This window comes from Accipiter gentilis, chromosome 1 (genome assembly GCF_929443795.1).
Source record: "Accipiter gentilis chromosome 1, bAccGen1.1, whole genome shotgun sequence".
Taxonomy (NCBI): Eukaryota; Metazoa; Chordata; class Aves; order Accipitriformes; family Accipitridae; genus Astur; species Astur gentilis.
The window spans coordinates 8357661-8593334 of record NC_064880.1 but is presented as its reverse complement, the minus strand read 5'-3'; the positions used below and the strand labels follow the sequence as shown (position 1 = coordinate 8593334).

General features: G+C 48.4%; 12 protein-coding genes and 1 long non-coding RNA gene across 45 annotated transcripts in view; 11 read left to right on the top strand and 2 right to left on the bottom strand.

The window, feature by feature from the left end:
- The first annotated feature begins 2343 nt into the window (after positions 1-2343).
- Positions 2344-24957, top strand: HP1BP3 (heterochromatin protein 1 binding protein 3). 7 transcript variants are annotated; one of them, XM_049809431.1, is made up of 15 exons: positions 2362-2418; positions 4473-4593; positions 10939-11138; positions 11571-11673; positions 13121-13271; positions 13619-13778; positions 14840-14983; positions 15538-15618; positions 17241-17395; positions 18141-18231; positions 18946-19105; positions 21724-21835; positions 22836-22973; positions 23757-23880; positions 24401-24957. In XM_049809431.1, the coding sequence occupies exons 3-15, from the start codon at positions 11043-11045 to the stop codon at positions 24416-24418; spliced, it is 1533 nt and encodes a 510-aa protein (XP_049665388.1). In that variant the 5' UTR covers positions 2362-2418; positions 4473-4593; positions 10939-11042; the 3' UTR covers positions 24419-24957. The 7 variants fall into 7 exon arrangements, with proteins under 7 accessions (XP_049665032.1, XP_049665300.1, XP_049665388.1 ...); XM_049808988.1 differs by having other exon boundaries at positions 23757-24957; XM_049809075.1 differs by lacking the exon at positions 4473-4593 and having other exon boundaries at positions 2344-2418; positions 23757-24957.
- On the top strand, positions 19116-21118 carry LOC126043398 (uncharacterized). Its single transcript, XR_007507439.1, has 2 exons — positions 19116-20197; positions 20285-21118. It is a non-coding gene; the product is annotated as an uncharacterized LOC126043398 (long non-coding RNA).
- KIF17 (kinesin family member 17) lies at positions 24545-51076 on the top strand. 6 transcript variants are annotated; one of them, XM_049806601.1, is made up of 24 exons: positions 24545-24634; positions 24995-25181; positions 28557-28758; positions 28931-29011; positions 29134-29208; positions 29478-29621; positions 29712-29921; positions 30969-31137; positions 31238-31340; positions 31430-31589; positions 34388-34618; positions 35700-35846; positions 36223-36324; positions 38865-39054; positions 42492-42944; positions 44015-44112; positions 44774-44921; positions 45980-46068; positions 46197-46321; positions 48562-48793; positions 49708-49966; positions 50246-50313; positions 50421-50562; positions 50761-51076. In XM_049806601.1, the coding sequence occupies exons 3-24, from the start codon at positions 28675-28677 to the stop codon at positions 50898-50900; spliced, it is 3450 nt and encodes a 1149-aa protein (XP_049662558.1). In that variant the 5' UTR covers positions 24545-24634; positions 24995-25181; positions 28557-28674; the 3' UTR covers positions 50901-51076. The 6 variants fall into 6 exon arrangements, with proteins under 6 accessions (XP_049662558.1, XP_049662733.1, XP_049662644.1 ...); XM_049806776.1 differs by lacking the exons at positions 24545-24634; positions 24995-25181 and having other exon boundaries at positions 49714-49966; XM_049806687.1 differs by lacking the exons at positions 24545-24634; positions 24995-25181 and having other exon boundaries at positions 50249-50313.
- A 209-nt stretch (positions 51077-51285) lies between these two features.
- Positions 51286-56574, top strand: DDOST (dolichyl-diphosphooligosaccharide--protein glycosyltransferase non-catalytic subunit). Its single transcript, XM_049809838.1, is given in 12 exon segments — positions 51286-51365; positions 51367-51445; positions 52072-52182; positions 52455-52541; positions 52931-53034; positions 53945-54039; positions 54411-54504; positions 54943-55091; positions 55390-55537; positions 55686-55806; positions 55906-56012; positions 56094-56574. Coding segments are annotated over 12 exon segments (1305 nt in total). The 5' UTR covers positions 51286-51305; the 3' UTR covers positions 56244-56574.
- Positions 56575-57399: 825 nt separating this feature from the next.
- Positions 57400-81551, top strand: DDI2 (DNA damage inducible 1 homolog 2). Of its 5 annotated transcripts, XM_049808769.1 has the most exons (10): positions 57400-57593; positions 62188-62317; positions 63384-63614; positions 66008-66134; positions 68245-68372; positions 68964-69092; positions 69876-69979; positions 70399-70588; positions 74981-75043; positions 75140-75251. In XM_049808769.1, the coding sequence occupies exons 1-9, from the start codon at positions 57456-57458 to the stop codon at positions 74995-74997; spliced, it is 1194 nt and encodes a 397-aa protein (XP_049664726.1). In that variant the 5' UTR covers positions 57400-57455; the 3' UTR covers positions 74998-75043; positions 75140-75251. The 5 variants fall into 5 exon arrangements, with proteins under 5 accessions (XP_049664726.1, XP_049664632.1, XP_049664811.1 ...); XM_049808675.1 differs by lacking the exons at positions 74981-75043; positions 75140-75251 and adding an exon at positions 72770-74972; XM_049808854.1 differs by lacking the exons at positions 68964-69092; positions 74981-75043; positions 75140-75251 and adding an exon at positions 72770-74972.
- Positions 81552-86242: 4691 nt separating this feature from the next.
- Positions 86243-113895, top strand: PLEKHM2 (pleckstrin homology and RUN domain containing M2). Of its 2 annotated transcripts, XM_049807137.1 has the most exons (20): positions 86243-86389; positions 98486-98592; positions 98740-98849; positions 99787-99886; positions 100430-100517; positions 101026-101212; positions 103327-103386; positions 106087-106321; positions 107506-108285; positions 108549-108618; positions 108706-108796; positions 109128-109192; positions 109565-109653; positions 110300-110432; positions 110521-110711; positions 111011-111076; positions 111581-111740; positions 111972-112151; positions 112236-112352; positions 112719-113895. In XM_049807137.1, exons 1-20 carry the CDS (start codon positions 86330-86332, stop codon positions 112854-112856), a joined length of 3027 nt encoding a protein of 1008 aa, XP_049663094.1. In that variant the 5' UTR covers positions 86243-86329; the 3' UTR covers positions 112857-113895. The 2 variants fall into 2 exon arrangements, with proteins under 2 accessions (XP_049663094.1, XP_049663190.1); XM_049807233.1 differs by lacking the exon at positions 103327-103386.
- A 900-nt stretch (positions 113896-114795) lies between these two features.
- SLC25A34 (solute carrier family 25 member 34) lies at positions 114796-117249 on the top strand. Of its 3 annotated transcripts, none has more exons than XM_049810838.1 (5): positions 114796-115551; positions 116113-116178; positions 116536-116688; positions 116795-116929; positions 117025-117249. In XM_049810838.1, exons 1-5 carry the CDS (start codon positions 115063-115065, stop codon positions 117205-117207), a joined length of 1026 nt encoding a protein of 341 aa, XP_049666795.1. In that variant the 5' UTR covers positions 114796-115062; the 3' UTR covers positions 117208-117249. The 3 variants fall into 3 exon arrangements, with proteins under 3 accessions (XP_049666795.1, XP_049666705.1, XP_049666876.1); XM_049810748.1 differs by having other exon boundaries at positions 116783-116929; XM_049810919.1 differs by having other exon boundaries at positions 116783-116929; positions 117006-117249.
- Positions 117250-117325: 76 nt separating this feature from the next.
- On the top strand, positions 117326-120688 carry TMEM82 (transmembrane protein 82). 3 transcript variants are annotated; one of them, XM_049810550.1, is made up of 6 exons: positions 117326-117699; positions 117784-117856; positions 118093-118267; positions 119246-119654; positions 119974-120161; positions 120268-120688. In XM_049810550.1, exons 1-6 carry the CDS (start codon positions 117621-117623, stop codon positions 120328-120330), a joined length of 987 nt encoding a protein of 328 aa, XP_049666507.1. In that variant the 5' UTR covers positions 117326-117620; the 3' UTR covers positions 120331-120688. The 3 variants fall into 3 exon arrangements, with proteins under 3 accessions (XP_049666507.1, XP_049666420.1, XP_049666585.1); XM_049810463.1 differs by having other exon boundaries at positions 117326-117856; XM_049810628.1 differs by lacking the exons at positions 117326-117699; positions 117784-117856 and having other exon boundaries at positions 118241-118267; positions 118386-119654.
- A 1027-nt stretch (positions 120689-121715) lies between these two features.
- Positions 121716-126545, top strand: FBLIM1 (filamin binding LIM protein 1). Of its 5 annotated transcripts, none has more exons than XM_049810064.1 (8): positions 121716-121802; positions 123035-123190; positions 123953-124161; positions 124527-124660; positions 124754-124865; positions 124960-125129; positions 125234-125632; positions 125967-126545. In XM_049810064.1, the coding sequence occupies exons 2-8, from the start codon at positions 123165-123167 to the stop codon at positions 126078-126080; spliced, it is 1164 nt and encodes a 387-aa protein (XP_049666021.1). In that variant the 5' UTR covers positions 121716-121802; positions 123035-123164; the 3' UTR covers positions 126081-126545. The 5 variants fall into 5 exon arrangements, with proteins under 5 accessions (XP_049666021.1, XP_049666204.1, XP_049666119.1 ...); XM_049810162.1 differs by having other exon boundaries at positions 121798-121923; XM_049810332.1 differs by lacking the exon at positions 121716-121802 and having other exon boundaries at positions 122154-123190; positions 125234-125412; positions 125515-125632; positions 125967-126544.
- A 14993-nt stretch (positions 126546-141538) lies between these two features.
- On the top strand, positions 141539-214219 carry SPEN (spen family transcriptional repressor). 5 transcript variants are annotated; one of them, XM_049804302.1, is made up of 15 exons: positions 141539-142037; positions 164638-164958; positions 168307-168783; positions 190066-190226; positions 191447-191647; positions 192525-192676; positions 195006-195131; positions 195711-195824; positions 197012-197125; positions 198790-198890; positions 201389-209315; positions 209908-210321; positions 211223-211417; positions 211959-212117; positions 212900-214219. In XM_049804302.1, the coding sequence occupies exons 1-15, from the start codon at positions 141955-141957 to the stop codon at positions 213029-213031; spliced, it is 10677 nt and encodes a 3558-aa protein (XP_049660259.1). In that variant the 5' UTR covers positions 141539-141954; the 3' UTR covers positions 213032-214219. The 5 variants fall into 5 exon arrangements, with proteins under 5 accessions (XP_049660259.1, XP_049660168.1, XP_049660534.1 ...); XM_049804211.1 differs by having other exon boundaries at positions 201386-209315; XM_049804577.1 differs by lacking the exon at positions 197012-197125.
- A 4543-nt stretch (positions 214220-218762) lies between these two features.
- On the bottom strand, positions 218763-228761 carry ZBTB17 (zinc finger and BTB domain containing 17). Of its 5 annotated transcripts, none has more exons than XM_049807461.1 (17): positions 228676-228761; positions 227116-227214; positions 226512-226629; positions 224061-224267; positions 223704-223892; positions 223269-223433; positions 222999-223127; positions 222302-222540; positions 222065-222207; positions 221309-221609; positions 221113-221200; positions 220434-220550; positions 220214-220334; positions 219927-220057; positions 219619-219834; positions 219264-219353; positions 218763-219147 (listed from the first exon to the last, which is right to left on the bottom strand). In XM_049807461.1, exons 2-17 carry the CDS (start codon positions 227119-227121, stop codon positions 218861-218863), a joined length of 2547 nt encoding a protein of 848 aa, XP_049663418.1. In that variant the 5' UTR covers positions 227122-227214; positions 228676-228761; the 3' UTR covers positions 218763-218860. The 5 variants fall into 5 exon arrangements, with proteins under 5 accessions (XP_049663418.1, XP_049663326.1, XP_049663498.1 ...); XM_049807369.1 differs by having other exon boundaries at positions 228625-228755; XM_049807541.1 differs by having other exon boundaries at positions 223269-223430; positions 228625-228755.
- A 1574-nt stretch (positions 228762-230335) lies between these two features.
- HSPB7 (heat shock protein family B (small) member 7) lies at positions 230336-231984 on the bottom strand. The gene is made up of 3 exons (XM_049803048.1): positions 231714-231984; positions 231341-231474; positions 230336-230921 (listed from the first exon to the last, which is right to left on the bottom strand). The coding sequence occupies exons 1-3, from the start codon at positions 231838-231840 to the stop codon at positions 230736-230738; spliced, it is 447 nt and encodes a 148-aa protein (XP_049659005.1). The 5' UTR covers positions 231841-231984; the 3' UTR covers positions 230336-230735.
- A 273-nt stretch (positions 231985-232257) lies between these two features.
- CLCNKA (chloride voltage-gated channel Ka) overlaps positions 232258-235674 on the top strand; it is a 4778-nt gene continuing 1361 nt past the window's right edge. Inside the window, exons 1-13 of the mRNA XM_049801847.1 lie at positions 232258-232497; positions 232597-232725; positions 232848-232976; positions 233083-233222; positions 233346-233423; positions 233518-233596; positions 233677-233802; positions 233941-234025; positions 234108-234209; positions 234638-234722; positions 234811-234987; positions 235078-235147; positions 235532-235642. Of these exons, the coding sequence (XP_049657804.1) occupies positions 232389-232497; positions 232597-232725; positions 232848-232976; positions 233083-233222; positions 233346-233423; positions 233518-233596; positions 233677-233802; positions 233941-234025; positions 234108-234209; positions 234638-234722; positions 234811-234987; positions 235078-235147; positions 235532-235642 (1420 nt within the window). The 5' untranslated portion in view covers positions 232258-232388. The remainder of the gene's footprint in view (positions 232498-232596; positions 232726-232847; positions 232977-233082; positions 233223-233345; positions 233424-233517; positions 233597-233676; positions 233803-233940; positions 234026-234107; positions 234210-234637; positions 234723-234810; positions 234988-235077; positions 235148-235531; positions 235643-235674) is intronic.

Below are 235674 nucleotides of genomic sequence, written 5' to 3'. Positions count from 1 at the left end.
GTACTGAAAATGTTTAGTATTTATTAAAAGTTCTTAGTAGTTATTAAAAGTCTTTGATGATGATGATAGTGTTCTACATAATCACAGGTCGACTCTGACAGCATCCCCCCACTGAAGAAAGATTCCCTGGCAATGAATTTCCCTGGCCAGCACAGTTCTGTCCTCCTGTGCAGCGTCACAGGTTCCCACAGGTTCACTCCTGTCACTGTCACACACAGTGTGCAGCACTGAGGGAACAGGGAGGGGGACACTCCTGCACAAAAAAGCAGGGCAGAGGAGATGGAGCAGTGGGTTTTGATCCTGCTGCAGGATACAGATACCTTCCCCAGGTGTGGTATTTTCACAAGAGCCTACCGTGGTCAGGCAGGTATGTGGCTGTTAAGGAATGTGTAGGGCCCGCAGCTCCCCTCTAGGGTGGATTTCGAGATAAAAAACAGGGAAGGAGACAACAAAAGCTTTTCTCCTCCTCTGCTTGCATCTCAGTGTAGCTCTGTGGCTCAGCCAACGCAGGTGCTGGCGTTTTGCACAAAGGCTTGCAGTGAGCAAGGGGAGGGCAGCTGGGGTGATTTCATCTTTTCCTTCTTGGTGTCTTAAAAGCTGGCAGTAAAGGAGCACAATCCCCACCCCCCCCCTCCCCAAATCCCTCCCCCTCCTGCCAGAGAGGCACCGCAAAGGGGGGGAAGGCCAAAGAATACATTTTTCTGCAGCTGCATGGTTGTTGTTTTGCACTCACAAGCAAAACAGGAATGTTTAGCAAAGTAGAGCCATCTGGATAAGGTGCTTCCAGGCCTGTTCAGCGCAGGAGACAAAGGACTGTATGAAAGCAAAACATCACAGAGATAATCTGGAGTGGAGAAAAAGACACCGAGCAAGGCCACGCCTCGGTCACAACAGCTTGGCTTTGGAAGGGGATATTCTTGGGTGTAGTGCACTGTTACAGCAGCCACCTAAGGGTGAAAAAAAGTTGGAAAAAGCTTAGACAAGAAACAGTCAAGGCACTATTGCAGAAACAATACACCTCCACAGTGCTTTGAATGGTGCTCACAGAGGGGCTTCCCATCCACAGGAGGGAAGAAAAGGTACCATGGTGCTGAAATAAATGCGTTAGTCCCCATACAGTCTTCAAATCATAAAAACACCGTTGGAGAGAGAGAGTTGAGCAGCACATGAGTCAGGATTATGTGCAGAAAACAAAGATGAGAGACTGCTTGGGCAAGAGACTACCGATGAAAAGTTGTGTGGCATATTTGGAGACAGCTTGTAGAAAGCATACTTCTGGCAGAAAAGAAAATAAGAATAGGTAGGGAAGGGAACTGAGGACTCAAGTGAAGGGAAAGCAGAGGGATTTGGGGGAAGGAAAAAAACCCCACCCACAGGCCTAGCCAAAAAAATAAAGCAACAGACTTGGAGCAAGAGCATAGCAAGAGATACACAGAAAAAGCCTCTGTTTATTACCTCTCAGTGTACTCTGCACAGACCTGAAATAACCATGATGGTGAAAATACCAGTGTGGGTCACACCTCTGCTCTGCCTTGCAATGATAATCCTCACCTCAGGCAGCTGAGGTGCAGGTAAAGCAGCTGCCTGAAACAGAGCAAACCGAAGGAACACCACAATAAGGATCATTCCTGCAAGTGAGGACTTGTTAGCATGTTCTGACAGGAAATTTCCAGCTTGCAGCCATATCTCAGCGATGGAACTAGTGTAATTGAGGCAAGCAGTAAATTACACAGCTAATGAGAGGGGCAAGGGGGTAAAGAATAAGAGGCTGAGGCAAAGCGAAGGCAGGCACCGGAGGAATCGCAAACAGTGGGAGGAGGACGAAGCAAGAAGCCGGAGCAAAGATGCTAGGGCTGCAACGCTCCACAACTGGAACGCACGGTTGACACCCCTGCCCGGTGGGGTCTGAGGTGAGGACCGGCGGGCGGCGGCGGCGGCGGCGGTTTTCGCCCCCTCAGCGCCCTCAGGGGGTGGAGGCGGGAAACGCCTCAGCGAGGCGGTGGTGAGCGCGCGCCCGCAGCCCCGCTAACGGCCGCCGAGAAGGGCGCACGCGCCCCGCCCCGCCGTTGTGTTTGCGGCGCGGGAGGGGCCCGGCGGGGCGGAGCGGGGCGGGGCGGGACAGGACGGCGCCGCGCATGCGCCCGCTCCTTCCTCCCCCCCGCCCCCCTGCGCGACGTGGAGGCGGAGGGGAAAGGGAGGAGGGCCGGCGTTCGAAAAATGCCCGCGGCCTCCTATTGGCCGGCGGCGCCGCCGCGGCCCGCCTCCCCCCCCTCCCGCCGCGCACCGCGGCCACACCCCCCCCCGCTGTCCCGCCCCCGCCCCTTTGCCCCGGCCCCCCCTCGCCCCCCCCCTCCCGCCGGTTCCCCCGCCGCCGCTGCCGCCATTAGAGGGGCCGCTTTGTGTCCGCTGGGCCTGCTGGTGAGTCTTCCCCCGCCCGCTCGCCCCCGGCGCCGCGGCGGGGGTTGACGAGGGGTGGCCGGGCCCGGTAGGCCGTGGGGTGAGGCGCGGGGGCGGCCTGGTGAAGCTGCCGGAGGGGCCCGGGAGCTCACCTCAGCGCCGCGCCCCCTCCCTGACAGGCCTCAGGGGGGGTGTCTCGTGACGAGTCGCGACACTGCGCGGCCGGGGGGGGGGAGGGGGCTGTCGCCGTCGGCAGGGCGGCCTGCTTTCCACCACCAATCCCCCCCCTCCCCCTTCTCCGGTCATACCCGGGGAGGCCCGCGGTGCGCCGGGCTCGCCCCCGTCCAGGCCCAAGGAGGCGTCCCCGGCCCTCGGGTGTCGCTGGGCCGGGGAGTTGCGGGTGCCGCGGCCGGGCCTTGGCCAGGTGCGGGTCCCCGACCCCTCGTCGTCTCTTGACAAAGGAGGTTGCAGGCGTCCAAACCGCTTCTCCCGTCCCGCTGACACCTGGTAAACACCGGCGGGTGTGCCGTGGGTGGCGGGGCGGGGGGGGGAAGGTCAGTGGTGGAAGGGGCTGATAGGGGTGTGACACAATAAAAATTGCTATTTATAAACTTAGGAAGTGTCTTAGCTCCCGCGGTAGGCTTCCCGCGTTTTGGTTGCTTGGTTGTGGTTGGTTTTTTGTTTGTTTTTTTTCCCTCCACAAACTCACTTCACCAGAGGCCAGAGAGGTGTTACCACTCGAGGAAAACCGCTGTCGGAGATTTCAGTGTGGCTCCGCTTCCAAAAAGAAGCTCTTAATCCCTCTCAGTGCTGCTAGAGATGGATACAGGCCTAAGTTGCAAGACTACTAGGAGCTTCTGAGTTACTCCCTGAGACTCTGGTGGTCACAGCCTGGTTAAAGAATGTTAGTTATCCTCCTCTCCTTACTGCATGTGCTTCTCCATAGAGAAGGCTGTTAAATTCCAGACTGGAATGGGACTGTTCCAGAGGGGCTTCCATTCTGGGTTCAGAGCAGCAGTTCTGTTCTGGGTTTGTTATCCTTATTGCCACTCTGGACTGTGGGGTTTTTTTGGTTAAAACCTTGCAAAGACTTAAGGACGAAGGACCAGCATGCCAAAACCTCAGCTGATGTAAACTGCTGTAGCTCTTCCCAGGCCAGAGGGGCTCTGCCAGCTTATGGTGTCCCAGGACAGCTCTAGACCTGTTCTGGGAGGCTGTTCAGACCAAATCCTTCCCACCTGTGTTCGATTTTCACAGTCAATAGCATCTGCAAATCATGGGGTGCTGCTCAGCCTGTACTGCTGGAGAAGAAAAGTTAGATAATGTAGGGTTGTGGGTGTGTTTACTCCTTTTAAAGTGTAGCAGAGACTGACAGTTTGCTTGTGTCTGTGGTATTTCATAGGTTACTCTTTTCAGGAGTCTTTCTTGGCCACTGGATTATTTGTGGGTTAACAAGCATGTCACTTCTTAGTTCTTATAAGACCTTTTGAGTAATAGTTGCACTCTGATTTTTCCAAGCATGTGACTTTTTGTTTGTTTGTTTTTACCATAAATAGTATTTTTAGCATCATCTTCAAGAAACAGTTGGCCAACATTCTTTGGCAAGCAGCTATCTTATTGAGGCGGGAAAGGTTCAGAAGTACTCATGTTTATAAACAACATCACACAGTTAAGCTCTTCCACGATGACAGTGCGCGTAGGGGGAATGAGAGGAGAGGAAGGTTTCACTGGTGAGTTTGGTTAAAGAGTGGAGATGTTTTGACAGACTGGGCATGAGAGCGCTTACTTTCCTCAGGAGGGACTTAAAGAGATTGGTAGATAGAGTGGAAAGTCCTTGGAAAGGAGGAATGCATGGGGGAAAAAAAACCCTCCACATAACTTCTGTTGGGGGAAGGAACTTGGTGTATATGCCTTGAAAACATCTACTGGCTTTTGCAGCTTTTCTCCCCTTTACCTGCCTGTGCCTCTTAATTAATTAGCTCCTCAATGCATCGTGCACTTTCCTCAGGTAGTAGCTGCTTCAATTATTTTTGTTTTTAGAGTATCTTTTTCTTTTGTGTTTTCCCTTTCAACAGAAACTGATGTGTGACTCTCTTCTCAGTGTTTTGTTACAAGTGACCCAGGGTTCTCTGAGGATTTTCATTTCCATGAGAGGGAATAAAAGAAGTTTTACGTTGATGGACTCAAATGTGAGGTGTGAGTAGATTTTGTATAGACTGCAAGGAAATCATAGTTTTTATCATGTATAGTTTTGTACTGTAGAAGAATAAGTGACGGCTGAATAAGTAATAGTTTGGGAGGAGGGTTTATATAGTGGTTTTAAATTTAATCCAAGCAAGGATGATATGGCCTATAAAAGGTTCATACCCTGGTAAGTAATGTTAGCAGCCTGAATTTTCATTCAAGTGTCAGTGGTTTGTCAAAATTCATCATGTTGGATCCTGGAATTAAGGTATTTCATCCAAGGCTATGAAACTTTCAGCAGTGGATTTTCATGTTGGAGTAGTTGTAAGTTTGTGACCTAAACCTGTTCTAAACTTAAAGCTGAACCCTGTGCACTCTAATACGGGCTGTTTCATTCCTTAGCTGCTTGTGTCAGTGGCAGCTCATGGAGAATCTGGATCAAGGACCATAATAGCCAAAAATTGTTCAAAAACTGTTGTCCCACAGAGGCAATCCTGAGCATCAGTGTGGAGAGGGATTATTTTTAGACAGCTATGCAAGCAGAAATTCTGATTCGTATTAATCCCTTAGCTGAAGTTTTTGTGAGTTTCTAGGTATGATGGTGGCATAATTTAAGTTGCACGCTACCTGGCTTTGGCTGTGTGTTTGGGGATGTGAAGAAAACCTCCTCGGTATAGGAAAAGAAGATAATCCAGGCCACAGAAATGGTCTGCTGTTACTGTCTTCTGTATAGGTCAGAGACTGATCGAGAAAGAATCTGAAAACTGTAGTGTTTTTTATAGTGACCTGACATTCTTAGTGATGAAGAATAGTGGAGGTGAGGTATGGGTTGTTACTTGTATTTTAATAAGCATCTGTTGAGATTGAGCTGACTTTGAGTTCCAGTATTATACTGTAGCAGAGACAAGGCGCTGAGCTCAGTCCCAGGTGGGGAGGCAGAGCATCAATCTCACTGTAGTAATGTGCCTTTTTTTTTTTTTTTTTTTTTTTTTTTTTTTTTTTTTGCAGTGAAAGCAGCATTTGTGTGTGCAGAAAGGCAGTGTTTAATCTTTGCTTTGCTCTGTAAAAGTCAGCAGGATAGGCAAGGTGTAAGTCAGGTTGCATTTGCAGCATTTGGAGTCAGAGGTCCAAATTCAGTGCAACCCTGAAATGAAAATGTATCTTTAGACTTAGAAAAAACTCACCTTTGGGGCTCCGTGTGTAGGAATGCATGTGTTTGGAAACTAGAAGCGTAAAACATTTTTGCTGTGTTTCCCTGAACCCTAACTTACTTGGGATTTGTTGTTCCCCTCCTTAATGCTGTATAGGGAAGGAGTGGATGGAAATAGAAACTGTAACACTAGTCAAGCCGAAGAATTTCTTGCCTGGCAAGTGGTGAGCTATTGGATCTTTGTATTGGACCACTATTCTTCTTTAATTGAAACAAGATGGCTTATAATGCTTGTAGCAGCATGGGGCTCAGATAGCCTGTAACAGATCTCTGGTAGACTCAACCGCAACAGAGTTGCAAATACAGCCCTTGTAGCTTAATCAGGAGGCACACGATTGAAAAGTCCGCTTAACTAGGACACCTCCCAGGAAATCAATGCGATGTGGTGGCTGTAAGGATCGGGACAAAGTTAGCACAAAGTTTGTTGAGTGGCAGTAAAAGTGATGGGAATGGCAGTTGGGAAGTAATGCTCAGCCAGATGTGAAACGGGAGTGAGTTTCCGAGCAGGTTGCCAAATAAGGATTAGAAGTGGGGACTAACTTGTATTAAGTAAGATATTTTATTCCTCTGCATGTTTTTAGGCTGTTTGAAATTATTTACTACTACTGGTCTGATTTAATCAAGACAACAGGCAGCTTGGTGAACTGCAAAAACAAAAGGGAGATTGGTAAACACTAGAACACCTTTGTGAAGCAGACTGTGACAGGCGACCAGCTGAGAACTTTTAATGGATAAATTCTGTAAAACACAAATTTGTATCAAAGGTGTTGCAAGTTGATATATTCTGTGCCAATATAGATATTGAGAGATTTGGTAAAGTATCTTCTACCTGCGCTGGATTTTTAGGGAAGAGCTTTGAGTGTTTCAGGGGGCCAGAAGTCTTGAAAAAGTTGGCCAACTTGCAATTTAGAAGGTAATTTTTTGGCATGTTTGGTTTGGATTTCCATTTTTGCTTTGCAAAAATATTAAAGTTTCCTGTGCTTTTTTTCTGCAGCTTCTGAGACATTTAAATGCTCTTCTGCTCAATTCAGCTTTAGAAAGTAGTAGATTATTGCACGATAATCAATAGCTTGTTCTTGAAATCCAGTTACTTTGCTTTTTAAGCCCTTCTGGTAATAAAACAGTCATTCTTGCTTGTGTTGCTTGTAAGGTTGGCAGTTTTGTATCCCTTGACACCCTGGCTTCAAATCTGCAAGAACCTAAAACTTTTCTCTAGCCCTTTTTGACCTGATTTCTAGACCTGCGCCATGTCATATACCAAGTCATGCCTAAGAACACATCAATCACCAGTGTACGTGTCATGTAACAGTAAGTGGACACCCTTAACGGCACAGGATTGGATATGCTTTCTCATTTTTCCATTGCATATTTGTTTTCAGTCAGCTTGGCCTGTGCACCCTACCCCAAGTCCTTGTGACTTGGTATTTCTGCCAGCCTGACAGTTGGCTTGCCATGTTTGAGACCTGGTTTTATCCTGAAGTATTTTCCCTTGAATGAGATTGAAGTCTGAGATAAGCTGGAAAATCTTATGGCCAGCAGAAATTCAAGGAGTCAGCTGAACTATGCCTCAGATTACCCTTTTTTTTTTTTTACATGTTCTTGTTTCTGTTACATTGGTGGGGGGACTCCAGTCTTCTGAAATATTATCCAAAATGTGTGTGTCTCACCTGAAGTCTCCCTTTATTTCTACCCCCTCCAACGATATGCTGATAGCTCAGGAGGAAATAGGTATATTTTTTCATAATAGTTCATGTAAAGCTACCTGTACCATTGACTGGATCTTCCATCAGTGGCCACTCCCTGAGCTGGGAGACTAGACACTATCAACCATTGCTGCTCATCTAGAAATCCAGAAAGCTGGGGCATTTTGTTGCTGATCAGCTCCTTGCTGGATTACCAGCTTTGAAATGACTAGTTCATGATAATTGAGGAGCCTGCAGTTCAAATGACCCATAGGAAAATGACTGACTAGCTATATGAGGAGTTACTATCTGTACTTTCAAGCAACTTTTTGAAAAGGTTGGTATACAGATGTTTCTTTTGTGACTGATGGGATTATTTTTTTCTGCCAGTCGATCAGGTTTAAGTGTATGTGACAGTTACCCAACAACCACCTTGAAAACCTGCATCCTCAGATGATGGCCTCTTCCCACTTTCTAAGCACAATATTTGTTTGTTTGACATTTGTGTAAATGCAAAATACAGTCATTACTTTCCAGGTGTTTGTTATTAAAAGTGATGCTTGCAATCATAGCTGTGGTACTCATTTAAAGATGTCTTAGTAGCTCATCCATGCAATAGGGTAACAGTTGTTTTGTGTGACTTGATTTTTCCATTAAATAAATCTACCATTTTCTATGGAAGGGTGAATGAGAGTTTTTCTACACTGCTGTTGCAAAACCTTCTAGTATTTTGGTTTATCTTTTGAGAAACAAAATTCAGCCCTGTTTGTAGTTGATGTTTCACACCCAGTCCAGAAAACTAATTTTGATCCCTCTGTGGGAAGAAATAGGCTAAGTAAGACCAGTGCTTGGGCTGTTATGCTTTCACAAGGTGGTGACTTTGCCCCTTGCAAATATCAAATATTGGTGCTTTGAAGTCAACAGGAGATTATCCTCCTGCCCCTTTGATTCCCATGGCCTTTTGAGCAGAAGATGATCTATGTGTGGGAATACGGAGGGAATCAACAAGCTCCTCTTTGGGTCACTCTGAATTTCCACTGGATGATGGCTTATTTGCGTGTTTTGTGCTGTGTTAAGGTTCACACTTGAGAGCAAGAAGGCTCGAGTACTTTATACTGTGATCTAAACAAAGGGCTTTTTTAGAACTTGGGGAATTTTAAGTCAAAGTTGGGAGTGCTGTGTTTTCATGCATGTGACATGCAGGTCACATAGTTTAAAAATAAATAAAAACCAGGACCAGGTCAGCCACAGTGTGTGCTTCGATGTGTGTGTTAGTAATACCAGGGAAAGCATTTTTTTGTAGCCCCCAGCCAATTTCCCTGAGGATGGATCTGTAATTGGTTATTTTAGGACTCACTTCAAAATGCTGGCATTTTATTTAGAGGGCTTCAGGCTATGCTTGCTAGAAAAAACATTTGATACTGAGCTGAAGCCTGGTGGAATTTTTAATTTTTCCTCTTACTTTCCACACTTTGGGGAGGAAGGTCCCATAAAATAAGGAGGGGGGGGGGGGGTGGGGGGGGGAAGGGCTGGGCTGGGCTGCAGTTCTTACGTTCTAATTGGCTATTAGTATTTTTTCCCATCCTGAAATTTCATAAGAAAGCTTCATTCATCTCATTTATTTTGGTTTTGGCAAGTAGTGTGATTTGATTTTTTTCTGTTTTGTCTCAGAAGAAAACATCTGGCACTGTTACGCTTGTTTGCTTTTACTGGTGCTGAGACAGGACTAGTTCACTGTTTTTTTTTCAGAATGACTGTTCAGTGTCATCAAAGGAGAAGTCGTAGATGTTGCAGTAGCGGATTGACTGCCTTTAGCTGTGAGAAGCACTGTGTTTTGAAGACGGCTGGCTAGATGAATGTCTTTTAGAGCATCTCCCATGGAAATGCTGCCTAGTGATGTGTCTAGTTCTCCTGAAAGTCTCTTGATTGGTTTTGCCATACGTGTGTGCAGCTGAAGTGACACTGCACCCACCTGCAGCAGCAGTGGAATTAGTTTATTAATTTACCGGTTTGTTATTTGGGGAGGAGATCTTGTAGGTACAATGATGTAGCCTCTTGCATCGCCAGTCCTCGTGAACTGTATCTTAACGCACATTCTCCTCAACTCTTCTTTCACTGCTGCTGGTTTCTGAATGGAAACTACTTACACTGCTTGGAGGTTTAACAAAAGTACTCCGTGCAGATGAGAAGGGTTTTGGTTTGCCTGGGAAAATAACTGAGGTAGAGAGAATCCCTCCGATCAGCTAGGAGTCCCCGCTACTAAGTAATGAGAGAACTGTATTTTTGGGCAAGAATACAGAGTAATTGAGATGGTATTGATGTAGTACGGAGCATCCACCCCTGCAATGGAGAATGCAGTGCAAAGTGCTGAAACTGTGGTGAAAGTCATCTGGAAAACAGTGCCAGGAGTGATGTTAGGTCTCTGGTCAAGAGGAACACACTGAGGCTGGGGAAATACCTATTAAAAGTGAAAATTTATGGTAAGTGCCAGCCTTCTCATCTGAGCAAAAGAAAACATCCAGAATAGATAGAAATTGGGAGCATTTGGCTATTTCTCTGTAAGGAAGGGAAGAGGGCAGTCTGGAGCTTGATCTTTGGATGGAATGGAGGAGAACGGGTCCAGCCGTGGTTTGCTAGAGGCGAGGCTTTGCTTCTGAGGTTTTTAAAGGGGGTGATGAGAAGAGGAAGTGAATGAGCAAGTAAGCCCTCTGTTTTGCGACAGAAATAGCGGAGCACCTCTCCTTAAGAGAGGCTGATGCAGGCAGATGGGCAACAAGTAAGAAAGGCTGTAGAAGTGTAATGGTAGTAAGGGGTGAGACCTGATGAGCGTTAAACTAAGCTTAACCCATTTGGTACCCGTGACGGTGCATGTGTTTGGAGGAGAGTTTTGTAAAGCTTCAATTTTTTTGTAGATGGTGTGGAGATTGCCGTTCTGATGGTTATTTTCTTCTTCAAGGAGTCCTTCAGTTGTATAAATTGCATGGGATTTAGTTTGGGAGGGGGCATGGTTCGGGTCCCCAGCATATGTATTTTCTGCCTAACGGATTTAATGGTTTAATTCCTTAGGCTGATAGAAGCTGGATCAATGTGTCAGCTCCTGCTTTTACCCAAAGTCAGTGGCTGACTGCTTACCTCAATGCCTTACTTTAGGCACAGTGCAATGTCTGCTTTTCATTAATGCCTTCTGTTAATTTAAAGAGCTTTTTTATTCTTTCAGATATGTTTTAATGGAGCAGGCTGCAGGTCTGGCTTACACCTTTACCATTTCTGCTCCTTCCATAGCACTCAAGTTTGCTTACATGTTTTAGCATCTTTGTTGAATGCAAGTGTTGACTGTCAGTTGTGTTAGTCATAAGCTGTAAGTCATTTATCCTTCTTTTCTTTTTAATCTTTAGTTTGTTAGATACATGGACATAGATGTTTTTGTTTTGTTAATTTTCACACCACATCTTTTCTGTACTTCAGGTTGACTCCTCACTGCACTGTGAAAACCATTAGGAAAAAGTCCTTGGGGTTAAAACCTGGGGCTCCACAGTGTTACCTGCACTTGGGGCTAGAAATTAATTTAAATGGCGACTGATCTGTCTGAAGCTGAACCCGTGCATCATAAGGCGCTTCCACTCTTAACGGGAGCTCAGCTGATCCACACGGACAAGTTAAGTGAGGTAGGGGCTGGCCCATTCTCCAAGCTTGCCCTTGGATCAGTCCTTGACTTCCAGTCCTGCTGAAGGTTACTTGGTACTCTTTCTCCCCTGCTTGTAGGAAACTCAATTGGGAGACTATTAAACCCTGTAGGCACTCTCCTTCCCCTTCCCTGCTTTCCCTGAGGTGTTGTATTTGTCAAAATCCTCAAATGCTTATCTCATTTAATTTGGAACTGAAAATAAATTATTTTTTATAAGTGTAAAATGTGAAACTATCCTCTCCTAGTATGCTTCAAAGAAGCTGGTTTGAGGGTTACTGTCTTTTAAAATTCTGAAAAATCCAGATGTAACCAGAATATTTCTACATATGCTGCTTTGATTTACTTTAATCCCGTTTTAAAAACTTTCTGGTTCTTTCCAGTATCTGTACTGATTTTTGTATACTTTTTATAGAAAGTTGAAGACGACACAATGCCGATCCGTCGCTCGGTGAATTCTTCTTCCCGGGAAACTCCTCCCAAAAGCAAACCTGCTGAAGGTGAAGAGGTCAAAGCGGGTATGGTAATAGTTCTGTAGTGGATTGTTAATGTATACCCAAACATAGGCTTGTGTTCTGAAACTCCTGAAAAAAGCTTTCTGCCATGATTAAAATATTACTAATGCTTAGCTTCTTTTCACAGGCTTTTCCTGGTTTATTGGGAAGTTGTTTTTTGCAGCCACTCTTTTCACTCTGAACCCATTTGTTTTGTCCTTCATACCCTGTGGCAAAACCTTGACACTCCAGACAGGAAAATATAACTAAATATAGACCCTTTTAAGCTTGCTATTCTTTGGAATAAAGGTAGAAATTGTGAAGTTTCAGTAGTGTCAGGAAGATGGCTTGAGATCGAAAGGTGGAGTTAATGAGTAGAAAAATAAAGTATTTACTTTTTTCTTTCTTTTCCTGAACAAAAGGTTTTTACCACAATGTGTCATAAAATCTAGTCCAATATTAATGTGTCTAGTTTTAGCAGCTTCACCTCAGTTTCTCAGAATGTGTCATTTCAGTATTACGTTCGGTTAGTTTCACTGACTTGTCCTCTTTGGTGTCACAAATAAATAAATTACACATGAAACTGACTATTAATACACTGCATATTTTAAATGCATGATGCCTCCGTGAGAAAACTATGCACAGGAATGTAGCAGGAGTGTTTAATTAAGCTCCTTCTCAGAGATGGAGAACATGTCTACTGCATGAAGCAGTCATGGTAGACAGTTCTTTACCCAAAAAGTGGGTAATGGCAGTTTATATGCATGTTATCTAGCAGGCAGCCCAGTCTCTAAGCTGTTCTCAGCTAAATATACTGGAGTTAATTTGCTTGGTAAGTTGATTTCTGACTGGATTTGATCCTGCTGATAGTCAAGTGCTTCTGCCAATGCATGTGCATTCTAAAGCTTTGCGAAGTCTGGAAAAATGTGATTGAATGGTTAAAATCCTTCAGGTGCTGCAGCGTGTGGTGCAGAAACAGCAGTGTTTGAAAATAAGTTGGTCATAAACAAACTTACTTGTATGTACCTATCTAAATATCTTGTAAAGATGTATGTTTTTGCACCTCTTTGAGTTAAAAACACATTAACCTCAACCTTGCGGAAAATCTTAGTGGTTCATGGTACTGATTTCCTGCTCCCTTCCCCACCCAGGCTGCTCTGAGGGATGATTGCAACAGTAACTTCTGGAATTAAGAGAAGACTTGGGGGAATTAGTTCATTGTGAAAATGCTACATGGTGTTGTTTGAAGTTATTCTGGCATTTGATGACTGATTGTACCTTACTGAAACTCTTTTCAGAAGTTTTGTTCTCTTCCTAAGTTACATTGAAATCACCTCTTTAAATTAGAAAGAAGAAATTGCCTGGTGGGAAATAATTTTGGGGGTGTGTTCTTCAATTCCCCCTCCCCCACCTTCCTGAAGAATAGAGGCTAGTTTTAGGCAGTAACTTCATGCGTTTTCACATCTTTTAGATGCAGAAGTCACCTCTGAGGAGTCTGCCTCTGTCGGAGAAGAACAAGAGAATGAAACCCTGCCTGCTGCATCTGGTGAAGCAGAACAGCCAAAGGAACCCGAGAATGAAGGGAAGGCAGAAACAAAGTCCTCAGAAGAAACCAAAAAGGAGTAAGGCTTGCTTAGTGGTGAATTCGGGGATTTGGGTAGAATTCTGAAGAAAGTCAGGTTCTAGAGACAGAAGAAGTGGTGGGAGAGGTGGGGAAAATAGGATGGGTCCCTTAAAAAAGGTGCTCATAATTCTCCGGAAGAAGCTACCAATCAAGTGTAGCTGCTGTTCTAGAACATGTGTGAGACTGAATATCAAGATAGGGTGTCTTTTTTCTAGTAGAAACATCAAAATGTTCTTTAAATTTTCAGTGTCAGATGTTCTGGGGTTTTTGTTGTTGTTGTTGCTCTGCTTGTTGGCTTGTTTCACAGTGTCTTTTGTCTTACTATCGCTTTGTATTTTTCCTAAGCGAGAAGGATCAGTCTAAGGAAAAGGAGAAGAAGGTGAAAAAGACCATTCCTGCGTGGGCTACTCTTTCTGCTAGCCAGCTAGCTAGAGCACAGAAGCAGACTCAGATGGCTGCCACCTCACGTCCCAAAATGGATGCTATTTTAACTGAGGCCATCAGGGTAAGCAGGAGATAAATGTCTCTCTTGTTCATCTGTCGCAAGGCAGAATAACTTGTGCGCCTAAAATCCACAATTTCAGCTTGCTGATGGTACAGATGATAGTGCTGTCTGTTAGCAGGAAACTTACTGTGTAAGACATGTATGCTTCTGCCTGGAAGCCCATGGAGCTGCAATGTGAGTCCATGATGATGATGAAGCCCCTGTAGCTTATTTCTTTGTTTAGAATTTGTTTCCCTCCCTAGTTACATTATTAGAAACAGCTAGTATGACATAACCTCGTTGACTGCTGTCATCATTTAATTTGGTGTGCCTTCTAGCCATATTTAACTAGATTTACCTTGATTAATCCATCTCTTTGATACATGCTTTTTTCAGCATTAACTTATTCTAATCCAGGTCAGATGGAGATACTGTAAACTAGTGTTCCAAAGTGGTGTTGGTCTTGGTTTACTGTATCCCTCCTGGTTGTAAGAAGATACCTGTGCTGCTCTCCCCTCGAGGCTTGGTTCATGCATGTTGCCTTCACAGGAGGCCTGGACTCCACCAGCCTTAATTGCAAGATGGCCTTTCCAGCTGCTATGTCTTCAAAATATGAACTTCAGCTTAGGTTTTTTACTGGTTTACTAATGCCAATCCTCCAACTACTTAAAAAAAAAAAATAAAAAAATTGGCAACTTGTTCTGACTTAATGATTACTCTATCTGACATTAGTAAAATGACTTACCAGTTGTGCATCATTGGTTTGCCAAAAAGTGACTGTATTTTGTAGTAGCATGTAGAGTTTATGCCATTACTTGTAAGCGCTTCAGAATACGGGAGTGGTTGATACATGCTTGCTGTACTGCTTTGTGTTGTCTGCCCTTCAGCCACTCTAAGGGGAAAGTTAAGTATTTTGTTAATCATGTTTTATACTCTTGAGTCACTGGGGGGAAAAAGCCAGCCCTGGCATCCTGTGCTGATGTGCTGGCTTACATGCAGCAGTTCAATCTCCGTTCTTCCAGACCCACAGCAAGATAATTGCAGTGCAAGTGGTTTCTACTATCTTTTTGCTTCTGTTTCAGGCGTGCTTTCAAAAGAGTGGTGCATCGGTCGTTGCAATACGTAAATACATTATCCACAAATATCCTTCCCTGGAGCTTGAGAGGAGAGGCTATCTTCTAAAGCAAGCATTGAAAAGGGAGCTGGAGAGAGGAATCATTAGACAGGTAAGAGTTGCTTTGTGGAGTAGCACTGGAGGTGATACTACTCAATTACATAGGAGTTTCTTAAACTCTGTTAGCAGGTCTGTGGGGTGGTCGTGTTCTCCCTTGTGGAGGTTAATCAACCTCTGTCTCTACTTTGTTAGATGCTGGCAGAATTTTGTTATTGTTCAGTCAATCAGATACTTTGCATGGTTGTCTTTTGTGCAATTTATGACCGTTTCTTGGTGTTGTGTCATATAGCATTGCAGCAGCATGTGTTTTCAAACTGAGTCTAACAACATCACTTCTGCAGCAGCATGGGGTTTTTTTACCACTGCAATTTATGCCTGTGATATCTGTTAGGGTCCCCTGGTCAGGACAGCAGAGTATGTTATTAATGTCTGGCTCTGGTTTCTGATCCATGTCAGTGTGTTCAAATCAGACCTCTGCCATAACAGCCCATTGCCAGAGTGACAGTGCATTTAAAATCTGCATAAGGATGTCAATTAGTCTCTTTCAGGTTGTTACTTTTCTGAGTTACTTTGTTAAAGACTGAAATGGACTTTCTTTTGCACTAGGTAAAAGGAAAGGGAGCATCTGGGAGCTTTGTAGTGGTGTCTAATGCAGGAAAAAGTGTTCCAAAAGCCAGAGACAGAAAGGTAAGATGGATCATTTTAAACAATACTTTAAAAAATCTTGCCCTGAAACACATGTATATAATGAAATGCAGCCTAACCCCAACCCAAACAGTATTCTTCTCCTTGCTGTACTTTTCCTCCCCAAGTACAATAATTAAAACACCCATTCCACTAAAATCAGAATTGGAAAGTTAGTATGCAAAATTAAAACCAAGTAGAATAATAAAAATCTTAGTTTTAAAATGTTTACATTAAACCCCTAGGCTTTGGTTCAGAGGCAGAAAGCTGAATAACCATGAAGCTCCTCTTCTGTCGTTACCTGGTAGAGAGAGATATCTCTCAGGTATTGTAAGAGAGCTTTATGCTACTGCTGTTTCTATCTGTTGCATGGATAAATGGAAGACTTCAGTCTTCAGGACTATCAGATGAACATTTTTCCATCAGCTGTGAGGGCAGAGGGAGGAAGACGAAAATGTTCTAAGGTTTCTGGAAGAAAGCTGCTAATGTTAGGTGTATATTGTTCTGAGGTAGTAAAATGTGATGCGGGTTTTTTTGAGCCTAGTCCTCACAATTAGTCATGGTTCCAGCACCGCTGTTCTCCGATCCCTGCTATGCTGGATGTATGAAACACATTTCTAACACTGCAGTTACGAAAGGCTTAGCTGGAATTGCCAATGCCCTTGCGGCTTAGACGGGTGAACCTAGAGAGTATTGTAACATCTTGGTGCTTATCTCTTGGCTACTGGGGAGACCAAAAGCCCTAAAACTGATGGAACCAGTGACACACTTGGTACTAGGGCACTGAAGGAAACTAACTGCAGCGTAATTTCTTTTTAAATAGAGTTCACTGGCTCCACGAGAAGTTTGAGCAAGGCACCTGATAACTGCTAACACATCACTTTTCTTGTCTGCAGCGTATCGGTGTCTGTGTTCCTAGTTACTTTGTGTTGCAGCAAAACAAATAGCTTTGCTTTTGTTTTCTGTGAATTCAGCTAGCAGTCTAGCAGCTGTCTGGGTGAGTGGCACCCTCACTTGCTTGACTGTTTGCAAAGCTGCTGTTCAGCATCAAAATCATTAAACTTCAGCACATTTCCCCACTGTCTTTTCTGTATGAAGAACAGACCATTTTTTTCTTGATCACCCCCTCCTCATAGTAACAAAGGGATGGAGGAAAATTCAGAAGGGAGCATTGGCTTCAATCAAGATTTCATACTGTCATCTGAAAAAAAAAAAAAATGCACTCCTGTTTAGCTGTTCATTTTGGGGAGATTTGAACAGGTCTTGCCTTTGCTGGTTTTTAAGTTTCATGTCAGCATGTATCATGTTCACCTGTCTCATTGAAGGGTAGCAAAGTGTCTGTAGAAAGAGGAAGGAAACTATTAAAAATACAGAAGTTGTTACATACTCAGCAATTTATATTTGTAAAACTTTCCTAAGACTCCTATGAAAATTCCAGCCAAATTTGCTCAATTTTGCTTAAGCTGCTAAACTTTTTAAATTGTTAATTTGATGAGCTGCCTTACAGAACTTGGTTTGCCAGACCTGTGCCCACTGTCAGGGGCACTTCTCCCACCTGTGCATTGCTGGCTCAGAAAACCCAGAGTTTTAGGCCCCACTGATGCGTAAAAGTATGTGTATTTCAGAAAAGCACTTCCACTTCGACTGCAGAGCAACAAGTCAAGCTGGAAGATATCCTGCCGCTGGCTTTCACCCGCCTTTGTGAGCCGAAGGAAGCTTCTTACAGCCTGATCAAGAAATATGTGTCTCAGTATTACCCCAAACTCAAAGTAGATATAAGGTAAGTGCAGGAGTACACTTTTGCAATCTGAGGTGCAGAGGAGCAGTGAAATGTAGCCTTTCTCTGGCTTTGCCTCACTTCACTGTCATTCAGTTCAGTATTTCAGCAGGCAGCAGACAGGTGGTGCTCTGCGTTGTAGAACCTGCAGGAAAGCTTGAGGAAAAGCTGTGCCTTTTTCTGCATCACTCCACACCCCATCTTTGTTCCTGACACCAACATCGGCACTGCTCTACACACCTCCAACCTTAACCAAAACCAGATCCCTTTAGCTGTGTGCGTGTGAAGGCCTCTCCTTGGGATCTTGTCCCACTTGGTTCTGTAATCTTTAAGTTGGCCCATATGGAGCGGGTCAAGGCTTGGGGAGGAAGCAAATTAGGAAAACCCTGTGCATCACATCTTACAGGGGCTTGTCCTCAGTCCTTTGTTTGTCTGTGAGCCGACTAACTCATTGCCCTCCAGGTCTAAACGTGCTTTTCAAAATGAGTAGATCCTTCTGAGTGAAGCTTGTCCGTTTCTGGATACGCGGTGATACCAAGACAGTTTTGCAGTTGAATTTCCGCTAATGTACATTGTTCTTCTCATGTAATCAGCACTTGCTGACAGATCTCCATTTAAAATGTCTGTATGTAGGCAGATACCACTTGTAAGTACTGCTCTGCTCTCACTCTGTATAAAGCGTTGTTTCTCTGTTTGTTTTTTAGGCTGTCAGTGTGTGTCAGTAAAGCTTTATCCTCCTGTATTTCAGACCCCAGCTGTTGAAGAATGCCCTGCAGAGAGCTGTAGAGAAGGGCCAGTTAGAGCAGATCACAGGGAAAGGAGCATCTGGGACATTCCAGGTCAGAGCCAGAGTTCATCTTGTTTTGTTGACTGTACTGACCACAAGCCTTGGATATAAGTTAATGTGCCCGCTCCCCCCCCCCCGCCCAGTTTTATTGGGTACACCTTTGTTTAGCAGCCTGTCATATTCGGGATTTGTCAAACTATGAAGCAGTAGGACTCCTACTTGGAGTAGGAGTCCTATTCTCCTCTTGGTCTACGTTTCTGGAGCAGATCCCCCTGCCTTCCTTGCTTAGCATGCTCCACACACTGCTTCAGCTCTGACTCACTAGCACAGTAGGGGAGATGGTGGGGTAAGCTTTCCTTTCCATCACTAATTGTAAGTGCAGTAGGTACCCCAGATGCCTGCAATGTCTTTTTCTCATGTCTATGCCATAGAAGCCTCTTGGGTACATTTGGTCTGTGGGATGGAAGATGATTTGCTTTATTTCCTTCCCCAAGTGATAGGCCTTTAGACTGCCACATCCTCCCAGTGTATTTGGGACTAGGACAATGTGTTACTGATAAAAAAGCCCTCCAGGCCAGTTGACTGAATAGGCCTGTCCTCCCAATTAAAGCTGGCTGGGAGAGCAGCGTTCCCTGTGCAGTGTTTTAATATAAAACGTATCTGTGCTAATGCAGGAGCGCCGACCCACCTGGTGCAGAGGAGCTTGTCCTGACCTGGTTTGGGAGAATTTTGTCTTGATGCTTTTCTCTTCCTCCTTGGAAAATAGCTGAAGAAATCAGGGGAGAAGCCCCTGCTGGGTGGGACTCTGATGGAAGATGCCATCCTGTCTGCTATTGCGGCCATGAACGAACCGAAGACCTGCTCCACCACAGCGCTGAAGAAGTATATCCTGGAAAACCACCCAGGGACCAACTCCAACTTCCAGGGTAAAGTACTGATCAGTGTAATGCTTCTCTTTTACATGCTGAAAGAGAGTCCTGCAGCTGCAGATGTGTCTGTGCAGCACCTTTAAACTATTCCGTTGAGCTTGCTGGGGAACTGACAGCTGCTCGGCTCTTTGTGCTGCAACGATGCTCAGTGTTTTTAATTCCCATTAGTTCCTTTCAAGCCTGACAAAGGCTGGTTTCTGAGACATAATGCATGTTTCTCTTGTCTATAGCACGTTCCCAGGAAGGGGGAATAGTATTCAAGTATTTTATTGTTCTTAAATCACCAATTTGATTTAATCTTTTTCTCTCTATTTTGAAAGGCTACAGCTTGGCATAAATGCAGTTGCTAGTTGCTTTTTATTTAGAGAAGTTTCATAGTCTAACTTTTTAAAAAAATTCACAAGCACCCCTCTTACAGATTTGTTTGAGGTCCTTCTTTGGCTCTGATTTTTAAAAGGTCAAGCAAGTGAGGAGAGAAATCCTGCTGTATTTGGGAAGGGATTTGGCATGTCTTTGTTCCCAGGAATGACACTAATGTCTGTTTTGACTTTTGCATTAGCAGAAGCAATACTAACAGAGACTTTAAAGCAGATCTTCTAATGGTTTATTTGCATTATTTGGTCTGAGCCCCGATGCAGTTGTTTAACCAAGGCTGGAGGTTATTTGAAGCAGGATGAGCTTGCAGCAGTCGCTACTAGAGTCAGACCTAGAAGTAGATCGGTTTCGTACTGTGGTGTCACAGTGCTGGTGCCATTCCTCAGGACATGGGGCCGGAGAGGAGATTGCTGAGCCCACACTCTTCACCTGAAGCTGAAGCACGGCATCAGTATGGCTGTTTGATGCAGAACTTACCGACTTAGAGAGGAGCACAGGTTCCCTCACGGCAGTGTAGGCTAAATAAGTTGCCTGAGGCCTTCTGCCAATTAGAGACTGATGCCAAGGGTGACTTCTTAATCTTGGGGCAGGGAAAAGAGTTTCCAGGCTTACTAAGCCCTTGCATGATTTATTTTCAGGACCATTGGAAATTTCCCTGGTCCTTAGAGGCCTGTGTTTAGCCAGCCTCCAGTGCTTGTCAGTCTTGCAAGTCGGGTAAGGAAATTTCAGCTTGCAATCTGTTGTTTTCTTTCTCCTTGCATTACATAAAAGGAATTTTGATGATCTCTGTTCTCTTTTAAGAGCAACCAGAGGAAGATCTGGTGAGATGTAAAAGCAGGCGGGTAACGCACTGCAGAGCCAGTGCTCTGCAGTCCTCCCCATTTTATACCTCATACTTTGTAAGTGGACTCGACTGGAGCCAAATCCTTTTACGTGCTGCTGTTGATCTTTCATACCCAGAGTAAAAACAGCCTTATGTTTTATGTGTTGCTCCTGTTTATATAAAAGTGTGGGGTTTTTAAAGACTTCTTGAACTGTGATGATCCTAATGTTGCAACACAAGTATTTTGATGGATACAATCAACTCAATTGGCTATGCAATCTCCTCCAGTGCTGTACAAAGTAAAACATTTCAGCAGAGGTTGCCTGTAAGCTGGTGAAGATGTGGCACTGTCCCAGATGATTCTCTTGCTGTGAAATGTCATTTCTTGATAAAAGGTCATTTCAGGAGTGTTGAATAAATGATTGGAGTGAATATCTCTGCATTAATTGTACAGAACAGATTCAGATGACGGTTCAGCCAGCACGTTTCTTTGTATTTTTCTCTTTCCATTTCTCAAGTGAACCTCTTTGGAATGTGCTTGAGGGCAGACCTTGCTTTTCCCTTGGTTTGGGGGGAGCTAAATATGTAAATAGTGCTTCTAATTCAAGCTGGAAATGGTTTTGAACTGACTAAACAACTTCAGCCCTTTGCCAGAGACAAAGATCCCCTGTACTTGCGCAGTTTCAGTTACAATTCTTACACAGTGCACAATGGAACAGAGGACTGGAATAAAAAGTGCATTTGTCATATTTCTAGACCAAATATTTTCCCTTTAAAAAAAAAAAAACAAACAAAACCACAGAATGGGGAAAGATGCACTACATATGAAATTTAGAACATGAGGAGGGCACAAACAGGGTAAAGACTTGGTTTTTTAAAACACTTTGGATAATAAGCTGAAAAAAAGCTGAGACTTGGGTTAAATTTGGACAGAAGTAGTTACGTGGTGTTGTTCAATGCATTTATAAAGGAGGATCCCTTGATCGTGACATCAAAACCATGCACTGTTCTTGACTTCTTCCTTTGGAGAATTTAAAACCACACTTGCTAAGTGTGCAGGAACAAACACCTGTATCTTGCTTGAATCTTCCTGGAGATTAACTGTGAGAAGATTTCCCTTTAATTTAAAGACATACTAAAGCTTCTAAACACAGTGGTCTAGCTGGGTCCCACATGCAGCAGCTGGTCTTTGCTGAGTGCAGAAAGAAGCATGTGATGATGCCTTCATGACTCTTGGGTCTCCAGTGCTGTTTTGTTCCTCTGCAGGTGTCCTGGGCAAAGGAGACTTCATCCTGACTCTCCATCTCTGATTTCAGAGGGCACTGCAGAGAGCAGTAAGGTTAGACAAGTGGATAAAGATAGTAACGCAACCCTTCTCTGATATCTTTTTTCCCCTCTTTTTTTCTCCCCCCCACAGTGCATCTACTGAAGAGAACCCTGCAGAAATGTGAGAAGAATGGCTGGATGGAGCAAATTTCTGGAAAGGGCTTCAGTGGAACCTTTCAGCTTTGCTTCCCTTATTATCCTAGGTAAAGAGCTTGGCTGTAAAACGATGTTCAAGATAAGTGTCACATAGGTCAGCCAGAGAGCAGTGCTGAAGTTCGTAGGCTGACCTCCTATTTACAGGGAAGTTTGTGGAGGATTTAATAACTGATGAACAGCAATGTTGTCACCCATACTCTAGATAATGACATTACTTGGATGTCTGACTGACTGGACATAAAGCTGACTTCATTAGCAAGGGAAACTTTTAAGGGCAATAAAAATATTGGACTCCATATTCTCAGGTGTAGTCATGATCCACTTTTTTTTTTCTTTTCTTCAGAATGGGGGCTATTTAAGTGTTCCCATGCTAAAACAAATTCGCATGAGCAGGTAGTGTGGTGGTGTTCTTAATGCAAGGATACTCAATAATGAGTAGGACTCAACTGTTTGCCTTTCTTAATGCCGATGTGGAGGAGAGGTGGGAGGAGGGAAGATGACCTAGATTAGCTACTGTGAGACTAAACCAGCCTTTCTTCTCCTGCTGTGAGTGTATATTGTATTGTGCTGGGCCACGTGGAGCCCAGGGATGGTGACATAGTGTCCCACAAAGAGCCAAATGGCAGCAATAGTCATTAAAGTCTCTGCTCCCCACCTTCTTTTATTGCGTATGGACGAAGTCCTCAGCAGCTTCAGCCTGCGTTCAGAGTCACTGAAGTCTGATCTTGTCCCTTTGTTGTCCGCCTTCCTGTGTTGCACAGAAGGAGCAATGGGGAAGAGAACCAGAGAAAAGGCAGCTTAGGGCTAGGATGTTCCTGGTGACTTACAAGCCGTCACACTTCTGCCATTGCAGAGACTAAATAACGTTGGTTTCAGATAGCAGCAAACACAGAAGTCTTGGGGGTGTTTCTGGATTAGGCTCAAAGCTGTAACCTTACAGGAGGGTGGGCAGCAGTGCCTGCTGAGAGCCAGGGTTACCCAAGGCTTGCCGACCCTGGAGTTGTATTCTTAGAAGTAAGTCACGCTCTGACAAGGGCCCTTTTGTAGCCCAGATGTGCTCTACCCAGAGAAGCAGCAGGATGAGGACTCTGAGGAATCTGATGAGGAAGAAGAGGAGGAATCTGAGGAGGAAGAAGAATCTGAAGAGGAAGAGTCTGAGGAGGAAGAGCCACCACCAAAGAAGAGGTATGGCAGCATGAGAGATAAATGGGCTCCTTCAGATGAAATAAAGCAACTGTCACAGCTGTAGAGTGCATAGGTTTCTCTCTTGGTGTGGTGGTTTATCCACAAGGCTGTTGCTCAGAGGTGTTAGAAGAAGAACTTTCTAATTATGCCTTGCTCCAGACATAAGGATCTCCCCCATTTCATAATTTGAAGCTTACCTCTTTTTTTCCTCCAGATGAGAAGAGAGCCTGTATTTATTCTTTGTATTGCCTTTAGTCTCCTAAAGTCGGCTTTTGTGCTTTACAAAAGTGTGATGTTTCATGTGGGACTTTTTGTATTTATTGTTTCCTTAAGAAAACTTTTCCCTACAGTATTATTTGCAGTTCTATAGCCAGATATGAAACCTGCCTTACTCAGAATGTGGGTTTAAGATAAGTATTGTTCGTTAAGTAATAAAATTCCATTTAGAGAGGAGAGATAGTGCTTAGGTCTCCTAATTGTTCTGACAATTTACTTTGATTCATTGTCATTATTTGTATGTTTATATGCCTAACAAAGGAGTTCAAAACCTCCCTGGCATAGCACTGTGGGGATTGAGAAGTGCTTAGCATGGCAAGATCCACCAGAGGAGTTCTTGCTCTTTGGGATTTAGCTAATGAAATATACTGCTGCATAAAGAAACATCCGTGGTAAAGAAAAAGGATGCCAAGATCTGTTTCGTTTATGCAAACTGATGACAGCAGCTCTGCTCTGGGCAGCATTTGCGCCTCCACTGAGATCTTGTGCTGTCTCTCTTTCTGACAGGATGCAGAAGAGACCACCTCCAAAATCACGGAGCAGGGCCCCTGCAATGAAGCGAAGAGAGTCCAAACCCAAGCCAAGAAAAACCCCCGCAGCCCGCCGGGGGAAAGCAAAGCCCCCTCCCAAGGTTAAAACCCCTGCTAAGAAAGCCAAACCAGCAGCCCCAGCCATCAAGAAACCCTCTGGTGGCAGCTCTTCCAAGAAACCAGCAGCCAGCGGGAGGAAGGAAGTGAAACCTTCCGCCAAGGGCAAATCCACCATGAGGAAATCTCTCCGGGCAAAAAAGTAAAATTTTTCCACTGTCAGGGAATCCCATGGTCAAATCCACAATCTTGTTTTATAAGTCAACGTGCATTTGTATTTTAGTTCTGATGCTTAAACACTTCTTTAATTTTTATTATTTTTTTTTTCTTGAATGATGGGGAAAAAGCTGAAAACTAAATCAAACCAACCCGAGCATTTGTTAGATCTCAATGCTGTGCCTCGTGCCTGCCCCTCCCCCTGGAACAAGTCATCTTTAGTTTCTGCAATAATTTTAGGACTTTTCTAGGACATATATAATCTGTACATTTTACGGTGTTCCTCTTGGGTTTGGGGGGGAGGGTTGGCTTTTAAAAATTCTTCAAAGAAGATCTTTATATCTTTAGACAGCAGGAACAGGATGATTGGGGGAATGTGATTCTTAATGAGAAGGTACAACGGCAGAAGAGTCCTTCCTAGATCCCCTGCATGATGAGGTCCTTAACGCTTCTGTGAAGAAGCAGTGTATATACAACACTTGCACTGAGTCCTGGAGGTGCTTCTTTCTGTTCGGCCGTTAGAGCAACAGGCTGAGGAGGCAGCGCATTCGGCTCCTTCAGACCAACAAGGTTTGTTTGCCGGTGAGTCAGATCTTCAGTAAACGGAGGCTGCAGCGTCTACTGATCGTCTGATGCCAAAGGGGCTCCAGAAGGGGTAGTTCTTAGTTAGGCGGGTGATTTGAATTAGTGTTTCCATGCCACATCTGTTACCTTAAAACCAAAATATATAAAAGTCTTCTTGAATCCAACTTTCAAATGTTTTTAAGAGATGAAGAGCCTGAGTTTTGTCACCTCTTGTTTACCCTTTTTTAAAGAAAAGTTGGAGAGCTATACAATTGCTAATGTAGAGATGTTGATAAGTGAAGAACATGCAGTTTGCTAAAATAAAATGAAACTAGATTCCAGGCTTGCTTTGTGTGTCCTTTCTCTTCCTCGCCACAGCTTTCTTCTCCTGGAAATGTAGAGAGGAGGGAATTACAGTCACCATGGATTGCTGCAGAGGCAAATTTTTGTTAAAAGTACATTGCCAGCGTGAAAGACTAGGGCTGTTTTAGCCTGAGCCCCTGCCAAGCTCTGTAGTTGGACCGACGTGTGACCTTTTTCTTCCCTGGTTTCTCTGGAGACAAAGGTGAGCAAGAAGAAAGCTCTGTTTGAACGTCTTGCTGCTGCTTTTCTCTCTCTCCCCCCAGTCAGTGGGGACAAAAAAGACCAACTGAAGTCTTCCCCCCTCTTGACCTGCTCACCAGAGCAGTGTCTACGTTCGAAACACTCCCCCATGTCCCCGCCTCTCCCCTGGACAGGGCAACACCACTGATTTAAATGTGACCTGACACTCTTTTTACTTAATGTGCTCTTGGAAAGAGCTTTGCACATACCGTGCTGAGAGGAGTGGCAGTACCTCTAGAAAGAAAATGCAGAAAAGGAGAAAATAACTTTATTGAATTTATTAGTTTCAGTTGCCATCCCAGTGTGCTACCTCTAAAAACTGGGAGTTTAAAAAATTCTTGTAGAAATGCCCTAATTTGTTCCCAGCCCTGCAACAAGGGTGCAAACAGCAGATTAACAAAAATCACAGCTGATAGGGAACTGGGAGAGTGAAAGCACCGATCAAAGAGTAATCTGCAGGGATGTAAAGCAATTAGAAACATTAGTTTATGGCTCTTTCTTAGGGCTACTTGTACCAAAACAGTGGGGTTTGTCAGCATTTTCCTCCAGGCAGGTTCTACAGTGAGCCAGATTTGGGAAACACCTTCTCTCATTGATAAGGTGCTTATGGGGACAAGGAGTTCTTGCCCATCCTCACCCAGCTGTGGGGCATTTTGCGACCTCCCTCTTCCCAATAACATTCCCATACCAACAACCCCATGGGTATTTGTTAAAATGCTGGTCTGGATAATACCGATTTTTTTGCACATGATAATGGCTTCATTTTGCTGCAAGGCACCTCGAATTGTGCTAAAAACAGCCATTAGCTCCCTTGGTCATCACCAAACTCCTTTGGGTTGTGGTTTGAATTGCTAATTAAGTGATTTCTGCATACTGAGCCAAAAAAAAAAAAAAAAGCTGTGGCTCTGGTTGTATTGAATTCAAAGGAGTGATCCTTGCCTCCCAGGAGTAGCAACTGGGATTGAATGGGAAGATCTTCATCCCACAGTGGCATTGCCGGTGGAGCAAGCGGCAGCTCCACTGCACGTTTGGGAAGGTTTGTGCCAGCTCCGCCACTCACTCTTCTCCAGTCTCCACTTCCTGACCAGACTGGGCTCTGTTATGTTGTTTCTTCAGCCCCATCTGTCCTGTCTTTTTTTTTTTTTTTTGCCTTTTTTTCTGCTGTTTCTATGCTATTGATTCTTCCGGTGGGCTCTGCCGGGGCATCTCGTGGCATTTCAAAGCAGCTGGTGCTGGTGGTGACCCAAGGTTTGAATGCTGCTGTTAGGACCCTTTTCTTCACACCCTTGGGAGCACCGGGGCGCGAGACGGGGATTTTCGGATGTATCCTTGAGGGATTAGACCCCATCTCCTCCCCAAACTGTTGCTTTCCCTTTCCAGGAGTCAAGTGCATCCCTGGGGCTGGGGGCAGCTTTCACTTTGGCCCCATGGATTTGGCCAGCCGGCCAACTTTGGGGACCTGAGGCTCTGGGTTTGCATGGCCGCTTTGCAGTGAGGTCAGACCCCATCCCTCTTTATTTCTGGCGAAAGCAGATAGTGGTGGGCAAAACTCCCTGGGGAATTCAGAAATTGGAGTGAAAAGGGTGTGAGCATCGGGGCAGGGGGTGGTGAGCGAGAGACCACGTGTGCGCATCGGGGTTAGAAATTGCTTCTCCACTGGGCACGCTGTAGGAGAGGAGATAGGAAAAAAAAAAAAGAGAGAGAGAAAAAAAACAGTTGCAGCCGCGTTTTCCAAAAAGCCGGAGCATTTCTGCTCGCTGGCGCTTCCAAGAAACGGAGAAAACCAGGGAGGTAAATTGCAGTGATTCATCGCGGGCAGATCAGGCAGGAAATGAGAGTTTGCTGCCTGCCCTGTGCCCGGCGTGGGCTCGGGCTCGCCTGGGCCTGGCTGATGGCGAGGGCCTGACGCCCACGGGTCGAGCATCCCTGCACCGCAGCGGGAGCTGCCGGAGGAGCCACCCCGGGGAAGGAAAACAACGGACGAAGGCCAAGAGCCGGAGCGGGGGGAATTTTTTTGCCTGTGTTTCTCCGGAGCCATCCAAGCGAGCTGTCCGTGAGCCGGGGACGGGGAGAGGGCCCAGTGGGATGGGGGTCCCTGGGGATGTTTGGTGTCTGGGTGTCGCACGCACCCCTCCCCCCAATTTTGGGGTCAGTATCCCTCCCTTGGGGATCTTCAGGGTGGCCCGTGGGCTGGGGGGCTCCACTGAGAAACGGAGCAGCGTGGGGAAAAGGGGGCGGGGCTTGGGGGCTACCTGTCCGCGGATTGGCTGGGGGGGAGGGGGAGACCCCCTAAATTATGCCAGAAAGGAGAGGGGCAACCCTGAGCTTGCAAAGAGCATAGGAGCACCATAGAGACCCCGCCACCCCGTTAGGATGCGCTTGGGGCAGCTGGACCCCCCCTTTCGCATGTGTTTGCACCAGGCAGCTGCGGCGTGGCCTCTGTGACAGGAGTTGCGCCGGTCTCAGCCTGGCTGAGGGCTGTGGGGGGCAAAACCCCTTTGGGTGGCTGGAGAGGGGCTGGGTGCATCCCTCGGTGGGTGCTCTAGCTGAAAAAGCCCCCCCAAACCTGCTGCCCCCGTCACTGGCGTTTTGGGGATCGCCCCTGAAGGACAGCTATCGGCATCTTGGTGCTGCATGGCCCGTGGGGAGTGGGACAGAGCGCTGGGGGGAGGGGGAAGGATGGGGGGGACCCCAAAGTCTCACTGGGGTTTGGTGTGTGGGATGGAATGCACCTTGCTCAGGGTCTGCACTGTATACTTGGGGTGTAGGGACTACTTACATTTTGCTGGGCGTCAGGATGTGGGGACACTTGGGTTTCTTTTGGGGCCAGGATGTGGGGACCGCATGCATCATGTTTGGGGTTGGGATTTGGGGACCTTCATGTTGCTTTTGGGGTCAGGACACAGGGACTACCTGGATCCTGCTTGGGGCAGGGACATGGGACCCTCGCACTGTGCTCAGGGACCGGACACGGGGACCTTTTGGTCGTGATTGGGGTCAGGCTGCAGGGCCCCTTACACCAGGGTCACGGTCAGGCTGTGGGGATCCTTGCATGGCACTTGGGGTCACAGGGGGACCCTTGCTTGATGCTCAGGCTGGGGGACATGGGGACCCTCGCATTGGGTTTGGGATGCGGGGACCCTCGTGTTGGGTTTGGGATCAGGACTGGGGCTGGTATGGGGGGACACTTACATCAGAGCCAGAACCTGGGGACATCTGCATTGGGGTCAGGACTTGGGGACCGCCATACGGGGACCACGATGTCTCCCCGGAGCTCAGCAGGCTGGAAACTGGGGATGGTGGGGGCAGATTGTGTCCATCCCCTTCCCCCTTGCAGGGACCGTTGACTGGAGACTCCTGCACCGTCACCCTGGGTGGCTTTGGATAATTTGGATGCAGCACCCAAGCTGCTTAACCCTATCCTGATCCAGCCTTCGCCCCCAAACCCCACTGCCATGAAGAAGAAGCCAGCCAACGGGAGGGGGCCGGATCCTGCGGCCCCCCAGCAGCGAGCCCGGGGCATTACCAAGCAGGCAGAGGTGATTGACCCACTGTGGGGGGGACGGGACACGACACCCTGAGATGAGGTTTGGGTGTGGATGCATCCCCATCACCCCCCAAAACAGCATCTCAGGGGCAACTGTAGCATAGTGGGGGGGTTGTTGCTGACACGAGTGTGCTTTTTTGTCGGCCCCCCCCCCCCCCCCCCAGTACGTGGGCTCTTTCACGGTGGAGGACTTGGACCTGCAGCAGCAAGCGGGGCGGCTGGAGGAGCAGCTGCGGGCACTGAAGGTCTGGCATCCCCCACTGCTCCCCCTTACTGGGAAATGGGGGGACCCCAAATAGTGGGGGGGCACACCTGGGTGGCAAAGCCTGGACCCCCCCAACCCCAACGCTGCATCTCTCCTGGCCAGGACTGCCCCAGGAGGAGGTCGGTGGTACTGAGGTTCAGTTTGCAGGGGCTGAAGGTCTACGGCACTGACGGGGAGGTAGGGGTGCTGGGAAGGGGGGTGGTCATGGGTGCTGGGTGGGGGGTGCTGGGTGCTGCTTTGGGGGGGTTGCACCTCTCTGAGCATTGCTTTTCGCTTGGGAACATGCTTCGCCTTTGCAAATAGGCTTGCAGCCTACCACGCTGTTGCAGGTTTGCAACCTGCCATGCAAGTAGGGGTGACCCCGGCACTGCTTGCATCCTGGGGGGGCTGGGTGTCCAGGGCTGCTCAATCCCAGTGACCCCCCCCCCCCAATCTTATCCCCACAGACACTGCTGATGGCGCACGCTCTCCGTCGGATCCTGTACAGCACGTGGCGACACGCTGACCACCAGTTCGCCTTCGTGGCCCGCAATCCCCGCAGCCCCGCCAGCCCCCTCTTCTGCCACCTCTTCGTGGGGCTCCCAGGAGAGGTGCGTGGCCCAACACCCTCCTCCCCCAAAAACCCCACCCTATTATTATTATTTTTAATATTTGCACGCAGCTTCTTTTGCCTCCCCCAGGTCCAGACCCTGCACCTCTTGCTCTGCCGCTCCTTCCAACTCTGCTACCTCCTGGCGCACCCTGAGGAGCAGGCGGGCGAGGGGGAGCCCCCAGGGACCGGGGTGCTGCGGGAGCCCCTCAACCCCGAGGAGGTGTCACGCAACGTCAACGCCCTCGTCTCCTTCCGACGCCTGCCCGCGCCCGCCGGCCTCGGCTCCCTGGGCGCAGGGGTACGTGCACCCTGTCAGGGTGCTGGGTGCTCCTCCGCAGGCCTTTGCGCTGTTTGCTTGCGTGGTGGTTTTGTGCGTGGGATTCCTGCATGGCCTTTTCTCGCACGGTGTTTTGCTTGGCGCATTTTCGAGCAGCACGTTTTTTGCGCGGTGTTTTGCATGGTTTTTCTCGCACGGCCTTTTCTTTGCACTGCATTTCTTCTACGGCAGTATGTGTGTGGCGTTTTTTGCAGGGCATTTTTTTTGCACAGCAGTATTTGCATGACACTTTCGGCGTGGCATTTTTTGCACGCTATTTTGTCTGTCAGTTCTTGCACTGCTTTTTCTTGCACCGCGTTTTGCATGGTGCATTATTGCACAGCACGTTTTTTGCATGGTGTCTTGCATGGCATTTCCTTGCATGTCCTCTTTGTACAGCACTTCTTTGCTCAGCAGTATGCGCACAGTATTTTGCACAGCCTTTTCTTGCACAGTGTTTTGCATGGCACATTTTTGCACAGTGCATTTTGCAAGGCCCATCCTGCACAGCCTTTTCTTGCACAGCGTTTTACATAGCCTGTTTTAAATGGCATTTTGCAGGGCAGTTTTTTGCATGGTCTTTTCTTGTATGGTGTTTTGCATCAGGTGTATTTGCACAGCATTTTTTTTGCACGCCTGTTTTGCATGGTGTGCTGCAGGACGTTTTTTGCATGGCACTTTTTTACATAGCAGGTTTTTTGCAGGGTATTTTGCACTGTGGGCTTTTTGCATGGCATTTTTTGTATAACCTTTTTTGCATGGTGTTTTGCGTGGTGGTTTTGGCATAGCGTTTTTGCATGGCATCTTTTGCATGGTGATTTGCATGGCTTCCCCCCCCCCCCCCCCCCCAGCATTTTTTGCATGGTGGGTTTTTTGTATAGCATTTTTTGCATGTTATTTTTGCATGGTGTTTTGCACGGTGGTTTTTGGGTAGCTTTTTTTGCATGGCGGCTTTTGCGTGGTTTTTTGCACGACATTTTGCGCAGCAAGCATCACCCAAACCCCCCTCACAGCCCCTCTGCCCTCCAGGAGCGGCGGCTGGAGGCGGAGGGCAGAGCCGGCGCCTGGCGCCCAGGGAACCCCTACTGCTCCCCAGTTCTGGTGCGCAAAAAAGCCATCCGCAGCAAAGTCCTGCGCTCGGGGGCTTACCGGGACTGCGGGAGCGAGAGCCAGCTCCACCAGCCGCCCCGCGACGCCGGTGAGTGCCAGAGGGGAAACTGAGGCACGGGGGAGACACGCAAGTAGCCCCAATTTTGTGGGGTTTTTGGGGCGACGAGGGGATTAAGGGTCTCCCACAGCGGCGGCAGGATGGGAGAGCAAAGGGACGAGGAGCTTGGCCTTCCTCCCTGAAAATGAGAGCATCCTCGCCGAGAGCGTGTGGGCCTTCGCCGGCATCGCCAGGTGAGCGCACAGCAGCACCCCACTCCTCGCCGTCCTGTGTCCGTCCCTCCCACCCCCTCCCCTGCGCCCACCCGCCGCCTCGTCCCCAGGGACGTCGGGATCGCGCTGCTGCGGCGGGATGTCCCCGGAGCCTTTCTGCTGCGCCCTGAGCCCGGCCTGGCCAAGCGCTGGTGCCTGTGGGTGCGGGCGCCCTGCGGCGTCGTCCCCTACTGCCTCTTCAGGACCCACCAGGGCAGGTTCTGCGTGGAGGTGAGGCTGCTGCGCGGGGGCAGCGGGGCATGGGCTCGTCACGTGTGAGCGCATTTGATGCATGAGCACACGGGTGCGTTTGCTTCGTGGTGGCAGTGCTGCACAGTTGCACTTCGGTAAGTGCATTTGATGCGTCGGTGCGTGGATGCACTGGGGTGTAAGTTCATTTTGTGTGTCTGCGCGTGGATGCACTGGTGTATAAGTGCATTTGGTGCATTGGTGCACAGATGTACTGGTGCATGAGTGCATTTGGTGCATCGGTGCATCCACGCATTTGATGCACTGTATAAGGTCATTTGGTGCATCTATGCGCGGACGCATTGGTGCATACGTGTGTAGGTGCACTGGTGTGTACGTGCATTTGACACGTTTAAGTGCATTTGGTGCATCTGTGCATGGATGCATTGGTACACGGATGCACTGGTGTGTACATGCACTTGATGCAGCGGCGCATGGGTGCATTTGCTTTGTGGTTGCATCGGTGTAGAGGTGTATGAGTGCATCGGTGCATGGGTACACTGGTGTATAAGTGCATTTGCTTCGTAACTGCATGGGTGCACAGAGGCATTTGCTTCATTGTTGGATCAGTGCTCACATGCGTCTGTGCGTGGGTGCAGAAGGGTGTTGGTGTGTGGGTGCACGTGTGCATCTGTGCATGGCACACAGGTAGCAGTGGGTGTGGGTGCGTGGGCATATCCATGCTTCGCTGTGCAATTACGTTTGATTCATGGCCGCACAAGTGCATCTGCGTGTGGGTACATGGTGCGAGGGTGCATTGGTGAGAGTCTGTTTGATTCATGGGTGCACTGGTCATGGGTGCATTTGAGTTGTGGGTGCACAGGTGCATTTGATTTGGGGTGCATCAGTGCGCAGAGAGCAGCTGTGCGTGGATACGTGGTGCACAGGTACGCGGGCGCATCAGTATGCGCATGCATGGATGCAAGGGATGCACAGGAGTGTTTGATTCATGTGTGCACCCATGCATTGGCGCGTGGGTGCATTGGGTTTGTGGGCGCATGGTGCATAAGCCCACGGGTGCGTTTGGTGCATGGGTGTACCTGTGTGTGGGTATGTAGGTATTTGGTGCATGGGTGCATTCAATTCGGGGTGCCCGGGTGCACGGCTGCACAGCACGTGGGCATTCTGGCAAGGCCCTCCAGCCACTGCGGCCACCGGCTGAGCGGGGGGGACTCACCTCTGCACCCTCTCTCCCCGCACCGACGGCAGCACTCCAACGCCGAGTTCGCCAGCGTGGCCGCTCTCCTAGCTCACTACTCCGGGGCGCCGGGGGGCTGCTTCTGCCGCTTGGCCCCTGGTCGCCTCAACCCCGGCTATGAGGAGCGGGACCCCGGCGGCGGGGCCAGCGCCTGGGGGGAGGCCGCCTGGGCCCCCGCCGCCCCCGTCGGGGTGCAGCATGAGCGGGGTTAGGTCCGGCCGCCCCCTCCCCTCCCCCCGCTCGGGCACAGCTAGCCCCCAAAATCCCCACTTAGCTTTAAATCGCTGCCATCTGCCTTATTTATTCCCCTCCCGTGGGCCGCGCGCGCGCTCGGCGGGCTGTACGGTGCGACTCCGGCAATAAATGGCTCTCGTGCTACCGCAGGTGTGGGCTGCTGGAGGCCTCTTCTTCCCGCTCCCCCGCCGCCGCGCTGCGTGCAAACGTGCACGCTCGTGCGCGTGCACGCTCGTGAACTTGCACTCGGGCACTTGCGTGCTCGGGCTCTTGTGCTCTTGTGCATACGTGTTGCTCTCGTGCAACACGCTTGTATAGTTGCTCCACGCGCTCGCGCGCGCTTGCACGATTGCACTGTGCAGCTGCGCACGCATACTCGTGTGTGCTCCCGCGCTTGCACGGCTGCACTCAAGCCATTGCGCTCCTGTGCGCTTGCAGTCTCAAAGCCCTCGTGCTCTTGCACCCTTGTGCCCCGCTACCACCGCGCTCTCACACGCTCGTGCCGTTGCACACCCCTGCGCTCGCCTTCCCTTGCACGCTCAGGCGGCGCACTCGTGGGCTGCACGGCTGCGCACCCGTGCCATTGCCCGCTCGCGCCCCCATGCACCTGCACTCCCACGCACGCGTGCCCTCGTGCCCGCCGTCCCGGTCCCGTCCCACCCCCACCCCCCCACCCCCCATCTTGCACACGTGCGCTTTGGTGCACGCCGGCTCTTGCACGCGGGCGCGTGCCCGCCCGCAGTCACGTGGCTCGCGGGGCGGGGCCTTGCGCCACGCTACCCCGTCGCTGTGGTAACCGCGTGGGGCCGCTGTGCGCATGCGCGGTGGGTCGGACGGCGCTTCCCGCCTTCCCTCAGCTCCCCTCCGGCTCCTTCCACGCACCCCGGCTCGCCTCGGGTTTCCCTCCGCTCCCTCAGGCTTGCCCGATACCTACAGGTTTACCTCAGGTTTTCCCTCGCCCTTTGGGCTTGTCCCAGCTCCCCAGAGTTACCTGAGGCTTTCCTGCCCCCAGGATCCCCTCAGGTTTCCTCCCCACCGGCCTGCCCAAGTTCCCCCTCAGACTTGTCCCAAGTCTCCCCCTTTCCCTTCATCCTTCCCAAGCTTTTCTCCTCCTTAATCTTTCCTTTACCCCAGCCATTTGTGGCCTCCCTGGCACTCCTTCCTCATGCCAAGCTGTAGGGGGGTCCATCCCCTCAGTGCCTCCAGCAAGCAGTGAGTGGTCCACCCCACCCAGGGGTGCAGGCCCTGTTCTTAGGCTTGCCCCAGTCTTCCCCCAGGCCTACCCAGGCCCCGGTGCCCCTCAGCCCCACCAAGTGAGTGAGTGTGGGGTAGAGCTGGGCCTTGACAGATGGCCTCGGAGGCGGTGAAGGTGATCGTCCGCTGCCGGCCCATGAACGAGCGTGAGAAGGCTCTTGGCTGCAAAGCGGTCGTCAGCATGGAGAGCGCGCGGGGCCAGTGCTTCCTCCAAAACCCCGCTGCCACCGGTGAGCCCCCAAAGCAGTTCACCTTCGATGGGGCATACTACCAGGAGCACAGTACGGAGCAGATCTACAACGAGATCGCCTACCCGCTCGTGGAGGTGAGTGGTGCCTGAAGCAAGCTGGAAGCAGCCAACACATAGCTTGGGACGTGGGCTGCAGAGTTTTACGTGGGTAGATGATCCCTAAGTAGAACTGATTTATGGACAGAAACAGCCCTGTCTACTGCTTCAAGAGACTTAGATGCAACCCTGGGGCACAGAGGAGGGCAAAACAGCATCCCAGCGGTAGGCTGGGAAATTGGGAAGAAAAAAATACTTCTTCAGCAGCCAGCAGGGCACTGAGGATAGAATTACATTTAATTGTTTTAGGCGGATGTTTACATGAAAAATGAACCCCCCTGAGCAGGCCCTAGAGATGGTAGCTGGACAGAAACTGCAGCGGAAAGTGTTGTGAGGAGAAAGGGGACAAAAAAGACTCCTGATGATTTTAGGGACATTTTTACTGTTAAGCAAGAAAGTTTAGGGAAGACAGGGAACCTCAGCCTGTTTTAGAATAGCAAAATGAGAGGGGATATGTTTGTTGCCTGTTAACACATCAGCATGGTAAACAGCTAGGGTGAGAAAGGAACCAGTTAAGCAAACCCCTCCCTCCTCTTCCCCCCCCCCCCAAAAAAAAAAAACAAACAAAAAAACAAAAAAAAACAACCAAACCCCAACTTTGTTAGAAGATGAAACAAGGATAAAATGCCCAGTGATAATTTCAAGATGGAAGTTCCTGTTCAGGAGAACAACCAGTGGCTGAAACAGTAGATTATTAGGTTAACAGATTCATTCTTTTTATTTGAACCTTAAGAAATCCAAATATCTTCTGTTCCTGCCATGCTTCTCTGAAATAGGAACAAGTGAAAGTGAGGCCTTCTTTCAGCCAGCTTTCCAAGAGAAAAAAATATTCTGGTCTTCTAAGCGTTGTCAACTGCCCTTCCACTTTTCAAAACCTGCATTTCTTCAAGTTTTCCATTTTTGAGAGAAAACCATCGATTTATATGCTAGCATAATGCATTTTTTAATTATTATACTCTGATGGCATGTGAAGGGGTAGGATTGATTCTGGACAATGTATTTGCAGTTATGCAAAGGGTGAAGATAATGGCTATTTTATTTGGTTTCCCTTCGTTTCCAGGGTGTCACCGAAGGCTACAATGGCACCATATTTGCCTATGGCCAGACTGGCAGTGGGAAGTCATTCACCATGCAGGGAGTTGTGGATCCTTCTGTACAGAAAGGCATAATACCCAGAGCATTTGAACACATTTTTGAGAGCGTACAGGTAAGTGTGTAACAATGTGAAAGAGACCCGATTGTGTGATATCAAGAAAGACATTCCTACCCCAGGAAGCGAGTGCCGATTGTGCTTGGGAGTGAGAATGGGGACAGGCTTCAGGGTATGCTGCCTCTCATCCAAAAGCTAAGGCCTGTGTTGCACTCTCTGCTGACTTTATGGACTTGCACTTGAGATGTTTAAGGACTGAAAGTCCCTATAGCAAGTGTGTTGAGTGGTTACACCTGGGAATGAAATGCCAGGAGAGATTTGATTGAAGTGTTGAAGGGACGTAGGCACCCAGCTGGCACTGAGGATCTATGTGGGCTGCCTACTTGCCTTCATTTTGAGAACCTTACCCGAAAATCATTCCTGTTTTGTGCAGTGTGCTGAAAATGCCAAGTTCTTGGTGAGAGCTTCCTACCTGGAGATTTACAACGAAGACATACGAGACCTCCTAGGAGCTGATACCAAGCAGAAGTTGGAGGTGAGGCGGAGTCAATGTGTCTTAATTAGGAAGTGCTTTAATTTGCTCAGATAAGTGTTATCGTGAATGTCTCGCAGAAGTGCAATAATACACTCTGTCAGAAGCTGAACAACAGAATATGAAGTTGTAGTGATGAATATGGAAGCCATGAGGAGACTTCAGTGAACGTTTAGTGACAGAAGGAACAGGATCCAGTCAGAGACATGTCCTGTGTGTCCCGCTTGATAGCGGCCAGTAGATTAGTGGAAGCTGCATGAAAATCATTACTGGACAAGGATGGAACAAAGTGCTCATGGGGCAATTTCTTCCTAATCTTCTTCATCTCACAGCTGTCTCTAAAGTAGGAGGATTCTGTGCCTTATAAATGTTTAATCTGATCCAGTGTTGCTGTGGATGATCTTATATCTGGCTAAAACAAAAAAGGCTGATCCTTTTTTTGAGGGGATGCAGCAGGTATTACTCCTTATGGGAACGCATAGAGAGGGTGGACAGTTTCCAGGAATGCAGGAGGGTAAACTTTCCTGAAGTCCTAATCAGGGGGCTGATTTTTATAAAATTTACCTCTTGGTGGCTTTGCAGATCTTTTTGCACATGACCCTGGAAGGAGCTGCAAACCTGTCCTAATTTACTTCCCTGCAGGACTGCCCCGGTGAAGAAAACCGAGGCACTAGCACCATCTGCTGCACAGATGAGCTGAGATGGTGGCAGACCCAAACTGCCTTATGGGGTAGTTTGTTTGTTTGGGTTTTTTTTTTTTTTTAAACATGCTTCTGGCTTTAAGGGAGGCAAAAGCTTCTCTGCCCCGCATTCCAAGCATGCTTTGCTTGTGCATGTTGAGAGAGAGGGTGGGAGAAGGGGACTCACTGTTTCGGAAGGCGCTTGCTGCAGTTTCCCATCCTTTGTTCCACATCAGCAGTGACACCGGTTTCCATGACGACCACAGTTGGCACTGGGAAGGCAGGAGTTGGGCAGAACCGTTTCCAGGGTAACACCATCACACCGGTGACAGCCGCTGCCTGTTGCTGCCTTCATCGAGTAATTAAGGGAGTCACGTCCTGCAGAGACAGAAAGCCCAAGTTGACCCACTGCTTTCTTCTGTGTCCCCCAATTGTCCTCCAAAATGCCATTTCTGTTTGTTCTTTTGCCTTTCAATGTCAGTGACTTTGGTGACTCAGAAGCCCACCATTGCCTCCGGTGCATAAAACCCTGTGAAGAGCAGGTTTTACAGAGCTCTGCAAAGAAAACGCCCCCGTCAGTCTGTGTTGGAGTTAAACAACATGTCCTTGGTTGGGTGTTCCTCAAGAACTCTTCAGCACCCTCAAATACAGCCAAGCCAACCGTGGGGTTCCCCTGTAGCACAGGCAAAAGTCACAGTGTATGAACAGTCTGGCTGTGATTCTGTAACTGGGTTCCTCCTGGGCAGTTGTGGCTTTAGAACAAGGCTAAAATCCTGCCTCATTTAGTTTCCAGCCACTTCTGGTCTGTTCTGTGCAGGTTTTTTAACAGTAAACACTCTATTTTACATTGCTTCTTGTGGTACGTGCATCACTGAAGTATCTAAGGCTCTTCTTTGGAAGTCACACTGCCAAATGCCATACCTGTCATTCCATGACACCGAGTCATGACAACGATACCTTGATATCCCAGCTGACACGATAAAGATAGAGTTTTGGTTATGAACTCAGCAGATGTGGGGTGTAACATTGCTGTTGGAAATGAATTCAGCTCATTTAAAATTCCCAGTGTGGAGGTAGCTTCAGAGGGGGCTGATGTAGCAGTGCAGGGATCTCTTGATTGTTTTGTATTTTTTATGTAGGTTTGATCAAGATTTTGAACATTTCAATCGTTTATTAGCATGCTGTATGAAACTTTTCTTCTGCGTGACTGATAATTGCTGAAAAGATGCTGTTAGGTATCTAACACTCTGTCTCTACCCAGGTGCCTGAATAGGATTTTAGAGCATATTACAAATGAGCTAATCTGGAGAAAAATTATTATAGTTTGCCTGGGTGTGATGGGTGTGACTTCGGGAATTTTGTCAGGGAGATCAAGACGCCCTCGAAGAGCAGGAGGCTTCAGCAAAGCACTTGTAACAATATCCATGACTATTGAATCTGTGCTTTGATTTTAAAAAAAGTTCCCTATGACTGAAGAGATATTAGAACCTTTGCCATAATAGGTGAAAAACATTTCAGTTCTTTTTTAAAATATGCAGCTTAACAATAGGGAAGGTAGAAGGCGGCTCAGTGCAGAGAAGATGAGTTTCTTGTGGCCTGGGAGATCTCTGAATCAGTCAGCAAACTTTTAACTTTAATTCTTTTTGCTTGCAGAGCCATGAAAGTGGTCCCCTTTTTTCGTGTGGTTTTATTCCTCCTTCAGAAACAATAAGGCTTTTTGGTGGCAGCCAGATATGTTTTTGCCATACTGCAGTTTTAATTTCTCCATGTGTAAAACTTGTGTAGCCCTCAAGTTTCCAGCGTGCCTTCCCACAGCCTCGGTGTGTCTTGTTCTAACCTGTCTTGCATTGTCCCTGTTTGCAGCTGAAGGAGCACCCAGAGAAAGGGGTGTATGTGAAGGGGCTCTCTCTGCACACCGTGCATAGCGTGGTCCAGTGTGAGCAGATCATGGAGACAGGCTGGAGAAACCGAGCAGTGGGTTACACTCTCATGAATAAGGACTCTTCCCGCTCCCACTCCATCTTTACTGTCCATATGGAAATCTACACTGTAGGTAGGTAGCTGGATGCCCTGCCCCTAGCAGAGCGCAGAATCTGTGCAGTCTGACCAATCACCCCACAGCAAAATTATTTTAGGTCCAGTAGAAATCAGAATTATGCCCTGACATGGACATTCTTCACAGTGCGAAATGACTGAGTATTCAAAGTCTTTTTTTTTTTTTTTTCCTCAATTCCCCCTTGGGAGAGGAATGTCTTACACTCAAACTGGGAACATAGTTAATTCTCCTTCCATTTCTTATCTTCTAAAACCTTTATTTCCAGCAAAAGGTGCTAAATCTCACAGTCTATACAACGGCTTGGAGTTCATGCATTGTACAACCTGGAGAAACTTACACGGTTATCTGTCTTGTCTGACCTCCCTTACAATGCAAGTCAGATCATTTCACCCAACGATCACAGGGCACATGTTTTAAGCAAACAGCTAATCTGGGGTTTAAGATGGAATAAAAGAATCCCTTAATAATGTTTTAATGGCTGATTTTCCTTTCTCCAGCATCTTATTTCTGTTGGCATTTTTTCAGCTGATAAAGTTGCCTCGCTGGGTCTGAACACGGACCTCGAAAGGGTTTTTTCTTGGGCTAAGAATGTAATTAGTCTCCTATAATCCATCTAGTCCTTGACCCCAGCTGAGGCCGTGAACAGCTAGCTCATCTTTGTTTTCTTCAGCTGTTTCAGCCATGGGAGAAGTTACACAATGTCTTCCTAAATTGTGGTTCCAGATGTTGGTGACAGTACCTCATTTTCCTCTATCCAAAATGGTGTGTGTGGGATTTAGGGAATTTCTCGATTAGCGCAGCCGGTGAATGCTAATCCTTGCATTCTGTGGGTCCATAAAACCCCAACTCTAATCCTAACAAGGAAAAAGAAGTATTTACACTCCTCTTTTGAGTTCCAGATGGGTGCAGGGCTCTTAAACTAGCCTGCAACAATTTCTCTGAGTTAAAGCTTTGAAAACGTTACACAGAACAGGATGGCAGGTGGGGAAACTTGCAGTTTGGGTGGTTAAATGGAAGATAGCTGGAATATTTGAGGAGAAAGTTGAGGGTTCTGGCACAATCCCCATAACTGGATGGTTCTACTAGGGTAATCGTTAGTTGAAATAGTTAATGAAGTTGGTATTTATGTTGCCATCTTTAGACTTCATGAAGAGGGGCATGGAGAAGTTAAAACTTCTTTTCCAGTTGAACCACTAGTAAATTATAACTTACAGGCAGTTGATATTTTAAAGGATCTCTTTGCAATTATGTGGACTAAAGTAACTCTTTGAAGTAACAGTGTAGATTCAGGAACAGGATTGTGGCAAATACCAGGTTCTCTGGCTGCAGATGTTTGAAATGCAAAAGTTACCATCACTATTTTTACCGTATTTAGAGTAGCAGATGTTTTATTTCTTGGCATTGTGCTTAGGGATTGATCAGTTAACGAGAAAGATGTAGATTTGGCCAGTGCTTATGCCACAAGCACTGGCTGATGGGCTGTATGGGAATTAGACAGGCAAGACTTTCGGGCTGCTGCAAGCATTTTAGCAAGTCTGGGGACCTTGTTACACCATGGAAACTAAACCCCTAAGCTCCTTGATGGAAACAAACAGCCTCCATGGGTAAGAGGACTGGCAGGAGCCAAAACAACTTTTTAATTGCCTGTCAGTGTTTACATAAACTGGGGGAAGGAGGGAAAGTGTTAGAAAACCTACTTTTTGTGACTGTCCACTCGCCCCAGCTCTTAGAAAGGATAGTGAGAGGGCGCTCTATTTAAGCTCCATCTGTTTTTTTTTCCCCCAATTCTGCCATGTCTTGACATGCCAGAAAGATCTGGAGTGAAACAAGAAGTTAGCTTTGCAGCAAACATTAAGTTCCACAGTTAACAATCTGTTGCTCTAACTGGGGAAATATCCTGGGGCAACAGATTTTAGATTTTTTTGTTTACCTGTGAACTTTTAACTTTCCTCCATGCATCATATTACTCATTGCTCATGTTTAGGTATTGTCCACAGCCATAAAGCTGTAACTCTGACTAAATTGAAGGCTAGGTTTTGTAGAAGTCTGTCTGGAAAAGGGCAGACTTGGTTAAAACCTTGATGTTCTTTTTGCCTGGAGCACTAAAGGACCTCTTCACTTGAACTTGGGTTGTCATTGTGAGGGATGACTGGGATGTGGTCATCCAAGTGTGTGGTCCAGCACTTAGGACAATAGTCTGGGATTTGGGAATATGTGTCCAACTCTTTGCTCTGCATGAGGCTGGGAAAGTTAAGTAGCCAGTGAAACCGAGGGGTTCCTAAAGCAGCTGAATGTGCTCGCTCTTAGTCACAGGGGATTTGTGTCATCACGTTATTCCAGCCTCAAAATGCAGGTCAGGAAGCAGATGCTATATGCATGAGGTGTGTGTCCAGGTAGCTGGGCAGCTAGCTGTTAACTTCAGCTCCCATCTTCTTGTGCCTTAAAGTGTTACGATGGGAATGGCACCAGCTTGCTGGGTCTGACTCCTCACTCACTGAGATCCATCGCCTCATCTAAGTGGTTTGGGCTGAGCACAGTCCCAATCTCTTGCAGTTTTCCTGTGTCTCGCCTGTGTTCCCTCATTTTACTTTCTCACTGAGAATGTCATGAGTTGAGGAGGAACAGATGCTGCCGAGCATGCCTGTGTGCTGAGTCATGGTGCAGTTTTACAGCTATCTGGGCAAGAGGGGAGATCTGGTGGGCTTCTTGAACATTCGAGCCAGATGGTGGACCTTGATGGTATCTGATAGGATGTGCTCTTTCTTTTGAAGCATAGCAAGAAATTTCTTGAATACATCCATTGATTAGGGTAGGTTGGATTCCAATCTTGAGAAAAGCTGTAGTTTGGCAGTTCATGGAAAAACTGTTTCCCAGCGTAGTGTCTACTCCAGCCTTTCCACAGTAGTCTGTAGAGGGAGTCTTCCTGCCTGTCTCTCCATGTCACATGGGCATTCAGGGAGCCTGTTCTTCTGCCTGTGCTCTCCAACTAGCCCTGCTCCAGTTCCTGCCTGTTAACTCATCATTTCAGGCTTCCTCCCTTCTTTCTCTCCAATTGTCAGACATTGTTTAACTTCATAAAACAATCTAAGGAGAAAAAAGTTGTATAAACTCATGGTCTGACCTTGTTACTTGCAGAGGGCTTTGCATGAAATTCTAAACACTCAGCATCTGTGCAAATACGTGGAGGGGTGTGTGTTCAGAGCTTACTGGGAGAGTAAGAACGGGCATGAATTTTTACTGTGCAGATTCTTGCTCAGGAAAGCACTAAAACATGTAGTTCTTTAAGTAGATATTTATTTACTTAAGGGAGTCAGGGCCCAAATGCAGACAAAGAACAGGGCTTGAACTGGAACGTAATGCCAGAGAATCCGGTTTCTTGACTGTTAAGATGCTTCCTCTTAAGAAGAGCCTAACCCAGAATTATTTTCTTGCAGATGAGCAAGGGCAGGACCACCTCAGGGCTGCAAAACTCAATTTAGTGGATCTGGCAGGAAGCGAGAGACAGTCAAAAACTGGAGCCACGGGGGAGCGGCTCAAAGAGGCCACCAAAATCAACCTCTCCCTCTCAGCTCTGGGCAACGTCATTTCAGCCCTGGTTGATGGCAGGTGTAAGCACATCCCATACCGAGACTCAAAGCTGACCAGGCTGCTGCAAGACTCCCTCGGAGGGAATACCAAGACCCTGATGGTAGCATGCTTATCTCCAGCTGATAACAACTATGATGAAAGCCTCAGTACTTTGCGCTATGCTAATCGAGCGAAAAACATCAAGAACAAGCCCTGTATCAATGAGGACCCCAAGGATGCTCTGCTGAGGGAGTATCAGGAGGAGATTAAGAAGCTGAAGGCCATTCTAGCTGAACAGATGAGCATGCATAACTTGTCAGGTAGGAGAGCCCTTAGTGGCTCCAGAGATGTTTTATCTTTGACAGAAAAATGTGGTTTTTACATGTGTGCTCACTGGATTTCACCTCAAACTTTTCCTTACCTGTTGGAGGAAGAGTTCTCCATTCTGGTAATGGACTTTTCCTTCACTGTTGCCAAATTGACCTTATTTCACTGGTAAAGACCATTTCAATTATCCAGTAATTTCGATAATGATAAATTCTGTTAGAAAATGCTAATGTGATTCAAATCCTTGATTTTTCTTGGTCATTCTGGCTAGAATTTGGTCAGTCACAGAAGCGAGGTTTTGGCTGGCAGGGCAAAAATGAGCTGCTTAAGAAATAATAATGTAAAATTCTTTATTAAATATATATGTTTGTTTTCAAAGTTAGCATTCAGCCCTGTTCTCCTAAACTCTGAATCTTTGACACTACAAGAAAAGTTTTTCCCTGCTGATGGCACTGCTTACAGAGAGCAGCACTGTCCTTTCTTTGAGGGTTCAGCCCAGCCTCAGCAGACTTGCTCTTTGCTATGAACTAGGAATAGCAAATGTGGGAACAAATGGGTAAGAGCAGTCTTTAGGGAGCTATCACCTTTTGAGAATTATTCCCTAAAAAAAGGGCAACTTTCAGCAAAGCAATAAGGCTGTAAGCTATTCCTCCCCGCACCCCCCCCCCCCCCCGCCCCGGTTCTGCCACCTTTCAGAAACAGCTGTGAAGAAAGAAGGCAATTTCCCTGCACCTTTCATCTCCTTCCCCCATGTCTTTTATCTTCCAAATCTATTAGCATAGCCCTGGAAACAAGTCTCCTTCTATTTTGTGAAAGAGATTGGATTTATATTTGCTTTCATATACCTGAAGCTTAAACCTCTCCCCCTCTGCTCAGTGCTGACACCTCTCCCCACACCTATGGAGTCCCAGGCTAGTGGGCGTTTTGGCAACACAGATGCTGACACATGAGCGCAGTTTAAAGGATTTGCTGGCAGCCACATTCTTTGTTCTTTTTCCAGGCATTCTACAGACAATCCCACCTAGTAATTGTGAGTGATTTTTATTTCTGCTTTGCTTTGCAGGGCTTCTACCTGCTGAGACTGCTCACCTGGCAGCGAAGCCAGCTCCCCTCCTCAAACCCGAGTTAGATCCTGAAGCAGAGAAGCAGCTGATCAGAGAAGTAAGGCAGAAGGGGGCATCCTGTAGTGTCTTTGACTCAGGCTTGTGGGGTTTTATTAATAATCATTACAAATATGGTGTAGGGCTGCATGGTTCAGCCTTTTCAGAGCACTTATCTTCCTATTTTGTGGTCCTTGTCTCCTATGGACAGAATGTGTATTGATGAAGGACTTATTTACAATGCCACTTTCTCTCAGCATTGTTCCCACCTCTCTGGAGATTAATTGGAATGGGTTCCCAAGAAGAATTTTTGAAGTAACTACATGTAAAACTTTGATTCGTCTAGTCAGAGGAGAGAGAAATAGGGGGGAGGAAAGCAGTAGTCAGAAGATGTTAGGAACAGTATAAGGATGAAGATAAAGAGGGGATATGGAGCCAGGAGGAAGAATGAGGAGTTGGAGGCCAGAAGGAAATAAAACTCTCTCCTTGCTCTTTACAAAGCTCCTTCCAGGTCACCACATCTGCCCAAGATAGTGATTTCTAGGGCTAACTAGTCACCCTCCATCAATACTGTGTTGACTTAAATCACAGAAAAAGTTAGTGAATACGGGATGGTAAAGTTTTATTGGGGTGGACATAAGATGTGACCTAGAATGAACCTGGATGTGACCTTGTGTATAGTCACAGGGCTGTTGCGTCAGGCTGTCTGCTGTGCCTTCCAGGAGTATGAAGAGAGGCTGGCCCAACTAAAGGCCAGCTACGAAGCAGAGCAGGCATCGCGTGCCCGCCTTGAAGAGGACATCAGCAGCCTGAGGAATCACTACGATCTCAAGCTGTCTGCTCTCGAGGAGAACCTCAGGAAGGAAGCAGGTGTGGACGAGGCAGGTGGAGGGTGTGCAGCACAGGCGGAGGGCTCCCTGATGCTTTAGGCATGAGCAGACACAGACTGGTTTTGCAAAGTCACATTTGTGGCAGCCACTGCAACCTTTAAAGTGGCAGCGCCTGCTACTGCAGCAAGTGCTGCCTGGCAGCAACAGCAGTCCCTGCTCTCGACCCTCCCTTATCGACAGCAGGAGCGGTAACTCTGGCTCTCCTGGGCCACTCATGAGACTCTCTGTCCCAGCTTTGTCCTCTTCCCTATTTCCCTGACTTCTTTCCCGTCAGGACCAGCCTGGCCCTACCCTGTAAGCCTTGAGGCAATAAAATGTGATTTTTGCCCACATAGCTGCGAGTTTCTTCTGACTTAGGGCAGCATTTCTCTCAAGCAGAGGTTTGAGCTGCGGAGATAACTGGTCTCAGCAGGCACTGCTCTGTCTTGATCTGCTTGGCTATGCACAACTCACACGCCTGAGAACGAGGGTGGCTGCGGCAGTCTCTTCCACCGCATGCAAATGTGATGCAGCCCTTGGTCTCCTGGTGGATTATCAACACCATGGCTTTGCTGGAGGGTGGATATTCCTCTCACACACCTATAAATTGTTGCCAGCTAACCTCTTCGTTACCGCTTTTCATTTATACTTCCGCAGCGCCTCAGGGCACGTTTTTCAATGTCCTTGTACAGCACTTATTGCCCAATATTAATTCTTGAACCTATATTCTTAATTTTTGATGCTATCACTTTCTAAGGTGAGAGGTTCTTCCCCCCCCCCCGATTAGAAATGTGTACCCCCTAGCCTCTGAAATAGATTATTTGTGTGCTAACATGAGGACCCAGGCTATCCCAACCCTATAAAATCTGCATTCCTTACCTGATACACCCTCTGGGTCTTTGATGGCTTTTACTGACCAGCATAAATAACAGACCTTTTCTTTCCAGACATAGTTTTTAGCTTTTGGTGAGGACTTTGTGTGATGTTTTCACAGATTTATGCTCTAGTTTTGCAGAGCTCATTACTGACATTGTGGGTATTTCCTCTTTTACTCTTCAGCGGCCATGAGGACCGAAACTACTCCTGACAAGACACCTTTGCCTGAAGACTCTGTTGCTGCAGCAGATGAAGAACTAACGTCAGCCCAGGTACCCTTCAGGCTACTTTACCACTCCGGGTACAATAAACCCGAGTGGGTAAAGTTGTGCTTCATCTATCCCGGTACTCGCATTGCATCTTTTCAGAGCTGCGGCCTTTGGTTTCTTCTTGTCCTCAGGACCCAACAGCACCTCGGACTGTCCAAGACACTGGTGGTATAAGCGGAGGGACTGCTGGAGCAGAGGTGGCTGTCACTGCTGAGGGGATTTCTTTGCCTGCAGACCAGCAGCAGGTGCTCGCCAGGCCAGTGACTATGCTGCTCCTCTTAACTGCTTCCTGGGCATTGCTTACAACACACACGGGCAAGAAGCAATCCTGTTCTTCCATGATATTACAACCATCGAGCTTCAGCTGTCAGTTCAACGCAGAACAAAACTAGGCAGACACGTATTCTTTACCCCAAAATTAACTTTATCCTATTTGGGCAGATAAATAGCTCTTAGCTGCAGCATTCAATGATGCCAAGTGCTAGAATTAAGAGAGAAAAATCTGGACAGGTCTGTGTCAGCAGATGTGGATGCAAAAAAGCGTGCTTTCTTGATAACAAATCCTGCCTAGATTTATAGGCAGGGAAGTCATTTCCTTCTCTGGCTTTTTGCAGGTGTAATTTATGAGGAGTTTATAGAGTTGAGGCAGTCGCTGACAGAGCTTAAGTGCCTAAACAGGTTATGGAGGCAGCCTCTTTTTCCTCTTAAAAATGGTTCTTAAAGAGCACTTACAGCCCTCTCAGTGCAAGTAAGGTAGCAGGCCTTCCTGTAGCTCACTGTGCGTGTGGGTGGAGGACAGTGCATCCTCCACAACTCTCCCCTGTCACTGAGGTCACTTTTGCCTCTAACTCACGCATCTGACAATGTTTGCAAGACATCAGCCAGAACTGACATCAAAATTTCCCAATAATCACATTTTAGGGGCAGCATTAGACCCAGGGCCTGGAGCACAGGCCTGGGGTGTGAGGGGTGCAGGGCTCAAGACTCACGCTCAGCCCATCCCAGAGGCATCCTGTCTTGAAGATTCTCCTCCGGGTGAGAGCCGTCTTGAGAGAATTCCTTTAGTCCAAGTGTACACAATACACACAGTGTATTGAAATTACATGGGGGTTCAGTTTCAGAAATACACACTTTAAGCAAATTCTGCTGATTTTTCTCTTTTACTCTGTTGTGTGGAATTATATTAAGACTAGAAACGCTCAACATAAGATATATTGTGGATGATAGAGGCTGATTCTGAAAAGTCTTGCGTTTTTCAGCCAGTCTTGCAGCTTTACTGTGAGCTCCTGTGGCGCATGCTCACTCTGTTGGGCCTCTCCCAGCTAAAAAAGAAGCTATTGAGAAATCTAGAATAAGTGTCTGTAATTTGCAGGCAATTCTGTCTATTAATGGAGAGGTCTCCAAAGAAACCATTCGTTTTGATTATATATCAAATCTTAATAGGCAGCGTTCCTTTTTGTGACAAACAAGTGAAAAATGCTCTTCTAATTATATTGTTAAAATCAAAGTTCTCTGCAGATTAGGCAGCAGGGTTTGGTTCCGCCAGCATGGGGATTTTCAAAGCTGCCTGTTAAGAGCTTTACACACCAGGATGGCTGTGAGATCTCTGATCCTCACTCAACAGAGCGAGGATTCAGTCGTGCATTAAGCAAACAAAACCGAAGGCTACTTGGCAAGTGCAGTAAAGTAGAATAGCAGGTCATCCCTGGTGGAGAACAAGCTCTTTTGGATGGGTTTGAAGATAGCTAAGAGGCTATTATCAGCGGAGGTTTTATCAGCAGTGGGATTTTCTCCGATTTGAGCCAGTGCTGGCCAACCTGAGCTATCTGCTCTGCTGCAGATCCCCGTGCAGACAAAGAGAATGGCTCTGGAGCATGGCTTAATTTCTGTGTTGGAGCATATGGGGCTATGTGGCATGGATGTGAGATGAGCTTGATTTCAAGTGTGGGTCTGTGCCTGCACTCAAGCAGCAGCATTGAGGTCACCCAAGTCATCAACCTTGGTTGATATTGCCCCAAAAAGGAAATTCTGCTGTGGCTTCCAGCCATACTGCTCCTGTATCCACCATTCAGAATATTAGTTTGTGGAATTTTGGCACCTTATGTGCTTGCTTTGAGAGTCTTTCAAAACTAAAAGTAAGAATTAAAATAATATATTCAACATGTATTTCAATAGGAATTTAAATATAAATTCCACAAAACAGGGTTTTTAAAAAGTATTCAGTGAGCATAAATACAGACTTCCAAACATTCTTGTTGACAAAGGTGCTCAGAATAACACATGCTTTGCCTTGGGTCCACAGGAGTATCTATTGCAGAAACTGTTAATAAAAGTAGAATTTGCCATGATCACTCTGGACAGCAAATCTCGTCAGAAATCACTATTTTTTGTATTGTGTCTTCCCAACTGTCATCCAGGTCAGGACATGCATCCTCCATGCTTAATGGAGACGGTTCTTTGTAGTGTTGAGCTAAGAGAAGCGTTTGCCTTTTCCAGGCTGCAGATGCTCGAGCGACAGGTGGTAGGGGGGGAACAGGCTAAAAACAAGGACCTCAAGGAAAAGCATAAACGCCGGAAAAAATACGCGGACGAGCGGAGGATGCAGCTAGTGACCGCACTGCAGCAATGTAATGAGGACAGCAGTGAATGGGTTCTGCTTAACGTCTACGACTCCATCCAGGAGGAGGTTCGAGCCAAGAGCAAGCTTCTGGAGAAGATGCAGAAGAAGGTGAGCAGCTCCCTGCTATCCCTGCTGAAGATTTAGGGAGCATCTCTTTCCTCATCTGCATACCCATTTTTGGGGGTTAAGGAGGTGTTTTAGGGCAGTATGTTTAGAGCGTGACTCTGCCTGCATGAAATATTTCATATGCATGCCGCGTTAGTATCTATAAGGTTGTCTGTGTGCATTTTTATGAAGTATCGGATGCAGCAGCCCTCAGGGTGTGGTGAATTAAGTTGTTGAAGCCTAAAAGCCCACCTGTTTTAAAGGCCAGTCTCCTCGTTGTGCAGCATGCTGACCAGAGGGTGATGTGGGGTGATGGGAGAGGATGCGACTCCCTCTACTGACCTATGCAATCTATTGCACAGCTTTCTCCAGTTCTGATCACCCCAGATACCACACCTGGGCTCCTGGAAAAGTTTTCTGGGGAACCCCCCCCCCCCCCAAATATAAAAGCAGTGCTCTTCAATTTTAGGCACACTTGAAAAACAGTTTTGCTCTGATAAGGCAGAATCCGAGGAGCTCCCCCAAAAAATCTATGCACGTGCAGTCCTAAATCTGCATGTTAAGAACTTGCTTCATTTCTGTATTTAAGTTATCAAAGAAATATTGAATCTTCTTCATCGAACTCCTAAGAGCTCGTTAGCACTGGATGCAGACCACACTAGTAAGATCAACTTAAGGTCCATTCAAAGACTCAGCACTTTGGAGAAACACCAGAAATCTTTCATTAAAACAGATGTGGAATAATCTCTCCACACAAACCTCATCCTGATTCTTAACTACAAATTAGAATCTCCCCAAATATTGAAGCTTTTGTGCCTGTCTTTCCATCCCTCTGCCTGACAACTCCCTGTATTCACAGTGACCATCCGTCTCTCTCCTTTATAATCCCAACGACTTACTTTGGTTTTATGTCCCAGCTGCAGGCTGCCGAGACTGAGATCAAAGATCTGCAGTCGGAGTTTGAGCTGGAGAAGATCGATTACCTCAGCACTATCCGTCGCCTGGAGCGAGACCTGATGCTCTTCCAGCAGCTGCTGGATCAGGTGCAGTCCCTCGTCCGGCGCGACTGTAACTACAGCAATCTGGAGAAGATCAAGCGTGAATCCGTCTGGGATGAGGAAACCAGCTGCTGGAAAATTCCACAGCCCCTCATTCAAAAAACCCACCTGCCTGCAGGTAAGAGGAGTGTCTCGACGGTGCCACCAGCATGTGGCTGCTTCTGGGCTCAGCAGATCATGTTTGGGCTGTGCTCCCTTCTAAAATCTGCGTACAGAAAAGTTTGCCTAGCAAGTTTGAATAACAACATCATCTAATACGATGCACGGTACAGATCCTTTGGGAATCTCTGTGAATGAGCCCGGTGACCGGAGTGGTGTTGGGGATCAGGGAGTGCAGTCAGGAGAACATTACTTATTTTAGAGACAACAACCCTTTAACACCCATCTCTTCTCACAGCAGTTCCGGCCCTGCCACAGCCCAAACCTGCCCAAAAGAGCCCTTCAGCTGAGAGCCAAGAGCGAACCGTACGGTGTTATTTTACCCTATTTTACCAATTTTGCCCTATTTCCTAAGCAGTAACCTGAGGGCTAGCACAGAGTCCGCTGCTCCTGACGGCATTTTCCGCTTCCAGCCGGAGGAAGACCACTACCAGCCCGAGGAAGACCGCTACCAGCTGGTGCTGAACAGGAGTGACAGCCAGACCATCGCCAACAACTACTTCCGACCCCGGCGAGCCAGCCGCATCCTCCACCCTGACCCAACTGAGAACCGAGGTAAAACTGCCATTTCCCTTCGATCACTGGCCCTTGCCTTCATTTTCTTTTCCTCCTGGGTGGGTTGTTGTGGGTTTTTTTTTTGGGGGGGGGGGGTGTGTGGTGGATTTGGCTCAGCCATTTTTTGCCAGGCGAGGCCCATTTTTGGCACCCAGTGAGGATGGATGCCCACTGCCGCCCCTTCCTCTCCTCTCGCAGCTCTCCCGGGGCTGGAGGGGGCTCCCAGCGGTCCCTCCACCATGCCCCGGCCCTTCCGCCTCCAAGCCCTCACCGTGGTCCCTACAACCACCACCAAGCGTAAAAAGGGCAAAGCCGGCTCCGCCGGCCGCCCCCTCTGACTCCTGCCACTCTCGAGGCGTCCAGCAACGCAGGAAGACGCCAAATCTCTGTGGTTTTGCACCAAAACGCTCTTGCTTCTACATCGTGGGACAGAGGGCGAGCTCGCTGTCGCCATGTGCTGTCGCGCCCTGTATCCCCCAACCCTCCGCTGCAATAAACCAGTCTGACACCGCCATTTTGAGGTCTTTTACTGGGATCCCGCCGACCCCCACCTTCCTCCCCTCAGGGGCGCTACGGTGGCCGCGCGGCGGGGTGGGGGGGGGGTTTGTCACGACAGCGTCCCGGTGATTGGCCGGCGGCGAAGAGGTGTCTGTCGATGATTGGAAGGCGCGGGAGCAGCTCCTGGCGCTGATTGGCTGCGTTCGCCCGCCCGCTTCCGGGGAAGCTTGGCGCCGGTGATCAAGATGGCGGCGGCCGCGGTCCGTCTGTGGTGGCTCCTGGCAGTGGTGGCTGCCGGGGCTGAGGGGGGGGGCCCGCACCCTGGTGCTGCTGGAGAACGGCAACCTGCGGGACACGCACTCGCTCTTCTTCCGCAGCCTGGCGGGTAGGGCTAGGGGAGGCGGCTGGGGACCCCGCGCCGGGCTGAGGGAGGAGATTGGTGTTCCCTGGGGCTGAGGGGGGCGCGGCTGGGGTCCCCTGGTGAGGCTGAGGGAGGAGACGGGGGTAACGGGGGTCTTTGGGGTCCCACTGGCCGGGCTGACGGAGGAGGTTGGAGTCCCCTGGGGGTGAGGGGGGCGGTTGGGGTGCACTGGCTGGGCTGCAGAAGGAGATTGGGGTCATCTGGGGGGGTCCCCTGGTCAGACTGAGGGAGGAGATTGGGGTTTCCTGGGAGAGAGGGAGGTATTTGGGGCCGCCTGGTCAGACCGAGGGAGGAGATGGGGGTTGTTTCCCCAGCCGTGCCTGTGTTTCGGGTCCCCTTCAGCATTGGTCTGCACTCGATGGGTGTCAGCAGGGCATCTTTGCAACAAAGAGTTTTTTCAGGGGATTGATACCCTTTGGTTTTATGTGGGAACACCCCAGCGGTGCTCCCAGAAAGCTCCTGAACCACTTTTTTCCAAAACACAGCTGTTTATGGGGGAAGTAAAACTCAGAATCTTGATGCTGGTTTGCTGCTACTATGTGTCAATTTTGTGAGATGTGAAAGTTGTCAATTTTGTCTTGCGGCTGCAGACAGGGGCTTCGATCTCACTTTCCGCACAGCGGATGATGCTGGCCTGTCCCTGATAAAATACGGAGAATTTTTGTATGACAACTTGATCATTTTCTCACCATCCATAGAAGGTAAATATGGGAGGGGGAAACTCAAGCACTTTAGTAGCTTGGTGGCATTTTTGGAAGGGGATTTCTAACTGTTTTGTGAACTTTAATTAAATATCGCACTTTGGATGTTATCCTTTGCATCTTGTACCTGGTGGCAAACTGCAGATACATCCAGCCCCTTAATGGTGATTCTTACAGCTATGATAGAAATTATTTGGTATCTTTCTGTGGTTTAATTCTGCCATGGTATTATTTCTGTGAACTAGTCATGAATTTCTGGCATGCACTTTCAGATTTTGGTGGAAACATCAACGTGGAGACCATCACCGCTTTCATCGATGGAGGCGGCAGCGTCCTCGTTGCCGCCAGCTCAGACATCGGTAAGTACAAACACTTGTCAGAGCAGATTGGCGTGTTTCAGCCACTTCTTGTGGCTGAAACCTTGTAGGCAGCACCTACGCTGCTTACACTCTGCAATGAGCAAATAGTTTATTTGTCATTCTCTGAGTTCCTGCAACAAAACTGGTGAGAAAACGCAGTTTCTCATTGGGAACTTCAAAGTTGTACTGTAAGGAAATGGGTGGTAAATAGCTTTTATTGACATTTTTAATAGGAATTTAGCTGGGGGAGGTTCTGTTGCTCCTTGGGGTTTGGCTCATGGAGTGCCGAACACGTGACTCTAAGCTGAACTTACTTTTTATTTTGGGTGCTGAGACTGGCATTGTGTCCTGAATGCACTGTGTAACCGAGAATCCGTTCTGTCTTCCAGGTGACCCGCTGCGAGAGCTGGGCAGTGAGTGTGGGATCGAGTTTGATGAAGAAAGGACAGCTGTCATCGACCATCACAACTACGATATATCTGACCCCGGCCAGGTAAATGGATCTATCGGCATGTTTTGGGTTTTATTAATGAGTACTTAGGTGTAAAGGTTTGGGCGTGAATCTTCTGTCCTTGTTTTCCCTTTTTTCCTCCATCCATTCTCTGTTTTCTCAGCTTCCTCCCAAGAAAGTCATAAATAGTTCTGCTTGATAGTGTGACATAACACTGCAAAGCTCTGCACATTTGGGGTCTCTGCCCTCAAATCCATCTTTCTGAATTTCCTGGGTTTGATCTTTCCACTGCCCTGAGTCGTTTCAGATTGCCACTGTGTCTCCAGCAGTCACACCACAATTAATGGTGGCTTTGAACCACGCCGAAGCGTGTTGTGTATGTCGGAATTTTGCTGGCGGGTGAAGCCCATCAGACACTGAGTGCGATGCTTTGGATGTGGGAAGGGAGATTTTCAGTCCTAGAGATCAGTACAGAAATGTACACGTTTCTATGATTTCCTCCCCCCCCGCCCCCCCCACCCCCAGTGTCACCCTGTACTTTAAAATAAAAACCTATATTAAGGTCTGAACTAAATCTGCTCTGCTAATTTTTATTGAAACTAAACCATTGAAGTAGTACATGGACATTGTCCTAGTTTAAAGATGAGAGTTGCTAAATATGGGACAGTAAAATACTGTAGGTATTGCTATCTTTATCAAAAGGTTGTTTACATTTCCTTACGTATCCCTGTTAATTTAATTTGATCATAATTACACAATAAAAATCCTGGTTTTTTTTCTTTTTTAATTGAATAGTAACATTCATCCAACAGCTGCTCAGTTCTAATAATCTGTAAAAACAAAGTTAACTTTCAAATAACAAGAGAAGCTGTTACTTGCCGATAGAACCTAACAAACATCAACCCACCTGCCCCTACAGCATGTTCACGCCCATCTCTCTCCTTTCTCCCAGCACACGCTCATAGTTGCAGATGCTGAAAATCTCCTGAAGGCCCCCACCATTGTGGGGAAAGCGGCACTGAACCCCATCCTTTTCCGAGGAGTTGGGTAAGTGACCTGCAGCGCGGCATGGGAAGGAGGGTGAGGTAGCTGTTGTTGGGGAAGCGGAGCAAAAATAGTGGTGGTGCTGTGAGGTAAGCGTAGGGTTAGGGGCTGTGACTCTTAATGTGAGCAATGTCTCTTGATTTCAGATAACAAGAAAAATCTCCAAAGCAGCTTAGTTGTTGACTTAGGAATGATTCTTAACATAAATTAGTGAAGCTTGACTTTGTATCTTGAGGAAATATTTCATTTCTTGGTGTGTGCAAACTCTGCGGTCGTCTTGCCACATCCAAAGAGTGAGGAGGTTCCTGCGTGTTCCTCTGGGTATGGGGGGCCCTGGGGGTCTTTGTGCTGCTCACTGTGCCTCTCCCTGCAAGGATGGTGGCTGATCCTGACAACCCACTGGTGCTGGATATCCTGACTGGTTCTTCTACCTCTTACTCCTTCTTCCCAGATAAGCCTATTACTCAGGTACGGTCCATTACTTGTTCTTCTCTTTTGGGCTACACTACTACAATGAAGTCCCTCAAATATCGGCACCTTGCGGGGAACAAAAGCTAGAGTGTATAATCTGGTGAATTTTGAAAGGGTCAGGCTGTCGCCTGCTTTCTGACATTGCCCTGGGAATCCTCCTCTTTGCTTTTCATCGGTGGGGAAACATCCAGTGTGAGGGATGCTTTGGAAGAAAGGCCAGCCTAGATCAAAGCATATCTCCTGGTTTCATTCCCGTCAGAGAGGGCAGAAGCTGTGAATCCTGTTACTGGTTATTTTGAGCTTCTTGGCTTCTACTTAATGGCAGGCTGTGCTGGCTACAGTCAGACTGTTCCACCCCACAGCAAACTAGATATTAACTCTTCTTTAATCATCCCTAAATGGATTAAATGCTCTTCTAAATACGTTCCTTTTCAGTACCCGCATGCGGTCGGGAAGAACACCCTGCTGATCGCGGGACTCCAAGCCCGGAACAACGCCCGTGTTGTTTTCAGTGGCTCCTTGGATTTCTTTAGCGATGCCTTCTTCAATTCTGCTGTGCAGAAAGCTGCCCCTGGCTCCAAGAGGTATGTTGGCTTCCTGGCGTCCCTGGCTGAGGAATATTTGGGGAGCTGTTTGGTCAAGAAAGTCCTGGGAAACAGGCAACAAATACCCATGTTATGGGAAACAGGAGAAAGCTTCAATTAAATTGTGGGTGACGCATTCCTTTGGCCTTGTGGAGCAAAGCGCTTTGGGAAGCAGTTCCTTCCTTTAACCCCTGTTAGCTCTTTGTTGCTTTCACATCTATTAACGGTTTGGGTTTTGGCATGTGGTGTCTTTTTTTGGCATGGCCGCCATGCTTTCTCAGCCTTCCTTTGTCTGTAGGTACTCGCAGACAGGTAATTACGAGCTGGCTGTTGCCTTGTCCCGCTGGGTGTTCAAGGAGGAGGGAGTGCTGCGCGTCGGAGCGGTGTCCCACCACCGCGTGGGGGAACTTGCGCCTCCCCACGCCTACACTGTCACCGATCTTGTGGTAAGGCTGCCTGCTTGGGGCCTGCGGCGCAGGCAGGAGCGGACGTGGGAGCTGAAAAAGGAACTTGGGGAAAATTTGAACTGGGTACGGGTCAACATTCGTTTTCAGGTATCGCTCGTTAACTTCACACGTTGTGGGTTCGTTCCAGGAGTACAGCATCGTAATCGAAAAGCTTTCTGATGGCAAGTGGGTCCCCTTTGACGGAGACGATATTCAGCTGGAGTTTGTCCGCATCGATCCCTTCGTGCGGACCTTCCTGAAGAGGAACGGTGGGTTTCCCTCGCCACCCTGGCACCGCGTTGGGCGGGTGTTTTTGCCGCTCAGCCTGGCAGCGTTGTTGTGAACGTCACCGCCGTCTCTTTTCTCAGGTGGCAAATACAGCGTGCGGTTCAAGCTGCCGGACGTCTATGGAGTGTTTCAGTTTAAAGTGGATTACAACCGGTTGGGTTATACCCACCTCTACTCCTCCACCCAGGTAAGCACAGTGGGAATAATTGCCGGAGAGGGAAGGGTGCCGGGGCTGCCAGACTCACAGGGCCGCTCTCTTCCCTCCAAGGTGTCTGTCCGTCCTCTCCAGCACACACAGTACGAACGTTTCATCCCTTCGGCGTACCCGTACTATGCCGGTGCCTTCTCCATGATGGTTGGCCTCTTCATGTTCAGCATCGTCTTCCTGCACATGAAGGAGAAGGAGAAATCCGACTGAGCTCCCTGTGGGAGGAAGAGCCTTTTCCCCAGCACCAGGCAGGGACAGGCAGTGCTCGGGACCCTCGTTGGTAACCGTGCGAGAACTGGTAGGTGCCAGACATGCTGTGGATTTGCGTTTGGTCTTTTTTATTTTTACACATGGAAGAGGGATTAATAGGAAAGAAAATGAAATTTTGGGGGGAAATCTGTTGCCGAAGTGTCTGCAGAGCCGGAACTGTGATGCCTCTGGTGTTTTCCCTTGACGAGTTCGCCATGGTTGTCTCCCACCGCGGTGGAATGATTTCGATTCGAGTTGAATTCCATTTTCAAAATAAAGTCTCATTCCTCTCGCCCTGGGTTGAAAGAAGTGAATTCACCACGTGGAGCTTTCACCTGCGTCCCGGGACTCACAGGTGGCACCTGAGGGACGTGTCCCCGCATCTCCCTCGCCAGCTCAGGCTGTTCTGTGGGGCGGGCTGCGAGGGAATGGTCGGACAGTGCCGAGAGACAAAAGGGGGGAGTCTGGGCCGTGCGGTGGGGCTTGGGGTGCCCCAAAAAGCACACCGAGGAGTCCAGGATGTCTCCAAAGGCACACTGAGGAAGACGGGGCACCCCAAAAGCCACCCTGTGCCCCAAAATGCAAACGGGTGGATGCAGGGACACCCCTAAGGACACACCGAGGGCCTTGGAGCACCCCAAAATGCACACGGAGTGGTCGGGGGAGGAAAAAGCAGCCGGAAGATGTGATCCCAAGAAAACCAGGGCGCAGAGGAGGAGCCGAAGGGGTGGGGGACAGAGCGAGCAGTTTTTGGGGTGTGCTGGGGCTGTTTTGGGGTGGAAGAGGGGGAAATGGCCCTGGGGTTTCCTCCATCCCTGCCATGCTGCAGGGTGAGGGGCGCTAGTGGCCAGCGATGAATACAAGGGGTGAATAAGGGGATGGGATGGGGGCGGGGGGGGTGTCAACATTTGGGGTGCGGGCCCGCCCCCCCCCCCCCCCTCGGCCGGGGCACAGGCCCCTCCCACGTGCCGTCGCAGGGAGAGGGGGGCGTTTCCCCCGCCCCTCTCCCCCTCCCGCCAGGTGCCCACCGATTGGTCGAGCGCCCCTGATTGACGGCCGGTCTCTGACCCGGCGGGGCGGGCGCTTTGCGACGGCGGCGCTTGACGGCGGCGGCGGCGGCACTTGGCGGCGGCGGGGGCCGGTGGTGGCGGCGGCGGCAGCGGCGGGTCGGCCATGCTGCTCACCGTGTTCTGCCTGCGCCGCGACCGCAGCGAGCTCACCTTCTCCCTCCAGGTGGACGCCGACTTCGAACTGCAAAACTTCCGAGCTCTCTGCGAGCTGGAGTCCGGTATCCCGGCGGCCGAGAGCCAGGTCAGGCCCTGCCCGCCGACCGGCCCCCCCCTCACCCCGAGGACCGGGGAAGGGCCCGGTCGTTCCCCTCCCCTCACCCCCGGGGTGGGGGTCTCCTGGGCTGGGAACGGCTGTAGGCGTGTGTGTGTCCCCGTGTCCCCTCTTCAGCCCCCGGGGCCTCCGCCCCGCCGGGATCACGGAGGTCGGGGGTTATTTGGGGGAGGGGTTGGCCCTCCCCGCGCCGAACTTTCCGGTTTTGTGGAGAAACTCGTCGTTTTTTCCCTTAAAATCCTCCTCTTCCTCTCCGGAGAGGACTCTGGGTCTCCGATGACTTGATGTCTTACCGGGTCCCTCCGGGAAAGGCTCGGTCTCCTCCCGCGGTGGAGCTGAAGGGGAGGGGGAGAAGGGGGAGAGGTTATTGAGTTTTCAGAGCAATTCCGTCTTTAAAGGGGGAAGGATTTGGAGTGGGAGGAATGGGAGCTGGAGAGCGGGGAAGGTGGTGGCCCGTGGTCTCCTCAAACCACAGGGAATGAGGCTGAAATGTTCAGAAAAGGGTTTATTTACCGTATCAAATTCCTGCCCTGGTCTGAGGCAGAAAAGACAGATTGAGGCTTTTTCCTCCCTCTTTTTTTTTTTTCCATATGGGTGCGGGGACCGAACATTGTGTCCACCTGCTTTCCCCCACCAAAGATCCTCCTCCGGCCCAAATTCGGGGCTCGATCATTGTGAGCATGCCAAAACACGAGGCAGGCTGTGGTGTGGGGGTGGCTCTCGTCCGTCTGTCTGTCCGTCTGGGGTTTCCTCAGTGTTCTGGGTTCGGTCCTGCTTTTTTTTTTCCCCCCCCTGTGCGATTTCTACCTGTTTTTCAGCAGGGGCAAAGTGTTGCTGGACAGGGCAATGTCAGCTCCTTTTCTCAGGGTGCTGGCCACCTCTGGCAGAGTTTGTGGAGTTTTGTGGCGATCGCTTTTGCTTCCTGAGCCGTTTCTGAGTGTAAATTAATAAAGTATTTTTCCAGTCAAGCAAATATTAGTCAGCAATGGAAGAACTGCAGCCCTTGAGGTGGACGTGTTCCCTCACTGAGCAGGTTCCCAACACTTCACCCGCGGCGTTTTGCTTTACCTCTGCCTTCAGTGAGCCTTTTATTTTGGGGTGAGAGGTTGGTTTTGAGTGGGAAGCAGTCTCCAAAGCAGGGGTAGAAAATGAAGATGAGGTGGATTTTCCTTTAGGGGAAAAACTTGATTTTTGGTAGGTAGAAAGAGAGAAACCACTTCATATAAAGGTTCCCGTCTGCTACACTCCAGCAAACACCCCATGTCTCCATCACAGCTACCAGCGAGGCACCCAAATTTGCAGCCAGTAATGAGGACAGCCTCTATGCGTGGGACGCCATGAGCACACAGTGGCTTCAATATCTCTGGGCGCGTGGAGCATGAACTCCTTGTTGTCAGCTTTGTCCCCCTTGCGTCACAGTAACCCGCCAGCTCTGGGTCTATTTTAGGATCATAAGGGGTCACGGACTTTTCTGCTTATGTTTTCCTTGGAGTTCCCTGCCTTTGCAGTTAAACTGCTGTGGAGCTTTGTGATTATGTCAACTGCAGGTAACAGGGATCAGCGCTGTGCTTTTTGTAGCCACCTCTGCTTTCCTTCTGCTCACCCATCTGCCGTTTATGCATCATTTTGCTTCATTTCTTTTTGTGTTTTCTAGCTGTGTGCTTATTGTTCCTTTCTCTACTGTTTCTGCCCAGCGTTTGTGAAGTAGTTTGAGAACCTTCAGTGGGAAGAAAGTTATAAGAATACAAGCTATCAGTGAAGCAGCTTGTTGCATAGAAAGATTTTGCGTGCTTAAACCATCCTCCACAAATAGGCAGTATTACACGTACCAAACTTGGTGGTTTACTGATGTATTTCCGTAACCAAGGTATACATTGCGTTAAAGATGTCATGTTGGCACAAAAGAGAGGATGAATTTAATAGTAATGATTGTGCAGGGTGGAGTAAACCATGGCTGCGTGTGGAGGAGGGTTAATCCCAGTCTTACTCTCTGCTGTTTCATGAAATTAATTCCCGGTGCTGCAGTTTGGGGTGGAGGCAAGCAGGGGGCTGCGAGGTTTCCGAGGGATGGTTGCGGTCACAAGGCGGGGAGGGCGACGTGAGATAACAACGAGGCTGCTGGCAGGCCGTGGTGATAAGAGGAGCTGGGCGAGGAGAGGGGAAACAATTCAGCTCACTGTGGTTTCCTTCACACATCGAGGTGGTGGCTTTTCTGGAGAGGGGACAGGGAGGCTCTCAGCAGAACCACGTTCTTCTGGCAGCACCGTTTATTTCCTTCATTTCTCTTTACACGCCATGCATCTCCTGTCCTTGGCTGTGCATGGCCGTGCACAGGAAGATATAACAGGTTCTGAGTTTGGATTGATTTACAATTGCTGGTGCTATCTAGCACTCTTGACTGGGGTTCCTTGCTCCATGAGGAGGTTCTACCCTATGGCATCATGCAAAATCCAACCATCGTGCAGTATCGGTGCCTGCATCCCTGCCCAGGTCACCTCCAGAAGAGTCCATGTCCAGTGCCTGGCCAGCCTACAAAAATATGCTACAAACCAGATAATGAAAATGCAGCAAAATTAAATCAGTTTGTTTTAACAGCAGAGCAGAATGGGTCAAAAGCGTATTAAGCCTTGCTGATAATGGATGTAGAGTGAGAGCCAGGCGCTTAATTCATCGTCTGAGGTGTTAAGGCCAAATGCTCATAAATCCAATCCCAGCAAGATGACAGAGGTAAAACCTCACTTAAACTGATTAACTTGTCTCTTCCAGAGCGTCTGCGCAGGGAAACTGCCATTTAAGATTTGCGCGTGCAGCTGGGATTTATTACAAGCTTGCTTTCTCTGCGGGCAGCGGCATCACTGAGTTAGGCCGGGTGGGACGCACCCAGTAACGTGAGAGGATGCACTGGGACTCTTTCCATCACAAGCTAACCTTAATTATGCCAGTAACGTCTTGCAAACCATCAGAGTAGAGACCGCACACCTTAATATAGCTTGCAAACGGGCCTGTGTTTGCTTTGGAAGGGACCCAGTCTGGTGCAATACTGCTGAGGCTGTGAAGTGTGTTGTTAATGAGAAGGTAGGAAGCTCGTGCTTGTTTCTAATCGCGTGTGTTTCTCTAATTCTGATGGCTCTGACTGCTGTTCTACGTGGTTCTTGTTATTTTTACTTTTTCTGTCTTATCTTACTTTGGCACCACTGCTGACGATGCATCTCCACTGTTAGAATGCATTAGCAAGATTCTGTGTAATATTTCCGAGTTGCTGGAGTAAAGCAGTGAAAGTCTGTAACATCTTCCAGACCTTAAGACGCATAGTAATTGTGTTTGGGGTTTATTTGGATCTGCTACTTGCGATAGCATCGGGTAGAGCTGTAGCCCATCCACGCAAGGACTGTGAAAGCTTCTCCCACGCGGCTCTGCCAGTCCCGACCTGTGGCAAACCTGTTGCTGCTGAACCAGCTTTTTCCAGACCAAGGGAGATGCGGTCTTGCTAGACAGGGTGGTAAATGTGAAATTCGATCGTATGCCTGAGGGGTTTAGGCAGAGTTCTCTAGTGCTTCATGCTTTGGACTCCTGCCAGGGGTAGGAGGTTGTTGAACCCATCTGCATAGTCTCGTTGCACTCCGATGAAGGCACAGAAACCTTAACGTTTAGCAGATACCATTTCTGGGAACTTTTGTTCCTGTAAAGCATGTCTTTATTTTATTTTTCTTGCTTCCCTGTAATTTAGGACATCTTGTAGGTATTACAGATCTAATGTTAATAGAAATGTTCCTGTGGTGATTATTCATTTTTATCTCAATATGTTTTTATGTTTAATCTGCGGAACCCTTATTAAGTCAGGTTATCATAATAGAAAATGATGTGACTGTATTTTATGGTCAAAAGAAGTTAATACCCTGCCATGGACTGACCGGAGTCTTGGGAGTGGTGTCTTTGGGTGCTGAACCTTCAAGTTTCATCACTGAAGTAAACTGGAAATCACTGAGCTAATTGTTGAGGTCCCTGTAAAACTGGTTATTCTGGGGAACCATGGTGTGGGAAAAGGCAGAGATCATAGATATGGGACTAGATCATCCATGGATCTACCCTGATCGATGCTGCCTGCACGTGTGCAGTCAGTCATTGGTCAATAGGTGCTGACTTGGGGGGAGGTAACACTGTAGAAGTCATCCGTGACGTGTGTAATCATAGAGATTGGATTTTGAAAATGTGTGGCAAACAGCCCTGGTGCAAGGCTTGCTTTCCCTTGGCCTCTAATTAGGAGAGATCAGTCCTTCTCCGAGATGCTGGGTTTCAAGAAACCATTCTGGGTTTCGGTAAGCCCAACTCCATGTTGTTGTCCAGCTACTTACTGGTTGAGTGAGGTCTTCCTGTGCCTGAGGTAGAGGTGCTTTGGCAGGGCCTGCCCATGCCTGTGGTGAGAATTGCACACCTTCTCTTCTGAAGCTTGAGATGTGTCCAGAGGATTTACTGGAACGCTTCCCTAAAAAAAGAAAAATTAAAAGCAAGATGTTGTCTGCTTTGTCACGTGTAGTGTTTTTCCTTGCACTCTCTCCATGAACAGATAGTCTATGCGGAGCGGCCTCTAACTGACAACAACAGATCTTTGGCCTCCTATGGCTTGAAAGACGGGGACGTGGTGATTTTGAGACAGAAGGAGACCGTAGAGCCACGACCCTCCATCCGTTTCCCAGGTGAGAAAGGCTTTGTGCTAACTTCTGTTCTGAGTGTGCAAAGATCTCAATATTTATCAAACACTGACTCCATCTCTTGTCAGTGTCCTTTAGTACCTTACTAGGCAAAATACTTAGGAAGGGAGGGTAGCTAGGGATGAGGTGGGGGGCTTTTAAAATTGGCTAAAGGGCTTGTTATGTAATGGGGTTTTTAATTCTGAGGAAGTGAATACTGTTTTAGTGTTATTTTTGGGAAATACAGAGAAAGCAACAAAGGTAACTGGTTCAGAACAGCAGTTTTTGTAAAGGTGTGTGAATTTTCATGTGACTGCTGGTTCCCTTCCCGCTTGGAGTAACGGCACAGTAATATGCAGTCTGTGCGCCTCAGACACGTTAAAAGGCTGTATCAATGCTCTGAATCTGCGCTGTGACAAACACCCAGAGAAGCCATGTCTTGACAAACCTAGTTAACCAACCGTGCATATGTGTGAAGGACTCCTCCGATAACGTCTGAGTGGAGCCCTGCTCCTCTGTCCTGCCTTCTGCAGCAATTCCTAGCAAATCCCCATCATAAAATATCGCTGGAAAAGAAGGTACTGCTGGCTGAGAAGGGTGTGGGAGCATTGCTTGAGGTCTTCATCCTCCTGCCTCAGCTGGAGGATGGGTACCTGCAATGCAGGTCTGCAGAAATGTTACTTTTTTTTTTTCTCCCCTGCTTTTTTTTTTTTTAATCCAAGAGATTCAGAAGTGCCTTAGAGACACTGGGTTTAGCCTTGCGATCTCTCCGTGCGGTATTCACATTTGTGAAGCTGGAAATAACTAGTCTGTGATTCAGTAAGTGTATTTCAAGGGATAAAAAAATGGGCCAGATAGAAGGCTAGACCAGTTATGTAAAGACGTACTAGCATTCCTAACCCAGTAACCTGAGTACGTGGCTGTGCTTCCAACACAAATTGCTATTCACAGAATCCAGTCTAATGCTGTACCATTAAGAGCGGCTCATCCTTCCCACAGTTTTTCCACTGTGTTTTTCAAGCAGAATTGTAAACTTGAAGTGCCAACACCTCTGACTTCTTTTTCCCTCAAGGTCTGCCAAGGATAGACTTCAGCAGCATCGCAGTTCCTGGGACATCCACTCAGCAACACCAGCCACCAGCACAGCGTCTTCGCCCGTCACCTCCCGATGCACCTTCGTTCCCTCAGGGTTTGGACAATCCGGCGCTGCTACGAGAGATGTTGCTTGCGAATCCCCACGAGCTGTCCCTGCTGAAGGAGCGCAATCCACCCTTGGCGGAAGCGTTGCTCAGTGGAGACCTTGGTAAGTTGGGGTTTTAATCTGTGGGAGGTGGTTTTAAGTCTGTCTGAGCTCAGTTCTAATAAAAGGCAGCTACAGGTTTTTAACTAGCTGGGATGTTCACTGCCAACTCATTGATGATGCTGATAAAAGGTGCCAGTTGGGAGTACCCAAGGCAGACTACCTCTCCTTCTAACAAGACCGTTTCTGGCAAGTTGGGCGTATTTCTCCTGCTTACCTTCTTTAATATCCTCTATTCCCTACTTTGAAATATCAGATGCACAGATAAGTTGAGTTTCTGGGAACACAAATGGTTCAGCTCCTGATTTTTATGCCAAGACTCTCCGAATGCACATTTTCCAGTAATGGTATTGCATTTGCTGCATCCCAGAACCCACTGAGACCTCAGTAGAGAGCAGTACACTATAAAACCAACTCTGTCCATAATGATTAGCTGCTATGGAAGTGGATGTCAGAAAGGGAGAGGAAAAGAAACAAGCAAATAGTGTCTAATGTCATAAGTCATAAATGTTTAAGTTTCTGTTAATCTTGTAAGTGTTCATGTATTTTGGGCCCAGTTGAAGCCTAGTGTCATGTCCTTCACTTCCTCTGCAGGTGAGTAGCTGATCTTGGTCCCTCATTCTTCATGTGATGAAAATTTTGAACTCTAGTGTTCTTTCAGGATGAAAACAGAGTGGTATTTTGGGCATCAGAAGATGTGCTTCTAAACCTCTGCAAGAAGTTTAGTTAGGAAATAAATCCTGTGGAGTTTGGGGAAATAAATGAAGAGGAGGAGCTTCTAGCAGGGGACTTTTTTTCCTCTTTCAAGGTTACATCCTAGTGATTTCTCTCGGTCAAAGGAAGCTAGAAAGGAACTTGCATGGATGTTGTCAGCTTATTTCATTTTTTAATTCTGACTTTAGTTCATATCCAGACCTAAAACCATGTCCTTTGTGCTCTCAAGCTATTTCACGCTTCTCGTAAGTGCTGTGTCCGTAGTGCAGGAGTTTTTCCCATCACCTTGAGAAGATGTGCTGCTCTTGGCGCAGAAAATGAGAGGTTAAGCCCAAGACACCCAGAACTGGCTTATCTGCTGATCTGTCTTGTCTTGTTGTGCACATTAAACTTTGAATCAGACGTCCGTTTTTAGTCCCTAATCACTGCAGTGGGCTGTCAGAAGGAAGTGGTTTGATCTGGTTATGCTCTCATCATTCTGTACTGCTACTGTGTCAGTATTTGGGCACAGATCCAGTTCAGCTCTGGCTCTGATGCCCAAATATATGCATAGATGCATGCCACATGACTGTGCTGGATGCACGGCAAGCACTTTAGAAGGCACCTGCTGTACAGAAGCCTAATTTAAAAAAAAAAAAAAACAACAAACAAGAAAATACCCAATGCCTTCCTGAATATATAACAACAGCCTTTGAGCCAGAGAGCTTCTTCATGGGAACTGCATTTCTGGAAGCAAACCCACAACCTTCTGTGTTTACAGAACTTAATTTATTGCCAAGTCCTTTTGGGAACATACGTGATCACATCCAAGCAGTAAAAATTAGACAGAAGCCATCCAAAAAGTGGGGATCTAAAATCTGTGTCCTTAAAACATGCAGCTAGACTTTGTGAAGCAGGTGTCCCACCTAGGACCTCTTGATTTCAGTGGTAGGTATTCACCTTCAGGGATTATAATGTCTCTGTCTTTGCCTATGTTGCTTGGGTTTAACGCAACTTTTGTTGTTAGCCTTTTTATGTCTTACAATTTTGCGTTTGCTCTTTGCTGAATCTACAGGCTGTTATTTTTCCAGGCATTGCTGAGTGTAAAACGTGATAGATTTTGCAAGCTGTTCTTGTAGATGGGGCATCTCACTGAGAGCTATGAAATCTTGCTTCTAGCCCCATCTGAAGCTTTTTCAAAATACATGTGCGCTCAAGCTTCTTGTTTGAATTGTGCAGGTTCTGTAGTCCAGATTTCTGCTTTGAGTCTCATTTATCTGCTGTTCTTGCAGCTGTTTTTTTGATGTATTGCGTAGGCAATTCTTGCTGCAATAGAAGAACGAATTTCTGTTTTAATGGCAGCTCTTTGTTTTAAATATTGTTGTGTTCATGTTTTTTCCATTTTTCTTCCATATGAAAATGTACGTGCAAAGAAATTGAGTTTGATTGTGCTGAGTTTGGGTAGCAGACACAAGGAGAAAGAGCTCTGTCCAGTTGCTTTTCATCTCAGTGGGTTCCCAAGTTTGCCACCAATCCTTTGAGGTCCATCCCTTCTGCCTTCAGAGGAAGCCTTTTTTTGCCTGTGCTGCTGAGTCTACCCCTGAGTGCATGCTGGCATAAAAAGAAGAGTTTGCTGTGCCAGAACTTGACTTGTAAGAGTAGTTTCCAGTAAAAAGCATTTCTGTGTCTCCTTGTCACTGCAGAGAAATTCACCAGGGTGTTGCTGGAGCAACAGCAGGACCGAGCCCGACGGGAGCAGGAGAGGATCCGACTCTATTCAGCTGACCCTTTTGATCTTGAGGCACAGGCCAAGATAGAAGAAGACATAAGGTAGCAAACCAAAGTCACTTGCAGGCTTTGGAGGTCTTCACGGCTCTTTTTTCCACAGGGTGCTTCCATCCTTGGTGTTTTTTCCTTGGAGGATGCGAGGAGTGTGTTTAGATCTTGCCTTAAGACACACATTTGCTTGCAGGGTGATGCTCTGAGCCACCTTTGCACATGGGAAGGTTGGGATTTAGGTGCACCCCGTGCTTGAGATGTATCCAGCTGAGCACAGATCACGAGGTGGCAGCGCCGCTGTCCATGCGTCTGATGTCCCAGAGCTGTCTAAGCTGGTCCACTCTGAAGCAAGACCGCTTGTGGAAAGCACTTAGCCAAGATCCTCGAGAGGTGGTACTTGGGTGCCTCGGATGTGTTTTGAACTGGAGAGCTGGGCCTGTGCTAGTCTCTAAGCTGAGCTCTCTGCACAGCAACGTGGTGTCATTTCTCCCAGCTGTCTTTGAGATTTGGTTTCACATACTGCTAATTGTTTTGCCTCTCTGGCGAATTCCAGACTCTGAACATCACTTCTGACAGAAGAGATGTTCTATAGAAATATCTTCCGCTCATTAGCACTCGCTCTCTCTTGCTGTCTTCCAAATGTAATTGCATTGGGCTGAGGCTTGATTTCTTAAATTTAGTGAGAAATCCTCGAGTCAGAACATGACTGGTGGTTTTTTTCCCCAATAACGAAATGTCTTTCTGATACAGGCTCATAGCTGGTCATAACAAAATTCAGTTGTGGTAAGAGTCATTCTTGCATTGTGACTGACAAGGTGTTGGTGCTGGATAAATGCTTAGCTTAGCAATGCAGAAAAATACACGTTTGTAGATAGCAAAACATTTCTCAGAGGCACAGGAACGCTTTCCTTCTTCCATAGATGAGGGGACAGATAAAGGTGATATGCCCAAGGCTATGCAGCTGTTAGGGAACAGTCTGGGCATCTAGCAGTCCCCAGATTTCACACGCCACTTAGTTTCTCTGAACTCCTTGCTTAATTAGATGCGCTCTGCCAAAGATTGAGTGGAAGCTATTGCAAGCATCGTATTTTTTGAGACACGTCTCTGTCCTTCCAGTGGAGAGAGCACAGAGGAAACAATAATAGATTTGACAAGAGAACTGAAACTGAAGATTAACCACTGCATATCTGATTTAAGCTTAAATAATAAAGGCGGGACAATGTGTGGCTTTTTGTTTCACAAGCACATGAAACGGGACAGACTGGCAGTAGGGCAGCAGGGTACTTTAGCTCCCAAGTGAGCCAGGTCTTGGATGCTGTTAGCCATTTTCCTCCCCCCACCAAGAAACCATGTCTAGCTGTCTTGTTGTGGGAAGGCTACCACAGTACAGAAGATGGATAAGAGAGGAGCTTGGGGTTTTTTCCCTTCCCCTACTGAGGAGGAAAAATGAAATGGCATCAAAATTGGAAGCCCTTTTCCTGTTTTGGTAGATAAAGCTATTTTGGATGCAGTCGCTACGGATACCCATCACTTCCAAGATGACTGTAGGGGCCGTGATGGGCTTCCTGAAGAGTGTTTCTTCTGTAGGCTTGAATTTGCACCAAGGGCTTGTGCTCATGGTAGTGTTCTCGCTGCTGTTTCGCTCCCCTCCCTCCCTTCCTATGCCTGGAAAAGGAAAGATGCCAGGGAAACGTTGGAGGATTTTAATGTTCAGCTCCTGTGTGGGATTCTAGCATTGTAGCTACTGGCAACATCTTCATAGTGTGCCCTCAGTGCTTTATTTTAGAGTGACTAATAAATACGCAGGTTTTTTGCTCACAAGTTTTCCAGGTTAACTGTGTGGTGACAGCTTTCTGTTGCAAACAAAAGGTCGTCAGGAGCTGGAGTGCGAGTTAGGCAAGGTGTTGGAAGGAGCAGTCTTCATGGCTGCTGGGGAGCGACTTGGTGTCTCTGGATTAATCGAAGATCATTACTAGCAATCCCTCTGCCAAGAAGCCTGTGTTTAGCTAATGAGGCAGTCTTTATTGTGTTTTAAACATGCTGTTTGTAAGGTGAGCTGCAGCGGGTGGGATTACCAGATCTGTTTATAAGTCGGAGGGATGCTTATAAGGTTTGGCTGATGGAAGGTCTGATTTTTCTCTGTCTTCTCCGATAAATTCAGGCAACAAAACATTGAAGAAAATATGACGATAGCAATGGAAGAGGCCCCCGAGAGTTTTGGCCAGGTGGTGATGCTGTATATTAACTGCAAAGTCAATGGACATCCTGTGAAAGCGTTTGTTGACTCAGGTGAATTGCCCCCATTTTCATCTCTTTCTTTGCACTCTGGTTCACTGGGGGAGACTGTAAATGCTCCAGAAGTTTTTCCCAAAAATTCCATAATAAAGCACTGCATTACAGGATTTTGAAGCACCTAATTAAAACCTGAAAGCAGCCTGGGCATTGTTTAAGGTGAACAGAGCAAACTTGTGAGAAGCAGCACACATGAGTGCTTGAACACCCCAGATCAAGGCTCCTGTGAGAATTTCTGGGGCTCCGATGCCAGAAGGGGCACTGCCACATGTGTGCCTTATGTCAGTTTACAGATGGGGGGTTTCACATGCTTTCAATGCAGTGCTTCCCATCCACAGCCTTAAAGGGAAAGTATTTGGGGTTATTCCAGCTCTACAGTAATACGTACTTTACTGTCAGTGCTGATTTGTGTGTATACAGTCAATTCAACTCAGTGGGATTCACAGGAAGCCTTCATGCCCTGATGCAGTTGCCTGATATAAGCGGGTTGGTTTCCCGGCTGCTGAGTGCAAGATCTTAAGCCCTTCCAGGAGAGAATTTTAATTTGTGATGACTGTCAGGATTTAACATGAATTCTGTTGCTGGTAGGTGCCCAGATGACCATCATGAGCCAAGCTTGTGCTGAAAGGTGCAACATTATGAGACTGGTAGATCGGCGGTGGGCTGGCATTGCTAAAGGTGTAGGGACGCAGAAAATAATTGGCAGAGTGCACTTAGGTGAGTACTGCCATTCTTCTTGGGGCAGCTGTAGTGGCAGTTTGGCTGCATTTCCTGCAATCTTGGCACCAAGGAGTATCTGGTTTAATGCTATAATTGTTAGAAACTCCTGCAGAGTAAAATAAAAGTGCATCTGCAATATGTTCGTTTGTCTCAGGCACAGTAGTCTGGCTTCTGTCTTATTTAATCCTTTTTTAATGGAATTACCTTAACACTTTTAGGTGATGGAGTCCTCAGCTCAGAGGATGTGTTCACTCTGGGTGCAAAAAACAGGGCTAATGTGAAATAGCAGGATCTTTGCTGTTCAGGGTGGGACTGTTGGGCAGTATGAGTTGCTCAGGAAGGGTTCCAGTATAGTGGAGTGATTCATACTCCTTTGGGAAGAGAAGGCTGGATGTGCTCTCGTGCAGGTTTTCTGGATGAGAGAAGATTATCCTTATTGTCTGAAAAATCGATTCTCTTCACTGTTGTTGCTTCTTAGGCTTGTGCTCTAATGAGCTGTACGCAGCTCCTCTAGCTTGGAGGGTTAGATAAGCAGTACTTAAGGCTCTAGAGCAGGTCAGCCTTTAAAATAATTAACTTCTTGAGACCAAGGCAGGCCTAGGTAGTCCCTGCAGCTTGCACAGGGCTAGACTTTCTGTGACCAAAACAGTACGTCAGAGCTCTGGTTTCAGATTTGCCCGGCAGGTTTGTGCAGACTTTTCCCAGGAGATGGAAGACCAGAAAGTAGATTTGTTGCGCTGCAGTGTTGCAAGGTGGTAACTTCTCTCCCTTGCTTTTCAGCTCAGGTCCAGATTGAAGGGGATTTCCTGGCATGCTCCTTCTCAATCCTTGAAGAGCAGCCCATGGACATGCTTCTAGGATTGGATATGCTGAAGAGGCATCAGGTATCAAAAACTCTTTTGAAACATTTATGGGCTCTTCCACGTTAGGTGCTAAGTGCAATGTAAATGCCTTGTCTCTGAATTTATTAGGACTTTTCTGGGGAAAGTTGATGGTGCATTACCTTCCAGCCAGTTACAAAAGAAGTAGAATATACTACGTACATCATGGATAGCTATAGGGTATCTGGCTGCTCCCTGAATTTTTTTGCTCAGATCAGAGATGCTCAGAGCTTTCCAGCTGAATGATTTATTACAAATGAAGTCATACAGGGACCTTTGCTTATAGCTGATGCTCTTGGCCTGCGCTTAGCTGCTGTGAGCTGTTCCCATTGGAAATGGATTGTTTAACCTTTTGTCTCCTTTTTCTCCGGGAAATGACTGGCTGTTACGCAGGCCCCTGATGTCTCAATGCTCTTTCACAGTGTTCGATTGATCTCAAGAAGAATGTACTAGTGATTGGCACAACTGGCTCACAGACCACTTTCCTCCCGGAGGGCGAGCTCCCAGAGTGTGCCCGGCTGGCTTATGGGGCCGGGCGGGAAGATGTGCGGCCGGAGGAGATTGCAGACCAGGAACTAGCAGAAGCAATACAGAAGTCCGTAGAGGAAGCAGGTACCAGGAGGAGCCCAGTTGAAATATTGAATCTGCATAGTTTTCTTGCTGTGCCTCGGACTGTCTTGTCAGCAGTCCCCCTTCTCAGCTCCTAGGAGACGCAGTCTAATGCAGCATCAGCGAGTAAACAGTGGAGAGAAAGGGGCTTTATTCTTGCTCATGGCCTCTAACTGCACTTCTGTCTTCCTTTCTGTACAGCAAAATTTGTCTGCATGAAGGCATTCAGGGGTGTTTGCTGTTTAATTTGTGCTCTCATTGCAACTTCCTACCCACTCTGTTTTCTTGGCCTTCGAAGGTGTGGATATAAACGGTTGTCTCTGGCACCTGATCACCTGGGTTGAGTTGTAGTGCCTGGTCAGGGACATGGTTCAGTTGTGTGATATTTTAGCAGCCTCGTGTAAGGACAGCTTTGTGGAGGCTTCCGCAAATCCTGTTCTTAATAGCTGCAGCATATAAAAATAGAGGAGCTGTAGCACTGTACAAATCTATGGGCAAAAGTTCATGAAAATTTTTAGAAATAGTACTATTTCAGCATTTTTTCCTTAGAATGGTGCTTGTGCTCTTGGAAGGTGAATTACTTCTCTTGCTGAAGAATACTGTTGCTCCAAATTTCAAAAGAAACAGCTGAATTCACATCCTAACGTATATCCTCAGCCTTAAATGTGATCTGCAAAGAGAATTTTCACCCTCCCTGTAGTTTTGTTCCCTGTGCCTCTGGAACCCATAAGCTGCACAAATGCAGACTGACTGGGCTATGGAAGATTTTGGTAGCTGCAAAACTGAGTTAAGTGGAGATGCCAAAATAGCTGAAAACTGAGCCATAGCTCAGCCAAACTCTCTGAAACTCAGATTTTCTGTTTAACTCCTCCCTTAACTTCAGCATATACTTTTGATTAAAGGAAAGCTTCATTATTTTTTTCCCCACTATTACAGTGAAGATGTGAATACCTCACAAAATGTATTCCTTAGGCCTTTTCCAAAATTTTTGAAGATAACATTTTATATGCAAGTGTTTTGTAGACACTTTTGAGTTTTACTGCTAATTTTTCCTCTGAAAGCACGCAGTAAGATTCTGCTCCCAGACGCATGCAAAACTCTTTGCTGGGTCACGTTTAAGCTGATAAAGTTGATTTCTTCAACATTTTTATTGCTAATTTTTTAAGACTCTTAGCATGCCCATATTTAAAATTGAAGTGCGATAACCAGATTTAACCATATATATATAACCAATTGTAATGCACTGACATTTTTCTTTAACACTTCCCAATTGCTGCTTGATAGTCCAAAGCATAAGCAGTGACTTACTTGCAAATAACTAAGTTGTTTACATTAAAGGGAGCACGGGACTGCACTTACTGGTCCCTTTGACCAATTTTCTTCCATTCTAAGAATACAAGTTTTCCAGAGATGCAAAGATCTCGAGAGGAAGGCTTGGCTTGAATGAATCGGCAAGAAACAGTTTGCATGTTTGACTTTTAAAGCCAAATCTGAATGCTTATTAACTGAATCTGCAGCAAGTAGAGAGAAACACAAACATAGATTTGACCTTGCCCCTAACAGGTTTTGACATCACTAAAGGTTGGACTCGGTAGCTTGGGCTCATGTCTCTTCACATAACCTGGCAGAGAAAATGTGCCGATGTAAATACTAGTTCTTTCCCTGTTAAAATTTTGAGCCTGATGAACCTTCAGTTGGTTTTTGCAGTATCTCTCCATTTCAGATGAGACTTTGCAGGCACCGCAGCTGATTGGACTTAGTTCTCTGCTGAAAGGGTCAAATAAAAAGCAAACCTCTTGGCCCAAAATATGTGAATCTTTACAATAAAAGCATTTTAGTCAAGTGCTTTAAAATGAAAAGTGCCTAAAATGACTTAAATCAAAGCTGTTTGTGTACCAATACAGTTCTAAAGACCACGTGGCTTTGTTCAGACTAATCAGCAGTCTACGTTTTCCATTGGTGCTGAGCCTGAGAGGAATGTAAAAGATCTATGAGAATGGGAAATTCGTTTTGTGTATATTCACTTAATGCTTGTAGAACACCTGTGTACAAAACTAAGGTAGGTCTTGTTTAGGTTGATTGCGTCTAAGTCTTAGGCATATTGCAAGCCTCTGGTGCACAGGCTATATACTAAGATGTCAGAATATTAACGTATACTCTCTTCCTCTCTTCCAAAACTATTAGCTGCTGCTAGATGGTACCAGGAAAACCAAGTAAAAGAACAGGAAACTGGAGAGGGAGAGAATGTAATGCAGGACCAAAGAAGCTCAGCTCCCCGCAAGGCTTGTGTTCTGTCATAACAGCTTGAATTTTTGCTGCCTTCTGGTAGATGGTACAACAGAAATCACTGCATACATCTGTAGGCTATTAAAGTTCTTGTTTTGAATGTACCTGGATTATTCTTGAGCTTTATTTAATCCCCGGAAGCCCACTTTAGCAAACCTCATGATTTCTGTCAGCTGACTTGCTGGTGTTTCAACACCTACAGCAAGACAGCTGAGGTGGTAGTGGAGTCCTGGTATGTTTTACTGTGATCTAGATCCTCCACATCTGCTTCATTTATGTCCAAGAGCTTGCTCTTTTCTGCCAATATGCAGTGCTTCCCACCACCACCGGGAAACTCGGTGATTATGGAAGATTTACAAAACTGGCAGCAAAACTACAGTTGCTTTAGGAGGAAGCATATTCAGGTAGTTTACCTCAGGTAGTTTATCCCATATACAGCTTTCATCCAGACAGCCTCGATATGGGAAAGGCACTGCCACCACGTATGCAACTCAGGCTTTTCCCAATATAGAGAAGAATTTATCCCTGATGATGCGCTTTGTGGAGAAGGGTTTGTTCTTGGTGTTAGGTGGATCGATATCCTTGATGGGGCTGGGATTCAGCTCCTGTAGATACCCCAGGAGGAGGATGACAATGACAATCGGAAGGATGATGCTGAGGAGTGCTTGGCAGAATACCAGCTACTTCTGCTGTCTAAATGACTGCAAATCCCTGATGTGTTTGACTGATCAGACCCTTACTACCGATCCACTGAGTCAAAAGACAGTTCTGCTTCCACTCTAAAGGACTGGCTTGGGAGCAGAGATCATGAACGTAATCCTACCATGTAGAAATAGAAAAAGATTCCTCCGGTTTTCATCCGTATCCCGTGTCACGTGCCTCTTTGCCACCCTTAGGAAAGATGAGCAGTCTGAAAATCTGCAGGATAATTCTGGCTTTTTAGTACTCCAGCATCGCCAAGTTGTTGTAGCTGCATTAAGACCAGATGTGCAGCGAACAGAAGGGATTGCTCTGCGCAACAGCTGCTGTATTTTATACCAAAGTGTATCAGAGATGCGCTATCGCAGCATGTAGTGCACCATTTTTATTTAACGGAGAATAAAAGAAACAAGTAGCTAAGGTGAAAAAGGCAGATTTCTTCCATGTTGTGGAATTTAAAGCAAATCCTGGCTGTACATGTGAGCGTGGTTAGCTGTTCCCCAGTACACCTGGGTATCTGTAAAAAGAAAGATTAAGGTAGAATAGTGGTATATGTTTAAGACTACTGAGTTTGGAGGCCTCTGTGAAGGGAAAAAGGGAACAAATGCAACAAATCACGCAGCACAAAATCTGGATAACTGACACTGGACAGAGTAGGGCTTTAATGGAAGAACAGGCACTCTTACAGTAAAAGGTCATGTTAGTGATTTAAGGAGAGCATGACAGCTGATACATTAGCAAGATTAGACTATTAGCAAGATAAGTTCACTTATTTAATCTCGCCTGATAACTAGAGCCAGTGTTTAGTGCTACTGATAGAGATCTGCAATTCATCCGTTCTCTGTGTGGAGAAGGAAACAGTGAGCTGGGTTTGACTCTGGCTGTCTCTTCCTTTGCTTTGCTCTTCCCAGTCCTTTTGGAGATTTCTGCCTTTCACACTAGGATCTTTATGCTTCCCTTCTGCAGCAAGCTGGTGTTTGCTCATCTTCTCTTGCCTGTGATGGCACTGCTGGGAGCACAGTCCAAGAATTGTGTTGCCATCTCAGTTCTCGTTTCCCTGAAACGTGCCTCCTGAATATCTTCAGCCGTACAGGGAACAAACCAGTATGGTGCTAGACACATGCCTTGAGCTGTGTATATTTTATCAAGTGTGTAGTGTCACCCACAGACCACTCTGCAGCGTAGATAGTACAGAACAGCCTTTAAATTGTTATTTTGGACTTGACGTAACGAAGTTCCCAGGGAGAACTCCTTCTGGAAGGCAGTGAACGTGAGGAGCTCCTGCTGCTTGCACGCTGTCTTGATGGACAGTCGGGAGGGGAGCTGCGAGGTCACAGGACTATAACCATGCATGTGGTGTGCTCTGAATGCTAACACAAGTTTGGTGTGTTTGTTTCCTAATCCAAACAGAACGTCAGAAGCCTTGATGCATGTAGTGTGTGTTTACTGCAGCTGGAGTGGGCCACAGACCAGGTATTTATAGCCATTGGTTTATAAGTTGTTGCTACTATAGAGAAAACAGTGGTTCTCCTGTGTTCTAACTGCTTCTTTCTTTCTGTCTTCTGTTAGAGAATAGTGACAAAGAAACTACCTCACTGGAAATGCCCTCGTTACCAGCTTCTGATGGGTTTCAAAATCCAGTCCGGTCTTCAGGACTAAATTCCAAGATCTGTAATCCCACAAATCAATTACTTGATCGTTCTGTCTCTGCCCCTGCTTCAATTTGCTCATCCAAATCTAGCCTTGCAGAGCCCATTGATCCTAGAGCCGTCAAGTCTTTTGAGTCTTCAACTGAATGCCAGATAACCCCAGAAAAAGAACATCCACTCTTATTACAGCATCTTTCCAATAACGCTTCCTTGGCAAATAACGACCCTTCTCCCCAGACCAGGGAGGTAACCTGTTGCAATCCAGCTTGCCTTTCACAGAAGACACTCAAAGAAACCTTTATTGCTGACAGTCTAAAGGAATGTAACGCTAAAGAACAAGACCACGGTCAGGAACACCCTTTGGAAGTGACAAAAGAAAATAGTTTGGCTGACACTGCTGCTAAGCACAGGCAAAATAAAGATACATGTCTGTCTTCAGAACAGGCGGAACAGGAGCAAAGGCGTGAGCTTCCCATAGACCGTCAGATATGCAAAGAACCAGAAAAGGAACATCTGGAGGAGCAAACTGAGACAACTGACCCAGAACCTCCTTGCCATGTTGGTGGGGTTCAGAAACCTGTTGTGGAAGAAGCCAGCCAGCCAGAAAATCCTCCTATGGAAACAAGAGGAGATGGACAGGAGAAAGCAGGTCATTCCTGTCCAAAAGGGAGTATCCAAGTGTCAGCCTCCTGTAGCTGTATGCATACGGAAGCCTTCATGGAAATAGATGTAGTTGAGCAGTCTGTAGCTGAAACGCACAGCTCAGCAAGCGAGCAGAAGCAGCAGGCTGAGAATAGAAGTGTATCTGACCTGAACGTGGATGCCTTTTCCATGGAAGTGGAGTCGCTGAAGTCTGCATCCTCCTTGAGTGATCCGCTTTCCATCGGTGATGTCCCGCAGTCTGAAAGCACTAGTGAAATTCCTGCAAAGTGTAACAAGTTGTCTGATTTGGGGGCTGAAGACAGCTCTTCCCCCTCCAGCATCCATCAGCTGGACACAGATCCAGGAAGACCTTCAGAAGAGCCATGTTTCTCTTTAGCATCAGCCTTGAAAGAGCTTCACAAACTCTTGATTATCAATCGGAAAGGAGAATGTAAAATCCTTGCCTCTGAAGAAGTCTCTCAGCTGGAAATGGTTCACAAAGAGCCAGTAGCACAGCAGAAGGAGCTTTCTGAAGATGAACAGAAAGGCTCAGATCCAGCCAGCCAGGAACAGAGTTGTTCCTTCTATGAGGTGAGGTCTGAAGGTGGAAGAGCAGAGGGGCAACAGCCTTGTGATTCTGGCATAGAAAACATCAGCACTGGGTCTATCAGTCACATGCAGTCTGCTCTCGGAGAAGGTGCTTTAGAGATTCAGAAGTTTTCAGGTAAGAGTGATTTGATCATGGTGAATTCTGCAGCGACATCTGACCAGCAACAGGGCTCTGAGCAGGCAGAGGTTTTGGCAGAAGGTTATCGGAGTCCAACTAGTCCAACTTTGGAGCAAACCACATCCATTTCCTCTGCACCTGCTTTGGATGGAGGTGCACCTCAAGATACTCGGAGCCTGTTCACAGCAGCACCTGGGAGAAGCAGCAGTTCTGCTCCTGAAGGTCTGTGGCCGTTGGGTGGGTGTGAGGAACCACTGCTGAACCCACCAGCTGGCTATACTGGACCTACCTCAGGTGCTTCTCTACCACCTGCTTTCCCTGCGGCTGATGTTGATCGGATCCTTGGCGCTGGTTTTACCACGCGGGAAGCTCTCGAGGCTTTGGAACAAGCGGATGGAAACACAGATCTTGCTCTTCTCATTTTGCTAGCCAAGAGTATTGTTGTTCCTACATAACTATGGAAGAGGTAGCTGACTGGGGTGTCTTTTTCTTTTAAAGGACGTATCTAAACTATACACCATTAATGTACAAGCAGAATGTTGAGCCAGATTTTTTAATTATTTGCAGCCAAAGTAACTTGTCTCTTCTGTTTCACTCGTTAGATTTGGCCTTTTAAAAGAAAGAAAACGTCCTAGCATTGTGTGGACAGGATAGCTTTTAATTATGCATACTGGATTAAAATTAATGTTTTTATTTAAATGTACAATTATAGAATAAGCTCCAGTGTTACAAATAAAAAGCAGAAGCCATTAAGATCACCGCCCTGTCCAGCGCAAAGCAGATTATGAAGTGAATTGACCGTGCGTGCGTGTGCACGGGACAGGAGGTGCACACTGAGTTCGGTATGGCGCAGACACAAAACAGCGCTTGTCCAAATGGACTCTGTGGATTTGTTTTAGTTCTCCTGCGCTTTGTAACCCAATGTCCATCTGTGATGCTGGTGAAACTATTACGGCAGCTACTAAAGGTATGTAGATGCCCACAAACGTGTAACACTTGCAAGAGGAGTGAGGGGTAGAGGCGGGGTTTGGAAGTGTGCGTTTTCATGTGTGCACGGGGAAGGCTGATGCCTATTTTTGCCAAACCCTTTTATGCTCTTGGGCCAGTGTGTTCAAGTTTACAACATGGGGATAGAAGAAGGGAAGGGATAGAATTTGGTGCTACCAAAACTTAAGAGATGTTTTAACTTATTTGAAGATGTGCTGGTATTAATTGTAGCGGGGGGGGGGGGGGGGGGGGTGGTGGAGAAAAGGAGTATTTTACTTTTATTTTTTTCCTAGCCTTGCCCACATCATGTTTTCCCCCATACAAAAGAACAAGCTCAACCACTTTAAGGCAAAACCTTAATGATGAAATTGTTTTAACCAACCAACCATGTGTTACGGCTCTTAATCCTCCTCTGCCTGGGGAAGAATGAACTGTTTCAGTGGATGCATCCTCTATGCACCAAGCAGGGGTATAATCAGAAGAATGAAGAAATCTGCTTTGCACTAGTTTTTCTCGATATTTGGGGATGATCAGCCTCTCAGCTGTGGAAATGCAAACTGCAGAAAGCCTGTAGCGGCTGGTGGGGTACTAATTTAATACCTCTTAAAGTGAGGGCTCCCCAGTAGGGTTTATGAAACAAATGCACTGACATGGCTTCTGCATTATAACCATCGTGGCCTTCTGGGAAGTCCCTGGTGAGTAGCCTGCATGATGCACTCATGTCCTCACATCGAGGCTGTGCTGTAGGAAGCCCTTTCCAGATGCTTTTTTTTGGGGATGAACTACTTTGTGATGCTCTGCAAAGCCCCAGAACACTGTTGGGGCTGGGGAAGGGCAAGGAAAGTGTGGCTGAAACATGATACCAAATTTTTAAGTAGGAACTTTTATTTAGTCCCACTTGCAAATCTCAGAAGTGGCTTTGTGTCAAGTGTTCATCTTAAACTTTCTGTTTTGAGCTAAACCTGAAGTGATGGGTCAGCAGTGGCTGGAAACATGTTTTTGTTCATGGCTTTCATTTGTTGTTACCATTGTCTCAGGCCTGTGTTCCAGGTGTTTTGTTTTCACTGTTGCTTAGCAGATTTGCCTACATGTATGCTAGGCTTTTTCTCCATGCAGGGTGGCATTTAAAAACAACACAAATTTGGTTTCATCTGTGAACTTGCAAGAGTTTCTGATGTTAGTGAGCGGTGGTTGTCAGATTTTTCTTAGGCGCTTGGGCAGCCAGGAGATCCTTTAGAATAAGGAAGAGCTTTAAGGCATTCCTCTGTTGAATGGAGCTTTTGCATGAGCTGTGAATGTACCAGCTAGGCCTGGGGCTCCCAGACACATTTAGCTCATATCCCACTACTTGTGATGCTGGCAGCAAGCATTGCTCCGTGCGTATGTAGGAAGCAGTGCTTGGCTGTTTGGAACCCCTTGCTGGAGCAGCATCGAGTAATTCGCTTGAGGCTCTGTTCAGAATGAGTTACTGAGGCAAGACGACAGCTTTATGATCTTTACGGGGCAGGTGGTAAGAGTTACCCCTGCTGAAGTTTTTTTTTTAATGTTCTCCTTGCAATGAGCACCTCAAATCAGCAAAAGGCCCCACTAAAGGGGTAACGCTTGAGCTGGTACAGGAGTACAACGTCATCAGATCTCTCCCTTAGAAGCCTTAGGAAATAAGATATATTAGACCCATTCCCATCTACATCTGGTTCACTATCAAAAGCGGCAACAAGAACGAGGCTCTCGGAGCCAGCGCATCAGTCTAAACGGCCGAATCTGCTCCTGATTCATGCCACGGGTCTCAGTGAGGTGGTCCTGGGAGCAAGCCCCCATCTGGTATGCAGGTCCCAGCTGCAGATTGGCTCTCTTGGATGCACGAGAGCTGAATTTACGCCCTTAGCCTGCAGGTTGATCTACTGCCAGCTTCTTGAAGCATCAGATGTTAGCCATTCAATGTTATACACTTTTCATATTTACACTTTATGTTTTTAGAAGCAATTGCTAATAGCTAGACGAAGTACTGCTGCTTTGCACCAAACTGGTTAAAGGCTCTAGTTTATGGCCACATTTACTTAGACTGCATATACAGAAGTTATGCTACAAAAGCTTTAGAGCATCAGCCAATTTGCTTCAATGCTCAGTTTTATTCTTTGTCAATATAATTTTTGAAATCTGCCCTTCTGCCAAAGCTGTACTGAAGCATTTATCAATAGTGCTAGAATTTCCTGGGTAACTTTCTCTGAACTGCTAGGAACAAAGCCTGACCCCCAACTGATAAACACTTGTAAAACTATTTTATTAAGTTGGTCCAAGCCTGGTGATTTAAATCTCTTAATTTCAGAGCCTTGCTTTGAGTGAATGGTTACGTGCTGCTAAATTAGAGAATAGGTTTTTTTAGGAGCAAGATTTATGTTGGAGAAAATTGGGGCAGTGGTGAGTATTTAAGGTTAAAATAAAATGTAATAGAATGTGTATTTAGCAAACGCCATCTTAAAGTTGTCTTCTGTTGTAATGTGCATGTGTGTCCTCTCTGCTTATGCACACATCCTTTGCTCAGCCTTTAGCAAGCCCTTAACTGGTCTCTGTGCTTACCTGGCCCACAAAGCGGGAATATTTCTATTTAAGCAGGATGGCAGACCACTACAGCTTGTTGGCTCTAGCAGGGGATAAAGTTAATGCCAAAAGCTGCTCAGGTTTCCAAGGAGCCACGTACCCTGGCCTAAAATAAGGCTTTTCACCGTTTTCTCTTCCCCCTTCTCATTAATCACTGCTCCAATGTACTAATGTCACATCAGCTTAGCAGAATGATTTCACTATGAAAAGTCCATCTATAGAGGATAAAGCAACACTCGGAAGCTGCTTCATAAAGATGCCAGCACCTGTGGGGACCCTTGTGGGTCTGTAGAGCTTGTTTCTGGGTGTTTCCTGAAGCCACTGTGGTCATGTACCTCGCTGTTCATTTCCGAGATGTATTCTTTTCCTTAAAGATACTAAAGGAATTTACTTGGCCTCTTGCTATTTCCATACATGAGGCTCTGGGTGAGTTTAGAGGTGATGTTTAGTGAAATACCAACGTCTGAAAGCTGCTGGGCACAGATAATTCTGACAAGAGGAGGAAATTATTTCCTGGTGACAGTTCCTGGCATGTTTACCTGCTGCTGGACAGAGCTGAGCTATGCTGCGTTATCATGACAATCTCTGCCTTGTTGCTACGTATGTTCAACTTTCTACGTAGACACTTGGTCTCCAGGACTGTTAACCTTGTACCTCCTAGATATGTTCCCTTCTTTCTGTCTTTGTCTCTCCCTCTTGCTGTCTCCTTTCCTCAAAAGTAGCAATATTTAAGTGTACTTGCTGAATGCTTAACTTCCAGATAAGTTTTCTTTAAAACACTATGCCATTTACAAATAAAAGAAGGAACAGATCCTAGAGGTTTCTTCACCAGACTTGGACTTCTTGCCAAATGGCTCCCCAGAACTCTGACGTGAATTCAAAGAGGAGAAATCGAGAGGTATTTTTCCCTACCTCTTCTGGAAGTCAGCTTGGGAAATGGGGTCAGTTTCGTGTACATCATTCCCTTCTGCAGCATTCAAGAGATTTCTTCCTGCACTGTGTAGACGAGGCTTAGTCCGTGATCCAAATGTGTAGCGGTTTGGGTTACTCTTTGACTGATGCTTTTTAGCTGAAGAGTTTTACAAACTCACTTAAGGAACTTGAGGGAATTAATACTCAGGAATCCTAAAGCTGGTTGCATTTGTGTCATTTACTCTTCTGGGCTGAACATACTGCGGTTGACCTTGCAGGTGGCTGAAGGGAGGAGTGGTTATGTCATCAGAGAATGGGATGTGGTTCTGCCCAAAGTAATACACACTTGATTCTTTTTTTGATTTTATTTTTTTTTAATATTGGGGGACTGTTTATCAACAAAATTGATGTGTAAAAAAAAAATTTGATATTTAAAAAAATGAATAAACACTTTATCATAATGTTGCTTCATTGGTCTGTCTGTGTTTCTGAGGTCAGCATCTCTGCAATCAAATCCTTCTCTGGCTTTTTTTCCAAAGCCGATAGAATTTCCTTAACATAAATGTTCCCATTTTGAACATAACGAGTAGAAATCTGTGGCTAAAATTATTCCAGCTGACAGCACCTGAGAACAGGCATGAGAAATTCATGTATTCCCCTTCTATGGGGATGGGCTGCTGAATCCTTCAGGCAGGATTTGGAAGAGCATTAGAGTACCACACAAAACATAACACGTGGCCACCGCACTGTCTGCTGGAAAAATGAATGAGGCACTCCTTATGTGTCCTGTGTAAATACCTCATTTCCAACCAGATTAGGAGATGGTTGGGTTTATTTTTCTGGAGCTGAAAGCTAATCTCTTGGGACATTAAAAAATTGGCATTTATATCCCTAGAAAGCTCATGATAGTTTTTGTTAGAAATAACTTTTTTAAAGTCCCATTCTCTTAGTGTCATGTAATAGACATGTTTTCAAAAGGTGGAGTAAAGGATCTTCCTCCTCTGAAACTTGCGGTGCACTCAGCTAACCCTAAGCGGCAGCAGTTGTTCCATGGAGCAGTAATTCCTTTTTCCTATCTTGAGAAACAGATGTACTTTTCCTTGAGACAAGCACTGACCATTAAATCTCAGATATCCAGAGAGCAGTCAGTGTTGGTATCACAAAAACACAAAGGGTTATGAATCAGTTGCTGTGACAAAGCACTTCTTGGACAGTGGTTTTCTCCTCACATGTTCAGAGCTCTACATGTGATGCTGTTGTCACTATTATAGTGAAATTATGTCATTAAGGTGGGTATTAATTAGGAGGGCAAAACTACGTTTTGAATTCTGGTCTTGGGGTAGGAAAGGGGAAGGTTTTAATGTGTGGGCTACTACAGCCCTGTTCAATGTTTTCATACATCCAAAATGTTGTTTGCAGTTTCTTCTGCTGGGAGATGATTTAAGAATTTAATGCTCTGACTCTTTGAAAATGATTTTGAGTACTTGGGCCTTATTCTTTCTCCTTTATGAAGGTGGTATTTGGTATAGAAGATTAACACAACCATAACAGCGTGGTTCACGTTAGGGATTGTCCCAGTCTGTCTGAATCAGGACATTAGCACTTTTAAATCTGCATGGCCGAACCTTGTATGGCCGAGGTTCAGGCCCTGTGTAATAAATGTAAAGCTTACTGCAAGTTGGTGTATTTCCTTTCTTATCTTTTATGGAAGCTTCAGGAGTAGGACAAGGGATTCCCCCAGAGGCCTAGAGTTTAAAAATGATAAACGAAGGTTTTTTGAGTAGTCACGTGGGTGCAGAGGCTGCATTAAGAGCAGGAGCTGGATGCAGAGAGGCAAGTATTGCATCATATGACTTCCTGCACCAGAATAGTTCAGAGAGTGGTCAACAGAAGAAACATGGCTGAGCCATCACTCGTGAATTCCACAGTGCCACTCACTTAAATCCACTGCCTCGATTCTCTGCAGTCTCATGGTTTTAGCATGTGCCTGGCATTGCTTTGCCAAGTGAACCACTTTTTGGGTAGGTTTGTCACCAGAATAGGATTTGGGAAATCATGCTAGCCAGCCTGACTTTTGATTCACTCCAGCCTTACATTGATTATCTGCTCTGCCCCTTCTTTCATTGGAGGTAAATGGGGTAAAGGACCCCCTCAGAAGTGTAATCGCTCCACTATGACATGATTGTCTCTGACAACCAAGCTTACTAATTACAAGGTGCTGTCATGATTGCCAATAAAAGCATTGAGTCAGGCAGACAAGGATGTGAGTGCTTGGTGGTTGAAATCCTTCACAACAGCAGCTGCCAAAGGAGTGTCTAGTCTTGAGTCCCTTTGTTAACAAATGAAAATGGGAAGAGTTTTAAAATCAAAACACTTGTGCCTGGTTGTGGAAATGGAGGCGTGCTCACAAGGCTGCGTGTTGGTTGCGAGATGCAGGGCTCACTGTTCACTTATCCTGATAAGCCTGCGGTTTCTCCCTTGTATTTTTCCTAATACTAAATTTTTTCTTGCCTAAATGTATACTACTACCTCCTGAAATAATTCTTTTGTCTCTCTAATTTCCTTCGGGATCACTGGCAACATCATTGAAGTGCCCTGCAGGATAAGGTATCTTAGGAGGATGGTATCTTGCACTTAGCACACATTGTTGCAGGAGATGAGATACACCTCAGTGACTCATTCTGTCCTTACTTGCCATCGTTTTGTGACAAACACCTGACCTGATGGTTCCTCTCTTTGTGGGTAATGATGTTCTTCATGCTAACTTCAGGCTGTAAATACTGAGCAAAGAGTTAAAAATCTCTTGGGAAGAGGGTAGGAAGCAGATTATCATGTGGTGGGAGTGGGATGGTTCCTTCTGAGCTTGTCCAGGGAGAATGGGAGATGTCTTTAAATGCTGGGAGCAGGGAATTTCCTATATAAACCCATAATTGTGTGGTGGGTCCTTTAAGGGATTACAACCAACTCATTTTACTTGAACTAAAACAAGACATGAGGCATTCAAAACATCCAGGAAAACTGTAGGAGACCAGGAAGTCTGCCGTACCATGGGATTACACAGGTGTATATGCTGCATCTAGTGCCTCCAGAGCAATGAAGAATGCAAACAGATGCACTTACCTGCTGGCTGGTGCTGTACAGCTTGTTTTCTTTATACCCTGAGCATACTTTAAATCCTAAAATTCACCAGTAAAGAATAAAATGGTGTGTTGAATCTGTTTGGCTTCTTTAAAAGGGGCTGACTTTGTCTTGCTGGTCTTTCCAGTGACTTGTCAGGGATCAGGTTTGAATGTTTCATGCTCAGGGCTGCTGCTAAGTAGTGTGCGCATTTTAGTGGCGTCATTTTCCTCTAATTTCCCCCCAGTTCAGCAGGAGAGGTTTACCTTCTTCCCCAGGTGCTGAGGCAAGCTCTGATCCTTGTTGGGATCTCACTCAATGCAACACTTCTGCTTCTCCAGCCACTGGTGGGGAGCTGAGAAGAGTTTTATGGTTTGGCTTGGTTTTAACCCAAGCATTAGCGAGCTGCGCTCTCTTCCTTTCCCTGGGAGTTTCTCCCATAGTTTCCAAAGCTGTTAAACTGGCTGGGCCATTCATGGGACTGCAGGGAAAGAGCAGGCTTGGGTCTGGTGAGTTTTCTCCTCCAAGTCCTGGCTCAGCCCTTCCCTTCCCTGCCAGCAGGTTATTTACAGAGGAAGGGGTGGGAATGGCATAGGGAATGTGCTCCTTGAGAGCTGCTGGCTTTTCCTTTTTTAATTGCTTTTACTTTCAGTTCCATTTTCAGTTATCAGTGTTGAATGTTGCAAGGGTGATAAGCCAGCCTGGAGGGACAGCTCCAGCGTCAGGACCTTTCACCTGAATCTTAGGAGGAGGGTTTTATTATTAATTTTATCTTTTATTTCTTTAACACCCCACCACCACTATTAAGCCTTTGCACCAGCTCCTAGCTCTGTCCTGCGATGGCAAGTGGGGCTCGTAGTTGGGGTGTTTAGGATCTTTTCCCACCGATGGAGGTTTAGGCTTGAGCAACGCTTATCTGGCCCATTTTTGGCTCCAAGGTGCCATGCCACCAAGCACGTAAACTTTAGCAGAGAGGTGGATCCTCTGTCTCAGGGTTGCTAAAGCCCTCGGTGGTGGGGTGTCAGGTGGAGACCCCCCCATTTTTCCCTCGTGCTACTGAATACTTATCTTTCCTTTGAGGCTGGCCCTTGCCAGCATCTCAAAGCACAGCAAAGCCACAGGCTGGGCCCTGGCTAGGAGACCTGGGGGTCCAGTGGCCGCCTCGCCTGGTGTCCCCAAACTGGGGCCTGCTGACCCACCATGTGTCCTCTCAGTGGGCACCAACACTGTTGTCCCCTCATGTCCCTTCAGGGGGCTGTAAGGGACCCATCACCATCTCCCCTCATGCCCCTCACATCCCCTTCCTGAACCCTGGGCTGAGAAGGACCCAACACCATCTCCCCTCACGTCCCCTCACTGGGTCATGAGGGTCCCAGTTGCCATCTCCTCTCATGGCCCTCACTGAGGCCAGGGCCATGATGGACCCAAAGCCGTCTCCCCTCATCCCCCTCGCTGTCCCCAATGCCATCTCCCCCCACACCCCCTCGCTGAGCCTGGGGCTGCGAGGGACCCGATGCCATCTCCCTTCACCCCCTCACTGTCCCCGACGCCATCTCCCCTCACATCCCCTCACTGAGCCCAGGGCCGCGAGGCACCCAGCGCCACCTCCCCTCAGCTCCCCTCGCTGCCTCATGAGGGAACCAGCGCCATGTCGTCCTCGCCCTCGCCGCCGCCTCTGTGGGGACCCGCGGGCGCCATTTGGGGCGGGAGGCGGCAGCTCCCCAGCGGGGCGGTCCCCGCTGCCGGGTGCCGGGGGCGGGCAGCGCCGTTCCCTTCCCTCCTTCCCTCCCTCCCGCCTGACCTCAGTTCCTGGCGGAGCGCGGCGCCCGTCACGAGTGCGGCGCCGCTCCGCTCCGCTCCGCTCCCTCCTCCCCGCGGGGCCCCGTTCGCCTCCGCGCCCGCCGCGGGGGGCCCCGGCGCGGTCATGGCGCGCTGAGCGGCGACGGAGGCCGCCACCCCGCAGCCGGCGGGCCGGGCCGGGGCCGGGCCGGGGCAGCCGGCAGGACGGAGCCGGCCGGCGGGGGGCGGCGGGGCGGCGAGCGGGCCCGGCGGACGGGCCGGCATTCGGCCTCCGCCGGGCGGGCGCGGCGGCGGGCGGCGGCGACGGCAACGGCGGGCGGCGGCGCCATGGAGCCGGCGGAGGTGAAGGACCGCATCCTGGAGAACATCTCCCTCTCCGTCAAGAAGGTGGGTGGCGGGGGGGGGGCCTGGAGACACCACCCCTACCCATTTCTGACAGGGATGTGGGGCTGGGGATCCCCCTCTGCAAGGGCTGGGGGCCTGGGGACAGGCCTGGGACAGCCCTGGGGACCCCCTGTGTTGTGGCTGTGGGCCTGGGGGACAGCCCTAGGACAGCCCTGAGGACTCCCTCAGCTGGGGCTGGGGGGCTGGGGACAGCCGTGGGGACCTCTCTTGCCCTGGGGTGTCTCTGGGGACTGCTTCTGCCTTTGGCTGGGGGACACTCCTGGGGACCCCCAGACACACACGACCACCACCAGAGATGTGGGGCTGAGGGATCGTCCCTAGGGACTGCCCTGCCTGAGGGGTGGGGCTGGGGGACAGTCCCTGGGGACCCCCCACCCCACCCAAGGTAGGAGGCAGGGGACATGCCAGGGACACTGGGGGACTCTTTGGGACAGGAGTATGGGGGGTCAAGGACGCGCTGCCGTCCACCCTGCCAGAGGCAGGGGACACCTTTAGAGATTCCTCTGTGTGCGTTTAGACCCCCTGTGCTGGGGATGTGAGGTTGGAGGCATCCTTTTTGCTGGTGCCATTCGACACCCCAGAGGCACCCCTGGGGGTCTGGGGTCACTCCCTGGCCCACCCTGCCAAAGGGACACTGCCAGGGTCACCCCCAGGAACCTCTGTCTCTGCTGGTCAGGATATACTGGGGTTACCCCTTTTCGAGGGGTTTCTTTCTCCTGTGGACAGGACTGGGGGGATCCCAGGGGGATCCCTTGTCCTTGGACTGTATGGTGGGGGGATCTGGACAAGTCCAGTGTGAAACCTTCTTTCCAGAGGTCCTCCCTCCAGGCAGGTGTACGCCATGGGTTGGCCATGCCCTGATCTGAGCCCTCAAAATGAGGGCTCTGAAGACATGTCCCATCGTACCTCATCTCTCACCTTGTCTTTCTGCTTGCCCCTTGTTTCTCCTTGCCCCTCAGCATCTGCTGCCAGTGAGAGCATTTCTTAAAGCCCATCCCTTTGGTGGGGAGCATCTGCATGCTGGCACGAAGGGGACCAGGACACTGGAGTCTGTTTGGGGCGGTCACAGGCATGAGTTGTAAGGACATGCTGGAACTTTTGGGTTGGGCCACATGTCCTGCCTGCTCCACACATGAGCTCCAGCTGTGTTTGAGAAAGAACACAAGCTCTGTTTCAGGAGGTAAAGGGAGTCTTGTTACAGTTTTCATTCCAAGTTTTGGGGGAAAGGAGGCTTTCTGGATGCACTGACATTTCTCCAGTTGTTGGGTTTCTGCTGTGGAATTGGAATTTTCCTGTGTTCTGCAATGTGTCCTGACACAGATTCATCCATGAAAACTTGCCTTACAAAGACCATCACGTGAATTCCCAGCACTATTAAGGAAGGGATGGCCTGACATTGCCTCTGGGACATAGGATGGATGTGCAAACTTCTCCCAGCCTTTCTCTTTTCTTCCATGGGTGACCCTGTCCTCTGGTCTCTCACCTTTCTGTCCTCTAAAAATTAAGGATAACCTTTTATCTACCTGGAAATCAGTGGATGTTCAGCCTGCTCCAAGCTCTGTTACAATGCTCTGCAGTGCTACTGCCTCAGTTTCCCCATATATATAAGGATATACTATTTCCAACACAGGATTCATTGGACATAATTTATTTGCATTCAGAAAATCCTTAGGGATCCCTGTTGGTAATGCTATAAGATCAACATGGTGGTTATTTTAATTGTTATCATACTTGAACAGGACTCATCAACTACACCTTTGCTTTGATCTGCGTCAGTCTCTGCCCGTCTTGGTCCAGCAGCAAAGAGGGATTTCGGGATTTTTCAATCCTGCCTCTTTTGCTTTCTTGTTCAGAGCAAGAAAGGTCAGGGAAACATAGGAACCTACATGAGATTTCAGGCTGACGGACTTTTTTATACCATCCCAGTGAAACCAAACTCAACCCCATGGTGAAAGTCCCAATGCTGGCACACCCCTGCTTTTTGCCCCCGGGATGCAGTTCTCCTTCCTCGGGGACGTTGGTCCTCTTCAACTATGGAGCCGCTAATTTTTCCCAATGCTTCCCTGCTCAAGTCCCTGATTTTTCTCTTTTTCTTTGCGTTAGGGGAGGAGTAAGCTGGTAGGTTCGGGGAGCAGGTACACCCTTCCCACGCCCTAGCTGCGTGCTGGGAAATCCTGCTTTTGTTCATCTTCCTCTCCCTACCTCTGGGTCCATCTTGACTAACTCCTCGTTGCGGGGATTGTGTCGTGGGACGTGGAGGAGTTTTCCAAGTGTCTTGCCTCTGATTTCAAAAGCTTCTTTGCTGCGTAGTTTGCTTACTCCTTACTTCCACCGTCGCTACATGTTTGAGTTGTAGAGGGTTTGAACGTGTTTGTGGTGGCGTGCTCACCTCTCCACACTGCTTTTTGGCCAGATGATGATAAGTTTTCTTTTCTCTGCTTCAGACCAAAAGAGGAGTTTGTGGACTCTCAGCAGTCAGTGGACTGCAAGTCAGATGTTATTTTAGAAGACAGCCAGGACTAAATCCCATCTCAAGACTGGGTAAACTGGGACAAACCACCACTGAAGGCTGAGGTACCTGGTTACGATGTCAGGCTTTGAGTACCAGCAGCAGAAGAAATACCTTATTTTCACTGAGTAGCCCAGGGAAAACCATCTGGATGCTTGTCAGCTTCCCTCTGCCTCAGATGGGGAAGGCAGCAAGCAGCAGCACAGCCCTGGGCAGAGTTTGTGCCACAGAGACCTGTGGCTGGGACTTTACCTGGCTGTGACTTCAGTTTCTCCAGGGTGCTTCTGAATTTCAGGAGTGGGAGGTCAGAGCACAAGCAGTGAGTAAGTTCTGTACAAATTGACAGCAAAAAAAGTGCTTCAATTCCAAGCAAATTCCTCAAGCTTCAGTGAACAGGACTGGTTTTATCTTATTTTCCTAGGAATATATGAGGGACAGAGCACAGCTAGAAAAGGCAGAGATGCAAACCTGCTTGGAAAGGGTAATTATAAACCTGTGGGTTTCTCTGTGTGATATCCAAGTGCTGGATCTGCCCAGTTCACGTTCCTCACCCACATCTCGGAGATCAGCAGGAACTTTGCTATTGGCTACAGAGGTGTGAGATCAGACCTCAACTGCAGGGAGAGGCAGAACATCTAATTTAGACACCCAGTAAATTGTCCCCTCCAGCTGGAGCAATGTCAAGAGGCCGCTGCTCTTGGTGGCTTCAGAAGAAGTTGAGAGAGCTCAGCAGTAGTGAGTTGGGTCCCTACTTCAATTCCAGCGCAGATCCAAGGGAACTGTGAGCATGGTGTTGATTTCCCATTTACAGCTTGTCCTCTCTGTCCTCCCTGGGAGATGTAAATTAATTCAGAGCGCGATGCTCTCTGCACAGTGATGCTGTGGAGCTCATTACTTCTGTCTTATGACCGTTTTCTTCTCCCCTTTCCCATCCAGTGCTCCCTCACCCTGCTTTCTGCTAAGAGGGCTGTGCTCCAGCACAAATTACTATGCAAATTGATGCCTAATCCTTATTTTTTTTTAAAGAATTTGGCCTTTATTGAGGCAGAAGGCTGGAGGTGGGCATGCTATGGCTCAGTGTGCATTCACCACTTTCTGTGCATCCCCTCCCAGTGGGGAGCAGACCCTTGTTCAGTCAAGTGCTTGTTTTCCTCTAGGAGATATTACTGCACGTGGCAGCAGTGGGATGAGAGCTGCCTCCTGGTGCCTCCCGGTTGATCTCTTGCCATGACAGGCATGCTAGAAATGCCAATGGCTTCATATCGATCCTTGGCCAACCTTCTCCTGTTAGCTAGAAGCTATCACAGGTGACCTGGTCCTGGGTAGCATAGATGTTTTGTATTCTCTTGTTGGATTTCCATGCCCTCCTGGACATTGCAGTGGGTTAAGGAGAGATTTATTGCTGTCCCGCTTGTGATTAGGTGGCGAAAATGCAAAGTTCTTAAACAGTGCTCATTGGCAATTCTAGGAGCTAAACTTAAAATCAGAAAAGAGATCAGAATCCAAGATTTTGGGGCTCTTGTCTGTTTTTCAGGATTTCCTACTGGCTTTGAAGGACACACATTGCCATGAACTCTAGAGCAGCTGATCCTTGGTGCATGTCAATCAGGTGGAGCAACGTTTTTTGCCGATGTTGCAGGAGTTCTTGCCAAAAGCTCTGGCTCTGTTCCGTTTATGCATGACTTTGGGAAGGTTTCCGCTTCCCCCATAGTGAATTAATACTGTGTCTTTTCTGCCTGTCTCAGGATCAGATTTTTAGCCTTGTACCACTGAAATGCCTTTGCAGTCTCCCAGGCTCCCTGAACTCTGGCTTGCAACACCTCTGCTTCTCCTGCACGGCGAGGGAGGGTAGATTTGGGGATGGCTTTGTGCCCTCATGTCCTGGAGAGAAGCAGGTAGCGTTGGAGTGGAGCATCTCTCCTCAAATCACGTAGGGAACATGCTCATCTCTGGCTGGGTACATTTATTTAGCCCAGCTGCTGTGACACAGAGATAGCAATTCTGGAGATGTGAAAATAGCCAAATAGCAGCCTTGCCTTCTGCTTCCCGTTGAGGGACACCTCGCTGGCGCTAAGACCACAGGGGTTTTTATCTCTGCCAGGGCATTTCCTCTCACTCATGTTTGCTCCAGTCCACATCCGTTGTTGCTGCAGGGAGCACGGAGCAGGGATCGACATTGGTACCTTCACACTGCTCCCTTGCGCAGTCCTGGCATGCCCCTTTACTGGGAGTACCAGGTTTGCCAGCTGCCTGAAGCCTGTGGCTGAAGCTAGCAGCAATCTCACAGAGCTCATAAGTCGGCCTTGAAGACACAAGGTCACTCAGGTGCTTTTAAGAAGTCTATGAATGCTTGCAACTCTGACACTGCCTATTTTGGTGGTACTCTAAGGCTTTGCCACTGTTTGACGAGTGAACAAAGCTGTTTGCTGTGGTTCTGCTGGGAGCGCAGCTGTGTATTTCTTGGGTTGCCCAAGTATTTCAAGGTTTATCTCTTTTTGGAAATTCTTATTGCCTCATCCTGGTACAGGTCTGGTGATGATACGAGGTTTGTTGTCCACAGTTGCAAGAGGATTGGATTCTGTGGGTACCTAAACTGATGTTTGTCTCTTTATACCCACGGGAGGCATTTCTCAAGATCAGCTCTGGATCTGCTGGTGGACAAGGCTATGATAGCCTTTTGGGGAGAAAAAAGTCCCGTTTGTCCTACCACTAACACAAAGCATTTAGCTGGGAAAGCAGTTGGTTTTGGAGGCTCAATTTTGGCAGTGGGTTTTGTACGAGGAGCGGAAGCAATGCCTCTGAGCCTCTCTGCCTCCAATTGCACAATTTCAGTGGCTGTTGAGTGATTTCAACTTTCCCCACTTCTGATATCCTGGTCCAAGAGGAGTAACCAAAATAACTGCAGGCCAGAGGACTTGGTCTACGGGGAGGGATTCAAAACAGCAAATGCCCCGCATGTGAGTAAGCAGCAGCTATCTGGGAGAGCAGCACTGTTACCAAGACTTGCAGGGCACAAGCACCTCGTGCTCACTTGTTTTTTGGTGTGTTTACCAACTGGACTTGTTTTTTTTTCTTCCATGAAATCTGTTTTTTCTGATGTGCCGAGCATGTGACCTTTCTGTCTGCCTTCAGTTAGCACAGGGATCTTGTTCCACAGCAGCCACATGCTTGTACCCTGCTCCGTGCACTCTGCTCACCATGACAGAGGAACAGGATGCTCCCTATGACTTGCAAGCAAGTGTCACCACTGGAAAAAATCCTGTCCTTGGCTGAGCCATGCATGGGTCCAGCCTGCTGCTAAGTTTGCTGCGTAGAAATAATGAAGAAAAGCCATGGAAAAGCCTTGGGGGTGTGGGAGCTGATAAGTGTACGTGTCCCAGGAGGTGACAACGTTGCTGGCGCTGGACTGAAATGCTTCAAAGCTCTGTGTTTCCAGCCACTGAGCATCTTTGCTATGGATTTCAGCTTCACCTGTTTCAGGCTCCTGTCTCTGCGCATCACAAGCATGCTCTGTTTCTCTCCAGGCTGCTCCAACGTCACTTGTGCCTTCAACATGCTGATGCTCTGAGCATGCCAATGTATTTCATCGTGAAAGCCGCAAGACCCAGGCGAGGCATACCGAGTCTGGGATGGGAAGCTGGGTGCTGAGTCTAGTGGTGGTTTGGAAGCTTGTAAGAAATGTTGCATCAGATCATGTATGCAACCTCCAAAACGTCCTACTAGAGCTGAAGTTTTAGGGCTTTGTGTTATACAAGTGTACAAGAGAGAATAACACCCTTGCCTTGAAATTCAGCCTGCTTTTTTGGGTGGTATGGAAGACTAGGAGTTTTCCAGGCAGAGTAGTTCAGCCTCCTCTTTATCCATTTGCCATCAAATGTCTGTACTCCCCTGAGCAGGAACGAGAGTGCTGGTTGCTTCTCTTATCTTCTTATGTGTCTGTCCTGTCCCTTCACTTTACCTCTTTCCTTGGGATTGCACTGTCATCGCCTGCATGGGTCAACGTCAGTCTCCTGCCACGTCTTTTTGGTGCTCCCTGGAGCTCCAGGCTTGCTCCTGAGGGTGCTCAGCTGCGGGTGCAGCCCCACACTGAGTGCCAAGACCCAGAGCTGGCTTCTTAATCAGCATTTTTTTTAATCACGTTGTTAGAGAGCTTTGCAGGCTGCATTCACAGGAAACCATGTGGGTTTGCTCTTGCTGCAGAAGGTTATTCTGGCTTTGCAGTCTGGTAGATAACGTGCACCATCCTTGTCCAGTCATGCAGCGTGGTGGAAAAGCAAGTGCTGGGAGCAGGCTTGGGAAGGGTTTTGGGTCTAGCAAAGGGTTTGCATCTCCAGCTGCCTGCCTGGATGACTCACGAAATACTGGCCTCAAGAAAACCACCTACCTGATAGCTTGGAGAAGGTGCCTTTCCAGCTGCTGGGGAAGACAGTGAGAGGACAGGAATTTAGGCAGAAAAAAGGCTGCTGAAGTTTCTGTTACGTTTTGGCTTTCTGCTTCTGCTTTGTGGCACTGCTTTTGTTTGCATTCCTGCAGCTGGGGAAAACCCCTTGCCAGTCCGTGTGCTGTGGGTGGGAAAGCGGGTTTTGAAGCGCCTCTTGCCTTTCCCATACAGCAAGCACCGTGGTTAGGCAGCTGGAGGAATGCAAAGGATGCCCGACTGGGCTGTTTGCTTTTCTTTCGCCATGTTTGCCCTGCCAGGGAAATACCAAGAAGAACAAGTGAAATGAACTTGGTGTTAGAAAACTGCTTGTCAAACATCTGCAGGCCAGATTTACGGAGGGGAGATGGAGACTCGACTGGGTTGTGGCCAGCTGCGAACAGGTCAGGAGACTGTATTTCAGTGAAGTTTTAGAAATACTGGAGAGCTTTCAAAGGAGCACCACAAAAGTGATTAGATTTGGAGAATGGACTTTACAGCATGCCTCCCCCAGTGATTGTTTGTTGGCATCCCTTGCAACACAGCAGCTCTGCAAATGGGCCGGGAGAGCTTCACACTCTCTGAGAACCGCTGCAATTAGTAGGTTATAAAATTGTGCAAGGAATAGCCTTTCTCATGCATACCAACGTGGGGTGTGGTGTATCACTGCAAAGAAAAAAATCAACTTGTGATTGATAAAATGGCAATTAAATCCACCTTCTCCTCAGTGGGGATGAGGTGTGATTGTTAGGGGTGCAAACCCTGTCTTCCCCTTCCCCCCACCATGCCAACCAGCTCTCTGTTCCCTTTGGATAAACGCCCTTCTGCTCTGCTTTCTTCTCAAGTGTGTTTAACTCACCAGCCTCAAGTGTTTGGACTCTGCAGGAGCTTTTGTAACCAGTTCACCAAAGCAGGTTTTGTCCCACACTGTCGCAACACCGGTGCTCAGACCCAGTTGGAGCTGCAGAGTGGTGTCGGTGAATGGCGGGGATGCCTTCTGCATGCTGACGGTGCTTATTTTGACCGCAGGAATGTCTATAAATAGCCCAGGGTCAGGGCTTGAGGCATTCACCGTGCCCCACATGAGTCCTCCATCCAAGCCAGCCTCAACCCTTCCTTCTGGTTTTGGAGCACAGTGGAGATGAGGGGAAGAGCATGTCTCCAGAAAACCCAGAGATGAGCAGTGTTGCATTCAGTTAATGCTTTTTAACCTTATTGCTTGGCTCCTTCCTGATTTTCCCTGGCTCCAGCCTGGCTCACTGCCCAGGTATGTCAGGGAGCTGCTTTGTGGATGCTTCATAAAGTTTGGTCACCACCTCCCAAACAGGTCTGTCTACTACACTGTGATTAGGGAGAGGTTGGTTTCAAATTATTTGTTTGTGTTTTATAGCAATTTACAGGAGAGAGGTAAACACTCTATAAATGCTGTTTTTTCAGGGCAGTGCCACATCACTTCTGCCTGTGTGGCATGGTCAGGGTCAGATGCTGGGACGGTCCATAGTCTGTGCCTCTGCCCCAGGATGCTCATGGTTGTAATTCCTACAGATTTCCAGCTAGGTGGATCTTGGAGCAAGTGGGCCTGTTTTGGGAAACAATGCAACTGGATTTTGTTCCCCAACTGAAAAAGCTATTTCACCATACCTTTCCTCTTTGTGCATCTTCACCTTTTTTCCCAAACCAGAAATGCCTTCCCATCAGCTTTTGCAAATCTCAGCCTTTCCCCAGCCTTGCTGTAGGGATGACTCCATCCAGGAGATCCTGAGGCTTGTTCGGTCTTGTTTTCTCCCTGGACACGTGGTAGTTCGTCAGGGATTCGCCTGGCCAATCTCTTTTTGGGGCTTGTTGTGCTCCAGCAAGCTGTGGACGTCCTTTGCTTGCAACTATAAGCCATTGGCTGTGTTTATTTTGGAGGGATGCTGGAAACGGCACCATCCCTTGATGCAGCACCATACAGGGAACATGGTGGCACATCTTTGTCCATGCGGGTAGGAGCGAGTTCTTGGCATGCTTCCCTGTGACTGACAGCTCCTAAAATGCCGTGACTCGGAGTGCCCGAATCCAAATCCAAAACTGCTGAGTGCGTGTTTCCTGCTCGCAGGGTCCCACGTGCACAGGGCTGGCGTGACCCCATGACTCTGAGCAAAGCACAGTCACACCAGCTCATCCTCTGGCTCCTGATGTTGCAGAGGGGCAAACTTGAGCCTTTTGGGGTGGGTTTGCTCTGGACATTGCCATGGGCCTGGGTTTTCCAGCAGCCTCCCCAGGAAGAGGCTGCAATGCAGTGGAAGTTGGTTTGCACAGAGCAGGAGGCTGCATGCTCCTTGCAGAGCAGCTAAAAGTAAGAACAAGCTTTAATACAACACAGGAAGAGTCCTTCAAAACTTAGATGCCTTCGTAGAGGCAAGATTTGGTTTTTCTAAGGAAAAGAAATCTGTTTTTCAGAACTTCCCTGGTGCTTCTCCATGTTCGGAGATGTCGAGATGAGACAACCACTGTTTGCTAACAGTTTGTATTCTCTGATGATGGGAGCAGATCGGTCCGTGTAGCAACAGAGAGTGTTAGGAGCTGTGAACTGGCTGCAGAAAGGACAGTAACAAAGATCCAAGTTATTTTTGGAGAAGGAAGGAAAGAAAAAAGAGGAAATGCTTCTATTTGCTCATCTCTTTCGCTGCCCAGGCTTGGAGTCTCTCTGTCATGGGGAATTCTTCTAGTCAGTGGCACAGACAGGCTCCAAGTTCCCTCCGAGATGACCTCCCTGAGCAGTGTGTGCAGAGCTGGCTGAGTGGCTCCTTGGTTTTAGTGGTAAGCTAATGCAGGGCCTGGTTATTTTTGTTTTCCCCTAGCTGTCCCCCACAGCTGCATTTTCTCAAGCCAGCACAGAGCCAGGACACCCAGGACAGGAACCCTCCTCCGAGGGTACCCCAGCTCTCTGCAGAGGCAACAGGCTGCTTGGGACAAGCCGGGAATTTCTGCCTTCAAGTCCTGGCTCGTGTTCCATATGGCAGGGGCTTTGATTCCTGCCTCAGTTTCCCCAAAAACTGGATATTTTAGTGAGCTCCAGACAGCTCTTGGAGAGCAACCTCCGTGTCTCCTCTGTCTATTGCTAGAGGGTTACGGCTCTAAATTATGACTTTGTTTCTTCCTCTAGTGTCCTCACTGCAGGAGTAAGCTTAAAACACTGGCTGTAGGTAGCTCCTGAAATAGTTCTTGAATATTGGATTTTAAGGCATTCTTCTCCTTGCTTGGGTGTGGGCTGCCTATTAATAGGGTAGATCTTCTGAGACAGCTTCCTCCCAAAAATGGGTAAGAGCTGCTGAGCTGAAACACTTCGGGTCTCACCTGGGTGTCATGAAAAGTCTGTGCATCTCTGGAGCATCCACGGGTGGCTCTGCAAACAAAACCTTATTGCGTATTTCCTTCCCCAGGGGATTTACCTTCTCAACTAGACGGGACAGGGACCGGCTGAGCTGCACTGTGCGATCGGATGAGGGAATTTGGCTGTGATTCTTTGGGCTCAGCAGTTCATTCCCACGTAAGGGCTGGGACCTGCTCCATGCAGGAACATGCCTGGCTCTCCCTTCTTACCTAAGAGCTACAGAGAGAGTCAAGGTCTTCAAGCCAGGAGGGTGTTGTAGCTAGATATATTCATATTTTTAAGAGGGTTGTTGGGAACAGTTCCCCAGGGGCTGTGAGGTGTTCTCTGTCCCCCTTGATAACTTTCACATTGAGACTGGATGATTTTCTAAAGGAGCTTCTCTGGCTCTAGTAATAATTCAGGAGGAAAAACCAGTTTTGGGGAAGAGGTCAGACTCAACGTCTAACTGGTGAGGTTTGGCAAAGACTTACTGTGGCACCAAAATAATGTACATACAGGTGATGCATTGTTGTAGCTCAGCTGAATTGTGCTTGCTTGTCACCAGCCAGAGCAAATAAATGTGGCATATACAGCTGAGATTACATCCTGGGTGAGTAATCTGCCTGCCTGAATGCCAAGTATGTGTGAGACGGGGACCTAAATAGATCTGTAAGCTCCAGGGGCAGGAGGAGGCTGGTGGGTCAGCTGGGAAGGGATATAGGATTTGGGTAGTAAGGGATTTCTAGGATTTCTAGCAGGTTTTGCAGAAGCAGAAAAGCAATTTATGCTGTGTTGAGCCTCTGAGGGCTGCTGTCAGCAGAGCACAGGGCCAGCACTGTCTTCAGAGCTAACTTTGTGGCTGTGAATGGGTTAACTGAGGATGAGTCAAGCTGTCCAGGTCTTTGAGAAAGGGGCAGCTACGTGAAGTGACACATTGTAGTGATGTAGCCTCCCCCATGCCCAGGAGGCAAACAACTTGGAGATTAATTGAACTGCCTTTCTCTCATATGCACGTGCCTCCATCCCTATCTGTGCTGCTGGCTGCGCTCTGCACCCTCCAAGTCCCCGCTGCTGTGTGGCCAGGCAATCCTTACCAGCCTGTGTTTGAAAGTCTGGGGCAGTTCTTGGCTGCCTGGCATCTATACCCAGCATCGTGGTGGTTACTCAAGCTGCCTGTAACAAGAAAACGTCTGTCCCTTCCCAGGATGCTGAAACTGTGCTGAGATTTCACACAGATTTAGCACAGAGCACACTTGCTGCAAGAATGAAGCTCCTGGACTCAGAGCATCTTTTATACCTGGAAGCAATGTCTCTCGCCAACCAGGGTTTCCCATGGCAAAACCCTGAGACCGAGGAGGGGACTTGTCCATGGCAGAGCCAGAAACAGAGCCCAGAGCTCTGTTTTATTTCTGTTCTGAATGGCTTTGCGATGGCTGCACTGCTGCAGAGGAACCACCAAAACCCCACTGTAATGTTGGCTGTAAAGGAGGAGGCTGTGCAGCTCAGCCCACCTGCTCAGCAAACAGGGAAGTTGGTTGTGCAGCCGCAGCCATGCTGCTGGTATGTCTCTGAAAAGTGCACAAATCTTTGTGGTGAGGTTCTCCCTATGAGTTACTGCCTTTAGGGCAGTAACTTGAAATCAATTGCTACACCCTGTAAGTAACCTGCATCAAGGTCTAGCAAGCTGAGAGATTAAAAAAAGCTATTTAATGCTGGCTGTGAGTGTTGGCATCTCCATCTGCTGCCTCAGTGGGCTGTAGGATGGAGTTTCAGCCATCCCATCTCTTCTTTTTGCAGCTGCAGAGCTACTTTGCTGCCTGTGAAGATGAGACGCCAGCCATCAGAAACCATGACAAGGTCCTGCAGCGGCTCTGTGAACACCTGGACCATGCTCTGCTCTATGGGTAAGCGTGGAGCCTGCCGCTGGGATGCTTTTCACTGTGCTTTGGCTAGCGTGTAGGCTCAGCATGGGGAAGCCATCTAGGCAGTAACTGGGATGGAGATAACAAAGCCTTTGCTTAACCTTCCTCTGGCTTTCTTTCTTCTTCCAGCCTGCAAGATCTTTCCTCAGGCTACTGGGTGCTGGTCGTTCACTTCACCCGCCGGGAAGCCATCAAACAGATAGAAGTGCTTCAACACGTGGCCACCAACTTGGGACGCAGTGAGTATTTGCAGATGCTGCCCCGGCTCTAAGGGCAAACCTCGGTTTGGGAACATCTGGCAGGAGGCCCAGGAAGGTTGTGCTGGCTGTATGTTCAAGGGCTGGGGCTGCAGGCAGATTGAGGGAACCAGCGGGCAGCTCCCCGCTGAATCCAGCTTGTCTTGGCCAAGGAGGTGGGAGCCCTGGCATGATGGCTCTAGAAATAATTGCATCGTGCCTCAGGATGAGGTGTTGGGGTCAGAGACATAGGCCAGCTTCTGCTGCTGTGAAACCAAAGCGATCTGCTGGGCTGTGCTCTTGGGAGAGGTTTCTGGCAGATGGGAGGCATCACCTCTCACCCCAGAATGTCTCACTGTAGCTGTCATTTGCCCAATGCTGCTTCTCCCCTGCTGCAAGTTGTCTGTAGAAGATGTTTGGGACCATCGAGGCCATTTTTGACGCAGGATGGTGCCCAGAGACCTCCTCTCTGCCTGATTATCCCAACACCCTTCATCTCCCAAGCCCTGTACCGGTGAGAGTGGAGCTGAGCACAGACTGCACCATCACCTCTCTCTGCACCAGAATTTGTGTAATATCTCAAATTGCACCTATGCTGATTTACAGCGATTGTCCCTCCATCTTTCCTGTCTTCTGATCCTTGCTGGAAATGCTAGCAGGGCTCCCATCTCACTAGAGAGACACAGTTATGTGCCTGCTTCTCAACCTGCTATCATGCAGTCTCTTATTCCCATTCCTATTCCAAATCATGAATCTGCCTCTTCATCTCCCGCTGGCATTTTTCCTTCCAGATTTCCCCAGCGGTCAGTTGCTCCCTTGAAATGATACAAATGTGAATGAACAATCTGATGTGTTTTAACTGATTTGTGTTTACTTCTAGCCTTGCTTTGCTTCTCAGATATTTCCCCACAGATAAATCTCTCTGCTGCTTTATTTTCAGGCCGGGCATGGCTGTACCTAGCCCTCAACGAAAATTCCTTGGAGAGCTATTTGAGGCTGTTCCAGGAGAATCTAAGCCTGCTGCACAAGTACTATGTCAAGTGAGTACCCCAGCTCCTTCTCATTTGGGCACTGGTTGGCATCCCTTCTTGTCAGAAGCCAGCCCTAATTTGCCAGTGGGGAACAGTTGATCAGGGTCTGATTTTTCCTTGTGGGTTTTGCAGAGGTTTTACATGGTTCATTTAAAGGTCCCAGATGTGGACGCAGTCATATATAAGAGGGCCTGCAAGCATCTCCCCTAGTTACTGCTTTTACTCCCAGTCCCAGAGGTAGCCTTTATATTCTTCCATGTTTTTCAAGAAGCTGCTCAGCTCTTGTCCAGGGACCCAGCTCTGGTGGACGCCTGGAAACGTGGCTGTAGGTCAGTTTGTGGATAGCATGTAGTGGATGCCTGGCTGCTCTGAGCCACACATATCTGCCCTTAAGGTCTGCCATGGCTCTTAGGAGGTAAACAGCAGGCTCACAGCTCTGGGGCCATTTATACGGCAGCTCAGAGACATGCCACCAAGAAAACAGAGGGCGCTTGTAGCTGTTTCTTTTCTTTCCCACATCTCTAAAGCTCTTCTGTTTTATCCATGCTGCAGGAACGCCCTAGTTTGCAGTCACGATCATCTGACCTTGTTCTTAACACTGGTGTCTGGGCTGGAGTTCATCCGCTTTGACTTGGATCTGGTGAGTGTTTTATCTGTTTCTCTCGGCTCTGGGAGTGTGGGTATGTGGAGCAGGGGGAGTCCTGGGTGTCAGAGGTCCCACTGCTTGGTCCAGAGTGTACCTTCTTGTTGGTCTTCCTCTTGTTTAGCTGAAAATGTGAAGCTACCACTTTTAGGAAAGGCTTTAGGCTAGGATCTTTGGAGAACCAGCAATGGGATTTATTCCTATTGCTCAGGTATTCCTCTGCACTGTTCAGAAGAGGAAGGAGGCAGGTGTGGGGAAGCCAGCTGCAGGGCAGACTGATGGGGATAAAGGAGCTGAGCTCTGCAAGTGTGGTACAAAATGCTGGCATCCCTCCAGGTAAACACAAAGCCACTCACTAACCCTTGGTGTCGCAGTGGAGCCGCTGGGTTTCCTCTGAAAGACGGCAGAAAGAGGACATTCAAGGACAGTCCCATCGTTTAGACTGTGCTAATAACTGTGTGCAGTGACTCGGAGCCTGACTCACCCCATGCTCTCTTCTCTGCAGGATGCTCCTTACCTGGATCTGGCCCCATACATGCCAGACTACTACAAACCTCAGTACCTGCTAGACTTTGAGGACCGCCTGCCCAGCTCCGTGCATGGCTCAGACAGCCTGTCGCTCAACTCCTTCAACTCGGTCACTTCCACCAACCTGGAATGGGATGACAGTGCCATCGCTCCATCCAGTGAAGGTCAGTGGTTTTTTGGAGATGGGTGCGGTCAGGGCTGTGTGTTCCCACATCCCCTTTGGCTGAGCTGCTGGACCGGACGAGGCGCCAAATGAGGTAGCAAATGATGGGCTGGAAAAGACCGAAGTAAGAGACCCAGCAGTTAGGCTGTGAGTCTCTGCTGTCTTACCTTGGGAGCTGCTGGGATTTAAGCTGTAGACAGCCCCCTTGCCTTGGACTGGGAGAGAAGGACATTCCCTGCTGGTTACCTGAGGACACATTTCCATCCTGGGGGGTGTGTTTTAGCAAGAACTGGAGAAATCTCCCCATGGAGTGAAAGCCGTGCCCATATCTGAATGTGGCTTCCAGCTCAGAGCAGGTACGCAGCGCTGCAGAGGACCTTTTTTAACTGCTTATTTTGCAGTTCAGAGACCCACGTATGCTGGAGGTGGTGGGGAACAGTTTCCAGAGTCTTTTCTCCATGTCTGCAGTCTGAGGGAGAGGCAGGCAGTGGTCTCAGATGTGCTGTTTTTTCCTCTTTGTGCATCTGAACTTGAGCAGCCTGATAAGTTGTCATACTCGCCCCCTTACCCCTATCAGAGAGGGCTGGATGTTGTTCCTGATGAACTGAGAAGACACGTACCTTGTGCCTGCCCCCTTAACCCACTTTAGGCTGGAGCGGGGAGCTCTTATCCAGCAGAAAGCATGTTCACATGAAGGAGAAGCTCTGCTGCTGCTGTTCCTAATCCAAAATATGTTGGCCCTGTTCCTTTTCTGATGTCAGTTTGAACAAAACAAGATCAGGAGATTCTGGAATAGATGGGGTGATGCATGCCGTTAATTGGATGCAGTGAATTCAGGACTGAGTCCGCATACAGATGCGTTCTCTCTGAGACAAGGGTCGACCAGTTGCCTTTTATATGCAAGATAGAAACTGCAGACATTAAAGATACTGAGGAGGAACAGCCTGGGATGAGGCATTAGCATCATTTCAGCAAAGCACAGCACCGTTTTGGTCTCACCTGCAGCATCTGCACTCATGCTGTAAGTGTGAAAGGGTTTGCTTTCGGGGTCTATGCCAAACCTCCAGCATCCCAGGTAAGTTGGAGACAGCACGAGAAGCCTAGCAATAAAAGTCACAGGAAGAAGCTTCTCTGTCCCCAAAAGTTTGGCTTAAGCAGCCGTTTCAGTACTTGCTGCACCCCCTGGGATTGTATTCCTGTTCCTCCCTCAGCAGAACACGTCTTGCTGGCAGCACATCTCCTACCTGTCCCTATGGACTGGGCAAGAGGGGTCACTTGGGTTTGGCTACGCTCTCCAGCCCAACTGGTGGATGGAAGCTTAATGCTCAAGAGAAGAGGGGTTTGGAGTAGAGATCCAGGAGATTTTGGAGCTAGGTTTTGGTTTTGGTATCGTTGCAAGCTATTCCATGTGTCCGGACAGCAGTTGTGATCTGTGTCTCAGTTTCCCCATGCATAGAGGGGTTTGGTGCTGATGTAGAAATGCCGTCCCCTGTTGCGGGACCAGGATGGTGAAGGTGGAGCCCAGGAGGGCAGGCATTGTCGCTGTTCCTCTGGCGTGGAGGAATTTAACTTCAATAACTATTTCACTGCTCGTCATTTCAACAGGAGCATCTCGCTACCCTGGGAGTGTAGGTGGAGCTGGGGATTTTAGGATCAGAGGACAAGTTTTTTCCTTTAATCAGACCCCTGGCTTTGCAAACATTAATGAGCCAAACATCACAGTATCTATGGGAGGTAAGTGTGAAGTGGGGAAGCTGAGGCACAGAGTGACTAAATTCGTTCACAAAGGGGATCCCTGATTAGGTACATGCCACCAACTGTTTTTCTGTTTTAGCTTTCCATCAGCTTGCATAATGGGGCCTTCATCCTTCGCTGGTCCCATTGTAGCTCCCAAAACACAAACATCCAGCAGGAACAACCGTTAGTGCAGCTGGTTTCCATTTGCATCCATGTTCCCTAACTATTTTCTCATGCGTTTCAGATACCAGTGGAAGATTGTTTTGTTTCTCTCCTTTCCCATATCCCTCCCCAAATCCCCTTCACACTCTCCCCTGTCCCCCCTCCCTCCCCACTACTTGTATTTCTAATCCTGAGTTTTATCCCTCGTTTTTGTAGATTATGATTTTGGAGATGTCTTTCCAGCAATGCAGACCATGCCCAGCAGAGACTGGGAAGGTGGGACATACTCATCTGTTACAACATTTTGTTTTTCTCTCTGCATTGCTGCCACCTGAAGCTTGCTGCATGCTTCCCAGTTCATTTCTTTAACAAGCAACCACCACATCTTGATGGAATTCGGTAGAGACAGAAAGAAGGAGAAAAGATATCCCCCAAGGTGGGAGGTTGTGTGTCTTATCTGTGGGACCACATGCAAAGCTTTCCCCAACTCCTGGTGTATGCAGGCACATTCACCTGGCTGTATATCCTGGAGGGGAGGGATGTTTTCCTGCCTCTGACGATGCCTTCATGTCTCCTAAATGTGTCTGCCCCAGTGCTTGGCATAGCAGATGTGAGGCTGGAGTTCCGAGTGCTGTTCTATGGCTGCTCGATACGTTACGGCCTGCATTGATAAAGGAGCTTTTATACCAGGTTACAAAAGAAAAGCTGCAAAATTGCCCCCGCCGTGAAGCTGGCAGGCAGGGATCAGCAGCTGTCCAAAATGAGCCTGACCATGCTAGCTGACCTTACACTGTAGATTTCCTCTTTGGGGTGAAGCACACAGGGTGCTGATTGAAAAACTGATCCACCTTCATTGATATCCTGAAAGCCCTGGAAGACAGCTGAATTAATTCTGTTTTCTTTAATTTTGGCCTTTTGCAGGGATTAATTTGGGAGGTTTTGTTTTCCTTGGATCCTGCTCTCCTCTGTCAAAACATCTCTTTTGAAGCCACAACATCCAGCACATGGCTGTGCTCAGTTTGGGTCACTATGTTTCTTTTTTCTTTTTTTTTTTTTTTTTTTTTTATTTTACCACTTTTAAAACCAACTTGTCCGCTATGTCTGGGCTTTATGGTCAAAAGCATGTGCCCGTTTTAGAGGAACTTGTTCTCCTTCCTCCACATGCAGTCCCTGTGCACATCCTTTGCACATCACAGGAGTAGGAGACCTCTCTGCTTTACCCCTGGAGGAAATACACCCACGTTCTGTTCTTTGCAGCTAAAAGCTGGATGGAGCCTTGGGTCTGAATTGCCTTGGCCAGTAGCACCTGAATATTTGGGGAAATTCTGCCTGAATTCCATGTGGATTGCTCTTGGGCTCTAACACTCTCCCTCTCATCGTCTTTCCTACCCCACATGCAGAGATGCTCACAGAGATGATTTAACATGTCCCCAAAGCTTGAGAGTACACCTAGAGGGTACAAACCATGTTTTCAAACCCAACACCCAGCGAGCAACATAACCTTGGGTGTTGGGTACAGGCTGGGAGAAGCCACGGGAGGCTGGGGCAGATCCCTCTGGTTTTTGGAGGCTTGCACGGCTCCTGTGTGCGGGTCCTGGTTGCAAAGCAGTGCTGGTGTGATCCACCAGTGCTCTGGGCTGGGTTACTGTGTGCTGAGCAAACCTCAGCTGTAGCAAAGTTTTCATCCTAACCCCCCCTCCAGCTTAGCTTATTGATGCATTTCTTGTCATTTGTACACAGAGCAAGAGGTTAAGAAATTTGGGAGAGTTCCTTGTTTTCAGCAAATGCATTTGGGGGTAAAATTCTGTATTTTGGACAGAGATTGTTTTGTCTCAACAGAACCAGCAGGGTTTAGGCAAAAGAAGTGACGCTCATTTTGGTGATGCAGGCTAGAAGCCTGGGGCTGAAATAGCTTTTAAACATTTTATTTTCCCTTTATTGTAGACATTAAAAATCTACCCAATTTACTTCCCTTGATAGAGTTCACACCCTCCACGCTGCAGGGCAGGCGCTTCAGCAGGAACAAAGCAGCATTTTGAAATCGGCCATCACAAAACTGCCTTTATTAGATTTTTTTTATAAGAGGTTTCATTTTCCTATTTAAAACCTACGCCCCTGAATCAGACTGCCAGGGTTGTGGTTTCCTTCAGAAGGGGTCTCCCTGCCTCGCAAGAGGTTTCTAGCTGGCTTTGAAAATGAAGGGTGCTGGAGGAGAGAAGGGCATGGATAACCTTCCTTTAACCATGACTTTGTGGACGGATAACTCTGAGCATGAGTCCTGTAGCCCTTCTCCATTGCTCGTTTTCCCTCTGAAGACTAACACGGGTCAAGCCGGTTGTGCCACAACCTGTCTGGGCAGCCTGCTGTCCTTGGACCCCCAATGAATGCTGTGTTCGCCCTCCACCAGACTTCCAGCCCACCATGTGTGTCTCGTGCAAGCAGAGAAAAACAGCTGGCTCCATAAGGATCGCTGCTTTACAGACTGGCTCTGTTTCTGCCCGTCTAGCTGAGCGAGCATCTTCCTAAGACCCAGTCGCAGGGGAGAAGCAGCAGTATGGGGCTGCAACCTCATTAGCTCGCTGTCATCTTGCTAAGGAGCACCGTGGCCCCAAGACCCCTCAAGTTCCTTTCCTTCCCAAGGACGCTACCTCTACTTCTTAATCCAGCTGCTGGCTCCTGGGTGACCAAGCTGTTATTTCCAGGCATCATCTAAATTGCAGTGGGTGCAAACTGCAGAACGATGCTGGGTTATGTGCTGGCCTCTCTGTCCCTCCTCGCAAAGAGCCTGCTGCCCGCAGCAATCTCTGAAGCTAAGCTGGTCCGACAGCGCTTTGCTGGTGCCTGGGTGGTGTCACTTGCGAGCAGTACAGTGACCATGTAGTGCCCTGAGCCCCCAGCGCACAGCTTTGCTTGATTTGACTTGATCCAGGTGCCCAAGCTGACGTTAATCCTGCTCTTCCCTTCTTGTCTTTGCAGACGGAGACCTCACAGACACACTCAGCTGCCCACGCTCCACTGCCTCGGAGGCCAACGGCAGCAAGGCCTCCGTTAAAAGCCCAACACAGCGCTACAACCCTTTCAATGAAGAGAAGGCCGACGTGCCGTCCTCCACCGAGACCACACCGGTACACTCAGCTTCCCAGGAGAAGGCAGAAGCCACCCCTGAAGGAACAGATCAGTCTGAGAGCTGCACAGAGCTGGAGGTCATCAGGTAGGGACAGAGCTGCCTGGCCTAGAAACATGCCCCTGAGTGTCATCTGTCAACAGAGGTTGATGATGTGCCACCCCTTCTAGCCCAATGGAGACAGCAACTGTGGTGTAGCCTTTATACAATCATGAGAGAGTGGTTTTATACCCCCAGACACCAACTGATGCTCTGTAGGTGTCAACAGAGCTGGTCCCTTGGGTCTGTAGTGCTATAGACTGCCTCAACATAAACAACTTTGCCTGACAGTCTGTATCAGGGAGCTCAGAGGAAACCGTGAGCTTTTATTCGAAGCTTTCTCCAGCTGGTGGCAGGTTTGCAGCAACTCTGGGTCTCAGATCTTCTCTCCCGTCCTTTTGTTTGTCAATGAGCTGTGGCTAAACCTGTTGAGGGAGATGCCTCCGCAGACCTGCTGGCCTGTGTTTGACTCCTTGCAGAGGAGATCCCCAGGGGTCCCTCAGAGCCCTTAACCCAGACAAAGAGCTCAAGGCTCCGTCTGCTCATACCTGGAGAGGGGGGACACCCCAAAACCAGCCCAGCAGGCCTGTGCTTTACTCTCGCGCCCTGTTTTTCCTGGGAGGAGCAGGGGAGCTGGGTTACGTCACACCCAGCTCTCCAGCAGACATGAGGGAAGAGGAGCACTGCGCTCCCTTCCCAAACAAGTGTGACTTGGCAGCAGTTTGGGTGCCATGGGAGGCCTGAACACTTCTGCAGCCGGCATCCTGGTGTGCCGTTCGGCTGGAGCGGGCTCCGGCCTGCATCTCCCTCTTCTGGCAGATGGGGACATGGCATTCCCACATCCTCTTGGAACCTTCTCCCTTCCCAGCATCTTGCTCTCAGACAGGGATTTCTCCCACATCACTTTAGCTCTGCATCCATTTGTGATCCCCTTTGCAGCCAAAGGAAGCCCAAGATGCTGCATCCAGCAGCCGACGCCTCTTTTCTTTTTTGGATAGGTAGGAAACAGTGTCCATACCCTGCTTTTCTTGTGACAGCTGGCATGGAGACGGGGACTCTATGTGGCCGCACATTGAGTGATGTTTTTGATATAAGGATTTCTCCGCAATAGGAAAATTGCAAAGGAAGGTTGTTGGGAAAGGGTGGGACCCCTCTCTACGGGGTTGCAGACCCCTCTGCAAGTCTAAGCAGGAACAGATGAGTGACATCTCTATTGGTCTCTCACCATGCAGGTTAGCCAAGAAGAAGAAAACAGGCAAGAAGAAGAAAGCGAAGCCCGAGGAGCCGGTGAACACCCCTGTGCCCATAGTGCCTGAAACCCAGCAGGCCAGCGGAGACAGCGGCGTGAATGGGCTGAGTGACAGAGAAGACCCGCAGAGAGACGAAGGTCTCGCTGCCCCAGCTGGTGAACCAAGCCCAGGCGGGCAGGAGGAGGGTCGTGAGCGCTCTGCCCTCAGCCAGCTGGCTTTACGCATCCCCGAGATGAAGGACACGTCCATGGAGAGTGTGGGGCAGCCGCTGAGCAAGGTGATGGACAGACTCAATGGGCAGCTGGATCCCGGCGGCTGGAACGCCCCCCTCGAGCCTCCTGGGCAGTCCTTTCGGACTGGCACGCCAGGGGAGACCCCAGATGGATCGTCCTCTGGCGACTTTAGTGAGGGGATTTCAGCCCCCATGGACTTCTACCGATTTACCATCGAGAGTCCAAACACTGCTGCACCAGGTGGTGGCCACCATGACACTCCAGGGCCTGGCCAACCGCCACATGTTTCTGGTAGCCCTGAGGCTCCTGAAGAAGAAGAAAGCAGAGAGGGAGAAGCAGTTGGGGCAGTAGAGGAGTCTGGAGGGGCGAGTAATGAACCCCAAACTGACCAGACAGAAACTGCCAACCCCCAGGCTCTCCCTGAGCCGAAGAAGGAGCAGCCCAGCCCTTCCCCAAGCAGCGCTGAGGACTCTGGTGTGGAAGAAGGGCAGGGCAGCCCTTCGGAGCTGACCCATCCCTCCGAGTTCAGGTGAGGCTCGGTTTGCTCAGCAGGGAGAGCACCTTCCAAACCATCTTGAGCTCAGGCTGGCACTTCTTCCTTTGTCCTCAGTTTGTGGGGCAAAGACCATCCTTTTCCAGGATGAAGATGAGGCACGAGGGGTCAGGAGGAGAAGGTCTTGGGCTGCCAACAGGTGCCCAAATCATGGACAAGTTCAATAAGGAAGGGGATTGCCCTTCCTGGACTCACCCAGCCCCGCATCTATGTCCACCCTCTACTGTCTCTCTTCACAGGGTGGATAACAACCATCTCCTCCTGCTGATGATCCATGTCTTTCGGGAGAACGAGGAGCAGTTGTTCAGGGTAAGGTGGTCACCATCAATCTCCCACAAAGGACCAGCTCTGTGCCCGCATCAGCCATGGGCTGAGAGCTCTTTTCTCTCCACACAGATGATCCGAATGAGCACCGGGCACATGGAGGGGAACCTGCAGTTGATCTATGTCCTGCTGACAGATTGCTATGTGTACCTGATCCGGAAAGGTATCCCATCCCGACAGCCTCTAAACTCAGCCGCAGGGAGGGAGGCTTGCTTGATCAGTGGCTTTTCCATAAATCAGAGCACCATAGCTCACTAACTTCACTGCCAGTTCCTCCCAGTTCCCTTGTGTCCCCTGGAGATGTGGCAGTCACAGTAGGGATGTCAGGTTGACTTGTCCCCCAAGAAGCCCTGGGATACGTGTCCCGCAGCTCCGTGCTGCTTAGGACACGGCATGGTTTGCAGGTCTGTCGCTGCTGCTGTGCAGCAGTCTGGATCTGGGCAGCGCTGGGGTCCTTTGCCACCCTTCATGTGGCTCTTTGTGTCTGTGCCCAGGGGCAGCGGAGAAGCCATACATGGTGGAGGAGGCAGTTTCTTATAATGAGCTGGACTACATTTCGGTGAGTGCAGCCCGGGTCGGGTCAGGTCAGCCCTCCTGGGTGGAGCAGGAGGTGAGTTTGGGGGTTGGTCCTCACCCCTCCAGCTGCAGGGGTGTCAGGAGCATCATGGTGGGGTGTTTTTGTGGGGCGCTCTGTCCACAGGGAGCAGTTTGGCCATTTAATCTCTGAGACTAGGAGAGTTAGAAGTGATCCCCCCTCAAATGCCACTTCTGCAGGTGCCCAGCTTGCTTGTGTCTTCACATGGGCAGCAGAGCGACCGCTGACCTTCTCCTCCCGGGCCAGAAGCCAGGTTTTCAGCCCTGCTTCGCCACCCCTCGTCCCCCACCTGGTTTTCTTAACTACCAGCTTCCTTAACTACCCTATGTGGCACAGGTTGGGCTGGATCAGCAAACGGTGACTCTGGTGTGCACCAATCGGAGGAAGCAGTTCCTGCTGGACACCGCGGACGTGGCTCTCACTGAGTAAGCAGGGACCGGGCAGCAAATCGTGGCGCTTTTCTCTTGGGTGCAGGACTTCTGGCCAGCACCTTGGACTCCCAGAGTGACTTGAGGAGTGCAAGAGACTCCAGCGACAGCTCTTCACAACCAAGTCCTGCCACCAGCAGGGGTTTGGTTTGATGCCACTGGCTAAACACTGCAGGCAGCTGGAAATGCCTTGAGCATGGATAAGTCCAAGTATCTTCCCTGGATATACACAGCAGTCACCCTGTCCCTCGGGCTGACAGCCTCAGGGCTCTGGGCAATGTAGACTATGCGTCCTTTGTGTCATTTGGGATGAGTAGGGATAAGGTCTTGAGTTTCAAGGCACGTCCCGGGTCTCTGCATGTTGTCAGCTCAGGGAGGTGACCTCATTAGGGCCTGGATGGTCATACTGGGATCTGTGTTGGGATGGGTGTCCATCTTGCAGTCTCGCCATCTCGCCATCTCCTTCCTGGAGCTCAGACTTGGTAACTCCTGTCACCTTTGGTCTGTAGGTTGATTTTGAGACCCTCTGGTCTTCCAGACCAGAGGCTCACATTGAAGGGAAGCCCCTTCAGCATCAGAGCATGTGAGGGAGATGAGGGGCTGTTTGCCCCAGCCTCATCAGAGATCTCTGTCTCCCTCTCAGGTTCTTCCTGGTCTCCTTGAAGTCAGCCATGATCAAAGGGTGCCGGGAGCCGCCGTACCCCAGTATCCTCACAGATGCCACCATGGAGAAACTAGCACTCGCAAAGTTCGTGGCACAGGAGTCCAAGTGCGAGGTGAGTTTGGATACCGCGGCCATCACTACACGTGGCGGAGGCTCACAGGAGACACCCTCCCTTTGACCGCTCCACCTGATTCTCGCAGGCCTGTGACGTAGTTGTGCGTTTCTATGGCCTCGTTCACTGGGAAGACCCCATGGACGAGGCGCTGGGACCCACCAACAATAGCTACACTTCCACCGAAAACACGGTCACCAAGGATGGCATCCTGCACTACAAGGCAGGGACCTCCTACCTGGGCAAGGAGCAGTGGAAGACCTGCTTTGTGGTGCTCAGGTGGGCACTGGGGCTATGGGTCGGGACTGGGGTCAGCCAGGGCTTGTCGGAGAAGGTGCTGGGACCAGTTTGCTGCCCAGGAGCTGCTTGGGAGATGGAGAGAACCCATCTTGTTACCTGGGAGGCTAAAGCCACCAGTTGTGGCTGCCCAGCAGCAGGAACGTAACCCCACGGGGCTGCATGGGTGGAGGGCAGGGAAGGAGTGGCTGTTTGTGCGGACCGAAGGCAGAAGGTGTTTGTGCAGTTGCCGGAGCCGAGCTGACTCCAGTTACCACCTCTTTCGTCTTCCCAAATGGCAGCAATGGCATCTTGTACCAGTACCCAGACCGCACGGATGTCACCCCTCTGCTCTCCATCAACATGGGGTAAGCGGCTGGTAGGATGTGGCGCCCAGGTTTGGCGGGGACCTGAGGATCAGGAGCTCCTTGGGATGTTCAGGGAGGTGTTTCGGGGCAAAGTATGATTTAGTCCATGCTGCAGGACTCCCTGCTTGCTCCTGGCTGGGTACAGATGCCTATTTGCTTTGGCTCTGATGCATGTAGATGGACATGGATGGGCTCATTTCCTTCTGGTTTTTGCATGCTGAGCCTGCCCTCTGATGGGGAATTTGCCTCTGAAGGGCTGACGTACCCCTCCAAGAGCCACGCTGGGCAACCTCCACAAACCCACCATGCTCAGCTCCGACTCTACCATGATGTGCAGAGACAGAGGCCATCCTTGGAGCAACTCTAAGGGATGTCATGGATGGGAACGAGCACTTGTGGGGAAAAGGGGTGACATGCGGTGCAGGGAGGGCAGACGGAGGCTGTTTTCAGGCTAGTGCTGGCCAGTCTGTCCTGCTGATCTCCATCCTCCCCCCTCTCTCCCAGCGGCGAGCAGTGTGGGGGATGCCGGCGCTCCAACGCCACCGACCGGCCCCACTCCTTCCAGGTGATCCTGACAGACCGGCCGTCCCTGGAGCTGAGCGCCGAGAACGAGGAAGACATGGCGGACTGGATGCAGTACTTCTGCCAGGCTGTCTCCAAAGGGGTGAGCCAGGGACAGGCCCCCCAAGCACGGGTGCATTGACCCCCTCCTTCGCCTGGAGCCCCTTTGGGGTACAGCCCAGCCAGCACAGAGCTGCCGAAGGGAGTGGGGATGTCTGGCAGGGATGGAGCAGGCAGTTTTCTCCCGGGCCAAGAGGGCTTCCCCGTGGGGCACCCCATGGAGATGGGGCTCCTTCATGCCAGATTTTAACCCCCCCTTCCCCTCTCCATGCAGGTGATCCCCCAGGGTGTCGCCCCTACGCCTTGCGTCCCTTGCTGCCTCGTGCTGACTGACGAGAAGGCTTTCACCTGCCACGAGGACTGCCAGACAAGCTTCTTCCGCTCACTGGGCACTGTGGAGCTGACGGACATCACTGCCATCTCCACGGAGGCTGGCAAGGAGTACTGTATCCTGGTAAGTGTGGTGCTTCGGGACCAGCTGGCCCGGGGCTGAGTGAGGACCGCAATGGTAATGCCTGGCCTCTCTCTTGGTGTTTAGGAGTTTGCTCAGGACAGCAAGCAGTTCCTGCCCCCCTGGGTCCTCTATTTTAGTTGCACTACAGAACTGGAGAGGTTCCTCTCGGCGCTGAACGCCGCATGGAGGAACATCTACCAGGTGAGCGTGCAAGGCTGTGTCACACCTTTCATCTGGTCCGGAAAGGCGAACGGGGTCCTCCAAGGAAGGCGTGGGTGAATTTTTCCCAGTTTTCCCACAAAGGGCAGGAAAGCGATGGAGCTCCTCTGTGTCCATGTAACTGTGGGATGCGAGATTGAGAGCTTGAGTCCCCTGGCAAGGCGGGCCATGAGCATCCAGGGTTGGTGAGGGGAGTGGGGAGGAAGCTGGGTCAGCCCCGTCCCCCTCCATCACCCATATTTATGACACAGGCGATTTGCCCGTCTGTTTTTGAGGTTACAAGGGGGAGAGGCAGCTGTCGTTTGTTCCCCTCCGGACTGCCCCACACGTAGTGTGTATGTGTTTCAGGTTGACCTCCTGCACAAGGCCATTCTGGACGCTACCATCAAGAAGAAATGCGAAGACGCTCAGAGCCTCATCGACAGCGCCTGGCAGCGCAGCGACAGCCTCTGCCGCGGGCGAGCGGAGCGGGACCCCTGGTGTTAACCCTAGCTGGGGGGGGGAAGGATGACTGATGGGGGCCCATTTTTGGAGAGCAGGACCTGTATCTGGCTGCCCCGCAGCCAACTGGCACCCCAAACCCTTCTACCATCGCTCGGTCCCCACCAAGGAACGTGCCTGCGGGCGTGGACCCCGCACCCTGTCCCCCACCATGCTCTCCACTGAGTCGGGGATGTCCAGCGCGTTTGGGGAGCCATTGGACGCTTCACCATGCTGGAGGCGAGGCCGAGCTCGGCCGCTTCCCTTGCACAGCCATGCAGGCGAGCCTGCGCCCTCCTCATCATCCAGCTGCCACAGGGCAAAATAATTTGCCTTTCATGGAATAATATCCCACTAGTAGTGAGGGAGAGGGTGGGAGCGGGGTGCGCTGAGGATGAGCATTCCCCCGTCATGGCAGGGAGCAGGACCGAGGACTTGTTCATTTTAGAACAGGGTAGGGACACGGAGGTGGCGAGATGGGAACACTAAATCGCTGCTGTGCATGTTTTCTTCTTGCTAATACAATCACCGAGTACGACACTGCTTCTCCTCCTCCTTCTCCTGGTGTTTCCCAGGGCTGTGCGCCTCTGGACATCACATAACCATTCCCCAGCCTGTCGATGAGATTTGAGGCTAAGGAAGAAGGACCGGGGCCAAAAATTTGGCCTTAAATAGCCCAGCACAGTTTTAGGAGATCTCGGAAGCTGGTTTGAGGTTTGGACGCCGGCCCTATGTGCTGGGGGAGAGAAGAGATCAAGTCCGATGTTCTTCAGGTGTCCTAAGGGATGTTGTCACATAGCTGCCACCGACCGTGTCCCCATCTTCTTGGTTCACTGTGTCCGAGGCCAGCGAGGACCCATCGCCGCTTGCCCTCTACAGCGAGCCCTTTGGGGGACAACCCCAGCTTTTAAATAATAATCCGAAGACCTCATGTAATATATGTTCACGGGGCCTTTTTCTGGGAGGAAACGTGCGTGACTGAATGTATATGTATATACATATGCTTCCTTTCCCCCTCCCCAAATAAATATTCATTGGTAACTCACGATTTGGCCCTACAACAAATTCCCGTGCTGGGGGCTGCTGTTCTTCCTCCCCCTCCATGATGTTGGAGCCCACAGCTCCGCTGTGGGGCAGAGAGGAGATACCTAGGCTGGAGAGAAGAGGGAGGAGAGAAGGGGAGGACGTGCACCCTGGCTCCTCGCTGAACACCAGAGGCATTAACCCTGCAGCGGGGCACGTTCATGGCTTCAACCGTGAATTATTTGTCCTGACGCTCCAGCCCTGTTTATCCCTGGATCCTGGAGATATTCCCAGTCTAGACAAGGAATAAACAACCACAGGGCCAACCCCCAGTGTCACCCACCTTCCCCATTAACCCTCCCTTGCCTTTGGGGATCAAAGGGGGGTGATTTTGGGGGGATATTGGGGATGAGGCAGCCATGGGGGGGGAGGGGAGTTTGGGACTTTGGGGGTTCCCCCACCACCACCAGTAATCACTGAAGTGGTTTGGCCATGGCTATGCCATGATGTAAACCTGGAGCCCGAGGGGTCACTGTGCAACCCTAAAAATAGGAGTCCATGGGGGACGTGGACAGTGAGACCCCCCCCCCCCACCCTCTCCCCCACAGCTTTTTGGCCTGGGAAACTCCAATTTCAAAACATTTTGGTAACCCCAGCGAGGGGCTGGCACTGGGAGAGGAGGGTGACACACTCCCCATAACCCCCCCAAACCGCAGTCAAAAGTGCAACGAGTTGACCAGTCCTTATACCTCCACCCCTCCCTGGGGTTTGTCCAGCTGTCTGCAGAGGGGGGGCTCATGGCTGTGTGTGCCCCCCAAAACCGCCCTTCCTCAGCTTTTATTTCCCTTTTATCATGCCTTTTTTTTTTTTTTTTCTCAGAAACAGCCCTTTTTTTTCCCTATTTGCGCCGGGGCATCACCAAGTCACGTGAGACAAGGACGCCCGGCTGGGATTTGGCTGCCAGGCGTGCGTCGGTGCTGGGGTGGGGGGAACGCACCCCCAGGCCTGACCTTTGCCCCATATCCCTTCCCCAAATTTGGGGGTGGCTTTGGATTTGGGGGGGGGGGGGGGTTGTTGGTTTGCAGGAGGCGGTGTTCGCTCTCCCCCCCCCCCCCCTATTTTTCCCTGCAGTGGGGGGGGGCGGGGGGGGAAGGTGGAGCCTGGGGCCATCCCTGCAAGCAGGTGCCGCATGGCGGCCGGTACCGGGGCCCTCGCACCCTTCCCCGGGCCCCCCTCCACCTCCCTGCATGAATTCCCTTATCCCCCCCAAAGCAGAGCCCGCGTTGCACGAGGTTCCCCAGCCGGGGGGGTACCGCCGGCTATCGATTTGGTGCTGGGAGCGACGGCCGGTTGCTTGGCCTGCGTCCTCACCAACCCGTTGGAGGTGGTCAAGACGCGGCTACAGCTGCAGGGCGAATTGCAGCCCCCCGGTACCTACCCCCGACCCTACCGAGGGGTGCTGCGGGCGGTGGGGGCCGTGTGCCGGGCCGATGGGCTACGGGGGCTGCAGAAGGGTCTGGCCGCCGGCCTCCTTTATCAGGGGTTGATGAACGGCGTCCGGTTTTATTGCTATTCCCACGCCGAGGACGCCGGCTGGACCGGGTATCCCGGTGGTACGGTGGCTGCCGGGGCCGTGGCCGGGGCGGTGGGAGCCTTCGTGGGCAGCCCCGCGTACCTGGTGAGTGCCGCTCTGCCCCAGAAGCCCTCGCATGGGGGCGCGGGGGGGTGGGGAGGGGAGGGGGCATTGTGGGGGACACCCTCCCTTCCAGAAGCTTTGGCTGCATCCTATTAACGCTGGCTCAGTGCATCCCTTCTCCCCCTGCTTTGCTTTGCTTCGCCTCCAAAAATGGGGGGCTGCTTTGTGCATGCTCTTTGCCAACCCCCACCCCCTTCTCCCCCACCCCCCCACGAAACCCGAGCAGAGAAGCCCCACGTATGGAAATTGGGGTGGTTTTCCCCCCTTTTGGGGGGGGGTGTCTCCTGGTTTTGGGAGTGCAGAGCTCAAAGTGGGGGGCTGCAGCGGGTGTTTTGGGGGGCCCTTTGCCCCAGGACACGTGGCGGGGGGGAGAAAAAAAATAGGGTTCAAAGTCTGAAAGCACCGTTTGGCAACACATCTGGGCACCCTACATCTGCCGGAGAGGCTCAAAACAGCCCCAAAAGCTTGCTAAGAAGAGATGGGGGGGAACCACAGACCGTCCCGGGGAGGGGGTTTTGTCACCTGGTGTTTTGTCCCCCCCAGGTTAAGACCCACCTCCAAGCCCAGACGCTGGCAGCTGTGGCCGTGGGCCACCAGCACAACCATGAGGTGAGGGGGGACGGGGGGGGGGGGTGGACAGGACGACACAATTTGGTGGCACCTTGGCTGCGCAGGCGCCGGGACCCAGCGGAGACGATGCTATTTTGGCCACCGGGTATTTAAAGCTGCTGTTTGGCAGCTCGGCCCTGTATAGATGCTATAAATAACGGCGCAAGGACGGGGAGGGGGTGACAGGGACACGGAGATGTGCCACTGAATTCTGACACCCCTCAGGACCGGTGTCACCTGGCCAGAGCCACGGCAGCTTCGTGCCACCCACGAGGGTTTTGCACGCTGGGGTGGGAAATTTTGCCAGGGTGGGATGCACTATTGCTGTTTTTTCCCAAATTTCCTCTTTTCCCCCAGAGCATCTCCGGCGCTTTCAAGAGCATCTACAAGCAGCACGGGGTGGCAGGGCTGTGGCGGGGGGTGACGGGCGCCGTGCCCCGCGTGGCCGTGGGCTCGGCTGCGCAGCTTGCCACCTTCACCTCCGCCAAGGACTGGGTCTGCGAGCGCCAGGTGAGGAGGAACGTGTGCCGGATCCGGTCTCCGTCAGCCCCTCTCGCTCCCCTTTTTTTTTGGGGGGGGGGGGACGGTAAGAGCTGATGACCAGCATTTCCTGCAGTGGTTCAGGGAGGGCAGCTGGGCTGCGGTGCTGGCGGGGGGCATGGTGAGCGGTGTGGCCGTGGCGGTAACGATGACGCCCTTCGACGTGGTCAGCACCCGTCTCTACAACCAGCCGGTGGACGCCGACGGCACGGTAAGGCTATTTGGCAAAAGACGGGGAGCTGGGGGACATGGCTTTTCCCGGGATTTCATCTGGCAGGGGTGCGCAGCCGGCTCCTCTCTCCCCAGGGCAAGCTCTACAGGGGTTTTTTGGATTGCATCCTGCAAATCTCCAGCAAAGAGGGGCTGCTGGGCTTGTACAAGGGCATCGGCGCCGTCTACCTCCGCCTCGGCCCCCACACCGTCCTCAGCCTCTTCTTTTGGGATGAGCTCAGGAAGATGGTGCAGCACCAGCAACCCCCGGGGCCATAGGCTCCCAGCCCCACTGTGGACACTAATAAAGGGGTTTTTCTATTTTTGGTGTCGTTTCAGGGTCTTTGGGGTGGTATAAATGGGAGGGGGGAGCTTCGTGCCCTGCAAAGCCAGGACCTGAGATGCTGTGATGCATCAGGCTGGAGAGGATAATGGCGGTGCCAGGGTGGGGGGAGATTAAAGATGCTGGTGGTCCCCAAGCCCCACCATGTGAATCCCATCACCGCATCCCTCTCCCCACCCTAATTTTCCTCTCCATTGGGCAGCTGGAGCTCAGTTCCTCTGGCCAGGGCTCCACCTGCCCCTGCTTGCCCCGGCAATGATTTACTAGCTGGGGGGGGCCGCTCCTAGCCTCCACCCCGTGGACTTTGGAGCTGGGGCCTGGCTATGTCGTGGCTTCTCTCCACCAAAAAATGTTTTCTCTGGGGTCCTGGCTGCCGGCATTGCCCGGGCTGGCATGGGGCTGGGCACTGCTGGATGCACTTCTGCAAGGTGAGAGCCCTTGGGGGTGGCATGGGGACGGCTTGGGGACAGCCTGGGGGACACTGGTGAACCACTGCTGCCTTTTCCCCACAGGGTTGGTGGGTGCCTGCGCCGTCTCAGTGCTCTGCAGCCTCCTGAAAGTTTATCTCTACATCCAGTGCCTGAAGTAAGCGCCAGCCCTGCTTCTCCCCTGGGGGATTTGTTTTGGGGAGCTGCTTTTGGGATCCACTGGGCAGAGGGGCAGCTCTCAGCACCCATGGGTGTACAGGGCAGGGGCTGCACCTTCCTCTCCCTGCTGCAAAGCACAGGGGAGGTCTCCGAGGCTGTCATGCCATTTTGAGGTGGCGGAGGAGGAAGGGGACATCCTGTCTGGCTCAGCGTGTCCCCCCCCACTGTCCCCAGTGACCCAGAGAGGCAGGCGGAGAAGGAGGCGATCCGGACGCAGTGGTGGGTGCTGGAGTCGCTGCACATGGTGATGCTGACAGGCGTGCTGGCACTGGTGGGCTCCCGCGTGGCTGCACTGGTGGCGCTGGAGTTCTCCCTGCGCGCCGTCTCCACCATCCTCTCCCTCGGCAAGGTGAGATGGGATGGGGAAACTGAGGCACGGCAGAGCGGTGCTGTGGAGGGAGCCCTGAAACTGTGCATCCCTTGCAGATTTGCAAGGGGATTGCTTTGCAGCTGTGCATCTCTTGCAGATTTGCAACAGCCATAGGGGCTGCGGCATGGAGGAGAGCATGCATCACTTTGCAGGCACACATCCCCTCGCTGCTTTGCAACACCCGTGGGGAGGACAGGGAAGATGGCGTGGAGAAGACCATGCATGGCTTTGCAAACTCTGCAGGGAGGATGAGGGCTGTGGCATGCCCTAAATAATGCATCCTCCTGCCACTTGCAGAACTCATGGGGCACATGGGAGCCCTGGCATGGAGGAGCCTATGCATTCCCCTGCTGCTCTGCAGCCTCTGCAGGGAGGATGAGGATGGCTGGCATGGAGAAAACCATGCATTGCTTTGCATGCATGCATGCACGCCTTTGCAACCTTGCAGCCCCTTGCTGCTTGCAACGCCCATGGGGAGGACAGGGGCTGTGGCATGGAGGCGATCATGCGTGACTTTACAACCGTGCATCCCCTTGCTGCATGCAACACCTGCAGGGAGGATAAGGGCTACGGCATGCCCGAAATAATGCATCCCCTTGCTGCTTACAGCACCCATGGGGCATATGAGAACCACGGCATGGAGGAGCCTACACATCCCCCTGCTGCTTTGCAACCTCTGTGGGGAGGATGAGGATGGCTGGCATGGAGAAAATAATGCGTTGCTTTGCATGCATGCATGCCTTTGCAACTGTGCAGCCCCTTGCTGTTTGCGACACCTGTGGAGGTGCAGCATGGAGGAAGCCATGCATTGCTTTGCAGCCGTGCATCCCCTCGCCGCTTGCAACACCCGTGGGGGTTACGGGCAGGCTGCAGCACAGGGAAGCCATGCATCGCTTTGCAGCCATGCATCCCCTTGCAACCTCCACAGCAGCTGATGGTGCTGTCCCGCTCTCGCAGGGCACCCACAGCAGCCAGCTCTACCTGCTGTGCCAGTACTCACTGGGCTGTGGGGTGTCCTGCGGTCTCAGCTTCTTGCTGGAAGGGGCTCCCCACAGGACCTGCAACCTGGTGCTGGCGGCGGGGCTGGCGGGGCTGCTGGCCGCCTACACCCGGCGCCTGGCTCGTCACGTCTGCACCCTCTATGAGCTGCACAGCCGAGCACGTTACTGTGGCATCTGCATCCTCCTTCTTGCCGCCGGTCATGGCATCCCCCGGCTGCTCTGGAATGCTTTGGCCATCACCTTTGCCGTGGCCGATTTGGCCGCCGTGGTGCTCATCAACCGGGATTTCCTCTCCACGGCGGAGGCCGCCCGCTTCTGGATGCCGCTCACCATCTGCTACACGCTGCTGGTCATCTCCATGCAAGGTGAGAAGGGGACCGAACCCCCAATTATGTTGTGGGGGGTTTTTTTTGGGGGGGTTATGCCCTGGTATGGAGCATCCTGGGGCTGCATGGGAGGATAAGAGGCCAGCTGGGGCTGTAGAGGGGCTATATGGGGCATTCTGGGGGTATATGGGGCTGTATGGGGTCACAGGGGACATCCTGGAGCTGTATAGGGTCACCTGGGGCCATATGCAAAGCCACCCCATAGCATCCCTGAAATCCATGGTGTCCCCCAGTTGTGGGGCTGGGGAGGGGACAGGGTCCCCCCCACAGTGGCCACCCTAACACCATGTCCTTGCAGAGGAGACGCGGCAGTGCACTAGCAGGCGGCCGGTTTACCAGACGGTGCTGGTACGAATGGGCGGCCTCTTCATCCTCCTCCTTACGGTCGGCCGTTGGACTGATGTCCTCCATGTCCTCATCTCGCTGCTGGGAGAGCTCTGGTGCCTGCTCCGTGCCGGCGTCATGATGGAGGCATGCTGGCAGCAGGTGAGATGGGGTCACCTCCCCTCCAGGACATTGGGGTGAGGAGCTGGCAGCAGCCCTGAGGCCACAGTGAGGGGCCTTTCTGCTTCTCTTCTTCCCTCTCCTGTAGGATTTTGGCCAGCAGTCTCGGCTGGATAGGCGGTTGGGATCAAGATCAGAGGAGACGTCCTGATAAGCTGCGGGGTGTAACTCAGGGTGGCTTCACTTGGCTCCCCGAAACGCAGGCACCCCCCAAATTCTCCCCATCACAGATCCCCCATGGGGACAAAGGAAAAAGGGCTCCCAGAAGATGCTCGACCCCATCCCACAGGGTGGGGGAGGTTGGGGGGACATTCACATGGCCCCTGGTTCTTGGGGGGACCCCACAATGCTGCGGCAGTGCTAGGGGTTTGCTCTCTGGTCCCACCGAGGACATGGGATGCTGGCAGATGTCCCTGTCCTCGGTGGCTGCAGGGCTACACTGTCACAGTGCAGGGGCCTCTGGGGACTTATAAACCTCAGAAAATAAAGGTTTTTTTCAGCAAAATCCAGGGGCAGAGCGAGCTGGGGTCTTGTTGTGCTGGAGAGGGACTCGGAGATGGCTGCAGTGCAGCTTTTTGGAGGAGGTGGGTGGTGCAGTTCCTCCCCAGGAAGGGACACTGAGGCAGGGAGGGGGTGACCATCTGGCTGAGAGGTGCCTCTGTGCCTCAGTTTCCCCGCCTGGCTGCAACTGGCTGCGCCATGCCATGGGACAACAGGCCCTGTGCAGGTGGGGTGCAATTTGGGGAGGGAGGGAGGCCCCGGAGGTGGCTGCTTGCCTGAGCAAGAACCTGCAGCCCCTGGAGGGGGGGAGCAGGAGGGGGGCTGGGGCAGTATGGGGCATCCTGGGGCTGTATGGGGGCACATGGGAGGATAGTGGGTATGTGGAGGCAGTGTGGGGCATCGTGGGGGTGTATGGAGCATCCCAGGGGCGTATGGGGACACAGGGGGCCACCTGGGCCTTTAATAGGGGTACATGGGGCATCCTGGGTGTGTATGGGGGCTCAGGGGCCCACCTGAGGCTGTATAGGGGCACATCGGCATTCTGGGGGTGTATGGGGTGGTACATGGGGCACCCTGGGGATGCTGGGGGCCATCCAGGGCTGTATGGGGAACCCTGGGGACATGGGGCACCCAGAGGCTGCCTGGGGCAATCACAGGGGTCCATGGGATAACCTGGGGGGTGTGAGAGCACGGGTCATCCCAGAGCACATAGGGGGACCCGAGGGGCCACGGGTCACCCCAGGATGCATGTGGCAGCCAGAGGGTTCAGAGGGCACCCTGAGGCCGTATGGGGCACCCTTGGATCCATGAGGCACCCTGAGGTCCCATGGAGCTCCCTGGGGTGCGTGGGGCAGTCAGAGGGGCCCACGGGGCACCCCAGGGTGCATAGGGCACCCTAAGAACATACCGGGCATCCTAGGAGGGGTGCATGGGGCACCCTAAGGACATGTGCCCCCCACCCCACCCGAGGCCGTGGGGCAGGGAGGGGGGAGGAGGAAGGGAGGAGGAGGAGAGGGGAGGAAGGGGCGGTGATGCCGGGTGGCTCTGCCTCCCCGCTGCCCCCGCCGCGCCGGGCAGGGCGCGCCCGCGGAGCGCACGGAGGGACCCGCACCGGCTCCCCAGGTAGGGGACAGGGACGGGGACAGGGCCAGGGCCACCCGTCGAGGGGCAAGCGGGGTTGCAGGGCCCACCCCCACCCCGGGCAGGCGACCCCCCGCCCGGTAGGGGACCTACACCCCTCAAGGTAGGACATTCCCCCCCCCCCGCCCCCCCCCCCCCCCCCCCCCCAGGTAGGCGACAGGGGACACCCCAGGTAATGGGATAAGGACCGCAGAGCCGTCCTGGGATGGGACAAGGTGACCAAGAGCCACCCCCAGGTATGGGGCGGGGGACATCCCTACGTAGGGGATTGGGGACACCCGCACCTAGGGGATGGGGGAGCTCCCAGGTTGGGGGGGGACATGGTGGGGCCACCGCCACATAGGGGACAGGGCACCCCCAGGTAGGGGATGGTGGTCTGCGGGGCTACTCGGTGGGAGATAGGGGATTGCGGGGGGGCTGCAAGGCCACCCCCCAGGTAAGGGACAAGGGAACAGCAGGGACACTCAAGGAAGGGCCAAGGGGACTCCAAGGGCTATGTCCCCCCACCCCATCCCTTCTCCCTCGGGCATCCTCAAAGCGCTCTCGAAGAGGTCCCCAGCACAGGGAACAGAGTTGGGGGACAGTTGTAGGAGGGCAATGCCCCATCCCAATTTTGGGAGGCATGTGGGGGTGCCCCATAAGTGGCCCTATCCCCGTTGGTCCCACCTGGGCTCCCACCCCAGGAGATTTTGGGGCGATGCTTGTGGGAAACCAGGGAGGCCCTTCCCAACGTGGCCTCGGCCATCCCAAAACAGGATGGAGCTACGTGCGGGGGGCAGACACCTCCCCAAAAAAAAGGGAGGGGGGGCGAACCCCATTAATGCACCCCTCAAGCCTTAACCACCTGAATGGCCCCCGGCTTGTGGGGGGGGGACGACTGGGGGGTGCCGCAATGGGGCCGCTGGGATCCCGTCAGCCCCGGCACAAAGAGGAATGCGATGAGCACATGGTTCCTATTAGCCCTGGAGATTTTTTTTTTTTTTCTTTTTCGGGTTGTTTTTTTATGATTATTACCCCCCCCCCCCCCCCATTTTCTGCAGCTCAGCCGGGGAGGAGGAAAACCGGCAGCTCCCGCGGGCGAGGATTTGAGCAGCCGGGCAAAGGCTGGCAGTGCTGGAGCCCATTTGGGGTTTTGCCGGCGGGGAGGGAGGGAAGGAGGGAGCGAATCCGCTCAGGGTTTTTTCCTATTTAATCCCTTCCCCTGCTTGAGTCAGAGGCTGAAATCACCAGCGTGCACATCCTGAAGCTTTTCCCCCACCACGGGGGGACCGGCTGCCCCTGAAAGGATGCACTGACGTCTTTGAGCGGGATTTTTGGGGGAGCAGAGCCGCCCCGTACCAGGGCATGAGACCGGGCAACTCGTCACACAGGTATTTTTCAGGCTGCCGATTAATCTCGAGGATGAATCCTGCTTCACTGGCGCGGCACCCCGGCAAAAGCCTCGGGGTTCCCCCCTCCTCCAAACCATCCCGTTTGGGAAGGGGAAGCTTCGCCCCAGCTGCTTTTCCCGTTGGGAAGCTGAATAAACAGTCTTTTCCTTCCCAAGCGGGGTTTATCAGGGTCAGGCGCATCCTGCCTGCACCGCCAGGCGATGCTCGGGGGCTGTTTCGGTGACGGGGATGTGGTGATTTGTAACATCGTGCCTTGGTTTCCCCATCTGCAAAAATAAAGGGGGGATGCCTTGAGCTGGAAGTGATTAGCGGGGCAATGGGGAGCTAGGGGACCTAGAAACACTCCAAAAAAGGATTTGCAAAAGCAGATTCATTGCAACCCCATTTTTAAGGGGAAAGGTGGGTTTTTCCTGCTGCCTGCAGGAAGTTTAATCCCAGGTGGGGGCAATAAGAGGAAATAAAGGGGGTTAAGATGCTTACAAAAGGGTGGGGTTTGGCCACAGAGGCATGAAAATGGGAGATTTTGGCTGCTGCTTTGCTGGGACCCTTTACCCTGTGTCGTCCCAGGCATGAGACTGTTTATTGCCGTGACGTGGGACAGGCATGCTCGTTCCTTCTCCCTTTCCGGGAGGGTGAGGAGGAAGGCGGGTTGAGGCCGAAGGGCAGTGTGGCTGTGGGAGCTGCCGGTGCGCCTGTGGGTTTTGCTCTCTTTTATCTTATTTTCCCTAAAATCGAACCCAGGTCTGGCCCCTCTATGGCTTCAGTGATGCTGCCAGGGAAAGCAGAGAAGAGGATCGCTTCATCAGTCTTCATCACCCTGGTGCCACCGCGGAGGGAGGTGGTCACCAAGGAGAAAACCCAAAGAGAGCTGCAGCCAGATGGTGCCGAGGTCCCAGGCACACCTCACCCCCAGAGCCCACCGCCGCAGCGCCCCACATTGCCCAACGGAGGTGAGGGGCGTCCACAGGGGGCTGCAAGTGGTGTTGGGAGGATGATGATGGTGCTGAGGATGCTGCGGAGATGCTTTCCTAAAGGATGCGTATGCAGGCAGGGAGGGATAGGGTTTTTTTCTGGGGGGGCTATTCCCCAAATCCCTGCACCCATCCCGGGACAGATCCGGCTGCTGGAGAAGGGCTGTGTTTGCTCTCCATCGCTGGGCGCTTATCAGTGCTGTTTGTCCACTCTGGCTGGGACAGAGTTTGCTTTTGGGGCATGTCAGCAAGCGCCGCTGCAAAGCTGTTGGGGCGTTATTGTGACAGGGCGTTATTGGATGTTCTTGCCCCCCTAAACCTGCCATGTCTGGCTTTCATTGCAGAAATCCGCCCAGCGGCCCCTGTGCCTTCATCCCCGCCGGTCCTCGTCCTCACCGAAGCGCCCCAGCCCTTGTCCGCAGAGGCGCTGGGTCCGGCGCTGCAGCAATTGGACCTTGCAACACCTACCACCCTCCAGGTGAGGACGATGGGGTGCAATTGCCCCAGTGCCTCAGTTTCCCCACCTGCAAGAGCATAAATGTAGCATGCCTTTGCTTTCCCTGCTTACCAGGCTCCTTCTGCCCTCCCCGCTGAATTGAGGCTGCCCAAATTTTGCCGGGAGCAAGCGGGCAAGCCACAGTGGCAGGATGCAAATGGATACCCGGAGAGGGACAGCTCCAGAGGTAAGGGGGGGGACCCAGGTGCGCAGTGTGGGCTTGTTCCCAGTTCGGGAAACTGAGGCACATGGCACCCAACCCCTCTCCCTTCTTCCTGCAGACATCTGTGCCTTCTGCCACAAAGTGGTGGGACCCCGGGAGCCAACGGTGGAGGCGATGCGGAAGCAGTACCACGCTGACTGTTTCACCTGCCGGACATGCCACCGGCTCCTGGCCGGCCAGCGCTACTACCAAAGAGACGGGCGGCCCACGTGCGATGCCTGCTACCAGGTACCCATCCTTCCTTGGGGACAACCAGCACCCTCAGAGGAGTGGCAGATGCAGTTTCTTGGAGTGGCAGCTGGCATCTCATGGTGTGTCCCCCCAAACTTCAGGCCACGCTGGAGAAATGTGCCAAGTGCCGGGGGCTGATTGCGGAGCGCATTGTCCGTGCCCTGGGCAAGGGCTACCACCCTGGCTGCTTCTCCTGCACCGCCTGCGGCCGGGCCATCGGCACCGAGAGCTTCGCTGTGGACGAGCGGGACGAGGTGTACTGCGTGGCCGACTTTTACAGGTCAGTGAGCATGGAAACGGGGGAGCATCCCCCATGTTGGGGGGGCTCAGCTCATCCTCGTCACCCTACAGGGCTCATGCCGCTCCTGTTTGCTCCCACCAGGAAATATGCTGCAGTTTGCAGCGCCTGCGAGCACCCCATTGTCCCCTGCGAGGACAAGGACACCTACAAGATCGAGTGCCTGGGACGCAGTTTCCATGAGAGCTGCTACCGCTGTGAGGTACAGTCCTGATGGGCCCCCAAAAGCTGAGGTGTTTGGTACCGAGCCTTTGCAAAGCATGGCCATGGGGCTCACAGCGGTCAGGGTTATTTTTTAGCTAGCAGTTTATCTTGCAAGTGACAGGGAGGGGGAAAAACAGATAAATCACGTTAAAAGGACAATGTGTTTGGCCAGGGGAGCTTCAGCTTTTCATGCTTTTGATGTAGTTTGCTGCTTTTTTCCAAGTGCTGGTGGATTTTGCAGGAAAGGTGGGATATGATGGCACAGTGTGTCACATGCAAATGCAGCATGGGGACTTGTAAAACATGGCTTCCCTTTCCCCTCTCGCCCCTAGAGCTGCGGGAAGCCCTTGTCACCAGAGCCAACAGAGAATGGGTGCTACCCCCTGGACGACCACCTCCTTTGCAAGTCCTGCCACGTCCGCCGGCGAAATGAGTCATCCTGCTAAAACCCCGTGGCTCAGCCTCCATCTTCCAGCACCGGCCACCAAAAAGGGGGTGCACCCACCAGGATGCACCCTGCAGCTGATCCTGGGGTGCCTGCTGCACCCCCAAATAGCTGCACGACCAGCATTTTCATCACCAAAATGTACCCAGGACCCCAACCTGCTGGGCTGGCCAAGCAGAGAAGAACAGACGTAGTGTCCCGGCATGGCTCTATGCTCGTTACAAATGTAAAAAGCCCTGGCAGAGCAGTGGTGGTGGAGGAGCTGAGGTTTCGTTCACTTATTTCTTTTTTTAAACTCCTTTTCCGAGGCCGGTTTGGTTTCCTTGGGTGTTTTTTCTTTCTTCTCAAGCTTCCTTGGGGTTTCAATTAAACATTTCTCTCTGCGGTGATGCAGAGAGCAGGCACTGATTTAGTTACTCGCAGTTAAATAAAACCCTGAGTTTAAAACCCCTTGTTTCTTTCATCTGCCCTGCATTCCAAACCCATAAAATGCAAGTTTAAAAATAAGAAAAAAAGCCACTTTTTAGGTTTTATAGGCATGGCAAAAGTCATGTCGCTCAGGACAATAACGCAGCTGATTTCGGGGTGCAGCGACTTGGCAGATGCCACTGTCGCCCCAGGGGAGAGCAGAGGGTCGTTTTTTGGGGCCAGACTTGGGATTTTACGATGTGCGGTGGTGTTGATCAAAGGGTGTTTGGTGGTGGGGATTTTTTGCAGACAGCCTGTGCTCTCTGGGTTCCATCTCAACCAAGTCCCAGAACCGGCAGAGGGCAGCCAGAGCACAAATTCCTCCATCAGGCAGAAAAACTCCAGCTAAACGCACTCCTATATCCCATAGCCCCGTTATTGCACATTATTCAAGACAACATTGCTCCGCCATCAGAAGCTTTTCCATCTTCTCTGGGTCCAACCCCCAAACCAGCAGAAATTAGACTCTTTTTCTGCGTGCCCAACATCTGTGCGACTGATGTCACTGGTGCTTAGTGGTTTTGTTTGCGAGGGCATTGCAAACCAGCCAGAGAAAGAGGGGTTTTCTTTTTAACTAAAAGCGCTTAAAAAGCCACAAATCAAGAGCATAAAATAGCAAGAGCATCTGAGATGATGTTTAATGCTTTCCTGATGGAAAAAAAGGGAGCTGCTAAAAAAAAAATCCACCACCAAACCAGCAGCCATATGCTTCTAGGTCATGTTGTATAATGTCTCTCCAGCACATGCTGTTTTTATGAATGAAAGGGTTAACGTATGGTTAATGTATGCACTGGAGTCCAGTGGGCTGGTTGATTAATCACACCAACTCCACAATTATTTCCTGCCAACTCTCCCCATCTACAAAGCCTATTACTCAACGTTTGTTAATGTGCTTCTATGGCCCATCAATCAGGTCATAACTTGCTATAAACTTACTTATAAATAGGATGTTAATGTAAAGTTGCGGTCTGTCCCGGTCACATTAAGTAGGTGGCTTTGGGTCCGGCTGGGTGGGGACCCTACGTCCCATGCTGGGGAAGTCCTATGCTCAAAGTCACCTCTCGCTTTCTAAAGTCCTTTGCCTGGTGGGGAAAACCAGGCACCAAAATGATGCTGAAGAAGTAAAAAGACGTGGGCAGACTTGGTGGTGGCCAAAGGGAGTGGGGAAGGGAAGCCCCAGAGAGCATAGGGTTGTTTTTTTTTTTTTTTTATTTTTTCAATACGGGTATTTTCCCAAGCGAGGTTTTCAGGGAGGATGGAAACGCTGATACTGAGTGGCGTTTTGGATGCATTCTTGCACACTGGCTTAAACCCTCAGGGCAGCACCCTTGGGTGCTCAGCAAGCTATGCTACCCCTCCGCAGAGCTAATGGCAGGAAGCGTTCAGGTATTTCCCCTGCAGAGCAAGCCGGGATGGGCTGTTAGCACCAGGACTGCGGCAAGTTTTGGCTGGAGGGAGGCAGGGAAATGTTTTTATCGACATGAAGCTTTGGAGAAGATGCTGGAGGGTGAGGAGAAGGACAAGGTAGAGCTGGAGATTTGGTGGCACAGTGAAGGGACGCAGAAGTGGTCAGATTTGGCATACTTTTCCAGGAGCAGAGGATGACAAGGGACAGGGTTAGATAGACATGGAGGTAAGAGGATAAAAGACTGATTTAAGCCATCCTCTTCTCGGATAAGGGGAGAAGCATTACAAGCTGAGGCATGGGGAGTGTTGCTATGCCTGAAAAGCACAGCCCTGCATTTTCCCCCAGGAGGATCTCGAGGAATTTCCAGTGCTGGCTGAGCCGCGTGGAAGAGATTTTTGCAGGGGTGAAGCTGTGGGAGCTGGGTCCTATCCTGCTGCTGAGCAAGCCCACATCAGCTGTGACGGCTCAGCCTGTCCTTGGGCTCCTTGCCCCGTTCCAAGTGCTTTTGCAAGCGCCTGGGTCTGCTAGCAAAAATAAAACAAATACAAAGCACACACGGAGCAATATGAAGTTCCTGCTCTGCCCTGGGAGCCCCCCAAAGCCTTGCAGAGCCCCCTGAGACCACCCAGGCATAAAACCCACTCGAGATGTCTCGTGTCTTATTCCAATGGCAGTGCAAAAGGGCAAAGAGAATTGTACGCCTCTGAATCACACCGACTGAGCCCTGCCCTTCCCTCGGCTGCTGCAATAAACCCATCTTTTCTTGCAATCCCTCTTGGCAGGCCAAGGAGAGCAGGGAGGGACCTGGCTGCCCTCCAAGGAGAAGCAAATGCAAATATTTCTTCACTTCAGGCTGGGTGCGGCCAGGGGATAAAATTTCCCTGGGTTTTCCCAGCAAAGGCATCCAATACTGTACCCTGCTGCGAGTCCAATTTGCTCCCAGGAATACAACGGTGTATCCCATAAAAAAAACAAAGGTTAATCTTTCTTGCAACTCAAAGGACTGCCTGTTTTTTAAAAGGAGCTTTTAAATTAAAGGAGGAGCTGACAGGCATGGCCATAGTATTTTTAAATCAGTAGTCAAAGTGTTGCTTTGTAATATAGAAGGCCTTTCTGCAGGTTTTGTTTGCAAGCCGAAGATTTTGGCATGGCACAACGAAAGTGAGCCCGTAAAGGGAAACAGCCTGGAAAATGCTTTTCCTCAGCAGTCGCCCCGGTCAGCCGTGAGAAATGCAAAAAAGCAGAGAGGGAGAGATGAGCCGGATTCCTTGCGTGCCTTCGCTCTGCCATCACTACCTTCAAGGAGCTGGGAAAGAGCTGGCTGAGCAGAGGGAAACACTGCAGGAGGGGAAACTGAGGCTGAAGCAGCTGCCGGGGCTTTGCTGGCTGGAAAATGCTCTGGGAGGAGGGTCAGGTGCTTAGGGCTGATGGTGTTTTGTTGTTTTTTTCCAAATGGGATGGAGAGAGCTGGAGGAAAACTGGGTTTTTCCTTTGGTCGACCAGGGTTAATTGCAACCATATCCCAGCTGGCTTGCTGCAGCATTGTCCTTCCCTGCAGAGTGTTCAGACCCATTTTCTGCACTTACCTGTCTTTGACACAACTGCTATTTCTTAAATGAAAAGTGGACTGATCCTGCTGGCTAAGAGGGGGGGTGGGGAACCAAGGATTACTCTGGGACCAGCCCAAGCCCTGAGTTTCTCTAGCTTCATTATGCAGCACCGGCAGGATGTATTAAAAATAAAAATAAAAATGCAGTATTCTCCTTTTTGTCCCATTTTCCCCCGCAAAACTGAAACACCCAGTGCCACAATTTATTTTTAAAGCACGATGTGTTTTTGATAACACAAAGGCAAAATCGATGCAGACAGTTAATGTATGTTACCAGGCTGCAAGTGATACACTGGGTTATTTAAAAAAATTTGGGGGAAAAAAAAGGAAAAAAACCCAAAAACCCCAACACACCCTGTTTCTGAAAATAGATGCACGGCACATGCCTGCAAGCAGGGCTTTGACATTTCATATCCTAGCCTTCCTTCATTGTATCAGCAGTGACTACAGCATCCCACAACCCTATTTCCCAAAAGTTAACAATTTTCACCCAGACCTGGCTTCAAGCTGTTTACATTACATCTTTATTTTGCTGGAGTGTCCATTAGGGCCCATAGGTGAGGGGTTTAAAAACAAAAAGAAGAGAGATTTGTCGCAGAGCTTGTCCTGTTTGTCAAAGGCAGGTTATTGACCTAGGTGATTTATCACTGGGAAAAAAGTTGGAGGGAGGAGGGGGGAAATAGCTCCTAAAAATAAATATTAATTCTCCGTGCGGCTAAACTTTCCCTCACGGCCCAGCCGGGGGAATAGACTTTAATCTCCTTTATCGGATTGCTTCGTCCGAGGGTGAATCTTGCTGAGGAGATCGGCGTCCACCAGGTGTTCTAAGGGCACCACGCTTTTCGTGGCAAAAAAAGATACAAGCAAGAAAAGGGAGGGTATTTGCCTGACAAAAGGAGGAGGCGGCCGTGGGCTGCCCCTCACAGCCCGGCCCCGCCGCCTCTGGCTCCACAGCGCCGCCGCGCCCGCGGTACTGCAGGAACTGCGCCACTCCCCCCCTCCCCCCCCCCCCGCCCCGCCTCTCGCTTCACAAAATGGCCGCCCGGCGAGGCCACAGCGAGCGGCGCCGAGGCGACAAAATGGCGCCGGGCGGGCAGCGGGGGGAAGGACGGACGATGGGCGGCTGCGGGGGCCGGGGCGGTGAGCGTGGGCTTCAGCCGTCCCAGGAGCGCGGCGGAGGGGCTCCTCCTGATGTGCGTATCCCCTCCAGGCAGGCGGCGAAAGCGCTGCGGGTGAAACCTGACCTTCCCCCATTCCCCCCCCACTTCTTCTCCTCGCCGCCTTTGCAGAAGGATGTGAAAATGCCCAGAAATGCGCATTTCCACTCGGCCATGGGGGTGGCGGAGGCCTCGGCCCCCCACGCCCCAGACGCCATCGCCGTCTCAGCCCCCCCCCGGCAACATCGTCCCCTCGTTCCCCTCACGGCACAGCTCGCCGGCACCGACCCCTGAAATGTTTGGGGGTTTTTTCCACATAGCGTGAAGATTTTTGGCCCAGAATTGCTCTTTCCACATGCACCCCAAGGTGGGTAGGTTTATGGCTAATTCTTTCTCTTCCACCGCTTTTCTCCTTCACAGGGGTTGAAACCACCACCTCCCGCTCTCTTCACGGCATGGAAAATACCTAAATGCACTTAAAAAACCCAAACAAACCACCAGAAAACCTAAAACACCCGAGGATTGATTTATCTTCTGAGCCGGAGTGGTGTGGGGAAGAAGCCGTCGCTGCTTGCCTTGCTCCCCACAACGACCTGCCCGCCATTCGGTTAATTGAAAGCATAACTTGGTGTGATCAGACGTGGTAATATACCATAAAAAAAAAAAATACCCTGTAACATCCAAACGCTCGTTGTTGGAGGCTGCAGCCAAGGTACCACGTATGCTTTTTTAAAATACTTTTTTTTTAACGTTGCCTTACCTTTTCCTGTACAGTGTTGTTACAGGCTACATTATAACATTGCCCCTTCTTTATTAAAAACCGCATGCCTAAAATACTGCTATTTTTTCCTGGAATTACAGATTTAGGCCCATATAGATGCTCTTTTATTTCTACCTATACAGAAATATTTCTATGTATTTACTACATATTTTTATATATATCTCCTTTTTCCAGGGACTGATTACAGAATATAAAATAAACCCACATACCTGAAACACTATGATTTAATTATATATAATCACTGTAATTTTGACCCATATATATGTTTCATTTTATATATATATATTACCTTTGTTTTCCTCCATTGGTTTTCTACTACCATATATCCTAAAAGCAGGAGAAAAAAAATGCCATAAAAAAAAAAAAAGAAAAAGAACAAAAAGCAACCCATCTCTTTTTTACAGTCCATGGTGGAAGTTTGTGCCTGAATGTTTTATTTGTTCCACAGAGATGTAGATTTTCCTTGGGAGATTTGGGGAGGATTTTTTTAAATTGAAAGAGGAAAAAATACACCCAGAAAAAAAAAAAACAATAAAAGAGAACCAAAAAGAAAAAAAAAAAAAGGCACACAAAACCAAACCCCAGTAACTGAAGCTGCAAATGCAATCAAATAGTCCGGATCAGACAATTCATTGCAACAAAAAGAGAGGACAAATTAGTTCAACTGAAATGGCAGGGCTTTGCTGTAGATCCGGGAGGAGGGATCAGCTCCTTTATCCCACCATCTAGCGCTCCCAACACCACCATTTTTTTTGTGTGTGTGCTTTGTGTTGGGGCGTTTTATTTAAAGCCAAGCAGGCTGCAAAACCCTGCCGAGCCGGGGCTGCCAAAGCTGCTCGTGGGCTTAGGTTTTATATATATCTATTTTTTTCCCTGCACGCATCCCATCCTTGTGCAATCTTCTCCCTTTTATTGTGTGCTCTGTTGCTTGCTCTCTCTCTCTCTCTTTTTTTTAATTCCTCTGCTGGTATAAAGGTTTCTCTCCTCTCCCCAGCTTGTCTGCTTATTCCAGAAGTTTCTACGGGGGAGGGGAGCACCCACTGCGGAGCCTTTGCCGCAGCGCCGGGCAGGCGTGGCGCCTGCGGCCGGGGGAGGAGGAGGATGCAAAGGATGCACCACCTCTGCCTGCTTTCCCTGCCCGGCTGGCAGCCTTTTTCCAAGCCTCTCCCTCTTGCTAGATTTCCCCATCCTTGAAAAGGGTGCTGGGAGGTGTTTGCAAGGGGGGGGTCTGGTTTTTTTTTTGTTTGTTTGGTTTTTTTTTAATCTTCTTTTTCCTCCCCCTTTGCTAAATAAATTAAAAGCAGAGATGTCTCCTGATGGAGATGGATGAGGCTGGACTCACAGCAATGGGGTTGCTCGCTTGCACGCACTGCCGCAGCCTTGATCTGGCATAGTGAGGGCACCGATGGCAGAAGTGACCTTTCCCAGGCAGTGGGAGGGAGGCTTCCCGCCCCACCCCAACATGCTCCCACTTGGAATTCATTTTAAATAGCAGGGTTATTATTTTTTATTTTCTTTCCCCCTTCCCCTTAAAAGAACAGCTAGCTCTTTCAGTGATTTTTTTTTTTTTTTTTTTTTTTTCCTGGTAGCCTGTGCGTTGAAGCTTCCTCATGATGGTGGTTGGTTTTGGGTTTTTTGTGTGTGTGTGTGTGTGTGTGTTTTGAATTGCATTTTAAAATTGCCCAGCTGGAGACAAGTCTTGATTAGAGCGGGAACAATAGCTCCATTTTATTAATAATGGGAAGGATTTACAATCCTACAGCACCTTCCTTGGAAGGCTTTCAAAATCATTTGCAAACACTCACAAATTTAAGATTTCACAGCCCGTCTGTGAGGTGGGTAAGTATTTTAATTGGTGCCACCACCAAAAATCACATCGGTGGCAAATCTCCATTTCTGAGTGCTTAAAAAAATGACAGATTTGGTGAGTTTTAGGGCTGCAAAGCTGGGAGGGGGAGAGGTTGGTAAGTGGGGCTGGCTAAAGGCTGTAACCTAAATCTGTTCAGTGTTCTCTGTAGATACAGAGTATTTTGCTACATCCTGGGAACTGGGCTGTTACTTCTCTGCCTGTTTCGTGCAGATGACCACGCAGGGTGCCAGAGCAAAGCTGTTGACTTGCCCGCTTGTCAGTAAACATCTGCTTATAGGTTTTTTTTGGTAGTGGTGTTTTTTTTTTAATTCATTACCTTTTTGTAGTCCCCAAGTGACCTCCTTTAGTGCTGGCTTGGCTGCGGTTTGACCACAGCTTTGCATTAAAGCAGGCTTGGTAGTGCTAATGTGTCTCCCTGCGAGCCCAAGTGACCTTGCTTGGGGGACTGGGCCCACCGAGCTAATGCAGATGCTCCACTTTCATTACAGAACCCTGCATGCTGCTTTTTTTCCAGCACATCCCTTCCCTGACCCAGGAAGTGCAGGGGGATGTTGCAATATTGTGGGTGAAAGCTATCTTATGCCTTATTTTTTTCCCTTTTTTTTTTCCCTTCCCAAGGAAATACAGGATTGTTTGCGTCACCCCTCTTCACAGCAGATACCTTCTTTGTAAGTATTGTGAACACGCAGCTATCTCAGAGCTGTCTGGGCAGTCAGATCTGGCCTTGCTGAGGACCGTAAGGCACAGTGCTCCAGTTGTGTAAGTGTGTGTTGTACACGGGCCACAGAAACCCACGATGTTTCTGTGGTTACTTCTGTCTGGATAGCATGAGTAGGTCCCAGGGCTTCCCTTTCCCACTGCTTACTATTTCACAAAAGCAAAGGCTGGTGCTTCTGGAAAAAGCTCTGTCTTGTGGCCTTTAAAAAAAATAAAGAAAAACTGCTACGTATTAGTCATCCTTATTTTTAAAGGAAGCTGTGTTTGCCAGTGCTATCTGTATAATGCATGTTGCGTGTGAGATATTAACTCAGCTTTATTTGTGAAGGCTGGTAATGCGCTCTGGTCCCTGCTCTTTGGAGCAGTGCCACTGAGGCTCAATCGAGCTGCTGCTGGCAGGTGGAAAAACTGACAGTCCAGCTTTTCATACCGTCCTTCCATTTTCCTTTTTCAGTGTTGGTATCTCTGCATTGGCAGGTGTGGAAACAGAGAGACTGTAACAACCATAAGCAAGGACGAAAGAGCTATCTTCTGGGATTACTTCCAACTCCACAGAAGAAACCCTGGTGATTAGTATTTTTTTTCTTGCCTGTGGTAGCTTTTACTCTAAGCTCCACTGTATCTTCTGAGAATTCTGAGTTTGACCCTTTTGGATGCTAAAAATGGTACTGTTTTTACACCTTAGTGGTTTTTTTCCTTCTCTGTGGTCACATAGAAGAGCAAGCCGTGCAATTAAAACGGTAAAGCAAAGGACAGCTCCCTCCCCCTTTCCCCTTTCAAAAAACCTTCCAGAGTTGTGTGCTGTTGAACTGCTGCATAGGCAGAAAACATACAATGCAGTTGTCAGCATTGTGCTGATGTGTGGCACATTAAAAAAAAAAATACACACAAAAGGGGTGGGGAGAATGGTTGCCTCCAGGGAGTAAAACTGTGGGGCCCCTTTCCCTACAAGCAAACAGCCCCCGCCACGGTAGTATATTACTCTTGATTTTGCTCAGGCAAGGGCAATGGGCAAACATAAGAGGGAGCATTGCAACGTGCTAAATTGTGTTGGTGAAGATCAGGGTCCCCTTGAACTATTTTTGTTTTCTTTTTTCTGTGAACTTGCTCCCACGAGATGCTGCTGTTTTATTACTTGATTCCTCAAAGTCCTGCTTGCTCATGGGGAAGAAGGAAAATGCTTCCTTACTGGGTGCAATTTCTTTTGTTGTGTTGCAAAAGGTAATAAAAAGCACCTGGTGCTGGTCTCTCCTAGGTCACATGTGACTTCAAGGCGCAGAGTCCTGGCAATCATTAGTGCGCAAGGAGTGTTACGTATTGGTGACTTCTCATTAGCTTCCTTTAAGGAGAATATTGGCATCGGTGTTGCATAAATGCCTCTGGCTGACCAGGGGAGAGGCCCTGCCCTGCTAAGCTGGAGCAGCACCTTATGAGAAATGCAGTGATTTCAGTGCCAGTGAGGCAGTCTGGTTGCTGCTGTGATTTGTAGCACACCTATGACTATGCTTTTCTGGCAAAAATTTAGCAGAGGGTAAGTATGAGGTGTCTGGGCCAGGTTTCATACCATGCTCCCTGTGGTGGAGAGCTGGGGAAAGTTGGTGTGTGGTGTATGTGAAAATTGTCAATAGCTCCTGTGCCTAAAGCCTCTTCTATACTTGAAATAAACCAGCATGGACAGGGATATTAATTTTATTCTTTCATTAGGGATGTGTTGGTTTGGAGATACGCCTTTTGCTCATCACTGGCATGGAGGTACAGTGGACCAAGAAGCTGGCTGTTCGGGATGTTTCCACATTTTTCAGGTTGGCAAACCCTATGGGACTTGGAATTACTTTTCTTTGGCAGTTCAGGACAAACGAGTGAGAATTACCTTGCGAGCACTGAACTTTTACCACCCTCTGCTTTGGACTGAAGAGTAACTAGAACTACATCCATGAGATTTCCAAGCTAAACAAAACCTGAATTTCCGGTGCCAAAAAGCAAGTGAGCGGTAGAAACCTCTGCTCCTCCTCCGTAAGGAGGGAAACTGCAGTCTTTCAAGCTTTCCTATTTTCCTGAAGAGTTAAAAAGCTGCATTGTGAGATCTGCAGAGGTAAAATGAAAGCCAAAGCTAGCTGAGAAACTGTTCTGCACCATATAGCTGGAGAGGTTTTTGAGTGCAGCAGGTCTTGATGCACAAGTATTTTTCTTTTATGCTTTTCTCTGAAGTGAGAGAGGGATAAAAACGCGCATTCAGTCTGCTCTGTTTAAAACACCGTCAAGTTGCTTTGGTATCAAAATGGTATTTGATGAAACAAAAGCGTGGATGGTGGCTGGCTCAGTATTTATTTTGTGCTGGGTGTGCCAATCGATCCAATGGGGAGTGAGCGTTTAGCTCACAGGTTTGCACTGTGGGTTTTGTGTTAAAACCTTGTCCTGCAGCATGTCCAGAGTAATTTCTGTGATTTTTCCTGGGCATTGCACGTGGGACCTTTATGTAGAGGTAATAATACAAAAATTGGGTGTTAAAAATGGCAAAGTACAAGATATGGTGATCTATTCAGTCCTAGGGGATTTATATCCTTTGCAGTTGTCATGTTCGGGTATCTGGTCACCTGGGGCTGGCTTTTTTTGGTTTTGTTTTCTTTGTTTTTCCCCTAAAATGTAGTATTTTGCAGCCTGGAAGACCGAAGTCCTCTCTGTCTAGCTGATGAAATGCCCTGTGTTTGGGAAAAACCCTTGCGAGGTGAGCAGGTACAGCTCTTCAGTACGTGGTCACACAGAAGTTGGGGGGCAAGGGGAAGCAGGCCAGAAGCCAGCACTGTGATATTTCTAATTTTTCCCAAGAACAGGCAAAAAAATAGGTATTAATTCTAATATATCTACTACACTGAAAGCCAGAGTAAGCTCTTTTGCAGTCCTGTGATGGCACATGGTGTTTTGGTTGCGTGGCTCAGCAATCACACTGTACTCTGCTGCTGAAGAAACGTCTGTTTTTGTATAGCAAAGTATTTTGAAAACAGAAGTGTGCTTTTATATATATACAAATGGGTTCAGTGTAAACTGAATTCCAGGGGGCTCCTGTGCTGCAGAAGGTAACTGGTGCTAACCCACTGGCTACAGTGGCGGTATTTTGTGGCAGCTCCCATCCCCAGTACTGTGTGGGTAAGAACACCACCACCAAGTCTAGTGGGGAAGAGCGTTACAAAATAAATTACTAAATACTGGGTTTCAAAAACATGAAGGGAGTTTTCTGGACAGAGTCATCTCATCGTGAAGAGTTGGAGTACTAACCCTCAAAGAGGAAAGAACTGAAATCGATAGCTTTATTAATCCTATAAATCCTATGCTTTGTGTTGCTTAGGATCCAAAACCAGGCTTCGTGTTCAAAGCGTTATCAGTGTGTAAGCCAATATCCTCTGTCTTGGCAACAAATGAGCCCAAATATCAAACAGCACCAATTCCTTCTTGGAGAAAATTATCCATTGCGTAAAATGTAATGGGTAAGCAATAAAATTAGGCCAGTAATTCAGGCTGGCTTAAAAATGAGATAAAAGCCTAGCTGGCAATTTGATATGTGGCTGCCATGCTGTCATTTTAATAAATATAGTCAATGAGCAGGAAAGGCACATAAATACATTTTATAATGACAAGATGGTGGCTGGAGCTGGCCAGCTTGAACAAAGAAAAGCTCAGGGTGTTTCTGGTGATGTCTGAGGGCTCTTGTCTGGGTAACCTACTGTTTTTCTGTAAAAATCAAAGCAAGCTGGATGTGTACTGGACACTGGTGGGGATAATCACTGCATGCCACTAACGCAACCGCTCTGAACCATGCGAGTCCCCGGTTGATGCAGCTGGCCAGTGTCCCCAGCTACGGGGAGAGGCGTAATGCCTCCCTTCCCCACCTCCAGCTGTGCTGCTGCGAGCACAAAACGCAGAGCTATTGCTAAGCCAGAACCAAGTATAGGAAGTTACGGTCTTAGCAAATATAGCTCTGGTTGCTGTCCTTGTTCGGTATCTAATCTTTGCTTTTTTTAAATGTTTGGCAAGCAGTCCTGGCGACACATGGCAGTGAGCTCCACCACTTGGGTAAGACACCACGTGAAAAATGTACGAACTCGCCTTTTCAAGCGTTGTCTGCTTGCTTCTATTTATTGACATTTCCTCCTCAAAGTGAGGCTGTCTCTGGCTATTTGTGTGGACCCCAAGGATGTTTTCTGATTCTCCTGCCCTTTTTTTTTTCCTCCAAACTGGAGAGCTGCTAACTTTATTAGCTCCTTATATGGCAGCACCATTTTCTCACGCCTTTAATGGCTCTCTTTTGATCTGTCCTGTTCTTGCTTTGCTTTTCTTGACGTGAACGTGGTGTTCAAGCTGTGATGGGTTTATAACCTGCTCCCTCATTAATATATGGCCTGGTATTTTAATCCTCTCCAAGTGCCGATAAGAAATGTCCAAACGTTTTAACTGCGGGATTGGCCAAGATGCCTGGAGATAGCTGGGTTCTCAGCTACACCCACCGCACGGGCCTGACTAATTTAAATTGCACCGAGCAGTGCACCAGATTCTGCCCTTGTGTGTCCCAAAGGCTGAGGAACATCGAGCGATGGAGAGCAGCTGAAGTCTCCTCTTCCTTGGCTGTTTGCACCCTCTGGGAAGGGTAGCAAGTAGGGATGTGTGTCCATGTTTAACCCCTGGGTGCTCATTGTGTTGTCACCAGTGGGCTGGTGCAAACGCGTGTCCCTTCTGCAGTGACAAGGACGGTGCTGGTTGCTGCCGCATAAGACTGGTCCTTTGTCGAGGCCCCTTTGGCCTGCTGAGAGGAGGGTTATGCTCACTCTGGTCTCTAGCCTGGGTCTGTGTTCTTTAAAAATCTTCGAACGAGTTGGAGGGATCCGGTTACAGCGGCATCGCCAGTGCGGTCGCGTGTTGCAACTGGGAACAGTTTCCCCCCAAAGCGTTTGAAAAGTGTTGGGATGGTCCAGAGCTTCGTTTTGCGTCACCATCCGGGCTTCATGCTCCCCTTCCAGCTGGCTTTCGTGTAAACGGAACCCTTCAAGCACTCATTTCAACTGTCTCTTCTGTCAACAGAGTTGATGGCTTTGTTTGCAGTCCGTGGATGTCCCTCCAGGCCAGCCTGCCTGCAAGATGGCCATGTGACAGCAGTGCCACTGCGTGAGGTTTCTTTGAAGGACCTGGGAGCCGGCGTGGTTTTCTCATGTCCCTTGGAGGTGCCGCCCTAGCAGGGAGGGAGGGGAAGAACGGTTGGCAACACTGCCGCAGCAAAGCATGCTCGATCGGAGAGGGGAAAATTCGGCATTGAAAAGCCGTTTGATGCGTGGTTTGCGTTTCTTCCTCTCTGAAATGGATGCCTGTAGAGCTTGTTAAAGGTATTGACATGTAGCAACTGCTCTTTGGGCTTCTGACCAGTTAAAACAGAGAGCTAAGCCCATTTCCACAGAGAAGAAACACGCGGTGGAAAGTGCTGGTGGAGTGCGTTGGCAGGGCATTTTCTCAAGCGCACGTGGCTCCATCGTGTTTTGAATAATAGATGGTTTGTGTGCAAAGAGTTGTTGGGTTTTTTTTAATTAATCAGTAGATCTGAGTTTGGTGGAGCAGCGTAATGCCCATCATCACTAGGCAAACTGAGGCACGGGGCCCTGAAGGGATGGGCTTGCAGCCACCCAGCAGCGGTATAGTTGGGGATAAGGCTCGGGTCTGCTGAGGCTCGAGTCAGTGTGCGTCAGAGGTCTGATTAAATCAAGAGATTTGCATGTTTGTTAAGCCACCTATAGCTTGATGACTTTGACCAGTCGTTGAGGTGGAGTCGTTGCCAGAAGGTTACAGCAGCCCCAGGCAGGGTCTGGCCGGACTGGGTGGCAAAGGCAGCAAAGTTGAGCGCTGCTCACCCCGACAAATAAAACGTGGTTTTAATCAATAGAAAAGCGCTGTCAGGAGGCTTTGGCCAAGGAAAATACTGAATTATCGGTCTGCTCTCTGTGGTGAAAGCAGCTAAATGGCTTCAAAAAAACCCCCAGTATTCGTGGCCCTGGGTGTATGTTCCGTTTTATCCTGACCTCAAACTGCTTGGAATTTCGCGGCGGTAATCGCTTGGGCATTTTCCTTTTTGGGCATAGAAATAGGTGTTTTTATCTGTGCAGGGGCACATTTTGTTGGCAAACAAGACCCTCCGGGTTGAAAAACGTTTAGCTCCACGTTGCAGAGCTGCCTTTCGAGCAGGGATGGGGTGCAACAGGCGAGTCAGTTCTGCAAACAGGGTGATATTGGCAATGAGCATTTTCTTCATCCTGTCTTAATTAAGGAGCTCTGCAAAAAACCCGCTGGGGGAGAAAGGGGATGACTCGCAGCTGAATCCCCCCCAACGGTGGGAGTTTCTTTCCCGCTGTTCTCGGGGCGACGTGGCCTCCCCGTTTCGGTGCAGGGAAGTATTTTGGGCAGCCAGGAGGATTTGGTGACCTCCCTCCCCGCTTGCTGTTGTGGTCAGCGTCGCCAGCCCCTCTCGGGGTCACCTATAGCTCTGACCTTTGGAGCCATTACAGATAAACAGAGCTATAGGCTCCCAAGTGGCCGGGCAGCGCAGGGCCCTCATCCGCCTTCACCTCAATTAATTTTTTACTTGCTTTCACCGATAGCAGCGAGCCAGGTTTTCTTTTGCCCTGGAGGTAAAGACGGTTTGTGCCTCAGGATGGGGGACATCCTTACGGCCCCCATTTTTTGGTTGGGGTTGTAGGTTTTGTGGGCAGTAAAGGGGCTGTGATGCCCAGCAAGGACCCCCGCCCCAGGCTGGGAAAAGCCCCCCCGACCGTTTCCCTGCCCTCTGGCCACATCCATGCCGCAAGCCTGCAGCCTGCGTACAAACGGGGTGCTGGCTGCTGGTGGGACCTTGCACTTGCATTGCAGCCCCGTTTTTTTTTTTTTTTTTTTTTTTTTTTTTTTTTGCTTGCATTGCAATCCCCCTTTTATTTTTTCCATTGCAACCCCCCCTTTATTTTTTGCATAGCACCCCTTTAATTTTTGCAATGCACCCCTTTTATTTTTTGCAGTGCGGCCCTCCTTTATTTCTTGCACAGCCCTCCCCCCCACCCCATTTTGCAATACACCCCCTTTACTTTTTGCACGGCCTCCCCTCATTTTCCGATGCACCCCCTTTACTTTTTGCACAACCCCCCCCCCCCCCCTTTATGTATTGCATTGCAGCCCCCCGCCTTATTTGTGCCTCGCACCCCCGCCCCGCTGCGCAGGCGCAGTCCCGCCGCCCCACCCCCCCCGCAAGGGAAGGGGGCGTTGCGCGCGCGCGCTCCGCCTCCGCCGCCGGGGCCGCGGCCGCGGCGCGCGCCCCAGGGCGCAGTGCGCCTGCGCGGGGGCCCCCGTGTGGCGCTGCGAGAGGCGCGGGGAAGGGAAGGGGAGGGGGGGGGGGGAAGAGCGAGCGGAGCCGCCAGAGGAGCGGGAGCGCGAAGGGGGGGAAGGAGGAGGCGGCGGCGGGGGGGGGCGCCGCGCTGCCGCTGACGGAGGAGGAGGAGGAGGAGGAAGCGGGAGCGAGCGAGCGAGGGCCGCGGCGGGGGGAGACAGGGAGGAAGAAAACCCGCGGCGGAGAGGGAGCCCGCCGCCCGCCAGCCGGCCCGCCAGCCAGGGGGCCCCCCCGGAGGGGATGGTGTCGTCCGCCGCCGCCGCCGCGGGGGGAGGCAGCCGGCGGCGCTGAGGGCGGCAGGGCCCCGCGGCGGAAGAGGCGGAGGGCGGCGAGGAGGAGGAGGAGGAGGAGGAGGAGGCGGCGGCGGGCGGCGAGCGGCGGCCGGCAGCGCTGCGCGGGGGGAGGCGGCGACCGGGAGCCGGGGCAGGGGCGGCGGGCTCGCCCCGCGCCGCGCAGCATGGTCCGGGAAACCAGGCACCTCTGGGTGGGCAACTTGCCGGAGAACGTGCGTGAGGAGAAGATCATCGAGCACTTCAAGCGGTGAGTGGGGAGGGGGTGAGGGAGGGAGAGGGGGTGTTCTCCGACGGTCCTTCCCGCGCCTTCGGGTCGATCTCCCCACCCTTCCTCCGGGGAGGCCATTCCCCCCCCTTCTTCTCCTAGAAAATTGGGGGGGGGGAACCCCAAACCCATAAAAAAGGGGGTGGGGGAGGAATGTGGGGGGACGGTGACTCCCGCGGCCTGTGGAGAGGAGGAGGAAAACAAAATCGCTGTAAATAACCCCTGAGCCGTGCCGAGGATCGTCCGCAGAGGGCTGGCGGCGTGGACGGACCTGCGGGGAGACCTGCCGGAGCGGAGAAAAACATAATAATAACGACTAAAAATAAACCACAGAAAGACGGAGGAGCAGCGGTGTCGAAGCTCGGCTTTCTGCACGGAGTGGATTTGATGCCGAGGAGGTTGCGCGGAGGCAGTCTTAAGCCTGGCCATCTTAATTCTCCGTTGCCTTTTTTTTTTTTCTTAAATTATTCAACGTTTGGAGTTTTCTCTTTTATCCTTCCCCTCCCGTTTTTACTGTGTTTTCCTCTATCTGGAGCCACCCCGGTCCTGAGGATGCTGCGTTCCCCCCCGCCACCTCCCGAGGTGCAGCCGTGCCTGCGCCGCTCTGTGCAGCGAACGGTGGGAACCGAAGCACCCGCAGCTCCAAAAACGTGACTCTTAAAAAAAACAACAAACCAACAAAAAAACCAACCAACCAAACAAAAACCCGAAATCCCCCAAAAACCAAACAAAACCCACATAAATCACACAAACCCAGGAAGAAAACACTGGATCTCTCCACGCGGGAAGCTCTCTGGACTCCTTATTATATTGTGGTTGTGTTTTGTTGTTGTTTTTTTTTTTGTTTTTTTTTTTTCCTTCTTTTTGTTGCATAGGTTAAGCCTGCTCATAAGGAAGTAGTAGTTGTTTGCATGGTTGTATTTTTTTCCCTCCTCCCTCCGTCTTTTCATGCCGAGAGGAGGAGGAGGCTTCTTCCCCACCGCCTCAGCAACACCTTTTTCCTCGGGAAATGCTTTCGCACAAAGTTGATGCCTGGCACCCCATGCTGGAAGCTTTTTTTTTTTTTTTTTTTTTTTTTTTTTGGGGGAAAAAGAAGGTAACCAGCCCAGGGTGGCTGCTCAGCTCACGGCTCCTTCAGGCAGGTTGTTTTAATTTCTCTCCCCCCGCAAAAAAAAGGATTTTGAAGCTTCCTTTAATCTTCCTGCATTGGAAAAATGACGGACCGTCCTTAATAATGAGTCACCATGGGAAAAATAGATGCGGTGACACTGGGGGAGGGGGGGAGAAGGTCCCTGGCCACCTCTGCCTCAGCTCCTGCTCCCCTGCCGCTGTGGAGGGGGCTGGGGGGGGCTCGCAGCCCCCCGCCCCGGTGACAGAGCAGACCCAGCAAGGGTGGGTAGTGCTAAACGGTCTCTAAAATGGCGGCACAGCCCCGTTTGGGGTGGGGGGGGTGAGCTGGGGTCACCCCGGGGTGCAGGAAGGAACCCCCCGGGGGTCTCCTCCATCTTCCTGGCCTGAGCTGCAGCAGCAGCAAAGCCTCATCTTGGCATCATCAGCCCTCAGAAATTGCCCTGTTTTAATTGAGCTTCACCTTTTATTTTCTCCCCTGAGCCCAGAATTGCCGTTTCTTATGTGCCAGCGTGCGGGATGGTGGTTCTGCATTCGAGGTGGTTTGCCTTGTCCATCAGTCCAGTTTATGTGACCCAGCGTTGTACAAAGGCAGGGTTTTGGGGGAAGGAAAATCCGCTCTGGGCTTGGTTGTTTAATTCCAGGCATAGCTAGCTGAAGGGATAGGCACTCAAAAGTAGAAATTTGATGTTCCTGGGTCTTATTTTGTCCAGTCTTCCTCCTTTTGTAAGATGTATTAAAGCAGGAAAAAAGTTGCTATGGTACTGTTGCTTAGAGATGGATGGGAAAAAATGGCAGGCGCTGAATTGTTAATTACCTTTTTTTGGTTGTTTTTACCTTTGTGAGTTTCAGTCGGAGGTTTGGGAACGAGATTTGCAGCCAGGCAAACCCCCCTCACTTCTGCAATTTCTTGCTGTTTTTCAAAACTGATTTTTAACTGGGATTTGTGTGTTTGGGTGAGGCTGATCTCACGCAAGTAAACACAGTGAAAATATGCTTCAAAACATTTGGCTGTGGGTGCAGGTACTAATGCATGGGGGGAAATAACACACTGCCTCCATAGCCCTTTTGGGGATGTAAACACCTAAATATTTGTGGCTGTAAAAGGGGTAAAGGAGTGTATGTTTAGCTGGGTTTCAGGCTCAATGTATAGGTGCTGTAGGTGGACAATGGAGCACGGCTTCCTTTGTATGCTGGTACTTGCCTGGGGGAAGGGACACGTTACATGAGGATTACATGGCGTGGTGGGTATATCCATAGGGAAGGCAGCTGCCTGAGCATGGAGGTGGGATGTGGAAGGCTTCCTCATCGAAAAGGACAATTTAGTTTGGAGAGAAAGTCTTTTTCAGATGGAGCTGGGCTTGGCGAAACCCAGTTCCCACCCATCCCCCCAGCCTGAGAATAGGGTGAAGAGCATGCGGAGAGGCTGAGCCACAGGAGCAAGAGGAAGAATTCAGGGAAATAGCGCCTAAAATCTCAGCTGGGGTGCGACTGGGAATCGTGTTACCCCTGAAGCCTCTGTGCAACCCACAGGAGTGTTTGTTTTTCCACTTTGCTTAGGAAATATTGTCATTTCCATATTAAAGCCTATACGCAAGCAGTCTTGCTGTTGCACAGTCTGTGCTAGGGGCAAATTTGAGAAACACAACCATTTGGTTTCTAAAGAAGCAAAAATTGAAGGAAGACTACTAAAACTTAAAACCCAACAGGCGTGGTCAATGTGAGGGGCTTGCTGCTTCTCCTCCCCCCTTCAATTAACCAGTTACTGTGGGAACCTTGCTTGGGTTTGCAGTCTCACAAGTAATTCTTTTAAGGGATGAATTAAGATGAAAGAGGTGTTTTGCAGAAAGTGTATTTTTTTTGCAAAATGCGCCTGATTGGTTATGTTTAGTGTGAATTGAAATAACACTCTCCGCTCGCGAATTCTCCTCTCAAGTTAGAGAATATTGAAGCTGGTCTCAAGAAGCGCTGGCTTACATGAGCAGTGTTACTTTTTCCTTAAGAGCCCTTTTTTTAAATCTATTGCCTTGATATTAAAGGGGATTGCAAAAGAATGATTTTCTGTGCATTTTAACAAGTTGAAATTGTTAACGACCTTTCAGTTTTGTACCCAGATACTCCCTTTTTAAAAACTTCTTCCTAATGTGTGCTATTTTCTTTGAACTTAGTTATTAAGGCATTCCTGAATACAAAAGCAATTGGTGTCAGGATTGGAGGTCCACTGTTAGGATGGAATAAGCAGGAAATCTGTGTTACGATATGGGAGACGGCTTGGTGCTCAGGGAAGCGGTGGTAGGGATCATTTGGGTTCATCTAATTAATGCTGTCTTGACTAGCAGGAAAAAAGTCATTCACCATCATTGAAACAGATGCTCAGCAGCTTGCAGAACAAGGCGACTAAATATAGTAACAGTTGTACCCAGCACAAGTGCTGGCCTTCCATAATTTTTTTCCCTGTGTTTTCTTCTAGTTGCCTGAAAGAACATGGCTTTGTCCCTTTATTGGTGTTTTAAAGGGCAAAGAGGAGTAAAAGCCTCTTAATTATGAGCCATGTGACTTTGGTATGCCATCTCCTATTCTCTGGGAGAATTAAGACATTCAGAGTGGCAACCGAGTCCAGGAGAAGCCCCGGATTTCAGGAAACAAATGTACTCCTTTAAAATTGTTAGAAATAAGTTGCAGATCAGAGCTGTGTGAGAAAGATAAATAACTCTTAAGTTTTTTTGGGGGGGAAAATGTGCTTCGTCTAGCTTCACCTTGTTCCGATTTCTGGTTTTGAGGGGATGCCTAGGATACCTTCTGGAGAAGTGGTTTGCATTTTAAACACAACTGCTCTCAGGAGTTGCTCTGCAAAAAACGTGTAACAGTGAGTGCATGTTTCTTTTCAGTAGCTTCTAGAAGATATTTGGTCAGTTTACAAGATGTTTTGTCTTGATAGCTGTGGGTGTAAATTCAGCCTGGGAGAGTGAAATCTGTGCTTTCTGCCCTGTATGTCACCCCTGTGGACCAAGGTGGAGTAGAGGGATTTTGGTCAGCTCTTCTACAGATTGTGTACAGGAGAGAGCAGTGAAGATTGCTGCTGGTGTGCTAGTTTGAGCATTGAGAAGAAAAACCTCCGTGCCTATTTAGGGTGATGGCTGCTAGGACAGCACCATTTCTGTTGCCTTTTTCCCCATGTCTGACACCAGCAGGTCTTGCAGTGCCTTTCCGCAGGAACAGGCTTGAGTTGGAAGTAATAGTGCTCCTGTGTTTCTAGTAAAAGTCTCAAATATGTTCCCAGGCTTTTATTGCTTATAATAGTTCTTGGAGATCACTTAGGATGCAAACACATGGATGGTTATACTAAATCAGTTTTGCATATAGAGATGTCTATCCAGATGTATTTTTATTTTAGGAGAGTACAGAAGTAAGGCTGCAAAATGAACTATTCCTGTTTTCTTTCTTGATTTGTATCATTTTTAAGTGATGGTATTTTCATAGATTAGGTACTAGCCTTTTTAGTTCAGAGCCTCTGAAAGGAGGGGGAAGGCAAAATTTATGCTCATGCTTTGCTGAAGCAATGTCTAGAATATTGCGCAGTAACAGGACTTGTTTGTGCTGCGTTTCACAAATGTCTTCAGGAAGGTAATCTTAGTTTTGCAGAATATAAAACCCAAGATGATCATGGGAGACCATTTGGTTGGGGGATTAGGGTGAGGGGATTAAATTAATTGCCCAGAATCAGAAGGGAAAGAAAGGTGTGGAAGGCATGAGGCAAGTCCTGCCTCCTTGAGTCTCAGTTGGTTCCTGGCGAAAGTCAGCCTTGCACTGGGTGTAGGTTCACCAGTTGAGTGGCTAACTGGGGACGTGGTTGTGCTGGGTCTGGTGGTGGCTTGCATCTCTGTTTTCCACTAGATCTCCTTTAATAATTCTATTCCTAATACTGATTAACTGAGCACCATAAAGCAGCACAGGCATAACCTCTGCAGTGTACCGGGGGTGTTAACGAGCAATGTTTGTCTGCAGCCACCTACTTCTTCCCCCAAGACTGAGTCATGGGGAGGACAGCTCCTCAACAGTTTAAGATTCATGAATCCTCTGGCTGTTCCGGATACTGCTCTTTGCATGCACTTGAGGTGGCAGCTTGTTGACGCCACGCCGGCCGAGGAAATGCCTATATAATTATTTCAAAGAAACTTAATGAAAAGCTGCTAAGAGCGTAGATTTGGACCAAGCTTCTATTAAGTGTTTTTATATGCTGAGCCATGTTAGAAAGATAAGTTGATGTCACTTGGTTACAAAATTCTGTCATCTGCTGAGCCTTTCTGGCACTGTTTCTTCTCTGAAGTTTCTTCAGAGGTCCTGGCTGTGTTTATTTGTCATTTGATGAGAGCAGCTTCTGTTGTTGCTGAGCTGTTCCAAAATGACGTTGGCTTTTGGTATTTCTTGTCCTTACTTTATCATTGTACCAAAGGAGTTTAGAGTAATCCTAGAGGCCTTTCTTGCAGACTGCAAGAAAGCAGACTCGCCTGTTGAGAACTTAGCAGTCCTTGCGAGGCTTACAGAGGTATTAAATCCATTCATCAAGTTAGAATAGGGGATGAGAAAAGGCTTAAATTTGTTTTGTGATAGCCTTGTTGACTGTTTTTTTCCCCTCCTTGCTTTTCATAGGACAGAAAGTCATGCCAAGTTCTCCAGCAAATGACCTTACTGCTGTCTTAAGGTGTGTCCAAAATTAGGTCCTTGTCTTCACTAAGGGCAAAGAGGCGCTAGCTGGCTTTTAATAAAAAGCGGAAGTAAATATCCAAATGAGTGGAGGGCAGGTTGCAGATTTTGGACGAGTCGGTGAGTCAGGATGAACGTGGGGCTCCTTGGGAGTTTTGTTTTCATGAGCTGATGTGTTGCAACTGCAGGCTGTCTTGCTGTTGTGGTGGTTTCACACTGTTGTCAGCTTGTGAAAAAGAGGAGGAGATGCCTTCTGCTCATGAAGATGCACCTGAGAAATAACAAATATCAAAATAAAGTCTTCTGAAGATGTTTGGGAAGGGGTAAAACTGAGGGTCACCCTTCTCGGCTGGTTTTAGACTACTGAAGGTTTTGTGAGAGTTGCTGGCAACCAGGGTGTAAGTTGTTAAGCTGCTAGTGGGGTGGATAAGTTCTGGTTTTGGTAGCTACCAAAAATAAGCACTTGTGAGATATTTTGCTTGTGTTTTTTATTAAGTTCAGTGAACTTGCTGAGGTCTGAGAACGCCCTGAAACCAAAGACTGCAAGGGCAAACATTCCTAAACAATGAACTGAGGAATAAACTAGAAAATATGATTACTTTCCATAATAAGATTTTGAGTTTAGCTGCATCTTCGGCATGCCAATTGAGAAATCTCGTGGGAGGAATACGAGCCTGAAGATGGAAATTCACAGTGTACAACCAGCCTCGCGGCTTACCTTTGCATGAGTCTTTGTAGTGTTCTGAAGACTACTTGAACAGTTAATGAAAATCAGACAAAAGCTGCTTTTTTTTCTTTGCCCAAGCTAACAAGTCAGTAGTGTTTCCCACCTGGTGATTGTACAAGTGGAGGTAACGCAGGAGGTTTCATCTTTCTGTCTGCCTGGTGAGTAATGGCAGCTCTGGTCTCCTCAATTCTGAAAAAAACGTCTCAAATGCTGTTCTGCAGTAATATATTAAGATGTGATCAAGGCTTCTGTACGATGAATAGAACACAGCAACTGCTTTGGTTTCTGCATTTCCATCGTTATTGTTTAACCTACTAACACTCTGTAATCGTCCGGTGCAATCTGTAAAATCCTGCAGTGTGAAGATAACATCCTTTAGTAAAAGAATAAACATTGTTACAGACTTTTCATAAATACACAAGGATATATTCCAGGGCCTGCTGCAATCTGATCTGTTAGCAGGATAGATTGAATATGAAGGCTGTGTCTCTGAATTCAGTTGAAACAACATCCTTCTCAGGGCGGATTTTTTGGAAGCGTGTCCTGTAGCATTGCATGTGGCTGGCTCTGTACTGTAATTTGTATATTCATGCCTTGTCTGAGGTCCAAATGTTCATGGTGACTTGGGTGAGAATGCAGCAGAATTCGGATGTGAAAGGAACATCAATTTTCCGCTCAGACAAACTAATCGTGGGAGAAGAGCAGCAATCTGTCTTAATGACCGCTTTCTGTTTAAAGACTAGGGCATCTTTTAAGAACAAAAGGGAGCTTTTTTTCTTTTTTGCTTCCTTTCTCTTCCTCTTTTTAATTAAGCTTAGCAACTTAAAATTGAAAGTACTTCTTTTTTTAAGCACACTTAGATCTGAAGCGTGAGCTTCCAAATCTGATCAAAATACCCTGAACGTGCTCTCATCTCAACACTGAAAAGCCAGATAAGTCCAAACATCTCTGGAAGGAGTGTGAATAGATGATCGGCACTGCTGTCTGTTGGATACCGATGGCTCTTTCTATAGATGGAGACAGTGCTAACTTGGGTGTGCGTTCCTCTTGAATATCCCTCTATCCAAATAGAAGAGATTGCCTGTGTTTTGTTATATCCCCTGATGTGGTAGGATATCAGAGCTGGCTTCAAATCAAGTTCTTGTCACGAAGGTGGTCAGGTGCCCAATCAGAGCTGAGTTTGAAATGATATTTTAGCTCAATAAAAAGACTATTGCCAGATTGTAATTTTTTTTTTTTTTTTTAAAGTGGTGAATTGCCTTCAGTTTTTCTCCAGGTACAAAACTGAGCTGGTTGTGTGTCCTGGTTTCAGCTGGGATAGAGTTAATTGTCTTCCTAGTAGCTGGTACAGTGCTATGTTTTTGAGCTAGGTATGAGAAGAATGTTGATAACACTGATGTTTTCAGTTGTTGCTAAGTAGTGTTTAGTCGAAAGTCAAGGATTTTTCAGCTTCTCATGCCCAGCCAGCAAGAAGGCTGGAGAGGCACAAGAAGTTGGGAGGGGACACAGCCAGGGCAGCTGACCCAAAGTGGTCAACGGGGTATTCCATACCATGTGACGTCACATCTGGTATATAAACTGGGGGGAGTGGGGGCGGGGGATCACCGCTTGGGGACTAACTGGGCGTCGATCAGTGGGTGGTGAGCTATTGCACTGTGCATCATTTGTATATTCCAATCCTTTTATTATTACTGTTGTCATTTTATTAGTGCTGTTATTACCATTACTAGTTTCTTCTTTTCTGTTCTATTAAACCATTCTTATCTCAACCCCTGAGTTTTACTTCTTTTCCTGATTTTCTCCCCATCCCACTGGGTGGGGGGCGAAGTGAGCGAGTGGCTGCCTGGTTCTTAGTTGCTGGCTGGGGTTAAACCATGACATTGTGTTTTCTGTCCATGGGCTTCATTGAGAGGAACTTAATGTCCCTGTTGCAGACTTCCCCAACTGCGGTGTACACGTCTTTGGTGAGATGCTCGCTGCTTCCGCGCGGCACAAAGCACCGAGCTGTGGTCCATCTGCTCTTGCCACTGGTGTGAATATCTCCTGTCCTCATTAATAGTGATGGCTGCCAAAAAGCGCATAGAGGCTTATTTAAATGTTCCCTATTTAGGCTTTCTGTGGCAGCTGTGGGTGACCTGTAATGGTTAAGAGGGCAAAATAAGAAAAATAAATTGCCAAGTTGTATGTTTAAAGTAGTCGTCTTTGGAGGAAAAAAGTCTTCCGGCCTCATTAGCATCCTAACTGTGAGGAGAATAAAAGCTCAGGATGGATAAGTATCTCCCTTGTATACGTAATCAACATCTGATTTAATTCCAGGGGATCTGTGCTTGTATGTGTGAAGACACTGCTTTTGGAAAGCCAGCTAAACACGCATCTAGACAGCTAAGGATCGGCACAGTAACCTCATTGTAATCAAAGTCTAAATAAACTTTTGGTCTTTTTCTTAACTCTAAACCAACTTGTTGGAAGTATTAGTAGCAGGGAAGCTTTGCCACGTCATAAAAAATAAAAATGGCTTCAACACTGATGTTGTAGATGATACGCTGGTTGTGGGTACAGTGAGATATGCTGTTTTTTGGCAGCAGCTGAGCTCAGGAAGCATCTCTTCCTCTACATCCATTCAGAGGTTACAGTCCCTTGGTTGTGCTGGCAATTCATGCTCTTGCCTAGCTTGTGTCAGACTCATTTTTGAAAACAAGCATTTAAAGGTGAAGTTGATCACCAAAACGGCATAAAATTAGGAAGCAGCTTTCTTGGTGGTTATGGTGAGGTACCCGGTTGTGTTGCGGATGGTACGGTGTATCTGGCTATATCCTTAAACTGCAGGAGGAGCCCTGTTAGTCTGGTAGCACACATACACCTCGAGATAAGGGTCTGCTGAATTCTTTGGTATGATGAAACCTGTTTTAGGTAAGCTCGTACAACCAAGGTGAGAAACCTCACCTGTAATTGCAATGAAATTCAAGCTAGCCTGTTTTCAGCTTGGCTTTGCAAAACCTTGACTTTGAGTTGCATCAAAAGCCATTAAAATCTGGCTGGCTAAGGAGCTCAGTTGTGGAAAGTTTTAAGCTCTCGCCTATGAAGAAAGCGCCTGGAGCGCAGGTAGTCACTGCAGACAAAACACCTGAGTGTGTGCCTGGCTCTTACCGGCGCTTGTCAGCAGGGAATATGGTTTCCTTGGGCTGACACCTGGCTTATGCTGAGTATTTGAGTATTGTGCTGCCAGTTGGTTTAGTCACAGGAACAAGCACTTTCTCCAAGGTGATGGTAGTGGTGAGTCACGAACCAACGCAGTAACATTTGCACATCTGTATTTGGCTGACTGGCTGGTGTGGCAGTACGGGAGTGGCCAGCTTAAATACAGGGCTTTGTGCAGGAGGCTGGAAACTGACTTCTTTTTCAAGGTGATGGGACTTTTTTCCTCCCTGTTTTCAAGATTGGAACCTTTTAGGAGTAGGTGAGCTTTTGAGGTTGGCAGCTTGACCGCGCCCTTGGATCCATGGCTGCTTTGTATTGGAAATTAATTTCAAGTTGTTGAACCTATTGGCTGAATTGAAGCCGGTCACTCATTCAAACCAAGTTGTGATTCAAGGAGGAAGAGCAATCCTGTCACTTGGGGTGGTCTAAGAGACTGTGGACAGATAAACTTTTATTTTCTTCTGAAATAGCATTTTCTGGAAAACATAGAAAACCTTGGAGAAGAGGTTATGAAGTATGTGTTTGACTGGAGAAGTATGAACCAGTGAGCACCAAGACTTATGAAGCCTTAAGATCATACGTACTTAAAGTACTCTGCAGCATGGCAAGGAGACCATAATGTTATGACTCTGCATTTTCCTCCATCTGCTGCCGAATACATGCAAAGCAGGGCTTGGAGAAGTAAAACTGAGATGGGGAGTTACCCTTTCATGTAAGAATGAAAAACTTGATTAATCAAGAGATTCCCCTACAGTTGTGATGCAGTGCATTCTTAAAATCAAATCCAAACAAATCCTAAAATCGGTCACACAAAAGAACAGGGTTGAGCAATTGCTGCGCAGAAAGCATTTAATGTAGCCTATTGCCACCAGTATTTTTGAAGCAAACCTGCAGATTGTGCTTTAAGCTGGAAGAAAAAAATGCCCTGGAGATGGAATTCAGCAGCTCTGTGTCTAGCATGTAGGAACGTGATACTGCGCATCTGTGTAGGTTGGAGGATAAAGAATCACAGTGCATCATACTTGATACAACACAGCTGAACATGCAGAGTTTCTACCAATTTTTTCTAATCTTTTCAGGCTTCAACAAATAGTCATGTTTATTCTCATCTGCTTGGAGAGCAAGATTGATGTGATCTTGCCATGCATATATATCTTTAATCAATTTTGAACCCATTAGCCTATTTCAGCTATAGTTCATTGTGAAGGGGGTACTTGCAGTCTCAGAGATACAATGTTCCTTTGAGTTTCATGAAAACAAGCGGTTTTAATAGAGGAGAGAGACCTGATTAGTGGCCCCATGGAGAGAAAAGCTGCAGTGAGAGTGCAACTCTTATTAGACATTAAAGAATCCACATGGGAGAGAGGTGTTCCTGACCGTGGGAAAAGCTGCAGTGGGAACTGGAAGTTATTGGACGCTGGAGAATTCGTCCTCAAGACGTGCATCCATAAGAAATGAGTCTTCATTATTTCTGCTCACAAAGTCACTTTGATTTCTTTTTTTTTTAATAATGTATATACTAATAAGCACTGCTATGGATGCTTGCATGCTTTTCCTTAATTGCGCAGAAGTGACAACTAGGAAAAGTTTCTTAATAACAGAGCTTCTGCCTCTTTTCTTGCTGGCTGAGGTGGCTGTGCAAATGAGGAACTTGTATCGTTCAGCTACATTTAGGCAGCTTTAACTTGGTAATTTTGTGTTAAGCCCTTCATTACAGTTCGGTCAAGATTTGCCTTCTGACTGCAGCCTGCGGACGGTCTGATGCAATGCTGGGTTCGCCTGACGTTGCAGGCAGCGGAACTGCTGACTTGGGCAAGGATATTAAATACAGACCAGCTAGATGTTGCTGAGGACAAGCTGAGGCTTTTTTTTTTTTTTTTATTTTTACAGCTTCATGTAATCCCAGTGCCCAAAGCATGGGTTCATCTCCCCTTCTGTCATCTTCGCCAGGTTGAAATGTTGCTAGGACTCCTTTTGAATGCTATTTCATGTTGTGGGGGTGTTGCAGTGGAACCAATCTATATCTCAAGGAATGGGTGTATCTATATTCAAGTTTCACCTGATGCGTATGCACTAGAACAGCTTATCCGTGGCAAAATTTTTTGTTATGGGGGTTGCAGAAGAATTTCCTGCTGTGTTGACTGTTGGAAGAAGTAGTTGCTACTGACAGTAGCAACCATGAATCAACGGTTTTAAATATTCTGTTTCTTCCCTCTCTGGTGGTACATAATAATTTCATTTGTATATTAATACCTCAGCAGTATCCAAACGGTGACTTTGCAATAAAGATATAAATAAAATGTCTTAATTGGGAATCACTCTTACTTTGTGTCTTAAAATGGAGCATTTAGCTGAGCTGTAAAGCAAGAAGCGAGCGCTTATTTCAGCACAGAGTTATCTACTGGAATATCTGATATGTCAAGCATGTTGCTCTTAAATAACAGAGGCATCAGAAGTATCAGTGAATGTGCCTATGCTAGCTTTTTAATTTCCTACTTTGTCATCTCTTAGGGAGGGATTACGAGTGTAGACAAAGCCCTAGCTGTTTTCAGTGCGTGGCAGTAACACGTGCTGTATCTCATTAACAAAACCCCCATTTGTAGTCGGAGTTGGGAGATTTCCTGTTGAGTGCTGTTGGGGGCTAAAGGGAGCTGCAAAGTCTAAGAGTGGTTTGGGTTTGAGTAATTTGGGCAGTGGGGCAGGAGGGGAGAGTTAGGAGCATCGTGTTGAGGACTCACCCCAGTCATGTAAGCAGTCTGACTGAGCTCTGTAACCTGGTTGATGGTTTCTGCTGCTGAATTTTGAGGTTTCCCTGAAGATGTTTATTGCTAAGAGGAGGGTTTCAGAGAATGCCCTGAAGATTGTTGATTTTCTCCCCCCAAAGGTTGCAGGGCCAATAGAGATGGCTCTAAACAGGTTTTAAAGCATCTCAGATTGCAATCTAGAAAATTATGGGAGCTCAGTAATTAGGGCATGTTTCTGAATCATTGCTGTCACAAGGTCTGTTCTCGGTATGGCTTGAAAACCAGCACTTGTTGTGATATGAGGAGCTTTTATTTTGCCTGGCTTTGGGAAGGTAAAGGTTTTCACAGCCTTACATTGTGTGGATTTATTGCTCACTGATGAGCTTTCCTACTCATGATCATCCAGAATGCTACCCTGGCTGCTCACGATGGCTTATCGTTACAGAAACAGCAGTTTATCTACAGCAGTTTGTCTAACACCAATGCTCACAGTCTGGGCAACAGACAGGAGGAGCTGGAAGCCATTGTGCAACAGGAAAACCGTGATGTAGTTGCCATCATGGAAACATGGTGGGATGACTCGCACAACTGGAGTGCTACAATGGATGGCTATAAACTCTTTAGGAGGGATAGGCAAGGAAGGAGAGGCAGTGGGATAGCCCTGTATGTTAGGGAGTGTTTTGATTGTCTAGAGCTTAATGATGGTGACAATAGGGTTGAGTGTTTATGGGTAAGAATCAGTGGGAAGGATATCAAGGCAGATATCATGGTGAGAGTCTGTTATAGACCACCCAACCAGGACAAAGAGGCAGACAAAATATTCTATAAAGCTGCTGGGAGAGATCTCATAATCACTTGCCCTTGTTCTGATGGGGAACTTCAACTTACCAGATGTCTGCTGGAACTACAGTTCAGCAGAGGAAACAGTCTAGGAGGTTCATGGAGTGTGTGGAAGAGACCTTCCTGACACAGCTGGAAAGCGAGCCAACTAGGGAAGGGGTCCTGCTGGACCTCTTGTTTGCAAACAGAGAAGGTCTTGTGGGTGATGTGATGGTTGGAGGCCATCTTGGGCATAGCAATCACAAAATGGCAGAGTTTTTGATTCTTGCAGAAGTAAGGAGGGGGATCAAACTGCCACCTTGGATTTCCAGAGGTCAGCCTTTGGCCTGTTTAGGGGTGTGGTTGACAGAGTCCCTTGAGAGGCAGTCCTGAAGGGCAAAGGAATCCAGGAAGGCTGGACATTGTTAAAGAAGGAAATATTCAAGGTGCAGGAGCAGGCACTCCCCTGGTGCCGAAAGATGGGCTGTGGGGGAAGACCACTGGCCTGGCTAAACATAGAGCTTTAGGTGGAACTTAGGGGAAAAAAAGAGAGTTTATAACCTTTGGAAGAAGGGGCAGGCAACTCAGGAGGACTACAAGGATGTTGCGAGGTTATGCAGGGAGAAAATTAGAAGGGCCAAAGCCCAACTAGAACTTAATTTGGCTACTGCCATAAAAGACAATGAAAAATGTTTCTATAAATACATCAGCAACAAAAGGAGGGCTGAGACTCTCCATCCTTTATTGGATGCAGGGGGGAAACATAGTGACAAAGGCTGAGGAAAAGCTGAGGTACTTAATGTCGCCTTTGCCTCAGTCTTTAATAGTAAGATCAGTTGTTCTTGGGGTACCTAGCCCTCTGAGCTGGAAGACAGGGAGCAGAATGAAGCCCCTGTAACCCAAGGGGAAATGGTTAGCGACCTGCTACACCACTTAGACATACACCAGCCTGTGGGGCCAGATAGGATCTGCCCAAGGGTACTGAGGGAGCTGGTGGAAGTGCTCACCAAGCCGCTTTCCATCATTTATCAGCAGTCCTGGCTAACTGGGGAGGTCCCAGTTGACTGGAGGTTAGCAAATGTGACACCCATCTACAAGAAGGGCCGGAAGGAAGATAGGGGGAACTACAGGCCTGTCAGTCTGACCTCGGTGCTGGGGAAGGGTATGGAGCAGATCATCTTGAGTGCCATCACATGGCACGTACAGGACAACCAGGTGATAAGGCCTAGTCAGCATGGGTTTATGAAAGGCAGGTCCTGCTTGACTAACCTGATCTCCTATGACAAGGTGACCTGCTCAGTGGATGAGGGAAAGGCTGTGGATGTTGTCTACCTAGACTGTAGTAAAGCCTTTGACACCATTTCCCACAGTATTCTCCTGGAGAAACTGGCTGCTCATGGCTCGGACAGGTGTACTCTTTGTTGGGTAAAAAAGTGGCTGCATGACTGAGCCCAAAGAGTGGTGGTGAATGGAGTTAAATCCAGTTGGTGGCCAGTCACAAGTGGTGTTCCCCAGGGCTCAGTATTGGGCCCAGTTCTGTTTAATATCTTTATCAGTCATCTGGACAAGGGGATCGAGTGCACCTTCAGTAAGTTTGCAGACAACACCAAGCTGGGTGGGAGTGTTGATCTGTTCGAGGGTAGGAAGGCTCTACAGAGGGATCTGGATGGGCTGGATTGATGGGCTGAGACCAACTGTGTGAGATTCAGCAAGGCTCAGTGCTGGGTCTTGCACTTGGGTCACAACAGCTCCATGCAACGCTACAGGCTTGGGGCAGAGTGGCTGGAAAGCTGCCTGGCAGAAAAGAACCTTGGGTTGTTGGTTGACAGCTGGCTGTGTGTGAGCTGTCCGTGTGGCCAGGAAGGCCAACAGCATCCTGGCTTGTATCAGAAATAATGTGGCCAGCAGGACTAGGGCAGTGATTGTTGCCCTGTACTTGGCACTGGTGAGGCCGCACCTCGAATACTGTGTTCAGTTTTGGGCCCCTCACTACAAGAAAGACATTTAGGTGCTGGAGTGTGTCCAAAAAAGAGCAACAAAGCTGGTGAAGGGTCTAGAGCACAAGTCTTAACAAGGAGTGGCTGAGGAAACTGGGGATGTTTAGCCTGGAGAAAAGGAGGCTGAGGGGAGAACTTATCGCTCTCTACAACTACCCGAAAGAAGGTTGTAGTGAGGTGGGTGTCCGTCTCTACTCGCAAGTAACAAGCAATAGGACAAGAGGGGTGGCCTCAGGTTGCCCCAGGGGAGTTTTACATTGGATATTAGGAAAAATTTCTTCACCGAAAGGGTTGTCAAGCACTGGAACAGGCTGCCCAGGGAAGTTGTTGAGTCACCATCCCTGGAGGGGGGACATGTAGGTGTGGTGCTTAGGGACATGGTTTAGTGGTGGACTTGGCAGTGTTAGGTTAACAGTTGGCCTCAAAGGTCTTTTCCAACCCGAATGATTCTATGATTTTGTGCTGAGAAAGGTAGAATTAGAGAGGCATTTAATTGGTTTTATTTTTAGCTGTCTTTAACGCAGTGTAGCAGCTGGAGATAAGGAGAGCCAATACCATACATTGAATCTCCTCTCAAGGCTGCTGGAAGTGCTCCATACATTGCTGGCAGCCTTTGTGCTGGTACCCTTGTCCCAGTGGGTTTTGTCACTTAAACCTATTTCTTGAGAAAATTGGGGGAAGATCAGGTGTTTGGAGGAGTGTTACAAAATGGTGCTGTCGGGCTTTTCAAAGGGGCTTGTGCACCTATGTATATTAGAGAAATACTTGCAGTATTTTCACCACAATCCTGAATAGCCAATTTTCAAGATATAACTGAAAGGCCTGTGCATTGATGTGAGGGATTTCTGATGTCCTGAGTGTTCTGGTGCGCTAGCTCCCTTGCAGAGCATGCTCTGGTGTCCTTGGGAATGAAGGCACCTGCCTTCAGCCAGCTTTGGATCAGGCCCTCAGTGATAAGATGTCGCATTGAGTTGTTCATAGTAAATACGGCTTTTGACCTCCCTTAAGCGCAGCTGCTAGTGAAGGCCAGCAGCCGTGTGTACGTTGCCATATTTGTCGTTAAGCATTTGAGATATCGTTTGACAAATTCTCTGGGGTTGAGTGACAGTCCTACAGAGACAAGTGATTGTGGCTCATGGGGTGACAGTTCCCCACATTTGTTGAAGTTGATTTTCAGTGTAGTTTTCCAGGACTCTGGAATTCTGCTTGTTGTTTCTATCAAGATACATTTCAATTAACTTGCGTTATTTTCATCCCAGCCCTGTGCCCATGCTTCTTTTTGGTCTGTCTTTGGTTTTGCTGTCTGCTATAGATCGGTTACTGTATTTATGATAGGACCCAAACCCAATAATGCAGTCTGTGTATTTTTGAGTGCTTTTTGTTTAGTTTCCCTTATTCTTGTATATTTGTAAGCTCTCAAGTCTTCCTTCCGTGCTAGGCACGTGATGATATTGTCAGGTTCTGAACTGATACTCTGCATTACTTGAAGCAGAGTCTAATCCGAAAGACTTGTGCTGCTCAGGTCTGAAGGTGGTGAAATACTGTCTCAGACCACTCTTGATATGAAATTCCCTTTCTAAAAATATTTAGAAGTATGAAAATAGTTTTTGTGGCAAGTAAAGTATGTGGCTGTAATGAATATGAAGCATGGAACGTGGTGGTATGTAATTTTCTTACGCCAAGCATGTTACAACTATTATATGGTATATTTTTTTATTATATTAACACCGTCGTTGTGATCAGTTACAGTGCCTTATTCTTTACAAATGCCTGTGTAAAGACACAAGTCCCTTTGTGTTGCTGGAGCTTTTACAGCGGTGAATATTAAACACTGCTTTTGTTGGTGGTGTGGGAGGGAGACGCTCACTGTGCAGTTCATGGTGTGAGTTGGTGATACTAGAAGCTGGTGCTTAACTCAGAGCAGGATTTCTTCAGGATAGCTGTCACCATGGCTTGTTGTCCTGCTGCTGCTGGTAAGACTGCAGTGCAGTGGGTTTTGCTGCTCTTCTGGCGTGTTATTTTGCATATTACATGGGTGGGAAGTAGACGCATGTGCTGTTGCAGTGGGCCAAGTTCTTAGACTGTGAAATGAATGTCCATGATAGCAGGAGACTGATGTTAATGGAGTTCAACAGACTTCCACAGCCTGGCTGAAAACCCCTGCGGAGCTGGCGATGGCAACCTTCTTTATGGCAGCTTTAGTATTTGCACATCTTGCATTTCCCTCTATCTGGAGCAGATCTGCTTTGTACAGAGGGAAATACAGGACCAGAGTAGCCCCTAGCATGGGGTATTTGGACTCATTTGGAGTTATGAATAAGGAGAAGAGGTGCAGACATCTGGTTAAGTATTATTTCAGGTCACATTATTTTGTTATGAAATAACAACAAAGCAAGAGGAATGCGATTGGCCAAGAAAAGCTTCAAGCTGTGCGAGCGTTTTACTGAATAATGCAGGCTGGGGCTTGCCTGGTTTATATAATAATGGAGGAGGAAGGAGTTTGAGCGTGGCATGGAAAAAATCACCCATGCTTTTCAGATGGCTAAAAGATATCTGGCTTTAGTCAAAGTGAATCCAAGTGAATCCAAAATATTCAGATGTCCTGCTGTATCAGGAGGTCTTGTCAAATTATGCTCTTAATGAGCGGTGCAGAAACAAGCATGAAAAACTCCTGCGTTATTTTTTTATCTTGCAATGTGTCTTGCATTTAAAAGTATCTGGAGCATAGTGTTGTGCCAGCTTCTGAATAAAAATATGGTGAAGTTTTTTACACCGGGATGTAGCTGACCTGCAGAATTCTGCAGTAATGAAATGGTCTTCAGAAGCTCAAGGGGAGCTTAACATGAGAAATAGAAAGGTAATATGATTTAAAGTGGAGTTCAGTTTAAATGCAAAAAGCAAATCTCTCTGATTTCTACCTACCTTTTCCCTTCATGTATATATCATTCTATAAAGATCCTAATCAGTTTATAAAATATTGTGGCTAAACGGTAACATTGGCTTACTAAACATTTGCTGGCTGGCTTTCTCATAGTCCATCCTTTGTTTAAAATCCTTTTGCTTGAGAACAGCAGAGACTGGGCAGAAAAATGAATGTTTGGAGTAAGCACCCAAGATGAAATGGTTAATTAGAAATGGAAAGGCAATGGTGCTGAGGGTGGGGATACCCCCGTGTAGGGAAAGTTGTAGAGTGAGGGATGACTTTGGCTGTGTCTGGGTGACACGTCGCCCCTGGGGAGGAGGAACCAGCCTGGCCTTGCATTGGCGGAGACTGCATTTCCCAACCCGGCTGCGCTGTCTGCTGGTACGGGAGGAAGAGCTGGGGAGGAGGAAGGGCTGGAGAGTGAGAGAAACATGCTGAGCAGCCATGCCAAGAGCCCAGAGACATTTCAGCTGTTTGAATATAGAGGTGCTTTGATCTAGAGTGAATAAACCGATAATGCTTAAATTATGAATTCTTTTTCTTTGTCTGAAAAGCTGGATTAGTGTGGCTTTGTTCGAGCAGTGATTATCGAGCAACTTTTTTTTCTGAAAAGGCCACTAGATTTCTGTTTACAGCTGGGTGCTGTGATCGTGCTGTGCTGGTGGAGGGGCTCGGTGACATAACAGCTCTCGCACGTCCTCGTCTCCTCTGCTTCGGGTTGAACTGTAAACCCCTCCAAAATATGGCCTCGGCCGCCTTCATTACAATATGGAGCTAATGATTAATCGGCATGAGTTGCAGACGGGAAGAGGCGCTAAAAAGCCTTGTTTTTGTTAGGGCCTGCGGATTCCAAGCTGAGCGAACACGCCTCTTTGTTTTCTGTTCGGTCTGCCAGTGATTGCGAAACACAGCCTTCTTGGAAAAGGCTGACGCACAGGTATAAAGATACGAGGTGAAGGTTGAGAGGAGCCGCTCTGCGAACGTTACCAAAGGTCGTGGCGATGCCTCCCCTTGTCTTTTGTCCCCTCTTCCCAGCCCTCGGCATCTGGACAAAGGTTGCTCCTTGGAGTGTGTTCGCCTCCATCTTGCCTTGTGATCTGTGTAATGAAACACGGCGTTATTGCCGCCTCTCTTTGCCTGGCCCTCCAGAAAGCATCTTTTTTTTTTTTTTTTTCTTTCTTTTCTTTTTTCTTGTAATGTATTATTCTGCTGCAGTAAACCCGTCTGGTGATGCAGCACTGCAGATCTCCCCTCCTCTCCCCTCGATGCGGTCCTCCTCCCAGCAGCATCTGCCAAGACGGGAGCAGCTCGGAGAGACGCCAACGGGTGGGGCTGGGTCGGATCACTAGACAGATTAATCTTCACGGTGGGGGACCGAAGGATGTGTGTAATCACAGGACCACGTTGGGGCAAGGAAAATGCAAACCTTCCTCTTCCAGCAGCTGTCCTTGAATACTCAGGGCTCTCTCCTCAGTTTTCTTTCATCCCCCCACTTCTGCTCCCTTTCTCCTCCCCCTGTCTGCCTCCCTCGCTTTCAGCAAAGACGATTGTCACAGATTATCCTCAGGGCTTGTCAAGGGTATGGTGCAGGGCACCAAAGCGCAGCGTATATTTATGTATCTGGATAACTGACAGATTAAAATGCGCCGTTTCCGAGTGGAGTGATTTAGGAGCTCGGCTGCAGTGAAATACAGTAGTAGCCTCCCCCATCCATTTCAAATTTAGAAAAAAAAATTTAAATAGTTTTTTAAGTAATGGCAACCAAGGTACGCTTTTCCCAATATAAAAATTAAGCTCCATCTGCAAGAGTTGTGCATTTGCTGGGTAATTTGTTGGTACATGGGGGGGATATTATGTCAATGTTCTGTATCTTCTGCGCTTTCTGGGCAGCATTAGCTTGAATATTTGAACATTTAAACACATTTCTGGATCTTCCGCAGCAAAAGAAAAATAATTGAGATCTGTCTGCGTGTGTGTTCCAATAACACATACGTGTTACAATTTCAGAATTAGGAAATAATTGTCAGGATGGTGAGTGGGAAGTCTTTCAGAGCCCATTTCTGATGTAACTGGCAGGCAGCACTTCATACAAAGTAGGCTGTGGTGACTGCAGTCAGAAGGTCAATTGGGATTTTAGGTTTTTTGAGTAATGCTTAGATACTGTTTTTTTCCCCCCACCCCTGAAGATTGTAGACAAAGTATGTGCTCGTGTTGCCAGAAACTGAATGTGTAAACAGTGAGCAAAAGGAGAGTACATATTCTAATCACTCACTTCTGTAACGACATTATTTAGAAGAAAAACTCAATCGGTATGAGAGTTAAAGCACTCTGTCCTATCACCTCTTTCCTTTGTTGTCTGTAGAGAACCGGCACTGAAACACCTGTTAAAGGGTGATGCTAACTAGGATACCTAATTATTTTTCATATTTTTTGTCGCGTTCATTCATGGCATGAACATTTTTTCAAATAGGCTCTTTCCTGGTTTCCTTCCCCCTTCTTCCTTTCCTGTTTCTTCTCTCTTTACATGTGCCACATCCAATTAGGCCATTTTCTTCCTTGCACAGATTTTATTAACCATATCTTCTACTCTTCCGGTCTTTCTAAATCTTGCCTTTGAGGCAAGATAACCATATCCAGCTTCTGAAGAGTGCAGACTTCCAGAAGTGTCTTTCCTTCAGTATTATTTGCCTCTTGCAGTTTTTAATTAGAATAAAAAATAACCACTGCATCAGTTTGGTATCACAGGTTAGGAAACTCCAGAGAGTTAACGTCACCGTGCTGTACCCATGAGTACAAAGGTGGCAAGCTCTGGTTTGGACAGTTCAGATGCAAGAATGCGTGCCATATGCGACGTTGCCATTTTATGCCTAACGAAGCACTTTTTGACTTGAAAGATGCTCTTGTTTGCGCACATATTCCTTAATGGACAGTGCGCTGTATTCGGTGGAGTATAAATGAGAGAAAATGAGATCTAAATCCAAACCTGACTATGTATAAAGTGTAGTAGGTCAGGTTGGAGTGAGAAGCCAGCAGTCAGTGAGGCAGGTTTTCAAATTGTATTTGAGGATTAGTCATCCAACAGCAATAATTGAATTTTAAGGTGTATGGAAAGCCATGCATAAAACAGAGTCAGATGCAGGTTCTGACAGCATTTGCTTCTCAGACAGGCAGTTGTTTTAGCTTTTTCCTACGTGTATAGCTGAAAACAGCTTTTCTTGTTTAAGATCTGTTCAGCATTGTGCTGCCTTTGTGAATAGAAAATTTTTTGCAATCATTCTTCATAGAGTTTACAAAGACTTCTTGATTAGTTTTTTTATTTGTGTGTCCCTTTCCCATTTGTCAGTGCATTCAAAAATATGCTTTACCCCTTTTTGTTGTGGATTAACAACTGCAGTTAAAAGCCCTTACCTGTTTTGCTCAAAATCTCTTGGCCGAGAGGAGTGAGCAACCAAAATGCGACCTGTAGTTCTTGGCTGTTTTAAAACGTTGCTATGTTCATATTTCCCATTTTATCCTTTCTGCTATGAGTTGATGCAAGTTAAAAAAAAAATCAAACATGTTTGTGTCCACGAGAAAACCTGATGTAAAAATTTTTTTATGTAGACATTTACTCATCCGTAAGTGCCTGTGTTGCAATTATTTTACATACATTAAGTAGGGTGGCGTCACGTTCCCATCAGCTTTCCTCAATGCATGCCTGTTGTGCAGCTTGGTCCATGGCAGGGGATGTAAAGTTAAACCCCAGAAGCACCCCACTCCGGGGGTGCCTGTGTCGGCCACATTTCAAAAGTGTCCTGCGAGCCTGTTGTAAATAAATGGGTTTGAGATCAGGAACAAGGATCAGAACGAAGACTCTTGTTTTAGTGCTGAATGGATTAAATATAGATTGGAGTAGTGGAATTGCTGTGTCAAGGTCATTTTTTTCTTAAGAAAATTGTTGGGATGTCTTTATTTTTACTTATTGTGACACAGTTTTGTTTTAATTATGTCTTGCTCATCAGATTGAAAATGAGAAGGACTGCTCTAATTGCTAATACCTTTCTGTTTCTTCAGCTGCTGTTGCTGTTATAAGGGCAATCTCATGGTAGGCTAACCAAAAGAGAGGAGTTTTAAATATAATGATGGAAAGTTTAAGTGGCTTTTTCCCCTCCACAAATGGCTTTTCCCTCTTCTTGAAAAAAAAGTTCTTCCAACCTCTGCCATGCTTTGAGGTTGATTTTCCTGCCATATGGGAAGGGCGAACGGTGTGAAACTGATGTTGATTTTGCAGGATGCAATGTTGTTAAATGCGGTCTTTTTCTACCAGCAGTAATATATGTGCTCTGCTTTGCCTTTCTTCCAGATATGGACGTGTTGAAAGTGTCAAAATACTCCCTAAGAGGGGGTCAGAAGGTGGAGTGGCAGCGTTTGTGGATTTTGTGGACATCAAAAGTGCGCAGAAGGCACACAACTCTGTCAACAAAATGGGAGATAGAGACCTACGGACGGATTATAATGAACCAGGAACCATTCCCAGTGCTGCTCGGGGATTGGATGATACAGTTTCCATAGCATCTCGTAGTAGAGAGGTTTCTGGGTTCAGAGGAGGTGGGGGGGGGCCCACTTACGGCCCCCCACCATCGCTTCATGCACGGGAAGGACGTTATGAGCGGAGACTTGATGGGTAAGTTCCAAGGTTTCTCTAGGCAGGTATTTTGTATTTGATATGGTGAGAAACACAAACTCGTATCTAGGGCCCCCAGATGGATTTAAAATTTTGGGAATTATCTATGTTTCCTATTTTGGGTTGGAAACGGAAGTGATTTCTATCCCAGTGGCTGGTACCTTGTGGATCCATAGAGGATGTTTTCTGCAGCTGGTTGGATATCTACACTTGAAATAAGGTGGTTTTAAGATGGAAGATTTCCTTTGGCCAGCATCGATATTGGAGTTACTCTTTTCTAGAAGTAATGATTCCATTTCTTGGATAATATTAAGGCCTTGCTCGGATGTATCCCTGCTGCCAGATGGAGCTATCTTAACTCTACAACATGTGGTGAAGTTCTCTATGGAGTATCTTCGGAATACTAGAACCTAAAATTCTGTGAAAGCTTGATGCCTAGTTCTCAGTTCTCACTGTACGCAGTCGGTATGTTAATTGGATTGTCACCACAAAATTTCTAGTAGACTTTAATGATGCAGCCCCTTGGATTCTACAGACAACACTTAGCCATGGAAATAACGCTTGGATGGAGAAGACTGAAGGCAGCTTGTGATGCTTCCATTTTGGATCTACATCATTTCCAAGTTATTGGGATTATTCTTTCTGATGGTATTGGCAAAAAGAGATGATGGACATTACTAAATTTTGGAAATTATAGTGTCTTTTTTTTAATGCTGGGATAAGAACTACTGCCTTGAATTTATTGGATGGTATACAGTCAACACGCCAGTAGCCATGGGGAGTGGATTACTATCTAGTCTCTTAAAAAGCTCTTTGCTACTCCACATTAAACATACTTTAGTTTTAAGAACGTGGTGCTAATACCAGTTTGTGGATACACCAGTGAAAAATGACTGGGCTGGATGGTTACAAAGGCGGCTAGAGGATGCCTGCTGGCCAGCAGCGATGCCCTCATGCATTGGGTGATCTTCTACCAGCTGCTTGATTCAGACATAGGGCTGGAAATTAAAATAATGGATCTATTTAAGTGCCTACTGTCTCAAGAAAGAAGTCTGGGGGTTTCAGAGTTATGGTTTCAGTCTGGGACTACTTCCTTCCAGTGGAATTTTTTTTTTTTTGTCTTGTCACTAAGATTTTTTTTTTCCTTGTTGGTTCATCTAAAATATCATTTGACACCCTTGCCCATTAAGAAGGTGGATTACCCCTGTAAGAGGGGCCAAAATTGGGGAAGTTATGTTCACAATTCTCTCCCTAGATTTAATTGGGAATATAGGTCGTGTTTCCACACTTGGAAAAGGTTGGTATGTCCTGCCCTGTGTATATTAGCCCCTCTCCTAACCCAAGTCAAACCCTCTCTTTCCACTAACTCCAGTAGTACTTAGTACTAATAGATAAATCAAAAAAGCACTGTAGCCATTAGATTTTCAGCTCTGCTAGCTCCTCTGTCTGTCTTCTGTGTCCTTTTCATGGATAAGGACTTTGTTCTTTTATGTCAGCTATATAGCAGTAACCCTCTAGAAAATACTGCTTTTTCTCTTACCTCATTAAATCAGCTTTCACTGATTAACACTTTGTAGGATGCTAAATGCAATCGTTTATAAAATTGTTGATCTTGGTCCTTCAAAAGGGGGGAAAAGAGAGAGACACATTTCCGTGCCAGATCCTGAAATATCTTTCAAAATGTCATTGTTGCAAGCAAGAGATAATGAAAATAGAAAGGCAACAATGAATTTCAAGCCGACATATAAGTTAATGACATTTCTGTTGCACTGGTTAGGTAGTTTCTTATATATAGTTTGAGAGAAAAAATGCAGGCAAAACATGAGCTAGCTCTGTAGAAAGCTTGAAAATTAGTTATAATTTAACAACAGAGGATGAATATATTTAGAGGATTAAGGATCTAGTGATTCATTGGAGAAGGAAGGGAAGGAACTTCCTGAGATGCTAATCGAAATAGATTCAAATCCCATTTTCAGTTTATAAAAGATACCTGAAGTATTTCTGCCATTTTAAATAGAAGACAGCCTTGTGATGCAGGAGAAGAGGAGGAGGAAGCACAAGGCAGAATTGGGTTATTAGGATTCAGGGGATTGAAGTGGCTAATAATTGATTCTGAAGGAAGAATCTGAGAGAGAAGGCTTAAAAAAAAAAAGGTTGAAATGTCCTTCATAAGATGGATAATTAAATTTTTAAATTAACTTTGGCTAACCTGACATATTTAGAATTTTGCAAGTATTTTTTAAACATTCAATGAAATCATTCTTGATCTTTCATTTTGTGGACGTAACTTAGACATACCATCCTGGTACTTGTCTAAATTAGACTACTAAACTATTTGCAGTGTTCTTTTAACTTTATGTGTCAGTTTTACTATCTCTTTATTTGAGAGATCACGCTAACTGTCTTAGAACAAAGAGCCTTTCTCAGTTGACACACAAAACTTTTGAAATACTGAAACAAAATGGACCATAGCTACTTGAAAGTAGTGTGCTTGTGAAGATATAAATTCTGTGATTGCAGTAACAAGAACAGCCTCAACAAACAAAAACATCTACTGAAAACTTTAATTTATACTCCTTGTGTAGGGTCTTAGTGTCTTTTAGGGGCCTGCACCCTTGCAGTTTTAAGCATTCTGACATTAGTAATCAAGATGGTTTTTTAGTGTATGCAGCTTTGATGAGAATCAAGTGTAGCAGTCTGATAAAAACAAAATTCCCTCTAAGAGGATGAAATACTTTAGAACAGCAGCAAGAAAACCCCTAATTTTCTGGGTCTTCTCTATGGGCTATGCTACCCCTTTTGAAAGCAGCTTCTTACCTCTGGGTCATGCTTTGCACGGAGGCTTTCATGGCTACAGCCCAATTTGCGATGCCATTTTTGCAGAAGGATAATTAGAAGAGCTCCAGTAATTACAAAATTCCAGAAAAATTTTTGAAGCTCTTTAGCAAAAATGGAGGGGAAAAAAAGAAGTTAATTATGATGTCCACAAACATGAAGTTTTTGTTGTTTACTGAATTTAAAAGAAAAAGAAGAAAACCAAACACAACTTAAATGAGGTTTCTGCACTGGAAAGCAGTATTTTTTCCTGTGCAGGCAAGATGCTGGTCATGAAAGCCTGATACTGTGATTAAAACAAAATTATTGCTCAGCTTTGTTGTATACGAATGTAACTTTGGAGTCAAGTAAAATGTTTTTAAGTTTGTCAGTGTTCGCTTGATAGGTTTTTGCTGTTTAGTGGAGAAGCAGTCGCAAAAATAAGTTCAGTGCTGATGTGAATGTTTGCATGAAATGCTTTTAGTTGTGCTTGCCCCTTTCTGATGAAGTATTTTTCCCCCTTCCTAAACGCAGGGCTTCAGATAACAGGGAGCGTGCTTATGAACATAGTGCCTATGGACACCATGAGCGGGGGACGGGAGGATTTGATCGGACGAGACATTACGATCAGGATTACTATAGAGATCCTCGAGAGCGGACTTTACAACACGGGCTCTATTATACTTCTCGGAGTCGAAGTCCAAACCGTTTTGATGCTCACGACCCCCGTTACGAACCTAGGGCCCGGGAGCAGTTTACATTGCCCAGTGTGGTACACAGGGATATCTACAGGGATGATATTACACGGGAGGTACGAGGCAGAAGGCCAGAGAGGAATTACCAGCACAGCAGGAGTCGGTCGCCACATTCGTCCCAGTCCAGGACCCAGTCCCCGCAGAGGCTGGCCAGCCAGGCGTCCAGACCCACCCGCTCCCCCAGTGGCAGCGGATCCAGGAGCAGATCTTCCAGCAGCGACTCCATCAGCAGCAGCAGCAGTACCAGCAGCGACAGGTAAGGTCACTGGGTGTTCTCGCCCAACCCAAAGTGACCATCCCATGGGTTTTGCGGGTCATTTTCCGAGGCACGGTGAGGAGATGTAAGCCTGGGCTGTGAAAATAGAAGGTGTTTCATGGCAAAGCATTATTCGTTGATGTAGAAGTAAACCGGCGTGAAATGTAAAAAGGCCAAGTTGGCACGAAACAGATCCGAGGGGAATGCTGTTGCTGTTGTTAATTATTTTCCATGGTGCATCTATAAGGCGCTAGCTAGTCAAAGCAGGGATGTTAAGGACACGAGGTCTTGCTTTGTACACCCCGGCTGCTGCCTGCCTGCTTGGAGAATGGGGTAACTCTTTGCTTAAGTGAGTGAATAAGCAAATTTTAAGGTCAACTACTTTTTACAGGACACATTTTAAAATACTTAGGGAAATGATGGGTTGTATTGTTCAGTCTCCTCTCATTCCCTGTCACCGCTAACATTTGAAAGGTTGATGTATTGCCTTTCCATTTTTTCCCCTGTTGCCTCGCAGCAAAAATCGTAGACTTGGAAGAATTTAAAAAAACCAGTAAGTCCAAGTATGCATTTCCTAGCAATACACCCATGTCCTTGGTTCTGTAATAGCAGTGATAGTTCTATATTTGTGTGGCTTTATAAACTACATACAGGGGAAAAAAAGAGTGCTAGAGCTAATCACTGGATTTCTTTTAATAATTTGAAAATTCATGTTGAAATGCCTCTCACATACTTAGCTTTTTAAAAGCAAATTCACCCTATGAGTGGAAACCAAGAAGCTGCCATTGTACACGTAAATTTTTTATGCTCTGTTTGGTGAAGAGCTCTGCTCTTCAAAAGGGTTTGCAGAATTGGAAAAGTTTCCTTTGCATACCAGTTCTTTTCCAAAATTGAAAATATTCATTAAGTAAATAAGTACATCAGTATAATAAATAATCAGCATTTGATTATCACTATGAATGGAATTTTACTACTGGTAACTCTCTAATCAAGGTAATTATTCTCATAAAATCTTACCTGCTTGAACATTGGACCTTCTGGGAGGGTTAGATGGGCTGACACTGAAGAGAGTGTGTGGAAGTGAAAGTGAGCAGAAATTAGTTTCTCCTCTTCTGATTTCCCCGCCCCCTTGATGTCTAAAGAACCATGCAGAGTTTTATTTACTTTTAATTACTGTTTTCTCCTCCTGGATTTAGAAATCCAGGTCCTGTCTTGGTGCCTCTCTCTGCACCTGCTCTCCAGCCTTTAGAATATTTGAAAGAACTTCTAGGCTGCTTTAAAGGCTTGTTTATTATTTCTAACACCTCTCTCTCAACGAGATCTTAACACTTTAAAGACAACCCTTTGTCAAAGATTTTCACACTTGCTACAGCTTAAAAAAATTGGTGAGACTTCCAGACGTCTCCAAAAAAACCCTAGAGAAGATGAATTGAAAGAAGGCTGGGTTACATTTAAGGATTAAAAAAAAATCCCATGCAGGGAAAAAAAAAAAAATCTCTTCTGGTGCTCCTTTGCTCGTTGCAGCATGGATAGAAGGGAGTCCAAGAAACTCTTTAATATTTATAAAATGTCGTTGTTGGGATGTCGAGACGGGATGAAATACTGTTCTGAATTTGAGAGGACTAAGTATGATCCTACTGGAACAAAGTCTTAAGATTTAATCAGAAGATAAGCAGTGTCTGCTGTGCCTTAGCATTTAATTTTCTTGGCAATTTCTAGTTGTAATGGAAAACTAGATGATACTCTGGGAGGAAAAGGAAATAAAGATATTTTTTTTTCTTACTAATACAGTGAATTTAAATTTAATAGAGCAAGTAATGGAATCTGGTGGATAGTATATTTCATTTTGAAGGATCAGAAAGGAGTTTTACATGTTTCTAAGCAATGAGTTAGACATTAATAAACATTTAACCATATCTTTACTTTCTAAAGCAAAATCCCACCTGGCCTTGAAGTCTTTTAAAGCACAAGTGGACTTTTTTGTTTATTTGGTAACACACTTTGAGTTTAGCAATGTGAATATATAAACCCCTGGTACCCTGTGGTGAGCGAAAGCTAGCTTGCCCCCTTTTTACTGGTAAGGTGCTCCTACGCACAGTGCAATAGATTCAGGTTTGACATACCCAGACCAGGCAGAAATTTATTTGCATCTCCAAACCCTGAGTAGTAAATTCTGGCTGTGTCATCCCCAGATTGATTTACCAAATTCCCTATATATTTTTCATTTCTAGAGTGGGATTTATCTGGAATAACTAAGGACAGTTTGTTATTGTCTGAGAAAGAATTCTTGCAATTTCTGTAGTATTTTTCAGGGGTTTTAGCAAACTGGAGATCCTCTTATGGCTTTATTATAAGTGGAATTGGCCGATTTTGTGACGCTGTGAAATTATCAAGGTCTTTATGACGCTGACTTCTGCTGAAATTGTATGTCTTGAAGAACTTTGTCACTCAAGTCTCATCCTCTCTCTCAACTTAGCAGGGTGGAAAATGCAGAACAAGTTGTGTTCACTTAGAGAGATGGGTCTCTTACCCACGCTCCTGTGAACATTTGGGGACAAACGCTGGAGCCTGTGGAAACTCGTGGGTGTTGCACAACTTGTGAGAAATTTTGTGTGTGGCACTGTCCTTCAGGTGCTGTGAAAAATGAGCAGAGAAAGGTGGCGAAGGAGAAGTTTGGGCTTTGTCCCTTGTGGTTTTCAAAGAGCTGTGTGAAGTAAATACGACTTCCATTACATGGAGATGATTTTCCTGGGCAGTATTGTGAGGAAAGATGCTCTGCAGATTGTTTTAAAAAAATGAAAAAAGCCTTTATTTCATAAAGGTTCGGCGTTTGTTGCATTGGATCACAGCTAAGCTTTGCTTCAAATGTATATTTGGAGACCTTTTGGAGGGGAAATGTAATGGAAGCTGCAAAGGAGTAATTTAGAAGATAAGACCAAAAAGAACACGTTAAAAATAAACCATATTCTCTGAAGCAGGGCATTATTTGGTGTATTTTATGGCCTCTCAGAAGTTGCTCACCAGGCTGAGGTGGGGAAGCTGGTGGATGTGGAATGCTTTCTGCGGGAGCCACTTTCTCAGATGGCATCACCTGCATGGATTTGAGGAAGAGTTTGTGTTCTGAATCTTAATGTGAGATTGCTCACTCCCTACCCATGTTATGGAAAAGGGTCATCGGGGTTTTTTTTATCACCTTGAAAGAGCAAAAAACCCTCAAGAATGATACTTGAATTTCCCACCACCAGAAGCCTTAATTTCTGAGTTTCATTGATTTGAACGTGCACAACAAATGATCTATTAGCAAACATTTTTCTGTACTGTGTCATGGAAGAAGCTGAATATGCATGGGAGCTGTGTGATCCCATAGGAAGCAAACCAGATTTTGTTTGTGCCCTGCCCAACCTCTTAGAAGTGCCCCCCCCCCCCCCTTTTTTTTAGTAGAAAAAGATCTTTTCTAGGCTGCTTGTCGAGGTGTTCTAATGGGCTAAAAAATTTTTTCTGTGCTTTTTTTATTCGGTTTTGTAATGTCAAATGGCTTGACACATTTCTTACTGTTCCATGTGTTAGTGATTATTTTTAAAGCTTTACTGCAGCGATGTACCGAACCACATGGCACTGAGCAGCGGGACGTTTCGCTTTTAAAAGCTGGGCACGTGGCGAAGTACCTTGTTGAGATGGGATTTAAACTGACTTACAAAATCCTGGCAGAAGTGTTTGATTTCCTATAGGTGATGTCCAGAATGTCAAAGTGTGAACACTGCATGTGTATGTGTGTGTAAATTTACAGAGAAATGACCTGAGATTTCCTTTTGCCACCTTCTTTATTTTTTAAGAGTGCTTATTCGGTTGTCTGATGTCAAGGATGCTGGAGGATTTACTAGTTAGATGAGTAATTTCCTATAGCTTGTACTGTAAAATAGATCTTGCTCTGGAATTAAAAAGCAAGTTCATCTTAGATGCAAAGTGACTTTATTTTTACCAGGATTTAGGTGAACATAGTCATTCCTGTAGTGTAGAATTAAAACAATGGTAAGAAGTTGCAAATACGAGGTCTGAAAATTGATTTATTTTGGTAATTGTGATAGCTATATTTAAAAGTTCTAAAGAGAAGTGGGCAAGGGTTTCCTAAAGTAATTAGAGATTGTTTTTTAATTTTAGATTTCTCTGTGATGAAATTCTTTCTGGAGCAATGAGTTACAGTTGGAAAGGAATAACTGTTACTTTATGTGTCTTAATGTTGAACTTGATGATCTTAAAGGTCTTTTCCAACTTAATGATTCTATGATTCTAAATAAACTGATGAAAAATACTGCCAGCATTTCAATCATGGGAAAAACAGGCTCCCTGAAACCTCGCATGGAGGCTGCAGTGGATTTTATTTTGCCAGGGACTTTCTCAGCCTGTTCAAACTGAAGTGAAAGTAGAAAAAAGTGAATTTAGTTTCATTACATAATGCAAACCTTTCCTTACCATTGTCTTCATCTCCTTTTTCCCTGCTTAGTTTGTCTGCCAGCAAGTGATGAATCACTGAGTTAGAATGGGATTTAGGGTTTTTGAGTGGGTTGAGAGATGCCTCTGCTGGGGACAGCTGAAAAACCAGGAAGAACGAGGTTAAATGTAGCTGTTGTCTTTATTTGACAATCTGTGAGTTGGCCTTTGTTGATTTTAAATAACTCTACATAAATTTTGCACTGTAGAGACCACCTGAATATTTTTAATCTCTTCTGGTAGGCCGACAGGATTGAGCATGCTCCTATTTGTATGGGAAAAAAAATTCGGCTAAGATTAGGGGGAGGGAGGCATGGAGTAGGAAGACTCCTTTTCAATTACCACAAAGCCAACAGTAAATCCTCTAAGAGTTGGGTGAAACACCTGATCTTTACCTTTTGTTCACATAAAGCCACGTGCTGCTTTGATGTTTCCTCTGTACAGGGAAATGTGAATTAGAGAAAAGAAAATTAAAAAATCCGACTCAGATACTCTCAGGTTTTTGTTATCAACTGTCGAGCATTTTCACTTTGTTCTTGTGTTTCTGCTCACGTCAGCCTGTGCTGCTTCTCATCTAAATATAACCTAGACCATCCTCTTAAAACTTTTTTACCCTTGGGAGTAGATCAAGTTTCTTGAAATTGAGCACAGGCAGAAAATGTTCAGATAGCTTTTAACACAGAGAGGGTATTTTTGTGCTGAAGAGAGTTAAAATACAGAAAGCAAACCTTTATACCCTCCCTTCTCAAAAATGGCCGAAAAAGACTACCTGTACATGCACTCACACGCATGTTTACACATAAACAGATCCTCCTGTGGGGAAAAAAAAAAAAAAAGTAAAATATCGCCCGGGATCTAAGATCTCCTCGCAGCTGGCGAGCAAATGGTGTCTCCGTCCCCTTGGGACGAGAACCAGCGACAGCCCATCAGTCACCTCAGCCCGGAGGGCGGCGAAGCCGTGCTCTCCCGCCTGAGCCCCGCCGCCGCCGAGCTGCTGACAGAGCGCCTGGGGGAGGGCGCCAACTCGCATTACCTCATCTGTATACTCTGGAGTGATCTATTAAAAATGTGCGTTGCATAATAGATTTTTATCTCGCTCTGAAAATCCACCGCTTTAGGTCGCCTCATAGCCTCTGGTGGCGGCGGGAGCCCGTCCCGCCGCTGTAATGGCGGCACGGTCGGGAGAGAAAAGGCGACCGGGGCGCGGGCCCGTCTCACCCGGGTGTTTTTAAGGGAAAGGCGGCCGGTTTCCTCGCCGCGGTGCCTTTGTGAGGGGGGGGGGGGGGGGCACGCAGCCCCGGGCCGGCGGCCGCCTCAGTCCCCTCCCCCCGGGCGGGGGGGGGGGGGGGCGGGTTGTTTGTGCATGAGAACCGGTCTGAACCGGCGGGAGCCGGCCGGGCCCGCCGCCGCACCGCCCCCAGGGCGGGGCCACCTGCGCCGCCCCTGAGCCGGGCTGGAAACCCGGCGGTTAAAAATACATCAGCTTTCTACAAAAACCTTTTTTTTTTTTTTTTTTTCTTTTTTCTTTTTTTTTAAAACTGCTAACGCTGAAACGGTTTTCGCTCTTGCGTGAAGATTTTTTTCTCACACAGCGCAGGAAAACGCCGCGGTTACGCAGTGAAACAGCAGCGCCTGTGTAAAAGTGAGGTCTGAGGGAGGTAACCTGGCTCTCCGTCTCAACCTTTGAGTTTTAAGTCGCTTTTTATTTTTGAAACCTTCCTTCAGTGCCCGACGCTCTGCCCAATCTAGAAATTAGCAACGCTTTCCCCGCCAGAGGAATGAGCCCAAAAATCCCCCAGAAGGGGCGACTTTGGAGTCTGCCCCCGCAGCTTACTACCACCACTGCCATGATATGAAGCAGGTAGGATGCAGTTGCAAAATAAAATAGAAATTTCAACATTGCTAGCCCTTCTAGAAGAACCCACACCCCATCTTTTTTTATGAATATACAATAAAATCCTTTAAAATATTGTTACCAAGTGTTTTTTTTGTTTTATACATAGTTTTCTTTGCATGAGCTGCCCCCACCAAAATGGATGTTTTGCTGCAATTAACATTGCCCCCATCCCCCGCAGTACTCCAAATAATAGTTGGTAATTGCTGGCTGTAAATGACAAAGCAATTAAGCTTCTTCCTAAATTTGCAGGAGTAGGTGTTTATCTAAATCTGGTCTGTCAGTCTTTGTTTCTGTAGCGGGCCCGGAAGCTTAATTGCTGCTGCTGCTTTTTCAAAGTGTATTTGATTTCTTTGCCTCTACAGGCAGAGAAAGATTTCTGTCTTTTTCCAAATTAATTTCAGGAAGGGAGTCTTAAAAATGCCTCGTGTTGGGGATGGATGCAAATGGAAAGGGGTCCTAGAAAAACACCTCTGTTTTATTACAATGCTAACTGTTTTGATCGTCTCAAAACGATTTTACTGTTTTGCATTCTCTTAAAGAGATATTTTTTTTAATGCTGTAAAGGCTTCTTGCAATTTGTTAGCAAATATGAGGATTTCTGGCAGCTAAATCCCGGACCCTTGTGTGAACCTGCCTTATGCTCTGCTGAGGGAGGAAGACCTGCCGTGTTTTAAAAATAACATTTGTAAGTCACCTGTGGACAGCTGCAGGTCTGCAGGAGCCCGTATCTGGTGTGAGGTTTGGCAATTTCAGGTCTTCCTAGTGGCCTTTTTTAGCAACGGTGGGGAAACTCTGAGCCGTATGGAAGGCAGTGCTCCTGCCAGCATCAGGGGAGATGTTGTCCCTTCTGAGTTTTGCGTTGGGCTGTTTGTTAAGCCCAGGGGAGCTGCTAAAAATTGGTTTTCTTCCCGCGGGCGTGCAGAGCCTGAGGAAGGTCTGGTGCTGTTGGTGGATTGGGTTTGACTTTGGGGTTGTGCACCCGTGCATTAACGAAATGGTCACCTCTAATTGCGTTTTTAAGGCTTTGATTTCCTTCCAAGTATTTTGCTTAATCATCTTGAGTAGGCTGAGGGAAGGAAAGAATTAGCTGAGGTCAGGGAAGTTGAAGCTGCCCGTGTTACTTCTGAGAAGCCAGGCTTAAGTCTGAGGGATCCTGAAGGCAGGAAGAAATCTGCCTCCTGTTCTCTTCCTGCTGTACGCAAGGGGAAATCAAACCCTGAAAAAGACAAAACAGTGCAATAGGCTGTGTTGTGTGCCTCCCTCTGTGTGAATGGTCCAGATTCCCCTTTCTTCGAGAGAAGTACAACTGGGATGCGAATCATGGCTAAAATAGATTAGAGGGATCATAGTCTAGAAGTGCCTGCTTGTCTGCACTGATGATGAAGGGAGTCTAGACATATGGAGACACATACGTTACTGGCACCAAAAGGTGGAGGAGAGGTTTCCCTTCATAAAGACCTTTGGAATAATGGGCAGTTTAATAATTTCTAATGAATATTCACATGGGATGAATAGCAAGAGAGGAAGGCTGTATTGAATGCTTCCTGAAAAAAATAGCAGTCATTACAATGATCAAAGGAAAAATATAGCCAGTGCCTGTGTTCAGTCATGTGTTTCTATTAAAGCGTAGACAGAGTGTCCCTTCAGATCTTGAAGGCTGGTTTTGCAAATACAGTGATTGAGGGTTGTTTCCCAAAGCAGACACTGTAGTATCTTCAGGAGGAGAACCTTCCCCTTAAAACCTAAGGGCCGTGAGAAGAGTTCTCTTCGAGGTGTATTTGTGAGACCTGGGCATTAACCTTAAAAACAACTTTAGGTAGAACATGCTGTGCCTAAACTATGGTCACAGAGATGTGAATTAATGATGTGGCTTAACCCCAGCCAGCAAGTAAGCACCACGCAGCTGCTTGCTTACTCTCCTCACCCCCCCCACCCCCCCCAGTGCGATGGGGGAGAGAATCAGGAAGAAAAAGTAAAACTCATGGTTTGAGATAAGAACAGATTAATAGGACAGAAAAGAACAAAATAGTAATGATAATAAAATAATAAGAAGAATTGGAATATACAAAACAAGTGCTGCACAATGCAGTTGCTCACCACTCGCTGACTGATGCCTGATTAGTTCCTGAGCAGCGATACCCTCCCCCCAGTTTATATACTGGGCATGACATCACGTGGGATAGAATACCCTGTTGGCCAGTTTGGGGCAGCTTTCCTGGCTGTGTTCCCTCCCAACTTCTTGTGCCCCTCCAGCCTTCTCACTGGCTGGGCATGAGAAGCTGAGAAATCCTTGACTTAGTGTAAACAATACGTAGCAACAACTGAAAACCTCGATGTGTTACCAACCTTATTCTCATACTAAATCCAAAACATAACACTATACCAGCTACTAGGAAGACAACTCTGTCCCAGCCAAAACCAGGACAAATGGTAAATAAACCTTATTGGGGAGGAAAAAAAAGAGTATTGTCCCTCAGTCTTTTTCCACTGAATTGACCATGTAACTGATGCACTTAGGTTTGCCCTTAATGTCCAAGCATCAAGCGTAGTCCATCGGTGACGTTGCAAGTACCGAAACCACTAATGATGACATCAGGGTTTTAAGTGTGAAAGCTTCTTAGCAGATGATTAGATATCCCGCTCCAGATCATTACGGTCAGCTGGTAATGCTGCTTGGAGAGGAGGACACAGCACCTTTATGAGTGGAAAATCACAGACTTGGAGAGAAGTGAGGGCTTTGAAGTTGTCTATAGGAGAAACAATTTATATGTGCCAAGTCATAGTACTAATTTTTTAAAATCAAAAGGCATGACTGCCTGTTGTGTGTAAGGGAAGCAAAAGCTGAGTTTCCAAAAGGAGGAAGAGGGAGATGTGTACTATGTAGATGCTGTATTAATTTTTTTAAAAAAAAAAAGAGAGAAGAAAACCTTGCATTATTATTTATTAAGTGCCTAATACAAGAACAAAACCAGCCCTTTTAGTGTGTGTGGCATTAAGAAACAAGACTTCTCTGTGAATCCCTCCTTCTCGCAAGAATTTTGTAACAAAGGTAGGGGACCTCTTCTTTTGTTTCCCGATGCTTGCTGGGTTTCAGGAACAAACACCCCATCTCCTTCCAACCATGAGTCCTCTCTCCTGTTTGGAGAAGTGAAACATGGAGCCTTTCAAATACTTCTCTTTGAAAAATGTCCAGGGTTCAGTGTGCAGTTCCTTTATTGAGCTCAAGGCAATGATTTTAGCTAGGAGTCACTCAGAAATCTGGGATGGCTGCAAAAGTACCTTTTGGAGAATCCTTTCTACAAGAGAGAAGTGGTTTTCCGGGCCGTCTCCTCATTTCTTCCACGGTTGCCTTATGTTCTCCACAGATGCCCAGAAATCTTAATTGTTTTCATACCTGGGCAAAAATATGAAAACCTTAGCAAACCCTTTAGAAATCAGGAGAATAATTAAGGCACATCTCCAGCAAATCCTGGCAATAAGGGCATTCACCTATTTTATTATCTTTTGTCTGTTTGAGAGTAGAAAGCTTTTCTAGCGCGATAACATGTGAAAGAAGGCACTGTTCTCCTGAAAGTGAATTCCCAAGAATGAACAGCACCAGGTCCCCATGGACAAATGGTGCTGGGCTGGGCTGATTGAGAGAGGCAAAGTGCCCTACTTATTCCGGCTGCTACAGGTTTGACCTCCTTGTATCATCTGACACCTCGTTTGGTAAGAGGTTGCTGCAAGATCTCAAACCCTCAAATTATGTAAGATTTACACAGTTGCTTTGAAGTTAGTCCCTCCCTTCAGTGTTTACTGGCTGGTATGTCCTGTTGTCTGGATTGTGAAGGATGAATAGTCACAGAAAGGAAGCTATCGGGTTAGTACAAATTTTCTACTCATCTTTGCTTTCTAAACACGCGTGGAGCTGTGTTTATCCCTGTTTCAGAGTCTGGGAATACACGGAAGACATCCTGCTCTGGTTGGGGCTTTGCTGGGTAAATGCTGGCTTGTAAGTTTTCTGTTTGTTTGTTTTGAGGTGGAGGGAAGGAGGAATGGTTTGTTGTGTTGTTAGAGGAGAAACAAATAGATACTATCTAATGGTTATTTCAGAAGAAGTTTATGTTGGTTTTGCTTTTTAATATGCAGTTTCCCTGTAACTTTCAGAAATCACGTGTGAAGAAAGGAAGATGCTTAATTAATACTGTATGTGTGGCTTACAGACTATGCCTCGCTGTGCTGCTATGGTTTGGAGGTTTTAAAGTTTGTTCTCTGTAAGCACTAAATCCCATAAGGGAAGCGTGCAGGTGGGGCATGTAGGCTTTGCGTGTGGGAATTCCTTGGAGGACTTTTCTTCTGTCCCGTAATCTCCAGTGTACCAGCTGAATTGCCTCATGCTGCTCCTCCTTTCCCAGCCTGGTAACTATATGTTGCTGTTGCCATGTGATATGGAGGCCAGGGATGTGAAGGCAGTCGATCCAGGATGTTGTGAAGACGTAAGGCATTTTTCTTTTGCATTTTTCCCTACAAATATCTAAGTCTTCACCCTTGCTTTACAATCCCTGTTTAGTGTGATGGAACTGTCCCATGATTTTTTGGGGAGTCCCTGGACTTCTGACCATGTGGAGGTTTAATCACTAGATTGTAACAAATACCGCTAAATTAGATTACAGTAGGGTGCTTTTTCAGAAGTTACTCTTAAGAGACAAACATGAGGACCACTCTGTCCTATCATATGATACTGGTTTTGTGTTCTTTTTTTGATTTCTAAGGCTGGTGTTAGATATAGTCGCTTGACAAATGTAATGACACGTTTTCCCCACCAGCATGATAGACATTCACTAGGCTGTGGTGCTTTACCTGTTACATATGAAGATTGTCTCTCTTTTTTTTTTTTTTTTTTTTTTTTTAATTTTCGTGACTTAAGTGTTTTTTACCCATGTGAAATTTCACAGAAAGTTCTGCTTTTAGTTGTATTTTTATTTGCATGTGGGCAGAAAATGAAGTAATTCCCAAATATAGTCCTAGCCAAGAGATCCATCTGTTCTCTGCATTTTTAAGTGGCAAATTAATCCTTCGCATACAACTCATCAAATGTCTTCTCTTTTATAATGTATGCTGCCTGAGATCACAGAAATGACTTTTTTTTTCCCAGGCCTTCCATTTTAAGTAGTCCTTTGCGTGAGAATAACAGCTACCGTTCTGGTTTGACAAAGTGCTTGTGTGCATCTTCCAGTTGCTGTAGTTGGCCTAAAAAAGGGTATTAAATAAAAGTCTCCAGAATTATTTTCCCCTTCATTTCTTTGGCATTTCTTTAAAAGGTTGTAGAAGATTTAAGGCAATAGAAATTCTGTTTGAAAAACACCCTTAATAAATGAACTTATTTCTGATGGAGAACTAGGGTCGCTCTGTTCGCTTTCTTTTAGATTTTGCTCTTTGGACAATGGTGACCATTTTTAGAAGTACTAAACTTCCACGGTGTTATCTGCCATAAATGGAATTTCTATATTAAGCTTCGCATGTTAACAGTTTTACTTAAGAGGCATTGTTTATCGGTCGTGTATCTTGGCATGCCTTTCATTGCAACTCCCATCCGAAGAACAATTCTATTTGTTTATAAGAGAGGATGCACCATTTCAAAACTGCTCTGAATTGGGAATTCCAACAAATGGCATTTTGTGTAACGCTAGAAAACAGTGCCTTGAAGAGGGAGGCGATGATCTCACCCACCTTTTGGCAGGGCAGAGTACAAGGTTGGGGGCTTGCTGCCTGTGCAGGCAGGGAGAGCGGCTCCTGGGAGCAGAAGGTAAGGAGTGGCCGAGGGTGGAGTCGATGGGGCACATTGTGGGCCAGATGACAGACAAATGAGAGCTGTCAGGGATGTAGGGCATAAAAGTAGTGCCAGGTTTGGGTTTTTTTTAAGGCAAGGTGTGATGCTTTTCTAAAACAAGAAGATGGAATTAATTCTGCGGGTCTGTTTGCCGTGATCTACCAGTAGCTTTATGCTAAAAAAGCATTTCTACCTCTGCAAAACTGAAATAACCTGGGGATGAATCAGAGCTGGTGCTTTTTTGATTTTAGCGTATGTATGAAAAAGGCTTTTCTTCTGAAAAATATCCAGTGCTCAACACAGTGTCAGTATCATTAAGGCCAAATGGTTTTAAAATTGTATTAAGAAGGCAAAAGAAGTTGCTTTTTACTCCTCAAGTAAACATGTAGTAGCATACTTAGATACAGGAGTAGTTGCATTTTAAATGGCATTTCACTCTCGTGGCTTATAGACACTACTTGGTGTAGTTTTATTGTTTTGTTGTTTGTTTTTTTAAGTTGCATAGTAGATCCCATCATGAAAGCATTGCAGTTGTTGTTTAGGAAACTGCCTTTCAATGTTTCTCAGTATTTTGAAAAGATTTGGCCTCCAGTGGGCCAGGAGATCAAGTTCCTCAGCCAGCTCCCTCAGTGATTCATGGAATGACCTCGGGCAAAGCCCTTGGTCTCTTCTTATTTTTCCATCTGCAATGCAGGGATGTTAAAACATACCTGCTTCCCATAAGTCTTGAACTAAATGGTTTTTTAAAAAGATTTCATATGCTCTGAGGTGACAGTTGCAAATTATTAGTTTAGATTGTCTGCAGATAGCTGGCAAAAGCTGTTTACTTTAACAGTATTATGCTAATTTTGGCCAAAGGGTTGAAAGCAATTTTTCTTCTAGACCGAACAAGCCATTCCTCAGCTGTTGTGTGAACTCTGCCCCGCCATTTTCTTTTAAAAGCCACTGTGATTGCAGGCTTATCAGTGCTGGCAGTCTTGAGTGGCAGCTCTTCTGCAGGCAAGTCCCGGCGGTGCTTGAAATAATTTGGCTGAAGCCCAGCATGGTTGGTGGAGGTGGGAGTTGGGGTGGCTGCAGCAGGACTTCTCACAGGGGCTGGTTCTTGACCCAAGGCTTCCCTCAATGAAGGTAACGTTAAAAAATAGAGGCTCTTTGGGCTCGCACATTCTCACACCCGCCCTCTTTATTCTCTCTTTGCATCAGTGGAAGTTTAATTGTGGGAAAGCTACACCAAAGAGCTGGCTTTGTACTTCACCCTCAAGGCCTCGATGACTTTAATCTTTCCCAGCACTGAGCTCCGTCACTGTGGTCGTTTGCTGAGAAAGCATTTCCTCCAGCTTCCTGGAGTTTCATTTTTGAGTGTGAGTGGTCCCACCATTACCCAGGAGCATCCGTGTTTTGAAAAGGCGGTGGCTGGGGAGGCAGACAACTCCAGCTGCTCCCAAGTTCAACACCAAACCCATCCATGGCTGAGTTAACAGCCAGCGCAGGGAGCGGAGGGGATAAGTAGTGTCTTCTCAACAGTAGTGAGCTGTTGCGGTTGCCGAGTCGGCTGTTTGGTACGTAGAGAGGCTGATGTGTTTGTAACCAAGACTTTTTTTTCTTCCAGTTCAGTGTTTTTTGTTCTTGGCTGTAGAAAATTCAAGCCTGAGGACAGGGTACATAGGTTGAGGAGTGAAGTGGTAACACTTGAGGGTTTGGCACAGTCTCCATCAGCCAGACAGGGATTAATATAAACATACATATTTTTAGTGATTGTAATGGATCATTTAGTTGCAGGGAAGAATTAAAAGGAGCCCACGGCTGTCTTGAAACTCTCAGAGCATGTGGCTCCAGGGGAGAGGAGGTTCTGGGGGTGGGAGTAGTCCTCTGTCCTTCTGAGCAATATCTTCATCTTTTCCATGATTCATTTCAGCCTGCTGTTTCTCATCAAAGTTCAGGTGTCAGACATCATGATAAAATGACTAAAGTAAATATATTAATATGACCTGTCACAGAAATTAAAATGTGATGTTAATAAGCCAGTGACTTGACCTGGGTTAAATACATGGCAAATACTAACCAGAGACTGTATCTTAAAAAAACTTACTGGTCAAAGACTGAAAAAAATACTGCGAACAGCCTGTGTTATTTGGCCAGCTGAAAGACACTGAGTGGTCCTGGTTGTATTGCTTTCCCATGGCCTTTAAACATCATTTAATTTAATTTCTTTCGATGTAGGATTCCAGCCTAGCAGGAGATTTCTTAAGTCTCCTTTCTGGGCGTGGTAAGACAGAAAAAGTTAAGGGAAAGAGGATGTACTGATTTCATTTGTCTGCAATATTTAATGATTTTTTTTCAGAGTAGTAAACGCTTTTTTTATTTGTTGTGTGCTTTGTGACTCTTCCGCTTCCATGCAGTAGGTCTTTTTTTTCCTCCCCTCAGTAGATTGTTTTATCATAGCTGTGTGTTGTTAAATATTTCAGAGTGTGTGACATGTACAAACCAAAGTTCCTTGGGTGGCAAGTTCTCAGCGGCTTGAAAGGGTGCCAAGAATGTCAGGCAATTGCATCCCGGCGTGCTTTTCACCATGAGCTCCAAAGGTACTCGAGGCCGGGGTGATGGGCACAGGGTAATTACACTGAGAGAGTATTAGGTGTAGCTCTCTGCTCCCTGGTTCGCTTTCTCCACCCTTTCACACTGAGCAGCCAGAGTCTGCTTATATACTTACTTTAAATGTAAAGCTTTGTTATGAAATGGAAGAGCAGGGTTCAAGCTCTTTGTGGTACGTGCGTGTGGGCTGACCCCCTTCAGCTGCTTGCCTGTAGTCTGCAAAATATGGTAACAACTTGTTACCTCTTGAAACAAACAAACTTTAGAAGTTTGACTGGGTTTTCTGGTATCTTTAACATCAGGTTCAACAAGTCCTTTTAACTAGGAAAAAAACCACCCTGTATTTATTTCTGCAGATGTGAGAAATTTTTTTTTTCTTACAAATACACTGATGTGGACTGCTATTATGCAGGAGACGTCATGTGTACGAAACAACTACCTGCTGCTCACGTGCATATTTAGGTCAGCATTGGAATCGGCTCCAACAAAGAGATGCTAACCCTCTGCCCAGACCTCTTGAATTTTCATTCTGGTTATTCCTCCTTGAATCTGGATTGCTGGAGTAACCTGGTGTTGTCTGAGTTTTGTGGGAATGGGTTACTTGCTGTTCTTATTACAGTATGTGTAACTTGATGTGTGTTTTTCAAGCACATGTGTAGAGAATGGGGGAAATTCTGGTTAAATACCTTTTTGGATTCATTTATTTAATAGGATTTAATAGTGTTTAATAGGACAGAAATAGCAGCCTGTAATAGACTTGTGCATGTATTATTTCAATATATCATTTTTCATCCAGAAGAGAAGTCAATTCATGGGCAAAGATCCTTTAATCTGTAGCTAGAATGGAATATGATGCATTTTTTAAGGTTTTTCTTTCTTAAGCAGTCAGTGTCATATTTTTTGCTGGATTTTGGCTGGCAATAATCAGGTCTTTTTAACTCTTTTTTTCCAAACAACACATTGGTGTGTTCAGGATACTTCAACCAATTTTCTGGTGCTGTTTTGCCAGGTCCAAGAAATCTAACTGGCAGTTTGTTTTTGAAGCCCACTGCCAATATATAAAGTATCACAAGGATTTGTGTCTTCTGGATAGAGCTGATCATACAGCACTGTCACTGGTTGCCTTTTGCAGCTGGTGTTTTTTTGCAGAGAGATCATCTACGGTGACTTAACTTGCATCTGGAAAGGGAGGGACAAGAAAAAAAGGGTTCCTGTTGCTTCCATTCAGAGATGACTGTACGTTAACTTTGGATTTCCTGACCCGACTTGGGAATCTGCTGCTGACATCAGCTGTGAGAATAACCTGCTGTCAGCTGGGACTGGTGCTGCGGGAGGTTGTCCTGAATAGATCTTTCTAGGAGATAATCTTTACTTGGAGATTATTTTGACAGCGTATTGAATCATAGCTGATCTAGGCAGAGTTCCTGATTTCAGTTAACTTTGGCAGCAAAAAAAATAATTGCTCGGTATATTTCTGTAACAGGAATCCTGGATCATTTACCAGTTCTAGTTAAACATTTTTTGAAGGCAGCTGTTAAAAAAATTTTTTTAAAATTCATTTTTACTTTTTTCCCTGCTGAAATTTGACATGTGTTCCCTTGAAAAATGAAAAGGGTTTCAACCTATTTTAGGTGGCTTGGTTTTTAACTTGCTCCAACAGCCAGAGGTTGGGGATTTTTTTGCCTTTTTTTTTAAACGTGAAGTTTGGCGGCTCATTGCCTGCAGTGTGTGTTAATGCTTCTTTCTGCTTTATTTTCCATGAAGGCCACAGTGTTTCCTGCTTGCTGTAACAAGGGTAGTCACCAACCTTGCAGCTGACTCACTGTTCTCAAATCAATTCGCAGAAATGACAATTGTCCCACATTTTAAAATTGCAAAAGGGTAGGGCAGGTTGTGAGATCCCTTGATTCAGCGCAGCTGCCATTGACGAAAAGCAGCGGGTATCCTGTTACATCGACTGGTTTGGAGTCTCTCTTTTATCTCCTTTTTGCTAGGGAACAAAGAGAACAACTCACTTTGTATTCTTCATTCAAGTGCTTTCATTTTTCATACATAAACAGAACGTAACTTCGCGGTTAGTTACTAGAACTGCAAAATGCAGTTACTTGAAAATGAGATATTTCTGTGGAAATGAGGACTGGTTATATAGGATGTATGCACCAGGATTTGAAATGTCATCTTTGCAGTTATAAGTGAGAAAAGGAAAATTCTGTGTGCTAAATTAGCTGCAGCGTACTGAAACCAGGCATGTGTGGGGCTCATTTTTGTGATCTGATCCCCGTTGCTAGATTCTTTAATGTTGAGTCTTTGGGACTCAGCCCGTATGGATAAAACTTAAAAGACTGGTTTACAAATAGATTTTATCTTGATGAATAGAGTATAGATACATAGATAAATACTGTGAGTAAGAACACATGCATCCTTATATACTTGTAGGCAATTATGGAAGGCAGATTAGTATTTTTAAAGGGCTTGTAAACTGCACTTGTTGTAAAGTGCATGTGTAAGAGAAGGATTTAATGTCCACCTCCTTATTAAGGTAAGAATGATCTCCTTTATAGCTCAGGTTTTCCATCTGATTTTGCTGACAGTAAAATCAAAAATCTCTATTCTACATTGCTATGATGCCATGATAAAAGCTGGAGTGAAACTGATTTTAGAAGCTATCTGGGTTTGACAAAAGAGCATCTGAAATCCTTCCTGGTTAAATGCTCAAGTTCTTCACAAATGAGCATACGTCACCAGAAGAAGTCTGCAAACCACTGAAGAGGCAACTGAATCTGTAAGCCTGAGATGTTTAAAAAAGCAAATTCCCAGCACAGGCTCCCTCTCTGTGCAACGCGTGTGTTGTGACAGCTCAGGAGATTAGTTCTTCTGCGTGCTGGCATTCTGCTCCGCTGAGTTTACATGGATGTTGAAGAGCAGGTTTTCCCGTGTTGGGAAAAGGCTGTGTGCCAGAGCACGCTCTGCTTCTGGAAGAAATCATCACGGGTTTAATACTGTTAGTGGAAGTGCAAAATGAAGTTACAAAGCCATTTTCTTTATGCCATTTTTGGCCAGCCCCAAGACCTATTGATTACTTGAAATACTTTCAAGAAGGAGGTTATCAGAGCTTTTGTTTTAACCTATTTGTGATATTCCCTGGTTAAAATTTCCCTAGCTTGTTTTTCCAAAAGCCTTCGACCTAACTTTTGCTAGAAGAATTGTTAATAACTTGCTTTCTGCAAGTTGGCAAAGGATGGTTGTTTTCAAAATTACTCACAGGGAAAAGAAAAGCCATATTCTCATTTTAATATTCTGGGAACATAGCCTCGTGCAGCTTAGTGCTTTAGTTTTGTATATTTTTAAAGCTGGGGTAGTTGAAAAGGAGTTCTGTTTTTCTGGTTGAGACTACATATAATTCACTGTCAGATGCTTTATTTTGATTCTGCTGTGTGCTATAACTGGATGACACAGCAGCTATAATTAACTCTTCCATCATTCTGCTATTCACAGAACATAAAACCTTTGACTTACTTTTGAATTATTATATCCATGTTTCTTCAATTGGAAAAGTGATGAGGCTTTCCCTAAAGAAAGAATTGTTCTTGGTAGCATTTTTTTTTTTCTTTCTAAAAACAGAGTCAGGAAATAATGTTTTTTTTTTTTTTTTTCTGGAATGCCTCAGATAGTCTTGATTTGCTTAGGGACACGTATCCCTAAAACTCCGCGGGGAAGTGGAAATTATCAGCATGATCCTTGTTTCCCAAAGTTGTGTGGAATTCAAACTCTTGTTGTAGAATTTATCACCCTATTAGACTGCTGTTTCATTGCTTGGACGTCTTACGGTGTTACGCGGAGATTATCTTTTTTCCCCAGTGGAATGCTGTGATTTTAACAGTATGTTCCATATTTTAAACATCCTCATAAAAAAAAACCAAACTAAAAATAGCCTGTTCCCATTTTAAAGCACTGCTTAAATAGAAATTCAGTGCTGCCTCTTACTTAAAAGATATAATCTTAGCAAAGTAGAATATTTAAAGTGCTTTTGGAAGTACGTAGTTGATCTAATACCAAGCATTAAGATGTGAGAAGGGAAAGTAAAAATGCATACGGGGCAGAGGCTTGCTGCAGCCCTAAAATCTTATTTTAGCCTTCCCCAGGGGAATGGTAAACCACACGGTGCTGCTCTCAGCTTGGGAATTATTTTCAGACTCTCCCCACACACATTCTCTGACTATATTTGCGTATTAAAAGAAGTTTCTCTATTCTTTGCCAATTTATTTCGTAGTAGTACGCCATTGCTTATGTTGCCCCTTGAGACTACTGAAGGCTTGTTCATGTGGGGTCAGGTTTTTCCTCCTTTTCCCAAAATGCTATAGAGAAGAACTTCGATTTAATGAGGACTTGAGGTGATCCAGCATTGCCAGAGTTAGCAGAAAGATAGGAGGCAGAGGGAATGGGATAAATGGGCAAAAGATGAAGAGCAAATTGCAGCATGCTTCACTTTTAGCAATGAAATAGTTTTTTAATGAAGAAGGCCTGGAAGCAGGTTGCACAAATGCAGGTGAGGCAAAAAGAAAGGCAGTTTACAAATTTGGAAGAAAAATGAGGCTGTGAACGGGCATCGTTGTGGTAGGCAGTTCCGAGCTGCAAAACACGCGGAACTATATGGATTGGACGGGGAAACGCTATTGTAGATGAAATAACAGGTTGAGTGGTGCAAGGCAGCTGCCTCTTTGGTAAGCGTATAGCAGAGCCTGCCTCTGAAGAGGAGGGCAGGAGGAAGGGCTTGGGTTTTCACTCCTTTTCTGGCATGGCTTTATTTTCTCTCCTCTCCCAAAGCAATGCTTAACTTCCTCCTCTGGGGATGGAGGAGTAGGAGGAGAGTGTGTGGGAAAGGCACCAACGTGTGAAGCGGCTCAATGTCAACTGGATGGGAGGGTTGTAATGAGAGGGTGAGACTGGGAGGAGAGTTTCTCATGTTTATTATTACTTCTGCATTTTTGACCTTTTTTGTTTTGTTTTGGTCTGGCGTGTTTTTATATCCTCCTTTGTTTGTAAGTACTTTGGGACAGAGATTGCCCTCTTCTTCTGCGCCTCCATATATAATGGGGACAGAGCCCAGGGGCTTTTAGTAATGTGTCACAGCGCTCGTTAACACCAAGATGTTCAGAAAGAAAACTAGTTTTCTGGAATGTTTTAAGTAAAATGACTGTTGCTGTTACCCTGGTGTTATATAAACTGCACGCCCCCCAAAAAGGAGGATAGTAGAAGAGGTCACACAATCAAATAATGAAAATTATTAGAAGCCTGAAATGGTTTCCCTAAGAAAAGACTAGAAAGAGTTAAATGGTTTAATATAAAGACGGAATATAAGAAGGCTATGAAATAATTTAAGATAAGAAAAAGATAAACTTGCATATTGTTTTTCTCATATGATGTGGAGAGGAACATAAAAATTAAATTGAAAGCAGCAAATTTAAAACTGACGGGGTTATTTTTGTATGTGGCAGATCTCCCCCCTCCAGCCTCCGAGTTAAAATTCCAGCAGAATTTTTTTAGAAGGCTGCTCGTGTAATGGAGAATGAGAGTCTCCAGGGTTATGTCAGACAAAATTATTTTTAGCGATGTTATAAGCCCTCATGCCTCGGGGAAGAAATCAGCCACTGAAGAAGATGACGTGTCCCCACTGGGCAGGCTTTAATAACATTATTCTCTGTGTTTCTTACTCTCCTGTGAAGCATCTAACGATCTGCACCATCAAGGGTTGGTGGACTAGATTGACTCCCCGTATGATCTAATATGCAAATCCTGTTCTGCCATAATTATTGTTTATAAAAGATGTTCTCTGGTCTGAATTCTTCATACCCTGAAGTTGGCCGTTGAGGCTGGACTTGTAAACAGTGTTTGCTGGTTCATACATTACCTAGGTTACTCTTGAGCAAATGCTTGTTGTGATTTTCTCACAAGAGGTTTTCATGTCATCAGAGGTATGGATCTCTTTAAAAAGATGCACAGGAGGCAATAAAGAGAACTCCACGGCTGACTCTCGGATTGACAGCGGCGCCTGAGAGCATGATAATATTTCTTTTCTGTACACGAGAGCGCTGGGAGGGATTTTTAGGCTTCAGCAGACCTGTGTACCCTCTGTATTTCTCCAGTCTTCCCACACAGCTCCTAAGCTGATACAACATTGTATTACATTTAATTAAATCTCCGCTATTGTCACGGTGCGTAACAGGATCTGTCTGACATTTTACCCATATTCTATTTCCTTGACTGTCTCCTCTGAGGGCTTTGTAGGAGAATATTTGTAGAATAACTTAAATTCCTGCGTATAACCAGGCTGCGTTACGGAAACTGGATTTTCTGCATCAAGCAAAGGAGGGAGAAAGGCCTGTAGACAAGCAAAAAGTCTTTGACATTTTGCTTTTTAATTAAAATACCTGTGTCCTCTGGTTCCTTTGCATCTCCATGCATTCATCTGTCGTTTCCTTCATGCCGTTTATAGCAGTGACTCTAGCAGCAGCTCAAGCGATGAGTCCCCAGCACGGTCAGTTCAGTCGACAGCCGTCCCAGCACCCGCGTCCCAGCTGCTTCCATCTCTGGAGAAAGATGAACCCCGGAAAAGTTTTGGGATCAAGGTTCAAAATCTTCCAGTGCGCTCAACAGGTAAGTTCACTTGGGAAAGTGAAACAGGGAAAAAAGGAATAGGAAGCAGGTTAGGGACTGGTTAAATAACTTTTATTGTGTCTTTGACACAGCAGCCACATGCTGCCTCCGAGGATGGGATTCTCTCTCTGCTTCTGCCTTGGTTCTTGTGTGATGGTGGGAAAATTGCTTAATTAGTGACCGTCTGTGAGGAATCCTGCAGGTCCCTAGCTGAAGTCCTTGGGCTTGAGCACTTGCAGCTACTGGAGCTGGTGCTTTGAAACAGTAATGTGGATTTCCCCAGGGAAAAACCTGAAGCATCTCAAATTTTTCACTGAAAACTTGGACCATTTATTCTCTCCCTGCTCCAGTTTCTTTTTTAATACAAAAACTTCAGGGTTTTCTGTTGCAGTGTTGAGTGCTGTAAAACACCCATGAGCATATTTGTAACGGCATTGAATATTGCATGGTAAATAACGTAAGAAACCGCTCACTGAGGAGTGTACATGATGACTCCTTGTTCCCTGTGCTGAATGCAGGAGAGGTTCTGCAGAAAAAAACCAGCATGGCATCATTTATCAAACAGTTGTAACCTAATTCATGGATACATAGGCACTAGTTGAATTAAAATAATATATATTAACTGTTGAGCAGCATACGTCACAATGTTAATTTCTGTAGATTTTATTTCTGTAATCCTCCTTGAAGAGACACAATGCTGAGGTAAGTACCCCCACAGATCCCAGGCAGATTGTGTGGTTGTGAGTCAGATTTTACAAAATCTGATGAATCTGCCTAGTTATTGTTCTGAATTGACTGAGCTGTATGCTGTATAACTTTGATCTCCATTCCAGGTGCCTCATCCTGGGTTTGGAATACTGGTCTATGCAGTATCCCTGTGGGATTATTAATGAAGTAGCACTTCATTTCTGCTTCATGTTGAGTTGGATGTCTCTCAGAAGTGATAACTGTACACCACCAGCTTTAGCTGTGTAAAACCTTGCGTGTGTAGTTTCCTGGGTTTAAAAATAAAGGTAAAGAGAAAGATCCGCCAGAAGCTTTTGACATTGGCAATATTAACACCCAGATTTAAAAGGCACTTCTGTGCATCTTGAGATTTGGGTTAAACTGGGTGAAGTCACATTTTAGAAGGAAGATCAGATTTCTTAATGTCTTTTACAGTGCTTTTAAATTAGTAAAAAGTGTGTTTTTACAGTACTAATGTTTATTCATTGGTTTAGATACAAGCCTTAAAGATGGACTTTTCCACGAATTCAAGAAGTACGGAAAGGTGACATCGGTGCAGATTCACGGGGCTTCTGAGGAACGGTATGGACTGGTGTTCTTCCGACAGCAGGAAGATCAGGAAAAAGCACTAAATGCCTCAAAAGGAAAACTTTTCTTTGGCATGCAGATTGAAGTGACAGCCTGGATAGGACCAGGTAAGGTCCATGCCCTTCTTGCACTGGACACATGACTGCTGTGGGCATATTCATGAGCTGTTGTAAAGAGGCAGCATAGGAGTAGGAAATGTTAAAACTGCCTTTCTGCAGAAATATATTTTAAAGAAACTGGGAAATACATCAGAATAAATTCCAGAGCAAGAAGAGTGGATGCTCTTAGGTCAAACAGGGAGAGAGTTCCAGTCTGAAACCTCAGAGAAGGAAACCTGCCATCCTCTCAAACAGTGGGATCTGCTGGCTGCTAGAAGAAACAGTCTCATTTTCCATGTCTCAGTAGAGCAGAAGCCAGTGGGTGGTGTAAGCACAGATAGCACTGAGTCCTCACAGGCTTGTTTTTTCTGGTTTTAATTAAAACAGCTAACGATGGCTGCATTTTTGAGGCTAAGGTAGCATAGCCTGTATGACCAACCAGTGTAAACTATAGCACTGAGCACGTGGTTAAGTTTTCAGTCTGTACTTCAATTGCTTGTTTAAAAATTGATTTGTGAAACCAAACTTCCTCTATGTGCTGTTACCCAAGTACAGTGAAGCCTTACTTGAAGTCATGCATTCAAGCATTAATACTTGTTAAAAGAGTAAATTTCTAGCGAAGCAGTTAGAGAATGCAGCAACCTTTCACCTGAGGATGCTGAAATTCCTCAGCACTCACCCAGTGGTGTGGTGCAGAGATTTCATGTTGCACGTAAATAACAATTGACAAGTGTAGTACTGCATATTTTTGTTAAAGACAGTTACTCTTCTTCAGATCGTATCTGCTTGTCAGGAAGTAGACTTGAACAAACAAATCAACATGAACCGAACCCACATGAAAAACACCTCAGTGCATTACAAATTTCTTGCTCTCTTTTGCTTCTAGAAACAGAAAGCGAGAACGAATTTCGTCCCTTGGATGAAAGGATAGACGAGTTTCACCCAAAAGCAACAAGAACTCTCTTCATCGGCAACCTGGAGAAAACAACCACCTACCATGACCTTCGCAACATCTTTCAGCGCTTTGGTGGCATAGTGGTATGTGAATTCTCTGTATTGTACAGGGTGTCATTGCCTGTTCGTTCTCTACAGACATGTAAAATGCTACGAGCAGTGGTAAATCATAGTGTCGATGACAGATAATTCAAGTCTTTATATAATAATCTGAGTCATTCATCTTGCTGGAATATACCTGAAAGCTTTTCTTTGCATTTAGAGTAAAATCTTAGTACCCGTGTGTTAAGGGGATAACTTAGCAGTAGAAACAGTCCTAGGAGCGTTTACCAGAAATGTGTCTTCTGCTAGCTCAGAGCATTTGCAGAAAAGCCTGACTAGGTGGTTAGGATGTAAATATGCCTGGTGTTATTTTAATGTTGAATCAGTACAACTCTATGAAGTCTCAGTTTCCTGTTGATTTCTGAAACAAAGGGTTTAGTTGTTACATGTGGAAGTCACCATCAGCTATCACAGTCTGTGCCCTGCCAATAGGGCAGAAGAGACACTGAGCAGATGGATTAGTGATGACACATGTGAGATTTGGGTTTTCAGCTGAGAAGGCATATCTGAATGAGATAGAGCAGCAGTCATCCTCCTCTCCTCATGCCACTTTCTATCAAGTCATATCAATATTGCATTTAAGAGAAATTATCTAGAAAAGTAAAGTTACTATCCACACTTAGTTTAATTAATTGAATCTAGCCTTCAGCGCTGATAGTTCATGTACTCACTGGTAGCTGTGGCTGCTTATGAACATGCTATGCCTTATTCATTCTGGTCTGAAATATTTTTGTAACCGCTGACGTTATCAGTCACACATACCAGGAACCCCATATGTACTTCCCCTCAGAAAGAAGGGGAGGCGTGTTTCCATCTATGATGTGGACAAATATAAAATTTACATTTTATGATGTCTGGCAGCTCTTGTGCATCCAGCCTCCGCTGTATTGTTGACATCAACACTGATTTATGAATTCACGCAGTGTCTGTGGCTTAAACCATTTTCTAATGCTACACCAGCAGAGCTGTCCTGATAAAGATGCTTATCAGTAGTAGTGCACTGTCTTGTAAATTGGATTTTCTGTGAAATAGTGCTGTCCTGTCAACTTTATTAATCGGCCTTGCACAATTTCCATGAAAACTTAGAAGCTCAGGTGGAAAAGGAACCAGCTTTTGTAACCTTTCCGGTGGATAATGAGCAAAATAATAATATTTTATTTGCCTGTCAGAAGGAATTGCATGTCCAGGGTGAGTGGGCAAGTATAATTTGCCATGGTTGCAATAGTGCTACTTCAGACTCTTGGAAATGTAGTCCTCTATTGGTATTCCACTTAAATCATTAGGCCAGGGCTGTAGAAGTCTAATAGTTGTGTAAATCTCCCTGTTTACTTCTGTTTTCCTAGATAGAGAGCTCTTCAGTGAGACTGTATCAAACTGCTGCCTTGTCCCCAAATTTATTAACCATGAAATTAGTCTGTCCTGGATGTTGGAACATTTGTGCTTAAATTTGTGTGCTGGTATTGGCATGTACCTCACAAAGGAAGCTTGTGCTATTTAAACAAATAAAATGAAACGCTCCACCTTCTATTTTCAGCTCGGAATGAATCATAATATCATGAGTTTGTTCAGAGGCTTTTGGTACATTTGCCAGTAGTAGTGCTGAGCTTGAATGTTAACCAAATGTCAACTCCAAGCTTGCTGGGTTTTTAAAATGTATTAAAATCAGCCTTTATTAGGCTTTTGTAGCTTTTTGGTGACTGTGCTTACTTTTGAATGGGCCCGTGGTGGCTTGGGATCAAACACCAGCAGTGATGGAAGTTGAGGATCTTTTTTGCCTTTGCCATATCAATGCCAAGTTGGTTCAAGAGACAGAGTCCAGCATCACTTTCTGTTTCTAGGAACAGGATGGATCATGTTTATTTGGAAAAGAAACCCTGCTTGCCTCTTGGCTCAGAAATGAGGATTGGAGCAGGTTGTTTTCTCTTGAGCCTTTGTGAGCAAAAATTAATCTGTATTTCTTTGATTCTGAGTTGTCTCTTGTTGACATAATATTAACAAACTAAAGCTACTGTTTGTTGATCAAGTCAGGCTTATGTCTGCAGGGCTGAATTTTAAATCTGCATTATGAAGAGCTTTCCCTGGGTCAGTAAGGATTTGACTTTGTCATTGAATGAGTTATAGCAGAACAGCGAAGTTTTTAACTGTCTGCTACTGTTTAAATCCTCTCTCTGAAGAAAATATTAATTAAGAGTGCTTGCTGTGCCATGTGTCTTTCTCAAAATAAAGTCCACTTAGATCTACTTGATACTGTTGAATGTCCTTTTTGTCCTGTTGCTGACTGTCGATTGTTCTGTTTTGTGTTTTTCCCCAGGATATTGACATTAAGAAAGTGAACGGTGTTCCTCAGTATGCATTCTTGCAGTACTGTGATATTGCAAGTGTGTGTAAAGCAATTAAGAAGATGGATGGGGAATATCTTGGAAATAACCGGCTCAAGGTAAAGAAATCCTCCCGTGGACTGTATCCTTATCCTTGTTACTTTCATTTACAGCAACATAGGATATTTTGCAGCAGCATAGTTTATGGAAGTAAGACATTTTTTGATGCATAGGTCAGATTAAAGCATGATGCTTTCATCCACCACTATAAATGGGATTAATCAGCATTTTTGTTGGCTGTCTCAGCAAGGAGCCCCAGGATTGAGTGGACTTGGAGACTGACATTCCCTGGCCTTGAAGGTCCGTGCCTGGTGAGGCCGTGCTGGGAAGCTGTACTAGTACCGACAATAAACAGGGGCTGTCAGTCCCCAGACCTGTCAACCTGTCACTTTTCAGATGCATTCAAATTGTAGAAGAACCAAATGTTGTCAAACACTGTATTTGTTTAAGCATGCAGAATTATTTTCATTAATTGCTATTTGATTTTTGTCTTGCTTGCACCTGTGTGAGATGCTAATTTTAGAAAATCCATACAAATGACTAGCTTTCTTCAAATAACTCTTTAATTAGGCGTGCTTTCTTCAGTTAGTTTAACGCTGTGAATTGTACTGATGGAAGTTTTGCCCTTTTGTGTTCAGCTGGGTTTTGGAAAGAGCATGCCTACAAACTGCGTGTGGTTAGATGGTCTTTCTACAAACGTTACGGATCAGTATTTAACTCGACATTTCTGCCGATACGGGCCTGTGGTAAAGGTAGGTGGGAGGCTTTGGTGTGTGGTTTGAAGTTGTTACTGTCTTCCTTTCTTCCCATCCTGTCCTTTCAACCCCGACTGTCCAGGGCTTTATAGCTCAGGTAGAGAAATTCTCTCTGGGGTGTAATTTGGCCGACAGTGCTCTGTAGCGTTGCATCCTGTTGGTCCGATATGTAGAGCAGTTGCTTCTGGTGTTTTGAAAACAAAAAAAAGTATTTTGAATGAGCCGAGATAATGAGTATTGGAAACTATTTGTTGCTCTTGTGCAGTACAGTCTCTCCCCAACAAAATTTCTTTAGAAGGCTAACACAGGAGGAACAGCAGTCTAATTATGTAGTTATGCTCAGGCATGGTAATTACATAATTAGACATGACTATATTTTTTTCATCAGACCAAAAAATTACTTTTTAAAAGCAGTTAGGCTAGTCACACTGACAAAAGTATGTGAAAGAAGAAAGTCAATGATGGTGCAACATACCCATATCACATGGTGGGAGTGTGTTACCTGCCCTGCTGTGGGTCAGGGCTAGTGATTTATGCACGTGCTTAAACTTAAGCATGTGTGTTGTCCCGTGTACTTCTGTTGGACATTGATGTGCTTAAAGTTAAGCAACGTGTGTGAATCTTTGCAGGATCAGGGTCTTGCCTCCTTAAAGGATTTTTGTGGGTTTGTGTTGCAGCTTTGACATTCTTCATTGTAGCTGTTGTTGCTTGAATAAAAAGTTTTATTGCTAAAGGAAGCTAGTATTTGGAAATTGGGCATTTAGCGACTGACAAGTGGTACTGCAGACTGTGATAACAAAAACTGTTTCCATTTGGGATTAAATGTTCCCTTTACCTTTTTTCCCCCCTAAAACACATTGGAGATTTTTGAAAAAAACTAAAAGTAAACAAACAGAAACTACAAAACTCAGTCACCAAAGAAAAAAATTAAAAGTAAAATACAGAAAAACAAAATAAAGGCATAATATACCTCAAGCCACAATATCCACAATTCAAAGCAGTCCCGTGTCCTTTTATTGTCTCTTCATTACAATATGCCTCATCAGAAAAGCCTGGAAATTTACCTTGCTAAAAATTATTTCCTTACTGGTATCCTCATGACTTAGGATTTTGTTGGGACTGACATTAAGTCCTGTGGATGAGGCTCTTATTTGGTTTTTGTTTTGTTTTTTTGTTTTTTACAGGTGGTGTTTGACCGCTTAAAAGGCATGGCCCTGGTTCTCTACAATGAGATTGAATATGCACAAGCAGCTGTAAAAGAGACCAAGGGGAGGAAAATCGGTGGGAATAAAATTAAGGTGTGCAGAATGACCTCCAAAACAAAACAAAAAAAGAAAAGAGAGAAACAAATTGTATTTAGGCCTTACCCCTTAAATGCTGGCATTTGCAGACTGCCAGACAAAAGGAATACTTAGCGGGACACGTCTGTCCCGGACATCAAAGGCTTAAACTATTTTTTTTTATACTCGGCTTACCAAGATGTTAGGGTATCTTGAACTGTTACTTATAAAGCCTTTTCCAGTATTCTGCCGTTTGTTTCACTGAACTTGTCTCTCTAAGCTCCTGAGTGTTGGTGTCCATGTTACTACCTCATTTACCTGAATCCAAGGCAGAATTTTGTCCATTTTAATGTTAGAAAAGTGAAATCTGACGGTGTGAGTTCCTCTGCGATAACACATGGCTGCATTTCAGCTGATCCGTGCTAATGTCCAGGCTCTTGACCTGGCCAAGGTGATCCGTGGTGGCTTGCACCCTGTAGTCATGGGGTACAGCAACCTAAGCATGCAATCTCCTCTTGCGATGGCAACTCCTTCCTTGTAACAGATTTAAAAAAATAGTAATTAAAAACACTACTTTGAAAAATAGAGAGAAAGTTACTCCTGGAGCAACACTTAACATTTACAGGGATGTCTTGGATTTGGATGAATGTGGTAATACCTGTTATGACTGTCCCATCAGTTCCACTAATTGGAGATGTGAGGTATCAGCCAACCCTCTGAATTATCTTCCTCCTCCTCCTTTCTTCTCTCCTAAAGAGTGGGTAATGATTTCAAGCATGATCTCTCATCTGGTGTATTATTAATCTAGCAACTTCACACCTGTTGGGGTTAGGAGTTGAATATACTGTAGTTTCTAAGCGTGATGGTTGAATGTAAGTAGCCCTTATATGCAGTAAAATGTGTGGTCATTCAAAAGCTTCGTATCTTGTGTTTGTGGGTCTTGCTACTTGGCAACTTTGGAATAAGCAGCACCCATGATGTGTGTATGTCTGTGCTCCACTGCTGTGGTTACACAAAGGTCTAGGCTGACTTTTTTAAAAAAGAAGGAACTAGAATGTTAAAAAAAATCGCATTATGCATATACACATAGTTAAATCCATTCTAATCCTTAACTTTTTGCATCAGCTATGCCATTAGCTTCTTAATATTGTTCCCCTTGGCTAGAAAACATCAACTCTTCGAGCAGCTAGAACAGGGAACTGCAATTCAGGAGGCTTGGTTCCTTTCCCGTCCCTGCTCTTGCCTTGCTGTATAACCCCAGGCAAATAACGTGGAGTCTGAAATAGATTAATAGTACTGACCTGCTATAGCACTGTGGTGAGATAAAAGGGACTTTGGAACTGTAATTGGAATCGTAGTATTAAAAACATGAATACCATGATAATAACAGGTATTTTTCTTGCTGGTTTACTGAACAGAAGCCTCTGCTCTGGCAGCTACAACAACATACCCCAGTAAGGAGGTAGTTATATAGCTCCGTGCAGGTACACAGAGTTGAGAGAGAAACGTCTTTATTCCTGGGGATGCGTAGGGCTGGTTCCAAGAAGCGTTTGACGTTTTTTTGTTAAATATTATCATCCCCATTTTCAGTTCTGCTCCCATCATCAGACTGCAGCAGACAGTGAATTGTTGTCAAAATGGGCTGTTTCTCTCACTGAACATGATTTACCTTTATTTTTCAGGTGGACTTTGCAAATCGAGAAAGTCAGTTGGCATTTTATCATTCCATGGAGAAAACGGGTCAAGATATCAGAGACTTTTATGAAATGCTGGCAGAAAGAAGGCATGTGTCAATATCTTTATTACAGTCTTTACTTTTCCAGCATTGTCTTAAGCGCAATTAAACTTTCTTCAGGCTGTAATTATTAAACAAACACTTATTTTTGTTCCTCTCAACATTCTCTTTCTTTTTAAAGTTCTATTAACAACATTTTAGCATATTTTTAATGTCTTTTACCTTTTCAACTTTATTTTTTTAAAAAGAAATTTATGTGGTCAGACTTCAACTCTGCAGATTAAAGCAGACAGGATATCACACATCTGAAGTGCAGTCAGTTACTGAAACTTGTACTTAGGTGGAGGTTTCAGCTATCTGTGTGATGTATATATTTAGTATCCGGTTACTGTGATAGGTCACCAGGACACAGTTGAGAGTCATTCATCATTTCTTAAGAATGCAAAGAATAGCTTATCTGTAATGCCTTCCCATACCCTCAAGAGAAATCTATGTGTTAATGTGTGTATATATAGTCTGGTAAACTACTGCTGCTCATCTGTTGAGCAGAGAGTAAAATTTGGTCTTCCACCCCTACCCCTTTTCAATAGTTTAGTTTGTTAACTTGGTAAAATAATAAAATATGAGTGAGGCTGCAATTTTTTTTTTTTTTTTTTTTTTTGCTATTTGACATGAAAAATGTGTTCTGTGTTGATGACCTTCTGCAGCATCTATCATGATGGTGTCTGGCCATTTTGCACATGCTGCAAAGGCTTGTTTTCCCCCTGCATGGCCACTTATCTCTGCAGACCCTGGCTGAGAGTAGCCCAGCACAGAAGCACTCTGCATTTGGTGCTTTTTTTTCCTCCAGTGGCTGAATAAACATCTGTCTTTTTATTACTGATGACTATAGTGAAGGGAAGCATTTTCTTTTTGTGTGGGTGCATTTTTATTACCTTCAGAGGCTGGCTTAATTGTTAGGGTTCTGGTTTACCTATGAAATAAGCCCAGCGTGACACTGATTGTACCTGTGCACTAGATAAATTTAATGTTTTTTTGCAGCAAAATAGACTGGTCTAACTTCTATGCAAAATTGCTAGATTGAAAAGCGAGGAGTGTTTGGAAATTGGCAATCAGGATTTGCATAATGGAAATAAATGTGTGCGTTCCCCAGTCCTTGCCAGTTGTTGTGATGTGCCAGCAAGCAGTCAGTAATAATTTCCTCTGAACTACACCAAATTCAGAAAAGGGAAGTTCATTATTGGATGTCTTTTAACACGCAGGAGTCAGCTGGGCTTGTCTTTGCCATGAAATAATTCTGAGTAGGACACTGATTTCTGGAACAATGTAATACTTAGGTACACATTAGTCTTGTTTTTCCTTTTCTGCCATTATGCTCACATACTCATTATAAGATGCTCAGGAATAATGACTCACAGAGCGATCGAGCAAGCTCTGCAGTGAGTCTTGTAATTCTGCATCTTCTCGTCCTCCTTCGAGCTCCTCCTGGCAGTTCCTGGTCCCTTGCAATGATGCTAAGATCCGCACTAACCAAATTCCCTCAGGTGATAGCCTGTCTAAATAAGACCCAAAGGCAAAAAAAACCACACAAAAAAACCAAAAGAAAACCATGATTAATTTTTTTAACTTCACAGCTGCCGTTCACAACATCCCGCTTCACTTGTCTTCCATGTTTTGCTTCACTGTGTTCTTTTTTCAGTTTTGTACATTTCTTAAAATGAGGAAGCTGTCAGCTTTTAACATAAAACATAAGCTGTGAAGCCAAATAAATGTATATGGAGTGTTCAAAACACTCTAATGGTGGAGAATTGGAGCACCAGCTTTATGCCACCCCTCTGCCAAAGAGGCATGTTCAGTGTTATAAATGGCTTATTTTTGCCATTTGCAGGTATTGAGATAATAACACTAATTGCTTGACTTATTTTGCTGAGTGCTTCCCATGAATTCACCCGATCTCATAAACAACCTGATTTTTTTCGTTGACTTGGTCTTACTGTAAGTAGGCAACGTCAGCATGTCACACACAGCAAAAGAGCTAATTTTGGAATTAAATGATCACTTACAGGGTTTAGGATTTTTAAAGAAATTTTATTACCACTTTACTGCTTAGTAATGGAGAGGTTCAAACCTTGAATTTTGATTTGACTCATGTTTTTCAGAGGTAGGTTTCATGTTCTTGAGATGGGGTGGTCTTCAGCATGACAGACTGTGTGTGGGTGCACAGGTGCTGTGTAGGTTTTACCTTAATTTAATGCAATATGTTAATTTGGCAAAAATGAAGCAGTGAGGGTGGTGAAAAGATACTTGGCAGAGCTGTCACAAAATGACCAATTAACTGCATATGGTATTTGATAAGCTAACAAAGCATTTAATCCAGTGCTCACCAATTCATTGTTGTTAAATCTCTGTATGCAGGTGTGTACAGTTGCCTAGATGCGGATGTAAAGCAATTATCATAAAATGATTCCCCTACATAGCAAAGAACATGGTAACACAGTACATTGGTTGAGAAGGAAAACTAACCTCTTTATTCCCATATTTAGCAGAGATGAAAGAAGAGGATCTTATGAATATGCCCCTGATCGTACTTACTATGAGACTGTTCGGACTCCAGGGACATATCCTGAAGATCCTCGACGAGAATACCCAGCTCGGGGCAGAGAATTCTACGCAGAGTGGGATCCCTACCAAGGAGACTACTATGACCCTCGATACTACGACGACCCACGCGAGTACAGGGATTATAGGGGCGATCCATATGAGCAAGACATAAGGGAGTACAGTTACAGGCAACGAGAGAGAGAGAGGGAGAGGGAACGGTTCGAATCTGATCGGGACAGAGACCACGAACGGAGACCGATAGAACGGAGCCAGAGTCCAACCCACTCCAGGCGTCCGCAGAGCCCTGGAGCGTCTCCCTCCCAATCGGAAAGGCTGCAGAGTGATTCAGAAAGGAGGATTTACAGCAGGTCATCGGATCGCAGTGGCAGCTGCAGCTCTCTGTCTCCTCCACGATACGACAAGCTCGACAAAGCCCGTGTGGAACGTTATGCAAAAAATGAAAAAACAGAGAAAGAGCGTGTTTTCGAGCAGGAGAGAGTTGACAAGGAGAAACGCTTGGTGAGAAAGGAAAAGCCAGAAAAATCAGAAAAGGAGAAAACCGATAAGCAAAAACGAAAAGCAAAGATCCATTCGCCCAGCTCTCAGTCTTCTGAAACGGATCAAGAGAATGAGAGAGAGCCCAGCCCTGAAAAACTGAAGGGCAATAGTAAACAAAGTAAAGAGAGAGGTGACAAAGAAGGGACAGCTAAAAACCGCCTGGAACTAATGCCCTGTGTCGTGTTGACCCGAGTAAAAGAAAAGGAGGGGAAAGTGATTGATCAGCCCACTTTGGAGAAACTGAGAGCAAAGCTCGATAATGACACTATGAAGTCCCCACTTCTTGAACAAAAAACGCAGACATCTCAAGCTGAGCAAACCAAGTCTGATCAGTCTAAACTGGAACCTGTCAGAACCAAGGTACAAAAAGAGAAAGCCCTTGCTAGTCACGTAGAAGTGGTGGATAAGGAGGGAAAACTGAAACCCAAAAAGCACTTGAAGACAGAGCAAACTTCTGAGGGGGCCAACGCGGTAGATTTAGATAAGTTGGAGGCTCGTAAAAGACGTTTTGCTGATGCAAATCTGAAGCCTGACAGGCAAAAACTGGAAGTAAAAAGAAGCAGCCAAGATGAGGAAGATGCACGCATGGTTTTGAAAAAGCAGCTTGATGCAACGGCTTCATCTAGAGAAGCGACAATGTTAAGGGAAGGAGAATTGGAGAGAAAACCCCTGAGGAAGGAGATGCTTAAAAGGGAATCTAAAAAACTCAAACTGGAAAGACTTATTCCTGTTACTAGTCCCAAAGAAATTCAGGAGACTCTTAATGTTGGTGGGATTGGCATGCGTCCCACCCTAGATCTGCAGGCGAGGCTAATAGAGGCAGCCGATGAACCAGTGGAAGTTCAGGAACTCTCTTCTAAAAAATTGAATCCAGTAAAACCCCAGCATAAACAGGTACAGCTACTAGATGACCAAGGAACAGAGAGAGAGGATGCAAGGAAGAATTACTCTGGTCTTCCTGAAGACACACCCGACCATAAACTTGGCCAAGAGAAGCCTCAGTCAACTGATACAGAGGAGAAAATTGGCATTGACATTGACCACACGCAAAGTTACAGGAAACAAATGGAGCAAAGTCGCAGGCTAAAACAGCAGCTGGAAATGGAGATAGCGAAGTCTGAGAAGTTTGGCAGTCCAAAGAAAGATGTGGATGAATATGAAAGACGGAGCTTGGTCCATGAGGTGGGAAAACCTCCGCAAGATGTCACCGATGACTCTCCACCAAGTAAAAGGAAAAAGACTGACCAGTTTGACTTTGAAATTAGCACTAAAAGAGAAAGAAACTACAGAAGTTCTCGTCAGGTGAGTGAGGACTCTGAAAGGACATCTTGTTCCCCTAGTATCCGACACTTCCCTTTCCATGAAGATGATGATACACTCGATTCTCCAAGGCTAATGCCATTAAAGGAAACCAAAGAGTCACCTAAAATAGAAGAAAAGGGTCTTTCGTACTCCAACATGACTGTGAGGGAGGACTCACTAAAATTTAATCCTTATGATTCCAGCAGAAGGGAGCAGATGGCAGAAATGGCTAAAATAAAACTATCTGTATTGAGTTCTGAAGATGACTCAAGTAGGTGGGAAACACAAGTGAAGCAGGAGCCTGGCAGAGTTGATATTAGCTTTCCAAGCAGCATCGTCAAAAGAGACAGCATACGCAAGCGGTCTGTCCGAGACCTGGAACCAGGGGAGGTGCCTTCAGATTCAGATGATGACAGTGAAAACAAGCCCCATTCCCCAAAAGCCTCATCCTTGTTAGAGAGTTCCAGGTTGTCTTTTTTATTAAGGGACAGAGAAGAGAAGTTACGTGAAAGAGAGGAAAGACTGTCAAGTTCCTTAGAAAGAAACAAATTTTACTCTTTTGCATTGGACAAGACAATCACACCAGACACAAAGGCCTTGCTTGAAAGAGCTAAATCTCTCTCTTCATCCAGAGAAGAAAATTGGTCCTTTCTAGATTGGGATTCAAGATTTGCTAGTTTTAGAAACAATAAAGACAAAGAGAAGGTTGACTCAGCTCCAAGACCTATTCCCTCTTGGTATATGAAAAAGAAAAAAATCAGGACTGATTCAGAAGGTGGAAAACTGGATGATAAGAAAGAAGATCATAAAGAGGAGGAACAAGAAAGACAGGAACTGTTTGCTTCTCGGTTTTTGCATAGTTCAATCTTTGAACAGGACTCCAAGCGCCTGCAGCATTTAGAGAGAAAAGACGATGATCTCGACTTCATTTCTGGTAGATTGTACGGGAGACAGTCTTCCTCTGATGGGACTAACAGTGTGGCTGATTTGGTGCAAGAACCGGTGGTTCTCTTCCACAGTAGATTTGTTGAACTAACGCGAATGCAGCAGAAAGAAAAGGAGAAGGATCAGAAACCAAAAGAAGTGGAAAAACAGGAAGATAAAGAAAACCGACCGAAAACACCAGAAACAGTTCCTGATAGTAAAGAACTGGAACATAAAACTTCCTCAGTAGTCGGTCCCTCTTCGGTTACTGTCCTACCACAGGAACCAGCACCGGTTGAGAAGGTAGCAAATGAAAAGGTAGTGGTGGAGGCAACTTCTGTAAAAGAAGAAAAACCATCTGAACCTGCTTCTGCAGTAGAGGAACAAAAACCTTTTCCTGAACTTGCTGCTCCTGTCAAAATCGAACCACCTGAGCAAACTGAACCCCCGCCAGTCGTAGAAGCTAGTAAAGAAGTTGTTGCTACTACCCTGGCGCCAGAGGAAGATGCTGTGGCAACAGAGCACCCTTCATACTTGGATACAAAGCCTCCTACTCCTGGAGCTTCGTTTTCCCAAGCAGACATAAGTGTAGATCCAGAACCCGAAGCTGCCCAGCTGATTCCACCTCCGCCCAAGCTAGTTCAGAAGTCCGATGAGGCTGCTGAACCTAAAGAAGAAAATCCTCCACCTTCTGCCAACACTGATGCTAGTGCAAATCAAAAGGTGGAGGTGGCTGCTGAGGTCCTGCCGCCCGTTTCTGACAATGATATGGAAGCTGAACCTCCAGTTGTTGTAAAAGATAAGAAGTCCTACAAGAGTAAACGCTCCAAGACTCCTGTGCAATCAGCTGCAGCTAATGTGACAGAAAAACCCGTCACGAGAAAGAGCGAAAGAATTGACCGTGAAAAACTTAAAAGGTCAAGCTCTCCTCGTGGGGAGACGCAGAAACTTTCCGAATTGAAAGTGGAAGCAGAGAAGGTTTCAAGGAATGCTGCTAAATCCCCTAGTTCTGCTGCAGAGCCAGAAAATGTGGAGCCAAGCTTGCCAATAGGCCGTACTAGGCGCAGAAACGTAAGGTCAGTCTACGCTACCACAGGGGACAATGAAGGCCCATCTCCAGTGAAGGACTCCATGGAGGTCACTAGATCCACCAGGAAGAGAGGGGAGAAGGAACCGCAAGAAACAGTGACAACTGTTCCTACGACCCCGAGGAGGGGAAGACCTCCAAAAACCCGCCGTAAGCCAGAGGAGGACATCTCTCCGATAAAGACAGAACCGGTACAGCAAGAGGTGGAGGAGTCTGAAACTAAAGATGCTGTGGAAGCTCCTAAGCCTGCAGAAGGTTGGAGGTCTCCTAGATCCCAGAAGCTAACACACAGTCACTCATCAGCTGCTACCAGCCAACAGGGGAAGAAAGGGAAGAATGAACCGAAAGCCGATACCTCGGCTGAATCTGAAGAGGCTGCTGAAAGAAGTGGTCAGGAGACAAGCATTGGTGACAACAGCAGCAAAGCAAAAGCCACTGAGAAAGAGCTGGCAGCGAGTGAGCAGAAACGCGATAGGAAAGAACTGGATGCAGAGAAAAACCAGCTAGAAATCCCCACAGTTGAGATCATTGAAAAGAAGCCGGTGCCAGAGAAAGTTACGAAATCCAAAAGGGGAAGGTATAAAAATACCAAAACTGTTGTAGATAAAGCATCCGTGTGTCTCAAAAATGTAGAAATACGCCTCAATGTGGACGAAGTCAAGGGTGCCTTGCGGCCAACTGAGGAGGAGGCAGAGCCGGTGGCGGTGTCACCGGCCAAAATTAAGAGCCCCCAGAAAGAGGACATCTTGTCACCCCATTTTGCTAAGAGTGAGGTAGAAGATTCATTCCCAGAAATGGAAAAAGAGGTGGTGCGGGAACCAAAGCAGTCCCCTGAAGCTGCCCAGTTAGCAAAACAGATTGAACTTGAGCAGGCCGTGGAGAATATTGCAAAACTCACTGAAACTCCTCCATCAATTGCTGCCTACAAAGAGCCGACAGCAGATGTACCTGAAGTTCGTCAGGAGGAGGAGGGAGATAAACCTGCACATCAAGCTAGTGAAACAGAGTTGGCGGCAGCCATCGGCTCCATCATCAATGATATTTCTGGGGAGACTGAAAGCTTTCCTGCACCCCCGACGTATCCCGCTGAATCAGAAGCTGAAATCCCTGCAGAGCCCTTGGTGTTACCATCTCCTCGGGGGGAGATGGAGCCCGAGACTGATCAGGCAGTGAATAATATCCTAGAAACGGAGGCTGCTGTTGAGCCCACCGTGCAGCCGGTTCCCAGCTCTGCCCCATCGACAGTAGAGACGGAGAGCAAGGAGGCCGAAGTCAGCTTCAGTGAATCTTCCAATTCTGCACAGGAGGCCGAGACCTTGCAGGAGGCTGAAGTTGCTCGGAAGGAAAAGGGCCGTCAGAAAACCACGCGGCAGAGACGCAAAAGGAGCACGGGCAGAAAGGGCGATGCCGCTGAAGTCAACACCTTTGAGCTGGAGAGGGTGCAGAGCAAGTCGCCCCCCACTAACGAAGTAAAGACAAAACCCGAAGAAGCCTCTAAGGAGGAGAAGCAAACTAAAACAGTGGCTCAGGCGTCCGTGGAACCAAGTGCTTCTGACGCCAGCAAGGCTGCAGCCACTGACATTGTGGTTGCGCACGAAGCTGTTGCTGAGAGCAGCACTTCACCGAAAGCGCCCGCTCTGACTCCTCTAGACCTGGCCACCCCACCAGTTCCCCTTGATGAGGGAAGTCAGAGTGGATTCAAGATACGGTCGCCCATGGAGAACGCGCCCATCACACCGCCGAGCGCTCCAAATGCAACCCTTCCTGCTGTCCCTTCAGCAGTGGCCAAGCTGCCCACCCCAGTGCCCACCACAATCGTCCCCCTTCACTCTGGCACTGCCAAAGTGCCAGAGTGGATGGTGAGGCATGAGGAACCCCGTGCCCGTTCCACGCCCCCACCTGCTCTCCCACCAGACACAAAGGCATCAGATATCAATACAAACTCCAGCACTTTGAGGAAGATACTCATGGAGCCCAAGTACGTCTCGGCAACAAGCATAACCTCCACGCATGTGACGACGACACACGCCGAGCCAGTGAGCGCACCTTGTTTGGAGGAGGCACCCCTCCACCCTGCGGTAGAGGCCATAAAGCCAGTTTCAGAGGAGAAGCCAGCAGTTCCCGTCACCAACGCCTTGGACCCACCAGTGGCTGAAGCACCGGTGTTCAGCGAGAAGGAAAAGATAAGTACTGTGATTGCTCCCAAAGCCACTTCTGTTATAAGCAGGATGCCCCACAGCGTGGATCTGGAGGAGGCTCCAAGGATCACCTTGGTGAAGCAAGCTCCCCAAACCCAGACGTGTCTTGTCAATGCCCCGTCACCGAAATTTAAGCAGAGGTCAAGCACAAATGATAACAGTCGGTTTCATCCGGGATCGATGTCTATTATTGAGGAGAGGCCTGTAGAGACTGGGTCCAGTCCAGGGCTGCGAGTGAACACCTCGGAAGGGGTAGTGCTTCTGAGTTACTCGGGACAGAAGACGGAAGGCCCTCAGCGAATTAGTGCCAAGATCAGCCAGATTCCTCCAGCCAGCGCTGTCGACATAGAGTTTCAGCAGTCTGTATCCAAGTCTCAGATTAAACAAGAACCTATCACGCCATCTCAGCCCACACCGAAAGGCTCCCAGACTTCGGCGGGCTACGGGACTGTTTCCACACATTCTTCTTTGGTACTAGGATCACAACCCTATAATACGTCGCCCGTCATCTCCTCCGTTAAACAAGAGCGCACTGCGCTGGAGAAGTCTGACTCGTCCCACCTTTCTGTCCAGACTCCAGCATCTCAGCCTGGTAAAGTCCTCACACAGACTGTAAACACTCCACCCGTACTTGTTCACAACCAGATGGTTGTGAACAAAAAACTGTCCGATCCAGCTGCTCTGAAAGTGGAGACCAAGACTCTGCAACCCTCCAACTTGAGTCCCGGAGTTAGTCCTCACCACCCTTCCCTCTCTGGGAAAATGCATTCGGAAGCAAACCACGTCAGCTCGGGACCCAGCACCCCAACTGACCGGGCTATTTCCCACTTGGGGGTCACAAAACAGGAGCCACACTCACCGCGTACTAGCGGGCACTCGCCATCACCGTTCCCCCGGGCTTGTCATCCTGGCAGTACCTCATCTCCAGCTTTATCGAGCAGCACCCCGGTCATGCTGGCGCCAGGAATTCCCGTTCCTCAGTACATATCCAGCATGCATCCTGAGCAATCTGTTATCATGCCTCCTCACAGCGTAACACAGACTGTGTCCCTGGGCCATCTGTCCCAAGGTGAGGTGAGGATGAACACCCCTCCTCTCTCCGGCATCCCTTACGGCATCCGCCCAGAAGCTCTCCACTCCCCCAGAGCTGCTCTGCAACCCCAGATAGAGATCAAACCTCAGCGATCCAGCACACCTCAGCCAGCTCCGATACGAGACATAGTCATGCCTCCTCTGTCTTCTCAGCATCCCCCTGAGGAGGAGATGCACTACCACCACACCACGGTGTGCCGAGGACCAGCCCCCGTTCAGTCTGACGTGCTGGTGATGCAGCCAGATTACCGCATGCATCCCACGAGCATCAGGCTTGACCAGTACAACGTCCCCCGGGATGTGAGGATGATCATGCACCCACACATGGCTGCTGTGGGTGAGCACCACTCAGAAACGAGACAATCCCGAACACCTGAAGGGGCTGTGAAAACTCCCCCTGTCAGTAAGACCCCTCAGCCTGGAAAAGAGACGCCAAAATCCTCTGAAGGCAAGATGGCGCACTCTCCTCACAGTGAGCCCCGGCTCCTCAGCGTCCCCTCCAGCAGCCAGCTGCCTGGACTGCCTTTGACGCAGCCGGTGGTGGTACCGCACGGAGTACAGATCATGCACCCCACGGGGAGCTCCTTTCACGATTATCGGTCTGTGTATGGTGACATGAGGAATTACCATACAGCGGCACAGCTCGGGCATCCTCAGTTCCCAGGTGCCTCACCCATCGGGCTGCCTTCCCGGAGCATGACCCCATCTCAGGTGAGAAATAAAACCCTTTCTTCTCCTACCTGAAATCTAGAGTGCTTTGAGCTAATTACAGCCCCAGCATGGCTCTGCGTGGCCGCGGGAGCTGAGTTTAGCTGTCTGTGGATAGTTTCCAAGCCCTACTTAAGTTCATAGCACAAGAAGAGCTATTTTGTTTGGGAAATGGGGTTTGAATGCTGCTTAGCATTAGAGGAAGCTGAAATAACACGTTTTCTTAACTACTCTAGAACTCAAACCAGAAAGTGTGAAGCTGCCTACAGGTTTCTAGACTTAGAGGTGTCAGGGGGGAGAATTGTTAACATCAAGGTGGCGTGTAGGTCAGACATCCGTGGGCTAAGGAAGGGCTTGGGCCAGAATTCAGGAGATGTGGTTTCACCTCTTGGGTGTGAGAGGCTGGTGGGGTAGCCTTGGAACAGGGGGACTGGTCCAGGCTTCACCGTAGCAGGGCTGGTGCTGTGGTGTAGAGACACAGGTTTCTCCCCCAGCAATCTGATGGTGTCCTGGCAGCCTTATTGTTGAATTTAACGAGTTCTGATATGCCCACAGCGTAAAATCTTTCCTTTTTCCCCCACCACCTGCTTCCCAGGGTCTACCGGAGGGTGAACACTCACACCCCAGCCAGCCAGTACGCAGCAAGACTCCTCAGATTCCCCAGGATCCCAAGGGCCCGCCAGCAGCGGGACCTGAACAGAGTCACCACCCCACTGTAAATAGGCATGCGGCACAGATAGACCCTCACGTTCACCTTCAGAGGGCACAAGCGGACACGGGCCAGACCTCCTACCCTTCGCCCGTTGCCATTTCGATGAAACAGGAGCTTCCGTCACCGCACCAACCTCAGGCGGTTCCCAAGCAATCCATGTTTATCCCCACGACATCAGGTCCTGGGGCCCCGCCGGGGCTGCCCCTCAATCGCCCGGAGCCACAGTCCGCTCTCAAACAAGAGCCGTCTCCTCACCCCATTTCGCAGAGACCTGTGGATATGGTTCAGCTTCTGACAGTAAGTTTTGCTCCGTCATCTTCTCCTGGCCAAGTAGCCTCATGTTCCTCGTCTGGGGAGAAATAATCAGGTTCTTTATAGCTTATCTCACCTGTGGACCAAAATCTGACCTCTCTTGCATCAAGTGCTTCAAATGCAGAGAGGGCGATTGATGGTCTGTCTGCTTTCTGGGCTGTTTCTGTCCCCCGTGAATTTTAGCTGTGTCCACATTTACATGGCATTTCCCAGAGGCTCGAGATAAGGCGCTGTTAATGCAGAGCAGCCCCATTTCTCTCATCATTGTTTCAAACAGACTGCAGGCTCAGGCAGGCACTGCTGCATCATTGTTACAGTCAGCTGTTCCTTGGGAAGGTTTCCTTCACTGGCAGGAAAGAATGGTGGTGTATTTAAAGAAAAAGAAAAAAACCACTCTCACAAAGCCTAGAGGCTGAGGAAGAGGAGGGAGATGGTGAGGAAGAGGCACTGACGAGGAACCAAGAGTTGCATTCAGAGCGGAGTATTTCCCATATAACCTTGAGCAACTCTCCTGCTGCTGCTGTTTCTCAATTCTCCCAGTTGTAAAAGAGAAAATAGCGTTTGGTAACAGCCCCGCTCTGCCTCGTGCTGTGTGGGAGGCTGAAAGATTGGGAAGTGCTCTGATGTTACGATGAAGGGAGCCACCCAGGCATCTTAGCCAGCTGGAAGAAAAAGGACTGAATTACTGATTTAGCAGGACCTAATCCAAGCCCAGACCAGCGCATACGAGGAGTGATAGATGTTACATCTGTACTCAGTGTTAAAGCAAAGCGGTGGTGTCTTAATTGCCTGTGAAAGTATTAGAGGCAAATGAGCAGCTCAGATGGGATTTAAGATCCCCTTCTCCTTCATTTGCGTTTAATATTTCTTCTCCCTCTCTTTCCAGAAATACCCGATTGTCTGGCAGGGCCTTTTGGCTCTAAAAAATGACACAGCCGCTGTTCAGCTCCACTTTGTCTCCGGTAATAATGTCTTAGCGCACCGGTCCCTGCCAGCGCCGGAGGGAGGACCGCCACTGAGAATCGCTCAGCGTATGCGACTGGAGGCTTCGCAGCTGGAAGGCGTCGCGCGCAGAATGATGGTGAGGGGTTGGGACGGGGTGAGGGAGCATGTTTGGGAAGAGCTAATATCTGCATGCTGAAAGCTGGGCTGTTCTTACCAGCTGTGTAACAAAAAACCACTGCTTCTCCCAGAAACTTCGGCTCTCATTGCTTGTGTCGCATTATTTTGGGATTCTGGTAATAGCTGTGTGATTCCTTCTTCCCACTGAGCATGAAATGCAGATTGCGAGTCATGAGCTATAGGAATTAACTCTGCATTCATAGAAAAGGGAATGGCGGAGTTGGGAAACCTTTGAAATCACCCATCCCTCAGCCCTGGAACAAATTCCTGCTGGGTCCGACACGTCTTAAGTAAGGTGGAAAGTGGAATTCAGGCGGCTGTGGAAAGCGGTAGTTTTCAGTCCTTTTCACCATCTCCTAGGCTGGCCGAGCTTTCAGCAAGTCTTCTGTAACTTCGAAGGAGTTCAAAGAGAAGATTTTCCACTGTAGATAAGGAATGTATGTCAGGAACGGGCCTGTTCCCAGCAAACGTTTGACTTAATTACGGTATTTTCTTTCCAGGTGGAGAGCGATTACTGCCTATTACTGGCCTTGCCTTGTGGCCGAGACCAGGAAGATGTAGTGAATCAGACTGAGTCACTTAAGGCTGCGTTCATCAGCTACCTGCAGGCTAAGCAAGCCGCAGGAATCATCAACGTTCCCAACCCCGGCTCTAATCAGGTATTTGCAGGGAAAGGCCTGAAACACCGTAGGTATACTAAATCAATAGAGAATGGGACGTACAGTCTTCCACCCCAGGTCTTTGCTTGAAATTGTAGTTGAGCTGCCTGTTTTTATTATTAAAAGAAAACCCCCACATTTACCATGCTGGCTTCTTACATCACCAATCAAAACACACCGATATAATTGATATAATTACTGAAGATGAACTGCAAAGCCAAAAAAACCCTCAAACCTATGTTCAGTTTGTTCACAGCCCTACATCCTTGGCTGAAAACAAACCAAACCCATTTTCCAGCTTTTTTTCTGTGTTGGAAGTAGAGTCCTCATTTCTTCCGCATATCATATCCTGATTTTTCCAGGACACCTGGTGCTTTCTTGCTCTTGGCCACGTAAACACAAAATGTTTGGGTTTGGTGATGAGGAGCATTTATTCCAGATGTGTTGCGGCATCAAATGAAATTTAATCTGTTCCCTGGGTGTAAATGGCCCAGAACGAGTGGTCAGCGCTCAGAGCAACTGCTGAAATGATAATTAATGGGATTTTTTTTTTGTCTTGTGCAATAAAACTAGCCAGCTCTTACATCCCCAATGTGGAAAAACTCCCCACCTTGGGGAACCACACCTGAGGCTGCTGAACAGCCTCTCCTTTTTTATACAAGCGCGCCGGTTTATGAGCCTTTAAGCACCCAAAAGATCATCCGAATATCCCATTTTAAAACATTTTAGGCCAGCCCTCACCCCGGTTTGTCGCTTACCCGTGTTTCTTCTCTCCCTGGCAGCCTGCCTACGTTCTGCAGATCTTCCCACCCTGCGAATTTTCAGAAAGCCACCTGTCCCGCCTAGCGCCGGACCTCCTTGCCAGCATCTCCAACATCTCTCCTCACCTTATGATTGTCATCGCGTCGGTATGAGCTGTTTACCGGTTACTGACTTTATTTTTTTTTTCCAAGGCCCTGCAGCAAAAAAAAAAAAAAAAAAAAAAAAAAAAAAAAAGCCCACAAAAACCACAAAAAAAAATTTAAAATAAAAACAAATAAAAAGAGAGAGAGAAAGTAATGAAACAAGAAAATGCTGCCAGACTACCAGCCTCCTGCCCTAACCGGCCTCGATCAAACTGTTGCTGGGTAGTGGTTCCGCTACCTTGTATGTTTACATATTGCTTTAGCTTACGGACAACTGATGCACTCAGCAGGCGGACTGGTATTGGGTTTCTGTGCCTCCTTTTGGGGAAAAGATAAAGGATGGCTTATTTTTTTTAACAAAAAAAAAAGGAAAAAAATAAAAAAGAACCTGAACTGCCTTTGCACTAAATTAGTGACTCGGACCTTTGCACAGTTGGAGACACGCTGTGACGTTCTGGATGTCTTGACACACATTAACACGCGCCGTGGACTAAACGCAGGACCTGGGGACTTCTGCTGAAATTTGTGGGTCAAGGATCATTTCACACATTATCTTTTTTATTTTATTTTATTGGTTGGGGTTTTTTCCTTTTTTTTTTTTTTTTTTTCTTTTTTTTTTCTTTTTTTTTTTTTTGGGATGTGAACCTTCCTCTCCTCCACTTGCCCCTGCTGCAGCCATCTTCTCCTCATCTGGGATGTACAGTTTACACTGAAAAAAAAAAAGAAAATACAAAACAAAAAAAAATAAACAAAAGGGAGAGCTATTTTCCTTCCTGGTGGGATATGCAGAACTCAGTGGGTGTGTGTATATATAAATATATATATAATATATATAAATATATATAATACTGACTTTAAAAAAAAAGGAAAAAAAATCAAATCCCCACAACATACATTTTTTTTTAATCTGTGCCAAAAATGTGTTTTCAGAGAAAATCTTATTTTCATACTCAGACTTTGTATTGTCACTCATTTGTAAGTGCGCTTCATTTAAACATGCCCCCCCCCCCCCCCCTCGTCTCATGAACTGTGGAAGTGTTATACACTTGTACAAAAGACTTTCGACCCCCCCCTCTTCCCCCGCCCCTTCGCCTTCCCTAACACTTATTAATTTATGGAACTGTTTTTTTCTCAGCGCAGTTTTGTTTTGTGTGTCCATTGGATTACAAACTTTATTAAAAAATACAAAACACTTCAGCGCCCGGATCTCGTCCCTTGGCTGTTCGGGATGGGGGGGTTGCAGAAGGAGGTTTGGGGGCTCCCCCAGGAGTCGTCACTAATCTTTTCTTTAAAAAAAAAAAAGGAAAAAAAAAGATAATTTTGTCAGAGTAAATGAAATCTTTGTTTCTTTTCCTTTTTGTGTCATAAGTATCTGTTGAAAACCAAAGTTGCAATTTCTTTATGCTTTTAATTTTGATAGGTGCCAACTACTTGTGAAAAAAAAGCAAAAACCACCTGAATTTTGGTATTCACCATCTTTAAAAAACAAGAGCCAGACTTCACGTTTTTCACTGCTTTACCACCCAAAAGCAGGCTGGGCTCTGGCGCAGGAGGGAAGTGGTGCCAGGGGCTGGTGGGAGACACCAAAACCCTCAGCTAATCACCAGTGGTGGTACAGATGGGTTAAAAATCAAGAAGATGTGGTAAAAAAGGAAATTTATGAGAAAATTTGGGGGTCTGGACCCCACCCGTGGGGTTTTGGGGTGAAAGACGGGCAACCCTTGCCCCACTGCCCCATGCTGGGGATGGAGGCAGGGGAGGGCCCATTCTGGGTTAAAAAAAGGGCAAAAAAGGTGCTGCTGAAACCCTAATATCAAGGCAGGGGGGTGAAAGTCCGGCCCCATCCTCCCTCCCCCCCCCCCCCCCCACCCGGGGCCTGGGGTCTTGGCCGGGGGACACCCCACAGGGGACCCCCGGCTGCGCTGCCATGGGGGGGGGATGGGACGACTGGGGGGTCCTGGGGTCAGGATTGGGCCTTAGACCTGCCTGCCCACCCACCCATTGCCTGGGGGGAGGGGGGAGATGGGAGGGAGGGACACACGGACAGACACGTGGATGGGTGCATGGACACACGGACGGATTGGGGGGGGCAAGGGTCTGATCCTGCCCACAGGTGGGGAGGGGTGTGAAATTGCTGGTTTTCAGAATGGGGCCTTTGGGGCAAAAAAAGTCCATTTTTGGGACATTTATGCTGGGAGGGTGGAGGAAACAAATGTCTGGCTGGGCAGGCGTCTGTCCAGCTGTCCGTACAACCATATGTGCGTCCAGCTGTAGGTACAACCGCCCGTATGTACATACAACTGTCTTGTCTGTTTGTCTGGAAGTATAACCCATGCTCTGTGTCCCGTGTCCCCGTCCCCCCCCCAGTGCCCCGGGTGGGGTAACGGGGGTGGGACAGACACACACAGACAGGTGCATAGCTGGATGGACACACAGACAGTTGTTCATACCACTGGACACATGACAGTCAGACATCCAGCTGGACTCACAGATGGGTGTGCAGGTGTACATCTAGCTGGACACACGGACGGATGGGTGGTTGTCATCCCTCGAGACAGCTGCATGTCCAGCTGGAGGGACAGACAGCAGCACATCCAGCCGGACACACGGACGTGTGAGCGTCCAGCTGGAACCATGGATGGGTGCATGTCCAGCCGGACAGATGGACAGTTGCAGCTCCGGACAGACAGACTGCTGTATGTCCAGATGGACAGATGGCCAGTTGCATGTACAGCCGGACACACAGATGAGTGGATGGCTGGGTGCAGGGTCATCCGGATACACAGATGCCTGCCCAGCCAGACACTTGTTTCCTCCACCCCCTAGCACAAATGCCCCCAAAAATGGGCTTTTTGCCCCAAAGGCCACACTCTGAAAACCAGCAATTTCACATCCCTCCCCTGTCCCGTTCCAACCCCCCCGCCTCCGTGGGCAGGATCAGACCCTTGGGGCCCCCCCGCCATGCTGTCCGTGTGTCTATCTCTCCACGTCCCCGTCTGTGTGTCTGGACCCAGGATTGGGCCTGAAGAACACTTTCCAGGGTGGGTGACAGACATAGGGATGGACACACAGACAGGGCATGGACAGACGGACATGCAGACAATGGAGGAGCCCAAGGGTCTGATCCTGCCCATGAGTGGGGCAGGGGAGGGGTGTGAAATTGCTGGGTTTTGGAGCGAGGCCTTTGGGGCAAAACCCTCCCTTTTGGGGGCAATTGTGGTATGGCATGGAGGAGGTGAGTGTGCAGCTGGGTAGGCATCTGTCCATCTGTCTGGCTGGATGTACAACTGGCCCTGTGTCGGGCTGGATGTGTACTTGTCCATGTGTCCAGCAGTTTGCCACTGTCTGTATGTCTGGCTGGATGGACAGCTGTCCATTTGTCTGGATGACCCTGCAACTGTCACACCCACCCACACACCCAGCCATCCACTTGTCCGTGTGTCCAGCTGTACATGCAACTGTCCATCTGGACATACAGCAGTCTGTCCAGAGCTGCAACTGTCTGTGTGTCCAGCTGCACACCCATCCATGAGTCCGGCTGGATGTCCAGTGGTATGAACAACTGTCTGTGTGTCCATCTGGACATGTACCAATCTGTGTCTGTCCCACCACTGTTACCCACTGGGGACACTGGGGAGTTTGGGGGCTCTGTGGGGGAGGGGGGGGGACGAACACACAAAGCAGGGGTTGTACTTCCTGATGGACAGTTGTACGTACAGCTGGATATGTACACAGTTGTACAGACAGACACCTGCCCAGCTGGACACTTGACTCCTCCCTCCCCGCCCCAGCACAAATGCCCCCAAACTGACTTTTTGTCCCAAAGGCCCCACTCTGAAAAACAGCAATTTCACACCCTGCCCCACCACACCCCTCCCTCACCTCACTCATGGGCAGGATCAGACCCTTGGGCCCCCGCCATCCTGGCTGTGTGTCCGTCTCTCTGTGCCCCACCCTGTCCGTGTGTCTAGACAGACACACAGCTAATGGGGGGCCCAAGGGTCTGATCCTGCCCACAAGTGGGGGGTGGGGAAGGAGTGTGGTGGGGGTAGGGCAGAGGTGTTCCATTTGGGGGGCAATTGTGGTATGGGGTGGAGGAGGAGGCAAGTGTCTGGCTGGGCAGGTGTCTGCCCGTCTGCACAGCTGTCTGTGTGTCCAGCTGGACATGTACGTGTCTATGTGTCTGGCGGTCTGCCACTGTCAGTGTGTCCAGCTGGATGGACAGCTGTCCGTTTGTCTGGACGACCCTGCAACTGTCCGTCACACCCACCATGCACCCAGCCATCCGCTCATCTGTGTGTCCGGCTGTATGTGCAACTGTCCATCTGGATGTACAGCCATCCATCTATCTGGAGCTGCAACTGTCCATCTGTCCAGCTGGATGTGCAACTGTGCACCCATCCATGTTTCTAGCTGGACAGTCACCCGTCTGTGTCTCCGGCTGGATGTGGAACTGTCTGTGTGTCCAGCCAGACAGGCACCTGTCCATACAGCTGTCCAGCCATCCATGCATTCAGCCATACAACTGTCCATGTGTCCAGCGGGATGAGCAACTGACAGCAGGTGGACATGCAACTGTCCATGTGTCCATCTGTCTGTGCCTCCATACCCATCCCCATTACCCCACCTGGGGCACTGGGGGCACAGAGCAGGGGTTGCACATCCAGCTGGACACAGTTACACAACTGTCTGTGTGTCCCTCACCCCAGGGCACTGGTGGGGGGTGCCAGGCCCAATCCTGGCTCCCGACACACAGATGGGTGCATGGACGGACAGACACATGGACTATGGTGGGGGTAAAGGGTCTGATCCCACCCACGGGTGGCCCCAAGGAGGGAGGCTGTATGTCTGGCTTGACATCCAACTGTGTGCCCACCCATGCACCCATCCATGTGTCTATCCTCATCACCTACCCCAGGGTGCTGGGGTGGGGGGTCAGGCCTGGTCCTAACTTGAGGGTCCCTAGGACCCCCCCTCCCCAGCTGGGTTTGTGCCCCAGGGCACCCTGAAAAGAGTCCCTTCCCCCTGTGGAGCCCCCCAGGGTCCCTCAGCCTGGACCCCATGCTCTGGTTAAGTGTCCCCATCCCCCCACACACACATTGGGGGACACAGCATCCCCTCAGCTCCAGCCCTGAGGGGGACAAGGGACAGGGCTGGAGCCAGTGCTGACCCCCCTAGAGCCCTGACCCTGGCCCCCCCCCCAGGCACCCACATGGGCTAACAGGGATGGGGACAGACACACAGACAGCTGCACGTCCCCTGGCCCTGGGAATCCCCCCAGTCCTCCCCCTCTGTGGCAGCGCAGCCTGGGGGTCCCCTGTGGGCAGGGCAGGGCAGGGCAGGGCAGGACTCACAGCACACCTGCCTTGGTGCTGGGGCAGCAGCAGCACCTTTTTGTCCTTTTTTTTAACCCAAACCAGGCTCTCCTCTGCCTCCGGCCGTGCTTGCCCCTGGGGGAGGGGGGGCAAGGATCTCCCCTCACTATAACCCAAAATGGACATTGGCCACTCTTCGGAAGTGCACCTATTTTACCTTTGTCATCTCAATTATCCCCATTTTCAATGGATCACACCCTTGGTAGCGATTAAACGAGTATTTCAGTAACCCCTGATGGGCTCCAGCTCTGCAGGAACCCCTTCTTCCCTTTGCAGCAGGACCAGACCCTAAGCATCATCTGGGGACAGCAGGGCTAAAAAAGGGCTGCAGTACCCAGCCCCCCCCCCACCCCGAGCATCAGCCATTAGAAAATATTGCAATTTATTCCATCTTTCTCCTTCCAGAAATACACTTTTTACACCATTTCCAAGCAGCTGTCTTTTAAATAAAGGCGAGGGGGAGTCACTCTGCAGGGGGCTGACCCTCCCCAGTTGTGGGTGCAGGGGCCAAGGGGGCAGCAGGGGGTTCGGGGGGGCTGTCGCGGGTTCGGAAGAGGAGTTCTCCGGCGGGAATAACCTGCTCTGTTTGCCAAGCAGCAGCAGTTCCGTATTGCTGGTAAAAGTCTGTGTCGGCCTGGAACATGACAAGGGCTTGGGCCGTGTGGATGCGGACATGCTGTGCCAGGCTGGTAGCATCCAGGAATTTTTCCCCGCAGGAATCGCAGGCGTAGAGGATCTGGGTGTTGGGGTCTGCAAGAAAAAAGGTTGGGAGAGGTGGGAACGACAGGATGATGACCCTGGGGTGAGGGGAGGTGGCGGGGCAGGAACTGGCTGACACGCGCCCCCCCCCCCCATCTCCTCCTCACCTGCTTCTTGCACTTGCTTCACCGCTTTGGTGATCTCGGCTTTAAGTGCTTCAGTCTCGTCTGCCGTCACTGCGGCCGCTACAGGGACCACTGCAGGGGGAGAGAAGGGGGAAGGCGATGGCGAGGGGGATGCGAAGAGATGCGGGGGCAGATCCTGGCTGGATTTTGCCCCTCATGGTTTTTGGGAGGAGACTCCAGCCAGGGTGTGACATTTCCCAGCCTCAGGCCACAGGAAAGGGCATTGCGCCCCACAGATAAGACTCCAAGCTCCTTTGGGATGGCTCCAGGACACCCAAGCTGCACCCCATGGATAAGTTTCCTTTTCGGGATAGTTCCTGGGATCCCCCCAGCTCACCCGTGAGCTGTGTGACAGCAGTGGCAGCCAGCGCCTCGGTGGCCAGTGTCACCATGTCATCAGAAGCCACTGTGACGATGTTGACCTCGTCGCCTTCCTCTGGCTCAAGGATTTTGATGCCCGCCTTGCCCTGATGGACCGTCTTCACATGGGAACGCAGGTTGTCCACCCGGTTGAAGCCCCGGCCACACTTGTCGCACAGGAACGGCTTCTCCCCTGGGGAAGAGATGAGAAATGTGGGGGTGGTTCAAGATTTGGGGGGCTGTTAATGATTTGGGGGGCTGTCAGGGACTCCTCGCATTACCCACCGGTGTGGATAATGATGTGTTTGGAGAGATCGCCCACATTAACGAAGGCTTTGTTGCAGACGGTGCATTTGTGGGGTCGGATATTATCATGATGACGGATGTGGTTGGCCAGTTGGCTTGATTGCACGAACCTTGAAGGGGACAAACTACGGTCACCACGATCCCTGTCCTCAGTGATGACATCCGGGCACCTCCATCCACCCTCCACAGCCAAGTGCCAGAACAGCACCCAGCCATAAAGGGTGTGTGGAGGTGCCCCCCCCAAATTTCAGGGGGTGGACCCTCACCTCTTGCCACAGCGTTCACAGACGTAGGGCTTCTCCCCTGTGTGCTGGCGCACATGGGCAATGAGGGAGCTCGCTTGGGTGAAGGCTTTCCCGCAGATCAAACACTGGCACGGCTTCTCTCCTGCAGGAGAAAAGGGAAATGTATAGATCAACAACCCGCGGACAAGGACCACATGGGCTCCCAAAATCCCTTGGAGAAAGAGCAGAACTGCATCCCTACCAGTGTGGATGCGGACGTGTCGCTGCAGTGCTCCGGGGTCGGCGAATTGACGCTGGCAGTGGACACAGACGTAAGGTTTCTCCCCGCTGTGGATTCGGAGGTGCCGTTTCAGGTTGCCTGAGAGCAGAGGAGGCTCAGCTGGGGGGCACAGGGACATCAGCACCCTTCCTCCACCCCTCCCAGCGACCCAGTAGCTCCCTTGGGAAAGCCTGTTGCTATTTACGGAGCAGAAACCACGCAGGGAGCAAGGGAAGCTGGCTACACCTCGCCCAGAGCCAAGGATCAGGCGATAATGTGGTGGCAGGGACAGCCAGAACAAGGATCCCATTTTTGAGGGGATGGAGAGACTCCGTCAGGCTTGTCCAGACCCCTCTGGCTCTGCAGCCATTTGGGGAGATGGGAGGAGACGTCCCCATTCCCAAAAGCTGGATCAAGGGCTCCTTCCAGGAGCATCCCTGGGCTGCAATCCCATGGAGGGACACCAGCCTGGCCCCACAGAAGGGGGAGAAATTTATGCACTATAACCGTGGCAACACAGTTAAGAGGTTTAAACCCTCCTGTGCCCAGGATGAAATCCTTCCTCTGGCTGCAAACCCCCCACAGAGTGGTCCCTGTCCCCTCCCCCAGGTCAGTGAAACCTCTGTCGCTTGCACCTCACCACCTACCAACCCCGCGCTACCTGAAGTGGTGAACTGTTTGCCGCACTCCCGACACTTCAGGGGTCCATCCGCAATGTGAATCTTCAAGTGAGCCTTCAAGTTCCCCACCTGGTGACAGACAGAGGGATGCAGAGAGCCCCCCCACATCACTCCCATCTCCCTCCAGAAGGATCTGAACCACTGTGGGTCTGGCTCTTCTCCCCTCACCCAACTGACCTGGTTGAATTTCTTGTCACAGTGGGGACACTTGTGCTCCTTGTCGGTGTCGTGAGTCTCCAGGTGCCGCATTTTAGAGGTGGGATCGGAGAAGGAGCGCCCGCAGTAGTCACACTGGTACGGTTTCTCTCCGCTGTGGACCAGCTGGTGCCGCTTGAGGTTGCCGGAGGTGGTGAAGAGCTTGCCGCAGTCGTCACAGCGGTATTTGGCCTCCCCCGTGTGCCGTTTCTTGTGGAGGTTCAGCAGACTGATGAGGCGGTAGCTCTTCCCGCACTCCTCGCAGCCATAGGGCTTCAACGGGCTGTGGAGGAGGCAGGACTGTCACGCCAAGCACAGGAAGAACCAGCACGCTGAGCTCTCACCACCCTGCTCCAAGCTCCACCACCCCAGCCAGACCCATCCGGATCCCACAGGATGTCCTGAAGAAATGCAAAAGGAAAGGACAGGGGCAGAAAGTTCATCTCCTCCCGGACCACCCCAACATGCTGACGGATTTCACAAGGACTTGATCTTTTGCAGCAAAAGCTACATTTTTTGGTGGTGCCAGTGTCTTTCCGCATCCAAATGAGCTGCTGGGAGTCTCCAACCCTGCAACACTGATCCCTCTGGATGGGTGCGAGAGGCAGAGTGGCGTCAGCTGCTGTACCGGCCTCTTGCTCAAACCCTTATGCCTTCAGCCAGCCACTGGCATTGGCACAAGCTTTTCTCCACTCAACTCGGCCTGGTGGCACCTCTCGGTCCCCGGTGCTGCCGTACCTGTGTGTCTTCTCATGGGCTTTGCATGCAGCTGGGTCAGAGAAGGCTTTGTTACACTCCCTGCAGGAGAAGGGTTTCTCGCCGGTGTGGATACGGATGTGCCGCTTGAAGTTACCAGTGTGGGTAAACTCCTTCCCGCAGTCCTAGGGATGGAGAGAGACAGGCGCAGGTGCGGCTGGTGACGCCCAGTGTCTCCGAGGGACTGGAGACCCCGCTTGGGGCCGCGGCCAGCCTCACCTCACACTTGTGCGTGACAGAGCCATAGGCTTTCGACTCAGTCCTGTCGCTGTAAGTACCCGAACGCAGCAGACGGGTTTCACCTGAGTTTTCCTGCCCGGAATCGGTGCTCCCTGATTCATTATCTTCGGCATTTTCTCCATTTTCTAACCGGGGCTGCTCTTCCTCAGGGATTTTAGCCTCCTCTTCCTCCTCTGCTGTCATGTCCCCCTCTTCGTCCTTCCCTTCCAGCTCCATCTCTGTAGGCAGTTAGAAAACGAGGACGCTAAAGATTGGGAGCAGCATCAGAGACACAAAACCCACCTGTATTTCCTAACTCTAAGCCTGGGTTTAAGGCGATGGGGATTAGACCTGCCCTACTGTACTCGGGGAAATCCTGGTACTCCTTTGCACGAGACACAGGCACTAAGACCTCTGCCTGGAGTCAGTTTGGATTTGCTGTTTATTAGCCCTAAAATCCAAAAGTCTGTGCAGACAGAGGAGCATTTCCCAACCTCTCCTAGCTCTGCCCCAAGAAAAACTGCTCCTGTGAGCTCCACAACTTGCAGGAGACAGTGTTTGCACAGCAAAACTCACAGTAACAAAATTAATTGCACGGAAAACAAGGCTTCAACCCTTGCCCAGCTTTGTTTCAGCCCTGCTGAAGGAAACAGGCAGGCAGCAAAGTCCTTGCCACCGCCCTCACTCACAGACACACCTCCTGTTTCGGTGCCCCGAGAGATGTTGCCCTTCGCTGCGAGGCTGCTGCTGCCAACCACGTTCTCCACCGGCTGAGGGTGGCTGGGAAATTCAGCATTGGGGCCCTCTTGGATGGCAGCATCTGCCCCTATGAACAACAGAGTGTCTTGGACTCGCTCAAGGAAACACGCAGGCTCCACATAGCGGAGTCCGGCAGCAGGACAGGGTGCGTTGTGGGGGCAAGGGGGGGTGACAGAGGGATTTTGGGTGTCATCCCTTGGTAGCTCACCTTCTTGGCCACCCAGGTGCTCCGTCTGCGCCGCAGGCTGTGCTGCTGCAGCCATGGGTGTCTCTTCCTTCACCTCCAGGTTGGGAGGAACTGGTTTTATTTTGTCAATATCACCCAGCGCTTCTGCCGCTGACGTCTTGTCCTCAATGGTTGCCTTGTCAGCTGCTGCAAGGGAAGAGGCAAGCGCTCCGGCTTTTGCTGCCTGTGCAGGGGCACCCCAAGGGCTGCTTGAAGGATCCCCAGATCCCATAAAGATTCAAGGCAGCATCAGCTCTTCAACTGCTGGTGCCGCACAAGGGGATCAAACCCCATCCAGACATCCTTGCGCACCAGATGGACCCAGCACATGGGTTTGGATGGGGGCCAGAGAGGGTGACTGCTTTGTGGAGCGATTTTGAGTCTCCTTGGAGGAGGGAAAGAGAGGAGGCTACGTACCGATCTCAGTGGGGGGCTGCTGGCTCTCGGTGAGGCTTTCTGCTGGCACGGCAAGAGACTTGAGAGCGTTGCAAGCGCTGACGATCTCCTGCATCTGGAGGAAACCCGCCACAGCCAGCACGTCTTCCACATTGTCGGGGTTTAGGCTTAGCTTAGCCGTGTACATGAATTCCAAAACCTGACCCAGGCCTGCAAGGGAGGCGACACAACCATAGATGAGCTCCCACCTCTCGGCTGCACAATTTTCAAAAGCCCAAAGTGTACGAAATAACAGGCTGAAGAGCCTCCCTCAAACCCTGGGCACAAAACCACTTCATTTAAGTAGCTCAGGGCAATATCAGATAAGCCTCTGCCTACCTGCCGCATTGCTGATGTCGAGATGCACCACGTCCTTCTGGTCGACAAAAAGCATCCTGAAATACTCGCTGCAGGCTGCCAGCACGGCTTTGTGGGCCTTGAAATCGATGCCGTCCACCACGAAGGTGCAGTCGCACAGCAAACCCAGCTGCCGCTGCTGGTTCAGCTGTTCCAGGACTTGCTTGCTGTGCTGGGGGAAATCCATGGCTGCAGGGAGAAAAAAAAAACCAGGAGGGGGGTGAGGTGGGTGTCGACACCGCGTTGGAAAGGGCCACAAAACAGGACAGACCCAAAACCCACGGATCAACCACAACCTGACCACCCCATTAGTTAAAAAATGTGGCCCAAAAAGCCTAATTTCAGCTCCTCACTACAGCCACCTGCCTCCCCCACCAAAAACAACCTCAAAACCTCTCCTATGACAGCCACAATGCCAACATGGGCCTGGAGAAAGAGTTGATTGAACAGCCAATATATTTTTTTTGCCATCCTAACAGCATTTAAAATACGTTTATTGCTCTTCAACCAGCCCAAGCTGTGAGCAGGAACCCTGTTGCCTCTGCAAACACAAGTGCCATCATCCCTTCAGTGAGCAGGTGGTGCCACCGCTCCCGCTGAAGGCACAGCACAGAAAGCATTCATCAAAATCTTCAAGCTCCTGCTCATTTTAGGCACTTGCATCATGATATGGAGGGATTTTTATTTTTTTATTGTGTGTTTGGAGGGAGTTCTCCCTGTTCAAAGCACAACTTTGCCTGAGTAATGCTGCAAACTCCTGGAAACACTGCAAAAGCCCATTTTCCATTTTCCAGTGAGGTCCTTGTCGGCAAAGGTTGAGAGGCACCATGAGCTTGACCTGCTGCCACATGTTGGGTTTTCTCCTGAGCTGTACTTGCAAGGCACAGGGTAGAGAATGAAGGGTATTCACTAAGTTTCATTTTCTAAAAATGATTCCTGTCAGTCTGAAGGGATCACTTCATTGCTTGGGAGCAAGGAAGGAGGAGAAAGCAAATGGGGACTGTCCACAGTTATTGTTCAATCTGCCAGGTCAGGAAGTCCCTAAAGCTCTGGATGCTGGAAGAAGCAAGGTTATGGCCATGGAAACACTCTTGGTTTCCATGCTAAGTCGGTGTTTGGTGTCTCTCTGAAGGTTTCCAGACCACAGCGGTTGCTTTTCCACTTTACCAGCTCTTAAAAACAGCATGGAGAGTCTCAGGCTGGCAAAAGGTGAAGGGTTTGGATCCACTTCCAGGCAGATGCGAGCACGTCCTTTCCTCCAGATCTGTTCCAGCATGCACAAGTGTGCAGCAGGCGAGCACCGTGGGCAGAGGGAGCCTCCTCCTGTCTGCTGTGGGTGCTAGCAACATGCTCAGTGAAAGATCTGCCCCCAAGGATAGATTTGGCTTCCAAAATCATTCCAGGTGGGGATGAGAAGCCCAGACACCACCGACAGCATTGTATCACATGCAGACAAAGTTTCACTCCCAAAAGATGCTGTTTGTGTTTGCAATTAACTCACCGCCACGACTTTCCCCCAGCTCTCCAAAACATGGGGTAGTTTTTAATCAAACGCCCACAGCCTGTCCCAAAATATATCCCTTGAGAGCCAGAAAAAAATCAGTATTTGTATCAAAATCTGTCTAAACCCCCGCATACATATGACCCTGTAACATTTGCAAAGGAAGCTCTGGAAAAAAAGGGAAGGATCTTCCCAGCAGGACAAACAATGCTGCCTTCTGTGCTTGTGAAGTTCTGCACAGCGGGACCTGAGAAATCACGATGGTTTGATGCACTAAAAGGCTATTTTCAGTAATTTGTAGGAGGCACTTTGCATCTGAATGATGATTTTTATCGCTCCCCAATTGGACTTACCTCAGCTTCACACCCAAGCTTTGCAAAGGAAGCAAAATCCCAAGAAACTCAACTCCTCCTGAAAAACTTCATCTTTTTTGCGGTTTCCTCCATAATGTCATGTTACAGCTTCATCAGGGCACGCAAGCGCAGTGGGGCAGAGGCTGGGATGAGCTGCGTATCGCCCTCACACACAAACTCAGCGCTCAATGTCCCCCAGCCACTGGGATCACCTTTGTACACTAAAATCCCTGACTCCAAGCCCTAAAAATCCCAAATATCTGGATCAAAAAAACCACAGTGCACCCAAAACGCCACTTTGTTCCTTGCCACCACTTGGGCAGGGCCAGTTTACAGCTCCAGTGCTGAGATCCGCCTCCTTCCCCGACCAAACGGGATGCACTGAAATGGGGATGGATCTGGGGATGGATCCACGGAGGGCAAATACCAGATCAGGCATTGCTGGTCCACCTGACCGCTAAATAAATTAGCTCCTGTTAGCACAAACCCATTGCTGTCAGCTGTTTAAGATCCGAGGACAAGTGTCAGAGCTCCTCACCTGAAAAACAAAGATAAGTCAGAATCGATGCCTGAACTCACCCCTGCGCTGCAAGGAGTGGAAATATCCGGAGGACCAAGGCTGCGGGCGAGACAGTTGCGGCTCTCCTCCGGAGTTTTCCCTCTTCAAGGTGCTCAAGTCAGTCTCTATGCAGCCATCCTGGAAGAAATGGGACGAAAAGCTCCATTTTAAAACCGAAACCTTGTGTGTCAAAGGTGCCAAGGTCCAATGTCACCAGCCCAGGACCGGGCACCCCCCGATTTCACCTCGTCGGAGGCACGCTGAGACACAGCCGCTTCCCCTCCTCATGTGGCTGTCAAGTCTCTCATTACCCGATTAATCACGGAAAAGCTTTGTTATGAGAATACCCACACCTGCTGCACGTGCTCGCAGAGAAAAATACAGCGGCTACAGTCCCATGGAGCTTCCCACATGAGCTCCATTAAGCTCTTTTGCTTATTAATAACATGAACCTCTCCCTGTACCTGCCACCCAAGTGTCTACATATTAAAAAATTCCCAAAGCCTCAATAAATTGGAAAAAAAGCAGTGGTTTAAATGTCGCCTTTCAACGCTGTCACCATCCAGCCATCCATTCTTATGCTGAGAAGATAAAAAGGAAGAGGGGGGTTTACTTTCTGCCTACCGTCATCTCCCTTCTTGTGTGTCAGCTCGGGGAACAAAGCAGCCCTAATCCTTTCAGTGTCTGCGAAGAGGAGTCTGTCCTCATTTCCAGTAACTGATTCTGCAACATTTTCAGTTAAAAAACATAAAGTTAAGAGCTGATCTGACCAGAGCGTTCAAGGTACAGATGTGCTAGCAAGACTAATTATGAAATAGAAAAGGGCTCTGGAGTTTGGGGTCAGCAGTGAAACCAGAAGTTGAGCTCACGTTCAGCCAAAGTAAGGGCGGGGGGGAAATAATCACAAATGACGACAGGCAGGAAAAAAAACATGGTGAAGAGGAACTAAAAGGAGAAAGATACGATGAGTGAGATGAGCAGAGATGCTCTGGACCCCTCCCAGCGAACAGACACCCTGTAGATCCCTTGGTTATTTAGTTTTCGGGCCCAAGGATACACTTGTGCAGCTCCTGATGTGGCTGTGCAGGCAGGGCTGCTCGCAGGTAACCGGAGCCCTGGGCTGCAGCAGGCAGAGAGCCAGCGGGGCCACCGAGACATCACCAGATCTTGAGCTCTGCCATGAAAACCACCCATTTCTGTGGCATCTGGATGATGAACTACAAAACCTTCATCTTCTTGCAGAAAACCTGCCTTCAGAACACTGCCCATTTTCTGAAATTTTGGCAGAAGCTTCTGATACAGAAATGCAATTAAGGAAACGCGGCTTGTCCACGAAATGCGTCATCCGTGCCCAAAAAGTGACACCCGCAGAGGGCACATACAGCCAATATGGGCTGTCATCACGCCAAAAAAAGATGTTAGAAGATGAGGAAACACCCTTTTTTTTCCTTGAGCTGCTGCATGATACTTTGAAGTCTTCTCCACTCTTCTGTTGGTGACGTCCTTGATGCGCAGGTAGACAGCTTGCGTGGTGTTAGGGAACTCGTCTCACGCCGTGTTGGCTGCCAGGGCCGTGTCCCCGGCAGACATCTTACCGTATCCTGAGGGGATGGTGGCTGCCCCATGCATGGGGGGACAGGGCTTCGCTCCTGACCTCGCTCCAAATCACCCCATGGCTTTGGGGAGCAGGGGACACACACGCATGTCTCCCACAGTGAACATGGACACCCTGGTGAGGGTGGGCTGGCAAGGATCCCTGCAAGCACCAGCAGCTCCCAGTTCCCCTCACGACAGCAGCCCTAGGCCTCAGCACAGGGCCCGGCAGCGGCCTGAAGGGGGGGGGCACACGGAGTGGGGGGCGCAAACCCGGGGGAAAGAGCTGCCACAGGCCCCCCTGAGGCGCTAAAGGGACAGAGGGGATTCCCACGCAGCCTCCCCTCAAAAAAGCCGGGGGTGGCATACCGGGGTGCCCCCCAAAAGGGCTCCTTTTTGGGGAGGACCCCCCAAGCAGCCAGCTGGGCCGCAGCCCCCTTCCCTTCCCAGTCCCCGTCTCCGCCCAAGGCCCCCCTCCTCAGGCCCTCCAGCCCCCTCCCAGCCCCTCCCTGGGTTCCCCTTCACCACGCCCACCGCTACCTGCCATGCCGGACCCGGCGGGGGCCTCACATCGCCGCCCGCAGCGCTCACCGTGACACCGACCAGACAAAGGGCGCCGCCATCTTAGCACCGGGCGGAAGCGGCGTCGCCCCCCCCACCTCCTCCGCCCACCGACGGCGCCACCGCACATGCGCAGCGCCGCGCGGGGACTGCGCATGCGTAGATGCGGGGTGGGGTGGGTCACGTGGCACGGCCTTCTGTTCCGCTCCCCCTCCCTTCCCCTGTCCGCAGCTGCGCCGCCATGACAGTGCGGGGATGGCGGGAGGAGGGATGCTGTGAGGGGCAGGTTCTACGGCTCCGTGAGGGGTAAAGGGCCCTGTTCCACTACACTATGTGCCCCTGAGGGCTTCGGTCCCCCCACCCCGCCAAGGTTGCCCACACCCCCAGGCACGCCAGTAGGCCCTGGCATCGAGCAGCCGCCATGATGGCAGCTGGGTTTCTCCACAGGGAACAGGCCCAGCGTGGTCGTCTCGATGTTGCCCAAGATGGGCCCTCTGCGTGGGCAAGCGCCCTCAGGCGGATGTGCAGGGCCAGGTGGCGTGAGGAGCCCTGTGTGGCTTTGAAGGTGGCCGTTTGATGGTATGCATTGCAAGGTACCAGTGAGTTTGGGCAGGTGCAGGCAGGTGGCTGGAGAGCAGGCAGCCCCAAAAGTGTAATATTCCTATCAACCTGTTTTCTGCTAAGGCTGGATTTCCCAGCCTGCCTGCCCAAAATGAGCCTGTAGTGGGGCCGGGCAGCTGCGGAGTTTGTTTGGCGCTGGGGCTCTGAGCTGTCCCTTTGCCCGCTCCCTGGCTGGGAAATCTCCCCTGTGCAAAAGAAGCTGGGTTTAGGGAGAAAAAAGTTGGGTTTGTTTTTTTTCTTCTTTTGCTGGAGCTTCGTGGGTGAGGGCCACCCGCCAGCCTGTCACCACTAGATGGCAATCGGTGACCGCAGCCTGTGGCTCGCTGGGTGCTGGGGTGCCCTGGGCACCCAGGGGTGGCATTTTGGGGCAGAGCAGACCCATCCTATCGCAGAGGATCAACGACAGGGCATCGCCGCTGCTCCCCACCTCCATAGCTCCAATTTCCTAACCCGTGCTGGGTTCTTTTACAGTCATTAAAGAGCTTTTTAAATAACTTTGAAACCACCCGAGGAGACAGTGGAAGAGCCGTGTGTGGTTGTGTGTGTCCCTGACACTGCAGGTGTGTTAATGCAAGTCATGAGTCGTTAGGGGACAAGCGGGGACGAGTTGACCTCAAAGCTTGAGCAGCAACACGAGCTGGACGGCGTGTCGTAGCTATAAACAGCCACTCGCCCCAAACGGGCGCCTCGCTGTTGTTTGTATACACAGGGAGATGGAGGCAGGCCCTTGGGGGGAGGATTCAGGGGAACTTTTTGGCCCCCAAAAAGAAGCCGGTTTGACAGGCAGGCTGGGACCATCATCCCAGCTCCTGCCACTGCTCAGGGCTTCCCTGAAGGCGATGGGTGTGGGTGGGCGAGGGGAGGAGGAGGATTTGGTGACCTTCCAGGTGGGCTGACGGCCGAACAGCTGAGGGAATGGCTCAGAAATAGAGCAGTGGGGAAGAAATGAGTCACCCCAGGCTGGAAATAAACGGGGCCGTGGGCACCAGAGGGGAGCCGGGGCAGCTCCTCACCCATGGTTTTGTTGGGAAGGAGGAATCACTTGTGGTACCCTTTACTGAGACACCCCTTGAGGCTGACTCCACAGCCCTTTTGGGGGGAAAAGCATCAAGAAAACATTAAAAAACAGAGGAAGCAGTGGTCAGGCGTTCTCAATAATTTATCACAAGCTGTATATACAGAGACAACCTCCACCAGAGGGTCAGGGAAGGGAACCTCGCTCTTCACTCCCAGCAGGGCTCTTGGCACACCAGATCTTTCCCATCAACCCTCACCGGCTAAAAATTGCCGGAGCCAGGACTCCCGTCCAGAGTTTCTCCAGTGGGTGATGGGATGCGTCTCTCCACGCTGGCCCCTCAGCTCCCCCTTCACGGGGGAGCGTTCCCATCCCCTACCCCACGTCCCACCTTCTTCCCAAATCACCCAAATAGTTAACGAGGGAGGCGGGGGGAAAAGGGACCCCCGATCCCTCAGATCTTGATCTCAGTCCGGAAGGTTTGCTGGACGTGTTCGGTGTGTTTGGCGGGCTGTCGCTGAGCCCGGATGGTCAATGTGCCATCATCCCCCAGTGAGGATGACACCGACGTGGGGTCCACATCTTCAGGCAGCTGGCATTTATGGGTGAAGGTGTTCATGACGGTGCCATCCGTGGCCAGCTAGGAAAAAAAAAAAAGGGTGAAAAGAGGTGATTTTGGGGTGTAAGCGGAACAGGGGCTCATTATTCCCTGCCCTTGGGTGAGGCTGGTGGGCGTGCCTTGTGTGTGGTGGTAATATTGATCTCCCCAAGGGGACAGGTGGGATGTGGGTGACATCGGTGGGAGGACAAAGGTGCTTTTTTTTCTGTTCCCACCCTCCCCAGGAGGAGGGTGATTACAGGACACGAGTTTGTTGGGTCTTGTGGGCTTCATTCTTGCAAAATACAGGGTGAAAAGACAAGGAAATGGTGAATTAAACCCCACTGGGGTTATGGCCAGAGCCATTAGGAAGTCAGGTGGGAGTTGGGGGATCCGCCTGGTTGAGGATTTTGGGGTCACCCACAATTTGGGGGTGAGTGGGGAAGGGACGGAGCACCCACCTTCTCGGCGTGCACCTCAATCTGGTTGTTGGAGGTGGTGACAATGATGTCCTCGGGGGCGAAGTCACTGACATCCACCGTGAACTGATAGGTATTGCCCAAAGTCTTCACCGTGCCGGTGTTGCTGGGCCGAGCTGCTGGAGACAGGGCGTGTGTGTGACAGCCACGGTTCAGTGGAAGTCCCCTCCCTAGACACCTCTCAGGGTCACAGCCCTATTTCGGCAGGGGTCCCCCCCTAAATGCCTCTCTCACAGCTCTGGCTGTTGCCCAAGCCCCCCAGGACCAGTGCTGGGGGGCAAGAAGCATCACCGACTTCCCCCTTTACTATGTCTCCCAACCCTAAAAACAGGGTGCCTCCCTCCCCCAAACTCACCTGGGAACCCCAAGGTCTCGCCACGGGGCCGGACAAAGCTCCCAAAAAGCTCCATGGTGCCGGCGGGTGACGCCGACTGGTGAAAGCTGCGCTCCGATCGGAAAGCAGCCGAGGATTTCACGTTCATCCACTGCTTCCCCTCACCACCACCTCTGACCCCCAGCTCCCGCTGGGGAGGAAGAGCGAAGCTCCCTTCTTCGTCCTCCTCCTGGCGAAGGCTGGTTATTTCGGGGGGGGCGGCTTGACGAGCTTTTTAAAGCCTCGTTAAGGCTCCCGGCCGCCTGCCAGACCTCTCGTAAAACGGGCTAAATTTAGGTCTTGCGCCGGAGACGGTGGAAAATTTCCCCTCTCTGTCGTCCCCCCCCGCAACGCTGTGGAATGCGATGCCGGCATTCCTGCCTATTATTAAGGAATAATAATGATAATTAATTAAAATACTTATTAAATACTCCCTGCCCCGGGATGTACTTGGGGATTGGGAGCTTGGAGGTGGCAGGGGTGGAGGGGGGGGAGAAACCCGGCTTGCTCCGGCCCAAGCGGGTCCGTTGGCTTTGTCAAGGTCGTTTTTAATGAGCTCATTTGCAAACTCAGTCCAGCAGCGGAGGCTGAGGTGGGAGGACTGGTGAGGGGGTGCCAAAAAAAGGGGAGGGTCCTGTCCCCCAAAACATCCCTGGGATGGAGTGCCCCGTCCCCGGGGGGCTGCTGGGGGAGAAGGAGGAGGAGAGGGTGCTGGTGTCGGAGAAGAGCTGGAGACCTTGCCCCAAAGCCCGGAGGAGGCTCCGAGGTGAGACACCCCCCCACCCAAAGCAGGGGGACCTTGGGGGGTGGGGGGTGTTTTTTTGGGGGGGTCAGCACCCCGTTGCCCCCTCCCACCACCCTGCAGGGTGCCTGGAGTGGGTGAAGCAACAGCTTTTCCGTGTCGGGGAGGATTGGTATTTCCTCTTCATCCTGGGGGTCCTCATGGCCACCATCAGCTTCGTGATGGACCTCCTTGTTGCCAGGCTCTACGAGGGTAAATGAGGGGGTCCCGTGGGGAGGGGGGGGGGGCTTCACATGGCAGTTGGGGGTTCACCAAGTATGGGAGGAGTCTTTGGGGGGGGGGTTGCTTCTCCCCTCCTGTCACTTCTTCTCCAGCCCACCGGTGGCTTTACCAAGAGGTTGGTGACATCTTGGTGCTCAAGTACCTCTCGTGGACCATGTACCCCATGGCACTGGCGGCCTTCTCCACCGGCTTCTCCCAAAGCATCACCCCATACTCGGGAGGTGAGCCAGCTGCACCCCAACCTCCCTTGCTCCCCAAAACTCCCCCTTCCCTACCTCCTGTAGCAGGGGGACCCCTAAAATTTGGATCCCCCCCTCCCCCCCCCAGGCTCTGGCATTCCAGAGCTGAAGACCATCCTGACTGGCGTGGTGCTGGAGGACTACCTGGCCATCCAAAACTTTGGAGCCAAGGTGGTGGGGTTGACCTGCACCCTGGCGTCCGGCAGCACCGTTTTCCTTGGCAAAGTGGTAAGGGATCGATCTCCAGCCATCCCTGGTTCTCAGCATCGCCGGCGGTTTTGCTTGGTGCTGAGGTGGTGGTAGCGGGGGGGAATGCTCAGCGCCGTGTCCCCCCCCACACTTGGCACCCAGGGTCCCTTTGTCCACCTCTCCGCCATGGCTGCGGCGTATTTGGGGAAGATGCGGACCTCAGTCACGAGGGAGTACGAGGTAGGGATGTCATCCCCCCCCTGAAAATTAGGGGGTATTTTATTTTACACCCCCCCCAAAATTGGGGTTATGACTAACCCCCTCCCCCTCGCAGAATAAATTCAAGCAGAACGAGATGCTGGTGGCAGCACAAGCCGTCGGGGTGGCCACGGTTTTTGGGGCACCCATCAGCGGTGAGGACCCCCCGCCCCACCCCACCCTGGGGACCACCAAACCTCCCCCTAAAGCGCCCCCCCCCTCCCCATTTTTCCAGGGGTGCTTTTCAGCATCGAGGTGATGGCCTCCCACTTCGCCGTGCGGGATTACTGGCGGGGCTTTTTTGCTGCGACCTGTGGTGCCTTCGTTTTTCGCCTCCTCGCTGTCTTCAACAGTGAACAAGGCAAGGCAGGGCGGGAGGATACGGCCCTTCCCCTTCCTCCCCCCCCCCCCCCCCCCCCCCCGGGGGGGAGCCCTGTAGCATTTTTGGGGTGCCCACCCCCAAAACCATGCACTCATTCCTCTACCACCCCTCCCCCAGATACCATCGCCGCTGTTTTTAAGAGTGACCTCAAGATTGATTTCCCCTTTGACCTGCTGGAGACTTTCTTTTTTGCAATTTTGGGGTAAGGAGGGCCCTGCCTGTACCCTTGCCTGTACCCCTGCCTGTACCCTTGCCTGTACCCCTGCCTGCCCTCTCCTCTGCAGGGCTGTCTGCGGGCTCGTGGGCTGCGCCTACCTCTTCTGCCAGCGCTGGTTGCTGGCGGCCGTCAAGGAGAACCGGCTCACAGCCAAGCTGCTGGCCACCGAGTTCGTACCGGGCGTCCGTCTGTCTGCACCCTGCACCCTATGTGTCCGTGTGTCCACCCTGCGTGTCCGTGTGTCCCCCGCCACGCACCCTGCGCACACTGCACCTCCACCTCAGGCACCCCGCACGTCCGCGCGTGTGTGCACCCTGTACATCGACCCCAAGCACCCTCGAGTGTCTGTGCGTCCACCCCATGCTCCTTGGGTGTCCGTGTGTCCGCCCCATGTGCCCTGCGTCTCTGTATGTCCACTCCAGGCACCCTGCACATCCACCCCATGCACCCTGGGTGTCCGTGTGTCCACCACATGCACCTTGGGCATCCATATGTCCATTCCACCCACCACTCCCCAGGTCATCCATGGGCCCACCCCATGTACCCTGTCCGTCTTTCTGTCCCCACACCCCCAGCGCCACCTCTCTCCCCCTCCAGCAAGCCCATCTACACGGTGCTGGTGGTGCTGCTCCTCGCCTCCATCACCTTCCCGCCTGGGCTGGGGCAGCTGATGGCCTCCAGGGTGAGTGGGGAGGTGGGCACAGGGCTCCCCAGGGCGCCCCAACACGTCCCAGTGGGTGCTCAGGATGTCCGTCTGTCTGTCCTTCCAGCTCACCATGAAGGAGTATCTCACCTCCCTCTTCGACAACCGTACTTGGGGTGTGCTGGTCCCCAACGCCTCCTCAGTGGCCAACCCCCCCGGCGTGGACCCTCAGGGGCTCTGGCAGGAGTGGTACCACCCCTCCGCCACCATCTTCGGCACCTTGGCCTTCTTCCTGCTGATGAAGGTAGCTGTGCTCCCCCCCACCGCCCCAGTCCCTATGTGTCCCCTCCCCAAGTTGGTGTCCCCATGGGAATGATTCCCCCCCTGCCGCCAGTTCTGGATGCTGATCCTGGCCACCACCCTGCCCCTGCCCGCCGGTTACTTCATGCCCATCTTCATCTATGGTGAGTCTGGGCATCTGCTGGCCTGGACCAAGGAGGGGGCAGCCAGCCCTGGAGCAGGGGTGGATGTGGGGGGCAGCCAGCTCTAGGGGTCCATCCAGCCCTTGGGGGGGTGGGTAAAGGGGGGGCATCCAGTCTTTGGAGTTGGGGATACAGGGGGTACATCCAGCCCTGTGGGGGGTGGTGATAAGGATTGCATCCAGCCTTTGGAGTGGGGGGTACAGGGGTTGCCTCCAGCCCTAGGAGCAAGGGGGGTGTGTCACATTCAGTCTCGTGGGGGGCTGCATCCAGTCCCAGGGGAGCCGCAGGAGGGTCGTCACCTCCAGCTGCACCATTTGGGGGGGGGCTGGGGTCTCCCCCCACCGCTCCTCCCCGCCCCCCTTTTAGGAGCCACCATCGGGCGCTTGCTGGGGGAGACGGTGGCCCTGCTCTTCCCCCGGGGTCTCCGTTCAGAGGGGGACCCACACCCCGTCATCCCCGGTGGCTACGCCCTGGCTGGTGAGTTGGTGGGGAGGAGGGACACCCATGGG

What these genes read in the sequence shown, in the direction of transcription:
- TMEM82 (XM_049810463.1), top strand. Translation starts at nt 117,621, where the DNA reads ATGTTTTCTCTGGGGTCCTGGCTGCCGGCATTGCCCGGGCTGGCATGG. An exon ending in CTCTACATCCAGTGCCTGAA is followed by an intron (nt 117,857 to 118,092) that starts GTAAGCGCCAGC and finishes CACTGTCCCCAG; the next exon opens with TGACCCAGAGAGGCAGGCGG. An exon ending in TGGAGGCATGCTGGCAGCAG is followed by an intron (nt 120,162 to 120,267) that starts GTGAGATGGGGT and finishes CCTCTCCTGTAG; the next exon opens with GATTTTGGCCAGCAGTCTCG.
- DDI2 (XM_049808597.1), top strand. Translation starts at nt 75,172, where the DNA reads ATGCCCTCGTTACCAGCTTCTGATGGGTTTCAAAATCCAGTCCGGTCT.
- HP1BP3 (XM_049809075.1), top strand. Translation starts at nt 11,043, where the DNA reads ATGGCGACTGATCTGTCTGAAGCTGAACCCGTGCATCATAAGGCGCTT. An exon ending in TCAGAAGAAACCAAAAAGGA is followed by an intron (nt 13,272 to 13,618) that starts GTAAGGCTTGCT and finishes ATTTTTCCTAAG; the next exon opens with CGAGAAGGATCAGTCTAAGG. An exon ending in CAAAAGCCAGAGACAGAAAG is followed by an intron (nt 15,619 to 17,240) that starts GTAAGATGGATC and finishes TGTGTATTTCAG; the next exon opens with AAAAGCACTTCCACTTCGAC.
- ZBTB17 (XM_049807461.1), bottom strand. An exon ending in TGTGAACGCTGTGGCAAGAG is followed by an intron (nt 220,058 to 220,213) that starts GTGAGGGTCCAC and finishes GTCCCCTTCAAG; the next exon opens with GTTCGTGCAATCAAGCCAAC. An exon ending in ACACATCATTATCCACACCG is followed by an intron (nt 219,835 to 219,926) that starts GTGGGTAATGCG and finishes TCTCTTCCCCAG; the next exon opens with GGGAGAAGCCGTTCCTGTGC.
- HSPB7 (XM_049803048.1), bottom strand. Translation starts at nt 231,840, where the DNA reads ATGAACGTGAAATCCTCGGCTGCTTTCCGATCGGAGCGCAGCTTTCAC. An exon ending in CGAGACCTTGGGGTTCCCAG is followed by an intron (nt 231,475 to 231,713) that starts GTGAGTTTGGGG and finishes TGTCTCCAGCAG; the next exon opens with CTCGGCCCAGCAACACCGGC. An exon ending in TTGAGGTGCACGCCGAGAAG is followed by an intron (nt 230,922 to 231,340) that starts GTGGGTGCTCCG and finishes TTTTTTTCCTAG; the next exon opens with CTGGCCACGGATGGCACCGT.
- FBLIM1 (XM_049810064.1), top strand. Translation starts at nt 123,165, where the DNA reads ATGAGACCGGGCAACTCGTCACACAG. An exon ending in CAACACCTACCACCCTCCAG is followed by an intron (nt 124,661 to 124,753) that starts GTGAGGACGATG and finishes CCTGCTTACCAG; the next exon opens with GCTCCTTCTGCCCTCCCCGC. An exon ending in CGTGCGATGCCTGCTACCAG is followed by an intron (nt 125,130 to 125,233) that starts GTACCCATCCTT and finishes CCCAAACTTCAG; the next exon opens with GCCACGCTGGAGAAATGTGC.
- SPEN (XM_049804211.1), top strand. Translation starts at nt 141,955, where the DNA reads ATGGTCCGGGAAACCAGGCACCTCTGGGTGGGCAACTTGCCGGAGAAC. An exon ending in ATATGGTTCAGCTTCTGACA is followed by an intron (nt 210,322 to 211,222) that starts GTAAGTTTTGCT and finishes CTCTCTTTCCAG; the next exon opens with AAATACCCGATTGTCTGGCA. An exon ending in GCGTCGCGCGCAGAATGATG is followed by an intron (nt 211,418 to 211,958) that starts GTGAGGGGTTGG and finishes TTTTCTTTCCAG; the next exon opens with GTGGAGAGCGATTACTGCCT.
- SLC25A34 (XM_049810748.1), top strand. Translation starts at nt 115,063, where the DNA reads ATGGCGGCCGGTACCGGGGCCCTCGCACCCTTCCCCGGGCCCCCCTCC. An exon ending in TGGGCAGCCCCGCGTACCTG is followed by an intron (nt 115,552 to 116,112) that starts GTGAGTGCCGCT and finishes TGTCCCCCCCAG; the next exon opens with GTTAAGACCCACCTCCAAGC. An exon ending in GCCACCAGCACAACCATGAG is followed by an intron (nt 116,179 to 116,535) that starts GTGAGGGGGGAC and finishes CTTTTCCCCCAG; the next exon opens with AGCATCTCCGGCGCTTTCAA.
- KIF17 (XM_049806601.1), top strand. Translation starts at nt 28,675, where the DNA reads ATGAAGAAGAAGCCAGCCAACGGGAGGGGGCCGGATCCTGCGGCCCCC. An exon ending in TCTACGGCACTGACGGGGAG is followed by an intron (nt 29,209 to 29,477) that starts GTAGGGGTGCTG and finishes TTATCCCCACAG; the next exon opens with ACACTGCTGATGGCGCACGC. An exon ending in TCGTGGGGCTCCCAGGAGAG is followed by an intron (nt 29,622 to 29,711) that starts GTGCGTGGCCCA and finishes TGCCTCCCCCAG; the next exon opens with GTCCAGACCCTGCACCTCTT.
- PLEKHM2 (XM_049807137.1), top strand. Translation starts at nt 86,330, where the DNA reads ATGGAGCCGGCGGAGGTGAAGGACCGCATCCTGGAGAACATCTCCCTC. An exon ending in TCCGCTTTGACTTGGATCTG is followed by an intron (nt 100,518 to 101,025) that starts GTGAGTGTTTTA and finishes TCTTCTCTGCAG; the next exon opens with GATGCTCCTTACCTGGATCT. An exon ending in GCCCAGCAGAGACTGGGAAG is followed by an intron (nt 103,387 to 106,086) that starts GTGGGACATACT and finishes TTGTCTTTGCAG; the next exon opens with ACGGAGACCTCACAGACACA.